Source organism: Maniola jurtina, chromosome 5 (genome assembly GCF_905333055.1).
Source record: "Maniola jurtina chromosome 5, ilManJurt1.1, whole genome shotgun sequence".
NCBI classification, from domain to species: domain Eukaryota; kingdom Metazoa; phylum Arthropoda; class Insecta; order Lepidoptera; family Nymphalidae; genus Maniola; species Maniola jurtina.
The window spans coordinates 7,003,565-7,276,010 of NC_060033.1; the positions used below are offsets into that span (position 1 = coordinate 7,003,565).

A 272,446-nucleotide genomic window follows, 5' to 3' on the forward strand; every position below is an offset into this window, starting at 1 on the left:
ATTAAAAAAGAAATGACGCAAATCGGTTCAGAAATCTCGGAGATTTCGGTGTACATAGGTAGAAAAACACAACTCCCTTTTTGAAAGTCGGTTAAAAAAGTAGCCTATGTTACTCCCTGGTCAATTCTCTACTTGTCTGTGAAAATCCCGTCAAAATCGGTTCAGCCGTTCCCAAGATTAGCCTTTTCAAACAGACAGACAGACAGACAGACAAAAATTTTAAAAACGTGTGATTCAGTTATAGTATCGTTCAAATAACCATATGACCTTAACATGCGGTAATTATTTCGAAATTACAGACAGACACTTCAATTTTATTTATTAGTATAGATTTCTGAGTGGCAGACATCTTAATTAATAATTGTGAGTACTAAGATAAAAATAATCCTCACAGGTTCTCCACTTAGGACTCCGAAACTGTACCAGAGTCATAATTTTTATTGGTTACTTTGCCAAAAATTCTTCGTTTTTCCAAAAAATCACTAAAATTTTTGACCTGCAGATTATCTCTACAGCTTCTAGATATTTTCACCTATCTAATAACATACAAATTCTATAATAAGTTGAAAATTAGATGAAAAAACTACAAAATAATGGCACAAGGGAGAAATTTCTTAACTCTAATTAGCGTCCTCAAGTTTACTAGTCATGTTTATTATTTTCGTACATCATTCTCTCCTGATTATTTATTTAGCTTCGTCCGAGTTAGGGAGTTTTTCTGAAATTCCGTTGAGGCGTAAGCTAAATGTAGACATGAATTATTTAAAATGTTTTAGGTAACGAATCCAGACGGGTTTGACACAGGTCTGGCTAATTTCACAGAAAATTCATTACATTTTATACAAAACATCATACCATTAAAACCCTCTGTGAAATGTGTATTAGTCAGTTAGATCGTAATTAAAGCATGTAATTATTTTTTTATCTAATTTAAAGAAAAATTAATTAAAATCTTGTCAGGTCCAACTCTCTAGTCAAACTATGAAAATAATGGAAGATAATTTGAATCATTATGTCATTAAGACAAAAAAAGTGGTTGAGTGTATTAATTTGTATATAAAAAATCAGTAAGATAAACTATTCGCAAAATCTGTCTATTTAGTTTGATCGACAATAAAACCAGTCTATAGATCCTTACCCTTGTTAAAATAATAAAGATGAGCACTGATAGTAAGCTTCTTATAAACTGAGATTCTTTGGTTTATGACTTATATACAAAAACATCTTGGACGTAAAAGAAAACTTGAGTGCCTATTTTTTCGTTAAAATAATTTTATACCTCGTAATAACATAACCCTTGGTTCGTGTACAACCTTGTTTATCTTTATTTAAATATACATTCGTCGAGGATAATGATACATATTATTATGAAGTTGCGAATAAATATATTATTTCCCTATAAACCTATTAAAAAAGAAAAATGAGATCTATTTTGCTGGATCCGTGTAATATAATTTTAATTTTTTACACCTACAAGTAGGTAGGTACTTTATCATACTTAAATTTCACATAAAAATGACAGCCCTTTTAAAAACGCAGTTACTAATAATATTATTATTTTCGTTACAAAGCAGCTTTTATTATCATGACAATGGATCAGACTTTCATTTTAGTAATGGTCCTAGAATCAATCTCTGATAAATCGGAAGCATCCGACGACAGTTTCCACAGCATTTCAACATCTCTTCATTCCCAACTTCTTACATCGCTGTCACCCTTTCCTAAAAACTTCAATGTTGTTCATATTAATGCCCAAAGTATTCCATCTCATTTTCCTGATCTTTTAGCTTCTTTTGAAAATAATAATTACATCCATGCTATTTTAGTGTCTGAAACCTTCCTCAAACCATGTTTGCCTTCTATCTCCTACTCTATTCCTGGTTTCCACTTGATTCGAAACGACCGCACGGGAAAAGGTGGGGGTGGTGTGGCCATTTATCTTCGTAGCCATATTCCCTTTACTGTTTTGGACAAGTCACCCAGTTTGTACTCGGAATCTGCTGAACACATTTTCATTGAAGTATTATTTGGTCAACTGAAACTACTCCTTGGTGTTTATTACAGCCCTTCTCTACATATTAACTATTTTCATTCGTTTGAAACTCTTCTTGAACAATATGTACCGACAGTTGACCATACAATTATTTTAGGTGACTTTAATACGTGTCTCCTCAAAGATGATGCGCGTGCGAAACGCTTGACTAATATTGTTAATAGTTCCAACCTACAGTTGCTTCCATCCTTGGCCACGCATTTCTTTCCAAATTGCGCTCCCTCTCAGCTGGATTTGATTATGGTCTCCTCTAGAGAACATGTAAGCTCACATGGTCAATTTTCAGCAGAAGCCTTTTCCTATCATGATCTCGTATATGTATCATATAAAATACGTCCTCCGAAAGCCAAGCCAACCGTTGTCATGCGACGGAGCTTCAAGAATTTTAATAATGATAGGTTCCTACAGGATCTCAACAACATAGATTGGGATACCATTTTTGATGCTGCTACAGTGGATGAAAAGCTCAATTTATTTAATTCTTTGTTAATTGAAATCTTTGATGTGCATGCACCACTGCGCCCAATCAAGTTGAAACATTTACCGGCTCCGTGGCTAACTAAAGAAATAAAAATTATTATGTCTAAACGTAACAAAGCAAAAGCTAAATATAAACTACAACCAACTGAAGAGCATCTCGATAAATACAAAAAACTACGGAACCGATGCAGTAAACTTTGCCGAGATGCTCAACGTGACTATATTCATAAGTCTATTGATAACATTAACCCTTTTAAAACCTGGAAATTCCTAAATTCACTTGGGATTGGCAAGCAACATTGTCAGACCGTAAAGAATGTAAACTTGGATGACTTGAATAGACATTTTACCGCAATTACGCCAATGGATAGCCATATAAAAAATGATACTTTAAACCGTATTACTGCATCACCTACTCCTGACTCTCCCCCATTTATATTTAACTCAATTACTCCTGATGACGTCAAAAAACACATCTTGGCAATCAAATCTGATGCTGTTGGCAGTGATGGTATAAGCCGGAAAATGATAATGCTTGTGCTGGAAAAAGTGACCCCGATTCTTTGTCATATTCTTAATTACTCGTTATCGACCAGTACTTTTCCCAGCGCGTGGCGTGCAGCGTATGTTATTCCTGTTCCCAAAACAACTAATCCCTCATCTTTCTCTCACTATCGACCAATTTCTATTCTTCCGTTCCTTTCTAAAGTAGCTGAACGTATAGTTTCCTCTCAACTTCGCCTTTACCTATCCTATAATAACCTACTTAATCCTCACCAGTCAGGTTTTCGGCCAGGACACAGCACTGTCACTGCGCTCACTAAGATCTGTGATGACATTCGTTACGGTCTTGACAACAAACTTGTGACAATTATTGTTCTTCTTGATTTTAGTAATGCTTTTAACACGGTTGATTTTGATATAATGCTAGCCACGCTTAAGTCTATTAATATATCACAAGACGTTGTGAACTGGTTTCACTCTTATTTATGGCATCGTCAGCAACGTATCCGTATTGATAATAAGTTTTCCTCCGTCTCCTGTCTCCGTGCTGGTGTGCCTCAAGGAGGTGTCCTTTCGCCACTTCTTTTTGCTATATTTATTAATTCTATCTCCCATTCCCTCTCCTCGTCTTACCATCTTTACGCCGATGACCTACAAATTTACTTATCTGTACCTGCGGATGAAGTGATGATGGGTATTTGTAAAATTAATTCAGACTTATGTAAAATTAGTACTTGGAGTGAGTCGCACGGGCTAACTATAAACGCTAGTAAGTCACAGGCTGCTATCATCGGTAACCCTAAGCTAACCTGTAAAATCGATCCCAATTCAGTAGGTTCGATTGTGCTGAATAACTCGACATTGCCTTTCAGTCATACTGTCAAGAATCTCGGCTTGTTTATTGACTCGTCATTCTCCTGGATTCCGCATATCAATTATGTAAGCAGACGCCTTTTCGCTGCTGTCGGCTCCCTTAAAAAATGGAAGAATCTCCTCCCAATCAAAACAAAAATATCCTTGGCTGAATCTCTGCTCTTACCCATTCTTGATTATGCCGATAGCAGCTATACGGATTTGAACGAGGAGTTACTAAACAAGCTGGAACGGTTGCAAAATCTTTGCATTCGATTTGTCTTTGGCTTGAGAAAATTTGACCATGTCAGCGAATACCGTTCTCGTCTCAAGTGGTTGCCAATTAGACGGCGACGAAATTTCCACGTCCTCATTCTACTCTTTTCTATTCTCTATGAGCCTCACACTCCTCCCTACCTTAAAGATCGCTTCACTTTCCTCGGTGCTGCTGATCGCCACATGAAGTTGCGCTCTTGCTCGGATAACAAGCTCCAAACCCCAAGAAATTACACAAAATTCTACGGGAGGTCCTTTACGGTACATGCAGTACAACTGTGGAATGACCTCCCCAAGAATATTCGAAGTTCGAAATCCCTGCCCATTTTTAAAAATCGTTTGAAAGAATTCTACTTATCTATGCCATAATAGTTTAAATATTGTTTTTATTTATTATATTATTATTTTTTATATTATATGTATCCCTTTTATATTATATGCAAGTAACTATATTGTCATATATAGCATATACATATATATTTATATATTATATATATATGATTACTTTTTTATGTTTATTAGTATATATATAAATCTTTATAAAAAAATCCTTGCGACTTGGTACTATCCAACCTCCTTCCTGGAACTTCTCCTTTCAGCAAAGGTTGCCTGGTAGAGATTGCTCCAAGCAATAAGGCCGCCTTTGCACACAATTGTTTTTTTTTCTGTTTTCTTCTTACTGTGTTGTTATCCTTATATGTGTTTTTGTGTGCAATAAAGAGTTTCTATCTATCTATCTATCTATGGATTGTTGATGTAAACCTGACGAACAGATTATTACTGTACTCTACTAGTGCTTGGAAGTCAATGTCCTAGGTATTCTAAGCTAAATAATAACTCATCTTTAATAGGGGTTGAATGAGGAGTGAGGACCACTTTCAATACTAAGCCGTGCCGACAACATCATAAATTCTATATCATAGATTTCTGCTCTTGCCTCAAATGAAATTTATTTGAATATTGCTTGCTAACAAATTAGCAATTAAAAATTAAAAATTAATACAAAATTTAAAAATCTCGCAACAAACTGCTGCACTTCGTAGTAAGTATCCTATTACGTTAAAATATATTTAAGAACTTGCTTTGAGGAAATAACTTCTGATGTAATTCGTAAAACTGTAATAAAATCAGCCCAGTAGTTTTTAAAATTAAGTAAATGAAAAGAAGTATTTAGCAGTAAAACATGTTTTAAAAGAGTCTTTCCAGGAGTGATAGAAATTTAATGCAAAAGGCATCATTAAAATCGGGCAGGTACATTTGAGGAAAATGGTAACAAGAAAGTGCACAACAAATATTCACAAAATCTCTTACGCCAATCTCCGTTACGTTCCGTTGTGGGTAAAAATGGAGCAATCTAAATAAAGTTTTTTTCCCCTAAATAAGTTCTATCAGGATCTATCTTTAACGGCTTCAGCGCTTGTCACTGTGAAGATTATCCGAATGTAGAGAATGACACTGACAAGGGTTGGGGTATTTTCTGCCCCATCGCCTAGTTGCTTCGTGTACGTAGAATCCGATTTGAAGGGGTTAATTGGACCTCCCGATCCTCGAGCTTTGAAGTTTCTAGTGAATTCGAATCTGATAGCTCATTTTTTATTAGCGACTAAAAGGATTTTTACCTATTTGAAATGCAGGATTTGACTTTTAGTAGATGGAATTATTTCATTATCATAAAGTTAAGATAACTTACGCACCTTTTTAATGGTGAACCATTGTCTTTTTTTTTCAATTTTGTCTAGTAATAACGTTTGTGATAGATTGTATTCACAAACAAGTCTTCCCAATTCCAATTCCCCCTTTCCGAAAACAGAATCTGCCAAAATATAGCAAGATTTATCCGGTGAAGAACGAAAACACACACGTAACAGTCAGTTCAGTCGAAACAACTGGCTTTCTATATATTTACAAAACAATAAAAAAATCTATCGCCCAATTAGAACGATAGCACGGCAGCCACGCTCTGTTCTAGTATTTTAGTGTGCAATACACACAGATATTTTTAAAAACCACCAAATTCTAATATAGGTCGGTATTTGTTTTAAAAAAAGGAACCTATCTAGAAATTAAATAGTTAGATCATCAGCCCACAGCTGGCCAACTATTAAGCACGAGTTTCCTCTTAGAGTGAGAAGGATTTAGGCCATTTTAGACAATAGACTTCACATACTTTTGAGAACATCATGGATAACTCTCAGGAATGCAGGTTTCCTCAAGATATTTTCCTTCACCGAAAAGTTAGAGGTGCATGAAACTAATTGTTCATATCACATTATCAATTACTATAAGTGTATAGAGATCTCTGAATGGAACAAATTCTACCTAACAATGACTTGAAACTCATTCGGACTAAGCTTTAGGTTTATTGAATACTAGCTGATGCCCGCGACTTCTGCGTGGATTTAGATTTTTAAGAATCCCGTGAGAACCTTGATTTTTCGGGATAAAAATTAGCCTCTGTCACTCTCCAAGTTTTTAACTATACCCATTAAAAATAATGACGGTTCGTTGCTGTATTGTGACGTGACTGAAGGACAAACCAACAAACTAACAAACAAATAGGTGCACATTCACATTTATAATAAGGGAATAGTGATTGAATTTCAATTTTTACTTTTGCTGCCCACTCTACGAAACGGTGAGTTTCCTCATATATGTATAGTAAGTAGGTATGCCGATCGCCTCGCTGCTAACGAGTTGTGAACAACAAACAAACTGACTTGCTGAAAGCCTGCGAGCATACACTATTGAAAGGCCTTAACGGGGAAATATGAATACTTATTGCCCACGACGACGTAAAGAAAATACCTATGGTTCTTACTCCGGGCTTATGAAGTCACTATTCATACAATTTATAAGAGGTCACTTATTATAGAAATGAACTCAAAATTGTTCACTTTTGAATAATTATTATTGAGGCCTTATAAACTAAACTATTTATCTCAATCACGAAGTTCTAAGATAAGATTCCAACCAGTTGGACTACTACCTTTTCCTAGTACAAGCTAAGTTAGTCTAAGATATAAGTTAGTCTAAGATTCTAGACATGCATAAATTCCAAGACATGTACCTAACAACGATAACATCGAAATCGACAGATTCTAACAAAGTTTATTAACAAGTGACGAACAAACTCACTTGTTTATATACCTACTTTTTTAGATAATATGAAAAAACGATAAAAATTACAAACACACAAACATTGACTAATTTTAATAACTAGTTTAAAAAAACCGGCCAAGTGCGAGTCAGACTCGCGCACTGTGGGTTCCGTACTCGGGTATTTTTTCCAACATTTTGCACAATAAATCAAAAACAATTATACATAAAAATAAATAAATATCTGTTTTAGAATGTACATAATATGATACCCCACAATATGATACTTGTGCTATAAGAAATACCTACCTATGACGGACGGACGAACGGACGGACGGACGGACGGACGGGCAGACAGACAGACAGACAACAAAGTGATCCTATAAGGGTTCCGTTTTTCCTTTTGAGGTACGGAACCCTAAAAATATCGTAGAGTTATTCTAGATGCTACACAGACCCCTGTGGAGATCCTTACTAGAGATCTACATCCAGTAGTGAACGTCTATCGATCAAAACGATGATGACAAAGAGGATTCTAGACGGCAAATACCCACTAGTATTAAGTACAGAATAAAATAATGCTTAGTAATAACCTGATACTCTGTACTGTGAGTGTTAACATACATACCACAATTTAGTAGCGTCCCTTTTTAGCAACTTCGCATTTAAAGTATGTTACGTAGGTACAATTCACAAATCAAGTAACTAACCTCAAGTAAGTTTTCGTTAATAGCATTTATTCGAGGACTGAATTGTTACATTTGACCCTTACCCAAACTCATTAAGAGTTAATTAATGGATTGGGACCTGTGTCACGGGTTCGTTTCAGTAAGAAAATTCATAGCTTCTTGTTTAAGATTGAGGTCACAGATGCGTTTCTGGTGCGTTGCGGCACCGCACCGCTGTGGATTTGAATATTGGGTGCCACACGGACATTGCGTTGTCGCTCCGGAAAAAAGTATGACGTTGCAACGTGCCACCGCTCCCCGCCTCGTCTTTCTGGTCCCAAGTCCGGTGCGCATGCGGTGCAGCGCCGCACGACGTTCGTAACGCATCATGTAGCATGGTATACATATGTAGGATGATGGAGCGGCACCACTCAGGCGCCGCACCGCCAATGCAACGCATCGTGTGGCTTCACTCTTAGAAGATTAGAATAGGGAAGATAGATGGACATTGGACATAGGTGTCAAAGGGCCCTCGATTGGAGACTGTGTAACGACAAACAGAGTAGGAACTGAGAACTGAGAATCTCAGTTCCTACTCTGTTTCTTAATAGATTAGGTCTTAATAGATCAGATCTCATAATGATTCTGTAACAGGCTGCAATCAGACCTGGTGGCAAGTGATGATGTAGCCTTAGATGAAACACGCTTAAAAGTTGAAAAAAAATTAGTCGACAACAGTATTCATTCACACACACAACATAAATTATTCTAACAGCTGTAGAACTGCTCTAAGCTATTAGAACTAATGAAAAGATACATTTGTTAACTTAACATTAAAATGCTTTCTGCCTCGAACCTCAAAACTGTAAATGCAGCAAACAAAACCCCTTTATAAAAGATTATACCCAATTTGAACTATAAATTCTATTTGAATCTCCTAATTGGTGCCCTTAGTTAACAAATGTAGCTCTTCTAATCCCGTCTAGGTGGAAGCTAGGAGTTATTCGAGCGAGAACATTTCGCTGAAACAGTATGAATAAACAATAATGTACATGAGAGTAGAGTGTATTACACCTATTTGAAATGCACACTGATTTACAGAAGTTAAAAGGAAAAACCTTAGATTTTAAAAACTGTAACTTACAAAGAAATAAATACAAAAATAAAACAAAATGCACTTATTTATTTTATGTAGGAAAGCATGTGTTACTTATGATATATCAAGATTCTACTATTGGTTCGGAAAACATATTCTACTGAGAAGATCTGGCAAGAAAACCAGCAGCAAAAAAAAGTTACAATATAGATATTTAGATATGCAGCCTATGCAATGTAACTACATATTAAACTACCTTGTGGGCTACTGAATGCAAAGCATGTCGTTTTCATGCATCCTTGTCGTTTAAAATTTTATCCAAATAAGTAGAATTATTCAACCATTATCACCCACCGCTGGATTTTCACTAGTTATATAATTGTACACGCAAAAAGGTCGCGATATAGTAGCTATGTAGCCTGAGCCCATGAATATGTATCGCTACTGTCACGATTCAGAAGCGTATTCAATAGGCGGTGTCCCTAAATAACCACTTACCTACTCGGACAATAAATTCTACGAAGCAAAAATAAACTAGTAAATCTGCTGGCATACAATGCCAGAAAAAGAAGCCGAGAAAAGTAGGTTCTGTCTGTGGTTTTCTATAACTTGAGTACTTAGTGAATGAAGTTCACAAACTTTCACTCGGCGTATGCATGCAAGTTTGAAAACTTTGCATACGTTGTAATTGGGCAGGAGTACAGTAGAACTTTGCGCTGTACGAGCATTGTAAAGAAACCTGCACCACTTACAGTTAACTACTTATGAATCCTTTACAGCAAAGTACTGTCTGAATTTCGAATTAAGTCGTTTCTTGCTGTATTCTAATAATAAGCTTAAATTTAATAACTCTGCTCCTTGCGAATCAGACCCTAGCTAAAATGTCAAGAACATACAATCAATCTAGATGTACGCTTTTGAAATATATTATTATTACTTACTTTTTGTTATTATGTTCTCTAAATTATGTAGATTTTAATAGATAAATTGCTTCTAGAAACAAGTCCCATCACTACGCTTTCAACTGCCCAACGTCCAATGGCCAACAGAGGCAACGGCTAGTGTTGGTAGATGCTCGCCAATGTTTGCCGTCGCAGGGTTCACGTTAATTTTATTTGCCTGGAGTCAAAGGGATTAACTCAAAGCGCCAATACTGCTACACGTTGTCATTTGGTTTACTACGGGATGAGTTGTAAAATTTCCTAGCGGCAAAATAACCAACGTTAGTACTTACTTTGTAAATATTTAATATACTATTATTTATAAATGCCAAAATATATTTATTTATAAGGACAAACTAGTCCTTCTACCGTAGTTTTTTGCACAGATATATGTAGTAATTATGTGGCTAAAAATCGGAATAGTGATGTAGAAAACTTTTGATCTCGGATAATTAAACAGTTCTTACTCTTAGATGAATCGCAGACATCATCAAATCAGTTGAAGCTCTTTTTAGAAAATGAATTATGAAAATAATGCTGGGGATTCTGATGTCTTCCTCTAAACTAAATTTGGAGTACCTGCATCTTTTTCTTGTTAATATTACTAGAAAAGGACGGAAAATTATCAGTGCTCCTTCAGGTAGCTACCTAAAACATTATGCGCAAGTCTTGCACCTAAAGTCACGAGGTTTGACAGTTTGAAATTTAAATAAGTTTATCTATCCTTTTCTTCTTACATTAGTAGGTAAGAAAAAAAAATTGTGAATAGTTGCCATCAGAATCAGCACCATCTCACAAGTTCGTTTTTGTTTTCAATTTCCACACGGACGTAGTCACAGGTAACAGCTAAGGCATAACAAATCCTAACCTAGTTGCGAGAACAGAACCCCACGTTGGACGTCCTCCAGAATTTTAATTAATTTCGCTTACACAGCCTGCTACAATTCTCTCGGAATAGGTACAGAGGCGAACAACATATACCTACGCGATGAGGGCATGTGCCTGGACGGAGGTCACAAGCTCATGAGTAAAGACCCCTCTACAAGTAGGTACACGTATGTATACGCTGATCTCATGAGTTAAACGTGTATCATGCTTTATCGTTGCAGTAAGTATATCTAGCACCAATCATTATCACGCTCTCAACGTCAGCCTCTTATTGGGGGTCGGGGATTTGATCCCAGGCATGCACCTCTAACTTTTCGGGGCTATGTGTAATATGTACTCCTCTCCCCATCATCAGCGAAAGGGAATAAAATATCATGTAAACTTTTTTCTTCATAGCATCTCTCACATCTTCACAATCCAATAGAATAAATTTCTATTTAGTCTCTTGGGCGGCTCCCCTACTATAAGTAACTTATCGAGAGGTTACAGATTTAAATAGAATAATTAATTTTGACCGTAGACATAGCTTTGATCAATAGCGGGTGACCGCCACAAAGGGCCATATTTTATCTAGTGCTCAAAACATTCTCTAAAGGAGAAGCTTATAAACATACCTTAACCTTCTAAAATCTACATACACTAAAATCTAAAATATTAAAACAATGAACCTAAAACTAAAAACCTTAAAAATATAGTATAATAACTAAAATAAATTACTAAAGAAGTCCCTTTAGGCAAGGTTCCGAAGATACTGGCAGCGTTCCCCCTTTGAATGGCTAGACTAATTCTTTGTCCGAGGTAGCTGCCAGCTCTTCGGTCTCCTGTGATGTCGACTAACCTTTTTGATATTATTTCCCTAAAAAGCCTTATAGCGCTAGGACCCCACGGACCAAGGGTCTCGCCACCGAATGGGACAAAATCATATTCGGAGCCTAGACCCCTGTATTTGCAATCTTTAGCTTTTTCAGCCGCTTCACAAGCCGCACCAGCTCTGTTTTAAAATTATAAAGTTACACTAAAAGACAAAATATTTTGTAATATCAAAACGCGTTACGTGACTGAACATAACAGTTTACATAAAACGCGTAACATTCAGTTTACACAAACCAGTGACGAATAAATTATTTCAACTACAAATAGAAGTAAAAACCGATTCAAAACTATAAACCCACCCATTACATTTGCATCCCTCAAATTTATGTCACGAGGAGTTCACTCCTCTTTTTTTACATAACTACATATAAAATTTAAATCAAAAAACTATTGTTTATATGCAAGGTGTAAGCAGAACGCTTGTAAAAATGAAGAAAGGTGATGATTACTGATATGGCACCCCAAAAATAAACGCGAATAAAATATATAAAAAAATCTTGCATTTTTTAAAGTTTATAATATTTTGCAAATTAAACATCTGACTGACACTAGAGGTCAACGAACATTACGTAATTAGGCCACTTGGAGTCAATGCCGCGTCGTAGGAGGGGCATTGACCCGAGTTTTGCACGCTATACGTTGCGGATTAGAAAAATACTAAATTACTAAAACTACAAGATAAGGCAAATGGTTATTGGCATTGGGCTGTCTTTAGGTAGTTTAATAATAACCCTAAGTTTTTGTTAGTGTTCTGGATATACTTACACCTTATATAATACACTCTTTTTGTGCATTATATTGCTCGTTGCTGAGGGTCATAACCCCTTTCTTTTAATCAAATCATGTAATGGTAAAAGCTGGAATCATGCTGAAATAAAATTAGCGCACGCCCTGGACGTGAAGTCATCCAGTCATTTTGCAAATATCTCCGAAAACGGTTCGGTCTCCGCATTGGAAATGATATTGAACAAACAGCACCGAGTCACAGCAAAACAATGGCGACAACAGCAGCTTTGTTTCCCGTCTGGTGTCAACACGTCTCACTACACAATACCGTAGAATTAGCCCACCAGTCCATTACTAGATTCCTATGTTCGTTAGCTCTTAGGCAGTGATTACACCGATAATTTTTACTCACACAAGTAGGTAGCCTACGTAATTATTTGACAGCTTTACTAATGTCAATGTACTTATACGAGTGTTTACATTAGTAAAGTCGTCTAATCATGTAAACCAGTTACGTGAGTAAATTTTACGGGTGTATCTGTGGCCTTACAAAGGGGAGATTAAAAGTTTTGAAAAGTTATAATAGACCCGAAGATTATAATCTATCGTTTTAATGTTCAATGAATATTTTAATCACATTTTTGCAAAAATAATACACGCCATACCTACAAAAGCTTTTAACTTTTTTGTATGAATGTAATTCGTATGAATTAATCATGTACCAATGTCCAATGTCCATGTTACGAAATAGCGACGAATGTTATTTGGTAATATGGATTTATTTAAATTACGAAATAATTCCATAACATCCATTATCATAGTAAAACTATGTAACTTTATTTATAGTTCATAATATAATCCATATCCGCAATAATATTACAAAATGCAAAACTGACTGATCGTCTGTCTGTTAACTTTCATGTTGACGTACAGAGATAACTTGCATCCCGGAGACGGCTAAACCTTTCTCATTCTGAGAGGAGACCCCGTTCTCAGTAGTGAGCCGCCGATGGGTTGTTGATTATGGTGATGCTCCATTGGTTTCTTCTTTGTGAAACAGTTCTGATTTCTTCAAAATCGTTGACTCTCCACCTCTACTGCATTTGTACATTTCTGTTTAAGTTAAGAAAAATAGCCTTAAAATAAAATTAAAATAAAAATGAAAATAATATCTGAAAAATAATGATGGAGTAGGGCGTAGCGCGTCATTTAAATTTACGAAAATACATGAATCCATTCTGCGAAATCACAATACATGTTATTTTGTGAAATAATATCTACCTTTATCCAATTTCTACTATCATCCCTGTAAAATAACGTGACCCATCAAACAGTGCAAGTAAATTCTGCTAAAGTTTTAGACGTATGCAAATGGTTCAACTCACCATTAAATACACATTTGTTTTTCTAATGTTATTTGTGTTTAAGTGCTAGTTTTTTATGATAACAATTCAAAATACATATAGGTACAATGATCTGGCGTGGTAGTCTGGGGAAGTAATCACGAGGTAAACACGCTTGAAAAAAGACTCGTCGTTCATGATGGTAAAATCAGTGCCGCTACTGTGTGCTAGTTTTAGGAACCGAGATAGTAGTTGGAGCAGACACCTATTTGTGAGTTCGGGGTTCGATCCCGGACCTCAAACTTTCAGATTTTTAGGGTTCCGTACCCAAAGGGTAAATGTAAAAACGGATGTCACTCTGCTGTCTGTCTGTCTGTCTGTCCGCGTGTCATAGGTCTCTAGCTCGTAGACAATGAGTTACAAACCTGAAATTTTGGTTTTCAATGTAGAACTTTGACCCAAAAATGAATATTGAATTAGAAATTTAATTAAATTATTATTCCCATACATGAAAAGAGGAGCCGGAAAAAAATTTCATACCCTAGCATGTGTGGCATCATTCCTTAGAGCTCATTTAGTAGAGTACGAATATATTTGTTATTTTTTTTTTATCTTAAAAAATAAGGGGGCCGATTTTTATATTTTCATTTTTAAAAAATTAAATATTATATCGCTTGTTTCAACAGTAAAGAGGCCGGGGGCTTTGTTCTTTGTCCACAGTTTTTCTTATAAAAAAGTGTCTGACGAGTAGTTAAGCTGCTGGTACAAGGTTTGTCGTTACACTCGTCGAGACTTCCATACGTGACCTCTACCTAAATGATCTTATTAAGTGTATCAAGTAGAAGTTGTGTCTAGGGATAGTCTTTTGCTTGAAAGAAGCAAGATAATAATATGTATTATTCTTGTTCTGATTTAGTAACTATCACTACCCATCACTACTCATCTATACTATGATAAATGCGAAATTGTGTTTGTTTGTTGGTTTATTGCTTTGTTGGTTTGTTCTTCAATCACGTAGCAACGGAGCAACACAAAACGGATCAATGTGATTTATTGCATGTATGTTTATAATTAAAGACCTGGAGAGTGACATAGGCTACTTTTTATCCCTGAAAACTAAAGAGTTCCCGCGGGATTTTTAAAAACCTAATCCACGCGGATAAAGTCAGGCATCAGTTACTTTTATAATAAGTATGTATAAATAAAGTAGAGTAGTGACTGATTGTTGTTATATTTGGTTGATTTGTACAGCCATCTTTTATTTTGCTTAATTGTTTGTATGAATAATTACTCATTATTATGAGTATCATCCAAGATAATCTAATCGTGAGTTCGATAATATGCTAAATAGTTCCTTTTCAAATGCTAATAAGAACAAATACCTCCAGCTAACTTCACTCGTAACTTCAATATGATACCAAAATCATTATAATTGTGAATTAAGTTAGCAGGAGATCTCAAACTGCGCCAATCAGTATTTGAATAGGGTAATTACTAAAGCATGTTACCCTTTATGGTCTCAACGTAATTAAAATAAAAGAGTTTTTTTTTAGTTACCTGGTGTTCTGTTACATAAAACTGGCCGTATCGCTCCTATACCTTGGAATTACCTTCAGCTCGTATTAAGGGATGTATTCGAGGGAGGAAACTAGTTTCCTCTTATTGTATTAGTTGTTGGAGTGTCAATAAACGGACTCATATACCTAATAATAGGTATATTGTACAAACACTATCATCAAGGTTGTATGCATCAAGGTTGTTGTAAAATTGTAGCAGTTTTGTGTTTTTAACCCCCGAGCCAAAAAAAGGGTTGTTATAAGTTTGACGTGTGTATCTGTGTATCTGTTTGTGGCATCGTAGCTCCTAAACTAAGCCCTGAAAAAGTAAATCTAAATCTATTTTAACTTGACTTTTTAAAAATCTAAATCAACGCGCAGGTACAATGTTGCTGGCAGTAGGTTTGCCCTTTAAAAAAAAGAATATCATTATTCAAAAGGATTGCATGCCATCCTTTCGACCTTCTAACGTTATCTCTGCGAAAGTGATCGTAAACTCTCAACAAAATATCATTTTAAGAATAGGAGATCTTACCAACGAGATTTACTTTTTACACAAACCTGGTTTAATAATTTCAACTTTATATCATAAGGTATTAGAGTCAATTATTGTGGAATCCAGTTTTCCCTCGAGGAGGAAGTTTGGCTGATGAAGATATAATCTGAAATCGATGAGGTAGTTTGGTAATATATTTCATTTTATAGATACAGTTTGCAACATAACTTTAGGGAAATATTCTACCTGTGATTACGAAAGTTCTTTCGTACGTACTATGTTTTGATAAATAATCTCTCCTTCATGAATTTGAGAAGAGCAATCGCCGAGTTTCATGCTAGTTCTTCTATTTCACTAGATCAGTGACGGGCAAACTACGGCCCGTGGGCTAACTTCGGCCCTCGAAGTGTTTTGATCCCTAGTGATTTGTGCACTCATTCGTATTCAATTTGTTTTCACTGATTCGTATTTTGACGGGAACCGTATTATCGTATATGAAATACGAATCGTAAAAACATTAATGAGTGCACACTCGTACGAACGTTTTGTATGAAAGCCACTTTGGATCGTATGACGTGTTTCACATTGAGTCGTATTTTCACGAATCACGAAAACGAATTGAATACGAATGAGTTGCACAAACGCCCTTAAGGTTGTTAAACCTTTTTTCTAAAGTACAATAATAAAAACATACAGACATACAAAACCGTCATAAGAAAATGAAAAGCCATTCCACGAATGTTCCCAGTTTTTCAATTTTGGTATGCGGCTCTAAAAAGGCGTTAAAGTCCCGTTTTTACGGGAAACTAGGCCGAGGTGCTAAAATGTTCAAGCCCACAGATAAAGTGCAATTGTGTAATGTGGAACTGCCTTATCCACGTTACGTGACACTATCAGGCGGCATTTTGAGTGAGGTGGCCACAGTGACAGCGCGGAACGGGAAGAAGTGATTTTATCTAATGTGAATTATTTTAAACACTTCAAAAATACTTAGTATTTAAAGATAACCTGTTCTTAAAATGTACTTGAGGAATTTTGCAAACTATACCTAATTGTATAGCAATTTTGGGTGTTATAGCCTATAATTTTATATGTTCCTTATAACTTAGCTTGATTGCTCAAATTAAATTCAATTTTACATTGACACCTGACAATAAATTTCTAAGCAGATGCCCTAAAGCCTAAACCCATCTCATTTTGAGAGAAGAGTTGTGTTCAGTAGTGAACCGTCGATGGGTTGAGATCATCATAAAGCGATTTCTCATATTACCGAATACAATTATAAATATACCGAGTATTAACTTACGCTAATTCTGGTGGTTCCCTAACATTTTTGGATTAATATTTTGTTTGTAATACGCGTGGATTTAGTTTTCGTTAAAACTGTTTGTATTTCTTATAATACTTATAAACCTCATAGACAGAACTTACGTACTAAAATATTTCAAAATCTAGACCGAGCTGTTTGAGCTGTATGTTGATATTATGTCAGTGAGACAGTTTTTCTTTTATTAATAAAACCGATAGGTGTTGATGGTTGGGGTCCCAAGGTGCTGAAATGGCAACCTCGCACCGGAAGACGCAGCAGGGAGCCGCTGGATTCAGGCGGCGCTAGGCCGTGGCGTGTGGAAGTCCCTACAAGAGACCTATTTCCAGCAGCGAACAATATGAAGGTGCTCTGCAAAATAAATCAGAGAATGGTTTTTTACCGCTAGCACTATGACCGTACAATATGCAAATGTTCACAGTTCCAAACTCAGCGTTATCTTTCTGTTTCGTGAAGAGATTTACGGTTTTAGTTCCAGCTTTTAGTTTCCTATCCTAATATTTTAGATCTTGCGACTGATCTGGTATGTTTTTAAGTGAGATCCTCTCCTGTGTACGATATAAGATAGCTCACTTAGGTATGATCGTAGTTATGATAGACATCATTTATGGCAGTCCCAACATGGTGACGCAGATTCCTACGTAATAGTCTTATTAATCTTGAGCTGCGAAAGATATAAATCATATTTTTAATATTTTTATTTAACTATTCCTACCATCTTTGAATATCATAAAAGTGGTGATAACCACGTGCTTAAAACGTCTGCCTCCTTGTGGGAGGTCGAGTCTAACTTTTCGGAGTTTTGTGTGTTATTTTAAGCAACTAAATACCTAACACTTGCTTTATCGGGGAAGGAAACATCACGAGGAAACATGCATGCCTGAGTGTTCCTCACAATATTCTGAAAGGTCTAGTTTGTCAATTCACACCGGACCAGCGCAGCATGGCGGATTATGGCCTGATAAACCCTTCTTATTCTGAGAGGAGTGTTCAGAAGTGGGCCGGCGATAAATCAATCAATGTGACGATTGGTAGTGATATACTACTAATATTATAAATTTGAAAATATAAGTTGGTATTTAACTTTTTTGCTCTTCAATTACTCAACCGGTTTCAAAGGGTAAAAGAATCTTAGGATTCTTACAGAATAAGTCGCAGTTAAAAGTTAGTATACACGATATTCTATGCAAACGATATAAATGTAACAAAAATAAAACCTATCCATATAGTTAAACCAAACAGCATCCTGCCACGCTTAGGCACAAAGGTGCTTTTCGAAGAAGGAACTAACTAAAATGATCAACAAAACAAAAACGAGAACAACTAGCAATATATCTGAAAAATAAAACTTTACCAATTCGTAGAAGGCTTTTATAAGAAATACATTATTCTAAAGACATAAATAACATTCGTTCACAATGAAAATAGAAACACAATAATAATTTATTATGTTTTCCCTCAGTAACTAAATATAGGATATGATTTCTATTGAAAGATTCTGCAACTATTAACCATATCTCTTGTATACTTGGAATAAGAAAAAACGTAATATTTACAAAAATACCTATCACCATACAAAAACCAAGACTGGTACCATTTGTCCTCTGGATTGTCAGACTTACCAATCCTTTTTTAACCCCCGACCCAAAAAGAGGGGTGTTATAAGTTTGACGTGTGTATCTGTGTATCTGTCTGTAGCATCGTAGCTCCTAAACTATTGAACCGATTTTAATTTAGTTTTGTTTGTTTGAAAGGTGGCTTGATCGAAAGTGTTTTTAGCTATCATCCAAGAAAATCGGTTCAGCCGTTTAAAAGTTGTCAGCTCTTTTCTAGTTACTGTAACCTTCACTTGTCGGGGGTGTTATAAATTTTTAATTTACACTTGTTATGCCGTTAAATACTCGCAAGCGCCAATTCTTTGGTTCCTATGACGCGTAAATTAACTCTGGGATACGGCATCGTTCAAATGAGTGTTTGAATATGAGGAAATCCATGGTCAATATATTATCCAGTCTCAAATGCAAGTGGAGCAAAATAATAGTCCTGGCTAATATTTGACTCTGATGACTGCGACCGCATGGAGTGAAGTCTTTTTAATACCTACCTGTGTGAACCTTTTTTTCCGGGATTAAACGGCCTCTAAATTCTATTACCCTCTCCATGGAGCCATCTCTGTTTGTGTCTTTCGCCATGATCGGTTCCTAAAAAGATAATAGAAATGCAGCGTTAAGGTTCGATTTTTTTTTTCATTTTTAGAGTTCCGTACCTCAAAAGGAAAAACGGAACCCTTATAGGATCACTTTGTTGTCTGTCTGTCTGTCTGAATATGAAAGGGCTTTACCCGTACATCCTGAAACAGATTTTTATTTATAATAGTTTTTGATTTATTGTGCAAAACGTTAGAAAAAATACCCGAGTACGGAACCCTCAGTGCGCAAGTCTGACTCGCCCTTGGCCGGTTTTTTTTTGAAGAATAAAAAGCGGATATATTGGGTAGGTTGGCAACACGGGGCAGTAGTGAGTGGTGCGTGTTTTTAGCGGTGTAGGATTTTTGGTGCTAGAGGAATATCCTGCTAATATCACAAACGCGAAAGATTGTCGGTAAGTATCTATGGATGGATGTTTGTTACTCTTTTACGCAAAAACTGCTGGACGGATTTGGCTGACAGGAATGGATATCCTCATGGATACCACCGCGCTCGGGGAGACACGGAGGTTCCGATGAAAACCCCACGGTGTTCCACACATCGCCTGGTGGCCAGACTAAGGGCCAAACACGTTCGCGCAACCTAGCCAGCGGCGTCTGCTAAGGACTCTCCTCAGAGTCACCAACTAGTTGGGACATTACCTCCTCGCAGAAGGAGTCTACCGCTGCATCGGGAGAGGCCTTGCCCCACTGCTACCACGAGCATCTCTCGCGACTCAGCCCATGCTGAACACTCTGCCAGAGTGTGTTAAAAGATCTATGAGTTCCCACGGGATTTTTAAAAACCTATACCCACGGGAACGAAGTCGCGGGCATCAGTTAGTTTAGTTAATTAAGTCGTTTGGAGTTTTATTTTGGTACGGCTACACACGTTTTTAGAGTAATTAGAGTTATGGATATTTGTGAACTCGGACGATCGGATACAATTTTAAATCAAGGAACTACTCAAAATGCAAAACGTATGCACTGTAACTACCGAATATGCAACGTTCCTTGGCGTCAGATTCATATCCCGGCATCGGAGCATTCCCGGACCGTGGTACCGACGTGACCAGGAAGCCAATACATTGAATACATACTTATCAAGGAATTGTATTTATTTTTGAAAATCGTATACTCAAATAAGATGGGCATTTCAAATGCACTAGGTCCAAAAGCTAGATCCAAAATGGTTGATATAAAAAATGGTATGTACCTATTAATCAGGATAACTAGCAAAAACCCGGCGTGTGCTAACACGCTAAAAAAAGAATGTGCCTAGAGTATTATTTTAGTAGTCTAAAACCATCTTCGCATTATAGCCTTTCTAATGAATCCGGCTTGGAGCACATCGGTTGCTCCATTCTAGTCTATAATTTTTTTTGCATTTTATATATTAGGACTTCAATTATTATTGTTAACATTCTTTAAAAATATGATTTTAAGTTGCTTATTATAAATAAATGAAAAAATCATAATAACTCATTTATTTAATCAAACAACAATTATTGATCCATTAGGTGACAATAAATACCTACTAAATAACTATGTTAGATCTTGATCGTAAAAAGGATTTGGTCCTCTGCATAGTTTACCCATCAGAGGATCATCCAAAGAAAATTGCTACTTGCATACCTTCGATTAAACTGCAATATTTTATACTTTAAAAACACTGAGTCGACGGTAACTGCGTTCTTTTGTTCTTATACGTCAGTCTGATTCAGCTGAATTCAACAAAGGCATTGCATACTACAGAATGATCCGGAAGTTTTCAATTTTTGGTTGAATCTAGTTTGGTTCAGAAATATGATAACGACTTGTTTGATAACTTTGAAATTTATAGAATAACATAAATACTAAGCGCATGGAATTGGTTTTACCAAGGAACAGCGAAATTTTTTTTTCCAAAAAAAGCTATACCAGAAAAACCTGTAGGTATGGTACAACATGCTCTCATTGTAGTCCAATGTCCATGTATGTATGTATGTCTCTATGTCTCTATGTATGCTCCAATATCCAGGAAAAAAGATTGTCTTGCATCCTGCTGAATATGGCGTAACGTGGTGGTGGCGGTGTGTATCGACTTATTAGGTACTTGCTTGCTTTTCTTACATGAATCATCATCATCATGATCAACCCATTTCCGCCCAACTACTGAGTACGGGTCTCCTCTCAGAATGAGAAGGGTTTAGGCCGTAGTCTGCCACGCTGGCCCAATGCGGATTGGCAGACTTCACATTCTTACATGAATAGTAGCGGGAAAATGATTGGTGCATTGGAATGTAAAATTGTGTAAAAATGGTTAAATGTACAAGGCTCATCAGACATTATTTCAATATATTGTAACTACATTTTATTGAATCAATCATTCATTCACGTAACGTAATATAAAATGGTATGGCTTAGAAAAATCTGCTATGTCCCCGCGTATAATGTTCGTTTGCAAATAATGCCTGATTTAATCATTAAAATAACGATTATCGTTTGGTTTACCATAAATTAATCTGTTTAAATAAAATATTGATAGCTACCAACTTGTTTGCATTCCAAATATATTTTTAAACGATTTATGTGCACTCGTTTTCAATTAGTGTCGGTAATCAATTAATGCAAATTGCAAGAATAAATATTTAAATTACTCGCAATTTTATTTATTACATACTATCTGATTCCCGCGACTTCGTCCGTGTGGTTTTAAGTTTTCAAAAATCCCATGGTATTCGTTTGAGCTTCCGGAATAAAAACATTCTATGTCTATTTACAAATTTCACCAGATCGGTCCACCGCTTGAGCCGGAACAGATAGACAAACAGACAGATTTTATCATAATAATACTTTATAATATAATATAATATTAGGCAATAATACAATCCATAATATTATTATGGTATATAAGAGAGAGAGCCAGCGCGTGCCAGACCTTCGTTATTTTACAAAAGCTGAATGTTTCTTTGGTATTGTTCCCAACACAGGGAGGGACGATCAGTGACTATGAAGTTAGGATCATGGTGGCTTTGGGAAGTAACAGGTAACAAAGGTGTAAAAAATCACATCAATCAGGTTACATCAAAGTATAAAGGCTTATTTTCTTATATTTTTTTTCGGAAAATTTTTCGAAAAAATTCGGAAATCATGTCATGCACTGCCAGACATTTAGTCCCCCAGAAATTACACAAAATTCTACGGGAAATCCTTTTCAGTATATAATCTGTACAACTGTGGAATGACCTGCCCAAAAATATTCGGAATTCGAAATCCCTGCACATATGCCATAATAGTTAAGTATCGTTTATTACTATATTATAATATGTATCCCTGTTATAATATTATATGCAAGTAACTAATATTGCTATATATAGTATATATAATATATTATTACTTAGAATAGTTATGTATGTATGTATAATGTATATTTATTATGTTTATTAATATAATAATTAATGTATGCATATCCATCCATCCATCCATCAGCCTGTAAGCGTCCACTGCTGGACATAGGCCTTTCCAAGAGCACGCCACCAAACACGGTCCTCCGCCTTCCTCATCCACCCGCTCCCCGCCACCTTATGCATATATACCATACCGAATGTATGCATATATACCTAAGTAATCTTTTATAATATAAAAATGAATCGCAAAATGTGTTGGTAAGCGCATAACTCAACAACGCCTGGACCAATTTGGCCAAATCTTTTTTTTAAATGTTCGTTGAAGTTCAAGGATGGTTTTTGCGGCGAGAAAAATTAGAATTATTGCTGGAAAAACCCTAAAAATAGCCCTTTTCTTTTTCCCATACAAATGATTTCTAACTAAAACGTAGTCAATTTGAGCTTTATTGCTATGGTATAAAGTTCATATTAAATTACAAGCACTCAATGTTGTCTAAGCAATGTACCACATTACAAATCTTTTTGACAGGACGAAGTCTGTCGGGTCAGCTAGTTTCGAATAATTCTTTGCGACTTAATACTATCCAACACTAGCTTCTCCTTTCAGCAAAGGTTGCCTGGCAGAGATTGCTCTAAGCAATAAGGCCGCCTTTGCACACAATTGCTTTTTCCGTTTTCTTCCATGTGTTGTTTGTTTACATGTTTTTGTGTGCAATAACGACTTCTATCTATCTATCTATCCCCTGCCAGATACCCTTAAAGATTAATAAATTTTCAAGTAATATGATGTTTTAATGAATAGAATAGGAAACTATGAGAGGGCGTAATCGAAAACCTTACTAGGTAATGTAATCAGCGATTATAGCGTTAATAGAATTACTAGAGATAATTGTGTAAATTCAAAGCACATAGATATAGGTAGATACTGTAAATTGGCTTATGACTTACTAATAATTGGAATTTGGAATAGTATCCATTTAGGTTATTATTATAACAAATTATTTTATTACCAATGATGAACTAGCACACCAATATCTATACAATATTAAGCTATGAGTTTCGAAATAATACAGTCCACTGATTCAAATACATTTAGCATTGAGTAATTTTGTAAATTAAACTATATTCAAAGGTAATTTTGAAGTGAACTGTGGACTTAGGACAAATATATTTCACTATTGAAACCCCATTTTGGTTGTAATCAATTTCTGATATTGATTTGAAACTACTTTCAAATATTAAGATTTGTGGATGATTTGTTATTTTGTAGCATCATTGGTATTACGAAGTTATATAAAAAGGTAATTTTTAACCCTCGCAGTCAAAGTTAGGATTACGGTAACCATTAAATCTTTTTGGTGGTCAAAAATGGTAACGTAACTTTGACCGCCTGTTATGTAAATGGACCGAAGTCAATAAGTAATATTGCTATCTCGCTCATACATTTGCATAACACAACAATGGATTCTCTCTATAGTGGTCCTCTCAAATGAATATGTATGCCGAGTGAAGTAGTAGATAGGTTAGGTAGTAAAAGCTATGTTTCCGTTGGATTAAAGAAAACGTTATGAAGGACTAGCTGATACCCGCGGCTTCGTTCGCGTGGATGTAGGTTTTTTAAAATTCCCGTGGGAACTCTTTGATTTTCCAGGATAAAAAGTAGCCAATAAAAAAGTTCCAGGGTATAATCTATCTCCATTTTAAATTTCAGCCCAATCCGTCCAGTAGTTTTTGCGTGAAGGAGTAACAAACATACACACACACACACACACACACACACACACACACACACACACACACACACACACACACACACACACACACACACACACACACACACAAACTTTCTCCTTTATAATATTATAGTGTGATTTCTTTGTTTTGTCTTGAATGCTACTATAACGCAGAGTCATTATCATCATCATTATCAACCGACAGACGTCCACTGCTGGACATAGGTCTCATGTAGGGACTTCCACACGCCATGATCTTGCGCTGCCTGAATCCAGTGGCTCCCTGTGACTCGTTTGATATCATCTGTCTATCTAGTGGGGGATCTTCCACGGTGTGAGGTTGCCATTCTAACACCATGAGACCCAACGTCCAGTAGTTTGACCTGTGCGTTGGCAGATCAGTCAGTTTTCCTTTTTATATATTTCGATGAATATTACTTACTCACTATAGTTCAAACGCTTGCGTATCCAAGTAAATAGTGTAATAACTAATAATATATAACTAGTCACACAAAAATATTCTGTACTTGAAGTTATTGGGCCAAGCTCTCGATGACTGTTAGGCTTGAGTGTGAAGTATGATTTAACCTGGTGGCAAGTAATGTTGCTGTATAGGTACCTAAGTACCTACAAAGAGATAGGTAAGTTAAAATTTTGAAAAAAAAATCCGGGTACGTTCTGAATACGAAAAGTGAGACTTTTTTGTTTTCTTTTTTAATTATTTACCGCTTCAAATTACCGTTAAATAATTCTAGAATAATAATAATTATTACATTTCTTAATGTTTGTCAATGTTTTTAATTGTTGTTGTAATTTTTTTGCAACTAGCCACGGAACCTAACCCTATGCGTGGTGGTCTGGCTCTAACACCATTTTTTTCATTTAGTACCAGTGCTTTTATTTATATGCCACCGCCAGAACTTTAATAATTTTTCATACGTAGGATATTCATTCTATTTATATCCATATGTTAGTAATTTGTTAACCACAATAATATAATCATTATTAGCTGATTTTGCCCTACACTGTTGTTATTCGGATATTGTGGTCGGTTTAATTTAGTAATAAACATACCGCTTACTAATGCCTGAAAATTTATTGTTCACATTCCAACAAATAGCATAGAAAGACGTTGTTGGGTACCTATAATTTTTTTTAGATTTACAACAACGTGTAAAACGCACTTATTGACAGGGCTCTCTCCGTCACTCGTTTCATACAATCGTAGTTCCAATTTCATTTGAATATTAAGCAACCAAAGTCCATGTTTTGCAGACATATTCTAGAAACTAATATCTGTGTCTGTGGTGTTTTAGATTTTTCTAAAAATATGTAGTTTTAAAATTACAGGGGCTCAAAGATTTGTATGAATATATTTAAGACCGCGTAACTTTGAAACCGAATATTTTAACAGAAATCTGGAAAACCACAGACATAGATATTAGTTTATAGAATGTCTGCAAAATTTCATGGACTTTGGTTGCTTAATATTCAAATGAAATTGGAACTACGATTGTATGAAACGAGTGACGGAGAGAGCCCTCTTAAGTTGAGACTGTTATACAATTTATTAATTCCATAGATTCCAAAATAATATTGCGTGGAAGCAATTGACTTTTGTTTGCCCACAAGACAGTGTACCTACTAAAATGTTCATCATCTCAATTCAACGCCGGCCCACTACCTGACCACTGATCTTGTTTCAGAATGAAATAGGTTCACAACACGGGCCAAGTGCAGTTTCAAAGGTTACTAACTGTACTACTTACTAATTGTTCTGCAAAACAATTTCATACAGCAAATATTCCAAAGAGCAATGCAGAAGAATGACTGCATTCTCACCTGGTGACTTAGCAGTCTAATATGGAACTGGGCTAAAATGGAAAAATTATTGATGATAGTTTTATTAAATCGATATCATAATCGATTTCTTTATGGCCTCTTGTAAATTATAACAATTTACACTTGTAAATTATTGTAACAATACTATTAGTGTTTTAGTAAACACTAATAGTATTGTTACAATAATTTACAAGTGTAAATTAAACATTTATGACTCCCCCGACAAGTGAAGGTTACAGTAACTAGAAAAGAGCTGACAACTTTCAAACGGCTAAACCGATTTTCTTGGATTATAGCTAAGAACACTCTCGATTAAGCCACCTTTCAAACAAAAACAAACGAAATTAAAATCGGTTCATTAGTTTAGGAGCTATGATGCCACAGACAGATACACAGATACACATGTCAAGCTCAAACACAAACACCCCTCTTTTTGGATCGGGGATTAATAACACCCCTCTTTTAGGGTCGGGGGTTAAAAATCCATCAAGATCCTCGTACCGTTATATTCCAATTAAATAACACGATGTTGGCATAAAACGACTACCACGTCATGGTTCTTAGCGCAAAAAAATTAATACACAGGTACTTCCACTTTATAGCATGCCGCATTGTCGCATGTTGTCGCTTCGGTGAAAATAAAGGCCGAAATTAATAATCTATCGATATCATTAATCTGTCGATAAGTTAGTTAGCTACGTTTTTGTTAGTCGAAATTATCTGTACAATTTTTAACAAATAACAATACTTAGTAACTTATCCAGAGATTACAGATAGGATTGCTTATTAATTTTGGCCGTCAGCAATAATAATGTTAAAAGCCTTCAGAATCAATCCAGGATAGATTGATTTTTTATCAAAAATGTTGATTAAAAAACTGGGTTCAGTAATACGCTCAACTTTCATAAAATTAGAAGAGAAATATGCGCAGAAAATGAATGGTATTTTATAATTATATTGTTGCAAATTCGGGTGGAATTTACGTAGGTCGCCTTACATAGAGCTTTAAACTTTTAAATTTACTCTAATCGATGAAACTGTGATGTTATTAAGCATTAGCTCTGCGCCTCGGCTTTGCTCGGGTGGAATTGCTGAAAATCCTCACAATGGGCTGTACCTACCTATACATCATAATCTCAAGTTTCTAGACATAGTGCATTCATGTTGATAAATCAGTTTATACCTCAAAGTGATTTTTAAAACACGGGTATAGTTATAGACCTGGAGAGTGACATAGGCTACTTTTTATGCCGGAAAATCAAACAGTTCCCACGGAATTATCAAAAAACCTAAATCCACGCAGATGAAGTCGCGGGCATTAGTTAGTTACACGATGTATAAAGATATGCGACATCATCCTTATAATATGTCCAGCTGTGGGCGTCGATCGGTTGACGATAATAGATAATAGATAATATAGGTAGGTTTGCGCTTGAGCAAAGAACTATAATGAATAACTATTCGTAGTGCCCCTACACGCTTGCTTATATGGTCTAAGATCTATAGTCTAAGATCTATACGAAGCTTTTCACTTGTTCTTAAGTATTAAGGCAGCACTGGTCTCTTAAAAAACCGTAGCTTCATTAATAATATGACAGAACATATAACACTCATAGAGTTAATTTTCATTAGCAAGAGCCGGAATGTATCAGTCGTCGTCGTCCTTTTTTTACCAAGATATAGGGTTTGTAGAATCAGAGCTTGTAAGTAGAGTGATTTGTTATTTATTGTTATAAATTTGATACAGTCAAAAACATTTAAGAGCTATATTACTTTGGACTTGGGATAGGTCCCATGGCCAGCACAAATCTAAGCTCAGCTAGGGGCTTGGCTCGACTAGAGATCTCATAACTTTTTAACAGTGAAAACATTATGAACTTGTGAGTCTTGGCTACCTTTTTACATGAAATGTTTTTGGTGGGTTATATCTTCTCCAAGTAGGGCCACCACTGTGGTGTTTTTCCTCAAAAGCAGCTGTCGCATGTAATATAAAGAACAAGACGTGGACATAATAAAGTCACGCTTTGTGTAACTCACTGGAAGTAATGTGATGAGACAAGTATGTGGTCGTAGTATTATTTTTTCCCTTATTATTATATTAATTTTACTCTCTTTTTCTCAACTATTACTCGTATTTAGACTTATTTTCATTATGGTCTATAATTAAAAAAAATCGGCGCGGGTGGCAAAAGGCATGCCAAAAAGCCTAAATGATTGTCGAAAATGGAAACATGCTGGAAAAGTTAAGTTTACCTTAACTATCTCTACCTTAGCGCCCGGAGGTATATTCCACTTTGATATTAATATATTGGTAAAGTTTCAAAGTATCAATGAGTTTTTTTTTATTTAAAGGTGTTCTTAAATTTTAAGAGTCTCTTAAATTGCCTCGATAGCTCAACGGTTGAGCCTGGATTCCGTAAGGTCAGCGGTTCCTGCCCATTGCACTACTGTCGTACCCACTCCTGGCACAAGCTTTACGCTTAATTGGAGGGGAAAGGGGAGTATTAGTCATGATTATCATGGCTAATATTTAAAAAAAAATACCAACAAACAATTAGGAGGTTTTCTAAAATAAGATGTTCTTTGATACGGCATTTTACATCAATGTTACCAAAATAAGTACAATATAAAAATGGAAATCACTTACCTATCCAGTTTCCACTGTTGCGTTCATCAGATTGCATTTTTTATATCATTTGTATCCACATTGATCGTTATATTCCACATTGATCACCCAAATGATCAAAGTGGAATATACCGCCCATCACTTGCAAAGTTCCAACAACCTGCAGAACTTCTGAATGTATCTCACTTGACTAGAGTAACTAACTCAGCGAAGAAGTTTCGTATGTATGTACAACAAAATAAACATGCTATAATTTAAAGTGTTGTAAATGTTGCCTACTCATAAAATTATTATCTGCTATTTAAAAGCTTTTTACTTTTTTCACTAGTTCATATTATGATGTCATTTCGTTGAAATTGCTAACTGCGACATCGTCGGCGGCTTGCTAGGATCCAAATTTATATATTTATGTATTTTTAAGGTTCCGTACCTCAAAAAGAAAAACGGAACCCTTATAGGATCACTTTGTTGTCTGTCTGTCTGTCTGTCTGTCCGTCGTGTCTGTCAAGAAACCTATAGGCTACTTCCCGTTGAATTAGAATCATGAAATTTGGCAGGTAGGTAGGTCTTATATGGCACAAGTACAAGAATAAATCTGAAAACCGCGAATTTGTGGTCATTTAAAAAAATTCAAATATATTTCAATTTTCAAGGTAAGATAACTATACCAAGAGGGGTATCATATGAAAGGGCTTTGTGTGCATTCTAAAACAGATTTTTATTTATTTTTATGCATAATGTTTTTGTAAAGGTTTTGATTTATCGTGCAAAATGTTGGAAAAAATACCCGAGTATGGAACCCTCATTGTGCGAGTCTAACTCGCACTTGGCCGGGTTTTAAAATAATAAAACCACTACCCATATTATAAATGCGAAAGTGTGGTTGTTTCTTGGGGTGTCCTTCATTCACGTCGCAACGGAGCAACAGATCGAAATGATTTTTTTACAAGGGTAGGTATAGTTAAAGATCTGGAGAATCACATAGGTTACTTATCCCGGAAAATCATAGAGTACCCACGGAATTTTTAAAACCCTAATCCACGCGAACGAAGCTGTATATATCAGCTAGTATTGATTAACTTTATTTGATTGTGGAAGTTCCATTATTTGGTCAAATATTATAATTTAAATTACTCTGAACCAATACAGCTCTACCATAAGCTGTACATTTTAATATTGCAAGCGCTTTTCAAATGGCAACAATTTACTTAGCGAGCTATTTATATTTTAAGCGCTGCAAACGACAGTCGGGGTACAATGGAATATAATAATGAAATTATTTTCATTCCGGGTTCTATAAAATACCGTCAGGAAAATGGATTTACCTGCTTGTAATTATTTTCAGAGAAGAAATTTCTCCTTATATACCATAGACTACTTAATAGTACCTTTACCTTAAACTCTTCCCAATGAGGGATGGAACTACCGGTTAAGTAAAGAAGCGACACTCCTACCGGCCGATTTATCATCGCTCGCAATGCGATGGCACGGCTACTGGTACTGCCGCACTGGCGTCACTCGGTTCCTATCTTGTTGTCATACGAGCAAAAATCACTCATATTAAGTCTATCCCCACCGTCAAAATCCCACGGACTCGTACGAAGCGATTTGTTTTCTTGTTTCTAATACGCACTGCTGATAGAATGATACGGATAATCCTTCCGGCTTCCATTTTTTTCGCTAGCTATAATATTGGTACCTTTAAAAGAAGAGTGAATTGGCACCTTTTGGGCACCTTAGTCTACATCATCTCCTGCTTAGTGTGTTTGCAGTCAAGCGCAAGCCTTCTTCTTCCTGCGTCGTTCCCTCAATTTTGAGGATCATGACTCCTCTTGGATGCAATCTTTTCTACGATGTTCTTACATTGCTCTCTATTTCTTGCCGCGTGGATTAGATTGGATAAAAAAATGGACTATGCCCATAGTTAGAATGCATACAATTTCTAGAAACTCGGTTATGCAAGAATCCGCGCATTAACTTCAGACTAAAGTTTAATAAGAAATGAAGTCGGTTAAAAAGCAAATAAAATTACTCCGACAACGCTGCTACTTGTAACTTAATATAAAATTATGATTTATTCAAGAAAGAAATCCAAAAAAGACTTCTTACAAGCGAAATTAATGATCCTTTAATAAAGTGACCCTCTTCAAGTACTTACCTACATCTATGTCAAAATATTAAGGGCTTTTCAAGTTAATTGCTCTACAAAATATTCGTGAAATAACAAAAGCGTATTTTTTCTGAAGTGACCCTATTTATTTAATTCGATGATAAAGTTGGCACTTGGCCATAAATTAAATTATAGTTATATATAGGTATATGATTCTGTGTGTGTCTTTGCTTGCCGTCAATCCGCACTTGATTAGCGTGGTAGGTTTTGGCTTAAACCCTTCTCATTCCGTTAAATAATAATGGGAAACTTTGGAAACTTTTTCTTTGAGATGACTTTTTTCTATGAAAATACGGTTGCTCATTATACCATAATGTACAAATACATAATAAATAACTAATTAGTATCACAAATGAGCTACTACCTTTACAGAGAAACTTTACGGAGTTTGACAAAATGCTACGAAAATCTTTGAAGCTACTTCTCGAGAATTCTGTGTTTTCCAAGCTCTTTAACATTGTTATGTTAAAATAATTGCACAAACATTTCGCTGTTTCAAGAAACTGGTAAGGAGTAACTTTGAGAGTAAATATTGTATCTACATATTTTTTATTAATTAAGCTCTCAGTAGAAAAATAAGTACTTTTTTTCCTTTACAAGGGTAAGCCAATTTACAAAACAAATATTTTCTATTCGCCGTAGAATTTTTGATAAGTAATAAAGCTCTTCAACTAACTTCGAAGTCAGTTATGTTCAAACTTACACAATATAATTTTTTAAAGAGCAGTGCATTTTTTTGGATTTTAAATTAATTGTAGTAGTAAAAATGAAATTTTCGCAATTTATAAATTAAAACCACTAACATTAGTTTAGTTTTGCATCTATCGGCACTCCGAGCACTATTTACATTAGCATATCGGTGACGCGACCTTATCATTTTTCTCATCCCAAAATTACCCATAGCGTCAAGGAAATTTTCATTTTAATAGTCTAATACGAAGCTTAGGCCGCGATGACACCTGTAAGTTTCACTGACTTGAAGTTTAGTAGCTTATGTATCAATCAACAACAAATTAACTCAGGTAAATGACACTTTATATTCATTAGTTTTGTCGTAAGTTACTCATGTAAGCTACTTACATGAGTAAAACTTACAGGTACATATTTTGCGGCCTTTGATGCAAATTAAATAGTATATTTTTCTTGCACTTCTGCGTCGAGTAAACATTCCGAACCAGTGGTAGATGCTTTTGACGATTCAAAAGTACTTGTAAAAGTCTAATTGAATAAAAACATTTTGAATTGAATTAAGTACACGACTCAAACAAATTTCAAACCGACTATACATAATAAAGTAAATACCTACCAGTCTTATCGGGCTTACGATAAGTCAAAGGGATTGGTTCAATGCACCAATTCTGCGTCTAAAGTTTGGCACTAGCTTCACTAAAAAGTTCTATACGGGTCAACTCTTTTTATTTGAATTTGCTTCCCAATGGATGACGTGAATCTACAGGCTTACAGGATCCAATTATCTAACAAAATGTGCTTCGTTTGGACTCACGAGGAAAAAGTAAAATTGGATGTAAATTAAAAAACCACTTGACCGCCCGTCGTACACCTAAAATATCATTTGGGGAGGACGGAGAGTGGGCGGCTTACAGGGCCTTAAACTGGATCCTCTCATGAGAAAAACTTTTGCTTGATTTGACGGGCCATCTGGTCAGTAAAATTTCACTTTTCACTATGGAGGTAAGACAGCAGGTATTCAATAGTGAACATAAGCGCAAGCATAGCAAGCCTGAATTTTGTTGTTGTAATACACAAAAAAATTTAAGCGCAACGGAATTTTTTTTTTTAATGTTTATATGAATTATTTATGTTTCTAAAGCCCCTTTGAATGAGAAAATACAGTCAAATGAAATCTATATCCATATTAATCAATCAATCAGGACTACTGGACCTAGGCCTTCCCAAGAGTGCGCCACTACACACGATCCTCCACCTTCCTCATCCACCCCCTTCCCGCTATCTTCTTGAGGTCATCAGTCCAGCGGGTTGGACATCGTTCCACACTGCGCTTGCTGATACATATAATATGCTCTATTTAATATAATATATGCGAAAATGTATTTGTCTGTCTATCTATCTGTTACTTTTACACGTCCCTTTTTAATTTGGTAATTTCTGGATCCCCAAGGCCCAAACCCGTCCCCCTTCTGGCTACGACCATAGTCATTGATAGAAAAAAGTTCTCTGAGCTTAATTTTTGCGTCAAGAGCCACTCTCCAGCAGAATTATTTTCCCTCCAAAACGATTTGTTTTAGCCTTTTTATTGGACAAGCGCCCGACAATAGCGCTGTGGCGATGTTGAATTAATTTGCATTTTTTTACTCTTTGGATAACCGTATAAATTTTTCTGTCTATGAAATAAAAATCACTTGAAAATACGTCCAATTTCCTTACACTATAGATTTTCTGTTTCCCCGTTTGCTACTAATTTTCATTCTGTTCACTTTTATTAATCAGAAATGATCAGAAAATTATATTTTTCTATAAGTATAAACCAAGATCTTCATTTGTGGTCAAATCCTACAAATATGGAAAAAAATCAAAAAAATATGAAAAACATTGAAAAGTTATTATAATTTAAGGTTCACCTAACGATAATAATGCGATAATGCTGACAACTAAGTAAAGTTCGGAAAAAACTGACTTTGTTTAGAAAAAAGCGTTCCGGTCTTTCCTAGTGGTTTAAATGGAACAAAAAAAACTTCCAGGGATACACTTCAAAGAATTTCGAACTTTTCCTTTACCCTTATTCTTGTATCTAAGGACCTTTTTAGGGTGATTGGAGTTTGGAGAGATTTTAATCGAAGCGAAGCGAATTATGGGAAGTCATTACTAATAAAAGCGCTTAAGTTTTACCTTATCCACTTCTAACACAAGAATTTTCGCTCGTTTGAACGAGAGAAGTGGCCGTTATTCCACCAAAACACTGCATTTCCTTGTGACTCCTTTCACTTACTTATTTATGAATAGGTATAAAATATTAAAGAATTACTTACCATTACTTTGTTCAATTTATTTTGATAGGTTGAATATATCTGTACCTTTCGTCAGAATCGGTTAAACTGATAGGCCGAGAAAAGGTAGCAGGAAGACAGACAGACAAACAGACCGACAGACAGATACAGACAGACAGACAGTATGGATTAAGCTTATGGTTCTCTGTATATTATTAGACTTCAGCAAAGTAACGCCTGCTTCTATAGGTACAAAAATACATACAAAATTTAATTCATCAAGTGCCAACCTATAAAACCTATTTTGTCAAGAGAAGATGCTCACAACAAGATAGAGAAAGTAATACCGACTTTGGCGATATTTCAACTTAAAATCTTCGGTAAACCCGTGAACACAAGCGTGGCTATAAATTTTTATATCCAATAGAGAATTCAGGCAATGCTAGAGACTAGGGATTCGGTACAAGATCGTTATTCTGCAGAGTAAGCGTTTAAATTGACATGATAGACGCCATCCTGGACACGATATTTTTATATACCAGTATACCCGAGTGACTTGAATGCTATTTTATATGAAAAATGCAGTTATGTGTTTAAGTAAATTAAAATTTATTGATTTGTAACCGCATACATTATTTTGTTAAAGGCTAAGTAATACCTGTGTTGCGGCGCGTCGCTTGTAAATGCGTAACAACGCCTGGGAACTTGTCCCACTATAGTTGACGGGGCGTGAGTGGGTGGTCAGGTAACTATTTTGCACCCTGTCCCTCAGTTGGCTCGTAGGCTGGTTCTAACGTCCCGTCCCGTGCACCCCGGTCGTGCACCTCTACCGCGACAGGTAGATGTAATTTATTGGTATAGACGAAGAGAGGTTTCTTGAAATAAAATACTTATTTCGTATGCTAGTCTTTGGGCTGACTTGGGCTGACTGATTGGTCTCGGCTCAAGGAGTGGTATTTATATCATGAAGCCAGTAAAATATTCCCACACCAATGAGTGAACCCTTCGAGACCCTCTTTATTTCAAGCTAAGTTTAACACACTTATTTCTTAGCAATAAAATAGGTTGATTTAAACACAAAAATGACAAGTTAACATAAATTTAACCTTAATTGGCCTCTACAATACAATTGGCCTCTATTATAATTTCTGTTCTCACTAGGCTCCTAATAAATCTAAAGCATAAGGGCCTTTTAACCTACACTACTTGAGTCCCAAATTCTACGAGTTTAAACACTTTAGTCAAGCAGGTAGGTGACGCGAAGAGTCATAATTTAAACTGTTCTTGAAAACATGGCCCTTTGCCTAAATTATAGGTACGTCGTGCGCAGAATTCACACAATATTAAATCTAGTCGCTAACATCCTCCCCCTTGTGCGTAGCACCAATCTTCGAACCTGGCGATGCTACATCTGGTGCATCACGACTGAATCTGAATTCTGAACTGGCTCGACGTAGCACTCCTCTTCTTGTTTCGAAAACTCAGGACCAGTAATCCACATGTGACTATTTGATAAGTTTTCTGGTACATCACGCGTGTCATCATCGGCTGGATTCATGCAGTGCCATTCATGTGGTTGGGTGACATCTTCGATTTCTGCAAGTCTATGTGCCACAAATGTCTCGAAGTGTCTGGAATCCGACTTGATCCATGACAGGATAATGCTGGAGTCTGTCCAATAAGTCTTTCTCTTGATTGTCAGATCTGACTCATGTATAAGTGATTCAACTAGTCGGCTTCCCAGCAGTGCAGCTTGTTTTTCTATTTGCTCATCCCAGCCAGTTCCACTTCTGCATATACTTTGCAGTAGCTTTTTTCCTTGTAGTACTTCTTGGGGCGTGTTCCGTAGGCTAGTACGAAACCCGATGCTGTCTTCTTTGGTGAACCACCGTAAGCCTAGAGTTTTCTCTTCTTTTTCTCCAAGCTGTATTTTAGTCTTGCCTACATTTTCTTTTGTGATTTGCTGAAGAAGATTCGGTTGATTCGATGCCCATCCTCTTAATACGAATCCTGCTTTTCTGTGGATGTAATCTACTTCTTTCGTAACTTTCACGAGTACTTGTTCGGAGTGAAAGCTATGAAGATAATCATCCATGTAATGATTACGTACTATAGCTGTTGCTGCATCTGGATAACGTTCTTTGAAGTCTTCTGCGTTTCTTTTCTTCACAAAGATAGCTGTGCTTGGTGATGAAGTCGCGCCGAATATGACGGTGTTCATCCTATATTCTTTCGGTGGAGCGTCTCGACGACCTTCTCGCCATAAAAATCTCAAACTGTCCCTGTCTTCAGGTCTTATTTTTATCTGCAGGAACATTTCTTTAATGTCTGCAGCTACTGCCGTTGGGCCTTGACGGAATCTCGTTAACATCCCGAAGAGAGATTGCAAAAGATCTGGTCCTGATAGAAGAGCTTCATTCAAACTTCTCCCTTGGGGCTTAGCTGCAGCGTCGAAGACGATTCTTACTTTCTTTTTTAATGGATGTTTGACAGAGAAGTGAAGAAGGTGCCATTTTCTTTTAGAATCTCGTTTGTTTGGCGCCTCTTCTGCGTAGTTTTCATCATGCAGATCCGGAATTTGCTTGATATATTCATCTCTGAGGTGAAGATCTTTATCCATTTTCTTTTCTATAGTGAACAGTCTTTTTTCGGCTGATTTGAAGCTTTCTGGCATTTCATCATCTTTGTTTTTCCACAGCAATCCAACATCAAAACGTCCATCTTCTCGCCTTCTACAGGTTTTTTCTAATATGGCGAGAGCTCTTCCATCTGAGTCTGTCGTAGGTCTTCTTGGTTGTACTCCCAAGGATTCTTTGGCGAAGTCTTCTTTAATCAAATTGTGCATTTTATCTTCGACCATATTGACGTGAAAACACTTATTCAAGAAGTGCACTGGCTTCGTGTTTTTACTGTCAAAACCATGAAGAACCCACCCGAGTTCCGTCAGTGAAACGACTGGTCGACTGGGTTTTCCTCTCTTAATTTCTTGAGATACGATCAGTTTCCAGTTGTCTTGTTCTATGAGTAACCGAGGTGGCTCAAACTCATAATAAAGAACACTTGTCATTTCTTTCAGGTGTGGATATTTTTCTATTCTTTCTTTATCTAGGAACTGTGGAGCAAGATTCAGTTCTTCGATGGTGCGAACACGATCGAGACTTTTCTTTTCTTCTTGGTGGACTCCTCGTATTATTAAGTTGAGCTTCTCAGAGTCCCTCTTGCGTATCAATTTTCTTCCAACTGTTTCTAGCACCAATTTTTCTTCAGTTCCCTTTGCCCCAATATTCTTAGCTATTCGTGAATCAAGAAGAGAGACCGTTGATCCTTCATCCAAAAGTACTAGTATCTTCTGGGATCCTTTTGGTCCAAATACTTCTACCGGAATTATCTTCAGATAAGCCCTGGTTGTTCTCACTGAGTGGACTGGCAACATTGTATTCACTATCATTCCTAAATTCTCAGCTCCACTCGACTGTTCTGAGCTTATAAGCTCCGAGTGCAGCAGGGGCTGATTCCCTCGTTTATCTGGAATAATATCCTTTGTTTCTTCCAAAAATGAAGCCTGGATCCAGTTCTGAACATGCGAAGCTGTATCTTCTTGTTCCTCATCCAAACCGTCTTCTAAAGCTGAATTCGCAGCTCCACTCGACTGTTCTGAGCCTATGATCTCCGAGTGAAGCAGGGACTGATTCCCTCGTTTATCAGGAATTATATCTTTTATTTCTTTCAAAGATGACATCTGGATCCAGTTCTGAACATGTGAAGTTCTTCCTCCTTGTTCCTTATCCAGGTCATCTTCTGAAACTCTGGTCGTTTCCACTGCGTGGATTGGCATCGTTGTATTCGCTATCATTTCTGAATTCTCAGCTCCACTCGACTGTTCTGAGCTTATAAGCTCCGAGTGAAGCAGGGACTGATTCCCTTGTTTCTCAGGAATGACGTGTTTCATTTCTTCTAACGTAGAGGTCTGGATCCAGTTCTGAACGTGAGATGTTCTATCTTCTTGTTCCTTATCCAGACTAACTACTTTATCTTCGATTCGTTGTTTCTCGAATCTGATTCTGGCCAGATTAGCTGCTGCTTCAGCGCGCTGCAATTCTAAAAGCGCCAGTTCTTCTCTTGCTTCTAAGTCGCGTAATCTGGCAGATCTCTTAGACCTAACTGACGTGCGGATAAAACCCCCTGATTCAATCGTCTTCAAGGTTCTGTTCTGGTTCTTCCACTCAGCCATCATCTCGTCAGTGGTCTTCTGTTCTTTGAGTCTAGCCCCATTTTCGAACATCTTCGTAACTTTTGTCGCGGTGTATTCCGAAGATTCCATATTTGAAGATCTTAAGTTCGTGGCTATAGCTTCGAATAAATGTGGTCCCTTCTGATCTGCGCACATTCGCCTGTTCTGTTCGTTGCGATGTATTTGCGCGTAAGGGCGAACATTCTTCCTTCTGGAACCTAGTGAGAGTCATATCTCTTGTTCCTGTTCGTAGCTTCACCTTCAAAAATCTTCAAGTTCCAGTTCTAGAATCTGTCTTCCGGGATCCGGTTCGAAGGACCATTTGTTGCGGCGCGTCGCTTGTAAATGCGTAACAACGCCTGGGAACTTGTCCCACTATAGTTGACGGGGCGTGAGTGGGTGGTCAGGTAACTATTTTGCACCCTGTCCCTCAGTTGGCTCGTAGGCTGGTTCTAACGTCCCGTCCCGTGCACCCCGGTCGTGCACCTCTACCGCGACAGGTAGATGTAATTTATTGGTATAGACGAAGAGAGGTTTCTTGAAATAAAATACTTATTTCGTATGCTAGTCTTTGGGCTGACTTGGGCTGACTGATTGGTCTCGGCTCAAGGAGTGGTATTTATATCATGAAGCCAGTAAAATATTCCCACACCAATGAGTGAACCCTTCGAGACCCTCTTTATTTCAAGCTAAGTTTAACACACTTATTTCTTAGCAATAAAATAGGTTGATTTAAACACAAAAATGACAAGTTAACATAAATTTAACCTTAATTGGCCTCTACAATACAATTGGCCTCTATTATAATTTCTGTTCTCACTAGGCTCCTAATAAATCTAAAGCATAAGGGCCTTTTAACCTACACTACTTGAGTCCCAAATTCTACGAGTTTAAACACTTTAGTCAAGCAGGTAGGTGACGCGAAGAGTCATAATTTAAACTGTTCTTGAAAACATGGCCCTTTGCCTAAATTATAGGTACGTCGTGCGCAGAATTCACACAATATTAAATCTAGTCGCTAACAACCTGGCATTGACTACTGTGCGACCTATTATACGTTGATGGTACTATGACAGAGCCAGTACAAACAACAAATGTACAAAGTTCATCATTAACAGCCTAGCCGGTATCAACATAAAATAGTTTCTTGTTAGATAAATACCTATGTAGTCCATTGTTTTTTTTTTTTTAAATATTAATTTTTCCAAATTTAATTCAAATGAAGTAGTTGTTGATTAGTTTTAAGATTGTTATATAATAAATGCCAATTCATTATTATTATTAAAGGAATACAACTCAAGGATTCATACTAATTTTTACTGCAAAAACAGTAAAATATAAATTCTTAGGTAAGTACCACTTCGCAGATGAAATCGTGGGCAAATGCTAATGAGCAATAGTTTATAAAATAAACTGTACGGGTAAATCTATTGACTGTGGTCCAGAAACGAAGTGAAGCGGGTATAAGCACAAAAATGGCACTCATAAAATATATTCCAATGATATAAGCGATATTTTATCTTAATAAAATCCTAACTTAAACTGCGGGCAGATAAGCGCGGCAATAAATTTTTATACGTGATAGTAAATTGAAATAATATTAGATAGGTACTAGCTAACTCCCGCGACTTCATCCGCGTGGATTTAGGTTTTTAAAAATCCCGTGGAAACTGTTTGATTTACCGGGATAAACAGTAGCGTATGTATTAATCCAGACTGTAATCTACCTCCGTTCCAAATTTCAGCTAAATCAGTCCAGTAGTTTTTGCGTAAAAGAGTAACAAACATACACACATACACACAAGCATACACACAAACTTTCATCTTTATGAAATTAGTATGAATACTAGGAACTCGAAACATGAACCGTACTAATTCAGACTTTATATTGCGACGTGAATATACTTATCAACTGGAAATTATTGTAATGATTTGCTGAATTTTTGAAGTGAAAACTTCTTAAAGCACATTAGGTGATATTGGGATGAGTAAAAACTTCAAAATTACAGCTGTTTTATAAACAGCAAAAGTAATCGTAACTCTTGAGTTTTCTGATTGCAGCAAAATCAAGTGTTTAGGCAAAAAGAACCGTAAAATAATTCCATGATTCGATAACTTCCCAATAAAAATTCAAATTTTTTTCGTAATCCTATGTTTTTTTACAGTTGGATACTTAATTTATATGAAAATGTTTCTTTAAATACCTACGTATAAAAAATTGCGAAACCGGTGGGAATAAACACCGCATTTCTCAGCCTGAGTGTCCGCTGTAGTCAAGCAAAGTTGGTGGAAAATCCAGCGGTGGTTTGGCCAGTTTCAGTCGCGATTTCTCAATCATGTTCACTTGATTAGTAAGTTCACGTAACAAGCACCCGAGTGGCAGTGGCAGTTGCAGCCCGGACCCTACACGCTATCTCGCTAGTCTGACCGCACGCTTACATTACACGCCCCGTAGAATGGACCTCTCTCAGACCTTAGGCTGAGGCCGCACTGGTAAGGCGATTGCAATGCGACGATGACGCGATAAAACATATTGTGTTCACATTGCAGTAGCGTTAAACCAGTGAATCGCGATTATATTGCATAATGATTGGGCTCATTGGTTAGGTTAGGCGATGCTGTGGCGTGTTTTAATCAAACGAAGTAGATCTGGCTCATTCCCGCTATGCTAGTAGTAGTGCGGTTGCTTAAATGCATTACTATACTTTAGTTTTAACATTTGTTTTAGATAAACAAATCGTAGATACCTGAAATATTAATAATTTTGGTGGATTTAAATGATGTACGACGGCGTTGTGTTAGACGTCTTTATTTGTTACAGGCTTATGATCGACTCTTCTTACGGACTAACAATAATTATAATAAAATCTTATAAGCTACTGTCTTAAAGATTTTTCTTAATCTAACCTACATAATTTTGCATCACCTTTTGTTCAAATTCAACGCATAAGCAACCTACATATTACATACCTTCTCGGAAAAACGCGTTATCGACCTGATATGTCCGGTTTTTAGACCTTCTGTACTTAGGGTTTTCACTCGCATCATAATTTCAATGTCAGTTTACGGTAACAAGGTCGTACCTACATCTAAAGTATGAAAATCATGTCAAAATCGCAGTTGATCGACAAATCTCAAAATGTCGTCGCTTGTCATCCAACAGTTTTACTAAATACGGCCACTTTTATCGTTAAGAGGGCTCTCTCCGTCACTCGTTTCCACTCGTTTCATACAATCGTAGTTCCAATTTCATTTGAATATCAAGCAACCTAAGTCCATGAAATTTTGCAGACATATTCTAGAAACTAATATCTATGTCTGTGGTTTTCCAGATTTCTGTTAAAATATTCGGTTTCAAAGTTACGCGGTCTTAAAATTTTCATACAAATCTTGGAGCCCCTGTAATTTTAAAACTACATATTTTCAGAAAAATCTAAAACACCACAGACACAGATATTAGTTTCTAGAATATGTCTGCAAAATTTCATGGACTTTGGTTGCTTAATATTCAAATGAAATTGGAACTACGATTGTATGAAACGAGTGGAAACGAGTGACGGAGAGAGCCCTGTTAACACTTACCATAAGTTATGGTGTGATAATTTTGCACATTGCAAACAATATGAACAAATAAATTTCGCACAGCGTTTATGTTATGTGGTCACTAACATGTTATAGGTATTTATAAGAATTTGTTTCAACGAAATTGCTGTCGTATGGGCTCGTCGCCTTGCCATTTACTAATGTGGTCTCAGCCTTACTCTAACTAGACAGTGGATAGGCTCACCCGGCTTTTATCTGTTTACAGCTGTAATGATTTTATTAACTACCTATTAATTTGTAAATAGTCTGTGGTGTTTAATTCCTGTCGGTCATATTTATTATTTGTATTATTAATAAAATATCACATTGTATATTTGGTTAGTCTATAACAAACAGAATCGTAATTTACCCGGATAATTTGTTTATTTAATCAAGCGAAAATTTTATCTGCCGTATATTTTCTAATAATAATTGGATTTGTTATGAAACCAAATTATATCAAAACACAATTGCATTGATATGCATAGTAATAACTAATAATAGTCTATTCAACGCATTTTACATTAATATGACGTGTGCTGTGCTCTTTGTTAACACTAGTGATTTTGATATCATAGGTACCTATACTTACCAAATGTTAATTAAGTTTAGTAGGTACGCTATTTACTATTAGTATAAAGTCCATAGATATTTAATTTAAAGCCTCAATAGCTCAACCGGTAAAGGAGTGGACTGAAAACCGAAAGGTCGACGGTTCAAACCCCGCCCGTTGCACTATTGTCGTACCTACTCCTAGCACAAGCCTGACGCTTAGTTGGAGAGAAAAGGGGAATATTAGTAATTTAACGTGGCTAATATTCTTTAAAAAAAAAAAAAAAAATTGTCAAGCGAAACCTAAGGATACATGTACAATATAAATCCAATAATAAGTAAACTATTTATTTACTTCGGCCTTAACACCATAGGCTGGCTAAAGTGGGTATTGGTTCACCTATTTATATATAACCATTTTTATTTCAAGAACACCCAAATATTCCACGTGCACCCAACTAGGGCAAAAACTAATTGCTAAGATAACACTGTGTGAGCCTTCATTATGGAACATTATTACCTTCCAAGGAGCATAGAGCTAATAGGACCCCTCTTACTATGTTCATAAGTTTTGATACCCGAGAGACAGTTCTTATAACCACGTCACTTCTAATAACGTTTGAATGGACGTGCCTGATAATTTCAGTAATTCTTGTTCTTCGAAAGGGTGGATTTAGGGTTCCGTACCTCAAAAGGAAGAACGGAACCCTTATAGGATCACTCTGTTGTCTGTCTGTCCGTCTGTTGTGTCTGCCAAGAAAACCTATAGGGTACCTCCCGTAGACCTAGAATCATGAAATTTGGCATGTAGGTAGGTCTTATAGCTCAAGTAAAGGAATAAATCCGAAAACTGTGAATTTCTGTTTACATCACAAAAACAAAATTATAATGTGTTTCAATTTTCAAAGTAAGATAACTATACCAAGTGGGTAGTATCATATGAAAGGGCTTTACCTAAAACAGAATTTTGTTTATTTTAATATAACGTTATTCATTTTATTAGTTCCAAGAATATCACGCCAGTCAATACTTAATTTCTTTTCTAAGCCATGGTTACACTACATAGATTAATTATCCAATGAAACCGCCCAGTGCGTATTAGGTTTCACGTTAGCCTTGTCCTTTCTTGATACGAATGTGAGACAAATGTGGGTACTTTACGTAGTTCGATACTAGATGATGCTCGCGACTTCGTTGGCGTGGATTTCAGTTTTTCAAAATCCAGTGGGAACTCTTTAATTTTCCGGGATAAAAAGTAGCCTATGTGTTAATCTAGGGTATAATCTATCGTCATTCCAAATATCAGCCAAATCCGTCGAGAAGTTTTTGCGTGAACAAACACACACACACACACACACACATACATACACACACACCTACATACACACAAACTTTCGCCTTTATAAATTTACAAGTGTGATGTGATATTATCGTCGCTTTAGGATGTGTTCATCATAGTCCTTCACGCCACCATGACTGAATTGATATGCGTATTTGGAATGGTGATATAGCTTATACCCCGAATTAACACTACTTTGTATCCCGGGAAATCAAAGAGTTCTCGCAGGAATTTTCGCAAGCTTCGAAGCCATGGAATCATCTAGTTTTTCAATAAAAGCATATTATATATAAACTAGAAGCTGCATTTTATATTGGATGCGGCGCGGTGTTTCAAAAGTATCGTGAAAAGCTTTCACTCACGTATGTCGCAAATCAATTTCGGTAGTCAAAAGAGCAATATGCTGAATTTAGTTCCTTTTGATATGTCGTAGCTGCTTTTATCGAATAGTATGGCACATTTTAACATTTTTCTAGAACATCCTATTTTATAAGTATATATAACACTACTACATACTATTTTATAAGAAGCGTGTGAAAAATTACGTTAAAAGTTTTTCATACGTAATTGCTATGGCAAAATCTTACAGCTTGAAACATCCCTTTGCATTCAATCCCGCATATTCAACAAAACCCGAAAGGACATCGAAAATTAAGCATTTGCATTCTTTCCGAATTTTGGCTATTACTATCAGAAGTTTTATTGTTTTAACTCTTGAAATTGACGAAAGATTTGAATATAAAGTAGATTATAATTTGTATTCACAAGTGTAAATTAAAAATTTATAACACCCCCGACAAGTGAAGGTTACAGTAATAACTAGAAAAGAGCTGATAACTTTCAAACGGCTAAACCGATTTGCTTGGATTATAGCTAAGAACACTCTCCGATCGTGCCACCTTTCATACAAAAAAAAACTAAATTATAATCGGTTCATTAGTTTAGGAGCTACGATGCTACAGATACACAGGTACACAGGTCAAACTTATTGGTTCCCCTCCCTCTTTTCGGTTCGGGGGTTAAAAACTAAATAAAGCTTTGCCTAAAACTTTCAAAGATACAGAATAGCCATGCATATCTTGGTGACAACATAGCAAAATGAGTAAAGTAAAGCAGAAAGCGCAAAACCGCGTCTACTAACATTTGAATAGAGTTATATCTTCCGATAAACTGAAGTATAGTTTCGTATAGCTGGCAAGTTTTTTCATAAAAACAGAGTGACCATACGGTAAACTTTTCTCTTAAGCGGCTCTACATTGTCGAAGTAGCTAATGTTTGCTTCCCTGAAGGCGACTTTGTAAATTAATTTTGTTGCTTGGAACTTCTCCTCAAAGAAAACGGTTCATTAGGAGCGCAAACAGCGCGCCTAAATAAAGTTTTATTGGGTACACGAAAATAATTTCCGTGAAAAATACAATTTTGGGAACGTTTCAGCCGCTTTAAAGAATAAAATATTAATAAAACGTAAAGCATTTTCTCATAAGCGATGTAGCGAAAATGATGTATTTTAGTATTAATTAAAGTACTTACTTGTCATTGTAATTAGATAAAAGATAAAAGCATTTTTTTAAATAAAGTAAAAAATATGTAAATTCTTTTGAGATAATAGCTCGGACTCGTCTCTGCTTTCAAAACTCAGTGGTTTAAGCTGTATGTTGCATGTTAGTCAGTCATTGTATTTTTGTTTATAATGTTGTACCTACACTAGATGATATCCGCGACTTCGTCCACATAGGCTACATAGGTTCCCACGGGATTAGAAAAAATTACTTAGGCAAATGAAGCCACGGGCCTCATCTAGTACAAATTACTTTAACATAATAAAACAGAGTTAAAAATGTTAATTAGCTTGGAACAAATTGTCTTAAAGCTTTTATTCAACTACTCAAAATTATCATTAATTTGTCACTGAATACGCCACTTTACTCGGCACTGGTACAAACGAGGCCAGTATTATGAATTTGCATTGATACTGATTGTAAATGAAATATTTTTTTGCCGACCATGGCTGCCGTCCTTGCTGTTAAGAGGGCTGTTAAGATTAATATTACACTTGCAGCATCAGGATGGAGAAGTCAGATTCCAAACTCCAAATCCCAAAAAAGCTAACCTGTGTGGACCTTAAAAATACATATTCATTTTTATGGGATAAAAAATCAATTCAGTCCTTAATGTTATTATGTAGGCATTTGAATTATTATACAACAGCTTAATATCATGCAAACAATATTCATGTTTGAAATGTACGAATTTGTTAGAAAATCGTGGCATGATTTGAAACAAAATATTTTTTATTATCAGTTATGTAGTATAGGAAATTGAAGTAAAAAAAAAGTTTGGTTATTGTGGATTACGACTAGCCTACGATCTGTAATATGGTACTCAGATTCGCTTCTTACACAATTACCGCTTTAAAGCCTTGAATCTCGTTAAACATCCGTCATATTCCGGGACGCGCCAAGACTGTGTTCGCTATGAAAAAGTTTAATTTGTCGCTAGCTGTGTTAAAAATTAATTTCGAAGTACCTACTTCAGGAAAAATGGGTTACTTTCATAACTGTTTTGTTCCAGCTCTTTATTTTAATAATCGTATAAATTGACTGAGACACACTACGATAAAATTATATTTGTAACAGTCAAAGTAACCAGACACACTGATTTAAAATAACAATCAAAAATTCTTTAGTCAATCCCACACTCAAATCCTTCATAAGATCGTTGATCTAAATATAATGTTATAGAAATAGATAGGCTCAGCCGGATCTTATCTTGAGTAAACAAGCATTGTATAAATAGGACGAAAAAAACCGTTTATCTGTTGTCTTTCTGTATTAATAAAATTATTATATGTATAGATTATGCTCACTTAGGTAATTAATTCATATCTATACTTATTTATAATAAAACTTTGTCTTGGAAAATCAAAGACTTCGGGATATTTCCAAAACCTAAATCAACCACGCCAGACTGCAGAAATCAAGGGCGTCATCAAGTCATTGGCCTCATCTATTTGGTACAAAGCCAACCTACCCTAACAAACTCCTACCGAGAAAAACACGAATTATAGGTAGGTAGCAGCATAATTTTCTTGCGCTATAAACAACAAAATATCGCTATTTTCCAGGAGATAAGGTATGATCTTTGGAAATTTTACGATACTGGTTAGAATAATAATTTGTTCTTGAAACTTTTGTGTTGTACTTTTTCTAAAGTTCTAAAATAACAATTGCTATTTTATAATAATTTTTAACCCTCAACCCAAAAAGAGGGGTGTTATAAGTTTGACGTGTGTATCTGTGTATCTGTCTGTGGCATCGTAGCTCCTAAACGAATGAACCGATTTTAATTTAGTTTTTTGTTTGAAAGGAGGCTTGATCGAGAGTGTTCTCAGCTATAATCAAAGAAAATCGGTTCAGCCGTTTGAAATTTATCAGCTCTTTTCTAGTTACTGTAACCTTCACTTGAGGGGGGTGTTATAAATTTTTAATTTACACTTGTATAATACAAATATTATTTTGGAATTGAGCTGTTAAAAATAAGTACGATATTATTATGATAGTTATCATCGAATCTCTCTCCAGCTACTATCTTAGCTTACCGCGTATCTACCGCAGGTACCTTTGGTGTAGAGTGTGTAATTTTTTTAATTGCCCATAATTTTTATCAATATTATGATAAAATTGAAATGTTTGTCAGTAGGTTCATCATCTATTTTACTAAACATCTGCATATATTCTGTCGGATCTTTTATATTTGTAAATACTTATGGTGAAATTACGGTATAATTTTATTACTTTAATTTAATTTATTACATATTAATTATGTATATATTATATATGATGAAATAGTCGCAAGCCACGTACATTTGCCTACATTTTATAAGTTTTTAAATGGATTTTCAATTAGTTTTCATTATCACTGAAAAAATTACTAGAATTGATAACTAGGTATTCTTGTATGTATATGTGTAAACGCCCTTACTAAAAATATATAAACCTAGCAAGTCTTCATAAATAGTAAGGGCATTAATGCATAAACTAGTACTTGCTATGTATCTAATAGAATATAGAACGATGTAACAATATTTCGGCCATATTTCTTTGCTGAAATCTGTCTTTGTACACAAATATTTGAACGAGCAAAGCAAATAATAAATGTCTTTTTCCTCGTATTTTGCTTACTTCATATTAACTTCATTTTCTTTCTGAAATAATGTTAGCTTTGGGATGACTTCATTTACCCTCCGACATGGAGAATAAGCATCCTTATTAATAAAGCACTGAGCATGTTAACTGTTACTGTAAACAATATCAGCACAACACATGAGTGCCTAATTTTAACGCATACCAGTGTTGCTGTGTGTGTGTTTTTAGAGTTCCGTACCCAAAAGTATAAACAGAGCCCCATTAATGTGACTTTGCAGTCTGTCTATCTGTCCGTATGTCCGTCTGCCCATCTATCTGTCCGCGTGTCACAGGTCTCTAGCTCGTAGACTAAATGAGTTACAAACCTGAAATGTTGGTATTTGGTGTAAAACGTTAACCCAAAACCAAATATTGAATTAGAAATTCAATTAAATTATTAGGGGGCTCCCATAATATATGAAAAATGACCCTAGGGTATTTTTGCTAGCATGTGGGGTATCATTGTTTAGGGCTCATTGTATAGAGTAAGATTTTTTTTTTAATCTTAAATAATAAGGAAATAACGGAGGAATAAAACTTGCGCGGAGACTGGGTCATATCCGGTGGATCTTGCGTCGTCGTAGTCGTCGTCGCTTAGGTCGGCTGCGTGCCGCGCCGGGGATGGCGATCGCAGGAGCTCACGAGGTAGTTGACGTCCGGTCGGCGGTCGAGGGATGAGTGGAGCTATGCCGTGGAGGTGTTCGTACGGTCCGTTGTCCGCGCGCGCAAACATGCGCCGCGCGAGTGTGCGGACGTACTCTTCCACGGTGGGAGGTGGGAGTTCTTGAATAACTTCCATGTAATCTCATCCATACTATCCATACTAATATTATAAATGCGAAAGTGTGTCTGTCTGTCTATCTGTCTGTCTGTCTTTTTATCGAGGAAAATCATTAACAAAGAGTTCCTACGGGATTTAAAAAAAAAAAGAAATCCACGCGGGCGAAGCCGCGGGCATCCTCTAGTATAATAATAAACTCATGTTTGAATAACTTTGTGGTGGCGCTCGAGTCGCGTTACAACGCATACTTGGTATCAGTTGTCAATATTTAATTAGCCAATTTATATTATTAATCACTAGCTGATGCCCGCGACTTTGTTCGCGTGGATGTAGTTTTTTAAAAATCCCGTGGGAACTCTTTGATTTTCCGGGATAAAAAGTAGCCTATGTGCTAATCCAGAGTATAATCTATCTTCATTCTAAATTTCAGCCCAATCCATCCAGTAGTTTTTGCGTGAAGGAGTAACAAACATACACACACACACACACACACACACACATACAAACTTTCGCCTTTATAATATTAGTGTGATTACTATTTTAACCATCTATATTTTTATATCGAAAACAATTTTATATTTTGCCCTTGATGCACTGAAATAATGCGCCTGTTTTGATGCTCAAGAATAAAGTATTAAATTCATCATCGTCACTACTGAGCATGGGTCTTCTTTCAGAATGAGAAGGGTTAAGCTAGAGTCCACCACGCTGACCATGTACGGATTGGCAGACTTCACACACCTTGCCAGTATTATATTAGCATAAGTTTTCTGAAGATCACACCAATATTATAAAGGCGAAAGTTTGTATGTGTGTGTGTGTGTGTGTGTGTGTGTGTGTGTGTGTATGTTTGTTACTCCTTCACGCAAAAACTACTGGATGGATTGGGCTGAAATTTAGAATGAAGATAGATTATACTCTGGATTAGCACATAGGCTACTTTTTATCCCGGAAAATCAAAGAGTTCCCACGGGATTTTTAAAAAACTACATCCACGCGAACAAAGTCGCGGGCATCAGCTAGTGATTAATAATATAAATTGGCTAATTAAATATTGACAACTGATACCAAGTATGCGTTGTAACGCGACTCGAGCGCCACCACAAAGTTATTCAAACATGAGTTTATTATTATACTAGAGGATGCCCGCGGCTTCGCCCGCGTGGATTTCTTTTTTTTTTTAAATCCCGTAGGAACTCTTTGTTAATGATTTTCCTCGATAAAAAGACAGACAGACAGATAGACAGACAGACACACTTTCGCATTTATAATATTAGTATGGATAGTATGGATGAGATTACATGGAAGTTATTCAAGAACTCCCACCTCCCACCGTGGAAGAGTACGTCCGCACACTCGCGCGGCGCATGTTTGCGCGCGCGGACAACGGACCGTACGAACACCTCCACGGCATAGCTCCACTCATCCCTCGACCGCCGACCGGACGTCAACTACCTCGTGAGCTCCTGCGATCGCCATCCCCGGCGCGGCACGCAGCCGACCTAAGCGACGACGACTACGACGACGCAAGATCCACCGGATATGACCCAGTCTCCGCGCAAGTTTTATTCCTCCGTTATTTCCTTATTATTTAAGATTAAAAAAAAAATCTTACTCTATACAATGAGCCCTAAACAATGATACCCCACATGCTAGCAAAAATACCCTAGGGTCATTTTTCATATATTATGGGAGCCCCCTAATAATTTAATTGAATTTCTAATTCAATATTTGGTTTTGGGTTAACGTTTTACACCAAATACCAACATTTCAGGTTTGTAACTCATTTAGTCTACGAGCTAGAGACCTGTGACACGCGGACAGATAGATGGGCAGACGGACATACGGACAGATAGACAGACTGCAAAGTCACATTAATGGGGCTCTGTTTATACTTTTGGGTACGGAACTCTAAATATTATAAAGGCGAAAGTTTGTATGTGTGTGTGTGTGTGTGTGTGTGTATGTTTGTTACTCCTTCACGCAAAAACCACTGGACGGATTTTGCTGAAATTTGGAATGGAGATAGATAATATCCTGGATTAGCACATAGGCCACTTTTTATCCCGGAAAATCAAAGAGTTCCCACGGGGTTTCGAAAAACCTAAATCCACGCGGGCGAAGTCGCGGGCATCGGCTAGTATGATATATTTTTTTTCTTCTCGAACTTGGCTTTTGGAAGATTTTTCGAAGGTTTGACATAAAGGTAAAGGGTGGTAGGTACATGACAGTATTTGCAGGGGTAGATATGACATAACTTTGTAGGGTGCTCCAGCAACCCATATAGGGTTCTAAAGTTAAGGCCACCCATGAAAAGCCGGGGCAGTGCATCTAGTTAAATATATAAAATGAGGCTAAAAAATGTGGAATTTCGCATTCCGCGCAAGGAATTCTAATAAAAAGGGAACCTTTAGAGATACGAACGACAAAAATTACGATTTTGTTTTGTATCAGTTCCGTCCCTTATAAAGGTTTTACTGCCATTCGTATGTAAATTTGGCAATTTCGCTAAGTAGGTACAGAAGATATTTTATGCAGTAGACTTTTGGAAAATTAAAAGGGAATCCAATTCGAGAATCCGAAAGGAATAATTAAAATTCTAGGCTCGTGGCCTCGCAATATCCATACTTATGAGTAGGTAGATACCTATTGGAATACTATGGGCCGGGCCGTGACTATAAGTACATGATACGTCCAGCTGGATTTAGGATTTTAATATACCATAAATAAAGAGTTTCTCTTTATCTTTATTCAAATTACTAACTGATGCCCGCAACTTTGTCCGCGTTGATTTTTTCTTAACGAACGAATTGTTTTATTCTTCGTGATAAAAAGTAGCCTTGTCGTTTTATTGACTTAACTTACGCATAAGCACTTGTAAAAGTCTACTTGAATAAAAATCTATTCTATTCTATTCTATAAAATAATGTCGACCCGTTGCTCCGTTGCGGCGTAATTGAAGGACAAACCAGCCAAACAACACATTGGCATTATATATGGGTGTTATATTTACTTATAAAAATAGCTTAGGTTACATCTTGCCTTCGACTAACAATGTTATTCGTAGCTCCTTTCATGAATAAAAATAAATAAAATAAATAATCTTTTATTTACATTTAAGTACATTTATGCATTTACCTAAGTTAGTGTGTTAGTAACAATAGTTCCATATAAGTATGTTAGTAATGTCAGTTCTTAATCATGTAAGTAAGTAAATAAACAACTTAGTCTACTGTGGCAGCATAGTCATTTTAGTCCTATCAAAATTGCGTTACAGAGATTAGTCGGGACAAAATATAAATATGTAAATATAAATAAAACAATAGACAAAAATTAAAAAAAAACAATGGGTGTTTGTTTCGATAGCGTGTTTGTTATAAGTACAAGATTTGTAAAAGGCTGTTTCTAAATCACTCGGGGACAATTTAATTTCAGTTCCTTTTATAGATAGTAGGCATAGAGTAGATTGTATTCAGTCCATACAACGACAGCCTAATGGACTGCTAATGCTCAAAGGCTAAAAACTTCATGAGGGCAATAGCGTAGAGTGCGTCCGTACTCACATCTACATACTAAGTAGCATTAACAGGCTTTGCTGGACATTTTAGCGCAATACATCTCGTACTTATTTACGAGCAGAGCTTTTAACCCAGCAGGTGTGCTGCTGGGTAGAAAATACCCCCAAAGATTTTACAGTACCTACTGGGCAGGAAATATTGTACATCGACCTTTAGAAAGAAATAGCGGCTTAGTAGAGCGTTGTCTCTATCGTTAAAACCGACAAAATGTTACATAGGTATTGCTGAAATACTTTTGATTTTTTAATAGAATTTGCCGTCTTCTTTACCTCCTTTCTTTCACTTTAACACATGATTTGACAATGGTCTGTTTTTACACAAAGTTATAACATTTGACCCACAGAAATCCAAATATTTTATATCTATGATTTGACCTCTATAACTCGTTAAAAAGATACTATCAGTCTATAAAGTTTCAGTAGCATAATTTTCCACTTATAGTTTACGGTTATTATAAGACGTTAACAGTATTACCCCAGATAAGTTGCGTAAACATCTCTAGGAACTGAGGCAAGCAGGTGATGGATTAATTTAATCCTATATTGGGTATAAGTAAACATTTGACTCAATCGTTGATCTCGCTTAAAATCGAAATTGTTACACAACGACCATCTCCGGTTTTATTACCGTATTATCTTAACATGTACTCTATAAATTGTATCCGTAAAAAGAGACCCATATATAACTTTCGGCTTTAAAAAACCACACAAAAAGTGTTCAGACCGATAAACCGAGGATCGGAACATTGACACAGATCGGGACGTCCCGCAAATCCTAAATTTATGTTCGTTTTGTACCACGCATGCGTAGGGTTATCTCGCTAGGAGGGGGCTAGAGTGTTAACCGTGCCGGTGGTGGATGGTTGTAACGGCTCTTTGCGCACAGAGACCCGCGAAGTGTTAAAATGCTGTGAAGTGAATTCAAAATATTATGGAGTGATTGAGAGACAGTGAAGTGACGACTTTTTAAAATTTTGTGAGTGTGATGTGTAATTTTCGGAAGTAGTTTGGGTAAGTTTGCAACTTAGTTATCTTTATTTAATGTTGAGTTTAAGTTTAAGTTATGGATGTCCGTTACGTCCTGGAAAGACGTAACTTTAAAGTGTATATGTTATTTGCATATCCGTTTTTATTACATTTATTTTGGAATTTGCTAAAATATATATCTAACGAAAGGTTCATGTTTCAAAAAGGAATATAGGTATTGTGAAAATTCAAATTATGTAAGCCTAACGAACGTAAAAAAATAAAAATCGATAGGACAGTTATTTAATTTTAATGTCATTTTAATACTATATATTATTGGTATTTTTATATATTATCAAATGACCTTGGACATAACGTTTTATTCAAATTCATTAAGTATTAATTAGTTGAAAGAAGTTAATGTATTAATAATCTATTTTTAATTTAATTTGAATTTGAATAAAAATTTAATTGATATTTTAATCTTTGATTATAAAATGCTGATGTCTGAACACTATTAACTAATAATATGAACTATGAAGTCAATATCGTAGCTACAAAGTTATATTTTTATTCATTTAGATCGAACGTGGCTGATGATCCAATTACAGCCTACGCGAGTGCACTATTCTTAAAAAAATGCTTAGTCATTAAATTCTTCGAATACGACAATGCTCTTAGTAAAAAATACGAAGCAAATTCAGCAAAAAATATTAGGTACACAGCGAATTTTCCAGTCAAAAAAATCATGCAATGATCTATTCTTGTCTTTCTTTTCCAATTTTATTGGTACGATAATTCCAATCAATTATGTGTGTCTATCTATTTGTCTGTCTGCTACGTTTTTACGACCCATCCATTTAACCCTTGGTATTGTTACCTTGGTACTATATTTGTTAGACAGATTGTATTCCGGAAACGGATATAGGCTAAAATCAAAGAGGAATTCACACGGAATTGTTTTAAAACCTAAATATACCTGATTTTGTTTTGTTTATAAGGTACAATATTTTCAACAGCACTCTGTTGTATTTATCATTATCTTTACTCAAATTATAATGCAAAAAATTCACTGTTAAAAAAATGTCGTAATTTTGACTAGTGTCCAGTGTAAGTTTTTCATGAAACAACGTTCATAGTAAAGTGACAGATTTATCTCAATGCTCATATCTATTACATTACAGACTAAATTAAAGTCACCTTGGGAGTTCACAAATCCGTTACTATCTCAATATAGCCTCAACTTTATAAAATAAATATTTTTGTACGTAGCCGCCTGCGTAGCACGTTGTAGAACCGCTACGAAAATGTAGCAGAAATCAAATTAGAAAAACTTGAAAGACTTTTCGCAAATTACTGTGAACTGTAGTTTGTAATTTAACAATTGCAATGTACCTAGCAGTGAATATCACCAACTGTCGATGCCAATTCTGAGCTGCGGTTTTCGTTTTAAACAACAGCAGCTGCTCTCCTATTAGGGCGTTAATTCGAGTCGATTTTAACAACGATCATAGTAAAGAGCGTGATTTTTACAAGCATTTATTTGACTTGCCGTGCTAGTATGAGGTCAAATCTTACAACTGAATTCTATACGAGGTCCCTCCCACTGATTGTTCTGAATTTGGGAACACGATTGTGTAACTTTGATAACGGTGCAATAATAAAATTGCACCATGAAGGTGGCGATACCGGGAGGTGGCTATAAAAACTCGTCAACTTCGAAGGGGTACAACTGACATAGAACAAAAACTAATAGGATACTTATATTTTATTAATACATATATGCTATTTCAAAGTGAATTCCTCCTACATCAATGGCAATCCATTAGGATAACTACGTAAGTATTTCAAATTACAAATGCCTGCCAGTTCGGTTTCAAATTTCGAACATATCTGCCAGGTAATTCGGAACGTCGCTATTAATTTTCATACATTATAAAGTGAAACCCATGTCTGTGAGGAAAATAAAGTAACATAGGTATCTGAGGTGGAGATTGCATACAAATTAGCGCATTGGCCCGGTACTACAAAGCAGATATGGGTGTAGTTACTTATTTTAGAAGACCAATGAGATTATTAATACAAATACATGAAGAGAATTTTTTTCACGTCATCTATCAATTATCTGATCAGTCTGTTAAGCTCATATCTTCTCCGCTCTGTTGTGTATCTGTGTATCTGTCTGTGGCATTGTAGCTACTAAACTAATGAACCGAATTTAATTTACTTAGTTTTCTTTTGTTTGAAAGGTGGCTTGATCGAGAGTGTTCTTAGCTATAATCCAAGAAAATCGGTTCAGCCGTTTGAAAGTTATCAGTTCTTTTCTAGTTGCTGTAACCTTCACTAGTCGGGGGTGTTATAAATTTTTAATACATTATAAAGTGAAACCCATGTCTGTGAGGAAAATAAAGTAACATAGGTATCTGAGGTGGAGATTGCATACAAATTAGCGCATTGGCCCGGTACTACAAAGCAGATATGGGTGTAGTTACTTATTTTAGAAGACCAATGAGATTATTAATACAAATACATGAAGAGAATTTTTTTCACGTCATCTATCAATTATCTGATCAGTCTGTTAAGCTCATATCTTCTCCGCTCTGTTGTGTATCTGTGTATCTGTCTGTGGCATTGTAGCTACTAAACTAATGAACCGAATTTAATTTACTTAGTTTTCTTTTGTTTGAAAGGTGGCTTGATCGAGAGTGTTCTTAGCTATAATCCAAATTATATTATAAATCCTTCTTTGGATTCCGTAGAGCTCTCGTATTTGGCAGAGGCTAGAGAAGCTTTCAATTTGGCATGTCCCAGTAAAGAGCCGGTATCTTTGATTTCTCAAAGACAATGGGATGACGCACTTTGTGCGAATGTTTTGCAGGAGTTGATAAATTCATCAACTTCTGCAAAGGACCGCGCGCGTCTCCTCGCAGTGTCTACGAGAGAATCAAGCTACTGGCTTCAAGCTCTCCCTTCAAAACATATCGGCACTCTTTTAGACCACCTTACGCTTACCATCGCGGTTGGTCTTCGGCTTGGCGCTAGGATTCAGCAGCCACATCTTTGCCACTGTGGCGAGACAGTGGACGTATATGGTCACCATGGCCTTGCATGTGCCAAAAGTGCCGGTCGTTTCTCCCGTCATGCTTCCCTGAACGGAGTCATACGTAGGTCTCTTGTCACAGCTAAAGTGCCTGCAGTATTAGAACCAAATGGTTTGGCACGTAGCGATGGCAAGAGACCAGACGGTATGACTCTGGTTCCGTGGAAACAAGGAAGGTCGCTTGTATGGGATGCCACGTGTGTTGATACACTGGCGCTGTCTCACATACAGGTGACCTCCGTGGCGGCCGGAACGGCAGCCACTAAGGCAGAAAGGGCCAAGAGGCGCAAATATGAAAATATAGAAAATAATTTCATATTTGTGCCTTTTGGAGTGGAGACCATGGGTTCGTGGGGCGAGGATGCCAGATCCTTTTTTAAGGACCTGTCATCCCGTCTTGTGGAGTCCACGGGTGACCGGAAATCTGGCAGTTACCTTGGTCAGCATATTAGTCTGGCCATTCAACGAGGTAACGCAGCCAGCGTTCTGGGCACCCTGCCTCGTTACAGTGATTTGGATGATATTTTTGTTTTATAATTTTTTATATTTAAGTATTTTTAACATTTGTAAAAATCTGTATTATTACATTATACTGCTATCCTGTATATTAAAAATAATTTTTAATTAACACTTGTTATGTAATTTTACATCAATCGTCACAGTCCCTACCGTCAGAGACCTCTTTCCAGCAGTAGGTATGTAAACGAATTTATCTAAGTATATACACTTAATACACTCAATATTATTGGAATCCATTCATCACCCACTTTTTTCAAAGTGACCTGATTTATATCTCGATACAAACAAAAGCTGCTATTCAATCGATTTCAGTTATCAAACGCGTGAAATACCGGTCTCTTTCCATTTATCTGCAAAAATTGCCTATACGTTTATCCATTTTGTGACAATACAGATCTACTTTTAACCCTTTCAAATAATATTGGACATCATCAGTTTGCAATTTTCCCATATTTCACGAACCCGCGCGCTTTTCCCAAACGCCTACGTCATAAATGGTTGTCTGGGTCCAAATATCGACCATTATAATTTTATCTCCGCATTAAATCGTGGTATGTATATGTTCCCAAGTATGTATATGTTGATTTATTCAAGACAAGATGATGCCTGTAACTCCATTCACGTGAATCAAGGTTTTCTAAAAATCGTATGGCAATTCTTTGATTTTCCGGTATCAGGATGCAAGCGATCTCTGAGCCAAAGGCTTGAGCAGTTCAGCAGTTTATCCTAAAAAGTAACAGGCATACAAACAGATATCCACATACACTTTCATATTTGTGAAATTTAATGTTAATTTTGATCATGTTTTACATGCGTATAGTATTTAAAAAGCTTAATATATCAATTTATGAAAGTTTCAAAAGATAAAATAATATTGGCTGAATTTTGTGTAGTTATTGAGCAATCGCTTGTACAATTTAGATTGTACATCCACAAAGCCAAGCTAACGTTTAACTTTCGCGAGCTATGCCACTCTTCAAAGTTTTAAGTTCTTTTAAAAGTCATCTGTAAACTGTTTCTTCTAGTTTAATGCCCTAGAAAGGGACTTTATGAATTGTCGATTTCGTGCAATTGATTTATCCGAAACTTTCTTATTTTTAAATAAGCATGCTTAAATGAATTAAATTCCTTCTTTAGATTTAAACACTATCCATTTTAACAGATGTTTTTTTTATAAATTTTTTATTCAGATACAAGTTAGTCCTTGAATGCAATCTCACCTAGTGATAAGTGATGATGCAGTCTAAGATGGAAGCGAGCTAACCTACAAGAGTATGGCAGTTTCTACACGGCAGCGTTGTACCGGAACGCTAAATCGTTAGGCGGAACTGCTTTGCCGGTAGGATGGTAACTAGCCACGGCCGAAGCCTCGCGCCAGATTGATGATGATTATGTAAATTAGATAACATATACTTAACTGATGACCATTATGGCGTAGTGGTGGGCACTGTGGTCTTATGAGAGGTCCAAGTTTTAATTTTGATGAAAAGCTTAGTCAGTGCTAGATACCATACCCTAGCAACTAGCAACTACGATAAGAAGGCACAGAAACTTAGGGGAACAGGTTTAATAAGCTGCCATAACCCTACCTGATTGGCAGCATTTTTTTTTAATTCAGATACAAGTTAGCCCTTGACTGCAATCTCACCTGGTGGTAAGTGGTTATACAGTCTTAGATGGAAGCGGGATAATCTGGAAGGAATATGGCAGTTTTTTACTTATCCCATAGTTAGGCACCTCTTTGGCTTTTACACGGCATCGTACCGTAACGCTAAAAATTACTTTTCGGCACGACTTTGCCAATAGGGTGGTAACCAACTACGATAGAAGCCTCCCACCAGACCAGACCAGAGAAAACTCAGAAATTATAAAACCTTTGTCGGGAATCGGACCTCGGGCCTCCCACTAATAAGACCACATCGTTCACCACTGCGCCACAGGGGTAGTCATCTGTCTTATACTGCATCATTATTTACCATCAAGAGAGATTGCAGTCAAGAGCTAACTTAAAAAAACCGGCCAAGTGCGAGTCAGACTCGCGCACTGAGGGTTCCGTACTCGGGTATTTTTCTAACATTTTGCACGATAAATCAAAAACTATTTATACATAAAAATAAATGAAAATCTGTTTTAGGATGTACAGGTAAAGCCCTTTCATATGATACCCCACTTGGTATAGTTATCTTATTTTGAAAATTGAAACATATTTTAATTCTTTTTAAATGATGTAACCACAAATTCGTGGTTTTCAGATTTATTCCTGTACTTGTGCTATAAGACCTACCTACCTACCAAATTTCATGATTCTAGGTCAACGGGAAGTACCCTATAGGTTTCTTGACAGACAGACAGACCACAAAGTGATCCTATAAGGGTTCCGTTTTTCCTTTTGAGGTACTGAACCCTGAAAATACGTGACGTATGGCGTAATATACGATCAACATTCCTTGGCACCGCTAGTCGCCTGCAAAATTGTTTGCTGCTGCAACGTTCAACTTTTGCGACTTATACGTACTTACTGTTCAAAGTTTTAAATTCTGTTCAAAAGTCATCTTGTAAACTATTTTTTTTTTATTATTACTTTAGCAGTTGTTCTCGGAAGCGCTGTCACCTGCTTGTAAATTAATAAAACATAATTAATAAATTAACCATAAAAAGGAACAATTTATTTTTAAAACTACATAATACACGATCCTTAAAAGTTATTAAAACAATGAACCTAAAACTAAAATCCTTAAAAAATATAATATAATAACTAAAATAAGTTATTAAATGAAGTCCCTTTAGGCAAGGTTCCGAAGATACTGGCGCAGCGTTCCCCCTTTGAATGGCTAGACTAATTCTTTGTCCGAGGTAGCTGCCAGCTCTTCGGTCTCCTGTGATGTTGACTAACCTTTTTGTTATTTCCCTAAAATGCCTTATAGCGCTAGGACCCCACGGACCAAGGGTCTCAACACCGAAGGGGACAAAATCATATTCGGTGCCTAGACCCCTGTATTTACAATCTTTAGCTTTTTCATATGAATTTTTATATTAATAAATTATATAGCAACCTTAACCAAAACTTAAGGAGATAGGTAGGAAAGTGACCTCGAGTACGTACTCCACAATAATCTTCAATGAAAGAGGTACCGGCCCTTAGTAGCGAGGAATACGACTCGGGAATTTAGCAAATGAAAGAGGACTTCAATTTTAAATAACATTTTCAGCTAACATTTGACAAAAAAAATATTTGAGTGAAAAATAAATGTTTCCCTCTCGTGCAAATATTAACATTATGTAGCTCTACCCCAAATCCTTAAAAATTCATTTTAAAGCGCTCGACAACAAATTATAATTGCCAGTAATTTGCCAACAAGAATTATCCTCGCAAATCATCGTCGACCATTAAAAGCTAAACCCCGCGGGGTCAGACGCTTTATTTAGATTGTTCTCATAAACAATTTAATGACCCGATTAGGTATTATATCATTTAATTTCCATACGCACCGTATTATGAACTGTGTCATTATACTTGTACCTAAGTACTGTGATATCTATAGCATCCCTGCTATTGACTCGTGTTTTATAAACTGTTTAGTCAGGAGAAAGAAGAATATGGTTGTCACCATCATTTAGAACATCAGATAAGAATCATTTTGTAATAGTACCTGCACATTATATATTATCGTTTTAATACGTAAAGCGTCTCAAGTACCTACTTAAAAGCTAGAGCGATTCAACTATATAATCAGGGGGCACGGCAGTGCCCCCGCCAAGACGAGCCAAACGGCGGCCGGGGCGCTACGTACCTTTTTCTCGAAGTGTTTCGCCGTATTTTCGACCCGTCATAACTTCGGTCTGAATGACGCTAGAAATACCTAAAATACGCCGATTTCGTCCCTCACTGATGATCATCAAAACCTCTACTCAAAACCTCTAAGGTACTTCCCGAAGTCCTAGAAGACTGAAATTTGGTATGTAGACTAGAAATTGCATACAAACTACAGGAAAATTAAGACTTTGGAAATTCCCCCCCTCTACGCCTCTTATGAGAAAAGCAAATCTGTAAATTCTGTCGATAGAATGCTGATATTTTCAGGATAAGATGTCCTTGGCAGACTTATTAAACGCACTGAGTATCAATTGTCTAGCTTTTATAGTTTCAGATTTATTGACAGTCAAACTTCTAGTCTGTAATTCTAGGGCACTTCCCGAAGTCCTAGAAGACTGAAATTTGGTATATAGACTAGAAATTGCATACAAACTACAGGAAAATTAAGACTTTGGAAATTCCCCCCCTCTGCGCCTCTTATGAGAAAAGCAAATCTGTAAATTCTGTCGCTAGAATGCTGATATTTTCAGGATAAGATGTCCTTGGCAGACTTATTAAACGCACTGATTATCAATTATCTAGCTTTTATAGTTTCAGATTTATTGACAGTCAAACTTCTAGTCTGTAATTCTAGGGCACTTCCCGAAGTCCTAGAAGACTGAAATTTGGTATGTAGACTAGAAATTGCATACAAACTACAGGAAAATTAAGACTTTGGAAATTCCCCCCCTCTACGCCTCTTATGAGAAAAGCAAATCTGTAAATTCTGTTGCTAGAATGCTGATATTTTCAGGATAAGATGTCCTTGGCAGATTTATTAAACGCACTGAGTATCAATTGTCTAGCTTTTATAGATTCAGATTTATTGACATTCAAAACTTCTAGTCTGTAATTCTAGGGTACTTCCCAAAGTCCTAGAAGGCTGAAATTTGGTATGTAGACTAGAAATTGCATACAAACTACAGGAAAATTAAGAAATTGGAAATTTCACCCCTCTACGCCTCTGTATGGGGGAAGCAAATCTGTAAATTCTATCGCTAGAATGCTGATATTTTCAGGATAAGATGTCCTTGGCAGATTCATTAAACGCACTGAGTATCAATTGTCTAGCTTTTATTGTTTCAGATTTATCGACATTTAAAACCTCTAGTCACAAATTCTAGGGTACTTTCTGAAGTCCTAGAAGACTGAAATTTGGCATCAAGTAGGAATTTCAAGAATTATGAACAACAGATAAATTAAGAAATCGGGTTGCCCTTCATCCTCTCGTATATGAGATGCATATCTGTAAAATCTGTTGCTCGAATTCTAAAGTTTTCAGGATAAGATGTCCGTGGCAGATTTATCAAACGTACCAAGTATCTGTGTTTCTTGAAGTCCTAAAAGACTGAAATTTGGTATATCTGCTTCAAAATTGAGTTGCAAGATTCTACCCGAACAAACATATTTACATACGAGTACATTGCAAGTTGAATAAAAGCTTTTAAAAAAAGAGGTAACGATAGAGAGTGGGCCATGAAAATGATGTACCTACAAAAAATAGATCCAAAAAAATCTAGGGCACCTGCCAAAAAGAAATGAAATCCCACCAAAAACATTTCATGTAAAAAGGTAGCCAAGACTCACAAGTTCATAATGTTTTCACTGTTAAAAAGTTATGAAATCTCTAGTAGAGCCAAGCCCCTAGCTGAGCTTAGATTTGTGCTGGCCATGGGACCTATCCGAAGTCCAAAGTAATATAGCTCTTAAATGTTCTTGACTGTATCACATTTATAACAATAAATAACAAATCACTCTACTTACAAGCTCTGATTCTACAAACCCTACATCTTGGTAAAAAAAGGACGGCTTGGCCGTTTAATGTTCGTAAAACTATTACATGACATAACATATTTTAAGGCCTTAAGGAATAGTTTGTTCGACAATTACTAATTTGTATTGTACTTCGTGATGGTCGCAGAAGCAATTCCGGGCTTAGATGTCATTTCAGATAAAAATCCACGAACTGTAAACGGCCAAGCCGTACTTTTTTTACCAAGATATAGGGTTTGCAGAATCAGAGCTTGTAAGTAGAGTGATTTGTTATTTATTGTTATAAATGTGATACAGTCAAGAACATTTAAGAGCTATATTACTTTGGACTTCGGATAGGTCCCATGGCCAGCACAAATCTAAGCTCAGCTAGGGGCTTGGCTCTACTAGAGATCTCATAACTTTTTAACAGTGAAAACATTATGAACTTGTGAGTCTTGGCTACCTTTTTACATGAAATGTTTTTGGTGGGATTAATATTACAAATAAACTTCTATTTACAAGTGGGTAAGTATATCTTTTCTATATATTGCTATAAATATATGTTTTCAGAGTGAACCTAATAATATAGCGATATAGAAAAAAAGTACATCAATCAATAAGATCATATTAGTCTGGCCATTCAACGCGGTAATGCAGCTAGCGTTCTTGGTACTATGCCTTGTTACAGTGGTTTGGATTACATTTTTGTTTTGTGATTTTTATATTTAAGTATTTATAGTATCTATTAATTATGTACATATTGCCTTGTATATAGGAAACTTTAAATACCAAATATAACTTCAGAAATAAAATTAACAGCTGTTATTGTTCTAAGTAAAACATTCATTAATTACCCAGAATTAAGTTATATTTTTGGGCAAACAAAATCCTCACGAGCTCTCGTCGAAGCGTATTACTTATCCCTCGTGAATCCGCCGGGCTTGTTAGTATTGTCCGCTCGTAAACAATATCCTTAATCACTTGATTTTATTGCAAATAAACTTGTGGAAATACATGGATTATTAGTTAAAGTACCTATGCTACAAATAAACTTATCGACTGACTTAGATTATAAAATGAAATAAAAATATGTTTTTTTTTAAATAAATCAAGTCGTTTTATTCTGATTTAGATTATGGAATGAAAATATGTTTTTTTAATAAATCAAGTCGTTTTATATTTTTATGTCGGGGACCCTGAAGTTAGTGTAATAAACCAGTGTCTCATTTATTTTATGATTTATTTTATGTCTAGGTAGATGAAGTGAAAGAGTCTAAAAGTCTAAATTAAGGAAAATTAATTGTATAGAATTATATTGACAATTGTTTGTTTGCAAAATTAAATTTTGTGATACTTACAAGGAAACAGGAGTTTATATTTCAAAAGCGGATTCACACTGTATTGTGACGTTTCTCAACCTCGAGGGCTCTTTAGTTGGGGTCAGTGTTTTGTTTGGATTGCCCACTTGTGTCTCATGAATTTATTATACTCTTAGCAGGAAAATATAGTCATGATTTCGTAAAGTAGACAAATTATAGTAGATTTATTGTTATTTTTTTAAAGAATATTAGCCAAGTTCATTATGCAGACTAATATTCCCCTTTCCCCTCCAATTACTATAGCTTGTTACAGTATTAATTTTCAACTGGAGAATCAAATGCAATTTTGATTCTGGTAGAATTTTTTTGTACTGATATGGTGAGTCCTTGAGTGGAGACCGCGTATAAGCAAGCGTAGTGTGGGACGCCCTCCAGCACGATGGACTGACGATATAAAGCGGCTGGCGGGAAGTGGCCGGGTGAGGAAGGCTGAGGACCGGGTGTGGTGGCGCTCTTTGGGCTAGGCCTATGTCCAACAGTGGACATCCACAGGCTGGTGATGATGATGGTATGCTGAGATTTGAGCAAAAACACATTTTAGTTTTTATTCAGTAAGTAATAATAAAACAGATTTTCACAAATGTTAAAAATACTTAAATATAAAAATTATAAAACAAAAATATCATCCAAATCACTGTAACGAGGCAGGGTGCCCAGAACGCTGGCTGCGTTACCTCGTTGAATGGCCAGACTAATATGCTGACCAAGGTAACTGCCAGATTTCCGGTCACCCGTGGACTCCACAAGACGGGATGACAGGTCCTTAAAAAAGGATCTGGCATCCTCGCCCCACGAACCCATGGTCTCCACTCCAAAAGGCACAAATATGAAATTATTTTCTATATTTTCATATTTGCGCCTCTTGGCCCTTTCTGCCTTAGTGGCTGCCGTTCCGGCCGCCACGGAGGTCACCTGTATGTGAGACAGAGCCAATGTATCAACACACGTGGCATCCCATACAAGCGACCTTCCTTGTTTCCACGGAACCAGAGTCATACCGTCTGGTCTCTTGCCATCGCTACGTGCCAAACCATTTTAGTTTTGAGATTTTAATAATCAAGATCGAACTATAAATGTTATACTTAGGTAGGTATACTACTTATAATACTTGTCAACATTTTTGACAGGGTAACCAAGAATACTGTAGACCTAGATTATGTCCAGGGTTTCATGATGAAATCGGGGGGTGAACATAGGAACTCCTCAAATACCCATCATGTCCAAATGGACTCGTTGGATTTACCTTGACATATTCTTTTAAGGTATTTGGCTTGGCTTTTTAGTTGAGGATATTATTTGCAATACCAGAAAGTCGGCAGTTAACAGCTATTTCGCTTTTCCTGTACTTAACTGGATATTTCCTATTTCCAGCCATCACCATCATAGGACATAGGACTTCCACATAGGATCCAGCGGCTCCCTGCAATTCTCCTGATGTCGTCCATCCACTTAGTGGAGAGGTCGCTTTCTGGTGCGAGGTCGCAATACCAGCATCTTGGGACCCCAACATGTATTGGGTTTTCGAACTATGCACCCTGTCCATTGCCACTTCAGCTTCGCCAGCCCCTGAGCTATATCGGTTCCTTTGTATATCCAGTTCGTGAAAAAAAAATACGAATGAATTGAAATATTACGAATTTTTATTGAATTAAATATATCAAAATACATTTGCTGCTGCAGAATATACCATGAAAATTCAAACAGAGTAAACTTACATAAAGCTCTCCAGAGGCATGCTTTAACATTCGTTGACAATGTCCCGATAAAGATAATTCCCGCGAGCCCATTAGGCTCAACGCATACTGGCGCAGAGCTGTAGCGCTGCAACGCGTCTTTACTCCTTAATTAATTTTTAAGTGAATGTATCCTTGCGGTCAAACGCGAACCGGGCGCGATACTCAGAGAGATGCAAGGTTTGGTTTTGTTATTTTTGATATTATGTATTTTAAAGTCATTTATGTAGAAATTTCCTTAAAGTGGAGGTAAAGCACTATGATAAAAATTATAAATAGCTAATGTAATAGTTATAGATATTTATATTTATAATTAATCTCACACACAATATCATCAATACTCAACATAAATAGCGTTTTTACACTTTACTCAAATGTTCTACAAGAATTAATCTTCTTATTGTCTCGAATTACTTAAGTCTACTATGGAAAGTAATTACCTATTTAATGTAGACCAAATTATACGCAAGAATGAATGTGCAGCTATTTACGGTTCTCGTAGTTTGCACAAATATGCCATGAGCCTTAGCCACAAAAACGTGTAATCCCTGTGGAGCTCCAACGGTTTGTTCAGTTTGCCTACTCGTATCATCCTCGTAAACAATAATATTACTTCACTCTACCCACGCGAAAATCACGATTGTTCGAAAAATATTCAAAAATCATTGTGGAATCAATGTTTTAATCTTTTTAATTGATGGGAGCTGAGTGTATGAGATCATTGAATTTTATTTATTTATTTGGAAAACTTTATTATCACATGATTAACCTACCGCCGGCTCACTACTGAACACGGGTCTCCGCTCAGAATGAGAAGGGGGAAGGGGTTTGACCATAGTCTACCATGCTGGCTAAGTGCGGATTGGAGGACTTCACACACCTTTGATAATAAATAACATTATGGAAACTCTCAGGTGTGCAGGTTTCCTCACGACGTTTTCCTTCACCATTAAAGCAAGTGATATTTGATTATTTACTTAAAACGCACATGTCTTAAAAAAGTTAGAGGTGCGTGCCTGGGATTGAATCCCCGACCTCCGATTAGGAGGTGGATGTTATAATCATTAGGCTATCACAGCTTAGTTACATTATGACGTACCTTTAGGTACCAGCTCGAGCTTGATGTAGGTACGTAGGTACTTATTCATCTGTGGGATCGATAGTAATTATTTTCCGAATTACTATAAATCAGAGGCAATTTATTATTACATTAATGTTAATTAACAAGCGTTAATCCTGGGAGTGATTGGGTCAACTAATTGAGAATCCTCTACTGTCTACACGATGTCAGCGTTACAGTGTTGGGCTTAAAAGCATTCAATATGACGAATTCATTTTCGTACCGACGCACGCGACTGACATCAGCGCATAAGTGATTTGAGCCTTAGATGAATCTTAGAGCACGGAGTACATAATAGAGTGAGCCCCAATGGACCTACATAACATTATTCCTGTGCAATTCGTTAGAAAAACCAACTTCGAATTTCCGATATCCGTGCATTTCTCGAAATCTTTTCCCAGATCTGTCTAAATGTAAATAGCTTCCTATATTATAAATTGCACTGATATGAGGGCGGAAAATGGGTACACTCGATTTGGGTTGATTCGACGTAGTTATAACTAGAAGCATGCATCATGATCTTATCATTATTGCAAACTAATATTTTTGTAACTGTTGATGACTACATCAACAATTTTGCACATTGTCCTATTTTAGGAATAAGTTTTGGTACTGAGTACTGGTGAGTTTTTGGATTTAATTAACTTTATTTCAAAGTACATATTATTTTATTATTTATTATCAAATAATTTAAAAAAGACTCTTAAAAATGCCTGCCTTTTTGTCCAAGGTCTATATTTGAATTACAGATTGTTCCTTTGGGGTATTTTGTACACAATGTGATAATTCTCTCTTATCCAGAAAAAGATGAAAAGATAAAAGCCTACTGCGGTTGAGTAATTTCCTATTTAAGTTACGAGTATAAGGCGATTATCTTATGACTTTCCTACCTAATGAGTATCATTATGGTCTTGGAATAAACCACAATAAACAGTACAAAGTACTTAACTATACTATAATAGTATTTTTCCTTCTATCATATTTTTATTCAAACTAGACGATGCTCGCGACTTTGTCCGCGTTCATTTAGATTTGTTTAAAATTCTGTGGGAACTTTTTGATTTTCCGGGATAAAAAGTAGTCTATGTCCTTCTTTGGAATGTAAGCTGGACCATTCATCGGAGTTTTTCTGTCAAGAAATTTTCAGGAGCATCCCGAAGTTGGGAAGATAGATATTTCATCCTCGTAAATTAGCGAGCACGTAAAACCTTGCGCTTTGCATCTGATCTCTCTCCAGTCGTGTCGGATTGCCGTCCCATCGGTGTACAAGGATGAGAGAATAGAGAGGGTACCTGCCTGTGTTTATGCACACCTGTGTTTGTGTACTTTATTATTTCTGCGTAGTTGGCTTCGCTTCGTGCAGATTGGCCGCCTGTGGCCAAAATGCGACCGATTATGAATATGCAAATAAACGTTCCACTGACAAAGGCATTTTTGGAGTTTAATATTATAGCACTTTAATAAAGGAAGCCCTGCGGGCATTTCATAGAAATGTCTAAAGGAATTTGGCGCATTTCTGTAAAGCCTCTGGCGATTGAAGAGTTGGTTTTCTTTAAGACTTATTTTACGAATGGCAATGCCTCTCTTTTAGACCTTTAAATGACTAATATTATACCCAGTAGACCTTTGATGTTATTATACCCTACAGCTATAAGAAAGATATTTTTTAAATTTATATATTACTTTATATAGATACCTACTTAGAGATAGTTGAACTAATAGGATAAATTCTGTCCAATAAGTTCAACTTCTCAAAAAATATTATTGAAGTAGAACTAATTGGAATATTGTTGCCCAATTAGTTCAACTTGTTGAATTATTAGTTAGGTCTGGTTCTGGAAAATTCCTACCTCCCTGTGGAAACACACACAACTAAAGTGGATTAACTCTCATTGTTTGTGCCTATTACTGTCATATTGTCTGAGAAGATAATAATGTATCTCCTAAATCACTATCACTACCTAACTACGCATATATTATATATTATGAAAGTGAGTTAGTTTGTTGGTTTGTCCTTCAATCACGTCGCAACGGAGCAATGGATCGACACGATATTTGGCATGGATATACCTAGGCATGGATATACAGCTAAAGTTTATCTCGGAAATGCAAAGAGTTCCCACCGAATGCCCACACAAAAAAACGCGGATCGCGTTATTATTTTATGCTCAAGGATCAACAAGCTTAATTTGCTATATAAAACAGACAAATCATTTAAGATATATGCACATGTGTTGCTCTGCCCACCCTTCCGCTATTAAACATGCAGGAAAAGGAATCAACCACCACGTAATACCACACAAATCCTAAAACATACTTAAGTCCTAACACTCTAAACATACATAAAACTTCATCCCCCCACCACAACATCGATTTTTTATTTTTTCGTACCAAAGATTTGTAATACGTGGTCAAAAGAAACAAAAAAATTACGCGTTGAATTGAGAACCCCTGCCTTTTTTGAAGTCGGTTAAACAGATAAGTGGACAGGCCTTATATCTACTAGAGATCTCTTCCTTTTACCTCTTCAAGGGATGCTGTGACTCTACTATGCCTTTCTTGAAGTCGGTTAAACAGATAAGTGGACAGGCCTTATCTCTACTAGAGATCTCTACCTTTTACTTCTTCAAGGGATGCTATGACTATACTAAGTATGCACAAGCAAAGATATAGTAGGTACCTACTTACTACTATTTTTGTACTGCTTAGAGATTCGTAAGTAGGGCCTAAAATGAATGAAAAAATATTACGCGTGATAAGACAAAACAGTATCTTTTTCCATGTGATTTCTTTATAACTCTCGAAACCTGCCAACACACTTCAGATGCTACAAAATATTCAGTTATGATAATACACGCGTTTTTCGTTCATCGAACCTGAATAATTTTGTTAGGTGTGCCGAGCTATGTACCGAAAATTCGATTGGATATATTGTGAAGGCGCCGTTTTTTCCACATACCGAACGAACCGCTACCTTGTGTACAACGTGTTTCAATAATTTATTGGTTCTTCTGAGTTTTAGACCATGTGTTAAAAGTTTTCTTTTCACATCAGTATTATATTATTATATTTTCTGCTAGCTGATGCCCGCGAATTCGTCTTCGTGGATTTAGGTTTTTAAAGATCCTGTAGGAACTCATTGATTTTCCGGGATGAAAAGTAGCTTATGTCACTATCTATGTCTTGCGAATATATCCATGCAAAAATCACGTCCAGTCGATTGCTACGTTGCGGCATGATTGAAGGACAAACCAATAAATTAACAAAAAAAAAAATACTTTTGCATTTATGATCTGGGTAGTGATGTGAAATTATTAGTCTTTAAGTATTTACCTACTTTTCCTACGCGAGTTTTGCTTTCTTAAGAAACTTCTGTCTGTGAAAACTTATAATTACTTAGCTATGATTTTCTTTTGAACCTATTTATATACTTTACAGTACTTTTCTTTTTAAATAGAAATAAATAAACACTTTTCTCTTTCTTTCTCACATTTACGGCTTTTAAGATGGAGCATTCTTCGAAATCGATGCCTGGTAAAATAGGTCTGTCTGGTTCTAACCGACCATCAGAGAGACGAACAGAAGGACGAAGTTTAGTTGCAAATTCATAGAAGTAGATTCGAATTCTTTATCACACTAATATTATAAAGGCGAAAGTTTGTATGTGTGTGTGTGTGTGTGTGTGTGTGTGTGTGTATGTTTGTTACTCCTTCACACAAAAACTACTGGACGGATTTGGCTGAAATTCGGAATGGAGATAGATAATATCCTGGATTAGCACATAGGCTACTTTTTATCCCGGAAAATCAAAGAGTTCCCACGGGATTTCGAAAAACCTAAATCCACGCGGACGAAGTCGCGGGCGTCAGCTATCACACTAATATTATAAAGGCGAAAGTTTGTATGTGTGTGTGTGTGTGTGTGTGTGTGTGTGTATGTTTGTTACTCTTTCACACAAAAACTACTGGACGGATTTGGCTGAAATTCGGAATGGAGATAGATAATATCCTGGATTAGCACATAGGCTACTTTTTATCCCGGAAAATCAAAGACTTCCCACGGGATTTCGAAAAACCTAAATCCACGCGGACGAAGTCGCGGGCGTCAGCTAGTAATAATATAAAAATCTACCTCATTTAATAATGTTTTTTGTTGTGATTGAAAGTAATTATTTTACACTGCGACCATTTATGTGGTAAGGAAAACAAATGGTTCTATTTTCTTTTTTAAAGTAGGATAACCCGTACCTATCCGAATATAATACCTATATTAAGTGTAATTATTACTACGGCTGAAGCAGTTATGGGATGTAGACAAATAGGTATTTTTACTAGGAAGAAGGTTTACGGTGTACAGCATCAATCATCATCATTCATCATCACGAGAGATCTTACTCGAACGTAAACCATAAACAATGAAGCAACGCACAATGCAAACCTGGTGCAAACTAAGCCAAATGGTAGTTTATATCCAATATCCATCATGAACTGTGTTCAAGCCATACACTGACCTATACTAATACAAGTGCTTACGCTGGACCTGCGATTGCCGACCTGTTTTTAAAGAAACTTGGTTTTTGCCGTTTTGGCTCTAATTGCAGCGGTGAGCGCCATGTGAGAGTACGTACACTCGGAAAAATAATTCGCTTGGCAGAGCATACTAATGCGCGCGTATGTATAACACACAAAGATACGACCCGATGCTATCCGATAATAGATACACTCACACTTACTACACTCACTCACACTTCTAGATAACCTTACCAGTCGTATAGGGTTGCAAATTTCACATTCGTCAGCATAGTTCTGATGGCCGAGTGGTAATAGTGTTGAAGTTCTTAAATATGGCGTGAGTTCTAATCCTAGTGGGGGATTGCTTTTTTATTTTTGCAATTATTTATTTTGTCTTCTTTATACAGTCAAAATTATCATACTTTCAAACAATATAATTATAAGCAAGAAAAAACAAAAATAATAACACTTTTCTATTTTAGAAGTTATTTATTTGTCTTTTTTGCAGTTCATAAATTATTATAATAAGCAAGAAATAAATAAGACGCTTGTCAAAAAATTAACACATCAAGTTAACAGAAGGTATACAAAAGAGGAAAAAAATTGACATACTTTATCTACTCCTATTACTCCTATAGTAATTTAAAACCAATATCGATGTGAAGTATGCTAAAAGTCGGTCAAGTATGAACGTAATGTTTTATTTACGTTTTGGGTTACTTTTAGGTTTGTGAGATGAATCAACATGTTAATTACTTAGTTAGAAATCAAAATCAATTATAACTTCTAACTGCAATAACAATAACATCACTCACAAATAGAATTAAATTAATTACCTATACTTTATTTAATAATGTATAAAGGCAGGCCACCCTCGTAAGCTATTACTTTTTGTAATCGACTCGTCATGTTAGTAACCATATTCCAGCAAGTCTATGCTGCCCCGCAGAGACTCCCAGGTTGAAGTTACCACTTTATTCAAAGTATAATATATATCGTTTACCTGTTGTTCTATTACTATAGTATTTTACGTCCATCCTTGTCCGACTCAAAAGATTTTTCATTATTAAAAATAACAACGTAATTACATCAGTCAAAGTTTATATATTTCATTGCAAAATGAAAGTCTATGGTCCTGGTGCAAACCATTCATAATATTTTCTTCGTAATGTATTCCGGCCGCACGCAAATGCTTCCGCACAGTTTGTAGAACTACATTGTGCTTGGTCGCTGTCAACCAAATTTTTAAAAAGGAATCCACGCTATGCATTGCAACGATTTCTTGGTGGTGATGTGACTCCATCTTATAAGCTGATGGTTTGGGCCCAGGTCAACAATTGTCTACATGCCCCGTTTCTCCGTAGTGACAGACCCACAAGCGCACGGTATTCATCTGTAAATGATTATATCCTGGATTAATACATAGGTTACTTTTTATCCCGGAAAATTAATGAGTTCCACGGGATTTTTAATAACCTATATACACGGGAATGAAGTCGCGGGCATCAACTAGTATTTAGTATATTGGTTACATTGTTATATTATAATGCGTCTGATTAAAAGTATTAAATGGACTAAAAACATTACGCTAACATTTAGAAAATACTAAATGCACATAAGTAAAACCATAAACATAATTTAAATACGAGTAGGTTATATTTGTTTACTTACCGATATCATCGATTTCGGTTATCGAAATATTCCGCTCAAATAACAATCTCTGCTTTTTAAACAAAGATAAATAAATGTTCCATGGTGGTGAGAAGTTCAGTAGTTATTCAGTGTGAAAAATAACACAATACACCATAAATGAATTCACTACTAGGATCTATTAATCCGCGTGCTCAAGTTCTATTTGACAATAATTTATAAAATAGGTAGGGTAGATTTAAAAAATGGGACATCAACTTGATATTGCCATTCTGTAATCTATAGGTATACCTACACCGCATAATTTATCGTTTTGTGGGTTCGAAACATTTCAGTGATGAATAGACCTTAACTGTCTTGTTTTAAAGCTTAAATTCGTCCACATATCTACAGCCAGCACTGCAAGTGAAAACTGCTAATTAAAGTCGTGAATTTTAGACGTTATCTCAAGGTGGTTTAAGGCCATTTTACTCTGACATAATTGTGCTTCGACGATCGGATTCTATCAGCGTGGGTAAGCGGCAATACTACCTAGTGCCTGCTGTGGGGAAATCAGCGAAATATGTAATTTGTAATTATTGCAAGTAGGTATGGTGAAAAGAGACCGACAATTCATTAAAGAGAGATAGGTGTAAAATAATAAGTAAACGAGTTATGCACACACATAATGCTTCGTTGTGTTGCCTGCTTACCGATTTGTTTTGCTTTGTGTACTCAGAACTAAATATATATATCACAAGTTTGTGTGTATATGTATGTGTGTGTATGTTTACTACTTCACGCAAAAACTACTAGACAGATTTGGTTGAAATTTGGAATGAAGATAGATAATATCCTGGATTAGCACATAGGCTACTTTTTATTCCGGAAAATCAAAGAGTTCCCACGGGATTTCGAAAAACCTAAATCCACGCGGGCGAAATCGCGGGCATCGGCTAGTTAGTAATATAACATGTGCCAACATAGAATCAACACAAAGACCATTGCAGCAGTGGGGCCATGTGAGCGTACTCAGAACTAAATATTAGTAATAAAACACTATCAACATAAAGTCAACACAAAGACCATTTGATAGAAATGGCAATTTTCATTCCTGTCAAATACGCTCAGTGACGCACAAAATAACTATCATTTTGAATGACATACCTCTTCTAGCGTACTTTTGTATGTGAATTTCAATCATATCCATAGAGATAACTGATTCATCTGTGGTCATACCAGTCATACCACATAATAACTGTTCAGATGTCGGAAGGGCGTCGGTTTGTGAATGACAGTTTCGACAGGCGGTTAACCGTTAACAGTAGATTTTAAAGTCTCTATCTGAAACATGTCAATACCCGACGAAAATATTCAATGAGAAAAATATTGTATGCTTTTACATCGTAAAAACAAAGGCTTTTAACCCAAAACATGAACATTGTTTCACATAAAACCAATTTATAAGATAAGGGGAAAATTGGGTTACGCAGTCGCAATCGAAGCCACAATAGATCAACTTTGAGAGGCCATTTGAAATTCGTTTGCTTCAAACCCCCTTTATTCTTTTAAAAAAATACAATCTTTTTTAAAAATGCAAACGAATTTAATTAAGTACAAACTATCCGTGTAAATATTTTTAATTGATTGGAGTAGGTATCTACTAATCCAATAAAAATTGCATTTTTCTGTTGTTCTTCTTGTCAAATTCAGTGTTTTTTTTTATTGAATAAGTAACTTATGAACTATTTATAGAGATCACATATTTTATAAATTGCCAAAAACTGGGATTTAAGAAATTTTAAGTCTCTTGCAGAAACACAATCTGGTCTTAACGCGCTCTCTTCGTATAAAAGAGATTCACATGACGCTGTGAGAATAAATCAGCATATCTAGTATTAGCCAATGCAAGCAAAATTTAAATAAAAGATTTTTCGAAGGAATGCAAATAGGTACTTAACATTGTAGTGCCTTTTGGGATTTTTTACAATACTTACCATTTTACTTCAAGTTTTTTTTTAAACTTTAAGGTGCTGGTTTTCACCCCTTTTGAGCGTCTCTTATGGTAGGTACCTTAATAAATAGCTTAAGAATAGAGAATGCTAATTTGGAATTCTAAAATTTTGACAGTAATTTGTTTTGAGGTATACTTAAGTAAGTCTAAAAGCCATAAAACAAAATTAGAAAAAGAAGAGTCAAGCGATCCAAATAGATTTATTTGCTGGCAAGATTACTACGCAGGTAGTATTCAATAATGCGTACGGAAAACACGTGCTGTTTTTGAAAAAAGTAAAGGCTTCTAAAAACTAAGGCTAGTTATTTGTTAAGATTTGAACTTGTTAATTGGTCCAAATTATTATGAATAAAACATCACACACACACAACCACACACACCCATAAACAAAAGATAGGTACCTAACTTCGAGTATTTAGAATTCTTGAAAATGTTGCTTAAGTGTGTAACCTCATACATAATAAATAAATACATTGAGGCTGGTTGTTCGAAATTTCTCTAAAGCAACTCAACATACACGAGGTTCCCCACACTCACAAGGGACTTGTACTTTAAAAGTTTAAGGAATGTAAAATGAAAATACCGCTAGTCCTCGTAATGCCTTAGGGGAACACTCTTGACGTAATGAAGTGGCTCGACCACAGATAAATGTAAATTCACCCTCCTAAGATTTCCCAGGTTTTATAGCACAGCCAAATTAAGAGTTTAGTGTGATGAAGCGACTCCGTTACATCAGCAGATTGTGGCTATAACTTAGTGAATTGTAAAACTTTTATACCTTACACACATTTTGCTCTTGAACACGATTTCACTTGATGGTTAAGGGGGTTACTGGGAGTTAAGGAGGGAAGCCGGGGTTAAGGGGAGTACCGATAAAGTGGGCAAAATATAAGACACCTTGGTCATTTAACGCAGACTTCCTGAGAATGCGGGTTTAAAAGCAGACCACATTGTACGTTGAGGCTAAGCTCGAACGGAAAGAATAAATCGGTCGGGTGGATAAGTCGGTCGGGTCGGTCTACAAAAAAAAATTGATCTTCTGCGTCTAAAAATTAGTATAACGGTTTTAACTCTCATGACCCTCCGCAATGAAGCAAAGAGAGATAATATTTGAAATAGGGTCATAGAGACAAGAAAAAGCTGTAAGAGAACTCATGTGTTTGTACATTCTTCAATTTTGTATGCGATCAAGCGCAGTAGACCATTTATCATGTCCTTACGTCGTAATAGATCGGTCCACAACTTGCATTTCTGAATTTTCCTTGCAGAGATATGCTTTGTGGAATCAGCTGTTGTGAGTGAATTTGTTAAATAGATATTGGACAGTCTAGGAAAATTACATTTTGTATCTCATAAGAATTGTGAAATTCTTAATTCCTCGTGCGGTAGGATTTGACAACCCACCTTATTTTTTAACCCCCGACCCAAAAAGAGGGGTGTTATAAGTTTGACGTGTGTATCTGTGTATCTGTCTGTGGCATCGTAGCTCCTAAAGTAATGAACCGATTTTAATTTAGTTTTTTTTTGTTTGAAAGGTGGCTTGATCGAGAGTGTTCTTAGCTATAATTGAAGAAAATCGGTTCAGCCGTTTGAAAGTTATCAGCTCTTTTCTAGTTTTCTTCTTATAGAGGTTTTTCGGCTGGGGTTTTTTTAAATTTTGAGTTATTAATTATTATTCAAGAAATGGTACTGCCATGATTATGCGATTAACTGAAAGGGGGCAAGGACTTTTGGTGCTATGCTATGGAAACAGTTATTTGTAATGTTATTACTGGTACATAGACTATTTTGTTTAGTCTTATTGGTTAAGGAATAATACCACCACAATACAAGATTAAGAAAAAGCATTTAAAATGTCTAATATTTCTGTACATTCTTCAATTTCACATACCGGCAGTGTCAGGTCATTTATTACGCTCACCCTTACACTGCAACCCATCGCTCTGGCACTTGGATTGCGCCACTTCCTTTTAATATGAAATGCTTACTTGCAATATCATTTTTGTACGAATTTTTCAGATGAATAACGAAATAAACTAGAATATTTTAAGAGAATTTAAATTGCTTTGAATTAAGTCACTGTGTATAATATAGTGGTCTGCCACTAATATGCGGAATTCTTGGGCATATCAAATGAATAGTATGTCAACATCAGTTATTTACTAATCTGTTGCTCTGTTACGACGTGATTACAAGTGTAAATTAAAAATTTATAACACTCCCGCCAAGTGTACAGTACTAGAAAAGAGCTGATAACTTTCACACAGCTGAACCAATTTTCTTAGATGATAGCTAAGAACACTCTCGATCAAATAAAAAAAAAAACTAAATTAAAATCGGTTCATTAGTTTAGGAGCTACGATGCCACAAACAGATACACAGATACACACGTCTAACTTATAACACCCTTCTTTTTGAGTCGGCGATTAAAAAGGCCAACCAACAAACAAGCACAGTTTCACATTTATAATACACACATTTGACCCGAGACTGGGTTTGCTCGAGTGGAACTTTTGAAAATCGGTGAGGAGGTTGAATTTCCAAAATCCTGAAACGCAGAGGTACTTTAGATTTTTCCCCGTCAGACCTTCACAAACATTTTAGTTTTCTACTCAACTCACTTGTGACTAGAGGATATTATTTCTGAAAATTCTGAAACACGTATAATTTCTGCATTTTGAACCAAAAGCCTGAGTACCAAGTTTCATAGATGAAAACTGAAAAATGATAGATTTTCCGGATTTTGATGAAACTTTTATCCCCTATTTAAGCTTCTTAGAGATAGAGTATCTAAAAATCCTTTCTTGAACAGCACCTAAAAGTCATAAAAGGAACCACAGTTTCTAACCTCAGTGGTTATGGTTGAATGTTGATATATCAATCAGTCAGGACGTCTTATGTATTGTGCGGAAGAAGATAGATTAGCTATTGTGAGTGCAATAACAGAAAATACCTATCCATTGTCCATAAATGTTACCGTGATAATAATATGATAGAATTTGCTCATATATTGTGTTACATACGAACAAAACACCTCTCACTTCAAAGGTTGAGCAATGGGGTTTTCACGGACTTCAATTTCACACGACCCAAAATAGTATCTTGAATCCATTTGTCATTCCTTTACGCTAAAACCGATCGTTTCGTAACTTGCATGTCGGAAATCCCTTGTAATATGAAACGCTTACTTGCGATATCCGTTGTGAAAGAATTTCCATTTCAAATTTTAAGGTAGTGAGCGATTCCGAATCAAGAATGTTCTCCCAATTCTTGTTTTATTGCAACCATGTGAATAAAGGAACACGGATACAATAAAATATCCATACAAATGAAATATTAATTAATTATACGCATAACGCTAGTTGAGGTTTTTAACATATCTCTGTCTAAAAATATTTTATTTACAGAGAAATATCTTTTGAAAAATAAAGGGTAAGTATATACAACTGTAAATTAAAAATTTATAACACCCCCGACAAGTGAAGGTTACACTAACTAGAAAATAGCTGATAACTTTCAAACGGCTGAACTGATTTTCTTGGATTTATAGCTAAGAACACTCTCATCAAGCCACCTTTCAGATATACATACACACACGTCAAACTTATAACACCCCTCTTTTTAGGTCGAGGGTTAAAAAAGAATGCTTATACACTTATGACGTGTATATTTTTGTGCATTTATTGCACAGATGTGCACTCCACTTCCTCGTATTACTCAGGTAACTGAGCACTCTACAACCATCAAAATATGTACGAGAACAAAATATCACAATATTATACAAATTCTAGGCAAGTTTACATCAGTAACATAGTTTAAATACCACGCTTTTAGGCGGGCGTGTGTAATGTGTATCCTGCTCTTGAAATTTGCTCACAAACCGAATTACTGCACACTTACTTTTGAATGTGTGTTTCATTGCTTGGGAAAGCGGAAATTGAATGAATATAAAATTGTAATTTACGTTTTCAGTTATCACTATTTTCAATAATATCATATTGACGTCACTCAGAAAAACAGGTATTATTTAAATATTTTTATCGAATTATTGGAATGTCCTCTCCAAAACCAACACAAAAAAAACACAAGTTTAATGTGCAAGGTTATCCGAGAGTTTTAATCTAAAGAAACTAATGCCAAAATAAACAGATTGTATGACATCGAATGAGCCAAATATCGATTTTATCAAACTACCTGCATTAGGTAAATTAATAATTTTATATTATTTTTGACAACTCAAATCAATTTTTAAAAATAACCTTACAATCACTACACCTCTAGTAATTTAAATGTGCACGTGTGCCTTATCTTTTCCGGTGGTACCCATGACGGATTTTTCTCATGAAAAAACCGGCCAAATGCGAGTCAGGCTCGCGCACTGAGGGTTCCGTAATCGGGTATTTTTTTCCAACATTTTGCACGATAAATCAAAAACTACAGACCTACCTATCTGCCAAACTTCATGATTCTAGGTCAACGGGTAGGTACCCTATAGGTTTTCTTGACAGACACGACGGACGGACGGACGCGGGACAGACAGACAACAAAGTGGTCCTATAAGGGTTCCACTTTTCCTTTTGAGGTATGGAACTCTAAAAGGCACAGACAGAGACAGACAGACAGAAATACACACTTTCACATAAATAATTAATCGCAGTATGTATAGAATATGGATAGTAATACAATTTTAATTTTAATAACGTGATTTACTTGTGGAGAAATATTTTCAATTACAACTAATGAATTTAACAAACTACAAAAGCACTTTTGGAAACTTACTCCATTAAATACCGAATTAATTTAAACCATTTTACTGTGTATTCAAAGTTCGTATAAACACTCAGGCTGACCAGTTTGAAACTTAGAAAATTGTAGGTATATTACAGCCCTTCAATGATTATACAGGTAAACTAAGGAAAATCACTGGCCACTAAGCTATTGTTTATCTTACATCAGTAGACCTAGTAGGTATAGTTTACTGAACAAAACATGTTTTGGTCTCTAAATACTTATGAATCTTGCATCCAAGTTAAAAGCGAAATAACTAGAAGTTCAAGCATCTTTTATAGAAACTTTTTGTTGCAAAAGTTTTTGGTAAACATCCCGCAAGAACTCTTTTAATTCGGAAAGAAAAGTAGCCTAAATAATGCTTTGTAGTCTTCTACTTATCTGCTAAACTCCCATCAAAATCAGTTCAATCGTTTCAAAATAAGCCTGGAACAGCATACACAGTTAAGACTAGATATAACTAAGAACCTAACAAAGGAACTCATGGAAATCAAAGACAGACTACAATTTTAATATACTTGTTTGTATATAGGTATATACTTAACAATGTAATCCATAAAATATCCATAATGTACAGTGTGAAAACAGCAATCATGCGCAGAGGATAATTTACTCAGTACACGAGATAAAAAATTTAAAACTGAAATATATAGCGTAGCATCAACTTTAATTAGTACAATATTTTTTTTAATTCATGATTTTCATTCGTTAAAACAATGTTTTTAAGGAAATTATATTTACATATACCTAATTATGTGGCTGTTTTTATTTGTTCATCCTAACTATCTACACAAATACCAATACTTAACAAAATAACCAAGTCAAACCTTGTTCCCACATTTTCTTATAAATAAAATCCATTATGACAAATTATTACGAAGAAACTAAGTTATGCTTTAAAATGCGGCGAAAAATATATAAATATTTTCCCTACAAAGGACTTGCTCAGCTTATTTAATTTCGCGTTTATTAGACATTAATGAGGTCTCAGAGAGAAAAATCTTTGACCTCAATCCATTATTAGGATTAACATAATTTGGTGAAGGGAATGTTTATTTTTTTGGTGATTTTGTTAACATTCACAGCACCATCATGTTCTTCAATAATACGTTAAATAAACTAATAAGCCGAGCTTGGTTTTTGAAAAGAAAACGAGCTTTATTTTAACATAATAGAGACCTAATCAATAGTTGGACCTCGGGCTAACAACATTTTTGGCTGATTATAGTATTTTTCATAACAAAATATAGTACCTAATATTCAAACAATATGGTTAAACAGACAAAATTACGTTTATTTCTTCATTTTAATCGTATTCTACTTGTTTTTTTTGTTTTTGTTAAAACTTCTAATCCCAAACTAGTCGGTTACTACTACTACAAATACTATTTTTTGCGTATCTAATATATTTCTTTAAAAGTAGGTATATAATAGGTATGTATGATCGGGTTATAAGTCAGAATACGTAATAGATTTTATAGGTATAATATAGTACGGTTGGCAACCCTAGTTGGACCCCACCATTACAATAACAGGCTATAATCACACTATCACACTTAATATTATAAAGGCGAAAGTTTGTTATGTGTGTGTGTGTGTGTGTATGTTTGTTACTCCTTCACGCAGAAACTACTGGACGGATTTGGCTGAAATTTAGAATGGAGATAGATAATATCCTGGATTAGCACATAGGCTACTTTTTATCCCGAAAAATTAAAGAGTTCCCACGGGATTTCAAAAAACCTAAATCCACGCGGGCGAAGTCGCGGGCATCGGCTAGTATTGCAATAATTGGTTAGCTTTGATTGCAAAAATCGAAACGCGGTTTAACATTAAAGGTTTTGTTTAAAAAAAGCTATAACTTATAATAACCTCGACTCATTAGCCAAGGGGTGGGCTGAGTCTAGAGACTTGAGCTTTTATACATATGTAGGTTATATAAGTTAGTCTGCCTAAGGATTCAGAAATTTCACCAGAGCGAAGCCGGATCAACTACTAATTAACATTTTGATCCGAAAACTAACTAGTGAGTATAACTACTTATTATTTCAATGTAATTCTAAGTCTAAACATAGATATTACTAACTTTAAATTTTATATCATGCAAAAAGCAAAACTCGTTTCTTTACTAAAGTAGGTATCGATTTGGTATTCCATTCAAGCATAAAGTTCCATATTATCAAAAAAGGTTGGGTCTTAAACGGATTTTACGTAAGAATAGAAAAGGAGTGCAAAGTGTCAACCTACTTTTGGAAGCTAAATCAGTTTGCTGTCATGAGAGACGTATACGCGGAATTTGATATATGACCTGGGATTTTAATATATTCCGACCTGAATTTGATATCGGTCATCGATAGACTGTGCCCAGCTGTAGTATTGGAGTACTTTGATATACTACTTCTAATTGACAAGGATTTCACTAGTTCGATACCAGGTTTGTGTTGTAGATAATCTATGGAAGAATCTTTTCTCTAATGTATTAAGTAACATTGTCTTTGTTTTTGTTTAAATACCTAAGGTAAACTGCGCATTGCGGTCCCAGGCCTATGTGACATATTTCTAAATTAATCAAAGGCATGGGCCCAAGACTAGGCAGGCAAGTATATTATTTTTACTTATGCATTATACTCAATGCTTGGGCTCGATACGGAATTCATGTGTCACAGATTACGACAGGTAGGGAATTCCTAACAACACGTCGAGGCTTGGAGGTCACTGGCAGGCGTCAAATGTTAGTAGATTTGACGAAGATAGCCCTCAAGTAGCCCTATTTTTTTTAGATTTCACGTCACCATAGCCTAATATTTGATTCAGGTTTAAACCGAAAGTTCCCTCACTCTAGTTGACTCTACCTGTGTGAAGTGCCTAAAGGAGACTGATGGTACATGTAATGAAAGAATATTATTTGTAATACTACTAATAAACTCTAAAATTTTACCTCATCCAAATGGTCAAATATACCTATCTAACTCCTAGCAGAAAACCTAATTTAATATTGTCAACACAAAACAGAAGCTAATTAACAAACTTTTTTATTATCATTTGGTTTTTTTATCTGAAAACTGTAAGGATAAGACGAAAATCTGAGATACATTTGACCCTCTTCATTCTGTTCAAAAACAAAAGTTGGGCCGTAGGTATTCTGATTGTTATGCCTTCCGCGTACGAAAGAAAAGTACAACTCCGAAACAAACATAATAATACAAATGTTACAGAGGGACCGGGTTCTTGTCGCTTTCAATACTTGGATAAGGCAATTTGAAGTTATGTAACTCGATTAGGTTACGGTTTTATTCAAAGAACGGCGATTTAGTTAAACATGAATGCGACCTTTAATTTTTACCCGCGTCGGAAAAGGGGTCTTATTTCAAGGTCTTTTCCTTTGACCCAAAATGAAAGGTGCCTACCCATAGTACAGGTAAACGACTAGGTACCTAAAATAGTTTAATAGCAATAGGCTATTTCAAATATTATTGTCAGGCACTGACCTCTACTTATACAAATAGGTACGCTGGACTCGCGATTGTCTACGTGTTTTTGAAGCAAATTGATTGTGAACATTTTGGCGCTGATAATAGCAATGATATTTATTTAGATATAATATTGCTGTGTACACCTATTAGGGGTTGTCACTTAGATCCAGGTCTTTTGTTTTTATGTTTAGACTATGTAGAGTTGCAACCTGTTTTGTGTGCCTTTTTCAATAAAATAAAATAAAATAAAATGTGCATGTGTTCGTACTCGGAACTAAATGTTAGTGGTGAGACATTATTTTGTCCAACACAAAGACCATTTGACGCAAAGTGTGCATTTTGAGTATTGGTACGGTAGGGTGCTTCGAATCGGCATAAAAAATAAGTCTAATTTTGTATGGCACACGCCTTCCAGCGTACTTGTACTCATACATGTCCCTTTCCGTGTCGTGAGGTGTAGTGATTGTATTGATATAGCTGTACAATAGCCTAGTGATTAACACATCCGCCTACTATTCGAAAAGTCGGGGGTTCGATCCCGGGCATGCATCTCTAACTTTTCAAAATTATGAGCGTTTTAAGCAATCAAAATCACTTGCTTTAACAGTGAAGGAAAACATTGTGATTGAACCTGCATACCTGAGAGTTCTCCATAATATTCTCAAAGTCTGCCAATCCACACTAGGTCAGCGTGGTAGACTTTGGTCTAAGCCCTTCTCATTCTAAGAGGAGACCCGTGCTCAGTAGTGGACTGTCAATGTGTTAATCATGATGATAACGAGTTAAACATCCGGAAAAAATAGCAAAACTTTGCCTCAGTAAGCCGTTCGAGTCAAAGTCCTTGAAATAATGTTATTAGCACCATCTTCGAAGTTGTCTGAGTAAGCCTTAATACGTTGACTAAAGCACAAATTATTATTGGCGAAAATTGAGGTCTTAATAATAATGAATTTGAATATTCCCTCCCTTTTAGCTTTCATCAGCAATATTGAATGTGTATAGAATTTATGAGGCAAGAAATTGAACCGTTTCGCCTCCGGCGCGCTAATTCCAATGTTTGATCATTGATGTTTGCTTATTCAAGCGAATTTTTCATTGAATATTCAATATTTAAATATTATGTTCCGAACCATTTAAAGACGTTTTGAGGTTCCGAAGAAAATGTGACTTCTTTCACTTCGTTATACGAAAAATTCTGTGTAAGGTACAAGGTGGCTCATAATAACAAAAATGAAAAAAAAACAGTGATAGCTTAGTGGTTAAAACTTTGAAGGGCCCAGGGTTCAATCTCGAGCTCGAACTTCTAGCTTTTTGGAGTAATGTGAAGAAAAGCATCGTGAAGAAACCTGCATCTTAAAGTTCACCATAGTGTTCTGAAAGGTGTATGAAGTCTGTCGACCCGCGCTTTGCCATTTGGTGGATTATAGCCAAGCATTCTCATTCTGGGAAGCAATCTATGCTAAGTAGTAACTAATGCCCACCTCTAACTCCATCATTAGAAACGCTCAAAATGGTACTATAATCATTGTCATCAAAACAACTTGTCATTCTTACAAAATTCAATTAGAAAATTGGAAGTAACTGAAAAATCTAATTGCATCAGAATGACATGTTGAAAAATCAAACTACTTACCTAATTAATAAAAACTACTAAGTAATAAAAACGTTTTTAGTATCCAGTATTCCAGATAAGGGGTAAAATAGAAACAGCTCAATACATTTCCCATCATACTAATTATAGCAAGTGTTTAATTCGGTAGCGATAATGTGTTCCACCAGTTAGTTAAAATGCCAGCTGGAAATCCGATGGTTGCTCCGGTTCAGAGAACGTTTGCAATTTGGTCGTAATTAAGACCTTTTATGTAAAATCCGTCGATTTTGGGGTTTAAATTGGACACTAACTCTGCCTGGGCAGCGACGATAATTGCGGACAACTTACTATAGTGTTTAAACATCGAATTGTTAATCGAATAGTTTTCGCAAAGTCGGAAGCAATTTTGTTTACTGTTATTTTATTTTCTATCCCCGATCGTTTGTTTTATTTGCAATAGGTACTGTTTTGTTGGCAGATCTTTCTGCGTAACTACCTATTTAAACAAACATATTATTATTATTTACACTGTATACAATTTTCAACGATACTAGAGAATATGCGTTGAAATACGTGGTTCAACATATTTTAAACTATTCGTAATTTATAACAGCAGGAAATCATATTTCACATTAATTGATTGCTTAAGTCTTCAACCAGTGTGTCCTTCCCGTCCTCACCTATGGTGCTGAAACGTGGACACTGACAAAAGGCCTTGTACACAAATTCAAGGTTGCTCAGCGAGCTATGGAGAGGGCTATGTTGGGAGTTTCCCTGAGGGATAAGATCCGAAACGAGGAGATCCGCAGGAGAACCAAGGTCACTGACATAGCCCAAACTATTAGCAAGCTGAAGTGGCAGTGGGCAGGCCATGCCTGTCGTAGAGGCGATGGCCGTTGGAGCCGGAAAGTCCTTGAGTGGAGACCGCGTTTAAGCAAGCGTAGTGTGGGACGCCCTCCAGCACGATGGACCGACGATATAAAGCGGCTGGCGGGAAGTGGCTGGATGAGGAAGGCTGAGGATCGGGTGTGGTGGCGCTCTTTAGGGAAGGCCTATGTCCAACAGTGGACGTCCACAGGCTGATGATGATGATGATGATGATGATTGCTTAAGTGCTCAAGTTTCGAAACCATTCGCTAGAGAATCGAAAGGTGCATCGTTGCACAATCCATCAAATGTCCAGTTAAACAACCGAAACTTCGGGAAATAGTAAGTTTTCGCTCTTCTGTAAAGTGTGAAAATAATATACAAACGACCATCCGTAAACATTGCTCGTGCTGCAGTGTCTAGGCTTTGTCAATGTAGCCCTCAGCATAATGTTGAATTCAACAGGCAGGCCACGATAGGTCACTGTCACAGTATATACAGGTATAACCAGAACGCTAGCAAAAATGAAGACAGGAATACCTAACTGATGATTACTGATAAGAAAAGTCACGAAAAAATGAAATAAAAAATTCTGTATTTAAAAAAATTCACAATAATATATTGCAAATAAAACATCTGACTGACGCTAGAGGTCAACAAACTTTCCGTAAATAACGCAAAGTTTTTGCTAGCGTTCTGGTTACACTTTGTTTAATAATATAATAACAGTGCCATTAGTGAGAATTTGAATCTCTACTAGTGAGTACATACAATGTGTAAATTCTAAAGCATTACAGACCACGTATCAATCAGCTCGGGACTCGTTGGACACAAAAGGAGACAATTACTCGCACAACAGTCCAGTTACTGAATGATTGTGGTCACTTGTTTACTGGGTGTCGCGCACGCTTTAATCAAATCTGGGAGGTTATTGCACAACGCACTCGCAATCGTTAATTAAATTCATTGCATGTGTTACATTGATAGCAATAAGTAGATTTTTGTTTCAAGTATTGAAAGTGACATATTCATTACTTCTGCATCATGGTTGTGTATGAAATGATGTGTTTAAATACCACGAAGGAATTCCTGGTATTTAAACACATCATTCTAAGCCGTACAGATTCTAAATACTTTTTTTACTGGAGCGTGAGTAAAATATGCAGAGGCTTTTTTAAGAACTTTGTTAACATTTTTAGGAATCAAACACATAAATATTTCATTTCATTTTCACGAGGATCAACCGCTATTCAAAGATGGTAATATTATGAGCACCTAACTACTTAACAAGGTCAGTTTTCAAGCAACCAGTGCATTAGCGGTTAGACAAAATACCAGCTGTTTGTGACGGATCATCTTGCTCTCTGAGGCATCCGTAAGTAAGTAAATGACATAATTTGGATATCCAAAGTTCGGTCACCCATCCAGTTACTGACTTGGTTCAACGTTGCAACCAACATAATCGATGTTATGCCCACCCTGTCGCTACCTACATTACCCTCCATTACGTCTTTGTGTTGTAATGGAATATAGATTAGATTTAAGAGGGCTCTCTCCGTCACTCGTTTCATACAATCGTAGTTCCAATTTCATTTGAATATTAAGCAACCAAAGTCCATGAAATTTTGCAGACATATTCTAAAAACTGATATCTATGTCTGTGGTTTTCCAGATTTCTGTTAAAATATTCGGTTTCAAAGTTACGCGGTCTTAAAAATTTTCATACAAATCTTTGAGCCCCTGTAATTTTAAAACTACATATTTTTAGAAAAATATTAGTTTTAGAATATGTCTGCAAAATTTCATGGACTTTGGTTGCTTAATATTCAAATGAATTGGAACTACGATTGTATGAAACGAGTGACGGAGAGAGCCCTGTTAACTATTAATTCATTACTATCAATTCGACACAGCTTTCAAATAATTATTAGGTATACTAACAAAGCTGATTGCGTTGCGGAACTGTACCCTATTTCCAATTAGATGTGATTTAATTAAGGGTGTAGTGCTTGAATAACCTTGAGTTTGGTGTGGAGCCGAATTTTGTGCGCGCCCTTAGACTCAGATCTATGGAGCGTACTTTGACTAAACTGTGACTTAACTTTCAGTTAAAACGAGACAAATTTATGCCAGCGATATAACGCTGTCTCGTTTTAACAGTGTCTTAAGTCTAAGCAAAGTCACTCATTCCATTTAATTAATAAGAATTTAGGCTACGATAGAGCTGGCATGTCTGTGTCGGACAAAAGTTCCATTAAAATTAATATAATAAAAAAAGTGCGCTTTTATGATTTTAACCTGTACTTCTCGCCGTCTCCACCATTTTGAAATTAAAACTGAAATAATACTTTTCCTAAAGCAATCTGGAAAATCTTGGTAATGTTATTATTATGTAATTTTCAAAAAAGTGTGCCTTCCCATTTAAAATTGTAAATCGATATCATTTTCTTGATGAGCACCCCGGAAACCCCCGTAAATGACAACCTACATTTAATACAAAAATGTGCTCTCACCAACTTATTTGAAAAAAATTTGTAACTAATGCTCTGAAAACCTAATAAATGACATTAAAAGCATCATGAAAACTTTAAAAATAATACTCGTACATATTTCTCAAAAAAAAAAACCACTCTCTTGAATCTGATAGTGTTATCATAGATAATATTTACATTTATTCCTCCTACCTATTCGTATAATCAACACTCAGCACAACAATCAGTAAAGTTTTAAGAATAGAAAACTAGTAAAAATAATTAATCCATTAAAGATCAGCCAGTGATTAAAAAAGTTTTTGCTAAAATTAAAATGTCATATGCACGTTCAGATTTATATAGAATTCCACAAAGATTAACTCGTTTATCACATAACAAAGGGGGATAATTTCATTTCATTTAATTGTACGAGGTGTGAACGATTGTGCTCACTATAGAAAGCCAGGTGGCGAAAGCGAGAGATGCTTGAACTATTTAACATTAAAATAAAGCCTCGGAGATACTCCTAAAGAATAAATATATTTATTCGTTTGTCAGACAAACTCGGAAAATAATCTCTATGCTCTTATGCATGTAGATTAATTTTGTTATTATCTGTGCATTCATAACTTAAAATTTAAAAACCCCCGACACATAAACCTCTTTAAGAAAACTAGAAGAGAGCTGATAACTTTCAAACGGCTGAACCGATTTTCTTCGAATATAAAACTTCTTCGAAAAAAAACTAAATTAAAATTGGTTCATTCGCTACGATGCTACAGACAGATACACAGATACTCCGATACACACGTCAAACTTATAACACCCCTCTTTATGGGTCGGGGGTTAACAAAAACAGAGATGTTGATAATATATAAAAATTTGTCAGAGGACATTGGAGCTTCTAAAAATTGACTTACAAAATAGGGACTAGGTTCCACTTAGGCTCGAAAACCTTTTTTTACACACACATCACTCACTACTATAATAATATAAATAAGAAAGTGTTTATTTGTTGGTTTGTCCAATCACGTCGCAACGGATCGACGTTATTTTTTGCAAATTTGGGGAGTGACATGTGCACTTCTTATCCCGGTAAATAAAAGAATTCCCACGGAATTTTAAAAGCCTGAATCCACGCGAATGAAGTCGCGGGCGTCAAGTAGTAAATAATAACCAATACGGTTCCAAAGGAAAACTTTTCGTTTTTTTTTTTTTCAGGTCGATTACAAAACTATTCGTTTTCAAAGTGGAAATACAAAAAGAAAAAAGTGCAGACGAACCCAAACTGAAAGTGGAATGCAACGCACGAATTGAAAATAAAAGTTAAAATACACTACACGTATAGTTTGAATTTTAAACACGCTTCTAAAAGGGAAATTTCTCTATAAAAAGCGGTTTTTATTTTCCGGATTTTCTCTTTTATTTATTTCAACGGAAGTTTATGGGGCTCTTATTAAAAATATTGCTCTTTAGAAAGATTTAAAAAAACTATGAAATAGAAAATATTTTTCACTGTGAAACAAGATTTTTTCATTCCAAACGTTTCCTTTACAAACTAATAAATTAATAATAGAATCATAATGCTCATAGGAGATTATATGATATTTCAACGATAGCAGGATGGTCTGAAATCTTTTAAGTCGTAAGTAGGTTTAAAATCCACCCAATGCCTACTGTCGTAAAATTTTCTAGCATAAGTTAGTTTAGTTTTTTCGCATTAAAGTACTGTTATGAAGGAAGTCGTCATATTAAAGCGCTACCCGGGTTGAGTGCCATGCGACATGGCTGAGTCAAATCAGACCTGGCCACTGAATACCTGTTACATACAAATACGCTGAAAGATGTATGTCATATAAAATGAAGTTATTTTTGTGCTTATTCGAAGCGCCATGCCCCGTGGAGCGTACCTGGATTAAAAATTGTCTAAAATATTCTGTTGATAGATATCTCACTGCTGCTATCAGTGCCAAAATTGTGAAATCAAGTTGCTTCAAAAACAGCACGGCAATCGCAAGTCCAGCGTGTATTAGTAGAGATCAGTGGCCCGGGTTCACTGACCTGGCGACCTATGGGTGGCGCACCGCTTCAATGGTACTTATTTCTATGAGAAAGAGAGAGCCATAGAAAAAGAGGCGTATATTAAATTTTAGGCCGCATCTCTGTGTGAGCTGAATTGCTGCTTATAGCCATTTATAGCGTCGTAACAAGAAAATTCTTTAAATGTCTTTAATGTTAAATATCTTAGCGGAGTGAGATTTCTATATCTACTTACCTGTAGTATTCTGTAGTCTAATAAAAACTTAATATTTTTATGACCTCGTCCGAACTATTTATGCATTCCAAAGCTGTACAGTAGTAGAAAAACTTGAGCGTCTTTTTTAAGTCGTAATATCTAGAGGCTAGAAGTTCAAGTAATAATAGCTTATGTGCGCCCAGCCTCTTTCCTCAATAATAAATATCGTCGAAAGTTCTCGATAAGTCTCGTCCTTTTATAATTGAGGTTGAGATCAATAGCGAAGGGTGGGAATTATTTATTTCCTCGTTCTTTGGATGTTCATTGGGAGTGTCTAATCTGTCTGCCGGTGTTTGTAACAGTTAGCGAACAATATTTTTTGTTTTCGAAGTGTGAAGTTAGTTCGTTATTCTTATTAGTTCTGTATTTCTTCTTGGCTAATATCAGCCGCGTAAATCAGTCGTGATAACACACAATAGTGAGCTAACTGATACTAATAAAAATAGTAGATTTACGCACGCCAGACATCGTAGGCGGAATTCGGGTCTTGTAAGCCAAACATTGTAGATGATTGGACAGACAAGATAAAAGCCTTCAATTTTTCCGACTATTTAGTTTATGAAATTAAATCTAGGACACTGTGATGATTTTCCTGGCGCAAAGGTTTACTACGTAGGTATAACCACAGTTTTACGATAGCTATGCCCTTTAATGGGAATGTGCCTGATCCCCAGCGATGTGAAATCAATAATGTCAGTGCAGTGTGTCAATATCTGTGTGAATTAGAAATGTGTCTTACATGCTGGTTTGGTCCCCAGCAATGTGAGCTAATCTGGTATACTACACCAGCAGACTTATCTACCAACCTACTAACAAGGTGGTCAAAACCAGACCATAACAGAGCTAATTAAATATTTTTCAATGAACGTAGGTCACATAGGAGTCCAATATTTTTCAAATTGACCTATCCGGGAATAAAACTCTTCCACTCAGGCGACCGCGTTCAGCACACTGCCCATTACCGCGGAACGGTTGTCGAAAATTTCTGAGCTAAGGACAAAAGTTAATAATTTATTTAGGTAGGTATATTTCACATTAAGTCTGAAAGAATTTTCGTGCATCAAATAATATAGACAAATTCCGTAGTTATAAATCATGCCAATTGTTTCCGAACGCCGCCGGTCGTTGATTGACGAGCTTTCCAACCTTGATTCTCGTATTTGCCTTTGATTTTATACGAATGAAAAAAATCACCCGTTATGCAAATAACAGGTACCTATAATAGGTAAATTTAAATTTTACGCTATAAATCATTTTTATATTTACCATTTGATAAATAAATGAAATTTTAATTACTATTTACATTTACCATTTCATAATAAATGATGTTTTAACTAAATACTATTTGCTGGATCAAAGCCATAATAATATTTTAAAGACTTTCAGTGATCCACAACTTAATTTGCGTGGAATATTTATTTTCTGTGGAAATAATTTTTCGTAACATTGCCTTTCAAACAAAAAAAAACAAAATTGAAATTGGTTCATCCGTTTGGGATATACGATGCTACAGACAGACACAGGTATGTAAATACACGTAAATAACCTTATAACACCACACTGTTTGCGTCGGGGGTTAAAAGTAGCTTAGTTCATTTAAACCTTAAACATTTAAACGCCCTAAACGCCTTTACCTCGTCTACTAGTCATTGAAATTCACGTAAAAATCAGCTCAACCGTTTCTGTTCTTTTTTCGAAATTACAGTTTGTTATTAAATTTTATGACTTACCTAAATAGGTTTAAAACAAATCGTAAAGCTACACACTTTTTTAACATACAAATCTGAATTAGTTCTGTACTGTGTAAGTACCAGTACTAGTGTGTACCAGTGCAAAACAATTTACAACGAGTAATTTTTCAGGATCATTGTTCTCATTATTATAACTTTATCAATCGTTCCAAACACAGTTTATTTTATTTTTTATTGTTGCCTAAGAAAAACACAATAAAACCATCACGAACACTTTCGCCTGGAACTCGGGAACCTCGTAGTTTTGCGGGGAAACTTTCCTTTTTTCATTGACGTTGTATATGAGGGTAACATCTGAAATGAGGGTCTTCCGGTTACTTAGTATCGTCAAGCGAGAAACATTGAAAGGATTTTTTCGAGGGTTCTTGTAATTGCTTGAAAATACCTATTTATTTTGTATATTAAACTATAAAGTTACATAATAACGATTGAAAGGAGGATAAAGAAAACAAACCTCCTCCCCCCCCCCCCCCCCCCAGGTGGAAACGCAATATTAAACGACTCGCAGGAAGCCGCTATATTAAGGCGGCGCAAGACTGGCGTGTAGAAGCCCTTACAAGAGACCTATTTCCAACAGTGCAGCAGCGGTTGATGACGAATGATGATGATCTATAAACATCTGTATTCTGTTAACAACATAATATGTACTGTTTGGATTCTATTCAGTGCCTGTTGGAAAACATCACTCCAAATGCAGGTACTTTTATTAAATTTGAAGTTCTCACAGAACAAGCTTGCGCGAGGACAAAGGTACAAGACAAGAGAATCAATCAATTTAATTGATTATTATCACACTCTGCTAAGCCTGCTGACAATTTTCGTTTAGTTAGAGAGCGATTCCAATAACAATCTCTAAATCAAAAATACGATCTGAACACTGAACGTATTAACAATCATTACTCGCATTTAGCCAATTTAGGCCGAGCGCATTTTGGATGAGTTTCATTGTACGAATTTGAATCGTGCAAACAGGTACGCATGAATTTCCAAACGACCTTCCAGTATTGGCGCGCGCAGACTCGGTATAAGTATGACCTTACACGAACCAACAAATTATTTTAATTTGGCGTTCCTACCACACAACATTTAAGGTAATTGCTATTTGACAAATCGCAAAAATGCTGTACTTTGAAGTAAATTGTTTATTTTTCTAAAGCATTAACAGCTATTAAATACATGCAATTAAAAACTTCAGTTTGTGAAGATTATAAGGGCCTCTTTTTATTTAGTATACATTATCCCAATAAAAAAAAAAACCAAGTTGAAAACATTGCTGTTCGCAACTTGTTCTGTAAAAGTTTTCTTTAACATCTTGATACTTTGAAGCCAACCTCCAGAAAATGATATGTTTAGGTTTAGCAATCAATTTTAACTGTTAGTTTTATACTAAATGTTTTTCGTTTCTTAAATAATCTAAAACTAACCAAAAAACTTCCTGTGCTATTTATTTTCTTGCAGGCGCTCTATGGAATTCAGTGTCCACTGGACTCTAATGGCGGACGGACTGCGCGCGTCATTTCGTCGCAAAATATTATTTAAAATGAATTTAAGCTTATTATTTTTGAATGAAAGTTGTGTTTATAATCGTTGAAAAATAAAATAGGGATTTTTTCATTTCTAAATGAAGCCTGCTTATATACTAAATTTTATTCTAAAGTTACGGTTTTACCAGGTAAATACTCGGAGGTTGTCATAGATTATGATGACAGATAGTAAGTGTTCTAAATAGGTATTATACCTATGTTAGGAGATAGCGCGCCTCGTTCCGGGTGCCGTGTTCCGAAATGGATTTCGTAGTAGTGCAAGTTTGGTGCAAGCCCCACATGACGGAGGGGTATGCGTCAGGCATTTCCTGTGTACAAAAAAAAGACCTATATTTCGGATCCATATTTCATCACTGACAATATGCACTATTCAAAGACTGTTCTTCAAGCATTGAGGAATTTTGGACAGAGACATCTCGAAGGTTCCCGAAGAGTTAGATTTGTCGGCTAGCTAGCTTTTTTCGAAATTGGACTTACTTAGCTGGATTGTGTGTTAGAGCTTTCTTATGAGATATTATATGTACATAATATAACCATGGGTCTCATAAGAAAGCTCAGATTCATGCTGTGGGCAATGGGGAGAGCCTAAAGGTTGGAACGCCATTTCGGCGGCCGTGTTTCCTGCCATATATACCTTAGATACCTGCAAGCCAAGAGTGAATAGGCATCTTCTAGGTAAGCGTGCTCCAACTTGGACCTCATCATTGCTTTCTTTAAAGCATGATTGTCGTCAAGCGGAAGCGCAAAGATTCAGGTGGCGCAAACCCGTAGCATGTGGAAGACCCTATTAAAGACCTATGTTCACTGTGGACGTCTGTCGGTTGATGTTGATGATTATGTCTTTAGTGCAAGTAGTTCAGTAGTTTCAGAGTTTATCGATAACAAACAAACAAACCTTTCCTCTTCATAATATATGTAGTTAGTAGCGCAAACTTGGAAAAAAATCTCGTGGACACTCTTTGATTTTCCGAGATAAATGTCATTTTACCTGACAGCCCTAATCAATTTTATCACTGATATTAATAACTAATTCATAACCGTTAAACCTAAGTGTCAAAATCTCGTTTTTCTAGTCGAGTTCCGTAGGCTCTTTGAACCCACTGCATTATTATCCCAAGAAAACCTACCATTAGATGTAGGAATAATGGAAAGAGGTCACAACCCTCAGCAATAAAGAATACGATGCGGAGAGAGATGTCACTCTCAAGGTCTTTAAATGTATCCATGCAAAAAACCACGTCGACTGGTTGCTCCGTTGCAGCGTGATTGAATATTAAACCAACAAACACACTTTCGCATTTGAAATATGGCCAGTGATATTATAAGAAACAGTTTAAATCTCTCTCTGCTCTCTGAGAGACGTTAGGCAAAGTGAACACGAATTATGACACTTCTGTGTTCTTATACAAGCTTAGGTCTCTCAATTTTGTCAATTAATGTCAAATTTCTTTCTCAGATCAAAACCTAGTAAGTGGTTTAAATTCAAAAGAAGTTTAGGCCGTAGTTCTTTCTGGTCCAATGCGGAATGGCATACTTCACACACCTTTGAGAACATGGAAAACTTGCAGGTATGCAGGTTTTCTCACGATGTTTTCCTTCGCCGTTAAAGCAAGTGATATTAAATTGCTTAAAACGCACATAACTGAAAAGTTAGTAGTGCGTGATTCCGGGATCGAACCCCCGACCTTCGATTAGGAGGCGGACGTTCTAACCACTAGGCTATGACAGTTTTTAAATTAAAGGGGTTTAAATATTTTAGTGTGAAGACTGGCCAACACATTTATTCATTACATGTGCATCATTTTCTTTTTTAGGGTTCTGTACCTCAAAATGAAAAACGGAGCTCTTAAAGGACCACTTTGCTGTCTGCCCATTTGTCCGTCCGTCCGTCAAGAAAACCTATACAGTACTTCCCGTTGATCTAGAATCACGAAATTTGTTCTCGGATTTATTCCTTTACTTGGGCTATGAGAGTTGAGATCTATCTACCTGCCCATAATTCTAGGTTAACGGGAAATACCCTATCGGTTTTCTTGACAGACACGACAGACGGACAGACGGACAGAAAGACAGACAACAAAGTGATCCTATAAGGGTCCCGTGTTTCCTTTTGAGATATGGAACCCTAAAAACATTATGTAAGTATGCAAAGTATTTCCCTTTCAAACCATATTTAACAGTTGACATGTAGAGGTCATTGACTTTTCCTATCTTACTTTTAAGTTTTAATGCATTATTAAGTATTTACTGTTTTGACATGGTATTTAGATAATGGGTGATATTTATTTTATTTAATCTAATTCCTTTTAAAAACTTAGTAAGGCGCATTAATCTATAAAAACCTAGCCAGTTCAAAGACTTACTATGTTTTAAAATGGTCAAAGCGACTTACTAGCTTTTAATTTTACTTTAATGTGGGTGTCCTTACAATACAACGGGACATACTATGAAAGTTAGGCTTATGACATAAAACGATTTTCGGAAAAATGACATTTACTTTGTTTTGATATGGGGCGGTCGATATAATTAGGTACTAGGGTAAAGGCTCGAGTAAATGAACAGATTGGACGTTTTTACATGTATTAAGAGCTGGAATAAAAAACCGGCTGATATACCTTTTTTAAATATTTTCTTACAAATTCTTACACTTTTTTCAATTTCAATTTCAAAACCGTGTTCCGTTCAAACCGTTCAAAAGTGCGTGTGCGTGCGTCCATGTGTGTGTGTGAGTGTGTTGTATGTTTGTACGAGTGTTTGTGAGTGTGGTATTGCGTTGTATAACCACATGAGTAGCGAACAGAGTCAAAGCTTCATACAAGCGCGCTACGATAGGTACACTACTACAAGCTTGAGGCGCGTGTGTGCGTGAGCACAGGCGCTACGTCGCGTACGGAGAGAAATCGGTTTATACCGGCTCGGCCTGTGCTCAAGCTCAGGGGCTGCAGTACACGTCGCGCGTCGTGTTTTCATTTAATTTAATGTTAATGATAATAATTTAAATAGTGTTTAAAATCTATTTTCTTGAACTGTCATAGATTTTGTTCAAAATCAATATCTGAGGATCCCTAGGATCACAAAACAGGAAATTGTTACCAAAATTTAAAAAAATCGACGCCATTTTGAAATTCTTTGTTAATTGACCGATTTCGTTCAAAATCGATATTTAGAGCTCCCTGGGATCACAAAATAAGAAACTGTTACCAAAATTTAAAAAAGTCGACGCCATTTTGAAATTCTTTGTTAATTGACCGATTTCGTTCAAAATCGATATTTAGAGCTCCCTGGGATCACGAAATAAGAAACTGTTACCAAAATTTAAAAAGTCGACGCCATTTTGAAATTCTTTGTTAATTGACCGATTTCGTTCAAAATCGATATTTAGAGCTCCCTGGGGATCACAAAATAAGAAACTGTTACCAAAATTTAAAAAAGTCGACGCCATTTTGAAATTCTTTGTTAATTGACCGATTTCGTTCAAAATCGATATTTAGAGCTCCCTGGGATCACAAAATAAGAAACTGTTACCAAAATTTAAAAAGTCGACGCCATTTTGAAATTCTTTGTTAATTGACCGATTTCGTTCAAAATCGATATTTAGAGCTCCCTGGGATCACAAAATAAGAAACTGTTACCAAAATTTAAAAAAGTTGGCACCATTTATAATTCTTTCTAAATTGACTGATTTCGTTCAAAATCGATATTTAGATCTATTGATCGATATTTAAAGATCGATATTTAAACTAGGCAAAACAACAAAAACAAACTTTACCATCTTGTTGAACAAATAACTATTGTTAATTAAATTGTATCCTCCCGTGCCAACCCTACCAAAATAGTTATAAAATTTGCTCGCTTCTTGGAAGCTTTGCCTCTGTTTGCTACTCTGTGGTATAACACCATGTTAGTAAATCTTAGTATATTTTTAACCGACTTTAAAAAAAGGAAGAGGTTCTGAATTCGTCGGTATCTTTTTTTTTATGTATGTTCCCCGATTACTCATAGACGCCTGGACTGATTTGGATTTTTTTTTTGTTTGATAGGGTATACTTTGCAAGTGGTCCCATATAAATTTGGTAAAGATCTGATGAATATCTTTGAAGATGGAGAACAGAACTCCTCAATGGATAAGAGCAAATTCAATTTTTTTTAAATGTATGTTCACCGATTGCTCAAAGACGCCTGGACCGATTTGGAAATTATTTTTTTTTGAAAAGCTAGGTATACTTTGCAGGTGGTCCCATATAAATTTGATGAAGTTCTGATGAATATCTTCTGAGATGGAGAACAGAACTCCTCAATGGATAAGAGCAAATTGCTCGCGATCAGTGTAATCGCTTAGTAAACAGTAGGGTTTTAGCTGGGCATGGCATATTATTATAGTACAGTGGGGCCACTAAAAATTTTGAAATAAAAAATTTTCAAAAGAAAAATAAAACCGACTTCAAAAACCACAATAACTTAAATTATTTTTTACTTTTTAGTGTTTGTGATTTTGAAATCGGTTTTATTTTTCTTTTGAATTTTTTTTATATTTATTCTGGTATTCTTCTTTCTTGGATATGGATCCCTCTTGGGTATCCCCATTTCTCTCGCGATTTGCACAATAGCATTAGACCAACGCGTCTTCGGTCTACCTACCTGTCCTTCTTTCATCTGTAAAAATCGATACAATATGACCATTTGCATTGCAGTTTTAGGGCATGTCTCAAGGTGTCTGTAGGCTTTGTGTTTTTTCTTATGTCTTCAATTCTCACTTTGAATATTTTTTGCTTAATTTATGCAACTTGCCATCGCCCTTTAGCAAGTTACTATTTCTTTTTATATTCTTTGTCTGGACCCATGTTTGGCTGGCATAGGTAAGGCATGGCAGGATGCATGTATCTATAACGGATCTTTTAAGATGTACTGGGTAAGCTCCTTTCATTCTTTCCTTTTGTGCCCAGTAAAACAAGCATACTCGGGCTACTTTGAGAACCCATTAGCAGCTAACAGCAAGGCCTGGACTCCAATTTTTATATGTGGAAGCTGTATTTCCTCGTTGCGTTTATGAGCAAATAAGAATAGTTAACTACTTTTACTAAAAAAAAATTTTATTATTTGGCGCGAACCATCTAAACACCATGATGATTATTATTTCTGCGTTGTGAATATTACCAGAAGAAACAGCAAAAAAATTGTTCCAAGCGGCTCTATTGTAACTTGCAGTCTGCAATTTGAACGATTCTGACTTCTGGTGATAAATCTGTACCTCAGCCCCAACCCAGTACCTCTAATCTACCATTTCAAGAACTTTCAGAAGGTAGTGACGATGTAGTGACTTTTTTACATCTCAACTTAGACCATTCTATCAAAATTATTTGGATCACTTAATGAGAGATCTTAGATTGTCTAAAAAGCATCAGAACATGTGGCTTCTCGGCTCAAAGGAACAAATCTGATAACATCAGACACTTGTGTTACGGTATATTATTCTCACTACTCTTAACACATTCAGTAGCTGATGTTGCACTTCCAGCGACTTGGATGCAACAAGGGCGTTAAGTTTCATTTTCTCTGTAGTCATTTGGACTGTTTTCCAGAAAATTTAGGTGACTTTCAAACTAAGATAACTATACCAAAGGGGATAATATCATATGAAAGGGCTCTATTATACATTCTAAAACAGGTTTTATTTATTATTATTATGTAAAAGAGTTTTTGATTTATCGCGCAAAATGTAGAAAAAAATATACAATAAGTCAAAAACTGAAAATCTGTCATTTTTTTTAAATTCCAAGCCGAAAATATACTTAAGAATTTATTAATAGGAATCGAGAGTTTATGCACTAGATAGAGTTCGTTCATTCACTGAAATTTCCAGTTCATTTACTGGCAATTTATCCTTTTGTTAAATAAAATAATTTATAATAATTAATACCACGCATTTTATTTGATTTTTTGATATACTGTGTACAGATACACAAAAAATAAAAATTATATATAGAACAATTCTCATATATCTTAATTTTAGGTGAAAGTCAGGGTAATCCTTATTCGTTCATGTACTGGATCTTTTACCCTCCTACGTCAAAATACTAAAAGTCCGCGTAAATTTCGCAGATTGAAATGTCTGCTTGATTAATTGTCAATAGAGGGTCATGACATGTCAAAATTGCTAGTTTGAAGGTGAAATCGTCTAAGTCATTCGAGATGGTTTTCCTCTTAACAAGAAAGCCCTGTGAAAATAATTTACACAAGTTGAATTTTGCCCCTGAAGTCTTAAAAAGAAAAAGTCTCTGAACTAATATATCTAATTTTTAACAACGATTTGATACTTGTGACGTATTTATATTTTAAAAAGAAGTTGGGCCAAGGAAGGATTTCATAAAAACTCTGAGGTACTAAGTAGAGGTACCTATGTACAGGTAAAATAACCAAATCTAACCTATCTTCTTTTCAACCTCAGCTTTAATCTATTGCGTATAATCGTTTCTAGCCAATCTCTAAAATAATATAAAAGCTTCCGTGAACCACTCTTGAGATGACCCAACAAAAACTCACAGAGGTACAATAAAACGAACCTTAAACCTTTAGACATAATGTCCACATTTATTACATGAATAACACAACAGCCCATTGATAAGCAGACAGTTTCGTGCTTTGATACTTTTTCTTTGGGGACCTTTTATTGTGAGCGATACATATTTTTTACTCGAAAAATACAATAGGAGTAATGCATCAAAATCTTTGGATCCCAAGTTGTAAGCATCCAGAGCACTATTCGTTATGTTGTGCACAGTTTTTAACCCCCGTCCCAAAAAGAGTGGTGCTAGAAGTTTGACGTGTGTATCTGTGTATCTTTCTGTGGCATGATAGCTCCTAAAATAATGAATCGATTTTAATAGTTTTTTTGTTTGAAAGATGGCGTGATCGAGGGTGTTCTTAGCTATGATCCAAGAAAATCGGTTCAACCGTTTGAAAGTTATCAGCTCTTTTTTAGTTACTGTAACCTCCACTTGTCGGGGGTGTTATAAATTTTTAATTTACACTGTCTTGTTTAAAAGGATACACTGACAGATTTAAATATACATAATTACAGTTTTTCCGAAACAACGTAGCTAATCAAAAAGTTCGCCCCTGGTTGCCCCTAGGCCGAAAGTGTCCATCAAGCTGGCAGCATTGCCACGTTGAAAGGCGATGGGCTACCTTTAGTTTGGACCAGGTGCCCCAGCCGCTCATAGTCTCTACCGCCAATGGCAAATTAAGAAACTGACTGACCGACATACTTATTATCTACAGACCTATAGCTTAAATTGCTGTCTAGAAGCAGTGATATGTAGTGTACTTACGTTCTAGAGCCTTGTTATTTTTCTTATAGGTTTGCTCTAGATAAAGCTCTACTAATAAAGAATTTTGAGAAACTACAACGCGATATTTGAAACTCCTAAATCCACGCAAATAAAGATACGCGTAGGTATACCTATACCACACTGGTTGGTCCCAAAAACAGACGTCGAGAAATAAATCGGGGTAAAAATAGGTCGCACTCTTATTACTGGACGACATTATGCTAAAGTGCACTGAGATAAAATTAAATTAAGATTCTCCTTCTCTATTTGCTTTCTTTGGAGATGTTCCTCGCTTAAATCGAAAACATTTTCCCAGAAATTTTTAGAGCACGATGTTCCGTCACACAACTTTAATTTTATTTGATGTTTTCGCTATCTAGATTACATCGCTCCCATTTAAAGAGATTTTTGTCACAAAATCTTGTCTTTGCATCATTGCTGAAGATTTCTGGCAAGGGTTTTCTTGTGGTAGAGCACCCAGATGCTTCCACATAGTGAATTCCGTATAAGATACTCGTATTATCAGTAAATAGGTATTGCTAAATTAAAAAATTTCATTATTTACTACCCGCCCCTTCCTCACACAGGTAGCTTGAGAACAACTATTCTACAATACATTGTTTTCGTGTAATTTTAACAAAGTTCTCAGATGGGACGATTTTTCCGATTTGATTCACAATTATTAATTATTATCATTCCGGTATCTTTCCTCACAAAATGTTCATAAATTATAACAATTAACTTTTTTATGTGATCCGTCTTTCTAATGGTGAAAACCGTATGAAAATCCGTACATCAGTTTCTGGCATTAATCCGAACAAATTCGAACTTAAGAGGGGTCTCTCCGTCACTCGCTTCATACAAACGTAGTTCTAATTTCATTTCAATATTAAGCAACCAAAATCCATGCAATTTTGCAGACATATTCTAGAAACTAATATCTATGTCTGTGGTTTTCCAGATTTCTGTTAAAATATTCGGTATCAAAGTTACGCGGTCTTAAAAATTTACATACAAATCTTTGAGCCCCTGTAATTTTAAAACTACATATTTTTAGAAAAATCTAAAACATCACAGACACAGGTATTAGTTTCTAGAATATGTCTGCAAAATTTCATGGACTTTGGTTGCTTAATATTCAAATGAAATTGGAACTACGATTGTATGAAACGAGTGACGGAGAGAGCCCTGTTTATAGTGCGCATTTATTCGAAACACTTGATCAACAGTAATAACAGTTTCAGATGATACAAAATATCTCTCCAGATTAAGCTCTACTTACGAGAACCAAAAAGAAACTCTAAGTACCCATTTCCGCAAAAATATAACTTTCGGCAATATATTGCCACACTACGATACATGTGCCAAGATTGTCGGACCACATGATGGATTGACAAATATAACGTCTACTTTTGCTGCGAACAGGGTAGGTGCCATCAGCCATGCCAACAATGTTACAGCATTATAGTTTTTTTTTTAATCATGAAGTGCTGACTATCGAGGCTATCCAGCTCCTCGACAGCACAAATCTAAAACCTAGACTCAAGAGGACTAAGCCTTTTGAGCTGGTGTAGTTATAGTGTTAGTGCAATTTAAAGAACACTAGAAAAAAACAAAGTGAAAATTTAGTGCTAGTGCATTTTAAAGAACACAAGAACAAAGTGTCTTAGAGTGAAAACCAACGGTAAACTAAGATAAGTTAATGGACCGATTCTTAGATATAAGTACTCTTATAAGTTTTTTTTTTAAATCAGAAAGTGCTGACGACTCTACTTTACTAACATTATCAATCTAGCCTATGAGTATAGCTAATAAGCAATATTGTAGTAACCTAAACTTATAAAAGTACTTATATCTAAGAATCGGTCCATTAACTCATCTTAGTTTATAGTTAGTTTTCATTGAAAGACACTTTATTCTTGTGTTCTTTAAAAAAGCTTTGTACGTAACGAGATGACACCCGTGTCTCCGTCTGTGTGGATATATGTTTTTAATCCCACGGGAACCCTTTAATTTTCTAGGATAAAAAGACGCCTGGCAAATTATTCTGACGATTTAAAAGCACTTGTAAAATTTTATCTGAAGAAAAATTTATCTGTTCTATTCTTTTAAATCGACGAAGGTTCCAAACGCCCTGAAACTTCCAGCCCGGGTCTATGAAGAAGCCTAAAATTATTGTAGTTCCGGTTAAATACCCATTTTACAATATCAATTAAATCTTATAGTTGTTGATCGAGTTTCCTAAAATATCATATTAAAAATAATAGAGGCTGACTCTCGGAAAACTGTAACTTAACAACAAAATATATACTCGTACGGTGAGTAGCTCAGCTGAACATAATAATGTTGTTGAACAAGAAAATTCAAACGTATCGTTTAAATCTTCTTGTAAAATACGTTATCTTGTGGTTCACTGTTCACTGGCATATACACTTACCGACCCAAAAAGAGAGGTGCTATAAGTTTGACGTGTGTATCTGTGTATCTGTCTGTGGCATAGTAGCTCCTAAACTAATGAATCGATTTTAATAGTTTTTTTGTTTGAAAGGTGGCTTGATCGAGAGTGTTCTTAGCTATAATCCAAGAAAATCGGTTCAGCCGTTTGAAACTTATCAGCTCTTTTCTAGTTACTGTAACCTTCACTCGTCGGGGGTGTTATGAATTTTTAATTTGCACTTGTTATACATTCATTTTAGTGAATTCGTTTTCAATTACATGAGTAAAATTTACAGGTGTACCTAATGGCCATACTTATCCGCAATAAAAGGCATGTTGTTAGGGAATTTTATATACCTAATCTATAGGTATGTTAGTAGGTATAATGTTAAAAGACCTGTGTGATATAGATAGGTTTCAGTTAACGGTTGATATACCTACAACAGCCTACGATATTAACGCCTAGAGTAGTGAATCGAAATCTCATCTATCGTTGTAGCCATCAGTTAGCTTCAAGCGCTGAATAGCGCTTAAATTGATCAATTTTCATCAATATTTGACGCGCGAATTGTGTTGTCAATGGAAATAAAATTTAATATGTAGATTTTATTCAGTCATCAATAACCAAACGCTCTATTAAAAAAATGGGCAGTACTTAAGTGGTGAAATTCAAAGGTAGGTATCACTTAAAGCTTTAGCATTCTAGCTAACTAAGTAGCTCAATGAAATATGTTGGTGGGCTATCTATCCTAAAAACTAAAATATATATGTATGTGATATATGATAATTAAAACCGAATTATAGGTATGGTTAGATGGAATTTTCGAAAGTCTATACTCTATAACCTAACGCTGTCTCCCATTTTCCGCGAGTCTATGTAATTAGCGATCTCTGGTACATTTAATATTGCCGATACTTACTTGTAAAATGGGTGAAAAGTTAATTAAAAGCATATGATATCCCGAGTTCATGTCCAAAAGCATTTTACTATTACTAAATTTAGAACAGTAGGTACCTACCTAGCTATGAGAGTCTAACAGAAAACTCCATGTTTCCGCATTTTTGTATGATGCCCGAACAAACATTAATAAACACACAAATCGTTACAATCCACAATAGTAAAGACGAACATTTTACGGAGTACGAATATTACAGTGGACTGGTAAGCACTAGGGGCTGAATAGCGCTTAAATTGAGCAATTTCATCAACATTTGAGGTGTGAATTATGCATGCAACTAAATCGGCCCATTCAACTACCGGTGTCAAAGATTTTGTATGTAAAATTCCAATATTTGTTTGAGTTAAAACTGAATATACAGATATTTTTGTGGGAATTTAATGTTTGATTTTGTTTTGTTTTCAATAACACCAGAGTAGGTTTATTGAAAGCACGATTTCCATCCATTGACTGACTGTATCGGTCACTGACTGTGACAATAAACCTATTTACTTACTAGCTTATTTTTTTTATAATTTAGGTTTATATCCCGTTGGAATTTATCAAAATGCTCGCAAAGCTCGAATACAGAACCTTCTTACACGCAATAGGTATCTTAAGCATCTAGACGATTTCTAGACTAGAAGGTTTGAGCTGTACTTTGAAGGTCAGATAATAATAAGTTTCTCTTGTAAATATAAGGCTTCACTCACGTGTTTAGTCCACGAAAGCCCAACTAGTTACGAACCCATCTGAAGTCCTTTTTCAAAGAGACTCAGCTCACTATATTTATAATGGAAATCTCTCACGATAGTTTAAACAATATAATAAATCAGTTTCTCCTTTAATATTGCATGCACTAGCTGACCTTTTTTTTGGGAAATGCGTTTACGCAACCCTACCGGGAACGGGGTTGTGGGACTCGCCGGCCAAGAGGTAGCCCACAGGGAACTTCACACAAGTAGAATTTCTGGTAATCTTTTCTTAGTGGGTTTATGTTAAAAGAGAGAACTATCTAAATTGTCGCTTTGACATCTCAAATTTCTAGAACCAATGCTCAAACGGTTTGAACTTTGCGTTTATAATATGCTATACTTACGTATACCTACATTTTTATCAGTCACTGAGTTTCGCTTTTTATGTATATAGGTACCTATTTGGAAGTTTCAATCTTTTAGCGAATGAATTACAATTCCCTAAGGAATTACCTTCGAAAATTCCCTTTTAAGTGAGGCCCGAGCGTAATCAAAGAAAATTTAAGTGATGTCATAGTAACAGGCTGCTAACGTCCTAAAGCCGGACAGAAGCAATTTGTTTAATTACGAAGGGATATTGAGAGTCATAATAGCTGTAATAATGTCGCAATCATTTTAAATTAACTAGGTACTCATCAGTTAAGAATTAGGACTTTTCTATTGTTACCGGGTATAAAGTCACAATATAATTATGAGTAAGTAGCTCATGCTCGTGTCTTCGTCCGCTTGTTTGTTTGTTTGTTTGTTTGAATAGTTTATTGGACTCACACAACATGTTATCTACACTAATAGAGAAAGAGAGAAATATACTAAAGGAAAACTCAACTCATTTTATTAGGGTGCAAAGGCAGTCATATCACTTACTTTAGGTGTTTAACAATCCCATAGGAACCTTTTGATATCCTGGGATGACAGGTAGCCTATGCCACTCTCCAGATCTTTAATTATAACCATTTAAATCACGTCGATCTGTTGCTTCATTGCGACGTGATTGAAGGACAAGCTAATAAACCAAAACAAACAAATAAATGCACTTTTACATTTCTAATATTGGTAGTGTTATGGAGGACTATTTATTATATTACTATTGTATATAAGTATTTTATTTTGCTATTTATTATAACATATATAAGTATTATTGTGTACTTGTATTAATAATTTTATAATTCTAGTACCGTAAGACATATTCCACGTATTGATAGGCCTTACTCACAACCTTGGGCGGGAAGCTGAAAGAAATCTCTGTTTAGAGATAAGCATTTTCAATGTACTTAACTTAAACTTTGTAACTACAATTTTGATGAATTACAATGACAAAAAAAAAAACAAATAGAATTTCAAACATAGAACTATATAAAAATTAACTTAAAAGATAAATGTCAAGGTTATTTTGATGAGTGGCACAGCAACGTACAGTTTTAACTTATATGACCTAACTAACCTACATAATGATATTTTGTGACCGAGCCTACAGATGCAAGGTTATGGAAAATACTTACCCCCTTTTGTTTGCGTTTTAACGCTGAATGTGCGGTATAAGCGGTGCATTATTTTTTCTTTTAAATGCGGTGCACTAAGTTTCCTGCGCTGCTTATAGATTTAAAAAGTTTTGTTTAAAAACGAAGCGCTTTTATTTTTATTTCCTTCAAATGGTAGTTCTGGTGAAAGTTTTTCATAGTTGTGCGGTTTAAAATTTGATCTCAGCTTTACGTTTTATTAATAACTAGCCGATGCCTGCGATTTCGCCCACGTGGAATTAGTTTATTCGAAATCCCCTGGGAACTCTTTGATTTTCCGAGATAAAAAGTAGCCTATATGCTAATCCAGGATATTATCTATCTCCATTCCAAATTTCAGTCAAATCCGTCTAGTAGTTTTTGCGTGAAGGAGTGACAAACATACAAACACACAGACACATACACACAAACTTTCGCCTTTATAATATTAGTGTGACTAGATTTGTCCAACGACTGCTCTCGTGAACTTAAGTTTTAAAGATTTTGGTGTCATTCCTCAATCTTTTCCTAGTGGGGGTAACAATCTCAAAATATCTTCGTAGCCAATTAGGCGACATTATCCACGTGATATAATGTAGCCTGTAGTAGCCTATAGGCTATAACCACCTATAACCAAACTTACGTAGCTATTTATCAGTGAAAGAAGTTTCAGATCGGATCATCCGGAGATTACCCTCTACATAAATCCAAACTCACAAACTAACTTTTACAATATTAGTAGAGATTTGCTTAATCCAATTTTCTCGGATACTGAATAAATGGAACATGAAAACCATAAAACCGTACTAGTGTGACTGCCCCAGATAGAGATGTAAATGCAGCATTAAAAGGCATTTCATAAAGTAGTAATAAACATTTATGAATACTTATACGATCTCATACTATACGACTATATTCTATTGTAGTCTCAATGTTTGTTGTATTATGAACTAAAATTGCGTGTAGTGCGTCGTTTCAGCTACGACGCCTGAAGTATCCAGACTTTGTTGTATCAATGTTTGTTATATTATGAAAAAAAATTGCGTAAAGTGCGCCTGAAGTCTGGAGACAACGCAATTTTAGTTCATAATACAACAAACATTAAGACGCTACCTTCTGGTACTTAATTTTAGTATGTTTAAGTATATTATGGTTTAAATACTCAAATATTTATAAAAAAATCAAAGCGATTTTGTGCACCGTTGTTACAATTGATTGATTAAACATCGTCGTTTAAACCGATAGACATCTATTGCTGGTGCTGCAATTTATGATGCAAGAATCTCCGCAAAGCACTATTTTGCACCCCATATATTATAAACTCCGCCTGAGACTGAGATATGGGACTATCTTAGTTATTAACCTCGAGGAGACTTATCAACCTCGAGGAGGGTTCTTCCAACGTACACAAAGCAAAACAAATCGGTAAGCAGGCAACACAACGAAGCATTATGTGTGTGCATAACTCGTTTACTTATTATTTTACACCTATCTCTCTTTAATGAATTGTCGGTCTCTTTTCACCATACCTACTTGCAATAATTACAAATTACATATTTCGCTGATTTCCCCACAGCAGGCACTAGGTAGTATTGCCGCTTACCCACGCTGATAGAATCCGATCGTCGAAGCACAATTATGTCAGAGTAAAATGGCCTTAAACCACCTTGAGATAACGTCTAAAATTCACGACTTTAATTAGCAGTTTTCACTTGCAGTGCTGGCTGTAGATATGTGGACGAATTTAAGCTTTAAAACAAGACAGTTAAGGTCTATTCATCACTGAAATGTTTCGAACCCACAAAACGATAAATTATGCGGTGTAGGTATACCTATAGATTACAGAATGGCAATATCAAGTTGATGTCCCATTTTTTAAATCTACCCTACCTATTTTATAAATTATTGTCAAATAGAACTTGAGCACGCGGATTAATAAATCCTAGTAGTGAATTCATTTATGGTGTATTGTGTTATTTTTCACACTGAATAACTACTGAACTTCTCACCACCATGGAACATTTATTTATCTTTGTTTAAAAAGCAGAGATTGTTATTTGAGCGGAATATTTCGATAACCGAAATCGATGATATCGGTAAGTAAACAAATATAACCTACTCGTATTGAAATTATGTTTATGGTTTTACTTATGTGCATTTAGTATTTTCTAAATGTTAGCGTAATGTTTTTAGTCCATTTTATACTTTTAATCAGACGCATTATAATATAACAATGTAACCAATATACTAAATACTAGTTGATGCCCGCGACTTCATTCCCGTGTATATAGGTTATTAAAAATCCCGTGGAACTCATTAATTTTCCGGGATAAAAAGTAACCTATGTATTAATCCAGGATATAATCATTTACAGATGAATACCGTGCGCTTGTGGGTCTGTCACTACGGAGAAACGGGGCATGTAGACAATTGTTGACCTGGGCCCAAACCATCAGCTTATAAGATGGAGTCACATCACCACCAAGAAATCGTTGCAATGCATAGCGTGGATTCCTTTTTAAAAATTTGGTTGACAGCGACCAAGCACAATGTAGTTCTACAAACTGTGCGGAAGCATTTGCGTGCGGCCGGAATACATTACGAAGAAAATATTACGAATGGTTTGCACCAGGACCATAGACTTTCATTTTGCAATGAAATATATAAACTTTGACTGATGTAATTACGTTGTTATTTTTAATAATGAAAAATCTTTTGAGTCGGACAAGGATGGACGTAAAATACTATAGTAATAGAACAACAGGTAAACGATATATTATACTTTGAATAAAGTGGTAACTTCAACCTGGGAGTCTCTGTGGGGCAGCATAGACTTGCTGGAATATGGTTACTAACATGACGAGTCGATTACAAAAAGTAATAGCTTACGAGGGTGGCCTACCTTTATACATTATTAAATAAAGTATAGGTAATTAATTTAATTCTATTTGTGAGTGATGTTATTGTTATTGCAGTTAGAAGTTATAATTGATTTTGATTTCTAACTAAGTAATTAACATGTTGATTCATCTCACAAACCTAAAAGTAACCCAAAACGTAAATAAAACATTACGTTCATACTTGACCGACTTTTAGCATACTTCACATCGATATTGGTTTTAAATTACTATAGGAGTAATAGGAGTAGATAAAGTATGTCAATTTTTTTTTCCTCTTTTGTATACCTTCTGTTAACTTGATGTGTTAATTTTTTGACAAGCGTCTTATTTATTTCTTGCTTATTATAATAATTTATGAACTGCACAAAAGACAAATAAATAACTTCTAAAATAGAAAAGTGTTATTATTTTTGTTTTTTCTTGCTTATAATTATATTGTTTGAAAGTATGATAATTTTGACTGTATAAAGAAGACAAAATAAATAATTGCAAAAATAAAAAAGCAATCCCCCACTAGGATTAGAACTCACGCCATATTTAAGAACTTCAACACTATTACCACTCGGCCATCAGAACTATGTTGACGAATGTGAAATTTGCAACCCTATACGACTGGTAAGGTTATCTAGAAGTGTGAGTGAGTGTAGTAAGTGTGAGTGTATCTATTATCGGATAGCATCGGGTCGTATCTTTGTGTGTTATACATACGCGCGCATTAGTATGCTCTGCCAAGCGAATTATTTTTCCGAGTGTACGTCTGCTAGTGAAGGGCCACCACTCTAGTAGTTTAGGAGCTCAACGTATATATCAGTTCTTCAAGCTATGCATCCAATACCTACCAGTACATTTTCGCATTTTCGCGATATTATGAGCTATGGTGGTTGCCCCAGTTCTCCAACGGATTTCCTCATTTCTTATTCGATCTTGTAGAGATACTCCAACTATAGCCGCCTCTGTCACCTGATTGAATATCGGAAAATAAAAATACAGTGCATCCATTCCCCGTCTTATTTCCTGGATCCTAACAAATCTCAGTAAGAGGTTTTTTACCGTCGTCTCTAAAGTAAACCTCATTTATTTAGAACCTATAAAGGGTGCCGCCTGACATCGAGCATCTAAATACACAACTGTTTTACTTGATTTTATTTATCGCCTCTAAAGGCTTTTCCCTTTATAGGACTCTTTACGCAAGCAAGATAAATATAGTCTGTGAAACATTTTAGAAGAATTGTCGTCTCCAATCCTTTTATTCATGCGTCGAGTTTACGAAGTGCGAGTTTTTGTCAAGTTCTCACTTAGCTTGATATTAGCTTTCATCAGTTTTTTATTTAATTTCAAGTATGCCTTGTATTTTTTAATTGAACATTATATTATGAGAAACTAGAGCTGCTAATACCAGCAATATCTGCAATATCATATTTTTGTCTATCATTCTAAATAGTCTGAATTAAAGTTAAAATTCGCGTTTGCCAATTTTTCCTTTCTAAAAAAAATCCTTATCTACCTATCTAAATCCTTACCTATTACGAGGTGGCAAAATAAACATTCGGAAAGAGCTCGTGCAAAACCACCAATTTTTAAAACTCTCAGAAAACTTTTCAGGGAACTCCCTTTTGGAGCACCAAATGACTGTACAACATCATGTAAACAAAATACAGCGTGAATCGTAATACAATTAAACAACAATTATTGCCAGCAAAATTATTGCATTATTACTGATGAATTAATATTAATCGCAAATGTTTCACAGCGGGCATTTAGATAAAGTGTTACAAACAAGTAATTTAAAACTAAACTAATTTAATTGATTTATCATTGTATAATATAGCCCTGCATCCATAGATTTAAAATTATTTGGATTTCTGTGCCTACTTCACATACGTGCACAACCACACAATGCAGGGCGCTGACTTTTCGCTGAGAATTATAACAAAATTATTTTGAAAAAAACGCCTCTATCTTTTTGAGGTATGTGCGTGTTGAACAATTAAATATGACTTGCTTTAACGGTGTAGGGACTTCGCCAGGAAACCTGCAATGAAAAAAAAGAAGAAAATGACGGACATATTATTATCAACGAGCTCAAACTCTCTTAGATACCTATTCAAGCTGATAAAACCGAGTTAAGTCAACTAATTAAAATCATATTGCTTAAATAAATAGCGATAAACCACCACAACCAATTTTTTTCTTTAAACTCTTGTAACAAAACAATTACTTGCATAAGCTTCATAATTTATTTCAGGCAATTTATAGCCTTTTATTTCACGCAGACAAAGTAGGGGTGATGCTAGTTTTGTAATAAAATAGCTGCTTTATGGACTGTGCATAAAATACGTAACCCATTTTTCCAACAGCAAAATGGTTTTTATTTTTACCTCCGTATGCAATTTGAAAGTGCTTAAAACTTAATACATATTTACTGCTATTCGGTAGCATATTTATTTTCATAGCTAAAAATTATTAAAGTAACTGGTGAATTTAGTTGCGAAAATTAGCGAGAAATGTATTTAAAAACACGAGCAGCCTTATATATAAATACAAAAGGTTTTGATGACTGGGGTAGTGGTCATTTTACTTTAAAAAAAACCGGCCAAGTGCGAGTCAGACTCGCGCACCGAGGGTTCCGTACTCGGGTATTTTTTCCAACATTTTGCACGATAAATCAATAACTATTTTGCACAAAAATAAATAAAAATCTGTTTTAAAATGTACAGGTAAAGCCCTTTCATATGATGCCCCACTTGGTATAGTTATCTTACTTTAAAAATTGAAACAATATATTTTTTTTTAATGATGTAACCACAAATTCACGGTTTTCAGATTTATTTCTGTACTTGACTATTGTATAAGACTTACTTACCTGCCAAATTTCATGATTCTAGGTCAACGGGAAGTACCCTATAGGTTTTCTTGACAGACACGACGGACGGACGGACAGACAGACAGACAGACAAACGGACGGACAATAAAGTGATCCTATAAGGGTTCCGTTTTTCCCTTTGAGGTACGAAACCCTAAAAAACATTGCTTATTATGCACAGTCATGGAGACGCGCATAAAAAGTGGGTAAGTAAACACACATAGGTCGCGTAAAACTAAAAACGGGATTATATTTTTTCAACGAAGCATCTGTAGACTCGCCTCGGGCTTGCAACGAATGGGAGTTAAATCTTTGCTTGAAAATACTTGAGCTAAGTATTTTGCGGAATGAAATTTATTTTATTTCCAATCTAAATACATTCCATAGGTACTAAGTAAATGTAAAAAGAAATGTATAAATGTGGTAGATTTCCGTGATTTTGTCTTTTTCTGAGTAGTTTAGGAGCTACGATGCCACAGACAGATACACAGATACACACGTCAAACTTATAACACCCCTCTTTTTGGGTCGGGGGTTAAAAAGATAAGGAATTTAAAAAGTTTACTGGGTGATCTATGTTTTTAATAGGTACATATGATGCCGGCAACTTCATCCTCGTGGATTTAGGTATTTAAAATGCTGTAAGAACTATTTGATTTTCCAGATCGAAAAGTAGCTTTCGTCACTCGCCAGGTCATTAACTATATTCATAAAAAAAATCATGCTGTAGGATGATTTAAGGACAAACCAATAATTTCACACACACTTACGCATTTGTAATATGTATAGTGATCATCACACTAAAATTTAACTTCAATGTAGATGTAGCTTACGGTTTTCCGTTTAGGGAATAATCTTTGAAATGTTCGACGCTGATTGCATGGTTCGCGCAATCTGGGACGACTGACGACCCAAATAATCGACAACACTTCTTATTAATGGAAGCTCTAGTGAATCCGTGCGGTGATTATGTTTATCCCCCCAAAAGCCTTTGGGAGTAGGCTTCAAACTAAAGATTTGCTAAAACTATGTTGCTTGCTTGAAGCTGACGCCGCATCTGAGTTTTTACACGACTACGGGAGAGTTACTTTTCTAGTAGTATTTAGCATTTATTAAAATATATGGCTATCATTAAAAGTAACCGATGACCATAGACGTTAGACCGATAGACGAGTAGAGAGTAGAGACCACGTTCATTGTGCACTGTGGCACGACTTCCAATACGCTGGACTAACAACCTTAAGAAGGCGCCGTGTTTGGTAGCGTGCTCTTAGTAAGGCTTATGTCTAGCAGTGGATGCAAACCGGCTGATTGATATTGATAAGTTATCAACTAGGCAATTTGTGAGAATCAATTATTGACAACATGCATTTATCTTTGATTCAAGAAAAAAAATCGATCATTCGTGACATATTAATACAAACTTATATCCATTTGAGCAGCCTCATTTTAATTTTAACCTCAAGTCTAGAAGAATTTGAAGCCATAGAATAAATTAGGTACTATGAGCTATAGAAGAGCAATCAGCGACTGCCAATACTTTGTTTCTCAAACTCTCAAGCATTATGTAACAATTAATATGGATTTCAGTAATTAATCTAAGACATCACTTAGATGGCCCGTATGAGATAGAAGGTTTCACATCCCAAATAATCGACGAGACGCTGTAAATGAGCGTTTTGGAGGTCGATGCTCACTTTATAGGGATTATCTTCTACGACTTAAATATGTCTTATGGTATTAAGTTGAATCCAGATCGATCATGCTCACGAGATATTTTATACGTGGTACTTGAAAAAGTTTTATGAAAAGACGAGAAAGTTAGATTAGGTAATTTACCGTTGTCGATTGAAGCAGTTATTTTTAAGCGGGCATGAATAATTACAGGATGTCGTACTTATTCACATTTGGCCGGTCTGGGCTTCGATTAATAATAATTATTTAGTACATTAATCGTAGGACAGAAGTCTTCCGTTCTACCAGAACCATCTTAACAGGAGGCAATATCACGTAAAGCATACAATTGCACAAAGCTGTTTAAAACATAGACCCCGGGTAATATACCCCTTTAAATATTTTAACGGACCCGCAATATTTCACGAACAGATTGGAAAAATGCATCTACTCGTATCTGGACTCGTTTGTATGCCACAACACTCGGACTGATGTCCGCCGGATTGGAAATCGTCGATAGATAATAATCGAGATAATACAAACTGTACTGGGCATAGTTCAAATTGTCATATTATGAGAGCACTAAGTAATTCATGCTAGATCGTGAACGGTGGCCAGAGTGAACGATGGCAGAGTGAACTAGAGTGAGGGAACTCTCGGTTTGATTCTGAAAATAGAGCTACCATATGGCTACCTGCGTCAAATGTACTAACATTTGACGCCTGCCAGTGACGTCGAAACCTCAACGTTTTGGTAGAAGTTCCCACTGTCGTAAATTGTGAGGCTGTGGCGCACCCGTGCCCATAGAGTAAAGTAATATACTATGGGAACCCATAATATGCCATTCTTAGAATATACCTCATTTCAGTACATATTCATTCTTACCGGTTGCCTCCCAACGCTAAGCTATTGCTGACAGCGGCAAGGATCTTCTAGACACAGGAGAGCCCGAACAAAATAAAGACTACGGTGGAGAGACTTCATCGATAGCGGAACCTTAGTAACACCACAGAGTAAAGATATGATATTACATGCAGAGGTTCGATAAAGCCGTTTAGACAGAGCAACCGTGCAACAACTGTGGGACAAAGGAGCGACCCGAATTAGCCTACATAGTTAGGGTCAGCCTACTTAGTTACCACGAGACCAAAGTTATTAGACTACTATCTCTCTGTGATAAAACTAACAACAGCTAACGTGACAGTCGAAAAGTCTTTCGTAAAACCTTAGATGTTATGGAGATGAATTACGTACAACCTTAGATGTTATGAAAATTAAGATATCATCTGATACAATGTAATAAACCTGGCATTAATTATCAAGGAAACAAATAAATCATGCAGCGTTAATTAAGCAAGAGCTTAATCAAATTAGACGGAATGATGGAAAGCTAGAGTAATGAAAAATACTCAGTAGTCCGCATTTAATTGTTCGATAATTTCATTTCTGCTGAGTTTTGTATGCTAATTTTAAGCATCATTAATTAATGTAGCAATAGCTGTTATATTTCATTTTATTTCACAAGTGGTTGCCAACACTTCGTCAGTGTTGAATTTCTGTTTTTCATAAGATAATAAATTACCCACAATAATTCATAAAAATATGACACTTTCATGTTTATACTTTATGAAGATGTACTTATATTACACGACAGGTCGAGATGGCAATCGGGGTATGAGGCGAGGGGACGCGGGTATTTCGATTTCTATTTAGTTACAACATTGTTGGAATGTGTTGTATTGGATATTATTGATTTTTTACACAGCTAACTTTTCTGGTCAGGTATTTATTTAGACAAAGGTAATAAATAGCGAAATATATAGATAAAAGTTTAGGTTAGGTTTGAATAGGCAGATTTTTAGCAAGCTTGTCGAAAATGTAAAAAATTGACTCTACAAAATTACAATTTTTATATCAATGGACCTTTTCAGCGCTCAGTAAATTTCGTTTTACAGTGGTAATTTCATTAATAAACCTATTTATTACATTACAACTCCCAATTTTAAGCTCATTCGCCGGTGGTATTTTTCATCCTTAACGTGAATAACTAGTAATCGAATGTGTATCGAAATCAATTTAAATAGTTAACTTTATGAAATACATGTAACAAGTTTTAGTCAAAACTCAAAAGACTAACTTTATTCTAGGTTAGCCGCTAGCCAGAAGGCTCTTTCTGAATTTTTAGGGTTCCGTACCTCAAAAGGAAAAACGGAACCCTTATCTAACTAGGATCACTTTGTTGTCTGTCTGTCTATCTATCCGCCCGTTCGTCCGTCCGCCTAGCCTTCCGTCGTGTCTATCAAGAAACCTATAGGGTACTCTCCGTTGACCTAGAATCATGAAATTTGGCTGGTAGGTGGGTCTTATAGCACAAGTACAGGAATAAATCTGAAAACTGCGGCAAAAATACCCGAGTACGGAACCCTCAGTGCGCGAGCCTGACTCGCACTTGGCCGGTTTTTAATCTTCAACTTCACTGAAATCAAAATAACTAACACGCTGGAAATGGTGTGTCATACAAAATGACACTTATTTTTGTGCCATTCGAACCATATAGTCAAAACGCCTCACTAAGCGTTCCTACTGGGAATTAAAATTAACTGTGTGTCAAATGGTGTTCGTGTTGACACTATGTTAACAAATATCTCATCACTAACATTTCGTTCCAAGTATGCTCATACGACGCTTACTGCTGCTATCAGCGCAAAAATAGCGAAAATCAAGTTGCTTCAAAAACAGGTAAGCATCGCAGGTCCAGCGTACTTGTATTCGTAAAGGTCCATGTTCAATCTATTTTGACTAGCTAGCAGTATAATATTACAGTTCTTTATTCAAATGATTCGGTATTTTATAAGGTTTTACGAGCACAAGTAGGTACATATAAAAATATGAAGATCTTATAATATAATTAAGATGAATATCTTATATTATAGGGGTATTTTAATTTCAACGACCTTGAGGAACTTTCCTTAGGTCCAGTTGAATGATAGGTCGTAAAGTTAGGTTACGGTCACCGTAAAATTTTTACCACCAACCAATAAAACCAAAGTGACCACCAATAAAAAGCAAAGTGGGTTGCACAAGTCAGTATTCATACATCCATGATTAATTTTGATAAAATATGCCAGGTATTTTGGACCAAAGACCACAGTGGCAAACAACCCTGACTTGTGCAACCTATTTGATTTTATTGATAGTCAAAGTTTAACGGTAACTGGACGTTAGCAAATCACCCCGCTGGTCATGCAGTTTCAGGACTTTAGTTTTCCAAATCGACGGTCCCTACGTACATAAAGACATGTCAAAAACCGAGGTTTACAGGAGAGCGTTATTTATGTTCAAACCGTTCTAGAAATAATTCTATGTACAATTATAATTATTATTTTTCTATAATGTTTTATTAGCTTTAGGAACTTTATAATGGTATTTCTACATATTTTCTTTTTTTATATTTTCTTGGAAAAACTGATAGATGACTGTTTCTACGCTGATATTAAAATAAAAGCATGTCAGACATGTCTATGATACCTTTTTATACGCAGGAAAGAAGAAAACAGTTAATAAAATGTACAAACATGTAGGACATGACTTCATATAGATGTATGATTTGTAAATGACGTTAAATACGTAATATTAAAAAAAATATATATATACAGGTATGTGCATAAGGAAAATCTAAAGCCAATTGTGCAATAAAAAAAAAATGCCATTTTCGACATGTCTTTATGTACGTAGGGACCGTCGATAAGTCTAATTAAGTCTAATAGGGTATGTCTGTCTGTCTATATGTCTGTTAGCTTTCACGGCTCATCTGTGTAACCGATTTTGATGAGGTACAGAGATAGCTTGCGTCCGCGGTAAGGACATTTTACATAAATCTAAAAGAGTTCCCACGGGATTTAAAATAAATGGAAAACCACATGGATAAAGTTGAGGGTATCATCTACTTCGTTCAGAGATAGCATCCTGGGGATGGGCTACTGGACTACTTTTATCCCGAAAAATTAAAGAGTTCCCTTGAGAGTTTAAAAATCTAAATCACGCGGACAAAGTCGCAGGCATTAGGTATCTAGTTGTTTATAATACGGTTTTTATAAACACAAATAACAGTACATTCGAAACTGAAACCTATAATATAGACGTAGGGACTTATTGCTTGAATTTTTTTTGCTGATTGTACTTTTCCATATCTGAGGAACAAAGGTGACAATAAAAACGCATCGTAGCGAAATTATGAACATTTATTGAAATGGTTCACTGTTTTATTCGGTTTTATGAGTAAATAAAAGTTATAAAGGATTTTTATGTTGACGTTTACGGTCTTGAGATCTTTTTGTTTCAGTAGAAGATTTTTTAGATTCACCTTCGTAAAAGCTGAGGCAGATTTCAGATGTTTTTACTTTTTATGTTAATCCATACTTCCATACTCCATAATATCCATACTAATAATATAAATGCGAAAGTGTATCTGTCTGCTTGTCTGTCTGTCTGTCTGCTAGCTTTTCACGGCCCAACAGTTTAACCGATTTCAATGAAGTTTGGTACAGAGATAGCTTGTATCCGGGAAATTGACACAGTCAACTTTTTATCCCGGAAATTCTAAGAGTTCCTATTAAGATACTTTGTAAGCCAAGAAGTACAGTATTTTTTTTTTAACAAAAATACATTTTTCGTCAGGAACAAAATATAAACCATGAAACTAGTTTCACAATTTTGAGTTTCGGAGCCCTAATTAGGATTGTTTTAATTTCAATGTGCACTAATTATGTCTGCTACCTGAAATTAAAAAGGAAGCAATTTTAAATCGTTTTATTAATTTTCAAAGAAACAAATCCGTGTTTTTTTTTGAAAATACAAAAAGATGAATACCTAACTCAAAAATGGTCATTTCCCTCAAGGTATTTAGGGGTCATTTGATACCATTTGACTTTCCCTAAAATCCCTGAATGGAATCGCGACATTTTACCGGACACTTGTATATTTATTTATAGGATATTGCACCAAACTGAAAAAAGGCGTAAGTAAATATAAAATTCCCTTTACAATTCAATCATGGGACTTGGATTATATTGGTTAGCCGGTTGTTGGTTGCGGTTCCACTGAATAATGAACACGGGATCGAGTTCATGATTAACGACTTCGACAGGATTCAAAAAACCGACCAAGTGCGCGACAGACTCGCGCACCGAGGGTTCCGTACTCGGATATTTTTTCTAACATTTTGAACGATAAATCAAAAACTATTATGCTTAAAAGTAAATACAATCTCTTTTAGAATGTACAGGTAAAGCCCTTTCATATGATACCCCACTTGGTATAGTTATCTTACTTTGAAAATTGAAACACATTTATTTTTAATGATGTAACGACAAATTCGTTTTCAGATTTATTCCTGTACTTGTGCTATAAGACCTACCTACCTGCCAAATTTCATGATTCTAGATCAACGGGAAGTACCCTATAGGTTTTCTTGACAGACACGACGGACGGACGGACAGACAGACACACAACAAAGTGATCCTGAAAGGATTCCGTTTTTCCTATTGTGGTACGGAACCTTAAAGATGTACCTACCTAACTTATTTTTCGTGTGTGCTACAGCTTATGTGAATTGTTTAAAATTTTGTATGTTGGCTGTACCTTTAACTCGGGTATAAAAGGCCTTTAAGCCGTAATATCAGGATCAAAAGGTGACAGTAAAAAGGCATCGTGGCGCAATTATGTTCCTTTATGGAAGTGAGTCACTGTTTTTATTGGGTTTTATTAGTTCGGACTCTTTTCATGGCTTGTTATGACTTCCTACTTTTTTCTCAGTCTCTTATTGAAAACTCACTCATGCGATGTGGCATTGCGCGGCGATAATTTCAGTAAACCCTCTCTTAGGTGTATACAAAATTCTTATGTACAAATCTCTTGTATACAAATATCTTGCGTTTACACATTCACCATCGCGGTGTATTACGCCAGTTGAGCCGAGTTTACATAACAAATTGAGTAGCATGAAATTAGTTTCATAAGCAATTTCACGTCCATCCATCCATCCATCAACCTGTAAGCGTCCACTGCTGGACATAGGCCTTTCCAAGAGCGCGCCACCAAACACGGTCCTCCGCCTTCCTCATCCACCCGCTCCCCGCCACCTTCTTCAGGTCATCGGTCCAGCGGGCTGGAGGTCGTCCCACACTGCGCTTACCGTTACTTTTAATTGTTACTTTCAATTTCACGTGTAAGCGTCTAATTTCATGCGTATTGAAACTAGTTGCGTGACATTCAATTCAACATGCAATGAAAGTAATTTCGTCATGTAAATTCCGCTTAGTACCTAAACAAAACCTACATGCATAATCTCAAGTTTCTAGTCCCAACCGTGATACGATGTAAATATTATACAGTCCATCAGTTTATCCAACAAATGAACAAAATACAAGTGTTTGGTGAATGTAATAACACAGGCCAAAATTTGCATTGAAATCCAATAAAAGTTATGAAAGTATAAACAAGAATACACAGGCAAATAGAGATTGCGACTTCGTAGTAGGTATACATTATACAACAAAGTTTTCTTGTATTCAACAAAGTATACAACAATTTAGAGAAAGCTTAAAATTTTATTCTCTGATTGTACCTACGTTTGCGGTATCAGTGTCTTCAAGCCACAATATCGGAGTCGGATGACAATAAGAAGGCATCGTTGCGGAATAATATTCCTTTATTGTGATGAGTCGCTGTATTATAAGGTTCCCTGAGTAAATACTGGTAAACGAGGATTTCTTAGAGTAATCTTACTTTTTTGTTCTGATTCCGAGAGTCTCGTAGACGTTCTGTTAACCACAACTTAGACAGGTCTAACTTAAACTGATATTCATAGTACTTTGTTACCTAAATTATCTCTTTAAAAATATTTTCTACTGTAACACGTCACCAAAAAGTGTACCTGAATGTGCGTAGGTGAATACCAAGTTCTTTCTTCCAAGGTTAGAGATATTATTAGCAATAAGGACGTTTGTGCACACATTCGTATTTGATTTGTATTCGTTTTCGATTTGTATTAGTTTTCGTAAATTTACGATTCGTAGTAGCCGCCATACAAAATGTACGTTCGCTTGTGCACTAATTTGATTCGTATTTATACGGATCCGTCAAAATACGAATCGTAGAAGAATCCGTCAAAAAACGTATGCACGTTTTGTACGACGACCACTTCGAATCGTATTTTTGCGAAAAAGAAAACAAATCAAATATGGATAAGTGCACAAATACCCTTAGACATAGTTTGAATGCCCTTTTTATCTCTTTACTTAGTATTTTATTGGAAAATAAAGATGTTTCTCTACCTTTTGTTCTATACGCAGAACTGCCCACGATACTCAGGCAAATATTATTTATTTATGTACTTGTTCGGTACGCCGATACTGAGATAAAGTCGGGACTGAAGTTATAAAATATTTCCAACTTTGGCAACTGAACTGTAAATATTTTTGAAGTTGTAAACGCTAAGCGAATTCTAGCAGCTTTTCACACGGTAAAATTCAAAGATAAAATATATTTGTAGGTACCTGCTAGAAGAACAGTATTCAAATTGATTTTTGATCGAGTTTAGACGAGAATCGATTTGTTGGAATTCACCAAAATAAATGGAGCCGCGAGGTGATTTATTTACATTCCGCGAAATATATTGGTTTGAATAATACTTCGCTTTCAACGTAGTAATCTATGTTTTACTGTTGAACTTGCAATACGGTTTATTGTATCGAAAAACGATTAAAGTAAATGAAAAAGTGAACCACAGCTCGACCACGGATTGAGCCGCACGCTTTCTTTTTATTGCTCTTCGCCTCTGCTACAGAATAGATTAAATAATTATTTACCTACCTAAGGTACTTAATAGCATCTAAAGATGTATAATTATAATTTTACACAGTCGCGATTTCTTTTTTAACCCCCGACCCAAAAAGAGGGGTGTTATTAGTTTGACGTGTGTATCTGTGTAGCTGTCTGTGGCATTGTAGCTCCTAAACTAATGATTTTAATTTAATTTTTTTCTTTGAAAGGTGGCTTGATCGAAAGTGTTCTTAGCTATAATCCAAGAAAATCGGTTCAGCCGTTTGAAAGTTATCAGCTCTTTTCTTGTTGCTGTAACCTTCACTTGTCGGGGGTGTTATAAATTTTTAATTTACACTTGTTAAATTCCATTACAATTTAATCTAGACTGCAATCTAAGGGGAAAGTGACGATTTACGAGTAGCTTAAGACAGAAGCAGGCTAACTCCGGACGTTTATGGCAATTTTATTAAACCTTTATCGGTTTATATATGGCATCATACTGTATCGCTAAATCACTTGGTTAATTCGGTTTGCTGGCTGGGTGGTAACTACCTACGGCCATAACCAGACCAGGGACGATTTAGAAATTATAAATACCCAAAAACCAAAAACACAGGGAATGGAACCTGGGACCTCTCACTTATTAAGACCACAGCGCTCACAACCACGTAAGGGAGTTCGTCAATTCAAAAGTTGCAATATTTGGCGAGCCAAGATACGAGTATTCATTCACACACACTCGTCTCCGGTCTTGTCTCGCAGCCTCGCTCTGCAAGTGGAATTATGCGCGACATGTCAATGATATTAACGGTAAGTAATGTGATGCACCGCGATGACGAATGTGTAAATGCAGGGTAAGGTGCTGCCCTAATCCATACTAATATTATAAATGCGAAAGTGTGTCTGTCTGTCTGTTCGCTACCTTTTCACGGCCCTACAGTTTAACCGATTCTGACGAAATTTGGTACAGGGGTTAGCTTATATTATCCCGGGGACGGACACAGGCTACTTTTTATCCCGGAAAACCAAAGAGTTCATCCGCTTAACCAATTTGTATGTTTGATAGCTTGCGTAGACGAGGTAGCTTGCGTCCCTGTAATTAGGCATAGGCACATGCCTAATTACAGGGATTAATGTGATATAGGCAACTTTTTATCCCGGAAAATCAAACAGTACCCACGGGATCTTTAAAAACCTAAATCCACGCGGACCAAGTCGCGGGCATCCTCTAGTTGATAATAATCACTCACAATTCATTCATACATTTGCCAAAGAGGATTGTGCTTAGTGTAAAATTTTATATCTCATCAACGCTGATAGAATTCGAACGTCGAAGCACAATAACTTCGAAGTATAACTCACAATAGTTGACATCACATGAGACCGAAGAGCTGGCAGCTACCTCGGACAAAGAATTAGTCGAGCCATTCAAAGGGGGAACGCTGCCAGTATCTTCGGAACCTTGCCTAAAGGGACTTCTTTTAATAACTTATTTTAGTTATTATATTATGTTTTTTTAAGGTTTTTAGTTTTAGTAATTGTCGACGTGTGGCCCACGTGACGACAACGCATATGCAAATGAGGCATTTCGAACATCCGATGTGAACGAACATGTGAATTGATTGCGCGTGCAATGAGCATCAATTAGAACACCAATTAGAGCATTCGTTAAAGTAAAGTGTCCTTGATCGCTAGTTTGTACGATCAATAGGTACGATGCATTCGTCGCATGTTTGTGCGAGCGATTGCCAATTAGGATAGCGCTTATTACTCATACGAACACGCTGATCTCTACTAATACAAGTATTAGTAGGAGTTAGTGTGTGGTCAGATGTCATTAGTGGTGCTGAAATGAAACATTTACTAGAAAATACCCGCGTCTCGTACGCGTGGATAAATTATTAGGTAAGTATGTCTAAAAAATTCGGAGGAACCATAGATTTTTACATGATTAAAAGTAGCCTATGTACCTATTAATCCAAGGCATATTCTATCTCCAACTCTTTTAGCCAAAACCGTCCAGTAGTTTATGTTTGAAAGAGTGACAAACATACACACACACATAAACACACACACACACAAACTTTCACCTCCTTTCGGCGTCTTAAAGTGAAATCAGTTTGAGTTAATCCTGTATGCAACATAATAAAATCATGTCCTCACATTAACTGTAAGATTTAGTTCCGAATACTCTCATAAATGACGCTCACGCTATCAGCGCCAAAATGGTGAAAATCAAGTTTACTTTAACAGAGCTCTCTCCGTCACTTACTCCATACAATCGTAGTTCCCATTTCATTTGAATATTAAGCAACCAAAGTCCATGAAATTTTGCAGACATAGTCTAGAAACTAATATCTGTGTCTGTGGTGTTTTAGATTTTTCTAAAAATATGTAGTTTTAAAATTACAGGGGTTCAAAGATTTGTATTTTTCTTTAAAAAAAGGCCCAACTTTGTGCTCGTTTTTCTAGACAACGAAGCAATTTAATGAAATTTGGAAAAACCACAGACCTAGAAAATTTAATGAATATCATGCAGTAAAAAAATTATCGTTATATATTTTATATTGTTATAATTATGTTGGAACTACGAAAACCAGAAATTACACCCAGAAATCTTGAAAATTTCGTGCTGTCTCGATTTCTGCAAGAGGGGTGGTGAGGTGCGGGGGACGACCAACCCCCGACGGTGACGGGGGGCGGAACTGACAGTCTAAACTGGTCTAAACACACGGGCCACATTTAAACTACACCCGACTCTAAACTTGTCGATAGGTCTAACTAAATACACTGGTACATTTCAACTTGCGTTAGACGTATGCGTTACCTACTCAGACGTTGCCTGTAGATAAAAATATGTCTCATGTTTGCTGGCAATAGCGCATGCATCAAACCCTGCAAGTTGCACCTATTCCTCACGCAATACGCAATTCCTCACGCAATACGCACAGCTTTAATATTATAATTTTTGACAATGTATACTATATGTAATGCCATATCACAGGTCACTCTCTGATTTATTGCTAACAATTTACTTCCAAATCAATTCCAAATGCAAAGAAATCTAAGTGTGTTCAATTCACACTGCCCAATACCAGGACCTTAAATGACATAAATTCATTGATTAATAATCATATGTTGAAAATAAAGGAGAGCCCCGTGTTTCTCGGTATAACGTTAGATGCAAAGCTTCTATGGAACACCCACATATCAACACTTGATGGTAAACTCAACTCTGCTGCTTACACTGTTAGAAAAATTCGACAGGTACTGACGTGGAAACTGCAAAAATTGTATATTTTGCCTATATTCACTGTATTATGTCTTACGGACTCTTGCTATGAGATAAAGCGATAGATATTGAGAAAAAAATGTATTACAGAAAAGGACAGGACGTGCAATTTATAATTTAAAACCGCGCGCTGCCATACAATAAAAATATAAGGAAATAAGTACCTTATTTATTATCTTATAGTAGCTTTTAAATATATTTACAACTAGCTAATGCCCACAGCTTTGCTCGCGTGGATTTAGGTTTTTGAAAATCCCGATCCTTTCATTTCCCAGAACAAAAGTTGCCTCTCCGTAATAGCCCGTCCCCGGGATGCAACTTGTTTCTGTATCACGTAAGAACATTTAAACGGATGATCCTTTTCAAATCCCGAGGGATCACCAGGATTTAGGAATGCAATTTCTTACAGCATCAGGGTTGAGGTCAACGACAAAGTATTTACTTGGTATAGATACCTTCAATATCAATTAATAATCAACACTTTTTAAATCCCATTAGCTTTAGTAGTCAGGTCCCCTGCAACATCAGGATTGAGGAGTTGGAATCCAAATTTTTTATTGAACAATGTCGCAAACTTTCTTTATCGATTAAAAAAACTAGCCAAAATTACGCAGTTAGGTTACCTGCCAAATTTCATGGTTTTGAGTCAACGGGAAGTACCCTAGAGGTTTTCTTGACACACTCGACAGACAGAGAGATAGACAACAAAGTGATCCTATAAGAGTTCTGTTTTTCGTTTTGAGGTACGAAACCCTAGAAACGTAGGAACGGCATTCCGAACCAGTGGTAAATTTTTCTGACCATTCAAAAACACTTTGAAGTTTACCTAAAAGTTTACAGGAATAAAAATTAATCATTGTATTCCATTCCATTTCATTCTATTCCATTCTGTTCAAAGATAAATAGATTATAAAAATATTTGTCACCGAAACAATACCTAATTTACGATACATCAACCAATATCAACTTTACTGATGACAATCTGACTATTACCAAAGTGAACGACTACTATAATATCTATTATATACGACTAACATAATATGTATTATAAATTGTGTGCCGTTTGCATTCTCACTAAGTTCTCATTAAGTTTGTTTTATTTGGTTAAACTTTCTGGCATTTATATTGTTATGACGTTTAATTGGCAAACAGTCTGTTTATTGGCTGAAACTCAAAAATTCAGCCAATCACAACAAATAAAATATTTTAATAATGATTGATGCAGCTTTCTGTAATCGAAAACAAAATATTTGACATTAACTTGAATGTGACAGTGATTTCCGAGTAGGGTTGCCAGAGGCCCCGTATTTTACTGGTTACTGGTTGGTATTTCAGGATACAGAAACCCGTAATTATGAAAATAAAATATGAGGCAAATAAAACTAAATATTTTTAGGGTTCCGTACCTCAAAAGCAAAAAGGAAATAGGATCAATTCGCTGTCTGTCTGTCTGTCCGTCTGTCTGTCTTTCCATCTGTCCGTCTGTCTGTCTGTCCATCTGTCCGTCTGTCCGTCTCTTCGTCTGTCATGTGTTCATGAACAAATATTAGTATTTTCAATTTTCAAAGTAACTAAATATTAAATCAAGTGGGTTATTATATGAAAGGACTTTACCAGTACATTCTAAGACAGATTTTTATTTATTTTTAATGCATATTTTTTTAATGCATAACAGTTTTGATTTCTTGTGTAAAATGTCGAAAAAAAATACCCGAATACGGAACCCTCGGTGCGTGAGTCTGACTCGCACTTGGCCGGTTTTTTACAAATTCAGCCGGGCTGGCTTGCGAAACCAAACGCTGACGTTATGTCCAGTAGAAAGAATACATATTTTCCTTGTGCGACAATGCGTAGAATAATACCTGCGTAGCCGAAACCCACTCGATTTTGATCATGGCCGTAGCCAAAGAGGCGGAGGTTGGTTATAGGATCTAAGCCTTTTTTTATACAAGTTAGCCCTTGACTTTAATCTCTCCTAGTGGTAATAGTGCAGTCTAATTTCTTGGCCGGTAGGGCCATACTAACCATATAACTAGCCATGACCCAAGCCTCCCACCAGACCAGAAATTTAGAAATGGCCACTGCGTCTGGGAGACCGTCAAAAACCTAAACCTAAAATAATACTTACACTACTTCTTGCATTTGCTTACCATTTTTTTTGGAAATATATCAAACATTTCGCGCTCGCTTCACTCGCGTTTTGAATTTGTATTACTTGGTGTATGCCCCGCAATTTCGTCTGCATGAATTTAGGTTTTTAAAAATTCCGTGGGGGATTTTCCGGGATAAAAAGCTTATGTTCGTTTCTGGGGTGCAAGTTACCTCTGAATAGTAAGTATCAAAATTTTGGTAAAGAAGTATCTTGCTATGGCTAAACTCGTTTCCCTTTTACTTATTTTTTTCTGTATTGAACCAAAAACACTTACGCTCACTGCGCTGCGCTTTTTCATTGTTGTATTTTATTCCACTATCAAATTGAAAGGCGAAATTCAACTAACCAGGTAATTAGCCCATAAAGTTGAGCGAACGTATTTTTCCTCATGACAGGATTCAGTTCCGGCCCTGATAAAACCTCTCCCGAAATCAATTCCTGGCTACGGCCATGGTATTGATACTTTGAAGGTGGAATTACAAGTTAAATGTAATTTTAAGTTAACATGCATTTTGTTTTACAAAATGAAGAGTTTTTAAAAGCTATTGAAATAAATAAATAATCTTTTATTTAAAACCACATTGCAAACACAGTTCACCGATCAAGACCCGGCAACATACAGAGAAAAAATACAAAACATACAAATAAACTGAAATATCTAAATAAGCTTTCAGAGAGAACCACCGCCTATTTCTTCAAATACAATAATAAACAATACAATAATACAACAATATATAAGAAACAATGTCTCCCGTAAACAAATCTAAACCCCGTATTTTTGATGGTGGTAGCCTGTAAATCTAAAAGAGGCAGGTGGCAACCCTACACCTACCCTACACCTAGACAGACTGAAAAATTTGTTTTCATTACTCGGCAGGCCTACTGCCAAAGTTTGACAGAAAGTGTGGCGGTAGTTGTGACCTCTGATTGGCCGACTCTCTTTCACTATTTGCTAAAATTGATGATTGCAACAACAATTTTTGCTTTTTTGTAATCGAAAACAGAACACGGACGTCAAACAGGTTGACTAATTGCAATCATTTCTGACCGGCTAACATTGTTCCGCTAGTGGCTCAAACTCACTGTCGCAGCAAGAACATGGTAAATTCAGCCAATCACAGCAATTTGAATTGGATATCACAAATGTACCGATCTAGGAACCGAGAATGCACGAACCAGGGCAAATAGAGATAAGAACAATAATATCATACGTAGGAAATCGACGGGGGCTTGTTGACAAGTATCCTCTTAAAAGTAGGTCGGCAATTGCAGGTCCAGCGTACCTACCTACTTGAATAAGTAGAGGTCACTGCTTCAATGACATCTTAATAATAATATGACGTAATTTAACTCATACTGAAATCGCTAGCGATTCCAACCGTTGAAACAAAAGCAATAGAGATTACAACAGAATGCATTGCTTGAATAGTAGGTCGTGAACGCACACATAAAAGTTTATTGCTTTATGAAATGCCGCATTTACATCTCTATCTGGTGAAACCACTATATGAAGCTTTATACGCGTTCCTAATGTTTTCATTTATTCATACTTGTACCCACTTCCATTATGAAGGAAGCAAATAGGTTTATGCTACAGCTTCTAAATTGACATTTTCTTACACTGACGGACGTGGTTGGACGGAAGGGTGGTACCGACGGAAAGGTACAGTAGGTAGGTACAGTATATTTTCAGGACACAGAGTTAGCTTACTCCCCGGGTAAGGACATAGGCTTATTATCCTGGGAAATCAAAGAGTTCCCACGGGATTCTCAAAGCCCCATCCGTTTAGCCGATTTATATGAAATTTGGTGTAGAGGTAGCTTGCGTCCCGGAAATTGACATGTAATGACAACTTTTTATCCAAGATATGCAAAGAGTTCCCACGGGATTTTTGAGAAACCTCAATCCACGCGGACGAAGTCGCTGGCATCATCTAGTTGCTTATTTTATATCTAATGCACATAACTCCGATAAGTCAGAGGTAGGTCCGGAATAAAACAATGAACCCCCAGTGAGGTTGGTATTTTAATCACTTGGCTATCACTATTCTTCCTACTTCCACTACTAGGTATAGGTACCATTAAGTGTAACTGTCCTATACTACTACTACCAGAAAAATAATAAAATTTGTCATTCATATGACTCAAGGAATATTGTAGCAGACTCGAAACACAGCACGCGACTTTCTTAAATGTTTCAAAGTACACAGAACTATAATTTCTCTACGTAATGTACATATTTGTGAGGAACAAATTCCCCGTGAATGCACAAGTCCACACGAGCATCCGCTCGTCTTTTTCATTTAGCTTCACATGTACCTACTTACTATAAGGTACCTACCTTACCTTACCTTAAATATAGTACCGTATTAAAATACGGCAACACATTAAAAATTTGTCAAGTGCGTGTCGGAAGTAATAACACAAATAAGGTTCCATACTAAAACTAAAACTAAAACTTTGGCGGTCTTCATTTCAAACTTTTTTTTTTAATAAAACTGATTTAGAAAAATGTCAATGCATAGGTACTTTGTTTTCTCCTCTGAAATCTACCGCAGTTAACTTGCTTCGTGCTGAGAAGGGAACCTTAACAATTGATCCAAGTAATTTAAATAATAATAAGAAAAGATTTACTTACGTCTTTGTAATCGTGAATTGTAATTATTAATTATTTCGTAGTAACATGTTTATCTATAAAATTACTTCGCTCACTCTCAAATACTTTCTTAATTTAATAAGAAATTTTTAAATTACGCTCTGTAGAATATTTTTTCGTGTTATAAAATAAAAATAAAGCATGAAAAGGAATCTATTTCTAAGTTGTTTTTCTTTTTACTTTTACGCTTACACCGTTTCCCTTCAGAATTTCCCTTCAAGATAAATATTGCAATCAGAAAAAGTTCTGACAATGAGTGATATTTCAAGAAATATTATAAGTCCGGATCCGAATAATATTATATAAAAGATATTCCACTTATATTAATGGTAAAGTATTACAGAGGGCTCAGTTGACCGCGCGTTTCGCAAATCAAACAAAATACTAAATAAATAAAAATAAAAAAGCAGTTTTGCTTGGCAATACTTACCATGGTTTCCTTTATATTATATATTTTTTGTACCTAATAATCCAGTAAACTAGTATATTATCACTAGAAATGTGTAGTACCTATGTCTGAAATATACAAATAAGGTCTACAGAATATACCTATTTCATACACGAAAATATGAAAATGCCCAACTGTACAACGTCAAGACCTTTAAGAAAACGGGACTTATTTAAGATTTTTAAATAAAAAGGAAGATGAATATTTTGCCGAGATTTATTTACATTACAGCTGATTAAAGTAGCTCTTTCCAGTCTACGGCGTACTCTGGGGACTGATTGAACAATTTACAGTCGACGCTCTTCTGCCATTTCGCCGGTTCACTTTGGAACTAATATTATTGGTCCGAAGAAATATTTTAGAGTAAGCTGCTTTTTACCTGACTGCGGCAAAGCCAAAACGAAGGGTTATGATTTTAGCAGTCTATGTATGTATGTATGTTGGTATCCAGATTCTGTGTGTCCAGATTATGTCACATCTAACATTGCGTCGCAATGTTATCCATATTAATCACTACCCACATTATCATACTTTAGGTTACTTTTTATCCTGGAATGTCAAAGAGTCCCCACGGGATTCTTAAAAGCCTAAATCGACGCGAACGAAGTCGCGGGCATCAGCTAGTAATATTATGGACGGACGTACAGACAGACAAACAGACAAACAACGAAGTGATCCTATAAGGATTCCGTTTTTCCTTTTGAGGTACGGAACCCTAAAAAAGAAGTTTCAGGCACTATCTAGTTTAATGTATATTTTTTAATTATAGGTATTACAAATGAAAATTTTTTGTACGGCAAAACGTACACGTAAGCGTGTGTTTGTAGGTGTATACGTATTACCTTTGACTTTCAGTAATCTGGTAAAAGAGTAAGTCCTGTCACAAAATACTATAAGGAACCTCCGTTATTATGGATATTTCCAGGGGATGGTATAATTATACTATTTTACTCTAGGGACTGGCAGAATCTCTATTACGAGTAGGTATAATATGATGTAATAAAACCCTTATTAACAGGCACCTGGAGTGTACTTAATGTTACCTTATCCGGGTTTACGCATAGGGTAGAAAATTGGAAAGAAATTTTACTATACAACCGCAAAACTATAAAATATCTTTCCAAAGTCATATATATGTGGATATAGGAATAAATAATATATGAATAAAGGAAGCCTGAAAACCACTGATATCGGAGGTGCCACCCCTTAGTTCGTTTTGTGCTGAAAACATTACAATAAGTAAATTTTTTTGGCACGTGTAGAAACCAACTGTATACTTAGTTAAAAACTAGATGGGTAATAGTTGACACTAAGTTAATATTGTTTAAGTTCTAAAGATGTATCAGGAAAGTAGTCGGTTTCTGCAGGTGTATCACACACACATCCATATGACAAAATTTACTTTCTGACGGATATGCTACCTGACAAGGGATACCGCGCGACTTTTTTCAAGTTGATTTAATAAGGAGGAGAAGTCTTGGGATTTTGCCGAATATTATTTCATATACAAATGTTGCAGCCATGTTCTAATGTTGCGTAATTTTATAAAATATAACTTTTTAAATTAAATTATCCAGCTCCACGTGTGATATATTTTAATTTTCCACTTATTTTCAAGTTGCACGTGTCGCCGGCTCTTGTGAAAATGTGCCATAAAATTTATGAGTGTTCTCATAGTAACCATGTAGCGAATGTGTTTTAAAATTTATTTAGGGGTACCATCTACCATAAGCATACCATAAGTATACTAGTATGCATGGTATCTTATTTATAACTTAGCATAATATTAAGGATTTAATATTTAGCATAATCAAAATTAAAAAATTAATGTAGGAAAAATAATATCTCTTATGCTAAGTCTATGATTCTACCGGCCGGTGCAGAATCCAGATTCTACGGAGAAGAACAGGCAAGAAACTCAGCAGTTGCTCTTTTTATTCACTACAATATCTTGTGGGCAACTGAAAGCTCAGTCGGTTTATTCCACGCAACTTTGTCGTAAGATAAGTAAGTGACTGTGCCACTAGTAAGGAAGGAATATACCACTTCTATACGAATTCTAAATTCTGTGCCCAACTATCACTACTATGAGTGTATGGCGTAGATAGTATTTTAATAAGCCTATAACATTTTACAACAGTAGCAGTAAATGCCGAAATAGCGAAAATCAATAGCACCATTTACGATTGGTTTAGGCAGTTGGCGAGTGTTTATATAGGTCATTGGTCACGTGACAGTGGTATTAGAGTCTCCGAATGTAACTAAGTATTTCTAGAATAAACGAATAATTTAGTTAAACTCTCCAGTCCTCTAAGATCCGAAGCAAAAATATTTTTTATCGATCACGGTACATGAACGAACATAGCGCAAAAATTGCCCGGTATCAAGTCGAGGTTTTTCTTAGTTAAAAATTAGAGTAAAAATCTTTGAGAGTTCCTTATTTTTCTCCGGAACCCTAAAAATATTTTTACGGTTCCATATATTATTCTAACCAAACTACTTAAGTACCAATTTTGAGTAGAGTTGAGAAGCAACAAGAAAAAGAAAAGTTGCCTAAGTAAAATCGGTCAAAAGTTAGTTATTGTTGCCAGTCGATGTAATTTCTGGTTTAGTTTTGAATATAATAATTAATCTCGGCGTGGTTTCACGCGAAATAAAATGAACTCCAAAACCGAAACGTGGAATGGAATTTGCGACGAAAATATAAAGTTTGACTGTTGACTGCCACAGAGTAATTAGTCGACAGAAACCGCGACATTCACTCGTGCTATTTTAGTTCGTCCCAAATTTGGGGATTTGTATTGTTGCTCCGAACCTGCGCTTCATGATCAACCCATTGCCGGCCCACTACTGAGAACGGATCTCTTCTCAGAGTGAGAAAGGTTAAGGCCATAGTCTGCCACGCTGGCCCAAAGCGGATTGGCAGACTTCACATACTTTTGAGAACATGGAGAACTCTCAGGCATGCAGGTTTTCTCGCGATGTTTTCCTTCACCGTTAAAGCAAGTGATATTTAATTACTTAAAAACGCGCGTAGCTGAAAAGTTAGAGGTGCGTACCAGGGATCAAACCCCCAACTTCCGATTAGGATCCGGTCGTTCTAACCACTAGGCTACCACAGCTTCTTACTTTAACCTGCGCTTAAAAAATATGAATTTTTAATAAATATTTTGTTGTGTTTAGCCTTTGAAAATCCATCCATACTAATATTATAAATGCCAAAGTGTGTTTGTCTGTCTAGCTTTTCATGGCCTAACAGATAGACCGATTTTGATGAAATTTGGTACAGAGTTAGCTTAATCCCGGGGACGGACATAGGCTATTTTTATTCCGGAAAATTAAAGAAGTCCCATGGGATTCTTAAAAGCCCATACGTTTAACCGATTTCTACGGGTACAAAGATAGCTTGCATCTCGGAAATTGATAAAGGCAACTTTTCTACGGGATTATAAATAAATCTAAATCCACGCGAACAAAGTCGCGGACATCATCTAATAAATGTAAATAATAATAATTATAGTAAGTTGTTTGTCCTTAATGAGAAAATATGAATAATCAAAATTAAATCTTCACTTGAATTAATATTGTACCTACTGTTGTTCCAAGTTTACTTCTTTGTAAGCAATTAGGTAAAGGCACTTTATTGATTTCTGATGTGTGTTTAGGTTTGCTACTCTAGTAATATACTACACTGGTTTAGTCTATGATTTTGTAAGTACTTCACTATGAAAAATTATAGGACACTATATTTTCATATAAACGTAGCAAACGGATTCAGTGTTATATTAGAAAAATATATCTTACTTAGGGGAAAAAGACCTTGAGCGAACTAGGGACATTTATTTTCCTTACGATATTTCTCTTCGCAGTTTAGCACTTGATAAATGACGAATTAAGAATGTGGGTGCAGGCTTCCTCAAATGTACGGGAAATTGTCTAAAGCTGGTTAGTAAAGCCGTCTTTTTTAGGGTTCCGTACCTCAAAAGGAAAAACGGTACCCTTATAGGATCACTTCGTTGATTGTCTGTCCGTCTGTCCGTCGTGTCAGTCAAGAAACCTATAGGGGACTTCCCGTTGACCTAGAATCATGAAATTTGGAAAGTAGGTAGGGCTTATAGCACAATCACAGGAATAAATCTGAAAACCGCGAATTTGTGGTTACATCATTAAAAAAAAATTAAAACGTGTTTTAATTTTCGAAGTAAGATAACTATACCAAGTGGGGTATCATATGAAAGGACTTTACCTATACATTCTAAAACAGATTTTTATTTATTTTTATGTAGGTACAATAGTTTTCGATTTATCGTGCAAAATGTTGGAAAAATACCCGAGTACGGAACCCTCAGCGCGCGAGTCTGACTCGCACTTGGCGGTTTTTTCTACTTGATTCTTGTCGCTAAAATTATGTTTGAAGGGTTTTTATTTAGCTTCACTTTTGTATATTCCTGTTAACTTTTAATACATACCTATATTTTTTTCTTACTTCTACTGAATCGCTTCTCATGAAATGCAACATTCAGCACAAGTGTGCTAAATAACTATTTTGATCTAGTTACCCCTCGCCATTTTACTATCGGACCGCAAGCGATCCATCCTACATATCGAAATCTCACGAACCTTGCTCGTTTCTAATACGCACTGCTAGAATATGCAATCCCCTTTCAGCTTCCGTTTTCCCTTCCCCCTTACCTTCAAAGGAAGTATGAATTGGCACTTTCTAGGCAGGTGCCCTTTATCTCAAGTTTCGTCATCATCTACTGTTTGACGTGGCCTGTATAGTTAGTTAAAATAAAAATAAAAAATGATCATTCATACTTGCTAATGGATGGCTAATAACAAAAAATGATAGCAGGAAATCATTATGTTAACTTGCCAGGTGATCACGTTCCTCAGTCATAAGAGACTGACTGGAGAGAGAGAGACCTGTTAATAAAACCAACATTCTTTAAAAACCTTATACCTTTTGCAGTCATTTATTATTAAAATGTTTCCTCTAAGTGTCTCAAAAAATCAACGTCTCGCCCAAACGCAATTCGCAAACTGTGTCCCAAAGTTAAGTTCTAATTGTTAAGCTTGTTTGCTCATTTACTCATTTTATTTGATTAAAGTTTGCTCAGCTTTAAGTACCAATGTGTATCAATCTTTAAGTACCTTTAAATACCCGCCGAGTGCGCTTTTGATATGCTTTTGCAGACCATATAAGCATAATGACATAAAAATTAATGTGGCGCTAAGATAAATACACAGACAAGTGCAACAGCACCTCCATAATACTCTAACGATTTGGTCAATAATAAAAAGCACACAGATAAATGCGGAATGTGACATTATTTTTTAATCAGAGAAGAGATGGAGAAGATAAGGGAAATGCATTATTGCACTCAAAGACTGTGTTATTTTACGCTACAGAAAGTCTTGTGTAAAACGTAATTACTCTAGAGTACTCGTAAACAGGAAGACAATTATGGGGCTGATGAGTTTCTTACGGCTTCCACTAATTAGTACTTCTTCTAGTTCAATTAAAGTCGACTTTCCCATTATCATTAGAAAACCTCGTTTGGTTCTTGTTTTTTTATTTTTTAGTTTTACAGTGTAGAATTAATGTTCTAAATACGAGTAGTCCATAACGTAGGTACGTAGTTATTCAATAGGTACCTTTATTATTTTACTAGAGGATGTCTGCGGCTTCGCCCGCGTGGATTTCGGTTATTTAAAAATCCCGTGGGAACTCTCTGATTTTCCGGGATAAAAAGTAGCCTATGTGCTAATCTAGGGTATAATCTATCTCCATTCTAAATTTCAGCCCAATCCGTCCAGTCGTTTTTGTGTGAAAAAGTAACAAACATACACACACACACATACACACAAACTTTCGCCTTTATAATATTAGTGTGATAGTGTGATTCAGCACTAGTCACTCAGACCCGGTTTCGCACAAGTAGCAGATAAACTATTTGACTATAGGTAGCTAAATTTTTATTCATGTAACTTCAACTATTTGCGCAATGCCACAAGATTTCTCAGATGAAACGACTTTTAGGGTTCCGTACGTCAAAAGGAATAAAAAAAAGTTGAAAAAACTATAACCCGACTACGGAAAAAATGAGACAACTTGAACCCGACTTGGTACATGTAAAATAAACTAAAAAGAAAGAAACAAGATTGTGCTTAGTGCTATCATCGTCTTGATTGAGATTCAATACAAAGGCCGTGGTCGTGCGTTGTCGATAGCGTTATCCTTGATTGACGGCATTCCCAATGATTTTATTTGTCTGCCAAATCAGAATATTTTCTTTTTGCTGTCAACTTTCGCTTTCACGAAAAATTTTATTCAGTAAATCACATAGAGATGGCGCAGACCGTTATTAACTTGCAGAGTTCTACATAAAGGTATATTTGGTATATGTTGTACGATTGTACGGAACCCTTCGTACGCGAGTCCCTCTCACACTTGACCGGTTTTTTAAAGACTTAGTTCTCATTTATCATCGTACTCTCTTAGATAATTTTTCTTTAAGTATATTATTGGTAAAAATTGTATAAAAATCCATACAATAGTTTTAATAGAAGTCCTAGCTACCTACCTACAAAGTGTATTCCATTCCAAAGGAACCGCCACGCGACGCTCACGACTACCTAATGAGCTAAAACGTTAAGGATCTCATCCGTTCTGTTCCTATTTCCTGTTTGATCTAATATCCTCCGAGATAAATCTACTTGCTTCTTTGAACTATTTTATTTTTGCTTTTAGCATTGTGGTTTGCTATAATATAGAATTAAACCTAATATCATTTAGAGAAGACCTCGAGATGAAAAGGCTAATGATGAGGACTATTAAAAAGGGATGATGTAGGTTAAATTTTCATTACAGATTAAGTACCGAGGTATTTAGTAACTTGATAACATGCAAACCTAAGGTTTATGAGCTTGCATCAATGTTGTATTAAAAGGCATACTTATTATCATTATGGTCCAAATAAATTACTAATAGTTATCTAGCTAAAGTTTCTTTGTTAGTATTAGAATGTCTCAAAGTTCAGTATATCTTCAGCAAAAGGTGATTCGCTAACTCATTAATCATCACTGAATGAAAGTCATCAAGAAGATAAGAGTTTTGTATATTTATTTGCTTGCACATTTATTTTGAGCAAAACGAATAATAATCAATTATTCCTTAAAACGTATTTATAATTCTATGGAAGTAGGTAAAATTAATAATTCTGTTCCTTATCATGAGCTGTCACTGAGCCATTTGGACAAAGGTTAATGAAGCAAACTGTCACAGGCATTAAATTATTATGTCGTTATTGTTCGGAATAACGAACTAAATATTATCACTTCATAATAATAATTATTTTATAAAACAAAGCGAGCCTGCCGTGTTTGTGTGTTTGAAAAGCTAATCTAAAAAGTTCTGAACGGTTTGTGATCATGGCTTAGCCAATAAATCTTGGAGATCACAGTAGATTTATATTATTCGTTGATAAGTTTCGTTCTCCATGACAGAGAATATATTCATTAAATCTTCGTCTTTAAATGAAAGCCTTCTTCTTCTCATCAATCGTTCACTCTTGGCAGAGAGCCATGGTTATGAATTCTCTTTCACTAGGTACTGCTCGTGCGATCTCCCTCCAGCGACTTCTGTTGGTGGCTTAAAAAAAAAAAAAGAACCGACTTCAAATTACCACAAACACTAAAAAGTAAAAAATGATTTAATTTTTACTGAATATATTATGCATACAAGTGTTAATGTAGTTCTATTATAACATATTTTGGAGCCGGTGCTAATTAGCAGCACGAAACTTTCACTCTGACTCTTCAACATTATGACTCCGTATTGGCACCGACTCCAAAAGATGTTATTATAGGACTACATTAACTCTTCTATACATATTATATTCAGTAATAAATTAAATTATTTTTTACATTCAAGTAAATCAGTAAAGTTTTATAATTGATAATTATTCTACATTATTTGAAGTCTAAAAAGTTATCTGATGAAAAAAAACTATTTAAGTGGTACCAGCAAACTTAGCTGTAACCTTATCTGCCGAGTTATTTTTCACGTCAACGACTCGCAGACGAAATAATAAAATTGTAATTGGGGGTTTTGAACCTTTCGCTCGAAACCTCGACTGTCCCCAATTAAATCTTTTCTTAAATCAAATTAGCAATAGGTTGATAAATAATGAAATCTTCAATTAATTAAATTTCTGAGTAATTGAGTTTATATCAAACACAAACTTAAATTTTTGAAGAAATGTTTGCTACAGAAATCATCAAATTAAGCAATGAGAAACGAAATAGCTCCCCAGTACTTCCTATTTGCGCCTTATTAATACACCTAAATTATAATGTTATACTCGGCTTTAGGCCCAGTAAATGAATAACTAGCTGGCGCCAGCGAATTCGTCCGCTGGGACTACACAAATTTCAAACCCTTTTTACCCCCTTACAAGTTAAATTTTCAAAAATCCTTTCTAAGCGGATGTCAACGTCATAATAGCTATCTGCAAACCTTTCAGCCCGATCCGTATAGTAGTTTGATTTGTGCGTTGATAGATCTGTCAGTCAGTTCGTCAGCCAGTCATTCAGTCAGCTCTTCCTATTTGTGAGATTTAGATCTGTTTCCGTTTATAATTAGAAGTTACAATGTTCTGAAACAAACAACAACAGACACAGATAGACGGATAATTCGGTCAAGCAGACGGACTTAGTCTAACTGATTAAACTGCAATCCAATTTATTTTGACTGTTCTTAACAATAAGGCACACTCAGTTTAGCGCATATTCTAAACTAGCTGATACCCGCGACTTCGTTCGCGTCGATGTAGGTTTTTTAAAATTCCCGTGGGAACTATTTGATTTTCCGGGATAAAAAGTAGCCTATGTGCTAATCCAGGGTATAATCTATCTCCACAGCCCAATCCGTCCAGTAGTTTTTGCGTGAAGGAGTAACAAACATACACACACACACACACACACACATACAAACTTTCTCCTTTATAATATTAGTGTGATTAGACTTAAATAATTCAATTGAAGCTAGCCGAAAAGCCAGTTACTAATTTCGACGGAACAAATAAGTCAAACTAATAAAAAGCTTTTAAAAAGGAAGCGTAAAAAGGCACAATAAAAGTGCTATTATAGAGCCACAATTTCGCGTTATTACAAAGCTCCCAAAGGTAACGTAATGTATAAACCTTCTTTCATGAGCTTGCAGAAACGTAACCGCCGATAAAACATGGCACAAAGACTTATTACCTCTTTCAACGGCTATTTAAGTAAACAACCATAAATCCACTTTGTATAGGAAAAGTTAATAAAGATGAACGGCCACTTGTGTGCATCATAAAAAGTAAAATCTAATGAACCGAGGTCTACAAGCATTGTTAGTTAAATTATAACTTTGTACTGCGTATCTATCTGTAAACTCCTTAGAAATTATAAAATAATTGCTTAACAAGTGTAAATTAAAAATTTATAACACCCCCGACAATACTGAAGGTTACAGTAACTAGAAAAGAGCTGATAACTTTCAAACGGCTGAACCGATTTTCTTGGATTATTGGTAAGAACACTCTTGATCAAGCCAACTTTCAAACAAAAAAAAAAAAATTAAAATCGGTTCATTAGTTTAGGAGCTACGATGCCACAGACAGATACACAGATACACACGTCAACATTATAACACCCCTCTTTTTGGGTTGGGGGTTAAAAATATGACAAATATACTAATACTAGCTGATGCCCACGACTTCGTCTCCGTGGATAAAAGTTTTAAAAATCCCGTGTAACCTTATTGATTTTCCGGGATGAAAAGCAGCCTATGTGTTAATCCAGGGTATAATATATCTCAATTTCAGCCAAATCCGTCCAGTAGTTTTTGCGTGAAAAAGTAACAAACATCCATGCATACCTACTAACTTTCGCGTTTATAAAATTAGTAGATAGGTAGTAAACAACACTTAAACAGAGCTCAAAACTAGTTTTCAATAGAACAACTTGGAAAATTGACGATTTGGAACCTAAAAACTACGCCGGGTTAGATCTATTTCTTACCGCGCTCTATCTCAAAAAAGCTAAATCTCTAAAACTCTTTCGATTAACTACAATTATTGATCTCACGAAATAATCGATGACAGGAGATTAAACTCTCTCGCGCGGTTTAAACTACGGATGATCTTACGGCCCTAAGTGGCTGTAAGAGATAAGAGTTTAGATGATAGAAAGCGAAGCGTTTATTAAACACACCGCAACGCACTACGAACCGAATGGAATTTTAAAACGATTCAAGAGGAAGGTTTAAACGTATAAGTTTTTTTTTTGTTAATTTGTTGAAATATCACGTTAGGTAATTGTTCTAGATGTTTGAAGAAATTAAGTCAACTGAGACCTTTCATCGAAAATGCTGTCTCATCCTTTTAGAAATATTACAAAATAACCACACTGACACCACTTTAGTATCTACATCGCATGCGAAACCAGGGCGGGTCGATAGTTATATTATACTTACAAAATTAACATAATATTTTTAATGGAAAAATTAGATATAATAGTAATTTGACAATCCTATACTTAAAATAAACTCAAAACTAAAAAAAAATACTATTTAAAAATTAAAATGAATTAAATTAAACCCAAAACCTCATCGAGACCAACACAGCGAATTATATTTTGAAGTATTTTGTAATTTCAGTCACAACACCTCTTGTCTAATGTGCGATCAGCTTATGTGAGCGTAAATCTTTACAGGCAGTCTAATAAAGATCGAGTCGGGTTCCGCAATACATTATCGTGACTAAAATCACCCGAAACAGTCTGAAATTGTAACTCAAGGCGGGTCTTTGTTGAGTAAACTAGCCGGGTTTAAATAAGATTTATGTTGAAATATGAGGCCCTTGTTTACGTGACGAATGGTGGCCGTGATTCGAAAATAAGCCTCTAAGTGTTGAGGTAACCCCAAATAAATAAGTAATCCTGGGAGATTCGGATAACTTAATTGGAAAATTTTAGGCATTGCGTTAAGTTGTGTTTATTTCTGCGGTATGCTGTCCATGTTAAGGTTAAGCTGTCCCGGTATGTCCTGATAATAACCACTAACAAAATTATCACTGATATTTATGTACCACTAGCTGATACCCGCGACTTCGTTCGCGTGGATGTAGGTTTTTTAAAATTTCCGTGGGAACTCTTTGATTTTCCGGAATAAAAAGTAGCCTATGTGCTAATCCAGGGTATAATCTATTGCCATTCTAAATTTCAGCCCAATTCGTCCAGTAGTTTTTGCGTGAAGGAGTAACAAACATAAACACACACACACACAAACACACATACAAACTTTCTCCTTTATAATATTAGTTTATAATATTAGTGTGAAAACATTATCACTACTTGAGACAGGCTCGAGAGGTTTAAATTGTTGAATAAGACCACTCCAAATTCCAAATTCAACATTTTAGGAATTCAACATTTTGAACCTGAAGGCCACCATCATACGAGCAGGTAGTTAGGTATACCTACCTCAGAACATAATATGAGCGATTTTTATAAATTAATTCAGAGATTCACGGTTCATATAATACTGTTGACATAAAAATATATTTGCAAATCTCATATTTAATTATAGTGTCGTCTCTTGAAATTGTATTTTTCAACTGCGCTCCAAACATTTCAAGTTTTATATATCGCTGAAATTTCAGTCGCAGACGTATTTAAATTTTAATGAAATTTTCACCGAATACGTGTCAAATATACTTAGGAGGCCTTAAAAACTTTGTTGTTTCAGATGGAAAGGTTTTTGGAAATGAAATTAGCGAACGAAATGCGAGAGCGAATGATAATACAGGATGTTATTTCGGCAGCTGCGGCATTGCGGCCGTCAGTGAGACTAAAACTTTAGTTGGATAAAAGACATCACCCAAATTAGCCTATCGAGGGAGCCGTACTAAAGTGGGTAAAAAGGAACTCTTGTACGAATTCATTGGTCCCTCTGTCCGTCTGTCCCTATATTGTTTTGAGGAACCATGACAGATATATCGTCTTATAATATTGACAACTGCGTTCTTACGGGTCGTTCTTATGCAATCATCGTTTTTTTGTTTGCAAGTCATCAAGTCACCTGGTGGTAAGTGATAATGTTGTCTAAGATCGAACCAGGGTAACCTACACTGGTTATGGCAGCTGTATTACCTACAGCCCCTATCGAAATGTCTTACTGAAACGCTAAATCGCTAATCCACACATCTCTAACAGGTAACAAGCCACTGTACCAAACTAGACCTCAGCCAATTTGGAGTATAAATTTCCAAATTGTCCCAACTGATATAATTATCGAACCCAGGACCTCCCACTTATTAGACCACTACACTAGAAAAGTACACGATTCAAAATTACTTGTAAGAGTTTCATTATCACCAATCCATCACCGGCCCACTACTTAGCACAGGTCTCCTCTCAGAGATAGACGGGGTTGGCGTGTAGAGATAGAGAAGTGCGAATTAGCCAAAGTAAAGTATTTTACTCGAATAAAAATATTTCTATTCTATACTAAAGTCTATTTTGTCTGGTGGGAGACTTCGGCCGTGGTTAGCTACCACCCTACCGGCTAAGCCGTGCCGCCAAGCGATTTAGCGTTCCGGTACTATGCCGCGTAGAAACCAAAGGAGTATGAGTTTAATGAAAACTACGATACCCCTTCCAGGTTAGCACGCTTCCATCTTAGACTGCATAATCACTTACCACCAGGTGAGATTGCAGTCAAGGGCTGACTTGTGTCTGAATAAAAAAAAAGTAGTAGAAACCTTTATTTTCTTCCATTCTAGATTTATCGCTTTCAGGTTTGCTGGGCTCGATTTATGTCGCGAATGTCACGTAGGATGGAGAGACACGACGCAAACTGTTCCAAATCAACATGATACGTACAAAAAATCTCAACTTTTTTCATTGGCGTGATATATAACATTGTGTTATTCGCCTGATTTATTATTGTTTTTTATAAGATATTTCAGGATAGAATTATTTTTACGATACTATTATGTAATTAAAAGGTGTATCTAGTTTTCTGAACTCAGCCGTTTGACAATTAAACTGATGAAATTTCTGCGTGATATTTCTCATTGTTGAGGATTGTGACCCCTTCCGATTTATTACATAACTAGCTATCTGCATGCCAATTTCAGCCCGATTCGTCCAGTAATTTGAGCTGTGCGTTTATAGATAAGTCAGTCAATCAGTCAGTCAGTCAGTCAGTCAGCTTTTCCTTTTACATATTTTTTATATTTTATTTGTACCAGAAAGTTGTAAGTAGGTCTAGATGGCAATCGTTGTATGAGGCGGAGCGACGCCCCGCACACCCGCACGTCACTCGCGCTATCCCGCAAAGAGTATGTAAATCACTACTATCCTGCACCGGGTAAGATTTGGGGCTGTGCGGGTGTGCGGGGCATCCCCACCCCGATTGCCATCTCGACCTGTCGCGTACTATAGGTACGTAAAGTCAATGTTTCTATAGGGAGCCACTTTAAACATTTTTCTTTGTGAACAGTTCTGTCTTTCTTTTGTACAAAGTTTTCAATTGAAAATGTTTTTCGCTCTCGAGTAGGCTTTGTAAAAATGTTTTTTTTTTTCAACAAAGAACACTTTTTTGTTTGATAACTAAGTTAGCTCTTCACTACGATCTTACCTGGTGATAAGTTACGATGGTGTTTGAGATGGAAGTGGTCAAACTTGGAATTGATAGATATGGCAGTTAAACCCACAGCCCTAATTTGGTTTCTGCGTACCGGAACGCTAAATCACTTGGTGGTACGTCGCTACCAATGGATTTTGCAATGGAATTGTTTTGAATGGAATTGCCAAAAATCCTGAACCATGACGTGATTTTCGTGGATATAGGTAAATTGAAAAATAACAGACTTGCATACAAACTTCCATTCCTTATTTAACACACTTAGGAGAGGAGTTAAAAAAACCTTTTTTTAACCTCCGACCCAAAAAGAGGGGTGTTATAAGTTTGACGTGTGTATCTGTGTGTCTGTGTATCTGTGTATCTGTCTGTGGCACCGTAGCGCCTAAACTAATGAACCGATTTTAATTTAGTATTTTTTTTTTGAAACGTAAGTTGATCGAGAGTGTTCTTAGCTATAATCCAAGAAAATCGGTTCAGCCGTTTGAAAGTTATCAGCTCTTTTCTAGTTACTGTAACCTTCACTTGTCGGGGGTGTTATAAATTTTTAATTTACACTTGTTAGTAACTTACTGTCAAAATTTCAAGTTTATTATCCCAGTTGAAAGCTGTGCATTAATAAATCAGCAGTCAAGACAACTTTTTTATATCATAGAGAAGAAAATTTCCAGGAAAAGTTTTGTTATAATAATAAATAAGGGAAAGTTTGTTAAAATCACTCATTGAATATTGAAATTCTTCACTCTAATCGACTTCGTTCGAAGAAACTTAGTAATAACAGCAAATAGAAATTGTGAGGTGAAATTACAAGTATAAACAATACAATAACAAGTAGAATTAATAGCTCTAATTATAAATACAAGAAAACTTGGTATGCTACAGAATTTAGATGTTCCATTGTGGAAAATAACAAAAAAGTAGCTAAGTACTTCTTTAAAACAAAGTTTTCTTTAAAGACCACAAAGATGTAGTAATTAAAACATTGCTCGCATTAATTAGGAAGACTGATGTAAGTTGCACAGACTGATATAAGCTAGGAAAATAAACTTATTAAACTAAGTTTATTTTACAAGCTTTTTCTCTCCCGGCTTCTTCTTATTCGTTGTTGCTAGAGGTCGTGAATTATAAACACACTAGAGGATGCCCGCGGCTTCGCCCGCGTGGATTTCGTTTCTTTTTTAATACTGTAGGAACTCTTCGATTTTCCAGGATAAAAAGTAGCCTATGTCCTTCCCCGGGATGTGTTTTGTTTATTTTATCAAGCTTAATAGGTCAGTTTTTGGCATTGAGCATCTAATTATCTGGATGCAGCAATGCTAAAAGGAGGGTTATATGTTTGACCTATAGGTATATTATATGCTTGTTATGTTGTTATAATTACTTGTAAATAATGGGTTTGAGTTGTAAGTACCTACGTTGATAATATAATATCAGTCAGTCAGTTTTTATTCTTAGCTAAGTCATCGAAAGTGAAACCAATAAATCGTCTCATTCCGTTTCAACCTCAATTATAATATTCAGTGTTATCAATAATATTCGATATTATTTAGAAACCATTATCAAATTATTCAATCTAATGGTTAATTAGATATTGCAGAGACGTTAATTAACCAAATTGATTGCTAACTAATTAGATGGTATCTATATAAGTACTTAATATGTAAATGAACCTAATCCTGTTAAATGATCAATTTATTTCTCAATTTTGTAGTGGGTAATTAAGTTTGAGTAAGTTAAAATTTATACAGTTAGGATTTATTTTATTAAAGTACTTACTAGCTTTTGCTCGCGACTGGATAACCAAATTTCAAACAACTATTTTACACCTTAGGGGTTGAATTTTCAAAAATGTTTTCTCATCGGATGTCTACATCATAATAACTATCTGCATGCCAAATTTTACTCCGATCCGTCCAGTAATTTGAGCTTGACTTTCAGAGAGTTTGTTCAAACTAGTTCAAACTTATCTAAATATAGGTACTTTCCTTTTGTAATATATATTTAGATTAGTTTATTAAAGTTTGATTTCGAACAATGAATACTTACATAAGAGCTTATTACCTAAGTAAATGTGTACAAATATGTGGGCTGGCTATATCCTAGCCATTGAATTATAATGTAAGTACTTTATTAAATTTGTGTTAAGAAGAACAAGCCCTCTCACTCCGTTTTCTAAATTTTTGTATACAATATTATTCTTTGTAGGATACCATTCCCGAAGGGTACTAACGGGGCTCTATTACTAAGTTCCTAAGCCTCCGCTATCCATCCGTCCAACAATCCGTCTGTCTGTCAGTGGGCTGTATCTCGTGAACTGTAATACGTAGAGACTTGAACGGAATGTGTATTTTTTATTGTCGCTATAACAACAAATGATAAGAATTTCAAAATGATCGCCATGGAATTAAGAAAACAAAATTCTAACTTCAAAATGTTTTTATTCAATTAAACTTTTACAAGTGCTTTTGAATCGTCAAAAAAATCTACCACTGGTTCGGAATGCCATTCCTACCGAGAAGAACCAGCAAGAAACTCGGCGGTTGCTCTTGACTCGCACTTGACTTGATTTTTTTGTTTGCCCTGCATTACATCGACATTTGCTACCAACAATTATTGTTCTGGTTAGAAATAGGTATAAAGAACGATGAAAACATTAAGGTTGCTTTTGTTCTGGCTATTCTTTCGCAACTTCACTTTGTGTATTGTTTAAAGAAGCAAAATTAGTATCATTCCTGTAAAGAGAAAATATGTTAATCCATTGTATGTTAGTCCTGTCCTACCTTCGTCTCAATGTAGCTACTTAATTAACATGCTTTGTGTTATTTGAGATTTATTTATTTTAGAATAAAGGGAACTAAGTACTTTTTTGTTTTCAATTTTATTTTTATTTTTTTATATCTAAAATAAACAGGAAACTATTACATCAATAATTTTGTACCTACTCATACATAGAGGACTGTGCAGTTACTCAGAGAAGCCATCAAACGCTAGGAGAACGAAGGAATGAAAATATTATTGTGATTTTTGTAGTGAAATAAATATTTAATGAAATAGTTGTGTGTCTACTTCTTTTTAGGGTTCCGTCCCTCAAAAGGAAAAACGGAACCCCTGTAGGATCACTTTGTTATGTGTCTGTCTGTCTGTCTGTTCGTCGTGTCTGACAAGAAACCTATAGGGTACTTCCCGTTGACCTAGATTATGAAATTTGGCAGGTAGGTAGGTCTTATAGCACAAGTACAGGAATAAATCTGAAAACACCGAATTTGTGGTTATATCATTTAAAAAAAAATTAAAATGGGTTTTAATTTTCAAAGTAAGATAACTGTACCAAATGGGATATCATATGAAAGGGCTTTACCTGTACATTCTAAAACAGATTTTTATTTATTTTTATGTATAATAGTTTTTGATTTATCGTGCAAAATGTTGGAAAAAATACCCGAGTACGGAACCCTCAGTGCGCGACTCTGACTCGCACTTGGCTGGTTTTTATTTTTTATCCATCCAATAAATGAGGATTATTAAAAAACGATAAGCAATTGTATTTTTAGATCGCAAGATTTATTTTACAAAATAAATTCACCTCCTTTAATGAATATTGCCTTTGTATGTAATTATTGTTCAATTAATATAGGCATATTAGGTAGACACATCCCTATGATATTGATACTACGAAGCCATCACGTGGCAGTAAGTGGTATTGAAATTAATAATGATGGTTAGGAAACGCTGATATTCATCAATTTTACATAATTAAATTCGATAAGGGTTATTCATCTTCATTATTTAATCCCTACTAAAACTGTGTATACATATATATATATTAATCATTAGGACATATAAAGGTACTGTGATTTTTTAGATACTATGTAGGTAAACAAAAACATATTTTATCTATTCATCTTTGAATTCAAAAGTTTCCAAATCAAGATTGCTTTTGAAATTAGAACTTTTGTTTTTTTTTAGTTTTTACGTAAAAAAAAAAAATAAAAATCAACAACCTTCATTATTATAAAACATACTTATTATTATGAGATTATTATAACATGGGTTTCTGTTAGTATCGCCGCAATATTGATGAATATTATATTCAGGACACTGAATATCGATAACAGTTAATTAATTTAACGAATTTATAAATTGATACACCATCTGCAATAGACGATAATGGCGTAAATAACTTAAATAGTTAACTTTGTGGATTTCAATGCGGTTTTCACCATCATCAATTAAAACATTTAATTGTACTTAAATTGTTTTAATTTAAACATACTGGCTTATGCTCGCGACTTCGTCAGTGATTTAGTTTTTATACAAATTCCGCGGGAACCGTTTGTATTAATGAGGTAAAACTATCCTATGTCTCCAGGGTGCAAGTTTTCATTGTATGTCAGTTGTCGAGTTAAGAAATTGAGGAAGAGAAGTGGTAAACCACCACTACCACTTACTTACCACTTACTTTACCACTTCTCTTATACATCTCGTAGCACATAGGCTACTTTTTATTCCGGAAAATTAAAGAGTTCCCACGGGGATATCAAAAAACCTAAATCCACGCGGGCAAAGTCGCGGGCGTCAGCTAGTATACAATATAATCACACTAATATTATAAAGGCGAAAGTTTGTGTGTATGTGTGTGTGTCTGTCTGTTACTCGTTCACGCAAAAACTACTAGACGGATTTGGCTGAAATTTGGAATTGAGATAGGTGATATCTTGGATTAGCACATAGGCTACTTTTGTCCCGAAAAATTAAAGAGTTCCCACGGGGATATCAAAAAACCTAAATCCACGCGGACGAAGTCGCGGGCATCAGCTAATAGTACCTATATAGAAACATAGGTAGGCAATAAAAGGGGCTTGCTTACTCGTGCAAAGCCAGGGCAAGTCAGCTTGTCTTTAATAAAACGTCTACATATAATTAATCCCAATTCATCTTGTTTCGCCAATAAGAAGATTAATTTATCAAGTTCCTTGGTGTATTGTCTCTCAAAGCTGATTAAGATCGCCTGAAATTCTCTGTTTACGACTACAATTTGTTTTGTATAATCTATGCTTATTGCTGTAGGAATGGATACCACATAATATATTTCCGAACAAGTGTAAATTAACAGAGCTCTCTCCGTCACTTACTCCATACAATCGTAGTTCCCATTTCATTTGAATATTAAGCAACCAAAGTCCATGAAATTTTGCAGACATAGTCTAGAAACTAATATCTGTGTCTGTGGTGTTTTAGATTTTTCTAAAAATATGTAGTTTTAAAATTACAGGGGTTCAAAGATTTGTATTTTTCTTTAAAAAAAGGCCTAACTTTGTGCTCGTTTTTCTAGACAACGAAGCAATTTAATGAAATTTGGAAAAACCACAGACCTAGAAAATTTAATGAATATCATGCAGTAAAAAAATTATCGTTATATATTTTATATTGTTATAATTATGTTGGAACTACGAAAACCAGAAATTACACCCAGAAATCTTGAAAATTTCGTGCTGTCTCGATTTCTGCAAGAGGGGTGGTGAGGTGCGGGGGATGACCAACCCCCGACGGTGACGGGGGGCGGAACTGACAGTCTAAACTGGTCTAAACACACGGGCCACATTTAAACTACACCCGACTCTAAACTTGTCGATAGGTCTAACTAAATACACTGGTACATTTGAACTTGCGTTAGACGTATGCGTTACCTACTCAGACGTTGCCTGTAGATAAAAATATGTCTCATGTTTGCTGGCAATAGCGCATGCATCAAACCCTGCAAGTTGCACCTATTCCTCACGCAATACGCAATTCCTCACGCAATACGCACAGCTTTAATATTATAATTTTTGACAATGTATACTATATGTAATGCCATATCACAGGTCACTCTCTGATTTATTGCTAACAATTTACTTCCAAATCAATTCCAAATGCAAAGAAATCTAAGTGTGTTCAATTCACACTGCCCAATACCAGGACCTTAAATGACATAAATTCATTGATTAATAATCATATGTTGAAAATAAAGGAGAACCCCGTGTTTCTCGGTATAACGTTAGATGCAAAGCTTCTATGGAACACCCACATATCAACACTTGATGGTAAACTCAACTCTGCTTACACTGTTAGAAAAATTCGACAGGTACTGACGTGGAAACTGCAAAAATTGTATATTTTGCCTATATTCACTGTATTATGTCTTACGGACTCTTGCTATGAGATAAAGCGATAGATATTGAGAAAAAAATGTATTACAGAACAGGACGTGCAATTTATAATTTAAAACCGCGCGCTGCCATACAATAAAAATATAAGGAAATAAGTACCTTATTTATTATCTTATAGTAGCTTTTAAATATATTTACAACTAGCTAATGCCCACAGCTTTGCTCGCGTGGATTTAGGTTTTTGAAAATCCCGATCCTTTCATTTCCCAGAACAAAAGTTGCCTCTCCGTAATAGCCCGTCCCCGGGATGCAACTTGTTTCTGTATCACGTAAGAACATTTAAACGGATGATCCTTTTCAAATCCCGAGGGATCACCAGGATTTAGGAATGCAATTTCTTACAGCATCAGGGTTGAGGTCAACGACAAAGTATTTACTTGGTATAGATACCTTCAATATCAATTAATAATCGACACTTTTTAAATCCCATTAGCTTTAGTAGTCAGGTCCCCTGCAACATCAGGATTGAGGAGTTGGAATCCAAATTTTTTATTGAACAATGTCGCAAACTTTCTTTATCGATTAAAAAAACTAGCCAAAATTACGCAGTTAGGTTACCTGCCAAATTTCATGGTTTTGAGTCAACGGGAAGTACCCTAGAGGTTTTCTTGACACACTCGACAGACAGAGAGATAGACAACAAAGTGATCCTATAAGAGTTCTGTTTTTCGTTTTGAGGTACGAAACCCTAGAAACGTAGGAACGGCATTCCGAACCAGTGGTAAATTTTTCTGACCATTCAAAAACACTTTGAAGTTTACCTAAAAGTTTACAGGAATAAAAATTAATCATTGTATTCCATTCCATTTCATTCTATTCCATTCTGTTCAAAGATAAATAGATTATAAAAATATTTGTCACCGAAACAATACCTAATTTACGATACATCAACCAATATCAACTTTACTGATGACAATCTGACTATTACCAAAGTGAACGACTACTATAATATCTATTATATACGACTAACATAATATGTATTATAAATTGTGTGCCGTTTGCATTCTCACTAAGTTCTCATTAAGTTTGTTTTATTTGGTTAAACTTTCTGGCATTTATATTGTTATGACGTTTAATTGGCAAACAGTCTGTTTATTGGCTGAAACTCAAAAATTCAGCCAATCACAACAAATAAAATATTTTAATAATGATTGATGCAGCTTTCTGTAATCGAAAACAAAATATTTGACATTAACTTGAATGTGACAGTGATTTCCGAGTAGGGTTGCCAGAGGCCCCGTATTTTACTGGTTACTGGTTGGTATTTCAGGATACAGAAACCCGTAATTATGAAAATAAAATATGAGGCAAATAAAACTAAATATTTTTAGGGTTCCGTACCTCAAAAGCAAAAAGGAAATAGGATCAATTCGCTGTCTGTCTGTCTGTCCGTCTGTCTGTCTTTCCGTCTGTCCGTCTGTCTGTCTGTCCATCTGTCCATCTGTCCGTCTCTTCGTCTGTCATGTGTTCATGAACAAATATTAGTATTTTCAATTTTCAAAGTAACTAAATATTAAATCAAGTGGGTTATTATATGAAAGGACTTTACCAGTACATTCTAAGACAGATTTTTATTTATTTTTATGCATATTTTTTTTAATGCATAACAGTTTTGATTTCTTGTGTAAAATGTCGAAAAAAAATACCCGAATACGGAACCCTCGGTGCGTGAGTCTGACTCGCACTTGGCCGGTTTTTTACAAATTCAGCCGGGCTGGCTTGCGAAACCAAACGCTGACGTTATGTCCAGTAGAAAGAATACATATTTTCCTTGTGCGACAATGCGTAGAATAATACCTGCGTAGCCGAAACCCACTCGATTTTGATCATGGCCGTAGCCAAAGAGGCGGAGGTTGGTTTTAGGATCTAAGCCTTTTTTTATACAAGTTAGCCCTTGACTTTAATCTCTCCTAGTGGTAATAGTGCAGTCTAATTTCTTGGCCGGTAGGGCCATACTAACCATATAACTAGCCATGACCCAAGCCTCCCACCAGACCAGAAATTTAGAAATGGCCACTGCGTCTGGGAGACCGTCAAAAACCTAAACCTAAAATAATACTTACACTATTTCTTGCATTTGCTTACCAATTTTTTTTGGAAATATATCAAACATTTCGCGCTCGCTTCACTCGCGTTTTGAATTTGTATTACTTGGTGTATGCCCCGCAATTTCGTCTGCATGAATTTAGGTTTTTAAAAATTCCGTGGGGGATTTTCCGGGATAAAAAGCTTATGTTCGTTTCTGGGGTGCAAGTTACCTCTGAATAGTAAGTATCAAAATTTTGGTAAAGAAGTATCTTGCTATGGCTAAACTCGTTTCCCTTTCACTTATTTTTTTCTGTATTGAACCAAAAACACTTACGCTCACTGCGCTGCGCTTTTTCATTGTTGTATTTTATTCCACTATCAAATTGAAAGGCGAAATTCAACTAACCAGGTAATTAGCCCATAAAGTTGAGCGAACGTATTTTTCCTCATGACAGGATTCAGTTCCGGCCCTGATAAATCAATCCGAAATCAATTCCTGGCTACGGCCATGGTATTGATACTTTGAAGGTGGAATTACAAGTTAAATGTAATTTTAAGTTAACATGCATTTTGTTTTACAAAATGAAGAGTTTTTAAAAGCTATTGAAATAAATAAATAATCTTTTATTTAAAACCACATTGCAAACACAGTTCACCGATCAAGACCCGGCAACATACAGAGAAAAAATACAAAACATACAAATAAACTGAAATATCTAAATAAGCTTTCAGAGAGAACCACCGCCTATTTCTTCAAATACAATAATAAACAATACAATAATACAACAATATATAAGAAACAATGTCTCCCGTAAACAAATCTAAACCCCGTATTTTTGATGGTGGTAGCCTGTAAATCTAAAAGAGGCAGGTGGCAACCCTACACCTACCCTACACCTAGACAGAATGAAAAATTTGTTTTCATTACTCGGCAGGCCTACTGCCAAAGTTTGACAGAAAGTGTGGCGGTAGTTGTGACCTCTGATTGGCCGACTCTCTTTCACTATTTGCTAAAATTGATGATTGCAACAACAATTTTTGCTTTTTTGTAATCGAAAACAGAACACGGACGTCAAACAGGTTGACTAATTGCAATCATTTCTGACCGGCTAACATTGTTCCGCTAGTGGCTCAAACTCACTGTCGCAGCAAGAACATGGTAAATTCAGCCAATCACAGCAATTTGAATTGGATATCACAAATGTACCGATCTAGGAACCGAGAATGCACGAACCAGGGCAAATAGAGATAAGAACAATAATATCATACGTAGGAAATCGACGGGGGCTTGTTGACAAGTATCCTCTTAAAAATTTGTAACACCCCCGACAAGTGAAGATTACACTAACTAGAAAAGAGCTGATAACTTTCAAACGGCTGAACCGATTTTCTTGGATTATAGCTAAGAACACTCGCAATTAATCCACCTTTCAAACAAAAAAACTAAATTAAAATCGGTTCATTAGTTTAAGAGCTACGATGTCACAGACAGATACACAGATACACACGGTAAACTTATAACACCCCTGTTTTTGGGTCCGGGGTTAAAAAGACTCCAGCGTTTATTAATGCGAAAGTAAGGTCGTCAAAGCCATCGAGTAGGTCTTACAAATGTGTTTTTATTTCAGGTGTCGAACCCACGACAGCGATGTCGGAGGGGCAACGGTGCCTGGCGATCATCGTGCTCCTCGTTCATACTGTTATTGGCACTGGAGAAGGTATGCGTCATAAACAAGGTCTTTCAGAAAATATAGAGGTCCTAAAGCAAATGAGGGTCACTGTACTCATTGTTATAAATTTTCTCTATGAGCTAATCTTTAATCGTAAAAAAAATCAATACGGTGCAACACCCATGGAGCAATGCAACACCCGGAGTACGGAACCCTCGGTGCGTGAGTCTGACTCGCACTTGGTCGGTTTTTGCTTCTTTATTAGTGGAAGGGCAGCCGGTGCATTACGCATGTTGCATGTTGTATCCTTCAGATTTGTCTGTGTTGACTTTTTACCGAAATGTATGCTTGTGGTACTTCCTTGTAAATGCGTTATATGGGTACAAAAAATCCTCGGAATCCCAACATCAGATAGCAGACATATTTTTAAACGGTTAAAGTGATTTATTTTCAGCCTATTAACGCTAAGCCAAGGCCCCTCTAATGAGAGGATTTGGAGCGTAAAATACGGCAATGCGGACCCGTATATCTTAGAACTGGAATGCAGTTTTTTCTAGAAAGATTTTCTCTAAAGATCTCCAAAGTCAAAAGGCGAAACAAGGTCTGAGAGGTTTGCGTATTACATAAAGTGTTTTAACGCCTCGAAATTAAACTAATTTATATACTTACTGGCAACATAATTATAAGTTTATAATATTTGATCGCTGCTATTTTATTTTTAACTGATTTCAAAATGGTAATTCAGAGGTACCTACTTAATTTAAATTATCTAGATATGATAAATCAACGATCTCTATCAATGTAGTACATTACAGGACGTGCCATTCCGAATAAAAAATTGTGAGCGGGAACAAATTTTTGTTCGCAACTTGAGGTCCAGTGTCATACATAGAAATATTAATATTATAGTGCCTAAGTAGTTTTGACGGTTTCATAGAGCGCGACTTTCACTTGAAATAGCTCTTCTATAGGTACTAATTTAGTTCAACGTGTAACTTTGCGGTCAAACCTATTTTAAACATCAATAGACATTGACTAAGCCTCATGCATATTGTATCAACAACCTCAGCTTTCATTTCAAGTTACTAATTTAATTAGCTGTTACTTGTTGAGGAGTAGCAGATATTCATTTTAATATTATAAACAGCTACCAAAATGGAACTGCAAAAAAACCATTGCATATCCTATTCTATTAATTAAAGTTATAACATCATAGTTCATATTGGCTTACTCAACACAAAGTTATGCATGAACATCAACGACACAATGTAAAATACAAACATACATACATATGAGTCGAATTTAGGTATTTATCTAGTGGGTAACCTTCTCCTTTTTGAAGTCCATAAAAAGGTATAGCGTAGTTTGAACATAGCCGTATTTAATTACTTCCAAGGCAGTAAAAGGAAAAAGTGATCATACAAAATGTCTTTGTTCCATGTAAAGGTCATACCGCATAAAGCTTAGCATACATACCTAAAGTTTCACTCCACAAATGAAAGGCCCGAGGGAAAATAATAAATCCTTTGTTGCACTTGTCCCTATAGCTTTTTACGGGGAAAAACAAAACCGCGTGTAAACATGTTTACAGAGGTTTTTTGAATAGTAGGTTAACATGGGACAAGTAAAGTTGGTAGTCCAGTACATTTTTAGATGTTTTTAACCCCCGAGTCAAAAAGAGGGGTGTTATAAGTTTGACGTGTGTATCTGTGTATCTGTCTGTGGCATCGTAGCTCCTAAACTAATGAGCCGATTTTAATTTAGTTTTTTTTTTTTGTTTGAAAGGTGGCTTGATCGAGAGTGTTCTTAGCTATAATCCAAGAAAATCGGTTCAGCCGTTTGAAAGTTATCAGCTTTTTTCTAGTTAAGTCTGTAACCTTCACATGTATACATAACATACTTTACACTTGTATATTTATAGATGTTTTTCCTATCGCGTTTAAACGTTTGCTAGTTTTTGTTTATTTTCAAATTAAAAAACCAAAATTTGAAAAGTAAAAATGTTAAAACAAATTTTAAGTAGGAACTTTATTTGAAAAGAAACAAGTAAATACTTAAGAAATCACATGTGTGAGTATTATAACTAAATAATAATAAATGGGACAGTGATTTCCATACTATGGTTCTCTGTATCGTAGAAACCACTTCCTCCCTAAAAATCAATCGAATAAAAACTTATATATGCATGCAAATTATTCATTGTAGTCCAGTAAAGTACCTCAGTAAGTGCCGGTGTTTGGGCGCGTGCTTGTTTGGGTGCGTGTATGTTTGCGTATGTATGATATATTGTATATAAGGTGTGCACGCATGTGTCTTGGTATGCACTCAGGATACGTGCCTAAGTTTGCCACCATAAAAAAAAATAACGGTTCATTTGAGTTGTTATCAAGAAATACGCTACGCCTCGACTCTGCCTTTGTGCTTTGTGCCTTATAAAGTTATAAGGATAAGTATCCAAATTGAAAAACTACTTTCGAATTTCATACAACTAAAAACCATGCCCAAAACTTAAATGATTCCATCCACGTCTTTATTTTTAAGAGACTTCAGATAGCTTTATAAATATATACGAATTTCGCTTTTAACGATTTCAAGAATAGAATTCAGTACAATAATAATATGTTTGCTGATTACACAAGATTCGAACAAAACAAATAAAGTACTTATAGTAGGTACGTTGTTCGCTCAGTTGTACGAGTATTTTACTTGTGCGATTTCAGATCGAACAACTGGTTGACATATTGCATTCTTGAAGTCAATTCGGTATTTGATAAAGTTTTTATTGAGTAAGTTTCGTTCGGTTTATTTTGCAATAAAATTTTAGTATTTCTGTTATTACGGAACAGAAAGACGTAATATTATGTTTGAAAACTGATCGTATACATTTTTAATTAGCATAAAATACGTACACAAAAATACGTTTAAAATTCATGTAAAAATGTTTCGTACTGTCTCGTGGTGACACAACGCGTATTATAATATTTTAATACGTGTAAAGATACGCTTCAGTGGATGACAGACTTTATTTACGGGAGCAGTTAAGGGGACGGTATATTCCAGGTATAATTTCAAATCTAGAGATGGCGATACACATTGTATCGGCATCTCTCTTAGACGCCCCTGAACCGGTTGCGCATCGCCACAGTGTAGATTATTATTTTCACATCGCTCCTGCATTTAATCATTACGTCACCCCACTTCAGTGTTTACGATGGAGTAAAAAGTCAAGTTATGTATAAGTTTAAAATTCAAAGTTATAGTGATAAAAAATATTTATTATGAAATAATTAAAAATTTATTTAAAAAAATTAATCTGTAGGTATCATCAGAATCGATTACATTCGACTTCGCTGGGTTACTTTATTGTAATATATAACATTGCGTATCTATAAAAAATATTTGTACAAGTTAAATATTGTTTTATATACTACTAGAGGATCCCTGCGGCTTCGCCTGCGTTGATTTCGGTTTTTTTGAATCCCGTAGGAACTCTTCATTTTTCCGGGATAAAAAGTAGCCTATGTCCTTCTCCGGGATGTGTCCCAAATTTCATTAAAATCGGTTCAGTGGTTGGGCCGTGAAAACGTAGCAGACAGACACACTTTCGCATTTATAATATTAGTAAAGTATGGATTTTAATGCACACTGTTGCCAAGTTACTATCATTAGTTAGTAAACAGTCACTGATAAAAAAAAAACAATATTATAATGTACTTTTATTGTTTTGTCAACAACGAGAAATAATGAATGAGATCTATTTACAATCATGCTAATAGGTGTCTTTTTCAACCTGTATGCTTATTATAGTAGGAGATTTAACATTTCACCAACTTTCATAGAATGAGATCACACACACACAGTAACATTAAATTAAAATGGGCCTAAATAACCTTGACTTAAGGTCCTAAATTCAATTACACCGATTTTAATTTCTGGTTCTGTCTGACTGGCTATACACGAATGGATTAATTTGAGCTATAAAACAAGGCGGTTAAGGTCTATTTTACGTTAACGTTCTCATTATAAACCCCTATCTGCCAGTTTTGGTCATTACTGTGGTGACCATTACATTTGGCCTTGAAAGAAGATACTTCACATGGATAAAAGATTATAGCATGGACAAGTCCAAGTTTCTGAAATTTTCACTTATTGATAATGATAATACTATCATTCCTAATTACTTACATTTATAGGTAAATCTTATATTTTCTATATCTTATTGCTATTATAGATGCTGAGATTATAGAAATTACACTCAACTGAAATTCAATGAAAATATAGTTAGCACGGACATTACACAAGTAACTATTTATTGCATTTCACTAATTACCGAGATCGTAAAATCCTATTTTTTCATATTATCAAAACGTTTACAGTAAAAAAATATCACACGCGCTAGGCGTGCAAAAACACCTGAAAGAGATTATATGCACCTGCAGCCATAACAGGATAACATTATAATATATTTCGTGTTGTATAAAAAGCTGTTTTGTTTATAATCCTTGTTTTTGTTTATTCAATATGGTTACAGTCAAACCGGCCCGCTCGGAGCTAATAGCCATAAAAGTTAACTAATTAGGTGAAATATTCCAAAAGAGCATAAGTAGGTATGTACACATTCAATACGCTAACTTAACTGTTTACGTTAAGGTTCAAAGTCAAAGCGCTGGAGAAATGTTTTTATATGATACTGAACAAAGTCAAGACAGAGATTAAAATATTTTATAGCTTTTTTGTTATATTCAGATTCGGGCCATTGATTCAAATTTTAAATTTGTAGTAATTATGTTCTCTAATTCAGAAGCTGAGCTCTTTTTAGCTGAGAAAAACAGGTCATTACCTTTTCGCTAAAAGACAATTTTACGTTGACTGACATGAAAGCAAAGTGCCTAGTAAGCCAATAGACAATTCAGCTAGATGACATCAAAGCAGATTACCCAGTCAGCAGAGAGTCAACTTAGCTGTACGCCATAAAAACAGAATGCACAAGTAGCAAAACGTCTGGAATTGTGAATAGTCTGTATGATTAGAACACCTCATTAGCCAGACGTCAAATTACATAGTTGGATGACATAAACGCTGAATGAGATAGTATCTAAAACATCTGGAAAAGTAAATAGTCTAAATGGTCTGTTGCTTGCTCCCTTTTTAATTTTTAACCAACTTCCAAAAAGAAGGTGGTTCTCAATTCAGCCTGTTTTTTTACCCCATTGCGGCAAAGCCTAAAGGAAGAGTTATGATTTTAGCAGTCTGTATATGTATGTGTGTGTGTTTGTATCCAGATTCTGTGTGTTCCACCGTAGCGCCGAAACTACTGGGCTGATTTTGATGAATGAGGTGTAAATCGATTTGTCGTAAAGATCCGGGTAACATAGGCTACATTTTATACGAAAAAAATTGACCTAACGGATGTAATATGAAAAAAAGTGGGGGTGAAAAGGTACTACCACTAACTAACAATTGTGCCAGGACTGGTCCTGATGGGATTTTGAAGTTTGAAAAGGTGCAGTTGGTTCTCTATATAACGTAGACCCGCACTAAGACAGGATTTTGAGAAATTTGATCTATAAATTGACCAAATTATCATACAACAATACTACTTCTCACGAACCTATAAAAGCTACGAACAAACGATTTCAGTAGTTACATTTTATTACTGTTCTTACCTTTCGATTCAAAACAAGAAAAATTGATACACTGATTTGGCATTCCAAAACGAAGCAACTCTCGTCCTAATAACAATTTAATGTATACTTTAAGAATAACTGCATAAGGTAAGTTTTACAACGAATATTTTAACATCGATATTTTAATGTTAGTATACGTGAGTGAGAACACAAAAGCCACAAAGATCCTTTGTATTGACAAAGGCAAACACAATAGGATCTTTCATTTCTTGTAAATTGAACTAGTTTTATGAGAAAAAGTATTAAGTACGTATGAAATTTTGTTTTGCACATTTTCAACTTTTAAGCTGTGACAATAAGGTCTAAGTTGAAGGAATATTTAATAGTATGATTATTTTTTTGATCTATAAAACATTTATGACACTGCAATTTTTGGTCAAACTTATTATTGACTACTTAGTGACGTATGTACATAAAAAAACCAGCCAAGTGCGAGTCAGACTCGCGCACCAAGTTTCCGTATCCGTACTCAGGTATTTTTCCGACATTTTGCAAGATAAATCAAAAACTATTATGCTTAAAAATAAATTAAAATCAGTTTTAGAATGTTCAGGTAAAACCCTTTTATATGATACCCCACTTGGTATAGTTATCTTACTTTGAAAATTGAAACACATTGTTTTTTAATGAACCCATAAATTTATGGTTTTTGCCAAATTTCATGATTCTAGGTCAACGGGAAGTACCCTATAGGTATTCCTGACAGACACAACACACACGGACAAAACAGACTGACAGGCGGACAGATAGACAGACATACAGTTAGATAGACAGACAAACAGACAGCAAATTGATCCTATAAGCGTTCCGCTTTTCTTTTTGAGGTACGGAACCCTAATAAATGATATCATTGCATAGCAAGTGAAGAAACTAAAAATTATAACACCTTGGATAAACATCTCGGACTTGAAAGTGGATGTCATTTTCATAATAATCATGATCATCATCATCATCATTATGAGCCTGTGGATGTCCACTGTTGGACATGGGCCTTCCCTAAAGAGCGCCAGCCGCTTTATATCATCAGTCCATCGTGCTGGAGGACGTCCTACACTACGCTTGCTTATACGCGGTCTCCTCTCATCTTATTTTCATAATAATTAGTACTTTCCCCTAAAAACCTTTAAATTGATATCAATAAAGTTTTTTTTTCCATCTTATCTTCTAATACTTATGCATTTTACAAGTTTGGTTTTTGATCTTTGAGCTACCGGAATAGAGCACTCAGATTAATTAATTTTTATTTTCAAATTATAAGTCCTGGTCTATAATGACCTAATATTAGCTTCACTACACTGAAATGTACTGTTTGTTTACTGCATTCTTTTTAAAATAATTACTTTTTTAATGTAATAAATGCACAATATAAACTTATCTTAAAATCTAGAAAAATCCTAAATAAAAATACTTTATAACATAGTACTGAATTTACTACTCTATGGCATTCTGTACAATTACAGTATGACAAAATGCTTATGAAACCCGAAACAGGTCCTGCCGCGCTGAGGCGACGGTTATGACTGACAAGATAACGTAATTACGGCCCATAAGACTCAACAATAGGGTCGAAAATTCTTTGTACTCGCTCCGTACGCGATTTGAAGAGAATAAGCGAGGAAGCGTGAAATCAAATAATTTAGAATATAATTTGAAATATAGCACTTACTGTGAAATGATCGGACCGAATTATTTATTTGATTGTTTTACACCTATGGTGAAAGTTACGTCTTTAAGAGCTTTGTCATTAAAGAGAAAAACCCAAAAGTCTAAGGTTTTAGACCAAACTTCTGATTTTTTTTCTATCGAGGAAAGTTTGTCCAATCATGTTTTTATCGGACCAAATCCAAGGGGATATAATGAAAAATATTATATATTAATTTCAAATTTTTCGATCCATGCGTTCCTAACTTATTTCCATTTTAGTAAACTTTAGTATCGACGAAAACGGAGACCGCCGCGTTAAGCTAATTTCGCTCATAAAGTTACCGACACAGAATTCAAATTTCCATGTTTATAATTTGATCCAGAAAATTTCAACACAGCGAGGCGTGCCATTGAACAAACAAAATGCTTTTTATTGCTACAGCGTTCTTTTCAGATCGTATTTAGTTTATTGGTTAACTTATTGCATTCTTAACGTCAACATGGTATTTTATAAACGGATTTTCACTCCACGAATAGTTCTTTGTTTATTTTTATTTACTTGACTTCAACTTAACAATACTAGACAAAGAAAATTAAAAATTTATAGCACCCCCGACAAGTGAAGGTTACAGTAACTAGAAAAGAGCTGATAACTTTCAAACGGCTGAACTGATTTTCTTTAATTATAGCTAAGAACACTCAATCAAGCCACCTTTCAAACAAAAAAAATAAAATAAAATCGGTTCATTAGTTTATGAGCTACGATGCCACAGACAGGTACACAGATACACACGTCGAATTTATAACACCCCTCTTTTTCGGTCGGGGGGCTTTGTGTACTTATAAATGTGAGATCCTTGATTGGATTCCGGTATAAATGTGAGATCCTCGATTGGATTCCGGACAAGGACAATTTGGAAAGTTATATCTCCTCAATCGGAGTTCAAAGCTGTGCTGTCGTTCAAAATATCGATATGGAACGTGGAAATTTCAGAGGCACTTGTAAATCTATAAATTATAGTCTGTATGTTTATATCGGTATATATTTGAAAAGTTCTGAACGGAAAAGTAATAATTCAAATTTTTATCTTTAGGAGCCTGTGTCTTTTGAGAAAGGTCATGTCAATATTAAAGGTCACTTGATAATGGACGTTGGATAAAAGTCCTCGAGTCAAGACCGTGTCTCAGCAAATGGAATGGACTTACTCGTAGATGTAGTATTCAATATAGGGAACGAAGGACGCTCCCTGACCAAATAACTGTCAAACTCCTTATCAATTGTAATTTAATTTAGTTACTTTGGTGTCCGATCGGGATAACGTCATAAACTCTGAGTCTCAGTAATAAACAACGCTAGGGAAAGCACGGATACCAATGCAGTTTTTTTTATTTTATTCAGATATAAGTTAGCCTTTGACAACCTCACCTGGTGATGATGCAGTTTAAGATAGAAACGGGCTAGCCTGGAAAGGGAATGGCAGTTTTAATTAAACCTATACTTACCCTTTGGTTTCTACACGGCATCGTTCTGGAACGCTAAATCGCTTAACGGCACGGCTTTGCCGGTAGGTTGGTAATTAGCCACAGCAGAAAATTATTTTAAGACAGTTATTTTAAGATGCTTTGCATAGTGTACAAGTGTAAATTAAAAATTTATAACACCCCCGACAAACGAAGGTTACATACAGTAACTAGAAAAGAGATGATAACTTTCAAACAGCTGAACCGATTTTCTTGGCTTATAGATAAGAACACTCTCGATCAAGCCACCTTTCAAACAAACAAAAAACTAAATTAAAATCGGTTCATTAGTTTAGGTGCTACGATGCCACAGATAGATATACAGATACGCACGTTAAACTTATAACACCCCTCTTTTTGGGTCGGGGATTAAAAACAAAATTAAATTGAGCTCTGAGCTACGCAATGTCCTGCAGGTATAATCTATTTTCTTTAAAAAGTTTCTTGCTGAAACGCGTAAGGACCTGGCTTTTTAGCTTTTGAAATGCGTAACAGCCACACTATACGCAGCTCATGTACGACCATGAACTTGACAATGAAATCATGATACGAGTGAAAAACTTATCTCCAGAATGTAAAAACCCCGGGCAAATCGCGTCACTTGCGTGTTTCTCCAGTGCATATAATACGAAATTAGACGTTTACCCGTGCAATTGATAATGAAACGTGTTAAACTAATTTCGTAATGTAAATTCCGCTTTATAGTGGCTTTGTAGTGGGCTATGTCCAACAGTAACTGTTTAATGGCTGATGATGTGCCATTAGTAATTATAAGAGGTATCTAAATATTGGGAATGCTACGTGAGCTCTACGCTGACTCTAAGCTGCTACAAACGCTACGCTATGGACAATTATAATTATTTGGTTATTACTCTGAAATGACTGCCACTCATTTATTACGGTATAATGTTCAAACCATGAAAACTATACTTGCGCAATAGTCGACACTAGTTGATGCCCGCAACTTCGTCTGGGTAAATGTAGGTTTTTAAATCTCTTTTTCTCAAAATCCTATTTCTTTCAAAAACGTTTTCTCCCAGTTCGTAAAAATACCTACTGAAAAAGACGCAAGAAATCAGATCAAGTGAACTTGGTTTATTGCATTCGCTCAGTCTAGCATGTAATTTGGCGCAATTTTCAAACTAATTGAAACATTACAGAACTGTGTTCAAAATAGCTTATCGCATAAAATCAAAGCAGCAGCATAAATCATTTTATGCAATTTGAAATACCCAGAAATTGATTTAATTTTTTACTCAACGGAATTTTAAAATAAACACGGGTCTCAACTTTCGTTTTTAGAGACCGTAACCGAAGGGTGGCAACGGGACTCTATTATTAAGTCTCCGCTGTCCGTTCGTCCGTCCGTACGTCCGTCCGTCCGTGCGTCCGTCCGTGCGTCAGTCCGTCTGTCCGTCAGCGAGCTGTATCTCGTAAAGTAGTAGTGGTAGTCTCGATAGTACAAGTGTGGGTGCAAGCCCGACTCGCGCTTGGCTGATTTTTATAACAAAAACGTTTTACGCTTTTAGTTTCATGAAAGGTTTTTGCAAAGTATATCTCGGATTCCAGTCGATCGGTTTTATTTAAAGTTAGAGGAGTATTTAACTTTGACTTTGAGTACTTTTCAAACTAAAATTTTCGTCGGTTCAGTTATTTTGGAGTTGGTCATAATATTATATTTTATACATAGCTTTGTCTATCTACAATTGTATAGAAATAAAAGGGCAAACAGCTGACTGAGTGCTATATGAACACATAGCTCCAATCATGAGTCAAAAGCCTGGAAATGGGCATTAAGGTGGTCTATGTTCATGCGAATTTCCAAGACTTAATTATTTGCTTGTCAAATTTTGGTGATAATTTACTAAATTTGGTCTTCGAATATTTTTTTGGTAAGAAAGCTTAGGGTGTCCCAGTATTTTTTGGCGGTCATTATATTTGTTTCCCTTTAAAACGGCTAAAAAAACTTAACCAGATTTTCGCAGGCAGGTGAATATAAAGAGTAATTTAGTCTTCGTTTTATCCCGGGAAAACAAAGCGGGATTAAAACAAACTAAATCCCCGCTTACGGAGTCGCAGGCAAAAGCACACATTTTATAATTTGGCTACTGACTTACGCGAGGAAAGGTTTTAAAAACAGTGTCTTCTATTTTTGTTTGGTCCATATACTCCCCAGAGTGGAACATGACAGCTGCTGTCAGATATTGAAAAAGACTAATGTTGTTTTCGTGCGCGTATTCTTATCATTATTTACCGAAGTGTCTGCGACTACAAGTACTTAAGTTCTTTTTTGAAAATAGCTAGGCGAGATACATACTATACTACTAAATAGTGGCGTGCAGAGGGTTTGAACTTTGAAGTTAGGGTAGGCATTAGTTAGCTAGATACCTATTTTCACAAGTAAAAATTTATAACACCCCCGATAAGTGAGATTACAGTGACTAGAAAAAAACTGATAACTTTCAAACGGCTGAACCGAGAGTGTTCTTAGCTAAAATCCAAGATAATCTTGGATTATAGCTAAGAACACTCTCGATCAAGCCACCTTTCAAACAAAAAACTAAATTAAAATCGGTTCATTAGTTTAGGAGCCACGATGCCACAGACAGATACACAGATACCCAGATAAACTGATATACAGATACACAGGTCGGGGGTTAAAAATAGGCATAACGAAAACTGCTCATTGCATTGGTCAATTTTAACTTGGGTAAGCAATGTTTTTACGCCACTATTGCTAACACGACACTACTGTATGAGCATTGCAACTTAAGTGGAGATTTGTCTGGTGGGGGAGGCTTTAGCTGTGGTTACCACTCTACCGACAAAGTCGTGCTGCAAAGCGATTTAGCGTACCGGTACGATGCCGTGTAAAACCCAAAGGGGTGTAGGTGTAAAAAACTGCCATACCCCTTCTAGGTTAGCCCGCTTTTATCTTAGACTCTACATCACTTACTACGAGGTGAGATTGCAGTCAAAAGCTAACTTGTATCTGAATTTAAAAAAAATACTTCCTCTTATAATATCGCGATATCAGGTAAGCGTCGAGCTATGTAATAGGTATTATTAGAGAGGCTCACAAAGGAATCTCAATCCAAATCGTATAGTATATTTAGTAAAAATGGACGAACAGACCTGTCCGTTTGAGTAGCCGCAAATTATTGAAGTACCTACATATTTATAGAAACGCTAGATTAAGAGGGCTCTCTCCGTCACTCGTTTCATACAATAGTAGTTCCAATTTCATTTGAATATTAAGCAACCAAAGTGCATGAAATTTTGCAGACATATTCTAGAAACTAATATCTATGTCTGTGGTTTTCCAGATTTCTGTTAAAATATTCGGTTTCAAAGTTACGCGGTCTTAAGAATTTTCATACAAATCTTTGAGCCCCTGTAATTTTTAAACTACATATTTTTAGAAAAATCTAAAACACCACAGACACAGATTAGTTATTAGTTATTAGTTTCTAGAATATTATGTCTGCAAAATTTCATGGACTTGCTTAGTATTCAAATGAAATTGGAACTACGATTGTATGAAACGAGTGACGGAGAGAGCCCTGTTAAGTATGCATATAGACCACTCTTGGACGAAGGCATAATATGAGTTTCAATACAGTTCCTTTTATACAAAATCTCATAACCGTGTGAGTGAATAAGGTCACTACTTTAGTAGTTTTCATATTCTCCTTACTTGCAGTTTGGCAAAACCTTCATTAGCTTCATTAACGAGCCGGCACGCTGCATTGCGGACTTTACCGCTTTTACATCTAAGTAGGTATTACTAGCGATTTGCTTTTTCATTAGACTATCCAATTAGGTATAGAAGTTTGTTAAGTATAATAACTAATTAAAATAAATATGGCTTTAATAATTACTAGCTGACGCCCGCGACTTCGTCCGCGTGGATTTAGGTTTTTCGAAATCCCGTGGGAACTCTGGTTTTCCGGGATAAAAAGTAGCCTCTGTGCTAATCCAGGATATTATCTATCGCCATTCCGAATTTCAGCCAAATCCGTCCAGTAGTTTTTGCGTGAAGGAGTAACAAACATACACACACACACACACACACAATATACAAACTTTCGCCTTTATAATATTAGTGTGATAATAGACGATCTGTCTAAGTACGGAAACCTATTCATAATGAATAAAATATTTTTAGGGTTCTATCTCCACGGAAGAAAAAGGCGAATTAGGTTTAAACTTTTACCAATATTTATTAAACTACCTAGGTTACCAGCGAACAGGGATTGGTATCAATGTTATATTAATTAATATCAGTTTGCATGATTTACAACAGTTTTTAGAGTTAATGTTTTCTTTCGCTCAAATTAGTTAAAAATATTATTTTTTTAATATACGTTGATAGAACTAAAATTATATTATTAAAATAAGGCGATATAATAACTATACCTAACGTAGAGTCTTTCATTGTTTAGATTAAATTCGTTAACTGTAGCTAATTAAACGTCTTTGGCTTGTAATTTTAACAATCTTATTGCAATTTGGCAAAACCTCACCGCTTTTAGCCAGAGACGGGAGCAAATTAAAATGCCCAAAAGGGCTTCTTTTAACGAACCTAGTTGGCACGTACACTGGGTTTTTGTAATGATTCAGGGTTTTTCTTGAATATTTTCGTTTTATTGAATGACAAGTTATCACTTGACTGCAAACTCATCTGCTGGTAAGTGGCAATACAGTCTAAGATGCTCGAACTAGATAAAAGTAGCTGAAAGAAAGTTGACATGTCTATTTGCTCACTCAGCGAGTTCACACTATACATACCTACCATACAGTCAGTGTTCTACTTGCTAAGTCTCTTTCACTTGGCCAGATAGGTACATTATATTATAGTCGTTGGCATGTGCGTTTACTTATATGATGTCAATGTATGGTTTATTTGGCTAACCTTAGGGTCATCCTATGACTCACCTGTCTACCTGTCTACCTATAGTTTTAGAGATGGCGAAGCACATGGTCGAACCAGAATAGATGAGATTTCTGAATTTTGTCTTCGATTATAGTCTCACTATTTTAACGTTTAAGCTATTCTTATTTCTTAGTGATTTCCATTATAACGGCTATATTCACGTATACTAAATATGTGAGTAGGTACTAAGTATAGCCGTTACATTCTATACTTATACTCTCACTGTTAGTTTATTAATAAATCTGACACATTATGATACGTCTGTTTAGTGTTTAAATTACTTCCCTTAAACCAATTTCAGTAGAATTGCTTTCCATTTCCCATTCATTACGTGATTCTCCTATTCCTACGTATATTATCATTGTTAATTGCTTTACATTCCCATTGAAACTTCGGTACTACGTTTCCTGTTACACATATTACATTCCTTACTTTCATCAAATAGATTGGATTTGGCAGATTCTAGGTATTCCATTTAGTTGGACCCGCTGGCAACTTGCCCTTTAAGTAAACAAGTTTTATTAAAATGTTCATACTGAGATTCATCGGAATCGTTACATACCGCATACCACTTTAACACTAGTCAGGTCATGAAAAACGATTGTAATAGGGATGATAACTACCAGTCAAATCAGCGACTTTTTATCAAACGTCAGAACGCTCGCTTAGTAAGGGAGCTTGTATGAAATTCACAGAAGTGACTACACATTTGACGTACTTTTTTAGTTAAATCTGAGCGAAGCGAAAATTGTATGTCTATGGTTAAATCGATAATTTAAAATGGTAAGCAAACTTAAAACTAGCATCGAATGTGGATTTTACGAATTTTGGAAGACAATCTATTTAAAAATTACTACGAAATAATTTATTTTTGACATAGGCATCATCCCCATTATAAAAAAAAACAGGACAAGATATTATTTGTACCTGAGCAATCAGTTTTCCGCTACGAGCTTTAAAAAGGAGCTTTGTGGAAGTTTTTTTCTTACATTAAAATTTTCCCACCCACTAAGTACCTAAAGAGTTTTTTCTCGCCAGCCAGAGGAACAACGGTAATTTGGGCCGTATAATATGAGATCTCATAAGTTAGAGAGCACTCAACACTTAATATGATTTTCGTTCGGTTAAGAAGTTTTGGAATTCTTTTTATGGAATTATTCAAATATAAATAGTTTAGGCGTTAGAAAGATGCCAATCATCTCCTAATTTAGCTTTAGATTAGCATATTATTATGAGACACCAACGTGATTTGATAAGTGCTGCATTCTTTTTGGGCACGAAACAATAAGACACTCTTTGTATGTTCGGTAAAAAAAACCTTATGCTGATGCTTATTATGCTTATAGTTTGAAGCTTGGCTTAGATATACCTACCTTACCTGTCGCAAAATGAGGTCAGCTTTTGCCAATTAACATCTACATGGGGAGCTTACGAGCTTAAATCAGTTTAACAGATTACAGTCCGAGATCTCACTGCAAAAATGTCAACCATGATACTAATATTATAAGGTGTACCTAAGTTTGTTTGTAGGGAGTAATCTCTGGAAGTACTAAACAGATTTTGAAAATTCTTTCACCAGTAGAAAGCTATATTATTCCTGAGTAACATAGGCTGTTTTATTTTCAAAAAATTAGCGATCCATGTGAAAATTGTAATAAGCTACCCGTGCGAAGCCGGGGCGGGTCCTATGTTTTACAAATTCATAACATTGCTTTGGAGCATCACTATCATTGCTAATATTATAAATGCAAAAATGTGTTTTTTACTGATTAGTCACGCTGCAACAGAGCAACGGAATGACTTTTGTATGGATAGTAATATTCATAGTTAAAGATCTAGAGACTTGACATAGGCTACACTCATTTATTCAGACATTCAACAAAAATTTAAAAACTTGCTTGCGACCTTTCAATAGACAACCAGACTAAAAGGTATTCCTTTACACTTTTAGTTTTATCTAAGAATAGCATTTTAACTGAATAAACAGGTTGGTGAAGATATTATTCAGTGGGATCTCGGACTATTACATGTTTTAGTCATATTGGACACCGTTTGAACTCGACAACGTGACTCTAAAAGAACCTTCAACCTCGCAGTGACCGCAATGGTTTTTGTTATACAAATAGAATTGTAAATTTTCTGTTTGACGCCAGACTCACTGTCACTTTTTATCTGCATGCTATGTTTACCTATACCTTATAACTTATCATTTTGCTAAAGTATTTTGTAAAATCAAAATTGTGTTTGATATAGCTGTTACAAGCTGTTAGTAAACCTAATAGAGAAAATAAAAATAAAATAAACATGCTATGCTCGCTTGATTGCTGCTGTGACCGAACCATAACGATTTAGAACTGTGAGACCAAAAATTTTAGTGAGTGGTCTGTCAAGAGTTTCAAAACAATACGAACTGGCGAACCATATGGTGCAACTGCATGAAGCAATTTTTGTACAGAAATACCAAAAAATTAAATGGAAGTTGTTACAACTGTTCCGTAAATTTACCGTTTGGATCGAGGAATATTTAATTTACTTAAATTACTAGAATTTATTTAGACTTCGTCTGTGGTGGCGTTTGCTGGCGCGCGTGTTGTGCCTTTTTGGGAGTGTTTTTTTTTTTGCAGAGCACGCCCGCCAGCTAACACCAACACAGATGAAGTCCTTTCCCTAACTGGTAAATAACTATAAACTTGACATTGGCTAATCAGTGTAAAGCCAGACGAGAGAGAGAAAAAAAAAGAATTTATTTAAATAAGAGAGTAAAATAATGGATGAATTTGGAATTCCATAGAGTGCATCTTTAATAAAACTTAAATTCATTTTTAAAACGAAACCGTAGGTACAGAAGATAAGAAACAGATTTAAATTAAATTGTACGGAATTGAAATGCAAATTCTCTAATAAAACTGTTTTGCTGACGAGGCAAGCTGCCAACCTGGTACAACCAAATAAAACAAAATTTAAACTAAAAATGGAAGCGGTAGAATACGAATGATAAACAATTTCCCCATCTAGACTAACGTGCTGAAACAGTTAGTTATAAACGAGTTAAAACTAAAATACTTACTTGTAAACTTTTAAAATTACTAACTCGAGGTAAAACCCCGAAAAAAGCGTTCCAGCTAAAAAATGAAACACATGTATAAATGCACAACTGCCTTTTTTCCGCCACGTCACTCGCTTGGTTTAGGTTTTTTAAAGAACTTGGAGATGAGCCGTAAGCCTGTAAGCTGCCTGTAAGCCATAAAAAAGAAATGTATGTGGGCTTAAGGCTCTTTAGTTGGGCAAATTTTTGATATGTAGGTAAAATTCAAAAATTTGCTATCAAAACTTTCAAACACTAGTTAACTTAGCCGTTTTATACACGCTTTCGCAATTCCCATTATAACTTATTTACAGTAGTTTATTTTACGTACAAAGCCAACCATGTTGAAAATATATTGCAACAGATATATTTTATTTGTCTACTAAACCCCACTAAATCGACTTCTGGAACGGTTCCAACAATCTTGATTAGTAACAAAACATTAACAAGATATGTTTTGTTCAGGGATATTTAATCTAAGCTTATATATTTATTTAGTACTAGCTGATGCCCGCGACTTCATTCGCGTGGATGTAGGTTTTTAAAAATCCCGTGGGAATTCTTTCATTTTCCGGGATAAAAAGTAGCCTATGTGCTAATGCAGGGTATAATCTATCTCCATTTCAAATTTCAGCACAATCTGTCCTGAAAGAGTAACAAACATAGGTACACACATACATACACACAAAATGCTTTTATAATATAAGTGTGATAAGTGAAAAAAATCATAATCTTCTTTAAACCATTCACTATCAGTTGATGCCCAAAAGTTTAATCTGGCTATACGTGACGCGGGTGCTTTATTCAGGACCATCCTACGTATTTTTAGTATCCAAAATACTAGAATTTGAGTCAAAAGGTAACACGACTTATTTTACTTGACTTGAAGTGATACTGTAGAATACAAACTGCACAGTTATAAGCATAAATATGTATGAATTAAGTAACTGATACATTATCCACTAGGTATGACAAATAGGTACGACGATTGTAAAATTATCGATATTTCGATCGATATAAGGAACGCAAAATTATTTTGTGGCATGGCTTTACTCTGGTTTGGTGGGAGGCTTCGATCATAGGTTCGACCTACCAATTTAGAAATTATAAATTCCAAAATTGCCCTTGCTGGGAATTGATCCCAGAAACTCCCAGTTGTAAGACCACTGTGCTCACCAATGCGCCAGGGGGCTTTGCTTTACAACACTTTTAAGCAGACTAGTAATTTTTATACCCCCAAGCAAAAACTAGTCCAGTTTTTAAAATAATCCAGCAGCAAAAAATATTCTAAATAAGCAGATATTATGTTAAAAACCGAGCAAGCAAAGTAGCATCCAATTTGCGTCACCGCAGGGCAGAAGCCTTGTCTTTTAACGAATAGCAAACAAAACAACACGACGTGAATCTTTGTAAGGCTGGTTTCTTTTTCTCATATTTTTGTTTTCCTTCATTTTTCTATTTTAATCAGAGGCGCTATTTTTTTATTTATTCAAGCCTACGGATATTTGTCATATTTCTTTTATTATACGTTGCAAGGGTCAAAAAATTCCCATTTTATTACAATTGCAGGTTTATTAAAGTTAATTAAAAGCCCACAGGAACTCTTTGTTTTTTCGGAAAAGTATCTGTTTGCAGAATGCAATGTTATGTCTATTTGTTCGAAGTCTAATTGCCAAAAGTTGAAGTCGGTTGAGTATTTGAGGAAAACAGACATTTTTTCTAACTTTTAATAATATTAAGATAAGTAGATTATTTATTATAGGTAGGTAGCTACCAAATGATTCAACATAATATGAGGCATATATGCCACTAAAATGAAAAATATTGTAATTTAGATGATGTCCGCAACTTCGTCCCCGTGGAAAACCACCTAATTAGGTTTTTAAAAATCCGTTGGGAACTTAATTTTTATCCCTTAATTTTGTATGCAGGAAAATCAATTTCTGGCATTAAAAATTAAGGTATGTATGTCTCCGGGATGCAAGCCTTTATACTATAGGATAACAGCTAATCTTAACATAAATTGTAGGAAATTGCCTCTAGTTTAATTTTCATCGTAAAATGAGTCGGAAAGAAGTTATCGTCAAAAACTCTTTTTGGCCACCATTTTTCCAAGATGGCGGCGCGAGCGGCAAAAATACGAGGTGGCAAAATAAAAATTCGTAAAGAGAACGCCGAAATCAATAAAAACACCAATTTTCAAGACTCCCGGAAAACTTTCCAGGTAAAACTACCAAACGACTGGACTAATAAAGTTATTACTTTATTAGTCCAGTCACAAGCAAGCACACTTTCGCAGAACAGACATCAGAATGTAACGCAAAACACGTCACTTCGGCCAGTTATTATTTGTTAACCCCCGACCCAAAAAGAGGGGTGTTATAAGTTTGACGTGTGTATCTGTGTATCTGTCTGTGGCATCGTAGGTCCTAAACTAATGAACCGATTTTAATTTAGTTTTTTTGTTTGAAGGGCGGCTTGATCGAGAGTGTTCTTAGCTATTATCCAATAAAATCGCTTCAGCCGTTTGAAAGTTATCAGCTCTTTTCTAGTTACTGTAACCTTCACTTGTCGGGAGTGTCATAAATTTTAAATTTACACTTTTTGTATCAAATCTTTAAGAGGGCTCTCTCCGTCACTCGTTTCATACAATCGTAGTTCCAATTTCATTTGAATATTAAACAACCAAAGTCCATGAAATTTTGCTGACATATTCTAGAAACTAATATCTATGTCTGTGGTTTTCCAGATTTCTGTTAAAATATTCGGTTTCAAAGTTACGCGGTCTTAAAAATTTTCATACAAATCTTTGAGCCCCTGTAATTTTAAAACTACATATTTTTAGAAAAATCTAAAACACCACAGACACAGCTGATATTAGTTTCTAGAATATGGCTGCAAAATTTCATGGACTTTGGTTGCTTAATATTCAAATGAAATTGGAACTACGATTGTATGAAACGTGTGACGGAGAGAGCCCTGTTAAGCCTAACTAAAATACTCTGATCTAAATATTGAAGATATTATATTGTATTGCGATCCGTTTCATAATACTCCCTGCGGGATAAGATAGCGCTTGATTTAGATATGTCAATTTAGCTTAGAGATTGTATACCTACAGCGAAATTGACCATATTTACTAACATAAGTTTATACGTGCCGTATCTCGTGGAGCAATTTAAAAGTAAAGTAGAGCAATTTATGTTTCCACAGGTCAAAAGCTTTGTCTAGAAAGAATAGCAAACAAAGATTGCAGATTTATTCCTACCAGTGAACCAAGCTAGTTTATAGTTTATAGTATACTTACTTACCTAAGAGTACCTGTACCCACTGTGATTGCTTCCGTTTTCCAAATAAGCTTGCGCTTTTAATGTTTTTAACCCCCGACCCAAAAAGAGGGGTGTTATAAGTTTGACGTAAGTATCTGTGTATCTGTCTGTGGCATCGTAGCTCCCGAACTAATGAACCGATTTTAATTTAGTTTTTTTTAAAGGTGGCTTGATTTAATTGATTTTAATTTCTAGAAGAGGTTACCATGCCGTAACGCCAGCTTTCCACCAACTATTTTATAATTTTTTTTTTATTGTAAAAAACTGCCAAGATAATTTTACGAATTAGTCCTCTACAAATTTTATAGAGTTTCCTTAGTTAGCGTTCAAATAAAAACAAAACTAAGTTTGTATGACAAGCACGCTACAAAATAAACTTCTCTTAAAATATTTCGTAACTCCTGAATAAATATTAAAAGACAGGCCATTTAAGTCGCCGCGAGGCAAGTCTTGTTTTATAACGAACGCAAATAAACATTGTGGATTTATTATTTGTTAGGAACATTGCTTGTTGTAACATTTTTGTGTGTGTCCCATTTACTACACGAAAACCGCTTTAAAATCGGAAACGTTATGTTTGAAGGTGTAAGCCAAAGATCTTGGTGAAGATTGTCTTTGCAATTTGCTACGGATATAAAACGTTGTAGGAATATTGAAGAAAGAACATATTTTTGCCTGAACAACTGAAAGGTGCTACTTCACCGCGATTTCGTTCAGGTGAAATTTCAGAAAACCCTTTCTTATAGTCTACGTCTACGTCTAAATTTGGTTGAGAATTAGGTTGCAACCCGAGAACGGACATCGGTTTTTTATCCGAAAAGTTCCTTCAGGATTTTTAAAAACCTAAATTATACATGTGGACGAAGCTGCGGCATCAAGCAGTAGGTATATGATAAAGATGTACTTATACTGTCATATTTTAATAAAAATAAATAAAAAAAACTCAAAACTATTGTTTTACTCAAAGTCTATTAAACAAATTCAAATACTATTTTTATTATATACTATTTTTATAATAATAAATTGGAGCTCTGAAGATCCTCTAGGCCAGACACGATATGCTGACCTAAAGGCTTTGGACTAGAATATTATTATGTTATATATAGATTGGCCTGATAAGGCACAGCCCTACTTGTTCACGGTGAACGTAAACATTAAAACATTTTTACTAACTCTCTCAGGCTAAAAATGGTGATTGATTTAAAAATACACGAGAGAAAATGTACAGCAACTGCGAAAGACACAATTTACATTTAATTATATTTGCAAATTGAGTCAGCGTTTTAATCTTTACTCTATTTCGTTTTAACTTCATTTTTTGGTTTTGTTGTTGCACTTTTTACACAGTTTATTACAGAAAATTCTGCCGTCGAGAACTCTATAAGGCTGGGGAAAAGTTAATATTTTTATTTTGTACGTGACGTTCATAGTTCAGAACAATAAATATATATTGTTTATTAAAATTGCTCCGAATTTATTGTGATTTTATTTATTTATTCGTTTCTATTTATTTATAGTTATTTATTACTGAAAATGCCAACATAAATATATTTTATTGTAAAATAAAATTTAACACCTAAGCAATAAGTCTAGAGTAATTTGTCATAAAGACCATTGGCTCCTATTTTTCGGGCCGCATTTGAAGCACTCATTCGTATTTCAATTCTTGAGAATTGTATTTCTATGATTAGTTTTGTTATTCCTACATGGAACATAGGCCTTTAGCAATAGTTTTCCTCGTCCATCTGACAATTATTATTATTATTGCTGCAAGATAAAAAGTTTTGAGTCACAAGTGTAAACTAAAAATTTATAACACCCCCGACAAGTGAAGGTTAAAGTAACTAGAAAAGAGCTGATAACTTTCAAATTTGCTGAACCGATTTTGTTGGATTATAGCTAAGAACACTCTCGATCAAGCCACCTTTCAAACAAAAAGAAGCTAAATTAAAATCGGTTCATTAGTTTAGGAGCTAGGAAGCCACAGACAGATACACAGATACACACGTCAAACTTATAACACCCATCTTTTTGGATCGGGGGTTAAAAACGTTCCGAGTGTATCCTATCGGCTATCTAGCATATAAGTACATATCTATGCATATAAGTTGTTAGTAGGTATCGTCATAAATACATAATATTATTTATTGGATCGGGGGTTAAAAACGTTCCGAGTGTATCCTATCGGCTATCTAGCATATAAGTACATATCTATGCATATAAGTTGTTAGTAGGTATCGTCATAAATACATAATATTATTTATTCTTAGGCTGAGATCTATAGCGCACTTTGACTTTGCTCAGACTTAAGACACTGTTAAAACGAGACAGGGTTATATCGCATAAATCTCATGTCTCTTTTTAACTGAAATTTAAGTCTGAGCAGAGTCAAAGTACGTTCTATACTTTAAAATAGATCAGCTAAACTATGTATTTTCAAAGACAGACTGACATACCGATATCGCTTCACCAAAATATGTAGGTATGCAAAAAATGTTTCAAATTCGTAGGCATTTGCCAGGGTCCTCTTAAATCACGTGAATTTGATTACCTACCCCACCCATAAAGCATGTTTATAATTAATAAATCTTAATTATTTTGTTCCTAATAATTAATTTTGCCATGCTTACAACGTCTTCCGAAAAATAAAATGAGGTAATATTTTTGTAACGTAATTGAAAGTTAATATTTTAATTAGATATTGTACAAAGTTTTCGTTAGCAAACTGGTCTCATTATTTTGGAAAATTTGAGCATGGTTAATTAAAATGAAAGTCTTAACAATGAAAAAACCTGTATCAAACTCCGTATCAAATTAAAATTCTCTTTGTTTCGCAAATTTTGAAATACTGTAAGCCTTTTAACCATCCTTTGGCCATGGTGAACTGCTAGGTGATTGACTAACTCAGTGTACAACGATGAATGATAACCACTGAGCTCATTTGACATAAGTCGGTCATACATTGCTGCTTCACTGACTGACATTAACATGATTTTACGTAGGAAACCTTCAATGGAATAAAATTAAATGCCAAATGAGCTCTGTGGCTATCATTCATCGATAATACACTTATTCAGTGTTGAACGATGAATAATGGCCCTCTGGTGATGTTGTGTTCAATAGCCGGACCAAGATCTGATTTTCAGGACAAAAGTGGCCTTGGTCCATTTTCAGGATATAAGCCAATTCTTTACAATGATACCTTTCATCAAAATCAATTAATGGGATAAGTCGTGAAAGCAGTCAGACACATTTTCGCATAATTTACATACTTATGGAAGTATGGATTTGCGATACAAGAGTAGGTATTGTATTCGTGTTTTTACAAAATAATTTCACTTATCTAAAACATTGAAGCGTAAGCGAAATTTCCGCTTATTCACAAGCCAATTCCGCCTAGCAATACCAGTAACTTCAGCTTAACCGCCAACAACGTTTACAAAACTATTAAGATTGTCGCCAAAGATTTCATTGTCAAAAGACCATTTAAGCTTATACACCTCTTTTGTGAGGAAAAAGAATTGGATTTTTCGAGCAACAATAGTGACTTTATCTGTGTTTACTTTAGGCTGGCGCCACACATAGGTAGTCCTCTGCCCTTCCGACGTGTATTAGAAGTATTTGACCGAATGGGCATAATATTTGTTGGCTTTTAAAAGTCATCAAACAATCGTGTTGATGAATGTTTTTATGCTCTCCCAAGTTTGTAATAGCGTTCCAGTAGTAAAGGTAAAGTATGTGAAATATTTAATGGGGAATTTTTGTCCCAAGAAAACCCCTACCATTGCGTGATTAATCAAAAGCGGGTTATGACCCTCATTTATGAAAGATACGACGCAAAAAGAGATCACTGCATCCTAGATCCTAGATTCCAACCCTGCTTGTTTGCTTGTTATTCAAATAAAGAAGAAACAACTGTATTAACTATCCACGGAAATAAGTTAGCATAACGGTCTCTCTGTTGCGTAATCCCATACAAATGACAGAGACACCGTGTCAGTGGGCGTTTACACAAACATGTTCCCCAAAAAAACATTCGAAATTCAATTCGAAACATACCTAGTTTTGTTAGTGACTGGTCAGTGCCTCAATCATTGAGATTTTGTGCCTTTCATGGGATTATGTAACAGATAGAGCGATATTTTTTTTAATTCAGATAATATGAGTTAGCCCTTGACTGCAATCTCACCTGGTGGTAAGTGATGAAGCAGTCTATGATGAAAGGGGGCTAACCTGGAAGGGGAATGGCAGGTTTTATAAATCTCACACCCCTTTGGTTTCTACAAGGTATTGTAAAGGAACGCTTAATCGCTTGGCGGTACGGTTTTACTGGTAGGGCAGTAACTAGGCACGGCTGAAGCCATGTGTCTACTAACTCACTAACTATAGCTATACCTACTAACTTCTTTCCGTGGATAGAATATATATACACTAGCTGACACCCGCGACTTCGTCCGCGTGGATTTAGGTTTTTCGAAATCCCGTGGGAACTCTTTAGTTTTCCAGGATAAAAAGTAGCCTATGTGCTAATCCAGGATATTATCTATCTCCATTCCGAATTTCAGCCAAATCCGTCCAGTAGTTTTTGCGTGAAGGAGTAACAAACATACACACACACACACACACACACACACACACACACATACAAACTTTCGCCTTTATAATATTAGTGTGATAGAGTAGGTTGATTTCTCGGTCGTAGAAGATCGATATTCAGGCATTTTCTGAACTTCGTCGGGCGGATCGGGTCAGACAGCAGATGGATTCTCAATCCCTATTAATCACGGCATAGACATCCACCGAACCAAAGACATTAATAACTGTCTATCCATATAATTTTGTTATTTATATAACAAAATTAATCAAGTTACATTCAAAAAGTGTACTTTGAACAAAATATTTGACTTTGACTTTGAAAAAAGAATAACAACTAAAATTAATAATTAAAAACAAACAAAAATATCAGATAAAGGCAGTTAGTTATACATTATAAATTTCGAAATAAAAATGTGTCTCTTGTATGAAGTATTTGTATAAAAGTTCTGTGATTTAATAGATTATACAAGTAAGATTTATCAGATTTTGAGAAACTTAAAACAAACCTTTAAAAATCTAAAATCCTCGCGGACAAAGATGCGCGGAAAAGGAGCTTTCAGCCAATACGATAAGAGTGAACTAGAGTGAGGGAACTCTCGGTTTTATCTTGAATCGACACTATGTCAAATATTAGGCTATGGTGACGTGAAATCATAAAAAAAACTGTCCAAGTGCGCTCTGAGGATTCCGTACTCGGGTATTTTTAGGTTTTTGACGTGACAACGTCTTATAATTCGATAGAGCCGGCTGCACGCACGAAAAAGCATGACTCATGCGGCGTTACCTCGCTCTGAGGCGTTCCATGTAAGGCTTGAAGTGCAAGCGAGAGCGCGGAACGAGCGACAAAGAAGCACAATCGGCCTTTGTTGTCACGTTCAACTATCGTCAGTAAACCGACTTTACAGACAACCAATTTTTTTTGGTTAGAACTTCCCTTAGCTGTCGTGAACTGTGATACGAGTCTATATAAACAGTTTCTAAAATAAAGCGTTCTTCACCAGGTCCATCACCACCGCCCTCGACGCAGTCAACAACGGTTAGAGACGAGCAGAACGAACTCACCGTCTCTTTCCCTCCTCTCCACGACATATTCGGCACGCCTGAAAAATACTTCGGCACTGAAAACAACACTGTTGTGACGTCACAAACTGGTTCTACGGCTCTCCTGCCTTGCGTCATAAGAAATATCGGAGATGGAATTGTAAGTAAAACTTCCTTTTATAAATGTTACCTAGATAGGCTTTTATGTACCTATAACTAGAGGATGCTCGCGACTTCGTCCGCGTGGATTTAGGTTTTTAAAGATCCCGTGAGAACTGTTTGATTTTCCAGGATAAAAAGTTGCCTATGTCAATTACAGGGACGCAAACTACCTCGGTACCAAATTTCATACAAATCGCTTAAGCGGATGGGTTTTTGGTAATCCCATGGGAACTTTTTGATTTTCCGGCATAAAAAGTAACCTATGTCCGTCCCCGGGATATAAGCTAACCCTGTACCAAATTTCGTCAGAATTGGTTAATCTGTTGGGCCGTGAAAAGGTAGCAGACAGACAGACAGACAGACGGACACACTTTCGCATTTATAATATTAGTATGGATTAGTATGGAAGTATGGATAATAGCAACCCGCCCGGCTTCGCACGGGCACAATGTAGATACTATTATGGTATCAGTGAGGTTACTTTGAAAATGAGACACCATTTTCGATGAAAGCTCTCAGTCGGCTTGATATCTTACGACATCTTGAACAATTATTTTCATATTACCACAAAACAGTATTAATCTAATCAGTAAATCATACGTATAACCTCCTTCTTGAATCACTATGTCTATTGATGAAAATTGCATTAAAAGTTGCGTAGTTTAAACGATGTAAGCGTACAGAAAGACACGCCGATAAGCGACTTTTACGTAGGTAAGTACTTTGTATAGAGATTATTTAATAGCCGAATCATCCTAATTTCAGACGGATAGGCTTAAGATATTAGGTGATTATATTACACAGTAGATAAACCGTGTATATTCTCCGTGTTTTACCGTATGCCAAAGTTGAAATTAAGTTTAGGTAGTTATCAAAAAGACTCAACTCTACTCCACTCCGAGTATATGCGTCGGCCCTAAGAGATAGTAGAGAGGACTGTAAAAGAACATACTACACAAACTTGAACTAGTTCTACGGAACAACATAACTTTGATAGTTTGGCCAGTTTCCAGTGTTTGCATAAATGCATAATTATTTAGGAGTGGGACTTTATATGACAGCGACATAATGTTTAGTGTTCTCTACATCCCATCTCTAATGCGGCAAATGGCACTTATGTTAATACGCATTGTACGCATACAGACAGTCATACCTACTAATATTATAATGCGAAAGTGTGTTTGTTTGTCGGTTTGTCCTTCAATCCCACCGCAACAGGGCAATGGATTGGATGATTGAAGCTGAGAGCTTAAAAAAACCGGCCAAGTGCGAGTCGAACTCGCGCACACAGGGTTTCTCACTCGGGTATTTTTTTAACACTTTGCACGTTGAATCAAAAACTATTATGCATAAAAATAAATAAAAATCTGTTTTAGAATGTACAGGTAAACCCCCTTTCATATAATACCCCGCTTGGTATAGTTATCTTACTTTGAAAATTTAAACACAATTTAATTTTTTTTTTAAATGATGTAACCACAAATTTATGCTTTTCAGATTTATTCCTTTACCTGTGCTATAAGACATACCTACCTGCCAAATTTCATGATTCTAGATCAACGGGAAGTACCCTATATAGGTTTTCTTGACAGACACGAAGGACGGACGGACAGACGAACGGACAGACCGACAGACAGACTAAAAAGTGATCCCATAAGGGTTCCGGTTTTCCTTTTGAGGTACGGAACCCTAAAAACCGCGACAGAAATCATTAGAAAATATTTCTAGTAGGTATAGTGATAGATAGGTTCAGGTCTTCTCTTTTATAAATGAGAAAAACTAAGCGGGTCGGTTGCGTAAACTGACAGCACGTTATAGCTGATGAATCTTCAGTCACAGACTAACTGAAAAAGGCGACAGAGCACACGCAATCATGAATTAAGCGCATTTGGGAATATTTCATGCATAAAAATTTCACCCGTTCTGAAAAACGACGTACGTAATATAATTGGATTTTTGCTTTATCCATACTTACTAATATTATAAATACGAAAGTGTGTCTGTCTGTCTGCTACCTTTTCACGGCCCAATAATTTAACCGATTCTGACGAAATTTGGTACAGGGTTAGCTTATATCCCGAGGACGGACATAGGCTACCTTTTATCCCGGATAATCAAACAGTATCCGCCGGTGTCCTCCACACCCGAAGATCGTACATTAACAATAATTTTATTGTCTTAAAAACATCCTTTTTTACACAAATGGCAAAATGTGAAGGACCAAGGACCTGTCAATATACCTACCATCATTGTTACAAAAAAAAAAAAGTCGGTTTGAAACCCTTTCACAGCAGTGATTGTATAAGTTATAATCTACACTGATGTGTAGTTGTCAACAGAGTGGCTAGGTGTTAAAAGACACATAATATTATACAAGATATGGCATTCTGGTGAAAAAAAGAAAATATTTCATTGGCTTTGTTTTGTAATTTGGCTTCTCCAGACCTGTTTTCCGTCTATCTTTTTCTTTAACTCTATATACGTTCAGCTTTATATGACCCAGATATCATAATGAATACCACCGCAATCATTAACACGCCTGGTAGTTGACACAAAATGTTTCTTTTTTTAATTTTCTCTCGTTAGGTATATCGTGTTTTTCATCGGCGACAGAAATGGTTTTCAATTGATAACAGACATGCAGATTTTTATTCGATTTCAATAGAAAACATTTTCAGAGAGTTCGAAAAACCTTTCTCAATTTTCATCACAAATGTAGGTAAAGCTTCGGATATAGACAACACGTCATGGAAATGAAGATAAGGGAATATATTTTTTTCATATATTATGTTCCTCGTTTTTTTTTCTTCAGATAGGACGATCGGAGACTGTTCTAGGTCGAATGTTTTTTAACCGCCGACCCAAAAAGAGGGTCGTTATAAGTTTGACGTATGTATCTGTGTATCTGTCTGTGGCACCGTAGCTCCTAAACTAATGAACCGATTTTAATTTAGTTTTTTTTTGTTTGAAAGGTGGCTTGATCGACATTGTTCTTAGCTATAATCCAAAAAAAACGGATCAGCCGTTTGAAAGAGCCGTTTCGAGAGGTAGTTTATAAGCAACTTTTTGTGTCTTTAAAAAAACAACGATGATTATATTATCAGGTTTTAGCGATAATCCACTAACATTGTCGTTACTTCTTCATAACACTCTTGACTGAGTGCAGAGTGGCCGTGGCCTCACGAGCATTCGCCACTTCTCGTTGCTGGCCGATAGTCTGGTACACTGCACACCCACAGCGGACCTTATTTGGTCGATCCATCGCGTAGGCGACCTTCCCCGCCCCCTAGATATCGTCCACTACAAGACGCTCATTGCAGTCACTTTCACTCCGGCAGATAATATGTCTGAAAAACTGGAGCACACCATTATAATAGAACTAATATAATAGCGATGTATCGAACATTAAACTCAATTGTGTCTTGGGGGCAAAGGCGTAGGCCTCCGCTCTAATAATGTAAATTCTATCAAAGGCCCGATTAATGTCCCATTTGATAACTGAAAGCGGAAAACTTTTTATATTGAACCCGCTTTATAAAAGATGTCGAAAGATAAGTAACAAGGGCGCAACTTGTACCTATTCATAATTTTCCAGAAAGTTCAGCGAAAATGCTTTCATTAAGTATAAAAAATGCTCGAATAAAATCTTGTATAAGCTATTTTTATCCAGCCTACATATTTTCGGTACCTAATTAGCTATTAAGTAGGTATTCTAAGAAAATAACAAAATTAATTTTTGAGGTCCGAGGGGTTTTGTATACATACTTATATTTATGTGAATTACTTTACTCAGCGCGCTATGGAGCGAAATGTAGTAAGTAGAGATTTTGGGGTATCACTCTTAGGGATAAATACGGAATAAGGAAATTCGCAGAAGAACAAAAGTGGATGACATAACTCAAAGGATTACAAACTGAAGTGACAGTGGGCAGGCCATGCTGATCGCAGTACCGATGGTTGATGGTGCAGACGTGTTCTGGAGTTCCACGTAGCGGTAAACGCAGTGAAGGATGACCTGTGCATGAACTGAAGAAGGTGGTTGGCAGCGGATGGTGAGGAAGCGGAGGACCGGATTGTTGACGCTCTTTTGAAAATGCCTAGGTATGTCCAATTGTGGACGCAGACAGGCTGATGGATTGGACTGTATTGGATTTCACACAAAATACTACCCCCTCCCGCCTCGGCCTTAGCAACTACTTCGACCCCCCAAATTATGATAATTTATTCTTAACCGACGAAATTAACATCAATTCGAAATGTATCTTTCCCCCTCCGTAATAACAGCCCAGCCTACAAAGGAATGTTTATGAAAAACAACCAACTAATTTTCTTCACCACAGTACGACCTTTGGCAATACCTTTCACTTAACTTTTAACCTTATCTCGGACCAATAGGGTTTAATTCGAAAAAAGTGTTTCGTGATAATGAATTCTTTCATTTCACACCTCGAAAATTTTGTCCTCGTATAAAATGAAGGAAGCATTTGTGTGCTTTTAAACAGTAGCAAAACAATTTGCACCAAAGAATTTTACTGTACTACCTACTCATTAAGCAGGTAATTATTTTAAAAAGCGCGAATGGGTCTGTTATGCTTTCACTCACCTTGAGGGTGCTGTAATAAAGCAAGTGAAAATTTTATTCTCCAAGAAAAGTTTATTTCTCACCCGTAGTGCATTTTAATTAAAGTAACTACTTAATTAACTTTTTGACAAAATCTTTGTACTTACCACTAATTAATACAATTTATATAAAAACGACTTCAATTTAGTTTCCACAAAAAAGTTGGCATTGTTTTAGACAAAATAATATTAATGTTCACAACAAGTGTTTTAAACGTGTTTTTTATTTAAAAAAATCAGTTTTAAATATGTTTTAACCAAAAAATGGAGATTGAACTGTTTTTTCCAAACTGCCTAAAATTACCGTTAAGAGGGCTCTCTCCGTCACTCGTTTCATACAATCGTAGTTCCGATTTCATTTGAATATTAAGCAACCAAAGTCCATGAAATTTTGCAGTCATTTTCTAGAAACTAATATCGCTTACCAAGGGATGAACTTCTGAAACTGACTGATCTATCAACGCACAAATCAAACCACTGGACGGATCGGGCTGGGGACACAAATAGCTATAATATGACGTAGACATCCGCTAAGAAAGGATTTTTGAAAATTCAACCCAAGAGCTAAAATAGGGATCCCTTTGCGAAGTCCACGAACGAAGTTGCAGGCATAAGCTAGAATTACTTATATTTACGCGGTTACTAATCAAAGAATACGCAAGCAACTTCCATCGAAACGGACACAGTGTAAAATCAATACCCGGATTGGATCGGAATTTTCTCAAATTCGGATCGCAGTGCAAAAAGAGTTCGGTTGAAGGCAAAGCCTAGTATTTTTTAAACTAAGAAATCTGCCTGGTGCCGTTCTGGCGGCTCTTGCATTGTACCTCTGGCATGGTCACATTACCGTTAGATAAGTAGGTGACTACTGGTAGGGTTCGTTGCTCGCTGCCTTTCAGCAAAATCAACATTCCGAACGAGAGAAAGCTTCATTTCCTTCGTTCAGACTTTGACAATTCAAAAGAAACTGAAGGTGCCATTTGAATTTTTATAAAGACTTTTTTCACTAGTTTTTGCACGTGATTTCATCGACGTGAAATAAGTTTTTTTAATTCAGTGGGTACGCTTTGTTTTCCCAGGATAAAAAGTCCTTCGCCAGGACGCAAATTATCGGACAATGTCTTTGTGTCAAAATTATTTCAAAATCAGTTCAAAATTTAAAATTATTTATTCCTTTATTGCAACGATTGCCCTGTAAACATAATAAAGATATCAGACAGATATACATACAAATTCACTGTCGCAATATAATGACTCTTTCGTAACTGAAACGCAACATCAATCATCAGCAATATTAAGTTTGTTTTATACGATTGTCGGTTCCTTCAAGATTTCACAAAACATAATTTATTTACTTCGATAACTAAATTGCCATTGGTTGTATCTTAGCTTTTACTTCTATCTTTAAAAAAAAACATATAGTGGATATGACAGACAAAAACATGCCAAGAAATAAAATAAATTAGATATTAGATTAGATTGTCCTGAGTCTGATATACATATAAAATGAGAGGTTTCTTTGTTTAGATTTCGTAAACATGATTTACTAGAATATAAAATGACATGACATCGACTGCGTCGGTTTACTCGTATGACTTTGAAAATCCATTATGGGAATTATTTGATATTCCGGGATAAAAAGTAGTCTATGTCCGTCTCTATGATACAAGTTATCTCTGAACCCTTTCGTCAAAATCGGTTAGACAAATGCGCCGTGAAAAGCTAGCAGACAGCCACACATGCAGATACACATCTGTTAATGGGTTAAAGATAAACATCTTCATTGGTAGTAATTAGAGAAAAGTCGTTATACCTAAGCCGTTAGTAAATTTTGAACTTTATTATCATTTACCTTTTCTCCACAATAAAAGTAAAACAGGAGCCATAATTTATATACTCGTAAGTGCCCACTTGAAATTAGTGATATAAACGGTTTAGAGATAACATGTTCGTTAGTTATATTTCTAAATAAAATAGGCAATTAATATCATTTTAGGGTAATTTCCGTATAAACGCTGCGCAATCATGGGCCGTTAAAATAATTAATGATACATTTAATTACACGTTAATGTGAAACCAAGGATTTGTGTAAAATAGAACTGAAAATGCCTACGTTATATCTTTTTAGGGTTATTCTGAAATACGTTTCGAGGAACAATTAACGCTTTATAATAGCCTCAATAGTTTGTGACTGAAACCTGAAGGATACAATAATCTCTTTCGTCGTATTTTCTCTTAGCACAAAAACTTACGTACCAGAGTAACCGTCTGGTAAGTAATTGTAAATATTAAAAGTTTATCTACCAGCTGCTTACCTACCAACCTGCCCTAGGATTCTAGGTGAACGAAAAGTATCCAATAGGTTTTCTTGACAAACACGACAGACAGACAGACAGACAAAAAAGTATTCCTATAAGGGTGCCTTTTCTCCTTTTGAGGTATGAGACCCTAATAAGCTACAGCTTGACCCAAAATAATATGAGGTTAACGTTAACAAAGCAAAACCTAGCTATCCTGATATTACACTGGCTCTCTTTGTTCGCAGGTATCATGGATAAGAAGAAAAGACTATCATCTTCTGACGGTTGGTCTCACAACGTATAGTTCAGACCAGAGGTTTCAAGCCATACATCTGCAACATTCAGAAGTAAGTCTAGATTTATGTCTTATTGTCCCGCCTGAGCTTCGTAATTCGTTTGGACGGCCTATAGAATAGATAAGTTTATATGATAGGCTTGTCTATTCTATGGATAATGTAAATACCTATTCCTATTTCCTTTTTAACCCCCGACCCAAAAAGAGGAGTGTTATAAGTTTGACGTGTGTATCTGTGTATCAGTCTGTGGCATCGTAGCTCCTAAACTAATGAACCGATTTTATTTTTTTATTTTTTTTGTTTGAAAGGTGACTTGATTGAGAGTGCTCTTAGCTATAATCCAAGAAAATCGGTTCAGCCGTTTGAAAGTTATCAGCTCTTTTCTCTATTTACTGCAACCATCACTTGTCGGGGGTGTTATAAATTTTTAATTTACACTTGTTAAAATAATAAAAAAAACCGATCACAGAACTTTTAATGGAATTCGTCCTATGTCAAATCGTATATTGACCCGTCTGTTTTATGTATGTAGTATTGTATCAGTTAGACGAGCTGACCAACAGAAACGTAGCCTAAATTCCATTTTCAAGTGTGCTGTTTGAACACTCAGCCAATCTGAGCAGCCCAGCTTAGATTTTCAGGTCGGAAGTTAGGTAGATACGAACACAGATGACCTAAAACAGACGCTTGACAATTCAATTTGGCACGCCCCGAGGTGTAGCGGAGCCTTTGACTATGTTCCTTCAAAGGTTCAAATTCCGATGATATATCCAGGTCTCAGAACAAAATAATATAGAATACTTATTCAAAAACTTACATAAAAAATATATTAAAGTACAAAAAAAAATTAGAACACCACCCCAAGTGATCATTAATGGGCATGGTCCTTAAAACACTGTCAACATTTCCTGCCGCGTACTTTAGATAGTTTATTTTACCATAATCTTATGTTACATTTGCTTTCGTTAGGTACAAAAAAGTTACGTAATATGATAACGATAGAGACATTATTGACAGACAGAGCAAAAGCAGGTCAAGCATCAATTTACTAAATGCAAGACTGGTAAACTTGTAACAATCAGATTGAGTCAACGACCTCTGTTACTCGCACTAGATGGGGCATTCAGAACAAAAAAAATTGTGAACTGGAACTCTCTTTGTTTACTACTTGATGTTCAGTGTCATACCAATTATGAAGCTTCATGGAACACGACTTTTGTTTGAGATAGCCCCTGTATAAGTAGATACTATAATTTACTAGCTGACGCCCGCGACTTCGTCCGCGTGGATTTAGGTTTTTCAAAATCCCGTGGAAACTCTTTGATTTTCCGGGATAAAAAGTAACCTATGTGCTAATCCAGGATATTATCTATCTACATTCCGAGTTTCAGCCAAATCCATCCAGTGGTTTTTGCGTGAAGGAGTAACAAACATACACACACACATACAAACTTTCGCCTTTATAATATTAGTGTGATAATTAATGACAAATTAGTATTTACCTGCGAACTCACCGGTGGGAAAGGTATAATGCAGTCTAAGACGGTATATGCTAGTGAGCTAATCTGGGCAGTATGATAGCTGTTATGCCAGATGCTTTGTGGCGCAGCTTTCCCTCTAGCTTAGCCAACGTTTCCCACTAGACCAGACCAGAGATAATTTAGAAATTATGGATCTCCAAACTTCTCCTGCTAGGAATCGAACCCGGGATCTCCCACTTATAAAACTACAATGCTCCCCACTGCACCCGGAAGGTCATCTTAACATATAAAAGTACTTATTCTGACTGACTGACGATTAAGGATGTAGGTACGTTAGATGTGGGGGGGGGGGGGTTAACAGGGGGGTAAGAACCTTTAAATTTTAATAGTTTTCTTTTATGACGTAGCCGCATACTAAGAAATTTTACTTCTTCTTTTACTTTGTGGAAATATTCGTCATTTTTCAGGTTATGTCCATGAAAATTGTTCGTGGACTCTTGTTAAAAATTAAGAAATACGTGCTTCGGAATTTTCGGAAATTCCATCCCCTTCCCGATTTCCAAAAATTCCACGTGATCGAGGCAGTGGTGGGTCTACTAATCAGATGATAATGATAATAATATGATACAAGACTTAAAGTTAACCATAGTCAACTAGTGTATCTAAGGTACTTTACTTTTTGCCCACTAAAAAAAGGATGTAGAAAGTAAGTTTCTCTACCCTTTTCTTTTGCCACATAATTTGGAAAGCACTTAAAAGCTTAAAAAACTTTCAGAACTCAACAAGGATTTTAATCCATAAACTTAAAGAGTATTAAGAAGTTTGAAAGTTTGTGACCAAAAGGGTTAGATGATTCTAAGTTCTGAGTGTCCTTTTTATTCGTATTTGGAAAAATAGTTCCCTTTTAAATATTCTTAAGATTTTTTGAGAAAAGCGTATCTACCTTACATAGCGAAAATTATTAAGTAATTAAGTATTTATCCATCCATGCTATATAACAAATGCCCATTTTGTCTGGCTGTCTATCTATCTGTGTCTAGCTGTTAGTCTGTCGGTTAGTTTTCAAGTCTCAAGCTAATCAATCTTCATGTTTGCCATGCACCAGCTTTCATACTGGAAATGGACCTAAGACTTTCCCAAAAACTTTATTTAATTGAACATAATGTAAACTAAATTTTCCACGGTATTTAAGCCGACGCAGACGAAGTGCTAGCCCGCAGGTAGCAGCTAGTCTAAATAAGCCCAAGTAAGACTTTTCTGATTTCACAACCCAAACAAAACCATTGAATAACAATCTTCTGTTTTGAAGCTCTTTATACTAATTCTATACATTATTGTCATATATTTCCGGTCGGTATAATTCCTCCCTAGACTCACCTCTTTCAGAATTGCTCCGTAAATTATTTATCTCCGACCGACCAACCGACGTTGTTGACCGACTGTATGAAGTATCTGTTTATGCTGTGGTTTTGTTAATTAAGTTTCGTTAAATAAACAAATTTGTTTCAGGATTGGACACTAAAAGTGCGATTTGTTCAGAAACGTGATGCCGGCATCTACGAATGCCAAGTGTCGTCACATCCGCCCACCAGTATATTTTTGAGGCTTGACGTAGTAGGTAAGTAAATAATTATATTTCTTATTTATACAGAACGCAAGCCAATCGGTATCATCATTGAACAATTTTAACTACACGACCAAGCTTAATTATGTCATAGAAAATCGTCTGGTTCATACACATCACGTTAACGGTGCCCACGCACTTGAACTGAACTGCGCGTCGCGGCAGCGCCCCGCACGATATTCTCTCCAGCCGCGTCGCGAGGGGCGCTGCCGCGACGCGCAATTCAGTTGCAGTTCAGTTCGAGTGCCCCACGCACTTGCGACTTGGTCAGTAATAAATACACTCTAAGTATACGTGAATAAAGAAACATGTCCTATAAATTTATCAAAGGTTACAAAATGAATAGCGTTGTTTCGCTTCGGGAACGAGCGAAGCGTAGATGGTGTGCCAGATCGGAGTAGTGCTTCGATTGATAATGTTATTCCGTACCAGAACCGGACTTTAGCGGTGTTATATAAACCAATCGGATTATTGATAAATATATCAATATATTTTTAATATATTGATTACTTATCCATAATCCATCTTATTAACCAATCGGATTATTGATAGATCTTTCAATATATTATAATATACTAAATCCGATTGGTTTATAATACACCGCTAAAGTCTGGTTCTGGTACGGAATAACAATATTTTTCTCAAAACACACAAAAGTATACATATACGACTGCTGGTGGAGCACCTGAATTCATTAGTTTCTTAGCTCCTTTTTTTTTTAGTTTCTTTATACTGTTCAATTGTTCTCAAAACAAAGCACGCTGGGATATATTACAAGGTGACCTATTTCTAAATAAAAGACTTACGTCATGGCATTAACCCACACATTACCACCACGCGATAAGGTTGTTTACGCCAGACTCTGGAGCAACGTGATGCGACAGTACGACAAGCTATAAATGGAAACTTTAATGGGCTTTGAAGATTTTCCTCCATATTTTGGCCTACATTTTTTTCTAATTTTACACGACTGCGGCAAACCCAAAAGGAAGGATTATGATTTTAGCAGTCTATGTATGTATGTATGTGTGTATGTTTGTATCCAGATTCTGTGTATTCCACCGTAGCGCCTAAACTACTGGGCAGATTTTGATGAATGAGGTGTCAATCGATTGGTCGTAAAGGTCCGGGTGACATAGACTATATTTTATACGAAAAAATTGACCTAACGGATGTTACATGAAAAAAAGTAGGGGTCTCCAAAATTTTTTATCACCTGCCCATAAACTAGGATCCCCTGTGCTTAGGGGAAGCAAGTCTGTTTGAGACAAACTCTTCCAAAGTGTTTCCGAGACATAGCTTATAAGCTATCAAAGTTGTACTGTAATTACTTGACGCGGATGACGCCATCAGTGGAGATGTGATCTATGGTACTGTAACCTTTTCATGTGCATGTGCTTGTAATATAAACACATAAACAATTCACGCGTAATGCGTAGACACTCCGTTTGCGTGATATGCAACTTAGGGCCGACGCTTACCTTCGGAGTAAAGTAGAGCTGAAGAGACGAGTTTTTTGATAAAAATTTAACATACCTACACCAACTTCCAAGCCCGTGGTAATATAGGTTGTATGTACCTATATTAAATAAAACAAATTAACGTTACAAAGATATTTAATTATTAACTAAAAATCTAGAACATCGTGGCATATTAAACATAGCACCTACCTACCTAACATATTTTTGAGAACATCTACTAAACTCCGTTTCGTAATTCCGTAAGGTGAGAACAAATTCGAACACGTTTGCCAACATCGACTTGGCATATTTGTGTTCCTTCGTGTATGAGAAACTAATTAGTGCAAACATACGTAGGTAGCTGATTTACCTTTGACGCCATCATATTATGACTCTAAAGGCTGAAACCTCAGAATCTATACTAATTACTTATAATAAAAACTGTAACTGTACGATTTCTGTACAATAAATATATTTTGAAAATTTTAATCGGAGGAAACATTATTATCGACATAGACCCCACAACAATTTTTTTTAGATTTGGTTGTCTATCTGTCTGTCTGTGCCCACATCACACGAAAACTACTGAACGGATTTAAATGAAATTTGGTACAGTGGTAGCAGATATGATAGGATTCAAAGCGGGCTGTTCGACTTGTGGACGATCCTAAACTAACCAGCTCGTTGAAGGGTTTGGAGCACCGCAGAGACGTAAGCTCTCTTTATGTGTTTAATCGCCTTTATAATGGAGAGTGCTCCGAAGAGTTGTTGGACCTCATTCCACCCTCCATTTTCTACAAACTAAACCGCACGCCACCGCAAGCAATTTCGCCCACATAATTTGGGTGCCTGGTGCACTTCGACCTTAGGTTTAATAGAAGTATGAATAGTAAGCGCTGATTCATACTGATATTAGATACAAGTATAACGTAACACATAAATTCCTACCGAGGAAAACAACGAAAAGATCGAAAGAAGCATTCGCTTCGAAATTGTCGCTTCAATTCGTTTCGATTGTGTCATTATAAATCGACCCTAACTTGTGCAACACAATTTGTTTTTATTAGTGGTCAAAGGTTAACGCTAAAGTAACGTAAGTTCAACCACATGTCACGCAACTGAACCTAAGTAAAGGTATATTGTCAAAGCCGTGATATTACAATCTCACTAGTGATATTATAAATAAACGGAACTTGACTTCATTTCGTACAATTTATCGGCCTGGTTTTAGTGACATTGTAATGTCACGGGATCATTATAGTGACATTATAAATAATCTAGGTATATTATGAGTAAAGTTGGCAGTGGGAGACGTCAAAATATATTATAGAGTATATCTCAGACTCAGTCAAACCTAGAATTTCAATTTTCATTTTCAGTGACTCGTGCATATTGCACATGGTGATGAATTCATCAAGATAATATAAGATCGAGGTCGAGCGCTTTGTCCTATAAATTTTTTATTGTACCTATTCCAGTTTTCATTCAGAATTTTGGTGATACAATGAAAATTCTTTTATTGCAGAGGCAAGAGCTCAAATATCAGGGCCGACAGAGAAATATCTGAAACCTGGCTCCACATTGCGACTTCAGTGTTCAGTGGTGCAAACTACGGAGGCACCAGCTTTTGTATTTTGGTATGTATCTTATCATTTAATTACCTACTGGTTTTATCAATGTCTTCTTTGGCCTAGTACTTATTGAGTGTGCGTTCACACCTAACGTTTTATCAGCCACCGACTCTGAATATGCATATACGCTATGCCGCATAAGACTATGCGTAGTGGCATGACCACATGACTCTTGAAGGCCGATTATTATTACTTATTAGCTGATGCCCGCGACTACGTTACACACGCGACTAGTATACACTCTCCAGGTCTTCAAACATTTCGCAAAATAATAAATCATTTCATTTCAAATACATCCATTGCAAATATCACGTCGGCCTGTTGCTCCGTTGTTACGGCATGATTGAAGGACAACCAACAAACACTACGCATCTATATTATAGGTACTTAGGTACTACTTAGTGAATATAGTGAGGGCTGCTTGATTCGTCAGAACCGAAAGAGATTTGCGATTACTGTGCAGTCTCATAATTGAGTAAAAAATAAGCTACTAAATAAGAAAATGTAAATAATATAACATCAATAATTCAATTTATTATTCTGGCGACAGGAAAATCACAGAGGTTACCAACCTCGTAAAAAGTTTACCCTTAGTCTGCGAACGACAAAATAATTACACGATAGTTGTCCAAATAAACCTTTTTGCTAAGGTTTATTTGGACAACTATCGTCGAAATGTTTGTTTTCAATTTGCTAAAATATCTGAAGAACGTTCCTTCATAAAGTAATTATTTAATTCGTCTGTGGTTAGTTTATTATTATTAATTAATTAATTCAATTTGTTACAAAAACAGGTTGTATTAGGTATAATTACAATCTCAAATTGGCAGAATCATGCGATTTTTTATAAAAATAATTTTGTCTTAGTCTGACACAAATATTTTGCAACGTATATAATGAGAATACAGGAAAGGGAAAGGGAAGAAAATAGTATGAGAGAATAACCATAGGGTCACCACGCACGCACTTACATACGTTCGCTATATTATTTTGCGGTTCAACAAACTAAACATGCGTTCACGCCTGTTCCAGCGTGTTCGTATAAGCTACTAGCCGATGCCCGCGACTTCGCTCGCGTGGATTTTGGTTTTTCGAAATCCCGTGAGAGCTCTTTGATTTCCCGGGATAAAAAGTAGCTTATGTGCTAATCATGGATATTATCTACTCAATTCAGCTAAATCCGTCTAGTAGTTTTTGCGTGAAGGAGTAAAAAACATACACATACACACACACACACACACACACACACACACACAATATTTTATAATATTAGTGTGATACACTGTTTAGGAAAACGAGCTAATAAGAAAGTAAAAAACCGCGCCGCGCAGGTCATTGGTGCTCCTTACTTTTACACACGCGTACGCTTAGGCTCATAGTAAGAGATGTGCCTGTAGCAAAGGTGCCTCTTTGCTAGCATAGTACGACATAATCTTATTATACATACGTGCAGAAACATGCCAGTCTGAAACCACTCTAAGTCCACCTTAATTTTGGCAGAAATAAATGAGTGAAATGAGCGGAATTAATGAATTTTAAATTGCATATTGCACAAGCTCTTAGTTAAATGAGTCAACAACGGTTTAATATTTAACGCTTACCAACAGGCTCTCTTGTTTAATTCTCTCTCTGGAACACCTACTTGCTTAACCAGTGTAATTTAGCCTTAAATTATTAAAACCACCCGCAGTGTACGAGCGTTATGTAAACGCTTCCTAAACAATTTTCTTTATGTTAGTGGACAGGATTCAATTTCGCACAGGGATAGGATAGTGTTTTCAGACTCGATATTGTTATGATCCGGGATACTGTAGTGCATCGTTAAACAATCGATCTTATCGACTAGTCGTTAGTGAAACCGAAATTCTATTTTGATTCTCTCTACATCCATCCTTTCAGGTATTTACTATTTTGTTTTTTTTTTTTCGAATAATATTTCACTAAGAAAGGATTATGAGAATTATTGTCTAACCGCTAACGGGATCTTTAATTATATCTTAATCCACGTGGTAAAGTCGCGGGTAAAGCTAGTTCTATTATAAAATGTTTTAATCGACGCTGAAGTTTCAGGCATTCTCTTTGAAGTGCCTCAAACTAAAAACAAATACACTTTGAGATTCTCCGCAGACTTTTCACAAAAGTTAATCTTAGAAACACTTCCGCGTTGTAAATTTCTTGAACTTTGAAAAATTGCACACAAAATGAGGTAATTTCTGCCAAGTGCCAGGAATTTGGCATGGTTGAATGGCGACTTGGCACTGTCACACGTCGGGGTGGCAGTTTTGCATCAATAAATTGGAAATGAGGCGAGAATTGGTTTGACAGTTCTTGCGACTTTCGCAGTCAGTGCGGTGCGGATTATTTCTCGACTGTCTCGTCACTGTAAAATTAAGGCTTCCGTAATAACAAAGTACAAGGAGTAACATAGGCTATATTTTATTTTCAAAAAAAATTGAAATCCCTGTAAAATTGTAATAGTTAAGCTACCCGTGCGAAGCCGGAGCTGGTCGATAGTAATAAATATACTCATATTTAACTTACAACTAACTTAACTAACTTACAAGGATTATGGCAGTTCAATTATGCCCCTGGGAAGTGGCTGGATGAGGAAGGCTGGGGTCTGGGTATGGTGGCGCTCTATAGAGAAGACCTATGTCCAACAGTAGACATCCACAGGCTGATGATGATGATAATAATGAATTATGCCCCTCATCGGTGTGTACCTATATATCGTACCGGAACGCTAAAACGCTTGGCAGCATTTGCTGGTATGAATAGACCGAATCAATATAAATAAAAATTACCAAATCGCCCCTGTCGGGAGTCGAAGGCGAGGGCTCCCACTTAGAAGATACATGACTGCGCCAGGAAGGTCATTAGGTAATGTCTCTAAGTGGTACATTTCACGTTGTCTCCGGCATTATTAGGTTGAATAAAGGATATTATCTTGTCACCACGTCCGCAACTGTGAGGCTGAGCGTTTAGAGAATAAATACTGCAGAATAAAATTAACTGGCAAAGGGAGGCTGTGAAAACGAACACGTATCGAACCGTTTCCGTTTTCGCCAATTTTGTGGCTAACTACGTGCTCCTACGGAATTTAGATCATTATTTTGTTCTACGTTTATATTTTTAGTGGAGAAGAGATCTTTGAGGTGCTCTTTTCTGTAATTAATGAAAAAGGTACCCCCATTACAGTATCTACTTTATTTAAGCTCTTTCTTTGTGCTTGATTTTTTTCTGAATTTCACTGAAGTTTTTAAGTTGTCATCATGTTTCATGGTTTTACTTACTAGAGACTTTCTTTTGTACTTTTTCATAAGTTTTTGTTTTTTAATAACAGTTTTTATAGTATAGTCTCAATTTAAATTAAAACAGCCATATTAAGAGAAATTTCAAAAAGCATTATCGAGTCGAGCGAGGGCAGCTACCTTGACTAAGAATTAGTTTGGCCATCCGAAGGGGCAATACTGCCAGCTGGGTACAATGCCTCGTTGTGGTAGTCTCGATGAGGTTTTAGATTTAATTTAAATTTTTTAAGTTTTATTTATGGTAGATTTTTCATTTAAATTTAGTTTTATTTTATTGTTAATTATTGTTATACGAATTATTTATCATACTGAGGTATAAAGTAGATACTAAAGTATTTTTCGGAGCCACAAAGAAGCCGCCCGGTAAAGATGGATTTCCGTTTGAACTTTGAGTCAAATTATGGAAATAATCTTGCTTGCCTGAGGGCTTCCAATAACCTTTTTTTGCCAAGAGATCATTTCACACCATTAACTAGGTTTTACCCTTTATCTATATAAATAAATCAATTATGGTAATATTTCTTTTCATAAAAAAATATATCTAAACAATTATGCCTACAGGGTTGTAGATATCTAACATCGGGTGCGTGTAAATCTGTCAGGATAGGAAAGGGACGGAAAAATGGATTGGACCTTTCCATTTTCATTCCGTTGTCATTTACCATGGAACCGGCAACTTAGGTATTTATTCTTTTTTCCACCAGGTACCACAACAGCAGAATGATCAACTACGACGTTGAACATGGCATCAACGTCACCACAGACCCTGAACAACGACTTTCAGACCTCCTCATCCCAGCGACGAGTGTGTCCCACGCGGGAAACTATACCTGCGTGCCGAACAACGCTGTACCAGCTAGTATATACGTCCATATATTTAATGGTAAGTAACAACATCATAACTGATATTCGTAATAATCAAAAATATTATATGTATGACTCCAGGTAGGCAAAGCTCATGCTTTCATACCTATTTCAGAAATTGAAGATAATTTTTTACGCTTGTGTGTGTGATACGTAAGCACGTAGCAATGGCGTAGCAGTAGGTACCTGGTACAGAGTACAGTACCCTCAGTATAAGATTTTACTTCTCACCAATTTTGATAGTATTCGAGATTCGAAACAAAATAGCATCAAAGGAAAATGGACCTAAACTTTCTTGATTTAAAGTCAAGTCACGCCACCACATGAGTGGATACGCCACGGTGGTTTAAGTACAGTACCCGGTAGGGAATATTGTACATCGGCCTTTAAAAAGAGATAGTGGTTTCGTAGAGCGTTGTCTCTATCGTTGAGACTGACAAAACGTCACATAGGTATGAGTGACAGAGACAAAGCTCTACAAAGCTGAATTCTTATTCTAAAAGTTGATGTACAATATTTCTTGCCAGCTACAGCTGTACTCCGAAGAGTCGTCGACAACATCTTCGAACAATTAGTTCCAAAACACGGGATCCTTTACTAGGGTTGGTAATAAATTAAAACAACTTGATTGTGATGTATTTTCTTTCTTGCGTGTTTTGCTTCGATATCAGTTTGGTGACCTCTTTGAGGAAAACGAGAGTTTTGTCTATGCAAGACAAATACACATTTATTGTGCTGGAGACACAATATTATGAAAGATCGCACGATGTACATATTATGTCGAAGATGTGATCGCCCTGGGGAGTCGCTCAGGGAAATTTTCCCCGGTTGCTCTCATCTTGCTAACGGCGAGTACTTCCATAGACATAACAAGTAGGATAAACTATTAACAAATTGCTCTTCAGTACCTACAGTCTTAATGAAGATGAAGTAATTACCAGTTTATAAGTCTAGTATCAGTCCGTGAAAACATCAGTGTCTTACTTTATTGGGATCGGTCAATAACAATCGATAGGTACATTACAGGTAATATAGTGCTAGTTTTCCGATTAGCATGCCAAGCAATAAAAAAACTAAATTAAAATCGGTTCATTCGTTTAGGCGCTACGATGCCACAGACAGATACACAGATACACACGTCAAACTTATAACACCCCTTTGGGTCGGGGGTTAAAAATTAGTGACAACGAAAGTAAAATTTGACAAAATCTTAAGACTCTGCCCACGATATTGCCACCAGGTAGAGAGTTTACTCAACGGCGATTACTTTGGTTAATAGTTTAATAGCGAAAATTTCAACCAACATACATCTCGAGAAATTTCGTTGGCCGTTGAATCAAGACCCGTTAGTACGAGTTGGTACTTTTAACATTGAACGTAGTGTGAGGCAGTTCTTTACTCTAGAACCCTGAGTGGGCGATGAACACAATAATATGTAGTGTCGATCCCACATAGCGTGGATTAAAGACCAGAAGAAGAAGATTTCAATGGAGAAAACATAAGAATGAAGAACAAAGCTTTCGTAGACAGCGTAGATATAGTCTAGGGAAATTCCGTTAAACGACGGCATGATCCGTCCTTCTTCATGATTAAATCTTTAATCCGCTCTGTTGCGACAAAGATTTAGATAAGGCTATTTTCTGCTCGCTTCATACAGGGGGAATTTAGGTTAAGTCCTTGTAAAATGGTAGATATATTTTAATAATCACTTCCGTATAATAGGTAGTTCGCGACATGGCAATCAGAATATGAGGCGGGGGACAACCCGCACACCAACCGTGTTAACGCGGGGCTGGGTGGGTGTGCGGGGCGTCCCCATCCCGATTGCCATGTCGACCTGTCGCGTTCTATTAGTACATCTACTCGTAGATCGCTAAAATATTTTTTACCAAGTATTATGAAATAGTTTGACTGGTCTTTTTTTGCTTAATTCCTATTGCGATTAAATTTTCTAATGCCTCTTTAATTCATTTCTAAGTACAACCGGGTCCAACGAAATTTCACATTTTACTTGCTTTAAGAAGGTTGTAAGATACTTTTCATCTCGGAAAAATAATAATTCTTACAGAATTAGAAGACCTAAATCCACATGTAGAAATCGTGGCAAAACTTAGGTCAATAAAAATATATGCCGATTAATAAAATACAGACCTTTAATTTTCCAGAAATATGATATTTCAAATATGAAACAAATATGGCCGTATTGGAACCTCATTTCATATGACTGGATCAATATTCACACAATCATTTAGACAGATAGGGTTGAACAGACGATCCGATGGTCTGGACCGATGCCAAGCTCCCCATCAAACCTGACAAACGGCGTGCTATCTAAAATGCCATGTACGTTAGCATTTACTCTAGCGCTGATGCACCTACTAGGTATATGTGCTAATCTACAACGCACGGAAATATAACACACCCTCACGCTAACATCCACGTACCGGAAGTCATTTTTGGAGGGTTATCAAAAGAAAACTCATTTAGGCGCGTTCATTCATCAACCAATCGAAACCTTTCGAAAACAAGTTTTTAGCTCTCCTGTAAAATTATTAATTTTGAATTATTATTTCCGGGATAAAATGCCTATGTCAATTACAAGCTACCTCGGTACTTTTCGTACAAATCGGTTAAGCGCATGGGTTTTTAGGAATCCCGTGGGATTTTTTTGATTTTCCGGGATAAAAAGTAACCTATGTCCGTCCCCGGGATATAAGCTAACCGTGTACCAAATTTCGTCAGAATCGGTTAAACTGTTGGGCCGTGAAAAGATAGCAGACAGACAGACACACTTTCACATTTATAATATTAGTATGGATTAGTATGGATTTAACTGATATTCTGACTGATATTCTGCCTTTTAATCCAAAATCAATAGATTTAGGTACCCGTATAGGTAGTTGATACATAATGAATAAATCATGCTCTGCCGAGGGTGTTAACTATCAACTTCAGCATATTTTTTTCTATACCGGTATGAACTTCATGCCACCATGTCACCATGTTACCGGCCTGGTAACATAATTTAGGTAACCGGTAGGGCATGTTATAAAGAATTTTTTTTATTTAGTTCATGAAATTGTATGAGTAATGAAAATCGCCTCATGTACAAAGTTACGTAACAGCAGCTAAGGTATTTCGCTATTCCAAAATGTTAATTGTACGGATTATATTTACTAGTACTCGTAATTTTCGTAAGCAAATGTAATGTACACAGCAAACCGTTTGTTAGTGTAGGTTTATAGGAAACTTGGCGTGTATCCAGACGATTTGGTCGCCTGTTAATCCTTAATTTGTCCAAATTATCTGAGCAGAAATAGCGCATTATTTCTAGAGATTTTCAACCCCCGACCCAAAAAGAGGGGTGTTATAAGTTTGACGTGTGTATCTGTCTGTGGCATCGTAGCTCCTAAACTTATGAACCGATTTTAATTTAGTTTTATTGTTTGAAAGGTGGCGTGATCAAGAGTGTTCTTAGCTATAATCCAAGAAAATCGGTTCAGCCATTTGAAAGTTATCAGCCCTTTTCTAGTTACTGTAACCTTCACTTGTCGGGGGTGTTACTTATAATTGACACTTAACTTGTTTGTTAATCATTGTATTTGATAGGCACTTAGTTGTATTGTACATTTATAACTAGATGATGCCTGCAACTTCGTATAGGTATAAAATCTCTAGGGAACTTTTCGATTTTTCGAAATAAAAAGTAGCCTATATTCATAATATACGTTATCTCTGCACCCATCAAAATCGTTAATCGGTTGAACGTATGGGCTGTGAAGTGAAAAGCTTACAAACAAGCAGACACACTTTCACATTTATAATTTTAGTATGGATAATCAAGAGAGAAGATTTTTCATACTTATTATCATTAACTGGGATATTTCTTAATTTATGAGAAAAGACAATTTTTTGTCATTGTCTTCATTTTAAAAGTTAGTATGTAGATACATCAAGTTCGAAAGAGAGATTAAATCCTGCAACCAGCAATAGGTATACATGTTCTACATTGAGGGCTTTGCCTGCAATCTGTCTGGGACCAGCCTTTCTTATAATATGGAAGTGTAAAGTAGTAGATACATCTTGTATTGGTCTCGTAGTAGGGTTGCATAGGAAGCTTGGCAACAGTCCAGGCCACGGGATCTTGTGTTCAATCCTATTAGTCCTAATTATCGGCATAAAATGAAACACATTCATTGGTTTTGCATTTTTATATCATATCACATATTAGAAGAAGCAAAAAAATCAAGTAGGCTTTTATTAAAGCTATTAGTCTGCATAATTTAAGTGGATACACGTCTTTTTTTTTTTGAAGTTTTGAACTTGGTTTTCACTATTTTGACGAAGAGAGCAGCAGCGATACGAGAGCGTACTCGGAACTAAATGTTAAACATCTGTCAATATAGTGTCACCACGTATCAATTTACATGTATCAATATCACCACGACCATTTACCAAGTATCAATTTTGATTTTCAGTACACTCAGTGTCTAAAAATAACTGTCATTTTGTATGGCACAGTGTTCCAGCATACCTACTTGTATTATGTCTATTTCAGTGGTAGCGCCGCCGCTTCCGAACTCCATACGTCAAACGCGTGCGCCTAACGCCATACATTTTCATAGTATTGTTCAGTCAGCCCCGGTGCGTTATTTGCGCGCGTCTGATGCTTCGACCACGACGTGGAGCTTCCAACATCAACGGCCACGACCACGACAGAACAGAAGTATACTTCGAGCGGCTTGAGCAGATTGCTTCGCACTGCCTGCGAACTCAGACCGACACAGTTAGTTTTACATAAGAACCCGAAAAAAAAATCCTTTGAGATTTTATTAAAAAAAAACCTCTCTGATTTTTTGAATCAAAACTAAATCTTTTATCTAGTAGACTGATGTACATGGGAATAATAGTCACGTCGTTTGTTAGTCTACATGTGAAGTTTGGCAGTAATCCAAATTCCAAACTATTATGTGGTCTGTTCAATCCTATATTTCAAAACGATTGTGCGAGTATTACATAGATCGAGGTTATTTGAAACCCTATTTATACGGCAATGTTGTTTTATTTCTATTTAAACAGGTAGCTACGTGATTATGTTTCCCTAATAAAATAAATTCCCTAATAAAATGTATAGAGAACCTAATATAGAACAACTTATATAGATAAACCTGTATAAATTCCTGTAAATAAAGTGTCATACTTCGTTGCATCTTTTTTAACCCCCGACCCAAAAAGAGGGGTGTTATAAAGACGTGTGTATCTGTGTATCTGTCTGTGGCATCGTAGCTCCCAAACTAACGAACCGATTTTAATTTAGTTTTTTTGTTTGAAAGGTTGCTTGATCGAGAGTGTGTTTAGCTATAATCCAAGAAAATCGGTTCAGCCGTTTGAAGTTATCAGTCCTTTTAGTTACTGTAACCTTCACTTTTCGGGGGTGTTATTTTTTAAATAACACCCCCGACCAAAGTTTAGTCCCAATTGGCCCGAGTTACAAGCAAATATGTGTCAATTAAAAGTACACACTAGCACTACTCTATCACACATATTTTGTTTCTCAGAAAATAAGGAATGTCTGGTGGCAGTGAGATCTTGGCCCATAATGAGTTACTATGATCTCAAAAGTCCAAAGGTCCCTAATAGCTGACCATGTCAGGGATTTAATACACACACATTCAAGCGATTTAGCGTTCCGGTACGATGCCGCGTAGAAACCGATCAGGGATATGGGTTTAATGAAACTGCTATACCCCTTCCAAGTTAGCCCGCGTCTAACTTAGACTGCATCATCACTTACCAGGTAAGATCGCAGTCAAGGGCTAATTGAATCGGAATAAAAAAACTTAATACAGAAAGTACTCTTATAAAATTCTACTATTTATAACATAATTTTCCAATTATATCATTAAACCATGTAGATAATAATATGCATTAAGCAATTACCTAACATCATAATCCCATATTATTGACTTCAATCAAATTATATTAGGCAAACATATAGAAGCAATATTATAGACGGCAAGCAATTATTTCATTGCATAGCTTGGCTTCAATCCAGATATGTATAGTATACCTATGTCCAATACCTATAAATCTTAATAATTGTGCCTAGCGTTTTTGAAAAGAAGTGAACATGGATATCTATCTGGCTATAACAAGCTAAGCAGCTTAAAGTTCCTCATTTCATCATTCAGAGCAAATGAAGGTTTTTTTTTCTCTCGTCTGGCTTTACAAAGATTAGCCAATGTCAAGTTTGTAGTTATTTGTAACAAGTTAGGGAAACTATACAAGTATGGACCCCATCTGTGCCGGCGCTCGCCGACATACGCACGGTACCCCCTTAGAGCGCTTTCCAGTCAGTTTTAACAAAAAAAAACACTCCAAAAAGGCAGAGCACGCCCGCCAGCTAACACCGACACAGACTAAGTCCGCAAATGAAGGTTTGGTGTTAGTTAAGTTATTCACATAGAAACTTGCTCAATAACTGGAGGTTCCCGTTAAAGCCAACAGCCTCAATAAGCATTGCTACGGCAGAATGGAGGCAAAAGGGCATCCTTCTTTTCAAGCAACGCAGCGGTAGACCTACAGTCTACACCAACCACGCTGCAAATTAGATAGATAGATAGATATAACCCTTTATTGCACACAAAAACACATGTAAAGGAACACAACACAGAAAGAAGAAAACAGAAAAAACAATTGTGTGCAAAGGCGGCCTTATTGCTTGGAGCAATCTCTACCAGGCAACCTTTAATAAATAGAGGCTCTACGTCCTGTAACTCTACCAAGGGTTCAATATGAGCTGAAAGTCACTGCGACTTTGATAATATAAGATTGAAGACACTCTATTGGACAGCAATGAATAAAGTCCCGCCTTAGTTGCCAATTACTAAGGAGATGCCTATACTCAATCAGATAAGATAAAAAAGGTTTTCAAAAAACTATTACAACAAGTGTATATTAAAAATTTAAACACTTCCGACAAGTGAAGATTACATTAATAACTAGAAAAGAGCTGATAACTTTCAAACGGCTGAACCGATTTTCTTGGATTATAGTTAAGAACACCGCACCATCAAGCCACCTCCACCTTTCACCTTCAAACAAAAAAAACTAAATTAAAATCGGTTCATTAGTTTAGGAGCTACGATGCCACAGACAGATACACAGATACACGTCAAAATTTTAACACTCCTCTTTTTAGGTCGGGGGTTAAAAATATAAACTTAACTTTTAAATTTGAGATTCAGTGTTTAGTATAAAATATTCGATGATCTAAAAGGGAAAATAAACTGCTTACATTTTTTCAAACTTAGCTACAATGTTATTAAGAAAGGCAGTTTCCAAAAAATATGTACGTAGTAAAACACCGTTACGACCGATTTAGATTTTAGGTTACCGATAATTTCAGTAGTGAAAGTGAATCTTACAATAAGCCTTTTAGAAATTTTCGTACCCTATTTATACGAAGCTCTTTGCGTTTATAGTATAAACTTTATACCCTTATGATTAATTAATTATTTTTACAAACTTATTATACGTGAAGTTGGCTTGGCATTTTGCTTCAAAAAAATTAAGTAACCGGTAGGTATTATTTTTTTGGCTTCCTTCCTTCCTTTTGGCTTTGCCGCAGTCGGGTAAAAAGTGTAGGTACAATGGTACCCTGGAATTTGAATAACTGATTTGAATTTCGAATCCTTGCACAAACTAAGCGAGTTTATCTTTACAAGCTCTTGTCGCTGCGACAAATTAGTGGAGAGCGAGTTCTCACCATCAGTCTGAATAGTGAGCGACGGACTTAAATTATATATTTCTCTTTTTTATTGAGCGAGAAAATAGTCTATAGTTGGTTGCTTGCACGTTGACAGCGCGGCGGTGGGATTAATGATTAAATTAAAAGTCCCTACACTTGTAATCTGATTTGAATCAGGTAATTCACAACCCTAAACACAAGAGTAGGACCATGAACGAAATTAATTTACCTTGCCGTTCCGAATGATGAAACGTTATCACCAACCATAGAAAGAGCTCATATACGTTTTAATTGAATTATAAATTCTCACACTCTGCCTTCAATTTATAAACCAATACCTCTGGAAGGGTTTGACCAACAATTTACTTTCCTAATTTATGTGGCGATTTAATTTGAAATGTGGGTCGACCTCCACTGCATATACAAGTAGAACGTTTTGAAATGGCATCACCTGGATCAGGGCCCCAGCTGAAAATCAGCGCTATATGTCTTTGTGTTTGTACAAGTAAATTACAGTAATATGCTGAGTTGGAACATTTTTTCGGGGTGTGCCACATATGACACATTGTTCCGGCAATCTGCTGCATAGGCCACTATAATATTATCTTTGTTTCAACCGATAGATATAGCACAGTACACGATCTTGTTCCGACTGGTAATTTCCCACAGCATAAAGGTAAGGAACTTTCAAAGGTTGAGGATTTTTGAAAATCCTAGGGGGTAGAAATTAAGTAAAGGGGATGTTCCTATATTTTCTCATTTTGACTGAAGCGAGAACTTACCGAGCAAAGCCGAAGCAGATCAGCTAGTATAAAACACATATTATTATACTACTAAAATAAATGTGTAGTAGGTATACCTACTAAATATGGTATAGGTACGTATAGTATAGGTAATTATAGTATACGTGAAAACGACGCTAACTGGGGAAAACTTAATGCAACTAACCAGACCTTAAGAAGCGACTGGTGCACAAATGAAGAAGAAGGAACTTGTACAGGTTGCAGATTCAAAATGCAGTCCACAGCAGGCACTGTGCGATGATGATGAAAATTTTTTAATTTGGATTTTATAAATATATAATATTATATTTATAATAGATATATAGAAACTGATTGTTCATCGAAAGCATTTTATGTAAAAACAATGAAAATACAAGATTGTCAAGACAAAAGGAATCGTATTCAAGATATTAGCGGATAAGAAACGGAAAAACTAAGTGGTGCGTACTGGAATGTCAATTACGTAACGGCGCTAACCCTCATGCCGTCTCTCGGTTCGACGGTAAAAAGGTTGAAGAAGAACGAATCTACGATGTTCCATATAATTTCATTGGATCGAAAACACCCTGGAGCACTCTCGCCGAAATAAATATCCCGTAATAAACTTTTGTCATAATAAAAATATAACATGAGTTGTATGACGCGGATAGGTATTTTATGTAACCCGAGCACGTAAGCCTAGAAAGTCCTAATAGCTATAATGGCGGGAACCACTTCCACTGATGAAATTGTCTGCACTGCGAAGCCTAAATCGCCTGTAACACTATTTAGGCTCTAAATGAATACATATTTTTGGTATATGCCCTATTTCAATAAGCAGCGTGGTAGCTAAGTTCTGTGAAATATATTTTGGTTAAATAGCACCAACTTGAAATGAAATGTAATATATGCTTTATTATATACGAAAAATGCTAACAATAAAATTAAAACAAAACTTGTTTTACTTTGAGTTTTTTTATTCTACAAACCCTGTTTAGCTTCTAAATGAATACATATTTTTGTACATGGCACCTTTCAATGAGCAGCGTGGAAGCAAAGTTTTGTGAGAATATATTTTTTGGTTAAAATAATACCTACCTACTTGTTTTAATTTAATTTTAATATTAAGACAAAACCGATTTAGGCTCTTAAAAGCCCTATTTTTATACATGGCCTCTTTAAATAAACAGCGTAGGAAGCTAAGTTTTGTGAAATATTTTCTGGTTAAATAATACCAAGCTATTTTAATTTGGGTTTTATATGACACTTACCTACTTTTATTCGATAACATGGAATGAGTGTCTGTCTAGTGGAAGCTGAGAGGGAAAAATGGCGGCAATTCACAAAAAATTAGGTCATGTACCCCTGTGTCATTGATACTTTTTTAACCCCCGACCCAAAAAGAGGGGTGTTATAAGTTTGACGTGTGTATCTGTGTATCTGTCTGTGGCACAGTAGCGCCTAAACTAATGAACCGATTTTAGTTTAGTTTTTTTTGTTTGAAAGGTGGCTTGATCGAGAGTGTTCTTAGCTATAATCCAAGAAAATCAGTTCAGCCGTTTGAAAGTTATCAGTTCTTTTCTAGTTACTGTAACCTTCACTTGTCGGGGGTGTTATAATTTTTAATTTACACTTGTTTGTTATAGTTAGATTGCAAATTATTTGATACACTAATCGGCATAGTGTTTGCTTATTGCTTACCATCATTCTATTTCTATGCTCAATAATAATAAAGGTTTTTTTAATAAAAATAAGTTTACAGAATAATTTTATTGATTTCACGCGATTTCTGTATTATTAGTGGAGTAAACGAAGCATTTTCGTCGGAAGTCCTCAGAAACAGCTCCGATTTTGAGGATTTTTTTTTTAAATTCTTGTTTTTTATACATTATTTAAAATCAGAAACGTTTTGAAGCGGGGAAATAATTTTTAGTATTTTTTTATCCATATGTGCGATATTTATACACGAAGTCCAGAAAAACGCTACTTTCTCTTTGAGAAGTTGTAGAGGAGGTCAAATGCTACAAATGACCTTTAAACACTTATGGGCGAAAACCGCCCGTTTTTGAGTTATTGATCGTTTTCAGAAAAATACGTATTTGGTTCTTTAAAAAAAAAGTAAGGCATATTGCCGACTTTTTATTTAATTTCTAAGTACTAGACATCTCAATTAATGATTGTGAACACTAAAATAAAAATAATCTATGTAGGTTCCCCGGTTAGGGATCCAAGACTGTACCAGTTTCATAATTTCTATTGGGTTACTTTGCCAAAAATACAATTTTTTTTTTAAGTTACAGAAATTTTTGGCCTGCAAATTATTTGCAAAGCTTTTACACATTCTCAGCTATCTAATGATGTACAAAACTTTAAAATAAGTTGAAAATTAGCTAAAAAAATGATAAAATAATAGCACAAAGGAGAAATTTCTTAACGCTTAAATCTTAAATAAATCGTTCCTATCGATCAATTGAGCTATCCCGTGGCCAATTTTATGATCAGACTTGACCAGATCTCATATTCACAGTAAACTGTTACCTCTTTCTAAGTAGAGACTACCTCTAAACAAAGAAAAAACGATTTGTTTAAAATTTAAGCGTTAAGAAATTTCTTCCCTGTGCTATTATTTTATCGTTTTTTTAGCTAATATTCAACTTATTTTAATGTTTTGTACATCATTAGATAGCTGAGAATCTGTAGAAGCTTTGCAAATAATTTGCAAGCCAAAAATTTCTCTAACTTAAAAAAAAAATAGCATTTTTGGCAAAGTAACCCAATAGAAATTATGAAACTGGTACAGTCTTGGATCCCTAACCGGGGAACCTACAAAGATTATTTTTATTTTAGTATTCACAATTATTAATTGAGATGTCTAGTACTTAGAAATTAAATAAAAAGTCGGAAATATGTCTCACTTTTTTTTTAAAAGAAACAAATACGTATTTTTCTGAAAACGATCAATAACTCAAAAACGGGCGGTTTTTGCCCATAAGTGTTTATAGGTCATTTGTAGCATTTGACCTCCTCTACAACTTCTCAAAGAGAAGGTAGCGTTTTTCTGGACTTCGTGGATAAATATCGCACATATGGATAAAAAAATACTAAAAATTATTTCCCCGCTTCAAAACGTTTCTGATTTTAAATAATGTATAAAAAACAAGAATTTAAAAAAAAAATCATCAAAATCGGAGCTGTTTCTGAGGACTTCCTAAGATTGGCTATTTTACGGCTTTATTTACTCCACTATATGCTGTATCACTTATTATTATAGATTCCGCATTTAAATCTCTAATAAATACATATTAATCCTGCAGAATTGTATTCAGTAATAAAGTAGGTACAAGTGTAAATTAAAAATTTATGACACCCCCGACAAGAGAAGGTTACAGTAACTAGAAAAGAGCTGATAACTTTCAAACGGCTGAATCGATTTTTTTTGGATTATAGTTAAGAACACTCTCGATCAAGCCATCTTTCAAACAAAAAAAAAACTAAATTAAAATCGGTTCATTCGTTTAGGCGCTACGATGCCACAGACAGATACACAGATACACACGTCAAACTTATAACACTTTTTGGGTCGGGGGTTAAAAATAAAGTAACCATTATTTATATGAATACAAAACAAATAAAATAGAAGCATGCTCAACTTCAACGAAGAAAATGCAAGATAAAACGCGGACAAAGGTAGTTGTCAGAAATTTACGTAACGTACTACAACGAACACACCCCAGTAATTGTTCTCCCAAGTCGACACCCACATAATGATGTAGGACACCCAATTATAATGACAAATAACCCCTCGACGTGGATCTACTTGGTATTCTAACCAACCGCCGTTATAGTATGGCACCCGGAACAAGGGAATCTGAAAGTTTGCCTAGTGGAGTATCTATCTTTTATAAAATACGGATATTATTATTCAAGCTCTTTGGGTTACATATTATTATGTATTTTAACATAAAAAATTTGCAATGCAAGTAGGTAATATACTTAATGCTTTCTAATATATGAATAAGAAAATGACCTCTATTTGTCACTTGAAAGTTACGGTTTGCAACTCGTTTGCAAGGACTCTTTAATGTTACTTATTTACTGTTTGCTTGTCTATTACTACCATAGAAAAAACATATTCTATTCAAAAATTCAAAATACTTTTATTCAATTAGACTTTTACAAGTATTTTTGAATCGTCAAAAGCATCTAACACTGGTTCAAAATGCCTTTCCTACCGAGAAGAACCAACAAGAAACTCGGCGGTTGCTCTTTTCAAAGACTTACAATATTAGGTATGCCATGTACACAAGTAATTTACCGATTTTTTTCTATAAGTACTGTTTAGCTACATAAATATTAGTACTACAATTTTTTTGTAGATATAATATTAAAAACACACCTACTTATTGTAACGAATTATTTTTCGAGCTAAGACTTTACAAGAAACTATCAATACGTAATGCATACGCAATAAATAAATACGTAAAAAAAAAACTATTCAAAAGGTTACACATAAAGTAAAAGACCACAAAAAAAAATACACGGCCTAAAGATTGAATATGCCGTAAGTAAATGAAATAAACGTGGTAACCAATTACAGCCACAAACAACTCCTCAGCACAAAACTGTTTGCTTAGTATTATATCCACCGAACATCAGGAAAAGAAACTTTGTATAGTTATTATAACCAAAACAGCTGAGTCATTCCTTACAATTAAGTAAGTATATTTCGTAGAGTCTCTTTCCTAATATAGATTTTCCAGTTCTTACTCCTTCATTAAAAAAAGAAGTATTTTGTTGTTTTTGCTCAGATTTATCAGCCAACTTCCGCAAAGATGATCAAATCGATAGTCAAATAAGTTAGCTAAGTATAAAAGTTAATAAGGATTTTGATGATTGCTGCAATGCCAATCTTCGCAATTCGGGTAGATAACCCATACTCTAACTGTTGATTAACTTGTAAGTACTGTAATTATTTACTTTGACACTAATCTAAAGTTTTTTAGCAATCCAGTTTAAAAATGATGAATGATTAATACAGACTGTCTTCCTAGACAACAGTAGATTAAATTTTCTGAGATACGAAAAAAGGCTTGCAAAGGGCAATGAAAACTAGTAATTACAGAGCTAACTAGAAATAACAATGGTTACATAGCCAACTAGGACACCGGGCATCCAATTACAATGACAAACAACCTCTCACTATAGGAAATTGTTTAGTATTCTACACAACGGCTGTTAGGAAATAAGAAATGTGGGGTGAAGTGATTACGTTCAATTGTGAGGATTCCCTCACGGTGACACTTGTTCATAGAAACATGTTCTATGAAGGCAGTATTAAACACTTTTATATAATCTCTTATATAATCAGGAGAACCAAGGTCACTGACATAGCTCAAACCATTAGCAAGCTGAAGTGGCAGTGGGCAGTCCATGCTTGTCGTAGAGGCGATGGCCGTTGGAGCCGGAAATTCCTTGAGTGGAGACCGCATTTAAGCAAACGTAGTGTGGGACGCCCTCCAGCACGATGGACCGATGATATTAAGCGGCTGGCGGGAAGTGGCTGGATGAGGAAGGCTGAGGACCGGATGTGGTGGCGCTCTTTAGGGAAGGCCTATGTCCAGCAGTGGATGTCCACAGGCTGATGATGATGATGATGATATAATCTACAAAATACATTGAATCCAGGTTTTCTTCCGTTCTTATGGTTTATGTGAACATACACAATAAGACTGAGAACTTGAAACCCGAATTTAATAACAAAACTAGATATGTACTCCGTATTTAGTCCGCGTGATTCAAATGGACCTCGCCCTGCAGTTAGGGATCATAAAGGTGCCCACGCACTTGAACTGCACTGCAGCGGAACTGCGCGTGCAGTTCAAGTGCAGTTCGAGTGCGTGGGCACCTTTATGGTATATTATTATGGGAACGAAATAATGAAATTCGTGTGCGAAGTTCTTAAAGAAAATCATCAATGGGATAGTTAATAATGTCGGTTAAAAATCGTTCGCAAGAACAAAATATACATATTGCCTATTTATAAACTAAAAACATGTAGGTAGGATATACCACTGTAGGAACGAATATGATTTTTTTTTACCTAGCGTATTAGTGTTTTGGCAAAACGTAGAAGCTACCACGTACGAAACCGTTAAAATTATAATTATTATCAGTTCATAAAAACTTAAGAGCAAGAATATCACAAAATATACATAAGGTGACTTAATTAGAACTTCATTATATCAACCGCAAACCTCCGCAAACTAACAAATGAAAACTGGCAAAGCCCAAACATGAATAATAAACATTTTTAGCCCCTGATCCAAAAAGAGGAGTGTTATAAGTTTGACGTGTGTATCTGTGTATCTGTTTGTGGCATCGTAGCTTCTAAACGAATGAACCGATTTTAATTTAGTTTTTTTTTTTTGAAAGGTGGCTTGATCGAGAGTGTTCTTAGCTAATAATCGAAGAAAATTGGTTCAGCCATTTAAAAGTTATCAGCTCTTTTCTAGTTTTCATAAAGAGGTTTTTGTGGCGGGGGCTTTTTATTAAATTTTGAGTTATAATTTGTCTAAAGAACGCTTTGTTTACCTTTTTCTGGTAATAAAAGGAACCTAAAATGAACGTGAAAGCGCCGCGCTTTAAGAAAATAGGGTTATTTTGAATTTTTTGTTAAAAGCTCTTTTCGAATGCAAGAGAAATGTACTCGTGGGGATGCTTGTGGGAAATAGGAAAGAATGTTCCTTTTACAATTTTACTGCGACCTGTGACATTTTCTTTTTTTAGTACCCAGGAGTGTTGCCAAATTAATTTCCCTAGGTCAAGGTCATTTATATTAGTAGTCACTAGTTTATTTTAAGCTTTGGATGATAGTATTTTTTTTAAAGTGATGGGCCATAAATTGTGTTGTCAAGTGATTACCGCCACCGATGAACATTTTATGCATCAGAGTCAACCACCAATTCGTTTCTTTGGGGAAATTGTTTATCCGCCCCTTGAATAGTCATTTATGTATTTTAATTTTGAGGGAACATAGCAAATGGAAGCTGATTCCATAATTTGTAGGTACGTCGTGGAAAAAACCTGCAATAGCGAGGAGAGAAATTCTTACAACCAAAAAAAGCCTTGTTCGTTTATACATTTGTATTATAAAACTAGCTGTGCCCGCGACTTCGTTCGCGTGGAATAGTGACTATTCGGGCAGCGTGATTCTTTAAATTGACATAACTTTTTTATTTATGAACCGATTCACATGAAATAAACACTAAATGTTAAGTGAAGCTTACTACAATATATTAGTGAAAACCGTATCTAAATCGAATAAGCCGTTTCTGATATTAGCGTGAACAAACACACAGACAAACAGACAAACAGACAAAAAAAAATTAATTACAATTTCGGGTTCGGCATCGATATAATAACAACCCCTGCTACTTTTTTTTTATATATTTCCATTGTACAGACACCACTTTTCTACAATTTTATTATATGTATAGAAGATGTATCTTATATTATATTATATTATAAAATGTATCTTATATTATATTATGGACAGCGATACGTTTGGCCCAGCCAGTGAAATGAGTTTCATCGCCGCGTTTGTTCGTTTCACTTTTCGTGTGTAAAAATCCATCTCAAACATCAGTTAGAAACGACGTTTTGTTTCATAGACATAGGCTGCGATTACACCTGCATACTTTACTTACGTAAGTAGCTTACATGATTAACCTAATGTAACCTAACTTTACTAATGTACACACTCTTTTAAGTAGGTACATTTACATTGTTGTAAATCAATTACGTAAGCTACTTACGGCTCGTTCACACATGAGAGTCCGTTTTACTGGTACGTTTTTAACGGATACGTCATAAATTTATGCTCTGTTCACATATAGGCACCGTATAAAGTTCAATGTATCCGTCATTACTGGATGCGATGTGTGAACGGAAAATGTGAGTCAAACAAAACCTGTCGCATCACTCCCCCTCCTACACCCCGCACACACTGCCCGCCACGCATCTATTCGTTAAAATTCTACGTATCCGTATAATATTTCCGTTCTGTCCGTCCAGTATTCGATGACAAAACGGAATCTAATTTTTTACGGAACGATATTTTTTACTGTATACAGAATAATGTGCCATGTGTGAAGTCGTTCATACAACTACATACGCCATCGACGATACAAAAACGTACACGATAAAACGGAACAGTAAAACGGAGACATGTGTGAACCGGCCGTTAACATGAGTAAAACTTACAGGACGTATAATCGCGGCCATATAAATCATAATAAGCCACTAATTTCGCTCTATTAAAAAGCACCTAAACTAAATGTTATATATTTGTTACAGGTGAAAATCCAGCAGCCATGCAGTCTTCATCCCCCAGTTTCATCCAGCTAAACATATACAGCTTGCTCTACACCCTGACTTCTGTCAACCTTATTATACGGTGACAATTACGATAAGTCCTAGATATACATCCTTGTACTTAGAACATAATAATAATATAATCAATAATAAAGTTGATCGCACACTAGACCGAGTCACAGGAGACGCGAAAGCTGAACAAGAATTTAAGCTGCTGATTTAATCAGCATTTCTTTGTCGCGCCCTATACTAGTCGTACTGCTGACATCATTCTCATTTTCAGTACTGAAAATTACCTTGAGTTCGGCATGTGCGACTCTTGTGCCAAGCTCCGTTTGTTGTCTGCGATCAGTTAACGTGAAATAAAATTTGAAAGGTTTGCTCTTTTTTCACCATAACAGTTGTCACCATAATACATATTTATTACCTCTAAAGAAATTAAAAATACTACGTTGTAGCTTGTGACTGACTAAAGCACTGGTTACAGAGAAAAAGATCGCATGTATTTAAATAATTTGCAGTTTTTTTTTTTTTTTTGATTCGGTAGGTGCTGCTTGTTTTGTGAGGAATCTTTAGTTGAACTCCACACTAAATACACACAGTCACATGTTTACACAGATTCTATGTTGCTCAAAAAAAAAGATAGCAATAAGCAGGTTTTGATACGTGTCAATTTAGTTTAGTGAACAATCGAACAAGCATCACTGACTACACACTTTGAGGTAAACAAATTATTAACACTATGTCGCCAGTCTATGAAATAGTTGACGGAAATATTCAATGAGCAGTATCACATTTTGTTCATTGAGCATCTAACACCTTGGTTTAATAAACTTAATACGGATGGCAAGTGTAACAAACCCTTTAACACCTAATGACTCATTAAACAAAATTTATTTCGCTCGAAGCTTTCATGTACCGTTTATTTCACCTGCAATTAATAGACGAGGTATCTACGATGTATTTATGAGGTAAATATCGGATAATGCTTCTTGAATTATCGTTTTAAACAAGGGTAATGACCATAGGATTAGTTTTACTAAAATAGTCTTCATAATTATTGTAAAAAACGTCATACCTTTCAAATTTTATTTCACGTTCCGACATTATATTAGATTGAATAAAATTATGATTTAATAACTTAAAGTTATGCAAAAAGGATGAGGCTACTAAGGCTTGCCGACCGTCTGGTTTTTACGATGAAACGGAAAACTATAATTGGATACTCAGAGGAATACATGGAGATTATGTATCTTGATTCTTCCTCTTTGAATCCAACCCCAATATAATTGGAGACACTGTATAAATAAATTGACCTAGTTATGAGAATTACTTGAATTGAAAACCGGAAGGTGGGAAAGCTGGGTTTCACCACACGATTGGCAATAGAGCAGAAAACAATGTCTATTACAGAATTAATATGTAATGATTATTATTAGCTGCAGTATCTTTCTTTGCGCATATCGAATGAATAACATATTATTGGTCTTACTAAGTTTAAGTGAAATTCAAAATCAAATACTTACATAACTATATTTTACTAAACTTTCAATTTCATTTAGCAACATTGCCCGTTGTAGTGTGCTACGTAGCCTCAAACTTTAGTTAAGGATCTCAATGTGAATATTATTATCTTTAGTAAATATAAGTATCTATACAAATCACCGCAAGGCGTAAGTTTTCATCAATGTTATAATTTAAGTAAATATACCGTCTCCATTACTTAAAGTTCGTATAGTTTATTTAGTTATAAGATATTTTCAACTTTACACGTCAATACTAATCAAGAATCCTTATTAACATTGAAGTTTGCTAGGCCCACATATCTATATCATTCACTCTTTGTCATGCACAAAGTGGTCTTTCTTGTATTATACGTTTTGTTTTTGCAAAAGTTAACAAAACCCAACTCTTAGGTCCACTTAATACAAGGACACTAATACAGATTTAATATGGACTTAGTTGTTTTTAATGCTATAATGCACTTTATGGTAATTCCATTATTCTCTTGACAAAAAGTGACAGCATTACAAAATTTTACAAATGTGTTTTAACTAACTGTGCTTGCGCAAGTGGGCCTTAGTGTTTATGTACATATACATAATATATTATTATATGCTCTTGATATCGACGTTAGTAATTAATTATTTATTCAATATTTTTAACTACCCTTTTGCTCATGCCTGATATTTAGTTGTTTTATAAGCTTATTCAGATTTATCCAAAAATAATAATTTGACGAACGTCCAATCCTCGAATAGAATAGAAAGATTTTTTATTCAAAGAAACTTTTATATTATGTGCTTTTGAAATTAAGATACACCTACCAAAAATTCAAAACAATACAACTCATTAACACAGAGATTAGAAATCTGCCGAACGCGTTTATATGGATGTCTTACTTTTTTCTACCACTTACTCCTTCTAATGTTAAAAATATCGCTGTTGACGAAACCTTTCAATGACTGTCTATCAAACCTTCAATTTGTGTAGGTGAATACGAATACCTATTTCTTTTCGAAGAGAGTGTCAATTCGATTTATATATAGCAGTTGATAATAATCGTTTTTCCATACATTTTCCTTTTCCGTAAATAATAAATGTTGTGTCATACCTGTTTACCACGGTTGACAGGCTAAAATATCATGAATTCCATAGTAGGTATTCAAGAGTCGAGACACACTTTTGAGACTTTATTGTTGCTATTTGTGATAGGTATTTTTATTGTACCTATTTTTGGCGATCATTATTATTTAAGTAAATACCTATAAACCAACAAATTGGCACAAAAACGCGTCTTTATAGTCTAGATAGTGTAATTTCATTCAACTTTCGATTTTGACAAAATTAATTAGCATCCGGGGGATAGAAATAAGCTATTTTGCCTCGCAAAATCAAAAAGTTTCAACAGAATTCTTAAGAATTCTAAATCTACCTGAAGTCGCGGGCATCATAATACAGAGATAGCATCCATCCTACGAACATAGGATACTTTATATCCCGGAAGAGCTCCCACGGTATTTTTAAAAAATCTTAATCCCGCGTGGATTAAGATTTTTTAAAAATAACGAGGTATAATACATATAGTTATGAATAAAACCTCTCAGATTGCTGAAAAAATCTTTTATTGTTTAGTCACAGTAATGAATAATGATAAGAATTACTGGTGTCATCCAAACTTTATTGCTAATATTGGAACCGAGTTTACTCTAGTAAAGAGATGATATTCTAATATCATCTCTCTTGATATAACTACATCTAGCCTAGAGTCTAGACACAGAACCAATAAGCGTCAATAACGGTTACAGTGGCTTTCGTAAATCGCTAGACAGATAGATGGTCGAAAGGCCGGCCGACCAATTTGCTTTCGATTTTGTATTGGTACAACGTAACCTGCATAATTCGTTTACGGGTATGCCAGACATCTGTTCCCAGGAACAAAGCTTTGGGTTCAAATTTATCCTGATGGAATAATTTTCAAAGGTGTTCGTGTTTTGTGATATCAAAATTGTTTAATTTTTAGACAGCCGTTGAAGGGTTATATTTTTTTGCAATTATTCTGAAAATGTTGATAATTTTCCGTTTCCGATGCAACTCCAAAACTCCTATCCCTACCCCAATATATTACGTACGTAACTGCTTAAATAAAGATTCATATTTTAAAGTTTATGTTATAGCTGGTCGCCCATAACAATTATTGCCTGATTGAAAAACAGTTTCAACTGAGCGTCTATTTTCAGCAGTTTTAAAGCTTCCATCGAGATTCTTGAGAACGGTTCAGATATCCCAACGGAAGCATTTGAGCCATAGCTTCAGAATTATTAACTACTTAAGCTTCTTATTTCGACGCTATATAGCTGCAGCAGGCGATTTAGCAGATGTGCGCACAGAATATAAATGCTCAAGTTTTTGACCATTTAGCTTATTTTAATTTTTTATACCTGTTATGTGCTTATAATCCATCGCCAAAACGCCATTAAACCACGATTAGCCTAAAGCATAAAGACAATCTTCAGAAATGTCAAGAGTGCTTTGTCAAAAGCCAAACCTTTTTGAGTCCGATCTAGAAATGCTCCTAATTTTATCAATTCGGCTTATAGTTCTGATTTTAATTTGTTAAGAATTTGAATAAAATTACTGTTTAATAAACAGTAACTATAGCTATAATAATATTATACTTAATTAATTCCTTAGTGTGAAAACTAATGCTTATTTCACGGAATCACATGGTAAATTTAGTATACCTAGTACCTATAGAAAGTCCACTTTTATGTCCACAATAATATGAAAAGAAAACTAAATAAAAGAATTTTCAATTTACGTTGAAAATTTTGCCACACTCCACATAAACACAATACACAGCACTCTTGGGATATTACATTCGTAAGAGAACTTATTTTATTATTTCGTAAGAAAGCGAAAATTGTCGCCGCGAAGGGTACTTTACTTTTTATTTTTGAAACCGCAATACAATTATCGTTCAAAGTGAGCCGTTAACAGAGCAAACTTTAATAAAATATTATAATGTAGAAAACGGGTATGTAATAGCACGATTAATTGATGATTTGGGTTTGTCGATATTTCGCCTCAGTCACGACGCGGGACTGCAATATATTAATAATAAATAAATAAATAAAATAAAAATATTTTATTTCAGACATTAATAATTGTGTCCATAGTTTTATACAAATTATAAATATAATATTATCAAACAACATATATCAAAACAAGGAATTTATTCTCAAAAGAACATACTGTTCACTTAAATCATTAAATTGATCGTGGTATGTACCTGTTATCGACATTATAATATTAATAAGCCTAAAATCATTAGTATAAAAATAATATAGGTAAAAATTCTTTCGGTCAAACGTTCACAATGTTATCTTTTTGATTAATCGAGTTACAACTCGGCTTAAAAAGCTCGGCCTAAAGGGCTATTGAAAGCAGAGAAAATTTACAGACCTTACTTGAAGTGAACTTATAGGTCACGATTATTGTTAGGGGCATAAAATAAAGAAGAATAAGAAGATTAATAGAAGAATACAGAAAGCGTGACGGAAACTTGTACAACGTAGCTTCTAGAAATAACAGATAAAATATATAACCAAGTAGATAAAGAACTCTACAAAAACGTTCACGTGCTCCAGTTCAACGTGCTTTGTTCAGTTCCTTCTATTATAAATCGTGCACCCGTACGCGCGCGTCCTATGTAACGTCCTGCCATCGCAGTTTCCGTTACGCCTTTGCACTTTGTTTGCGTTATACACTTAAAGAGAAACGGGATTTACCTATATAGACTTATATACTTACCTATTATTTTGTTAATTAATTACATCTTGCACGTGAATTAAGATTTAGGCGCTATTTATCCGTTACTTCACTTGCCTACTTCGTATTACCTCTTGTACCAGTTTTGTAATAATATCTAGTAGATAACTAAGCATATAAGTATTCTTTTAAATAGGTATTACCTAAGTGTTATCACTCTTAAACATTGTAAATAATCATAGCTGTCGTTATATATTACATGTGATATAAATAAAGCTCATGGATTGTTAATATTTGTAAATATTGTCTAGTGTAAGGACATACTACATAATAATATTAAATTAACTAATTGTTCATTTTAAATGACGTTTTATTTACCTTATATATTCTACAATATCTATTTATGTAAATGCTTGTTAAAACTTGAAAGTTTTCAAATTGTGTTTCAAAATGTGCAAATAAATCTGCGAGCCTTGTGGATTGAGGGTGGCTCAATAAAATTCTAAATATTTTTATTCAATTAAAATACATACATACTTTTGAGTCATCAAGTGTATCTACCACTGGTTCAGAATGCATTTCCTACCGAGAAGAACCAGCAAGAAACTCGGCGGTTGCGGTAGTGATATTGAATTCATTTTTCATTATGTTCAGTCTTTATTTCCTTTACGGACCCTTGCAGGAAAAAAAGCAAAACTAAGGCCTTGCGGTTCGTGATACCGTCCTGAGGCTCCAACGGGTTTAATGCACCGCTGCTAAAAGGTCCTCAAACTTTGTACGTCCAAAGGCCTTTACATGTCTTAAGATAGCCCTGGTCCCACTTTTGGGCCACACTGTCGGTATACAGAAAAAAATAAATTGATGTAATAGATAGAAAAGTAGCAAAAACTCAATAACTTTATATACACAGCGGTATAACGCGTGATTAAGTACTGATCAAGTGATCAATTTGTCTAACAAAATCGGCAGTAAGGCTGGTCCGTTGATCAACGATAGCATGGCATACAATCCGAGTTTTGAAAGAAGCCCCTACTCAGTTTTTATCCCCTTCGTATAAAACTAAAATAACTAAGCCACTTACCCTGAGCCGGACCCTGGCAGCATTCCCCGAATCGCTTACAATTTGATATAATCCGACGATAACCATACCTCCTACCTACATACTTCATGCCCTTGAGGCAAAGTTACAATGTGGCCACGAAACAAACGGTAAGATAAGAACAGATACAGTAAAACAACATTAGGTCGGGCTTTTGTGGTTAAAGTTTTGTTAGTTTAACGATTAGAGAGGTGGTCTAATAAATCGTTGATCTTTTCATTTTATAGCTTAACTATTTTACTACATTACACAGATGATTACTAGAAAGGTAAAGAGTCATGATTTATTTGCATGAAAAATGAATAAAGTCTCAAAACGTACATTAGGGCCACTGCTTTATAGGATTTTACCTTTTGGATACCTTTTGGGTTTACGGCAAAGGGTAAAACGGAGTCCCAACTGACTGTGTGTCTGGCTGTCTGTCCGTGTGTTCATGTACGAGCTAGAGACCCGTAACACGCAGATTACGTACACTCGTGTTCCCGTAGCTCAATAGTTATAAACGAGAATAATCATAACTATACAAACATCACAGCTACTCGTAGTAGCGACGAATTAAAAAACCAGCCCTGCAATTATCTACAGACCGTGTTACTGTGAACCAAGGGTAAGATATCCTATCTTAATCTGACATAGGATTGGCAGTTTCACTCATCCTGATTCCACAAAGTACATGAAGAGGTTTTTATCGCTGGTTTAGATGCCTAAGCTTAAGACAGGTAGGGTAAGCTCAGACTACGTCAGGTCAGTATAACTGAAAGGGTCCCAAGGGTTACCCCATTATTGCACATTATATTTAACGATTATTCCAATGAGACTAAAATTCACTTTCGGAAGATTCTATACGCATTAAAGACATGAATTTTTTTGAGTAGCGAGCCAGCAAATTCGCTTGGGATGACACGCCCTGGCTTCTTACCAAAAAGCCGTACCGCCTAGTAATCTAGCGTACCAGTACGTTGTTGTATAGCAACCGACAAGTGGATAGGTTTAATAAAAGTGCCATATTATCCCTTTTAGGTTAGCCCGCTACCATCTAACACTGCATCATCACTTGCTAGGTAAAATTGAAGGCTAATTTTTAACTGAATAAAAAAATGTTATATCCTGCCATGCAGTTAACCGGCTTCAGAATTCTTAAAATAATCTGGGACTTAGAAGACACTGGAATATAAAATAGGTTTTAGTTCCTCTAAATATCCTCGGAAACACAAGAAATAGCGCAAAAAGTGTCAGCACTTTCATATATTAGAATTCTACTCTGCGCTAACGTAGCAAATGTTCTTATCTTTTATACGAACACGTTAAACTCTAAATCCCAGTTTTTGTTGGGATAGAATAATACTCTAGTGTAGATTTAGCATTTAAATCCCACATTTTCCAGTGGAGATAAAGCGATTTATATCGGAAAATCTCTTTTTTTTCAGTACGGTATGTTTTTAACCCCCGACCCAAAAAGAGGGGTGTTATAAGTTTGACGTGTGTATCTGTGTATCTGTGTATCTGTCTGTGACATCGTAGCGCCTAAACGAATGAACCGTTTTAATTTAGTTTTTTTTTGTTTGAAAGGTGGCTTGATCGAGAGTGTTCTTAGCTATAATCCAAAAAAATTGGTTCAGCTATTTAAAAGTTATCAGCTCTTTTCTAGTTTTCTTGTAGAAAAGAAGGTTAACTAACCGTTAGGTTCATAATATTATGTCAATTGACAAATGTCAAGCTGTCGAGATGGACGTTGCCTAGATACATAATTATTTATTTGAAAATGATGTTTTGGAAAACTCAGATCATCTCAGATACTTTGGATAGCTATAATCCTAGAAAATCAGTTCAGCCGCAAGTTCAGCCGTTTGAAAGTTATCAGCTCTTTTCTAGTTACGGTAACCTTCACTTGTCGGGGGTGTTATAAATTTTTAATTTACACTTGTGGTTACAAAGTTAAATAACAATGACTAATATTATGTTCTTCATTTACATAAGAATGTCTTAGTAGTTTGTACCTAATCATAACGGTGCTTAATGTAAAGGTAAGCTTAAGCTAATTATAAAAAGTGTGTCCGTCTGTCTGTTTCACGGCCCACACGCTTAACCGATTTTGATGAAATTTGGTACAGAGATGGCTTGTATACGGTTACATGGGGTATTTATTTGGTACCTACAGAGATTAGCTTGCATTTCCGAGACGGACATAGGCTACTTTTTATCCCGAAAAATTCATCATCAGACATCATCTAGTTTAATTATTATCATAGTATTTAAAATGCCACAGTGCTCTTACTAAAACAGCAAGAAACTGTCTCATCCTATGAAAACTCCATTTGTAACGGGTTCAAGGCCAACCCGAGTTGTTTCCTTCGTTAGAAACGAAAATTAAGGTTTCGAATTAACACTTTAAAATATACTTAATTAACTTTGATAGCTGTTTCGAGAGACCCTCAGCAAAGATCCCCCGTTGAAACGACAAAAGTAAAAAGATACTGTAATAAAGTAAAGTGCTTAGAGTGCGTCAAGTGATCGTCTAGATTTGAAAATCCTTTTATTTACAGACCTACTATTTACAAAGACAATTCGGCACAAAGAATTTACTTACTTCTCAACTGAAATAGGTAGGTAAGGATCCTTTTTGTTACCTAACAAAAAGGATACCTACCTACCTAGGTTTTGATAGAACATTGTGTTGATTTGGTAGTACACAAAATGAAACTACGACAGATTTTGCCAGGTCTGAAAATAATGTTTTAATTACGTATTTTTTACGTTCCACGCGGAAAACAATAGCAAGGCAAGATGATTAGACGATTCCCCATCGATAACCACATTTCGATCTCATATTTCAGTTTAGTTTTGAGATTTTTTTACAGTTAATTAGTACCGACATTTTTTACCTAGTTTGAATTTCAGGGGATTACGATAAAAATGTATTTCTTATTTTACCTACTTTTGAATTATTCTTAGTCATGCTGAAGTGCCTATCAAACCGTTTCTACGACAGATTAGATCAGAAACTATGTTTGTATTGTATAAGGCCTTATCTGAAGTCTACACTACACTGGACCCTGAAGCAATTAGGAAAGGTTGTATAAAATCTAAATTGAGCAAACTGACTTCGGGGATTTCCAGTAAGGTTTAAGAAGCCCGTTGAGAATTCTCAGGAAACACTATATTAAATTTTGTACATAGGTAAATTATTTTTAGAATTAGTTGCTACTCAGTCTAGAGCTGTATTGAATGGATGTTAAATAGTTATTGATGGCTATGTCTTGCATCCAGCTAATCAATTCAAATATTTAAAAAATTCTACTATTCACTTAACTGCCTTCATTCGCAACTTACTTTACCGGTCGAAATCCACTATCTTATAATAGGGTCCCATTGGTATCCTCGATTACGGAGCCCTAAAAATAGAGAATATTCATTCATTGACACAGAAAAAGACAGAAGTGATTCCAAACAACGACAATCATTAACCTTAATTCAGCCATTTATTTCATACCCAAAACCTGGAACTCAAAAGGTAAAATCTTTTCCGAAAAAAATGTCCAAGGTAAGCTTCAAATGATATCCCTCGAAATGAATCTTTTTATAAACTGGTGCAACTCATAAGCGGTAGCTGGAACGTCTCTAAATTGTTTGAAACAAGGTCGCAGACTGCGACTGTCTACATAAAATCTTAACTTCAGCAAACTGGAGCAAGCCAGCTAGTATTTCCTATCAAAATTAATAGGTACTATCAAATGGCGGTATAATGATTATTATTATTAAATAACAAGACGCTGACAACTGGCACAAAAAGCAACGACACCGGTGCAGTCAGCTTATATCCTATATTCGATTTACAATATTATGGCATGAGTAGGTAATTGCAATCCTGCGCATTGCTGGAGCGAGCTGCAAGTCAAATCCACGCTCTATTACATTTACATAGTCTTCGATTCCATAATATTATACTTTTTTAGGAGCATATTTCTAAAAGATTTTTTGAACATATGTTAATGCAAGTCTAAAATTGATCGCGGAGTTTCGTTATCAAATATTAATATCTACTCATTCCCACAAACGACTTTTAGACCTTCCTGAGGCGTTCCTGACACCTTCCTACCATAGGATAGGATGATAAAAACGCTACCCGCTTATACCATAAAAGATCACAAAGATAGAATGATAGCGACGTCCCCAAGAGGCAGCGGTAGCTTACCTGCGAACCCGTCCGACCCCGGTGACATTTGCCTGCGAAATAGAATTAACTGCCCTTTGAAGTTGCCAGACCCCGTTTTTCCATTGCCTCATAAACAACAACCGAAATAATTAAAACAACAATTAAATGTGTCATCCCTGTTGGGCCGCATTTGGGTTTTTGTGGTTATTCATTTGGGCTCATACATTTGAATTGGGGTCATATTTAAATATGGCATCGTATACCTATCTCATAAACTATTATAGGTACAGTTTGTACTATTTATAGAAGTAGAGAAAGCTGAGCCGTGGCAAGAATCATAGATTAAGCCTGATTTTAGTTATATAGGGGAACACCGCCACAACCTTTGTAGATATAATATAACATATTAAAACTAACTCCATACTTTACTCTCGCAACTTCCATGTACTAAGTTTTCGGAGTTCCCAAGGTAGGTAATAAAGAGGATTATACTTTCGCTCAGCAAAGCCGCAGGCGGTCGCTAGTAATTTTTATAAAATCCTAGATAATTTCAATTTTATTTTACCGAACTAAATTGTTTCGCTAGTTTTATAATACGTTTCGATGTACCTATGCCGTATATGTGAATAACGTTACTTAACCTTATGAAATCATTCACATATCAAATTCCAATCTTTCTATTTAAACACAGATCACATCGCGAACTAAATTACTAACTTAGCTCAACTCGCTTAAGCAAAGCTGCGCAGCTAAGCTATCACGAGCTACGAAACGTTACGAGCTGCGAAACGCTACGAGCTACGCACCTTAACTTACAGCTACGCGACTACGCGCGATTGGCAAAGCCTTCGTGACCAAAGACCAAAATTCGCTAAAAGGTAAGTTCGTTTAATCATTAATTATTATTATAATACAATGTGCCAGGGTGAAGAGAGACAGAATAGTGGTATAATCCACTTAGCATCAGCGATCGGTGTTTTATTTGCTAAAATCGCTGAAACAAAGTGCAGCATCAAAACAATCGCTAAAACGGACGATTTTAATAAAGCGACCGAATGCTTAACGCGAGTCGTCAAAACGCGATACAGTCGGAAAATCGCCGATCGCTAATGCTAAAAGCATCGTGTCTGCTATAGCACAAAATGTGAAGAGATAATAATAGATCATTATTTGCAGACATACCTAATATCACGTAGGTAAACCAAAAAAAGCGAGATATGCATAAGGTACCTATTTTTCACAATCTATGCAATTGCATTCTCAATATTTTAACCTCACAGAAGCCCATCTTTATTTTAAAACATTTTATCTTCCTCGCTAAAGTGGTGAATAAAAAGCCTCGAGGTTTTTAATTTTAAAATTTCATCCCCCTTTTGGTATTAGGTAATTTCAGAATACTCGGACTTAGTGCGAGAGCCCATTGTGAGATCTTCTGTGAATTGAATACAATATTGTGGAAGTCTGTCCAGACACTACTACTAGACTACTAGATCAAACTTAGATAAGACGGATTAAGTAAGGGTATTTTACTTCTGCATTTTTAGGCAGATATATATTTACCTTTCTAAAAACCTAGGTATAATAATTTTATTTGCCTAGAGAAATCGTCACTAAAACATGTGCTCAAACAGAATAGACGCCTTTTTGCTAAACAATATTATCTATACATCTATTTTTAACATTGATCATGAACCACTTTACTATGTATCTATATTATAGGTACCTTCATAGGTACAACCTGCAAATTCTCGGAAGAGCCAGTTTGGAGAGCTCGACACGAAATAGGGCAGGCATGATAGCAGCAGAGCAGCTTTTGGTAGGTAATAAATTCACTTCACACTAATATTATAAACGTGAAAGTTTGTATGTGTGTGTGTGTGTGTGTATATGTTTGTTACTCCTTCACGCAAAAACTACTGGACGGACTTGGCTGAAATTTGGAATGGAGATAGATAATATCCAGGATTAGCACATAGGCTACTTTTTATTCCGGAAAATCAAAGTGTTCCCACGGGATTTCGAACTAAATCCACGCGGACGAAGTCGCGGGCGTCAGCTAGTATTCACATAAATTCACTTTTTTATTCACTTATTCACACCCTTGACCACAATCACGGCTGATGAGATGAGACGACGTGACCTATGAATCATAGGCTATGATGAGGCGCATTTTTCTAGAAGTCGCCTGTCTATTCCATCTTGTAACAAAAAAACAGCCGAATTCTAAACCCTAGCCATGCGCATGATTAATGACGCAAAGCGTTTCATGCGTGTACTACTCTACATGGGATGTTGACGTTATTGTAAGGATGGAAACTCGCCCGGCATTTCACGCTATGGTGGTACAAGTGTAAACTAAAAAATTATTTCACCCCCGACAAGTGAAGGTTACAGTAACTAGAAAAGAGCTGATAACTTTCAAATGGCTTAACTGATTTTCTTGGATTATAGCTAAGAACACTTTCGATCAAGCCACCTTTCAAACAAAAAAAAATTAAATTAAAATCGGTTCATTCGTTTAGGAGCTACGATGCCACAGACAGATACACAGATACACACGTCAAACTTATAACACTTTTTGGGTCGGGGTTTAAAAAAGGTGAAGAGGGGACAAGATCGAAAAAGTCCGCTCTCAGTCACTGAGTGAAAAATATAGTCAGTTTAGTAGTAGTTTTGGTGAAGGAAATTTAACAGACGTCTCTAGCACTATTCCGCAATGGTCGGTATAATTAAAAACACGGGCTTACATTTTTCAGCGTAATCATTCAGTGGCTTAGGTTGCCTTTTGACCGTTTCGCTAATCCTACACGGTGCCCTAAAACTGAAAATATTTTCATTCTATTGCGTAGGTTGGCACTAAAGGCTCGAACACACATGACGCGCGGCCGCAACGTGCCAAACGCGCTAGGAGTTGTAATACAAGGAACTATGAACTTAGATTGGGATCACTTAGTCACGTGACTCGAGAAGTAACATAAGAGGACGCACCCCTTCGACAGCTCTTGCGTATCTCTATCTCTATCTAGAGAGAGAGAGAGATAAGTGATAAAAGTTTACGCGATAGAAAGAGAGGCGTTCATTAAATTTTAGGCAGCAGCGCTGCGCGAGTCGCATTGCATTTTATTGCATCACAAGACTTGATATTCATTTGAACGTCTCTGCGAAGTGATCCTTCTGTGCCTGGAAGGTAGGTGTTAAGTATTCCCAGTGCTAATGGCAGTAGCAGGTACCTACCTAAATTCACCTATATAATACCTAGGTTCATATCAAGGCTCAAGGTTGTCATATTATTTTAGTGTTAGGATTACTAATTATTTATCAAATTTCAAGTTAATTTGACTGGCTGATTTGCACTAAACTGTTAAACTATTTGACACTAAGAACTATCTTGATTAAAAATTCCTTCGAGTAACAAAAAGACGCATTCAAATCTATCCATCCGCTTGAGTGTTACAAATTACAATCCCAGAATAACGAAGCGGTCAAACTTATAATATCCCCACGAAATAGGCTACGCAATGGATACCTACCCGTTTGCGTCAGGGAGGAAAAATACGACCGAAAAATAAACCTGTGCATACTTTATGATTGTGCTATCCGTGCGAAGCTGGAGCGAGTTGCTAGTTAAATATAAAACCCTTTAGGCCAGACACAGCGTTACAAAGTAAACAAACATTTAGCCCGTTATTCGACGTTGCACTCAATTTAAGTGTTTACTTCGTAAAGTTCATACCTACATACCTTTCAGTAAGGTATGTTTGTTGTATAGTTATTTACCAACGTGAACTTTGTATGGATATTGGTTGTTTGTTTAATTTTGTATTTAAGTATGCATTTTCTCGATGTTTACCTCATTCTGTTAGTCCCCCACTTATTTGACTAACTTAAAAGTTCGTAATTTAACGAGTTTAAAATATTGTGTTTTGGTCTTAGTGTCTACTTTTCCACATGTGAAACGAGAAATGTAGGTAGATATTGCCATATTGCCAAAACAATATGTACCTACCACCAATTTTGATGACCTCCCTTGCATTGGTGAGCGCTGTGGTTTTACAACTGGGATGTACCTACTTAGTTTGATTCTCTGCAGAGGTAATTTAGGTTTTGTGATTTCTTACTCTGGTTTGACCGATGGGAGGCTTTGGCGGCTTCTACCGGGAAAGAAATACCTGCCTACCGCCATCGCTGGTTGTCAAACTCATAGCGATTTAGTTCCTTATGCAGGATGCAGCGTAGAAACCGATTAGGGGTAAGAATTTAATTAAAACTGCTTTACAAGGAGTATGGGTGGCCAGTAACCCACTTTTGTCTGAGATTGTATCGTCACTAACCACGAGGTGAGATCGCAGTCGAGTTTTTGCTATCTTGTTATTCGATGACAACCATCATCATCAACGTCATCAACCCATCGCTGGCTCACTATTGAGCACGGGTCTCCTATCAGAATGAGAAGGGTTTGGCCTTTGGCCATAGTCTACCACATGACCAAGTGCAGATTTGCAGGCTTTACACATCTTTGACAACATTGTAAAGAACTTTCAGGATGGATGTTTCGTTACGATGTTTTCCTTGTTAAAGCAAGCATATCTACTAAAAGTTAGAGGTGTGTGCCAGGAATCGATTCCCGGCTCCCCTGGATAGGAGACCAACGTCTTAACCACTACCATGCTCCATCACTTTCGATGACAAGCATATACTTAATGAAAAAAATAACAATTAATATCCATGAGAGGTCTTGTGCAACCACTCTCTAAAAATCTGTGTATGAAACCAATCAAAATTCGTCTGTTTATTAAAAACCAATTACAGAATTTCAGACTTGAATAGATTCAATATCACGTCTCCAGTTATTTGAGGGCGTACGGAAATGGCGACCTTCTTCGCCGAGCGAGGCACGTTTCTATCTTTCTATAGGTAGGCACCTAAAGTTAGAGGTATGGTCACTAGAGGTCGTAATATCGACGGAGAAAACGTTTGTTGTAAGACACTAGTGCACGTTATTGTAAAATAACCGTATTTACATGGTATTTACAATAATGCGATTAAGCTATTTCGAATTATTTTGATAAGTCATCATCATCATCATCGTTGGCCGACGTGTATCGTCACAGAATGAGGATTTGCCAAGTCTACCACGCTGCCCACGCGCTGATTGGCATATTTCACACACTATGGACAACTCTCTGGCATGGAGGTTACCTCGCAATATTTTCGTTCACCGTTAAAGCAAGTGGTATTTAATTGTTCAAAACGCAGATTCCCAAAAGATGCCCCCGGAGATCGGACTCCGGAGCCCTCGACTAGGAGGTGGTGTATTAACCACTAGGATATCAGCGCTATTTGTCAGGTTAGTCGCTTAGCAATACCTACTACTCCATGGCGAAAGCGTTGTGTTTAAAATCTTCATACAATTTTGGGAAAAATCCTTCACTCATGTGGATATAGTTAAATGGTAGAGGCTCTAAGTAGTTATTTATCTCAATGGGTAAGGTACGCAATTCTCGCTCATTTGTGCTCAGGCATGAACAGTAAAATCGCCATTGTTCTATGCGGTTTATTGCATTTCGCACTCTAATGGTCTTTCTACATTTTACGCGCGGTTTAAAACTTTAAACAGATTTTCAACGCGTTTATCATTTACTTCGCACGTTTATAACGTCTGATTATACCTTAAGTTTTATCGTAAGTCGTATCGTAATACCTTAGGTACGACTTGTCTTTGCACCAGCACACTGCAACATTTTCACGTGGAATTGAAGACAGATGCGACAAAAACGCGCTGTGAGAACAAACCCCTAAACAGAAATTCGATAAAATAATTGAGTTATTGTTGTTCTTACGTCTTAGAATCCTTGAGAAACATGTGGCCTGAATACAACAGAGCATATCAGTTGATTGCGCTGGATAAGCTACGCTTGTCATTGACCCAAGCAGGTACCTGATTGGGTGACAAACTGAAGATGGTCTACTACATGGAAAACATACTATAGGTACAGTCTGTTATGTTAACATCATTAACTAATGACATTATATAAATGTAATAGTCGAGTCGTATGAGGTATTATCTGGGAGCCCACCGCTCGCAGAAAACCTCAACCAAGTGGATTGGAAAGGAGTCACCGCTGTGGGTAATGAGAGAGAGCCTTCGGGTCCAACCTCCTCTTACTAATTAACTCATACATAATAATTCTTATGATGGCTCAAGTCCAGCACACTGAAGTGGCAGTGAGCTGATCACGTTTGTCATAGGACTTATGGTAGCTGGAGCCGTAAGTTCTCATGGATGAATATGAATATGATGAATGCTTGTGATTAATATGATGGCTCAAAATCTAAGAGCAGGCCTTATGCTGACGTTGCCGCTAAAATAAAATCAACGAAAATATTATAACACTATTAGTAAATTTCAAGGAGACATCTCAGAAATAGAAAAATACTAGACAAGCGCCTACGTGGTATTACACAGTAAACTTTAGCATTCATCTAATAACTTCTCGGTAGGCAGGTACCTATGAATAAAATCAATAAGCAATTTAAAGTTTTCAGGAAAAATACGCGAACTGTCGTAGTTATGAGTAATACGAGTAGCCACTTAGAACTAGCAACTATATACGATTCTATATCAGAAGTTTTAACCGCGAAGGAAATAATATTTTACGACCGAGTAGATTCTTGAAGAGTTATTATTCAGCTTACTTAATTAATCTTTACGATGTTCTCGTGGGTACGTTAACCTAAGACCTGAAACAAACAAAGCGCGACGGAAACTGCAGTACACACAGATTGCGCGCGTACGTGTTAATTAATTATATTAAGCTAGTTACTAGCTCCCCCGTAAACATTCGCGTGGGTTTAGTTTTTTGATCCCGTAGAAAGTCTTTGATTTTTGCGAAATAAAAAGTAGCCTATGCTCATTTTCAGGATGTAAACTATTTCTGTACCAACGAGATGATGCCCGCGACTCATCGACGTACGACTTCGTTACCTATGTGGACTTAGTTTTAAGAGTCCCGTGGGAACTCTTTGCTTTTCCGGGACTAAAAGAAGCCTATGTCATTAAGCTCTGGGATGCAAGTTATCTCTGTACCTTTTGACAAAAACTCACACTCGTATTTATACTTAGTGAACACACATACGCAGTCACTGACACAAATCTGGAAAAGATTGTCAAAGAAATAAAAAAATACTAGAATCTAGATCATTGATGTATTAGATCATTCCTAGATGTGTACCAAGGCGATTTCATCCGCGTGCATCAAGCTTCTTAAAAATCCCGTGGGAACTCTTTAATATTCTTTAACAGTAATTTATTACATCCATGCAAAAAATTATGCCGATCCGTTGCTCCGTAGCGGCGTGATTGAAAGACAAACCAACAAACAAAAACAGTTTATAGAGATGTAAAGTTTTGAAAATTTTTCCAAGCAATTGTAGTAGACATACAACTATTATTTTCTTAATTGTTTCATAAAATGTACGCAATTGTTTTCGTCCAGGATAGTGAGTTCTAGATTCCTATCTACAAGTGGCATTTTAATATAAAAAGCAACAATAAAAACCTGAGCACGCAAAGAAAAGAGAACGGCATTTCCCGGGAATGCGTTAAATGCAATATGGTATACCTACTTTACCAAGAAAGCTAGGTAAGTACTTAAATGTATTCTAGGAGACCTGCCTATTTATTATCGAGTTAAACATCAGAAAGTAGGTACCTATATTATTATACTTAAATGCAAAACTGTGTTTGTTTGTTGGTTTATTGGTTAATGGCTAGTATTGCTATCACGTCGCAACGAGGAGGTAACGAATCGTCGTGATTTTTAGGGTTCCGTACCTCAAAAGGAAAAATGGAACCCTTATAGGATCACTTTGTTGTCTGTCTGTCTGTCCGTCCGTCCGTCATGTCTGTCAAGAAACCTATAGGGTAGGTACTTGCCGTTGACCTATAATCATGAAATTTGGTAGATAGGTAGGTCTTATAGCACAAGTACAGGAATAAACCTGGAATCGCGAATTTGTGGTTACATCATTTAAAAATAAATTAAAAGTGTTTCAATTTTCAAAATAAGATAACTGTACCAAGTGGGGTATCATATGAAGGGGCTTTACCTGTACATCCTAAAACAGATTTTTATTTATTTTTATGTTTTAGTTTTTGATTTATCGTGCAAAATGTTAGAAAAAATACCCGACTACGGAACCCTCAGTGCGCAAGTCTGATTCACACTTGTCCGGTTTTTTGCGTGGTTATAGGCAGAGTGACCTAGAAAGAGGGAACTTTCAGTTTGATCCTGAATCAAAGATACCTATGTCAAATGTAAGGCTATGGGTGACGTGAAATCAAAGAAAAATAGGACCTCACCTTAGTTTAGGGCTACCTAGCGTCTAATGTTCTAACATTTGACGCCTGCCAGTGACTTCGAAGCCTCGACGTTTCGGTAGAAGTTTCCTAACTACATGTAACTAACGTCGATGTGGTTGTAGCTAAAGATCTAAATATTAGTGATGAGTGACATATAGGTTATTCCAAAAAATCAAAGAGTTCTCACAGGATTTTTACAAATCCACACTGATGAAGCATCAGCTTCAGCATTTAGACACTTGTCAGAGAACTTTGATTTCCTATACAAAATGGAACCATTGGTTCCATTGGACGTTATATCTGTGGAGTCTATATATTATATTTTTTTTAATCATGCTGTTTATCTATCTTATTGCAATTTGCATTACGATTCATGCTTTATAACTAGTCCTTATAGAATAAAAAATACATCACCAATATTTACTTGAATAAAAACATGTGTAGTCTAAGTTTAATTTTTATTTGATCTTACATATTGTAAGGTTATTTTTAAAAATTGATTTGAGTTGTCAAAAATAATATAAAATTATTAATTTATCTAATGCAGGTAGTTTGATAAAATCGATATTTGGCTCATTCGATGTCATACAATCTGTTGCTAGGAGGCCAACAAGATTGAACTTGCATAAATACGGGTGTTTCGAAGGTTTTAGTTCAGTCTCCTTCTGAGATTCGGAGCGATATCGCATATTTTCGGTATTTGGATTGTGAACTGAATAATTAGATGTTGTGATAGCAATCACGCTCTAATTAAATTATTTATTTTGGCATTAGTTTGTTTAGATTAAAACTCTCGGATAACCTTACACATTAAACTTGTGTTTTTTTTGTGTTGGTTTTGGAGAGGACATTCCAATAATTCCATAAAAATATTTAAATAATACCTGCTTTTCTGAGTGACGCCAATAATTCAGAAGCGGGACGTGTCTCACGTTGTCTTAATTTCGCTTTGGTATCTTATTGTAAACAACCCACATTCGATTAAAATTTTTATTGAGTTTGATTTGGTGATTAAAATTTTTAGTTTTTTTTAATAATTTAGTCTTTTGTGAATTGGAAAGTAATTTGCAATGAGTGGTTCAGATTTTGTATACATCGAATGAGAAGTTAGTCGTTTGGATTTATTGTTGACTTGATATTAAAACTGAGAGTTCGGCAGTTCAAGGGTAGGTTTTAATGATTTGACGGAGGGCAGGATAGCCCATGATTTGGATTTGACTTAGGGCAAGGAAGCCCGCGACTGACATGACAAGATTGATTAGAAACACGAGGACGTGTTAAATTCAGGACGGCCGAACTGTAAGGTTATTTTTAAAAATTGATTTGAGTTGTCAAAAATAATATAAAATTATTAATTTATCTAATGCAGGTAGTTTGATAAAATCGATATTTGGCTCATTCGATGTCATACAATCTGTTGCTAGGAGGCCAACAAGATTGAACTTGCATAAATACGGGTGTTTCGAAGGTTTTAGTTCAGTCTCCTTCTGAGATTCGGAGCGATATCGCATATTTTCGGTATTTGGATTGTGAACTGAATAATTAGATGTTGTGATAGCAATCACGCTCTAATTAAATTATTTATTTTGGCATTAGTTTGTTTAGATTAAAACTCTCGGATAACCTTACACATTAAACTTGTGTTTTTTTTGTGTTGGTTTTGGAGAGGACATTCCAATAATTCCATAAAAATATTTAAATAATACCTGCTTTTCTGAGTGACGCCAATAATATATAATATGTCACTTAACAAATAGAACTTTAAACAATAATCTTGTCACTCATAGTACCAACATACATAATTATGATAAGTAGACATATTTACAGACACTATTGTTCCCGATAGCTGGACACATTGTTAATCCTTATAATTTTTCCCTGCATCTCTCTTGGAATACCATGACGCTCGGTCATATGCCGCCTCACAGTTGCAGTTTTAGCGTATCTCACATCACAGAGACTGCAGGCATAAACATATACTCTATTGTGTATATTATTTGCATGTGCTAACATCTCACTTCTTTGGTAGAACTTCCTTGGACACTGAGGGCATTGGATTTTCTTATCTGAGTGATGTAAACAATGATTTCTCCATATTGCACGTCTACGGAAGGTCAATCCACATTTGTCACAAGTGTATGGACGTTCACCAGTATGTAAGCGTATATGTTCAATCAATTCAAATTTCCTTGGAGCTTTGAAGTGGCAGTGGGAACATTCCAGGTATGGACCTGTGCCATGTTTTGTTACCTGATGCCTTTGAATCTCATATAGGCTAGGGAACCCTCTTCCGCAATATTCACAGATGAACCTGTTGGAAAAGTACTTTATATTAACAGGATGTATTGAAAGATGCGACTTTTGATAGCACATACTCGTTCTTATAAGTTGATGACTATGAACATAATAAATAACATTCATATTTGAATATCATAAGCTTTTTGGGTCTTTAATTTTTTTTAACTGATATGGAAAAAAAAATTTAATAGGAAAAAGTTCCAAAAACTGCTCCAAAATGGTTATTAATTTGACAGTATAGGCTATGAATTATTTTCAAAAAATTAGAGATCTATATGAAGATTGTAATAAGATACCCATGCGAAGCTGGGGTGGGTCACTAGATAAATATCTATACATACTCAAACTTTTTATAGGCCACATTGTTGTATTTGTGAGCTACATCATGAGTCTAATACCATACCGGAGAGCAGGAAATATTGACTAACTGGCTAGTATTATGAACATACAGCTTAATCAACTAGGTATAGACACTCAAGATTTTGTATATACATATAGGCACTCTCTCTGTATATGCAAACAATTGAAAGAATTTTGAGCAAACCCCAGGCAGGTCAGCTAGGTTACTTAAATGATTATAAAGCAATAATATTACCTGTACCCCTTATGACTTTGCATATGATAGTCATATGTGTGTTTGTTTGCCAATACTCTATTGCAAACATTGCAAACAAAGTTCCTTTTCTGTACTCTATGCTGCTTCTTTTCTTTTCTGTTTTGTTTATATTGTTCTCTCAAAAGCTTTTTGTTTACCCATTTTATCTTTCTATGCCGTAAGTGGTAAAACTGTCTTCGTACTGTGATTGGGAATTGTGATTTGAATGTGTGTGAACCAATGAGGCCCTCTATTTTATCAAGTATTTCATCTTTTTTATGTGATTTATTTTGTTCAGTGTCTGATTCATGAATGGGGTTATCCAAAAATACATCCATATCATCCACGCTGTTGTTACTGCTTTGATATTCTTTAGCTTTGTTATCTTTTCCCATATCATGGTTCACGTCATTGCACTGGTTTGTGTGGTTTGTTTCCTCACTTTTAAAACACTCATTAGGAAAATAAAACTTTAACATTGTAAATTCTATGATTTTTTCTTTCAAACTTTCGCCATCACTGCCAACCGAATCCTTCAATTTTTTTAAGCAATCATCACTTGATTCAGCAACCAATTTGAAGCGGATAGCTTGTTTTAGTAAATACAAACACTTCAAGCACATATAACTGGGGAAACAGTCATCTTTTGAAAAGCTAACGTGGGTAAAAGTCGACACGGCTTTTGCATAAGCAGTCAGGCCGTCTTGGCTGTTTTTATCAATAAGAGGCACCATTTTTTTACTGTTACTATAACTCAAACATAAACGACAAATTGAATTGTAGATATTTTCATAATTCTCCATCGTGATTTTATTTAACACCACAACAAACAACACAGACCAATAACATACAAACAATCTCAGTGAGATAACAAAACAAAACAGATCTTGGGGCCGTGCTGTCACTGGCTGTCACTCCATTTTAGCATTTTAGCTATTGACCATAGAGTAAAGTGACAGACTGACTACGAGATGGTGTGGTATAGTAGAGACGGGTAAGATTAGTTAAGAGGAGTTTGTAGGATGCTATCTTCGTCCTTCTAAACTTTCGAGACACGTACAACGTGCAAAGCGAGAAGGGATGTGTCATCTAGGTGTGGCGACGCATATCAATCGATTGCGATTGTTAAGCAACGTTGACCCAAGTCAGCTAGATGGGTGACCAACTTTGGAAGTCTGAATTTGGCCTTTTCGTCCCTTTCGTCCCTTCCATCCTAAGAAAATGACAAACATTATATGAGTAATGAAAAGGGGTCACTAGTCACAACCATTAGCAATGAGGAATACCTACAACGCAGAGAGAGAGAGATCTTATTTTCAAAATGGCTGTGACATAGACGGACTAGATAAACTTTCGTTCAAAGTAGGAAGGTATTAAGTTCAAACAGGAAAAAAAAACAAAATTCATTCGCAATATGCATTCGATGAAAAGTGTTTAAGCATAAAAAATAGGTAGGTATACCCACTTACCTAATACTTAATAATGATAGTTAATTATATTATCAATCATTTATTTAATTGCTCAAATACAGGTTATAATAGAAATTACAATTCATTTTAGTGATGTTATTTTCTCAAGCATACGAATAATAGAGGAAAAAAATCAAGTGAGGGTTAGAACCATATTATTTGCTCAAACTCACGACTCCTGTATAAACGAAGGACCATGCCACTGAGTTATGAGAGCTTTATGCGTAACTGTACAGGTCGCACTGAACGACCATTTCGGGGACGCGTGGTAGCGGGATTATTGAGAGTGGCTGCAACAAAAGATTTATTTTTATTTTTATTCCATTACAAGTTAGCTCTTAACTGTGATCTTCCTGAATGGTAACTGAAGATACAGTCTAAAATGGAAGCGAGCTAACTTGGAAGGGGTAAAGTAGTTTTACTAAACCCATACCTACACCTTATCGATTTGAACACGGTATCGTACCTACCGTAACGCTAAATCTCTTGACGGCACTGCTTTACCGATAGAGGCCGAAGTCTATCTCCAGACCAGACCAGAGACAATTAATAAATTATTGGTTCCCAAATTGCCCCTGCCAGGAATCAACCCCGGAACCTCCCACTTATAAGATCACAGCGCTAACTACTGCGCCAGGGACTATAGAATACAATCTACTATCTACTACTAAATAGATATAAAAAAGTATTAGAGCATAGAATATATAAAAGTATTAGAGGAGCGTGAGACTATTAATTCTCAAGTTAGCCTTAGTTCAATGTCTTACTGAGTATTTCAACACTTTAACTCAACTACAGCAGCTATCAGAATAAAATCTGCGAAGCGGTATTATCAGTTCGGTATAATTCGATCAGAATAAGTGTTACACCAAAAGTCGTTGTCACTTGAAATAACCTCCCCAGTGGCCTATCAACTACCCGCAAACATTTCACTGCGCTATACAGAAAATGTACCTACCCATCTACCAATAAATCGTAATATTTTTGAGAGTGGAACACTGTTACGGAATTAAAATCTCAAAACATTACTTTTTAAGAGCTCCACTAGGATTTAATGACTAGGTAATTGTCTATTTTAGTAAGGTGAGTAGGATGCGATGGATAAAGAAAATATATAATTATTTTGATAGGTTTTGATGTAAGATTGAGCGCTCGGACGTCCGTGAATGTCCGAAAGATATCTCGCTAGAGGTCTGTGCATACTAATCTTATCAGTCGCGCGACCCATAGTTTTAACGTTACGTACCCGAAGCGTGCCAACAGTACCCTATTACTAACTAAATCACTAATAAACCCTCACTGAGCCGACTTAATAGGTATCAATTTTCAATGAGTTAAAAGATGATCAGATTAAACGATTAATCAAATTCGGTTCAGTGAACGTAGCTTTTGAAGCAAAAAGGGCTGATGTGTGCTATAGAACGATAAGAAAATACGCATAAAATGAGGGCACAAAAGAATTATCAAAATTGTAACTGTCCCACTTTCTGTATTGAATTGTTTTTTTGAATTTTTTGCGCGTTATGACATTCCCAGACCTCAAGAAAGTTCAGTCACTCAGTGGGTAACGGAAAGAGCTATTAAAAGATGATGAAATCTGTAGGAGAACCAGAGTAACCAACATAGCTAAACGGGTTGCGACTTGCGAAGCTAAAGTGGCAATAGTCATGGACCATGGCTGCCGATGATGATAATAATGTTAAAATCATCTAATCATAATTGGATCAAAAGTAACTATGATAAAATAGGCACTCATGTAATATATAAGCCAACTATAATAAAATTAAGCAGAATATTCGGTTTACGGTAAAACTTTATCAACGAACTTGGCGGATTCAAATTAGTTTTGCTTACAAAACAGAGATTCGGCAAATTGGTGTTTCGACAAAACAATTTTATCACATTTGAATGTAGATTTTGTATCGGATAGTATACAGCTAAACTTTCGTATCTGCCTTCGATTGTTGACTTGAAAGTTTTAATTCAGCTATTTAATAAGTTGTTCTTAGATATTATACTTACAAAAGTTTTCCTATTACAAGTTGAGCTTGTAATTAAAATAATTAAAATAACTTGGCATTTAGCTATAATTCTCCCTTCAAACGCTTGCCTACTGGTTCTATTCCTTTGATAAGTCGACTACTTCAGGCAGATTAATAATTAATTAAGTAATTTATTATTATTAGAGTCGCGTGGCGGACAACTCGCGTTCGGCTCGTTTTCGCCGTATCCTATTTGGTTTGGCCATATAGGAGCTAAAAGACTACATTATCTCCAGCACAGGTCTCCTCTCTCAACGCGACCCCATCTCATAAGCCATAGATCACCGCGCTGGCTACGTGCTGTTGGCAGCATCCACACACATGTGAGAACATTAGAGAGAATTCATAGGCATGCACGTTTCCCCACGATGCTTTTATTCAACATGCTTGAAACGAGAAGCTCCGAAAACTGAAAAGTTAGAGGTGCATGGCCCCGATTGAACCCTGGCACCTTTATAGAAAAAAAAAATCTGTTAACCACAATCTCTAATACCTTAATTGACAATTCTTCATCTAGAGCTATCCTATCACACTAATATTATAAAGGCGAAAGTTTGTATGTGTGTGTGTGTGTGTTGGGTGTGTATGTTTGTTACTCCTTCACGCAAAAACTACTGGACGGATTTGACTGAAATTTGGAATGGAGATAAATAATATCCAGGATTAGCACATAGGCTACTTTTTATCCCGGAAAATCAAAGAGTTCCTACGGGATTTCGAAAAACCTAAATCCACGCGGACGAAGTCGCGGGCATCATCTAGTATCCCATATAAGGAAGGAGTACCTACTATGAAATGGATGGTACTAGATTTATACCTGTCAATTAAGTTTAGAGAGTTGTGTTCAATAGAATCGCCATATTATCTATCTAGGTACCTACTTCGTATAATTTTAGCAAAATGCAACCAAGTTCTAAATAACCTAATTTGTGTTCTGTAGTTTTGATGACTAATCATTTGAGTTCTTGACTCAATACAGCCACCAGAACTTGAAGTGCATCAATTATTGTGCTGATATGTTCAAGTTTCAAGTTCGAGACTAAGTAAGTAGTTGGGTAACTTCTACGTATAACTTTCCATGGGTACCTATTACCTACCCTTTAGAATCATGCCTGTAATATGGTGACTCGTGAACTTCGATGTTCATAATATGAGATTTGCTGATTAAGTTATGGTAAGCCCTTTATATTATTCCCTAGTTTGTACCTAAGATTATAATTGGAGCGTATTTACCTGTAGGCTTAGCACGGGCTTCGTTTCATGTAAAGACTTCCGTTTTTACTAGAATGTGATTTAAATGTTTGGTGGTATGAAATAGGGGAAACTCGGGCCGGGGGGGTCTATTGGGCTGCGCGTTGACTCAATGAAGCTTGCGTTTTGCATGTTTTTTTTTCGTGAATCATAATTTAGGTATAGATACTTACCTAATGATAGATTTCAAGGGTTGAGACCGGAAGGGTTAACGTCCTAAGTCCTAACGTTCTAAGTTTCGATTTTGCCCCTTCTGCAACCAGCGTTCGAAGCGGAAATGCAAAATACAAATATGTAATACAGAACAAACGACTTTCAAACCTTGGGGCCCATTTTCGTTATAGTATTTCGATACTCTAAGCATAAAATGGAGATATGCAAACTCGTACTAAGGGTTAAGGGTTAAGGGTAGTGTTTAATTTGCGATTCAGTGTTCTATTTTGGATTCGAAAGTCCCTTATAACGTTGAACCTTCGAAATCAGAGAAATAGGTATGCTTAAAAATAGGTGAATAATATAAGACATGTTATAACAACAAATTCAGACAATAAGGTTGAAATCTATGTAGCGCACTTTGACTTTGCTTAGACTGAAGAGGGCTCTATCCGTCACTTACTCCATACAATCGTAGCCCCAATTTCATTTGAATATTAAGCAATATTAAGCAACCATAGTCCATGAAATTTTACAGACTTATTCTAGAAACTAATATCTGTGCATGTGGTGTTTCAAATTTTTCTAAAAATATGTAGTTTTAAAATTACAGGGGTTCAAAGATTTGTATGTGAATTCTTAAGACCGCGTAACTTTGAAACGGAATATTTTAACGGAAATCTGGAACACCACAGGCACAAATATTAGTTCCCGAAACGTTTCTACAAAATTCCATTGCGTTTGATTGGTTAGTATTCAAATGAGAGACGAACTACGTTTGTATGGAGCGAGTGACGGAGAGACCCCTCTTCAGTTAAAACGTGACAGATTTATGCAAATGTGATCGACATCCATTCCAGTCTACTTACACGAATCATTTTTGTTCAACGTTTTCGATACGAATCGCTAAAGTTTTGAATGAATTGGCATCCGTGATTCCTAATCAGGGGGCACGGCAGTGCCCCCGCCAAGACGAGCCAAACGGCGGCCGGGGCGCTACGTACCTTTTTCTCGAAGTGTTTCGCCGTATTTTCGACCCGTCATAACTTCGGTCTGGAAGACGCTAGAAAGCTGAAATTTTCAGTATAAGGTGTCCTCAGCAAATTTACCAAATATACCAAGTATCAAATATCTAGCTTTTATGGTTACAGATTTATTGATACCTAAAATACGCCGATTTCGTCCCTCACTGATGATCATCAAAACCTCTACTCAAAACCTCTAAGGTACTTCCCGAAGTCCTAGAAGACTGAAATTTGGTATGTAGACTAGAAATTGACTACAAACTACAGGAAAATTAAGAAATTGAAAATGCCCCCCCTCTACGCCTCTTATGGGTGAAGCAAATCAGTAAATTCTGTCGCTAGAATGCTGATATTTTCAGGATAAGATGTCCTGGGCAGATTTATTAAACGCATTGAGTATCAATTGTCTAGCCTTTATAGTTTCAGATTTATTGACAGTCAAAACTTCTAGTCTGTAATTCTAGGGTACTTCCCGAAGTCCTAAAAGACTGAAATTTGGTGTGTACACTAAAAATTGCATACAAACTACAGGAAAATTAAGAAATTCGAAATTTTCCCCCTCCACTCCCACGTATGGGGGAAGCAAATTATTTGTAAAGTCTATCGCTAGAATGCTGATATTTTCAGAATAATATGTCCTTGACAGACTTGTCAAACGTACCAAGTATCAATTGTCTACCTGTTATGGTTTCAGATTTATTGCCATTCAAAACCCCTCTAGTCAAAAGTTCTAAAGTACTTCCCTAAGTCCTAGAAGACTGAAATTTGGTATGTAGGCTAGGAATTTCATTCAAACAACAGGGAAATAAACTTTTCCCAGTCTGTACATTTAAAAAATGTGTTTCCTGAAGTCCTTTTTTTTTTTTTTTTTTTTAACTCTTTATTAAAAAGCTTAGTCACTAAGTGACTATGTCGCTTTATTATTTACAATCAACTTCACACTTACATTAACTTACTTACTTCGAATCTTAAAAAATATTCTACTTAACTTATATAGTAATTTAGCTTGATCACACGCAGGAAATGAAAGAAACGTAACACAATCAAAAATATTAAAATTTAAATCAAAAATATTACATAAGCTTAACCTAAACGATTCATTCCGAACACACTCCAACAACACATGGTAAATATCTTCAATTACTCCACACGTGGAGCAATTGGAAGAATCTGACTTTTTCATGAGAAAGGCAAATTTATTAGTAGGAATGTGTCCGGAGCGAAGCCTAAAAGCTGTAATTAGGTCTGATCGACTGGTTTTGTATTTATCAAACCAACAAAACCTCCATGGTTGGGACTGCATCGTCCTGTACCAAATGCCCTTCTCCCTGGATCGCTCATCAAAATACTCGTTCCAGAGAGAATAACACCTCACTCTTACATGCCAAATAAGATCTGAAAAAAAAGGTTCTAGTGCCATGTTCACACCATCGAGGCAGGCTTGTTTAGCAAGGGTGTCCACCTTTTCATTGCCGGTAATGTCAACATGCGATGGAATCCACTGTAAATAAACAGACTTAGATCCTGAATTAAAATCCAAGATTTGTTTTATAATTTTGTAGGCAATCGGGGAGCCTCGATAAGTCGAGGTGCATCGAGCCAAATGCTGCAGGGCACTTTTCGAATCGGTAAGGATAACAATCCTGCTGACATCAACTGATTCAATGTATGACAACGCTTCTGAAATAGCCAATAGTTCAATAACCATTATACAATGGTTTTGATCGTATTTAAATTTAGAATAGCTATTAGTGAGCTCATCATAAACTGCAGCACCAGATGCGTCGTATTCTTTTGATCCATCTGTGTAAATTGGGTAAAAGCTGTTATAAGAATTTGCAAGAAATTGCTCGACTACTGTTTTTAATTGGTGTGCAGTATACTCTTTTTTAGGTTTATTAATAGAGGGAATATCACATCTAACAAAGTCATTAACATTCAAGTTGCTCACCCAAGTTTCCAGGGAAAACATTTCTAGTTGTCTACTTCTATATATGGGGACAGAATTTAGTTCTTGATGAATCATTACTAATAGAGGTTTACGTTTATTTAACCAATTACTTGGGGTTTCACATAATTGAGATAATTCACTCAGCAGGTCTATCACCTTATTACTATGAAAAGATTTAGCTTTAAACCAAAACTTGCCCGCTAAGTAACGTCTGCGAATATACAGCGGTTGTAGAAACAGCTCGCTTTCCATAGCATGTATGGGTGTCGTTTTAATGAAGTTTCCTATTATTCGCATGGCTCGATTTTGTACCATATCCAGCTTCTTTAGATGACATTTCGCGGCGTTATCGTACAAAAAACTTCCGTAGTCTAACCTGCTCCGAATAATAGAAATGTAAAGACGTCGTAAATGCGTAGGGTGTACACCCCAACTAGACCCTGTTAAAATTTTGAAAATGTTTAAAAATCGTAAAACTTTTTGGGTAGTCTCCTTTATATGTTTACTCCAACGTAGCGAGCGATCAAGCCAAAGCCCAAGGTACTTGACATTTTCCACAAGTTCTAGTTGACAATTATCGACCTCAAGGTGTATAGCACTTTGTCTTCTACCTTTCGAGAATAAGCAAATTTTACTTTTAACTGGAGAAATGTCAAGACCTAAATTATTGATTAACTTATTAAATAATTCTAGTGCTATTTGTACTTCGTTTTGAGCACGAGTGAGATTCTTATCTGAATAGTAAATTACATAATCATCAGCAAATTGCGATATCTTGACACTGTGCAAGGACTGAATCTGTTGACATATCTGTATTGTTGCCACATTAAACAATAGCGGAGACAAGGGATCTCCCTGTGCTAATCCTAAACAAGCAGTTCTGCTTATTTCATCGTCATGAATACGAATTTTAAGTCGTCGCTCGTTAAGGAAATTCCATAAATAATCACATATCTTCACACCAACACCATGATCGTGTAATGTTTTCAAAAGCATTGTTATATTGACATTATTATACGCATTATTTATATCGATAAAACAGGCAAGAGTTGTTTGGTTATGGGAGAAAGCCATCTGTATGGTAGACACCAATCGACTTAAACTATCGTGACATGATCTAGCTTTCCGAAACCCTACTGTAGCCTCGGAGAAAAGATTATTATGTTCAAAATACCACTCTAACCTTTTATGTATAATTGAATGAAATGTTTTACACAAACAGGAAATTAGTGAGATTGGTCTAAAAGATGAGCTTAAATTAGGGTCTCTGCCTGGTTTTGGTATTGCAATTATTGTTATATCCCTCCATTGCCATGGAACTACATTAAGTGAAAAAAACAAATTATATAGCTGCAACAAAATAAGCAGTCCCTTCTTGGGTAAATTCCGTATCATAGAGTACGATATACTATCACATCCAGGAGCTGTGTTTTTAGATTTGATTGAGTTTTCCACTTCACATATGGATATAGGGCATTCTAACTGTGGGTTGTTAATATTAAAAATAGGGGCTGGTAGGGAAACATAGTCGGGGGTAAAAGATTTTAAAAAAGAATTAGCATTTTCGTTATCAATATAGGGCCTCGAAACTCTGTGACCTTTAAACCAGCGCATGCGATCCCACATTTCTTTAGCGGTTGAAACCTCATCAAGCGACGAACAATCTTTCTGCCAAGACAATGATTCCGCCCTTCGTATTAATCTTTGGGATTCCTTAATCTTGTTTTGAAGTATATCTAAATTAGCTGGGGTAGGGTTTTTTCGAAATTTTGAAAGCGCCAACCGACGTTCAGCAATTATTTTTGATAAGTTTGCATTCCAATAATGCCTAGGGGTAAATTTTTTAGCAGGGTTCTCATTAATTTTAATAATAGGTATGTATTTATCTGCTGCTTCAATCAAATGATTAATAAAAAGATCATATGCTTCTTGGGGGTCGAGGGGTAGGATAAAGTGAGAAAAAATATTATCCAGATAATCCCTATATTTCGGCCAGTCCGCTTTTCTAAAATTTCTTCTTACAGTGGGCTTAAATGATGGATTAAAGTCTATTGCAATTTTAATAATTAGGTGATCACTGCCTAGTGACTCGTTACACACATTCCAATTTAATTTGAGAGCTAAATTTAGAGATGCAATCGATAAATCAGGAGCAGATTTTTGTAACCTACCATTAACGAGCTTAACACGTGTCGACTCTAGATTGTTTAATGTGACAAAGTTGCTTTCAAATAAAGCATCACATATTTGAGTACCTCGAAGATCCGTCCTATTAGACCAGTTGGAGTGATGGCCGTTAAAATCACCTAAAATTAAGCTATCTTTATCCACAATAGATAACACAAATTCCCAATCACTCTGACTTGTTCTAATAGAAGGAGGGCAGTATACAGCAATTATATCTTTTAAAACTGGACAGTTATAAATTTTAACATGCATTAACTCGATACCTGTATTACTCGTATTTAATATGGGAACTGTTTTTGCTTTAACAGATCGATGAATAAAAACTGCAATGCCCCCATAGCCATCCCACCGATCTTGTCGGAAACATTCGTAACCATAAATATTTAAATTTGTATCGACATCTAACCATGTTTCACATACAACTGCGATATGAATTTTCTCTTGATTTAACAATTGTTTAAATACGACTAATTTGTTTTTGATACTTTGAGCATTCCATTGAATTATTTTTAGACTACTTTCCATTAAATTTATTAAATAATTGTTTAATTAGAGCAAGGCTAGGAAATTTATCTTCAGCAAAAGTTAAAAACCATTCCCATATTAGTTTTAACACTTCTACAGTCTTCTTCGTTATAGAATATGACTTCATAAATAATATTTCAGCAATTCTTTCAAGTAGTTCAGCACAGGAGGCTTTCTTTTTAGTTGTCTCTTCATCTCCACTTTGTGCAAGATTGTCTTTCGTATCTCCTCTTCTGTTCCAAAAATCATCCTCTTCAAATTCCCTATCTTTCTTTTCTTTACCTTTCCTCTTTTTCTTCTTGTTGGATTCATCTCGACGAGAAGTTGTAGGTTTAGGTTCATCACTATAATTTTCTTTAGCAGCTTCGGCATAGCTTCTTCGAGGTAGAGATTCCATAGATTCGGCATGAGATAGGTCAGTATCACAGGATGCAAATTTGGGAAAATCTTTTTGATTCGGCGGAGATGGCGGAGCATACATTGTTGAAGCTTTTTTGAAAGTAACATTAAACTGTGACATTATTTCACGTATTTTTTTCTCTTTTTTGTAGATCGGACATGACTTATTCAGTGACCAATGTGGGCCTGAGCAATTAACGCACTTGAAATTCGTAGTTTCGCAATTATCGTGATTTCCTGTACATTTCGGGCATACAATTTTTTTATTTGGGCAATTATTTTTGCTATGGCCAAAACGCCAGCATTTGGTACATTGAGTGACTGAAAAAACATACTTTTCGATTTGGATTCTCATATCGCAAACATATACATATGAAGGCACTGCCGTACCTTTGAATCCAAGGCGAATTGTTTCGCTTGGTAACCATCCAGTTTCGTCATCATTTCTTCGCATGAGTCTTTTCACTGACACTAGTTCGTGTTCTGTGCGTATGTTTTCTTTAATTTCTTCTTCAGGTAACTCAATTTCTACATTTCTAATTATCCCATATGATATCCCCACTTCATAAGTTTTTTGTATTCTCCATCCTTTTTCTAAAAAGGTATTACACGAAACCAGTTTTTCAGCGCTTTCTATATTACTAAATTGGATACGGACTTTGTATGGATTAACGTATCTAATTCTAGTGACGTCAGTAATATTTTCGCTACGAAGCAATTTAGCCAACTGAAACTGTTTTGGAATCGACTCCTTAGAGTAAATTCCCACTTCTATTGTATTTTCTTCTTCAGTGTTCTTCTCTGTGTACGTTCTGGCCCTTCTTTTGCCGTGTCTACCAACATAAGTCCATCCATTCGTAGAGTCTGACTCCCTCGCTCTTTTATTCGCCCCTCCTGAGTTAGATTCTTCGTTATTATTCATGTTGGAGTGTCGAGATTCGCCGGACATACTCTCGTCCTCAGGCAAGGGCGGATCCAGCATTGTTCAACTTTATACGCCCGAGCGACGCCGTCGACTCCGCACGCGCAGACACTGCCGCGAACGCGCTCTTTCGAATACTATCGGAGCAATAAATACACACCCTCGAGACAATACCGCTCTGAGCGAGCGTTCGGTGCGAACTGTTCCTGAAGTCCTAAAAGACTGAAATCTGATATATGTATCTGCTTTAAAATTGAGTTGCAAGATTCCACCCAAAAAAACATAGTTACATACATTGCAAGTGGAATAAAAGCTTTTAAAAAAAGAGGTAACAATAGAGAGTGGGCCATGAAAATGATGTAGGTACCTACAAAAAATAGATCCAAAAAAAAAATCTAGGGCACCTGCCAAAAAGAAATGAAATCCCACCAAAAACATTTCATGTAAAATGTTGCCAAGACTCACAAGTTCATAATGCTTTCACTGTTAAAAAGTTATGAGATCTCTAGTAGAGCCAAGCCCCTAGCTGAGCTTAGAATTGTGCTGGCCATGGGACCTATCCCAAGTCCAAAGTATATAGCTCTTAAATGCTCTTGAGTATATCTCATTTATAACAATAAAGAACAAATAACTCTACTTACAAGCTCTGATTTTACAAACCCTAAATCTTGGTTAAAAAAGTACGGCTTGGCCGTTTAATGTTCGTGAAACTATTACATGACATAACATATTATATTAAGGTCATAAGGAATAGTTTGTTCGACAATTACTAATTTTTATTATACTTCATGATTGTCGCACAAGCTATTCCGGGCTTAAATGTCATATCAGATAAAAGTACCACGAACATTAAACGGCCAAGCCGTCTTTTTTTAACCAAGATTTAGGGTTTGTAAAATCAGAGCTTGTAAGTCGAGTTATTTGTCCTTTATTGTTATAAATGAGATATACTCAAGAGCATTTAAGAGCTATATACTTTGGACTTGGGATAGGTCCCATGGCCAGCACAATTCTAAGCTCAGCTAGGGGCTTGGCTCTACTAGAGATCTCATAACTTTTTAACAGTGAAAGCATTATGAACTTGTGAGTCTTGGCAACATTTTACATGAAATGTTTTTGGTGGGTTTCTATTATTCCTGCCACGTATAACTTAAGTACCTTCAAGGCAAGAGTGAATTGGCATCTTCTAGGCAACTGTGCTACAGCCTAGACATCATCATTGCTTTCCTTAAGACATTCTGTCGTTGAGCGCAAGCCTATCCTGTAATTCAATTTAAAAGACGACTCAATGGATCTCTCAAATTTTAATTGCGCCACGAATAAAGTAGTTAAAGCTCGCTGCGATCACTTTTGCCACCCTTCTTTGTCTCATTCTAATCACATACCTACCCCGCTTCTCTCGCTCCATTCAGAAAATATAAGCTTCTGTTCACAATAATTATTCATTCAGGCTGGCAAAAAAAAAATTCTAGGTAAGTATTTATAATTTTTAAATTTTAAAACCTGAAATTAGCAGTACCTACTGATTATAATTATAAAGAGGTAGTTTTTTTTCTAATAAAGAATATAAGCCATGTTAAATGACTAATATTCCCCTTTCCTCTCCAACTAAGCGTCAGGCTTGTGCTAGGAGTAGGTACGACAATAGTGCAACGGGCGGGGTTTGAACCGTCGACCTTTCGGTTTTCAGTCCACTCCTTTACCGGTTGAGCTATTGAGGCTATAAATGAGGTTTTTATGTAAGGGGTAAGTACTATACGATCATCATACGATTCTGAAAATTCTTTCAATATATAGCTACACTATCCCCGAGTGTTATATAGGCTATAAATGAATTATTAGCTAGCTACATCACAGTTTGAAAATACCAGATGAAGTAAGGTTTAACGTGTAAAAAATGATTGCCAAAGAGTAGGTCTAGGTACCTACCTAGATTAATAATAATAAAAAAAATTGTGAACACGCCCTTATTTCAACTTCAATTACTGCTATGCGAATACGTTAAGTATTATTATTTACTGTTCAAAACTAGTTCAAGTACATATTACTGTAATGAAAGCGCACGTAAACCGTTGTGTATAAGTAGGTAATAATTAATAGCCAATTAATTGAATAAATTATCGTAGTAATTAATTAATTATGCATCTATTGATGAATTAAAAGCTGATATTGCAAAGACCATATTTAAATGGTAAGTACTAAGTACCTTTTGTGTAGATTTAAGCTGTGATTGTCTAATGGTTAAGACTTCCGGTCTCCTATTCAGTGTGTCCGGAGTTCGATGACGGCTCGCACCTGTCCCTAATTAGATAACACTTGATTTAACGGTGAAGGAAAATACCGTAAGGAAACCTGCATGCCTGAGAATCACACTAATATTATAAAGGCGAAAGTTTGTATGTGTGTGTGTGTGTGTGTGTGTGTGTGTGTGTGTGTATGTTTGTTACTCCTTCACGCAAAAACTACTGGACGGATTTGGCTGAAATTTAGAATGCAGATAGATAATATCCTGGATTAGCACATAGACTACTTTTTATCCCGGAAAATCAAAGATTTCCCACGGGATTTCAAAAAACCTAAATCCACGCGGGCGAAGTCGCGGGCATCGGCTAGTTCTTCATAAGGTTCTCGGCGGTGTTTGAAGTTTACCAATCCACAATTGACCAGCATGGTGTTAGACTTAATAACCAAATCCTTCTCATTCTGAGAAGAGACCCGTAGTGAACCGGTGATGGTGATTAGCTTTTCACATCCAAGTTTTTTTTTCAAAATTTTGAATATGCCTCTCAGTTTACTGTACTGTGCTAAGCCTAAATGAAATATTTAACTTACTTTTTATGGTATATTTTTGCAGACAGTCAGGTGGACTGGGTGAAACTATAAGGGTTCCTTGTAGTTTCTTACGAGACCATAAAAAGCATGATAGTAATAAAATATAGTTTTAATTGTACGTAGGTACCTACTATATAAAATTGGCTATATATGTAGTTTTGTTCCAAAAGAACCATCATCATTCTATTAAAATAAACCTCTATGTTTTTCTTTGTCATAATGGTATAATATATATAATATATAATTTGTCTTATGGTAATAGGGAAGCAGAAAGCTTGTGTGATTGCTTCATATAGAAGTTTCTTGTGAAGTGTAATTACGGAGAGCGGAATTCCTGAAAAACCGAGAGACTGTTCCTTATCTGACGAACATAGAATGCATGGAGAGTCTACATATTATTATACCACCTTTAAAAACCTAAATCCACGCGGACGAAGTCGCGGGCATCTTCTAGTAGTTAATATATATTAGTATGGATGACCTTTGGTTGTACAGTGTACAAAATACAAAAGGCATTCTAATTTAAGTTACCCAAATGTTACCTCAGTGGAAAAATGAAAATAAGAATGACATAGTATTTTGTGCGATAAAAGCCCCTGCTTATCCGAATATTTTCGTCTTAAGTAATCGCGATCCCTTCAGGTAAACAATGTTATTACCTTTATTCCTATTAGACGGTTGAAAAAATATCCCCTCGTACCGATTTGAATTACAAGGGATTTCGGGACCTACTAGTTTTCTGCGGCTCTTTTCTTTAATTAATTATTGTACTCTCTTTCCATCGTATTCCGCATTATTGAGGGTCGTAACTCGTAACTCCTTTCCACTAATCACGTAATTATTCTTTTCCTTGGGCTTATAATGCAATGGGCTGCTAGATTTTTCCGTATAACCACAACAGACAACTTGGGTTTACACTTTACGACCAGCGTCGTACGTAACGTAACCAGCGTTCGAAGCGGAAATGCAAAATACAAATATGTAATACAGAACAAACGACTTTCAAACCTTGGGGCCCATTTTCGTTATAGTATTTCGATACTCTAAGCATAAAATGGAGATATGCAAACTCGTACTAAGGGTTAAGGGTTAAGGGTAGTGTTTAATTTGCGATTCAGTGTTCTATTTTGGATTCGAAAGTCCCTTATAACGTTGAACCTTCGAAATCAGAGAAATAGGTATGCTTAAAAATAGGTGAATAATATAAGACATGTTATAACAACAAATTCAGACAATAAGGTTGAAATCTATGTAGCGCACTTTGACTTTGCTTAGACTGAAGAGGGCTCTATCCGTCACTTACTCCATACAATCGTAGCCCCAATTTCATTTGAATATTAAGCAATATTAAGCAACCATAGTCCATGAAATTTTACAGACTTATTCTAGAAACTAATATCTGTGCATGTGGTGTTTCAAATTTTTCTAAAAATATGTAGTTTTAAAATTACAGGGGTTCAAAGATTTGTATGTGAATTCTTAAGACCGCGTAACTTTGAAACGGAATATTTTAACGGAAATCTGGAACACCACAGGCACAAATATTAGTTCCCGAAACGTTTCTACAAAATTCCATTGCGTTTGATTGGTTAGTATTCAAATGAGAGACGAACTACGTTTGTATGGAGCGAGTGACGGAGAGACCCCTCTTCAGTTAAAACGTGACAGATTTATGCAAATGTGATCGACATCCATTCCAGTCTACTTACACGAATCATTTTTGTTCAACGTTTTCGATACGAATCGCTAAAGTTTTGAATGAATTGGCATCCGTGATTCCTAATCAGGGGGCACGGCAGTGCCCCCGCCAAGACGAGCCAAACGGCGGCCGGGGCGCTACGTACCTTTTTCTCGAAGTGTTTCGCCGTATTTTCGACCCGTCATAACTTCGGTCTGGAAGACGCTAGAAAGCTGAAATTTTCAGTATAAGGTGTCCTCAGCAAATTTACCAAATATACCAAGTATCAAATATCTAGCTTTTATGGTTACAGATTTATTGATACCTAAAATACGCCGATTTCGTCCCTCACTGATGATCATCAAAACCTCTACTCAAAACCTCTAAGGTACTTCCCGAAGTCCTAGAAGACTGAAATTTGGTATGTAGACTAGAAATTGACTACAAACTACAGGAAAATTAAGAAATTGAAAATGCCCCCCCTCTACGCCTCTTATGGGTGAAGCAAATCAGTAAATTCTGTCGCTAGAATGCTGATATTTTCAGGATAAGATGTCCTGGGCAGATTTATTAAACGCATTGAGTATCAATTGTCTAGCCTTTATAGTTTCAGATTTATTGACAGTCAAAACTTCTAGTCTGTAATTCTAGGGTACTTCCCGAAGTCCTAAAAGACTGAAATTTGGTGTGTACACTAAAAATTGCATACAAACTACAGGAAAATTAAGAAATTCGAAATTTTCCCCCTCCACTCCCACGTATGGGGGAAGCAAATTATTTGTAAAGTCTATCGCTAGAATGCTGATATTTTCAGAATAATATGTCCTTGACAGACTTGTCAAACGTACCAAGTATCAATTGTCTACCTGTTATGGTTTCAGATTTATTGCCATTCAAAACCCCTCTAGTCAAAAGTTCTAAAGTACTTCCCTAAGTCCTAGAAGACTGAAATTTGGTATGTAGGCTAGGAATTTCATTCAAACAACAGGGAAATAAACTTTTCCCAGTCTGTACATTTAAAAAATGTGTTTCCTGAAGTCCTAAAAGACTGAAATCTGATATATGTATCTGCTTTAAAATTGAGTTGCAAGATTCCACCCAAAAAAACATAGTTACATACATTGCAAGTGGAATAAAAGCTTTTAAAAAAAGAGGTAACAATAGAGAGTGGGCCATGAAAATGATGTAGGTACCTACAAAAAATAGATCCAAAAAAAAAATCTAGGGCACCTGCCAAAAAGAAATGAAATCCCACCAAAAACATTTCATGTAAAATGTTGCCAAGACTCACAAGTTCATAATGCTTTCACTGTTAAAAAGTTATGAGATCTCTAGTAGAGCCAAGCCCCTAGCTGAGCTTAGAATTGTGCTGGCCATGGGACCTATCCCAAGTCCAAAGTATATAGCTCTTAAATGCTCTTGAGTATATCTCATTTATAACAATAAAGAACAAATAACTCTACTTACAAGCTCTGATTTTACAAACCCTAAATCTTGGTTAAAAAAGTACGGCTTGGCCGTTTAATGTTCGTGAAACTATTACATGACATAACATATTATATTAAGGTCATAAGGAATAGTTTGTTCGACAATTACTAATTTTTATTATACTTCATGATTGTCGCACAAGCTATTCCGGGCTTAAATGTCATATCAGATAAAAGTACCACGAACATTAAACGGCCAAGCCGTCTTTTTTTAACCAAGATTTAGGGTTTGTAAAATCAGAGCTTGTAAGTCGAGTTATTTGTCCTTTATTGTTATAAATGAGATATACTCAAGAGCATTTAAGAGCTATATACTTTGGACTTGGGATAGGTCCCATGGCCAGCACAATTCTAAGCTCAGCTAGGGGCTTGGCTCTACTAGAGATCTCATAACTTTTTAACAGTGAAAGCATTATGAACTTGTGAGTCTTGGCAACATTTTACATGAAATGTTTTTGGTGGGTTTCTATTATTCCTGCCACGTATAACTTAAGTACCTTCAAGGCAAGAGTGAATTGGCATCTTCTAGGCAACTGTGCTACAGCCTAGACATCATCATTGCTTTCCTTAAGACATTCTGTCGTTGAGCGCAAGCCTATCCTGTAATTCAATTTAAAAGACGACTCAATGGATCTCTCAAATTTTAATTGCGCCACGAATAAAGTAGTTAAAGCTCGCTGCGATCACTTTTGCCACCCTTCTTTGTCTCATTCTAATCACATACCTACCCCGCTTCTCTCGCTCCATTCAGAAAATATAAGCTTCTGTTCACAATAATTATTCATTCAGGCTGGCAAAAAAAAAATTCTAGGTAAGTATTTATAATTTTTAAATTTTAAAACCTGAAATTAGCAGTACCTACTGATTATAATTATAAAGAGGTAGTTTTTTTTCTAATAAAGAATATAAGCCATGTTAAATGACTAATATTCCCCTTTCCTCTCCAACTAAGCGTCAGGCTTGTGCTAGGAGTAGGTACGACAATAGTGCAACGGGCGGGGTTTGAACCGTCGACCTTTCGGTTTTCAGTCCACTCCTTTACCGGTTGAGCTATTGAGGCTATAAATGAGGTTTTTATGTAAGGGGTAAGTACTATACGATCATCATACGATTCTGAAAATTCTTTCAATATATAGCTACACTATCCCCGAGTGTTATATAGGCTATAAATGAATTATTAGCTAGCTACATCACAGTTTGAAAATACCAGATGAAGTAAGGTTTAACGTGTAAAAAATGATTGCCAAAGAGTAGGTCTAGGTACCTACCTAGATTAATAATAATAAAAAAAATTGTGAACACGCCCTTATTTCAACTTCAATTACTGCTATGCGAATACGTTAAGTATTATTATTTACTGTTCAAAACTAGTTCAAGTACATATTACTGTAATGAAAGCGCACGTAAACCGTTGTGTATAAGTAGGTAATAATTAATAGCCAATTAATTGAATAAATTATCGTAGTAATTAATTAATTATGCATCTATTGATGAATTAAAAGCTGATATTGCAAAGACCATATTTAAATGGTAAGTACTAAGTACCTTTTGTGTAGATTTAAGCTGTGATTGTCTAATGGTTAAGACTTCCGGTCTCCTATTCAGTGTGTCCGGAGTTCGATGACGGCTCGCACCTGTCCCTAATTAGATAACACTTGATTTAACGGTGAAGGAAAATACCGTAAGGAAACCTGCATGCCTGAGAATCACACTAATATTATAAAGGCGAAAGTTTGTATGTGTGTGTGTGTGTGTGTGTGTGTGTGTGTGTGTGTGTGTTTGTTACTCCTTCACGCAAAAACTACTGGACGGATTTGGCTGAAATTTAGAATGCAGATAGATAATATCCTGGATTAGCACATAGACTACTTTTTATCCCGGAAAATCAAAGATTTCCCACGGGATTTCAAAAAACCTAAATCCACGCGGGCGAAGTCGCGGGCATCGGCTAGTTCTTCATAAGGTTCTCGGCGGTGTTTGAAGTTTACCAATCCACAATTGACCAGCATGGTGTTAGACTTAATAACCAAATCCTTCTCATTCTGAGAAGAGACCCGTAGTGAACCGGTGATGGTGATTAGCTTTTCACATCCAAGTTTTTTTTTCAAAATTTTGAATATGCCTCTCAGTTTACTGTACTGTGCTAAGCCTAAATGAAATATTTAACTTACTTTTTATGGTATATTTTTGCAGACAGTCAGGTGGACTGGGTGAAACTATAAGGGTTCCTTGTAGTTTCTTACGAGACCATAAAAAGCATGATAGTAATAAAATATAGTTTTAATTGTACGTAGGTACCTACTATATAAAATTGGCTATATATGTAGTTTTGTTCCAAAAGAACCATCATCATTCTATTAAAATAAACCTCTATGTTTTTCTTTGTCATAATGGTATAATATATATAATATATAATTTGTCTTATGGTAATAGGGAAGCAGAAAGCTTGTGTGATTGCTTCATATAGAAGTTTCTTGTGAAGTGTAATTACGGAGAGCGGAATTCCTGCAAAACCGAGAGACTGTTCCTTATCTGACGAACATAGAATGCATGGAGAGTCTACATATTATTATACCACCTTTAAAAACCTAAATCCACGCGGACGAAGTCGCGGGCATCTTCTAGTAGTTAATATATATTAGTATGGATGACCTTTGGTTGTACAGTGTACAAAATACAAAAGGCATTCTAATTTAAGTTACCCAAATGTTACCTCAGTGGAAAAATGAAAATAAGAATGACATAGTATTTTGTGCGATAAAAGCCCCTGCTTATCCGAATATTTTCGTCTTAAGTAATCGCGATCCCTTCAGGTAAACAATGTTATTACCTTTATTCCTATTAGACGGTTGAAAAAATATCCCCTCGTACCGATTTGAATTACAAGGGATTTCGGGACCTACTAGTTTTCTGCGGCTCTTTTCTTTAATTAATTATTGTACTCTCTTTCCATCGTATTCCGCATTATTGAGGGTCGTAACTCGTAACTCCTTTCCACTAATCACGTAATTATTCTTTTCCTTGGGCTTATAATGCAATGGGCTGCTAGATTTTTCCGTATAACCACAACAGACAACTTGGGTTTACACTTTACGGAATAGGAATAAAAAGGATTTAAATTTTCGCCGAGCGAAACCGCGGATGGTTGCTAGTAGGTACTTGTAATTACTATTGGTTCATTGGTTTGTCCTTCAATCACATCGCAACGGTTTTTACTTTTTATCCCAAGAATCAAACAGATTCCGCGGGATTTTTGAAAACTTAAATCTACGCTAACGAAGTCGCATGCATCAGCTAGTGTAAAAATACACGGAAAATTTTACATTTTAGGCGAGCTGACTTATCAATGCACACCACGCAGACTAACCAGCTGGACACACATAGTACAAAGACTTGAAATTCAGAACAACTGGCTTAAAAAGTTATGCAAAAATTCATTTTCTGAAAAATAACCAGAATCTGACTATGGCTAGCAATAAAGTCTTTAATCTAGGGTAGAAAAAAATGGCAGATAGATTATTATAGGTACCTACTTATTTGTTAGAAAACAAAAAAAAACAAAAAAACATTTTAAATTTTTACCCAAAGTTGCTAAAAAAGATTTATATTACTAATAATAATTAATTATTCCACTTGAGGGTTGCATCGATTGGTATAGTATGACCTAATTATATTATTGCTCAGTGTCAATAAATTTTGCTAGCGAAGTCCGGTCATAAAGTAGTTTCCCTCCTTGCCTCGTAGAGCATATTATTAAACCGATAAAAAAATCTTTAGCTCGAATTGAAAAGATTGTTGTTTAGGACAAAATAGTTCCAGGTCTAAATGGGTTTCGATTCGTCGTCGTATACTACCGAGGTATAATATTGTCCCAAAAATTAATAGGAGAGGCCATGACCCTCAGCTATGAGATATACCATGCAAAAGGTGAATGTTATTCTATTATGTCCTTTAACATTCGCTATAACCTAAAAAAGGTTAGTTTTTAAGCAAAATTGCCCTGAAGGGAAGCATAAAACCGATAAAATGTAACAGCGGAAATAGTAGGTTACATATACGGCTTAAGTAGTCGCTACCCTTTGAAGAAGGTGGTACTTTAAGGTAAACAGCGTTAATACTACTTACCTACTTTATTCGTACTGGGTAAATTGGTAGGAATTTTTAGCTCGTGCGTTGATTCGAAAATGAAATCGACGGGTTACTGTTTACAGTCGTCATTTAATTTTATAATCGAAAAACATCGACTTCTTTAAACTTTTCCGTAATGTAATTAGGTAGGTAAAAGCTAAGGGGATACGTGAATGCTTCTAGCATTCCAAATTGATTAATTTAAATGAAGCAACGAATAGGCACCTTTAACATAATATATCAGATATAATTGTTGCATGAAAGAAGGTGAGGTTGAAGGAGGTTTTTTGATTCATTCGATCGATGCATGACATGGGCTCTTAGAATAAGATATATGTATGTATTGTATGTATATACTTTACTGCACCACAAAACACAAATTACAGGTTACAAAAACGAAAACTTAAAATATCTACTTACTTTAATATAATTGTTATGTGAAAGTATGCTAGGTTAGAGAAAATGCCTCAAGATAAATTTCCGAATCCCTACTATCTCGCGGAACTCAACACATGTGTTCCTTTGTATTTATTACCTTTACTCATAAATCCTGTAAGAACGCTATTTGTCTCGTACTATTTGCCATGCGACGTCCACGCCGCGGCCTAAATGCTTTCAAAGGACGATTCGAGACGTGATCTGACTGCTAAGTGGTACATCGTTCGTTACAGGGTAAGAGCGTTTCCACATTATCCGATCCGACATCGGTATCGGATGTCGAATATAGGACCGACATCCGATACCATGTAGTATCTTCACATATTTCCGATGAAATCGTTCCGATTCCACCATTTTTTCTTCGAGCGGGCCGCGTGCATTCTATATAGGTACTTAATAGAAAACTCTGTTTTCTGTATCTTATACATTTGAGACGCAAAAAAAGTCAGTACAGACAGTAGTGAATATTAGACAGTATTGGATACACCCCACTGTCAAATATTTTATTTTTATATTCCTCGTGAGTTTTATCCATCAAGCATGGTCTAGATTCTACTAGTTCAATTAAAGTAATTACATATTATGTCGTATTTAAATGATGACGATGTCATGTTTACAACCACACTCGGACTAGTTCATATTTCACAAGTGTAAATTAAACATTTATAACACCCCCGACAAGTGAAAGTTACAGTAACTAGAAAAGAGCTGATAACTTTCAAATGGCTGAACCGATTTTCTTAGATTATAGCTAAGAACACTCTCGATTAAGCCACCTTTCCAACAAAAAAATTTAAATTGAAATCGGTTCATTAGTTTAAGAGCTACGATGCCACAGACAGATACACAGATACACACGTCAAACTTATAACACCTCTCTTTTTGGGTCGGGGTTAAAAATAGCCTCCGCGCGTCAAAGGCAATGTAGGTACACGTATAACACACATACAATCTGATATCGAGGCGAACAGTGTGACAGGCAGGTACATATTTTATACATTTTATTTGCCGCGATATCGTATCGGTGTCCGATACCGATAATGGATCGGATAATGTGGAAACGCTCTAACGCGCACTGCGTTTTCCCCGGAAGTTTTATTTCAGCTAACAGTGACACGTGTTAGAATATAAAATGCAATCTGTTTTACAGGTACCTACTGTGATTTGTATTGCTTTTAAATGTAATTTAGGCTCAACACACATTGCGGGTAACTAAGTACCTATGCTATAAGTCTTTTCTAAAGTGTTGTCATTTGTTAGCAAGGTGTTACACTGAAATATCTGCTGTTATAGCCTTTCTTCAATAACATTGGTGCGGCCGAATGCCACTCACGCATTTCCATCTTGCCGACTCTTGGTAGGTGTGCGATCACCTTTAGTTAATCTATGGCAGCGTCATCAAATAAGTAAAAAAATTGAGGCATAAACTTAACATGCATCTTTATTTAGGGTTTTTTTTTACTAGGGAATGATTTTGTATTTAAATTAAGTTTTACAAGTACTTTTGCATCGTCACTAAATTTACCGCTGCTGGTTGAAAATGCCCTTCCTACTGATAAAAACCAGCAAGAAACTCGACAGTTGATCTCGCCTAAACACAGATGGCGACTAATAAATGTCATTTATAAAATTCTTCACTAATTATGTACGTTTCAAACTATAAAGTAGTGATAATTGAAAAGAAAACCATACCTAATGGGAATCGTTAAAGAAAATCCTTTCATATACAATTTAACGCATTTTTAATTCTCATCATTCATAACGAACGATTCAAACCCAACAAAAGAATATGCTGATCATTTAGCCTCATTTGATTTTTCATCGCCTACATAAAGTAGGTTAGGGTGAGTGAACGTCAATCCGAAGCAATTAGGGCTTGGATTGAGCAAAATAAATCTGTCATTTAGTGCGATGGTTCAATGAATATGCAATGGATCCGATATAGATATTTTTAGATACAGCCTCGATAGCTCAACGGTTGAGGAGCGGACTGAATTCAGAAAGATTGGCGGTTCAAACCCCATCCGTTACACTATTGTCGTACCTACTCCTAGCACAAGCTTTACGCTTAATTGGAGGGGAAAGGGGAGTATTAGTCATAGTTAGCATGGCTAATATTCTTTTTTTTTAAGTGCTATGATAGCCTAATGTTTCGAATCGGAGTTTGATTCAAGTAACGCACCTCTAACTTTTGGAATCAGGTGCGTTTAATTCAATATCACTTGCTTTAACAGTGAAGGAAAACATCGTAAGGAAACCTGTACCTATGTTGTAAGACGCCCTTTTAGAATATGTGCTAAGATATCATTCTTTATGTGGCTGACATTCCAAAAAGGTCTTCAATTTTTTAAAGGTTTGGAGTTCAAAATTAGTCAAATCCGGCAGATTTACTGACAGAAATATTAGTTTCTTAAGCGTGGCTAAAAAAACAACATTGGATTCTTCGTTTGGAGCCTGTTTAAAACAAAATCGAGTTTTTTGAATGCTTGGATTAGGTAAAATCAATCATATTTTGATGTTTACATGTACCTATTTATAGGAGGTTATTCTAGGGATACACAGTGCTAACTTTTTTTGCTTCATCTTACGTAGGTAGGTACCTACCTACTTGCTTATTTAAATTCTTGTTAAAGCTAAAAAATCTCCACAATTTTGACCTTTTTTTTGTATCGTAACGGCCAAAAAGGGTAAAATACATGAATGTCATGTCCGTTTCATGTTGTCACATAACAATACTAATAATATTATGCTTCTTTTAAACTTCGAAAACGCCACCTCAACCGTTCATTTCCGCTGAATTGGAATAAAATTAAGCAATAAACCAAAGGAAGTGATTAAGGTTATAAATCAGAGGATGCCAGAGGACAGAATTGTCGGCCGTCCATTGGGATAATTTACTAGCTTTGTTATGGTGTATTTTTACTGGGAAATTTTGAGATTGTTTAAAGTTATGGCTTGTAATAAACTGGACAATGGAAAACACAAAATGTACGTCTTAAATTCTCATAAAAGCGCTCGAATGTGGTTTAGAAAGGGTTACGCTTAAAAAATGTTTCAAAAAGTCATTCCGAGTTAAGCCTCTAGCTAACAAAATTATAATAAAAGTAGATGACTCTCCCTGGCTTCATCCGGATGGCATTTCTCAAAATCCTTTGCTATACGGGTCTTTGTTGTAACGAAAACCTACGTACAAAATATCAGATCTCGACATGACACGAGTTCCCCAAGAGTCACGATGGACAGGTTGCCATTCGCCACGCTCTACCATCGCATGTTATCCGATTCTTATAAAGCCCAGCGCTAGAGAATGCAGTCCCAGTACCTATACCTCCGTCCTGTAAACGAATCCAGCAGGAGAAATCCCAGCGGCACGGAGTAGACCCAAGACTTTTTGATAACAAATTCATACGTCTATAATAAATCGGTAAGTATAACTTTTCAAAACAAAACACGGACGAGGAGACTAAAGGATGATTTTATTTATGCCAAATGCTGCTTGGAGACTAAAGGATGATTTTATTTATGCCAAAAAATAAAGCTTAGTTTAACTTTTGTATCAAGAAAGACGGCATGCCTCGTCTTCGATCCACTCTGCTGGTGTGCGTTGCGCCTAAGGCAAGCTTGCACTCAGCGGAGCGGCTAACAATGCGGCGTGTGACGCTGAGATAGCGCTGTTGTTATAGCAACACCTAATGGCGCGGCAAAGTGCCACACAGGCTTTTGTCGCCTCATTTAGCATAATATTTACACTTTACAGACTCCCAAGTCCCAACAAACTATTATGAAAACTGTCTTCTAAGTGTTTTAATATTAACAGAGTTCGCACGGAGTTCGCCAAAATATTTTCAAGTAGGTAGGTAGGTACCTACTTAATTTTAACGTGTGCAACTTTTGCGAAAAAGAGTAGGAACCTCGTAAGTACTATTTAGTAAGTACATGAAACAGTATCAACTTTCCATATTAATTTAAAATTACCTAAATCTAGACATTAAAAAGATAAACTGACTGACTAATGTGTTACTAACATGTGTTCATACTTAACATTACAAATACGAAAGCGTGTCTGTCTGCTGATTTTTCGCGGAATATCTGTTTAACCAATTTTGACGTAATGTATTAGATAGCTTGCGTCCCAGGGACAAACGCAGGCTACTTTTGTTCCAAAAATCAAAGAGTTCCCACGGGATTTTTGAAAAACCTAAATCTGCAGTGAAGAAGTCACGAGCAACATCTTTTAGGTACAATTTTTATCCCAGAAAATCAAAGAGTTCCCATTGGATTTCAAAAATCGAAACATACACGGATGAACACGCGGACGGTATCATCAAGTATCAAGTACATAATAAAATAAATAAGTATTATTGAATGCAGTTGTGAGTAAATATTTTTCAACATGAAATTAGATATTATTATAATAAACTAGAGGATTCCCGCGACTTCGTTCGCGTGCATTTCGGTTTTTAAAGATCCCATGGGAACTATTTGATTTTCCGGGATAAAAAGTTGCCTATGTCAATTGCAGGGACGCAAGCTACCTCGGTTCCAAATTTTATGCTTTATTAAGCGGATGGGTATTTAGGAATCCCGTGGGAACTCTTAGATTTTCCGGGACAAAAGTAGCCTATGTCCATCCCCGGGATATAAGCTAACTCTGTACCAAATTTCGTCAAAAACGGTTAAACTGTTGGGCCGTGAAAGTGTAGCAGACAGATAGACAGACGGACGGACAGACAGACAGACACACTTTTGCATTAGCCATACTAATATTATAATATTAGTATGCATTGCTCTAGTTCATAAAAACTATTGATATTCAGCAGTAATATAGCGCAATTTTAGGTTGCACTAGCTGACCTATAAATATTAGGTAATAGTATATTATGCGTTTGTCATTATTAGAGTATGAATAATCGCATATTACCTACACATTGAATTGAACCGCCTAAATTATCGTACAAACCAAATAATGTTCATTAGTGAAATTCAGAATTATATTGAATCGGAAAACAATATAGGTATTGTACGTGGGTACAATTTAACAAAAAATCCTATAATATTAGAAATAGCATTTATTTTACTAAGATTCTATAGTCTGTGTAACCGCTAACGTAACGCACGGACATGAGTACGGTTTATATTGTTAGTTAAGTAGCTAAAAAGCTAACTTTGTTCTCATGGGTTTAGTTTTAAAAATCCTGTGGCGAGCCCGGAAAATCAGAGAGTCTGAATATCGGTTAAGCGTCGAAATTAATAATGATAATAATTAATCCATTTATTTGTAATCTGACAACTAGTGATTTCGCAACGTTGTCATATTTTCTAACAAAAGGCCATAGGTACATGGTACTATTTCTATGGCCTTATATCTGAAAAGCGCGTGAAAAGGCAGAAATGCCACCCCCTAGCTAAGGGCGGCCCTGTGTCTGTCACACAGATAGATACACTTTGGCATTCATAAGAGGTATTACATTAGTTCGGATTCTTAAAGGAGATGAGAGTGAGGGCGTCACACAGTTATAGCACGGATGCACAATTCTCTCAAGAATTAAACTTAAGGCATTAGTTAGATGTAATACGACGCGTCACCATCACGACTCCATTTTATACTTCCAAAAAGGCGGTGGTTCTTAATTCGGTCTGTTTTTTTAATGTACGATGATGCGATATTAGATACGTTGTCACCGCTTGCCGTTTTCATCACGCGTTTTGTACGCCCAAGGCTCAAGACATAGCTCACTTCCGTCGATTTGAGAGCGTCAGAAAAGAACGTCTGTTCTTTCATGATCCGATTTAGAGTTTTTAACCCCCGACCCAAAAAGAGGGGTGTTATAAGTTTGACGTGTGTATTATCTGTGTATCTATGTATCTGTCTGTGGCATCGTAGCTCCTAAACTAATGAACCGATTTTAATTTAGTTTTTTTTGTTTGAAAGGTGGCTTGATCGAGAATGTTCTTAGCTATAATCCAAGAAAATCGGTTTAGCCGTTTGAAAGTTATCAGCTCTTTTCTAGTTATTGTAACCTTCACTTGTCGGGGGTGTTATAAATTTTAAATTTACACTTGTGATACGTTGTCATCGCATGCCGTTGTCGTTGCGCGTTTTGTACGCCCAAGGCTCAAGAGATAGCTCACTTCCTTCGATCTGAGAGCGTCAGAGGATGTCCCGTCTGTTAATCGATTTCCGTAGAGATACGCCTTCGAAGACAGGATGTCAGCGTTCCGGTTTGAATCCTCATTTCTTATAATTTGTTATTACGTTTAAATTGTTTTATGGTTCTGTATAAAGAGAAAAAAGGAACTCCTACACGATCACTTCGTTGTCTGTCTGTATGTCCATAGACTTCCCGTTGACCTAGAATCATGAAATTTGGCACGTAGCAATAACACAAGTCTGAAAACCGTGAATTTGTGGTTACATAAAAAAAAAAAACTAAAAGTGTTATTTCTTGCACGGTGGTACGAAAATCTTCGTACCACGCATTTGGTCGGGTTTTTATTCGTTGACAACTATAAATCGCAATCGGCGTTTGTCTATGTCTCCACTTATAACTTCTAATCTAAGTTTTCCGGGTCATTTAGAATATTAGGTATAATTATAATATTATGTAGGTGAATTGCTTTACTTCGCTGGGATGGAAATTCTCAAAAAAAAATCTCACACAGTGTGTGTATCGACGTACCTCACTCAAAGTTTCTCTACTATAGACCCAGTGGTTTCAGCTGTAGGTACCTACTGGTTTTGATATTGCTATTATTATTCTGTTTAAAAATAAATAATTAGGATAAATCAAAATATTCTATAATTTTTTTACAATGAAATAGCGAGCAAACGAGCAGGCTGGTCACCTGATGTTAAGTGATTACCGCCGTCCATGAACATTTGTTGCCGTACGTTGCCGGCCTTTCAGGAACTTGTTGGTCCGCCCCTTGAATAACCTCACGTGGAAATCTAGTGAGAACACCGTTGATGGGAGTTGATTCCACAGTTTACATGTGCGTGGAAAAAAGAATTTGGCACAACGGGCAGATACTAAAATAAACCCGTGCGAAACTGGGGCGAGTCATCTATATACCAATATTTTGTAATACAGTAAATCATAACCCCGACACGTTTGCATAACCATTTTACAAATCATTTACAGTTCATAAAGCGTAGAGAATTTGATATTTGGAAACAATTCAAAATTACTTCAACGCTAAACCCAATAGCCAATATAAATCGGCCGGCTAACAATATAAACGAATAACTGGACGAATTATGGTCATCGGAACGACCGCAGCTTCCTGAATTTGATACTAGGTGATGCCCGCGACTTTATCCACGAAAATTTAGGTTATTTAAAATCCTGTGAGGACTCTTTGATTTTTCGGGATAAAAAGTTAGAGTTTAATTTGTCTTCGGTGTCTACCAGGGGATTGCCACGATACTAAAGGGTCCGGCAATGCATGACGATATGATTTCTAATACTATTCCGAAGAAAATATATAAAAAAATTAAGTAAGTACTTACTTTATACCTTGACAAAATATTTTATGCGTCTTTGTTACCTGTTATCTGCCAAAGCCACCACTATCCAAACTTCATAGTCATTGATCGTTCCCTGTATGACGTGGGGACAGTGCGCATATAAATTTTCAGCGTTGACTATTTAAAATGACGAAGGTCTGGCCCTCTCGGGCTCTTAATCTAATAGGTACATAGAAAAGATCTGAAAAGCTTTTGATATTACCAATGTATGACGTAGGTACCTACGCTCTACTTAGAAAAGGATCGTCTATCAGTTCGACGGTTATATTCTCTCGGTATTTGAAATCCATTTCAACCAATTCCCTGGGTTATGGCAACATATACCAACTTAATTCTGTGCATCCACTGAAAATTATGAACAAAAACTCGTTTACTAAACTTACGTTCAATTTGTAGGCGAAACTTAGGCTTAATATATATTGCAGTAGAGTCGAGCAGTTGCAACGCGTCTTTTCTAAAATGTTGCGAAGTAAACTGAACTGAACTCAATCTGCACTGTGCGGCGATATGCAGATAATTGGGACTTGAGAGGGAAAAAGTCAACAAACCAAAAGATGTAGACGCTAATTTTGGTATCTGTATTATTTTTCTTCACATAAAGTGACATCGACCACTTAATTGCTTTAGCATCCTTAGGTAGAATTTTGTTTGCAGTCATTAAACTACAACTCATTATTATACAAATGTATGTATTTTCGCTTCAAAACCTACATATATTTACAAAAGTCTGAGCTTTAGTGGTCAAAAGTGGAAAAGTAATTATTTTTATAGTTTTCTATACGTAATAATTACAGCAGTTGACTTTGTTACATTTTAGAAAAGACGCGTCGCGTTGCTTCGCTTTGCCTTTGCCGCAATGTGTTAAAGTCTTTAGTTAATTAGTACTTAGCGTATGTAATAAACGAGTTTTATGTCGTAAAAATTCACGTTCGTGGCACTTGTTTGGTTCAGCGACAATTTTTATTTTATTTGTTTGAAAAGTTCCCGCGAGTTCTAATGGCTTACGTACGAATATATAATTATACTTACCTACCTACTGAGAGAAAAGTTTGCATGCACCAGAACAGCTAAACAAAAGAATAGGTTACGATCTCATCTTTTAAATAATTATTAAGTACATTTAATTAGCTAATTAATATTATTTTATAATCTAGCAACCGTAAAACTAGATCTAGATACATTTTGTGTTTCTAGAACCAACATCAGATACATTTTGCATAATATTATAATATACCTACTAGGTAATATTATCATATATACATATACATATATATATTATATTTTCATAGTTTTTGTACTGTTTAGTCCAACGTTCAAATAGTCATTATTATCCTCTTATTGCAACTCAGAAGGAAGACACGACAAAGAATGGATTCGGAATGCCCTCCGGTTTATATTAGAATTCCTTTTTACTCGGAATTTCTATTATCTTTAGTAGGAACTAGTTTATATTTTAAGATTTATTAAGTACGAAGTGCCTGTATACGAGTGTTTCATTTTGATTGTAAGGTAGAGATACCTAACTCTCTTTGTGATACCTACGACTGTTTGAATTTCAAGTGCGGATTGGATTCACATCGTTATAACGGATAAAATTGACGAAAAAAGAAGCATCAGTAGAAGAAGAAAGTTGTGGTTTAGCAACATCCGGGAATAGACATTGGACAGGGATGTAGCAAATTATTTTTTCTGTGATGTAACCACAAAATTCACGGTTTTCAGATTTATTCCTTTACTTGCGCTATAAGACCTACCTACCTGCCAAATTTCATCATTCTAGGTCAACGGGAAGTACCCTATAGGTTTCTTGACAGACACGACGGACGGACGGACGGACGGACAGACAGACAGACAGACAACAAAGTGATGCCATAAGGGTTCCGTTTTTCCTTTCGAGGTACAGAACCCTACAAATCGATAAACCTAACAAAGCGTACATCACAACATTCGTTCACCGTGAGCTAAAAATCTAATGTAGCAGATTTATGTCAGCTTACAGGCGTGCTCGCGGTAGTTTTTGCTAACCCTCGGTCAATGTGGATGCGACGTTGGAATGTAATATACTGAAGGAATTCTCGCTCAATGAGCGTCGGGCTTTGACCTCGTGTCGTGTGATACGACTCAAACTGGAAGATTTCATCTCGATCTATTTGTAAACTCAGCTTCATTACATTTTCGTGATTGTACAAGTACATGTTGTACTGTGGAATGTTTATTTCATTCTTAGATTGCTTAGTATGAAAGTACCTAAGTAAATCTTAATAAATACTTACGCCGAAAAATAAAATAGATACTTACTACATTCTCAACGCAATGACGCCATAGGATAGGAGAGTGGGTGATGTATCGATATAATATAATATGGGTGTTAACTCTTGGAGTACGTATTTCACAATACGTAAAATGAATACCTTTTTTATCTTATCTCTCTCTTCAGTAAATAATGTTCTTATATTTTTTTGGATATTTCTATTTCGTCAAGCATTTTAAATTAAAAATGAATCAAAAATAAACAGTAGGTAACTTTGGGGTAGGCCACGTTGCCCTTAACCCCATGTTCGGGCAAAGCGGTTTTCGACAAGCTGCCGTAATTTCAGTTATATGCTTATATTTCAATTTTCAAGAATTTAAATATCACATATTACAAATTTAATAAAATTCTTTAGGAAAATCAATCGTTTGATAGTTTTTTTTAACTCAAAGGTCCACTTTGGGCACACCTCCCCTATGCGCCAATTTATGAAAATACAGTACTTACTTATACGCTATTATACCTACCTTCCGCTGTCGTTCAGTGGGTCTTTTTTACCATCTGTACCTCTACAATCTACATGCATTGTGTGGTGCCAGATCAGATGGACCATACGTTTTCGACATAAGTAATCTCCTACACTTTCCTTCAGCTCTTGAAATTTATGGTTTAATTATTTAAGACCGCTCCAAAGAAGTACAAAGATGGAAGATTTGTCTATGTAACATGAATCACTTAAAATTCAGATACAGTTGATAGAACAGTAGATAACATTCTGGTACATAGAGCCCATACGGCATATTAAGCGGCTGGCGGGAAGTGGCTGGATGAGGAAGGCTGAGGACCGGGTGTAGTGGCACTCTTTAGGGAAGGCCTATGTCCAGCAGTGGACGTCCACAGGCTGATGATGATGATGATGACATAGAGCCCTCTTGTCCGAAATAAGACATTGATAGGACATTGACATAATCTTGTCCGAAATGGTGTAATAAATTCGAATCACGCCACAGTTCATGCAACCCGTAATAATACCCTCATCTAGAGGCCATTAAGTTATCGTTGGTCGTTTAGCCCGGCTAAATTACAAGCAAATTGCCATTATAGCCTGAATGACATTAGCGTAAGGACGAATATTGCATGAATAGGTGCCCATATCGCAGGCCGCTATAAACTGTGGTAGGCTGGATTAAGACGAGTAAGCCTTCAGCATTAAGCCGTAATGAAGGTGAACTGTCAAGTAAAAGTATTCTAAAACAATGGCAAAAATAAAAAAAACGGTCAAGTGCGAGTCGGACTAGCACACGAGGGGTTCCGTACCATCGTACAAGAAATATCACTTTTTAATCCCCGACCCAAAAAGAGGGGTGTTATAAGTTGGACGTGTGTATCTGTGTATCTGTCTGTGGCATCGTAGCGCCTAAACGAATGAACCGATTTTAATGTTGGCCATTTTATTATTTCTTGTCACAGCGGCAATAGAAATAGACATTCTGTGAAAATTTCAACACTCTATCTATTGCGGTGCACGAGTGTCGCCCGCTGAATCAAAGAGTTCCCACGGAATTTTTGAAAATCTAAATCTACGCAGACGAAGTCATGTACTATCATGCAGTATTTAATATTTATCAAGGTTCCTAACCTTTGTTGCTTGAACAAACCCTGTTCACATAAGTAGAGTTTCTGTTTACCATTTTGCTATTAAATTTTACGGCGTTGGTACCAAAACTTGTGAAATGGTTCTCTAGAGGTGCTGTTTGTTTTTCATTGTTACTGAAGCGAATAAAGTTTTTTATTTTGTTATCGTTACGGGGACTTCACCAATGACAGGGAACAAAGTTTGTTTTTAAAAAACACTCAGTAACCAATTTAAAAAAAAAAACAACGTTATTGTTATTATACACTTTCGCATACATTTATAGCGATTCGGTTGACTGCAGATCCGTTATATGGCGCATTTCTGTTGGAAAAATACCCATGTTTACGGCTCACTGCTTCCAGGATTTCAGTTAAATATTAAAATTGTTATTTGCTTTGTTGCTTACATAATAATGTGCTCATTTCAGCTAAAAATATAAAATCTATAAATACAATATAATATTTTAACCTAAATGGAAATCGAGACGGAGAGAAATGTCAATATCAATATTGATGCAGAAATACCACCACCTACTTCAGCATTGCAATCCAAGCGAAATTCACATCCAGTGGAGGCAGATACTGAGGCATGCAAAATCATGAGGCTCTTTTGATATAATTCTACGACAAAGTCATAAGAATTATACTCCTTAAAATAAAACAGGTGAAATAAAACAGACACAAGTGTAAATAAAAAATTTATAACACCAACAAGTGGAGGTTACAATAATTTTATTAGAAAAGAGTTGAAAACTTTCAAACAGCTGAACCGATTTTCTTCAATTATAACTAGGAACACTCTCCATCAAGCCACCTTTCAAACAAAAAAAACTAAATTAAAATCGGTTCATTAGTTCAGGAGCTACGATGCCACAGACAGATACACAGATACACACGTCAAACTTATAACACCCCTCTTTTTGAGTCGAGGGTTAAAAATAAAGTCAAACTGTAACTCAACCGGGGCCCATGTAAAGTCTGCCATGTACTTTCATAATCAAAGGCTGTTTCATGGTTTAGCTCATTTACCCCATTTCAAAGGAGTAAGATTTTAATATAAATAAAAGGAGATTAAATCTAAATCTATATATAAGTTACAAATTCAACGTCGAATTAATAGAACTTGGCAAAATTATTGATAAGTATACTCCAAATTCAAAAGCAGATTATAAGGATTAGCATTCATCAGCCGGTATCAAATCTGAATAAAACATTCTACTTTATATTCGAACTTGATATATTTTGGCGTTGCCTTTTGCCAGACTGGTTTTCCGAGACATTGTTCGAGGCACATTAAAGTATCGGCAAAGTATATGCAAAATGAAAGAAAAGTTTGACGCCGCATCTGCTCCCATCCATTTAAACTTTAGAGTAAGGCCACATGATGCGTTTACGGTGCGTTGCGGAGTCGCACGCTGTGGATTTGAGTATTGGGTGCCACACGGGCACTGCGTTGCCGCTCCAACAAAAAGTATGGCATAGAATGCAACTGCTATACACACGTTATAACGGATTTACAGGAAAATGCTCAAGATAACCTGGAACAGCTTTACACCGAACACCAAAATTGGTCCACAAAGAGAGAGAACTCATGTCCACCATCATGCGAAGGAAGCTCGCTTTCTTTGGGCATTTACAGAGAGGAGGACAATTCTCATTCCCAAGATTAGTGTTGGAAGGGAAAATTGCAGGCAAAAGAGCTCAAGGTCACAAAAGACGCAAATAGTTGGACAATATAAGGGGGTGGGCAGGGCTTAGTTACCCGAAGTTGAAAGAGGCGGCTTTAAATAGAGAAGCTTTTCGGATGATTATCGCCAAACTTCGTTTCGAAGACGGCACGCGATGATGATGATGATGATACTCACGTATTTAGTCGATTGATGTAAGCCCGACTAGTTTCGAACCCAACCGGGATTTCTTTTTATAGGGACTCTGCTCGGGAATTCATTGTGTATTATATTAATACTAGTTTATGCCCGCGACTTTGTCCCCGTGGACTACACTCAAAATTAAATATTCCAAAATCCTTTCGTATCAAATGTCTACGCCATAATAGTAATCTGCATGCCAGATTTCAGTCCAATAGTTTGAGCTGTGCGATGATAGATCAGTCAGTCAGTCAGTCAAACAGCTTTTCCTTTTATATAATATGCAGATTATAATCATCTTTCAAAAACATTTAATACTCAAAACTCAAAAGCTTTATTGCTTCTGGATGTTTTATCCTCCAACATTTGACAAATG

The 272,446-nt window shown here is 35.8% G+C and overlaps 3 protein-coding genes and 1 long non-coding RNA gene across 4 annotated transcripts; 1 reads left to right on the forward strand and 3 right to left on the reverse strand.

Annotated features, from left to right (window-relative positions):
• Positions 1-53,193: 53,193 nt before the first annotated feature.
• LOC123865280 (hemicentin-2-like) lies at positions 53,194-215,062 on the forward strand. Its single transcript, XM_045906231.1, has 8 exons — positions 53,194-53,343; positions 154,010-154,099; positions 179,851-180,050; positions 187,218-187,319; positions 190,259-190,367; positions 193,359-193,470; positions 197,480-197,658; positions 214,506-215,062. The coding sequence occupies exons 2-8, from the start codon at positions 154,030-154,032 to the stop codon at positions 214,607-214,609; spliced, it is 876 nt and encodes a 291-aa protein (XP_045762187.1). The 5' UTR covers positions 53,194-53,343; positions 154,010-154,029; the 3' UTR covers positions 214,610-215,062.
• On the reverse strand, positions 159,355-165,853 carry LOC123865281. The gene is made up of 3 exons (XR_006795954.1): positions 165,718-165,853; positions 160,796-160,800; positions 159,355-159,365 (listed from the first exon to the last, which is right to left on the reverse strand). It is a non-coding gene; the product is annotated as an uncharacterized LOC123865281 (long non-coding RNA).
• Positions 215,063-235,144: 20,082 nt separating the features above from the next.
• On the reverse strand, positions 235,145-237,196 carry LOC123865795 (GDNF-inducible zinc finger protein 1-like). The gene is made up of 2 exons (XM_045907029.1): positions 236,302-237,196; positions 235,145-235,719 (listed from the first exon to the last, which is right to left on the reverse strand). The coding sequence occupies exons 1-2, from the start codon at positions 237,102-237,104 to the stop codon at positions 235,239-235,241; spliced, it is 1,284 nt and encodes a 427-aa protein (XP_045762985.1). The 5' UTR covers positions 237,105-237,196; the 3' UTR covers positions 235,145-235,238.
• A 9,697-nt stretch (positions 237,197-246,893) lies between these two features.
• LOC123865785 lies at positions 246,894-248,285 on the reverse strand. The gene has a single exon (XM_045907018.1). The coding sequence runs from the start codon at positions 248,283-248,285 to the stop codon at positions 246,894-246,896; it is 1,392 nt and encodes a 463-aa protein (XP_045762974.1).
• Positions 248,286-272,446: the final 24,161 nt, after the last annotated feature.

Coding starts and splice junctions, on each gene's coding strand:
- LOC123865280 (XM_045906231.1), top strand. CDS start 154,030: ATGTCGGAGGGGCAACGGTGCCTGGCGATCATCGTGCTCCTCGTTCAT. Junction 187,320..190,258: donor TACATCTGCAACATTCAGAA/GTAAGTCTAGAT, acceptor AATTTGTTTCAG/GATTGGACACTAAAAGTGCG. Junction 197,659..214,505: donor ATACGTCCATATATTTAATG/GTAAGTAACAAC, acceptor TATTTGTTACAG/GTGAAAATCCAGCAGCCATG.
- LOC123865795 (XM_045907029.1), bottom strand. CDS start 237,104: ATGGAGAATTATGAAAATATCTACAATTCAATTTGTCGTTTATGTTTG. Junction 235,720..236,301: donor CAAAGTCATAAGGGGTACAG/GTAATATTATTG, acceptor CTTTTCCAACAG/GTTCATCTGTGAATATTGCG.
- LOC123865785 (XM_045907018.1), bottom strand. CDS start 248,285: ATGCTGGATCCGCCCTTGCCTGAGGACGAGAGTATGTCCGGCGAATCT.